Source organism: Tamandua tetradactyla, chromosome 3 (assembly GCF_023851605.1).
Source record: "Tamandua tetradactyla isolate mTamTet1 chromosome 3, mTamTet1.pri, whole genome shotgun sequence".
Lineage (NCBI taxonomy): Eukaryota > Metazoa > Chordata > Mammalia > Pilosa > Myrmecophagidae > Tamandua > Tamandua tetradactyla.
Genome location: NC_135329.1, coordinates 9,865,374 through 10,153,731, shown reverse-complemented (window position 1 = coordinate 10,153,731; position 288,358 = coordinate 9,865,374). Strand labels below are relative to the sequence as shown.

The window sequence follows — 288,358 nt, the reverse complement described above, 5'->3', positions numbered from 1 at the left end:
GTGGGCCTCCCCCCCCATCATTTTTATTTTTATATAAAATAAAATAGACCGGGAAGAACCAGGGTCTCTGGCAAGATAGGCAAGAACTCTACCCCTGCACCACCACTGCCCGCCCACCCCCCATTTTTTTTAGGGTCCAGCTCTTTTAAAGTATTTTGTGCTGTCTGATCCAAAAAAAAAAAAATGTTTTGTTTTGTTTTTTCCGTCAGCCCTGCCACCTCTGTGCTGGGGCAAAAATTCCTAGTACCTTTACCTCTTATTCAAGGTTTATCTGAGCTGGGGGTCTATTTTCAGTAGTCAGAATTTGTTAATTAATTCTGCCATTGGAGCCTGGTGGAGCTAAGCCCCTGCTACTAGTAAAGCCTATTTCCTTTCCCCTCAGGGAACCAGCCTGTGGGAGAGGGACATCAGTCTCTGCGACTTGGGGGACTCACAGTTCTGGGTGGGATCACAACTGGTCCAGCTTGTCCAGACTGGGTACGCTGTGTGTCTGGTCACTGATGTGGCCCCAGCAGTTGTTCTGTACTGTTCCTGGCTATTTACTAGCTGCTCTGGAGGAAGAACTAAAATCCTATACCTCACTAAGCCACCATCTTGGAAACTCCCTCTCTGAAATGGTTTTGTATTGGTTTTGCTACTGCCCTAAACATTTGAAATTGCTTCAAAATGAAAAGTTTTTTTTAATGGGAAAAATACCTTCAAAATATTGGGTAGGGAAGATAAATATGACATCAAAGTCAGAAAACAATGTTATAAAAAAGGAAAGTCTGGGTGGTACAATGGTGGCTCAGTTTTCAGGCAAGAATTCTTGCCTGCCAAGTTGGAATCCTGGGTTTGATTCCTAGAGCCTGCCCATGACAAAAAAAAAGAAAAGAAAAAGGAAAGACTGAGAAAAAGCAATTTTGCAACATACAACAGACCAAGGTTTTCACAATCACACAGTCACACTGTAAAAGTTATATACTTATTATACAGTCTTCTTCAATAGTCAAGGCTACTGGAGCGCAGCTCAACAGTTTCAGGTACTCCTTTATTTCTGTGGGGTCAGTGCTTATGTCTCCTCTTCCACTTCTGATTTTATTTATTTGCATTCTTCTTTTTTGGTCTGCTTTCTGAAGCAAGTCACAGAATTATACAGTACCCAGAAGCAACCAGGCTGATCTTTCTCAAAAACACTGATTTTGTTTGTTTTGCTCTACAAAAAAAAAAAATGATTCTCTGAGACGAGTGGCTGGACACTACTTCCCCCACCCAGAGCTCCCTTCGCTTTTGTGGCTACCAAGGATAAAACAAAAAAGACAATCTGAAAACAATTAAAAGGATTTAAAAATTATTTACTCTTTACTTTTATTACAATAAATATTTATCAATAATAGAATTAAACAATCTTAAAATAAAACCTACTGCATTAGGGTTTCATAGCAGCAGAAATAAACATAAATCCAGTTGAAAAGGCAAGGCTTCCAGAATCCAGTGACAAGAAACAATTAGGTCTTGATTACCTGGGCTAACAATGGGGAACAGTAATACCAATAATGCACAAATTACATAGAAAAGCATTACTGTACTCTAATTGTATATCAAATTATCTGAGACTTCAAAACATTCCAGCTAAGTAATTTGAGTAAGTTGCAAAGCCTGTTTCCACAAGACTAGAGTTCTCCCCCCTTACCCCACCCTCATGAAGCCCATGAGCTGCCTTCTGGCTGGGAACAGGCCCATCTTCTTTCAGACCCAGAAGCCTTAATCCTGGTGGAAACCAGCCATCTTTCTCAAAAGCTGTCTTTCTGGTTCACATAATTCCTAGTGCAGGGGAAATGAAAAGTGATATATTGAAAGGGTCTTTCTTCAAAAGCTGTCTTTCTGGCTCACATAATTCCTAGTGCAGGGGAAATGAAAAGTGATATATTGAAAGGGTCTTTCTAGGGGAATGTGATTGGTCATTCACATGAATGACATAGGAAAGACTGTGGTTCCAGACCAGGAAGAGGCATCACAGAGTGACAGGCTACATGCAGATGAAGTCAACATGAAGAAACAGTCTAATAAGGACTTAATATTTTGCTGATAATCAAGAGCAGACTGCATGTCAATATAAATATATCACCCATACATATGTACAGAGAATATATGTGTACATATTAAATATATATATATACACACACCACACATAACCAGATAAAATAAATGGTACATTATTTACTACGAACACAGCAAGTCCTAGACAGACCAACTACCAATATGTTCATTTAACTATCTGAAAAGGAAAATAAGATTTTATGCTCTTTTTCATCTTCCTCTCTAATATATTCTACTTGCAGCAAATATATTGCAATTGTTCAAGTGGTGTTGTCTCTACGTACCTGAGAAGGAATGGAACCATTCTCTTATTTCAGAATACTGAAGAAAGCCAACTGCAACAGGACCAAGTAAAACAGCTCAATAATTGATTTGGCCAGGATTCCTGATACCTAATTTTAGTCACAGGGCATGAAAACTGACTCAGTAAAGTATCAAGTTCTTTTTCTACAATTGGCCACAAATTTAATCTGTTATACTGGGGGCAGAGGGGAGATGGGGACAGGAGGGCAGCTGGCAGTTATTCATTTACCCAGCAGAGGAAATGGTACATTAATATATATTGAAATTTGGAGTCTAATACTGAATTCTGCTTTCTCAGCACATGTTGAAATGAACAAACTGTTATATGTACATATAGCTGGGTCTGTCTCCTGAAAGGCTGCTCTAATGGGTCACGTTATTTAAACAAAATAACTGACCTTAAATGTTAACATTATGGGCAGTCTCAATTAGTAGTTATTAAACTCCAAGTTTTGATACTGAATGATAACAGTAATTCAAACAGATTTATAATGTAGAATTCACAGATGTTGCAAAATTAAAACAGGTTCCTCTTACACTTTGATTGTATAATTAAGAACTAAGTAAACATGTTCCAGGTCGAGAACTTACCCTTTAGATACTAAAAAGTGCTTGTCAAGGGCATCAGCATCTAAAATTCATGGTGAACTGGGCGTTTTAAGAAAAACCCGAAATCAGTTCTAAGTTTGTTACACACAGACACTACTCAAGAGAATACCTTAGCCAAACTGACACAAGACATCCACAGCACAGAGCAAGTCCCTGTGGCTTCAATCCCGACTCCAACTTCAATGCAGCATTGAGAGTTCTATGGTCATGATCCAAACAGGACCACTCTGACTCAGCATGGCTTTCTAAGGCTGATTCTGACAAGGGTTAAGACATTGTGAGTGGTCTGTGAAAGAGCACAACAATCCTGTTGTGCCCAAATGGATTTTCCTAGATATTTTAACATCAGCCCACGTGTCACTTTCCAATTCTAGAAACCTAGGCTTTCTGACCAAATGCAATGCAACTCCCTCCCCTGGGATACCTGTTAAGAGGGCCACAAATGGCAGAACTCCTTTTACTACCCTAAATATTAACTCATTTAAGATCTGACCGAATAAAGACCAAACGCCTGTTTAAAAACAATTCAGCTAGATTACTATCCTTTGCATCTTTGTTTATTGAAGAGCAAAGCATATTACTAGCATCAAAGTTAAAAAGGAAGGTTACATTTACTTTGCACTGTAGACACTGAAACAAACTAGCCAACCACTTAAATTCCCATGGTTCCACACCAGGAAGGAGTACACATATTGCCACTTTCTCTGGAAAAGTTAAGACAAACATGATTTACCATGTATCCTAAAGTAACTGCCTGCCAATGTCAGTCATTTGTACCACTGTCAAAGATGAAAACTGAAATATATAAATCACATGGGTTACATAATTAATAAAGGAAGGTCAGAAATTTACTTAATCTTCCTAAAATGCAGAATCACACTTTCAAGTATCACAGTGATTAATTTAATACCATTTTACTGTTAAAACTGTCACTTTAAATGTACATGTCAAAGTGCTTCAAATGCAGCATACAAGTTAAAATTCTTCCTAGAAGGTTCTAGTACTGGCAGCTAACTTAGTAAGGTTATTCACCCACAGGGTGTTCAAGAAAGGGCATGCTGCCTTACAAAAACACCTCACAGAATAAAAGAAAATTCTGGTCTGACGTCACAAATTTCCTATAGTGTGCTCAATCAAGCCCAGAACTGAGGCTAAGATGAAGGCCACTCTGAACACAGGGATCAACACAATCAAAGAAATCTGTATCTGTTTTTTTCTTTTTTGGCTTATTTTGGGCCCCAAAGTTAAAGTTCCAGCCCATCAAGAACTCTATTCCCCCTGGCACTTTCCTAGTACTTGACTAGTCAGGAGATACAAGGCCACCAAGGAGTTCTGAAGGTGGCAAGACCCAGGATAACAAAGCCAGGCTTGAAAGGACCGTCTCTGTTCTAGATGGTGGCTAGTTAAGAGGAAATCCAGGCACAGGATCAAGAGGAAGAGTTACAAATAGGCTTCCAGTTAAAATATAAAAAGGGGGTGGAGGGGGAGAGTACACTTTCACTCAAATACCTGTAGATTATCTTGATTCTCCATAAACAATACTCAATGTATGATTTAGAGAACAAGGTATATTTCTTGCCTACAGAATAAATTTACTCTTTGAAAATTGAAAACTTAGGAAACTTTTGAATTCATAAGGCATTGCCATGGTCCCATCTTCCGTTTAAGGTGGACCCTATATAATCTGCTTTTACCTTTGTGTACTGTCTCAGTGCCCAGGTTCCTGGTCATCATCAGTACTCCTTCAGGAGGATCTATATAGAATCTGGGCAACTTTAGATATACAACCCCTCTGTCCAGTATCTCAAATCAGAATAAATGACAAGTGGGTAATATAACATCCCAGACTATAATCAGCATGCAACTTTCTTTTTTAAAAAAATTAGAATTTTTAGCATCTTAATCATACTATTAAAATCATGATACTAAGATGCCAAAGAAGACTATTAGTTTTTTATTTGGAAGTTATTCCTCTATTACCCCTTAGACTAAAATCCATATGCTAAATCTATTACCCATTAGGGGAGGAATGACATTTTAAATTGTGGCGATTTTAAACTATGTATTGTGCTAAGATCATGAATATTATTAAAGGATCACAAAAGGCAGCACTAGGGTACTCTATCCAGGCCTTTCTGAAATTTTCTACCCAATGCCCCACTCTAAATAGAGAGAAATTATTTTCTGACAAGCCTGAAAGGACATCTTTCATACTTTTACCTGAAAAAAAACAAAACAAAACAAAACAAAAACTTGTTACAGGTCTATGTAACTTTGGTCAGCAGAAACACAATGCAATCCTCTGGCCCAGCTAAGGCACTCTATTCCAAACCGACAGAAAACACACGTGTGGCCCACCCTGCCACTGTCTCCAAAAGGCAGCATAGGGTGTGCTGGGGAGAAAGGCTGGGGTGTGAATCACCCCAAAATATCATGCATAAGAGGAAGTATTTTTTATACACTGGAAACGTCCCAGTAATTGACATGACATAAATGTACAGGGCTATTTGTAATTATGTCTTGCTTCAGCTGCTGTATTGCACTACAAGCAAATGGGGGTTCACGATGTACTTTCCAGATGACAGACTAAAACAAGAAAGAGTCAAGAGTACACTAAAGCGTCACAAGTTCACAGTATTCTGAAGTAATTAATTGCTCCGTTTCACTTTTATCTTGTTAATGTCTACTTTTCTTTATCTAACAATGTCAATAAAGCTGACTATGGCATAATTCTTCACCTCCATAGGGAAATATATCATAAACTAGAGGGACAAGACAATTTTCAAATAAATCTGATGCAACAGAAAAAGAGCAGACATACAACTTGAGGAAAAACAGCCCTAAGATTACAGGACATGACCCATCACCCCTTTGCCAAAAAAAAGGATATTTTTACTATACTATTCAAGTTGAAGGTAGCCTATGGTCCAAATTCATCACTTTATAAATATTTATCAATTTTTTTTCTTAAAAAACAGATTAATCTCATTCATGTGTACAAGGTCAACAAAGAGTAAAATGATTAATTTAGAAACTTCAAACAAAGTTTCCCCCCCCCCCGAAATTAACATTATCAGGTTCAATTTTACAGATGACACAGAAAAGGTATACAAAAAATAAGTTACCCTCACTTAATTGGTTCATTCTTTTACCTCCATGATGGTAATTTATTAACAAACATGGAATCACTACGCCCTTTTTCCTGCATCAGTGTTTCTTCTATTTTCAGTGTGCATTTTGGTTTCAGAGAAGGTCACCAAATATACCTCAATCTTTACTAAATAATTTTTTTAAATGAGTACAGAACCATGAGCTAGCTTCTTGACTCCTCATTTCTAATAACCTGGATGACAATGATTAGATTTTACAAATTTAAAAAATGAAGTATCAATTACAGAGTTATTTTTACAAAGCAGCAGACTAAAATTCACAAAGGAATATACCACAATTAAGTTTAACAATGGTCACATTCATAGATAAATAATGGTTATGAATTTAATTACATATCAACATAGTGGTGCCTATTTTATCCAAGTGCAACCTGTCCAAAAAAAAAGGGGTTTAAGATACACTCTTCATTCAAGCACAAACTTCATTAGGTGGAAAATAAAAGAAAATCAGCAAGTAAATTTTTCACCACCACCAAGACAAAATTAAAAAGAAATAAAAGAAAATATCCATATTCATGAAAAGAAGTGATCTATAAAACTACCTACATTGAAGTCAAAGGGATTTTTATGTTTGTCAGTAAATTTCAAAAGTTACTCCAAGTTATACTAAAGGGAGTACATACTCTCTCTGTAAAGCATACATATCAAAACTTTCCTTCAAGTGGGGAAGTGGGCAAATTGGGGGAGAGAATTCTGTTTTATCCTGTATAGAATTTAAAAACCAGCACCCACTCTCCCCAACCCCCACATTCCAAGGTAAAGAGAGCGGAAGGAAGGAATTAATTTTTTGGTCCTGAAATTCCTAATTCTAAATTAATTTTCCCTTTTAAGGGACTTTATCCACATTCCCTACAAATAATTATCATAAGACTGGGACTGTCACATACATTCCTACAGTCATGGTTCATAGGCACCAAATCTCAGCAACCTGCAGCTGAAGGGAAAAAAATGCCACATTCAAACAATGAACCATGCTAATGGGTACGTTATAATTACAACACATTCTCTATTAAGTTTCAATATAATATTTTTCTTTGAAAGAAAAACCACTTATCAAGATTTGTTCCGTAACAAAGAGAGCCAGAATATTAGAGAATCCAAATGTATACATTAGCTCTCTTACTACCTGAGAACAAAAAGCATTTCCATGGGAAAGAAAAACCAGTATTTGGCAACTGTATCATGGTTCTGTAATTATTTGGCATCCCTTGCTGAAGGTGACTTGCTTTCTCTTTTCCCTATATTAGATCTGGGCTACTGATAGCTTCCACAACTTAAGACCTAATTTTTTGAAGTACCAAATACGAAAACACATTGTGGTTTTCTGAATGTTATCATTGTTCCTAAAACAACTTTTGGATTTAAAAAATAAAAACAAAGCATCTTTAACTTGATAGGAACCAAGCATTATGGACTCATGGAGCGAAAATCAACAGGAACATTTTGCTAATCTAATGTACATTATGTGTAACCAAAAAGCCACATGGTTTTATAAAAAATAAAATAAAATAAACTGGAAGTTAGTAGGCCCCAAAACTTCACAAGTTCAGATCACATTCCATTCCTGGTGTCCAAGAGCCATTCTCACTGAGTTCCCACGTCTGTCAAGCAGATTAGTTCAGTTCAATGGTGATGGATGAAATATTTACAAGCATCTTATTTACAGTACTTCTTTCTGTAGATTACAGGTCGATTTTATTCTCTTCCTCTCCTAGTCAATCTGAGTTTGGTTTCCTCAATGAGAAGGGGTAAATCTGAAAATGACTGCTCAGCTGCTTTACCTATAGAAAATAAGAACATGAGGCAATGACAAGTATGTACCTAATTATTTTTAAAAGGCACACAGAATTTACCCTCTGGAGACAATTCTCTGAAATGGAAAAAAAGGTCAGCAACAATGAAGAGGTTTTTTTAGATTAGGATAACTATGGAGCTGGATGGATAAATGCAGGGAGAGTGAGGACTTAAACACAGGTCCGCCTAACTCTAACATTTAGAGCCCTCCTGACCACATAGAATTGCATTCAAATCTATGGAAAATTATAGGATTACATGAGACTCATCTAATAGACCAAATAAATATATTCATAGTTAGACTCAATATTCAGGTTCTCTTAACATTTCTAGGTAATCAATCCTAATCCTGAGGAAAAAATATAAAACTAGATCTGTAAATTTGGGGAGAGTAAATAGACCATATAAATTAGGGTGTCCCTGGTGGGTAAGCAATAACTTGGTAATGTTTCAGTTATTAAACATCATTTATTTGATACTTTATGCTTTTGTTATTTATATTTCAGTAGCTCAAATGAATATTTTGTGCAGGATTAGCAAGACAGACAAAAAAGGTACTCTTGGATTTTTATTGTGAGTTTTTACTTATTTTCCAGATTTTTAACAATGAAGATGTACTGCTTTTGTAATTTAAATTTAAATTTAAAGAAAAGTGTGTCTTGTTGGTTTGGTAAATGTATAGTTTTCTAAAGAGATGCTTCTCAAGTCAAATATGGCATCGAAACAAGACACTGGCAACTCTATTCCACTTCATGCATATGCGCAATATGCATGATATGTGTAATAAGATAAAGACCTAAGAGTGTCACTATCAAGCACAGAATGTTAAATATGTACAAATGAAAACATAAATGATTGTCTTATGTTGTAATTTATCAGACATTTATGACAGTCCTTTTACTATAATAACTTCATTCATTCTGTTTTAACAAATGAGGGCTACTTTGGGAAGAAACATTAAGGGAATGAAGTCAGAGTTCAGCAAAATATGCGGGTTACAAAGATGTCATCAAGCACGACAGGAGTGCTGGTTTGAAATGATGCATGTACCCTAGAAAAGCCATGTCTTAATCCTAATCCCATTCTGTAAAGGCAGCCGTTTCTTCTAATCCTTATTCAGCACTGTATGTTTGAAACTGTAATTAGATCATCTCCCTGGAGATGTAGTTTAATCAAGAGTGGTTGTTAAACTGGATTAGGTAGAGACGTGTCTCCACCCACTTGGGTGGGTCTTAATTAGTTTCTGAAGTCCTATAAAAGAGGAAACATTTTGGAGAATGAGAGATTCAGAGAGAGCAGAGCAGAACGACGTAGCCATGAGAAGCAGAGTCCACCAGCCAGCGACCTTTGGAAATGAAGAAGGAAAATGCCTCCTGGGGAGCTTCATGAAACAGGAAGCCAGGAGAAGAAGTTAGCAGATGACGCTGTGCTTGCCTTATGCTCTTCCAGCTGAGAGTGAAGCCCTGACTATTTTGTCATGTGCCTTCTCACTTGAGAGAGAAACCCTGAACTTTATCGGCCTTCTTGAACCAACATTTCTTTAGACTTGTTTTAATTGGGACATTTTCTCGGCCTTAGAACTATAAAGTAGCAACTTATTAAATTCCCCTTTTAAAAAGCCATTCTGTTCCTGGTATATTGCATTCCAACAGCTAACAAACTAGAACAATAGGTGTTCCCCATTTTAAAGATACAAACAAATGTATAAAAGTAAAGACTTTTTGTTTCTCAAATTGATTCACAGTAGGGTTCCTTTAAAAACAAGCACACCAAAGAAAAGTATTTTACAGCCACAAAAATGTGAATACTCTTTTATTCAATACCATTTTTATGAAATTATCCTTGGGATGTTGTGGGAGGTGGAATGAAAGAAAGAAGTATCACTCCAGATTGTTCATTCAAACCTTATTAATAAAGATGAAACTTTGGAAACAATCTAAATGACTACTAAAATAACTGGGATATGATTAAGTAAATTGGGTAATTATTCCATATCTCCTTGATGGAATATTATGCGGCAATTAAAAATTCTAATTGTGAGACCATGGTAAAATAAGTAGGACAGAATGTTAAGAGGGAGTGGAGAGAGGGAGAAGATTAAAAACTGTATGGTTCTGATTTTCATTTTATTGTATCTATCTTAGTTCATTCTTCCTGAGACTAGTCTCTTATTTTAGAAGAAAATGTTAAAATTTGTGGTATACCTTTTAAATCCATTCTCTTTTACATTTCCACCTATCTTGTTCATAACATCTGCTGATGAGGGCTCAAGAATGACATAGATGATAAAACCTCAAATAATGCAAAGCCTCCCTCTGGTCTCCCTAAAGGTCTAACTTCCCTTAATATCACTTATAAATTTCAATTTCGGTTTCTTTCCAAATTATGTTAATGAGCAATAAAAATACCCCTGAAGTTAAGTGAAGAAGAAGATAATCAACAAGTGGCACTATCTGGCCCCATATAATTAAAAGCACAAAACAGTCTACAATTCTACTCACCAAGAAAATCGTTTATACTTTCACCAAATTAAAAACAAGAACTAATTTCTCATAGTAACTTTCCTGCTTTAAAATCATTTGGGTTACTATAATATATTTATTAGAGAAATAACATTAGAAATTACACACCTGGATATTATCTAAAATTTAGAAAATACGTTCAAATGCTTCTGGCTACTATACTAAACAACTTTCTTTTGAAATTTTCTATCACCTTCTTTCCACTATTTGTAAGAACCAAAAGGAACCCACTTTGTTTTTAATTACTTACCACCTGTACTCCGTAATGGATGTGGGCCAGGGTAAAAGCAGTTGTTAGCGTATGTAGGAGAATGCTTTCAATGTATGCGGCCACTCCAAAGCGCACCGCCACCACAACCAAGAACAGCGGAAGGAGAAACCAATTCAGAGTTGGACATCGGGTGCTGCTCATTTGACAAACAATCAGCCGGCACTTGACGTTAGTAAAAAAAAGAAAACGTAATTAGCAAAGAACTTCCAGAGCTAGTCACCCCAACTTTTACAACTCATTCAAGTATTTGAGCCAACACATTTGTGTTATCTAAGTTCAGTAGTTCTCAACTGCTCAACTGTCTGCCTAGCCACAGCCCTGCTCCTCTCCAAACCCATCCTCCCGCCCCAAACTCATCCTTCCTTCCTGTTTGCTCTCTTGCTGGGTCATAACATGGAACAGGCTGTTGCTGGTTTTTGTTTTAAATATATATATGCTATATTTATTACAAAGTTTATCAATTCTCTGTTCTTGGTTTAAAAATCAGTTGATTCAAAATAATGTGTGTGTGTATGTCTATTTTCTCTCTCAAAAATTTCTAACTCCCTAACTGGCCCATTAAGTTTGCAGCCATTTCAACCACAATATTAATAATCTCTGGCTTCTGAAAGGAATCAATAAATTATTCCATGAATTGTTGAACAGCTAATTAATATAAAAAATTTAAGAATGCTATGGTTCCAAACTACTACTGCAATTTCTACAACTTATTGGTTTCAAAGGGCAAAATAATTTTCAGCATGTTGTCTTTGAAGTTATAAATTATTTTTTCAAATTTCTTTAAATGAAAATCTGCTACCTAATATTACCTAAAATTCTCAAATTACCAAATTCTGTCATATATCCCTTATATACATTATGATTTTTAAAAGAAAAAAAATCTTACTGTGCTGTTGGCAAAGGCAGTTCCAACCATTAAGTAAAACACTCTAGGATGTATCTCTAAAATATCTGAAGGTGACAGGAGGATCCACGCCGTACACAAAATGAATAACAAACATGGAGAAAAGAAGGGAACCATAGTTTCATACACTGAATTGTGTTTCAAGGTGTTATTTTTATAGCTTCTGAAAAAAATCAAATGATACAAAGAATATTATTACATATAAAACTTACATTGTACAGTACTTCATAGTTTTCAAAGTCCTTTCCCATTCTTGTATTTTATACCCAAAATTATCCTATGGCATAGGCAAAATCAGCCTTATAAACCCCATTTTATAGGCAGGGAAGGTGAAGAACGGGAGAGCAGGTGCCTCTCACCATAGGACTAGGACTGAAGCCTTCTGAACCTAAACTGTAACTTTTTCCCCTCTAAACTCAAACTACAAATCGTTATGTTGGGAATGTAAAAATGAATAAAACTTGGCCTTTGTTCTGCAAGATTATATTCTAAAAGGAAAATAAAATGAACACAAAATACTAGAAGAGTATCTCATAGGTCCTACTGAGATACAAAGTGACACAACTTAGAGTGAGAAATAACTGACACGAAAGACTGAACTTAAGAATCACAATACTCCATTGTAATGTCTGCAAGTACACAAGAGATAATCTAGTATGTTTGTTCGTCTGACTTCACCCCCAAATTCAGTCCTGGTCTGCCAATGATTATACTGCAGTGGGTAAGACGGTGATCATCTTACCAATCAGGAGATCAAGGTAAGATGAAGAGGAAATGACTCATAATCCCCAAGGCCCTTGAGGCTTTAACTTTTATGTCTTCTGTGAAAGACTGCTATGGACATTAAAGAGGGAGCGTCCATAGAGTAAGGGTAAGATTCTGCAAGACAGATTTGAGAGCCAAAGTACAAAGTGGCAAGTATAAGAAAGCATTTCAGGTACAAAAAACAGTGGGAACAAATTTACTGAGAGGAGAAAGAACAAAATACATTCAGAACACAATAAGTAAATTCAGTATGGCTAAGCAAAGGTGGGGAAGTGTCAGAGATTAGAGAAATAAACAATCTCTTTCCCCTCAAAGTAGGACTTTCTATAGTGCTCATTGGGAAGAGTCATCATTGGTCCAGAGTTTGGTCCTAAACCACACAAGCTCACAAATTTTATTCTATTTTATTTTTATTTTACGTATTTATTTTTTGGCATGGGCAGGCACCAGGAATCAAACCTGGGTTTCTGGCATGGCAGGCAAGAATTCTGCCACTGAGTCACCACAAATTTTATTTTATAATTATATGAACTAAGCTCACAGATAATCAATTCATAAAACAACATGTGAATACAGTGATATCCCGGTTGACTGACTCACTAAAAAAAGGACATATTAGGAGACTGTTTGGTAAGCCCAAAACTATAACAAAGGAACTACTGTCCTTTATGCTACAGTTGAAAACTGACTACATTCGCCAACCATAATTATCCTAAAACTCATTCTAGAGTCAAAATATAGGTTTCATGCCTTTTTCAAAATGTCCAGACTACAAAAGGAAAAATAAGCCTTAAATTCATCTAAATAACAATTTCCAATTTCTTTCCCAATTAAAATACAAAACACTCACCTGAAAAAGTTTAATAAACTCATCGGTAGAGTCACACATAATGCACAACCTAAAGGAAAGAATTTTTTAATTATCATGTATTCTTATTCAAGAGGGTCATTTAAACTGAATACATACAAAATATGCAGATTTTGGGGTTCAAGTCTACTTCTGTAATGAAAGTAAGTACTTTTCTGAACATTTACACCTGAAAGAGTGACAGCACAGTTTGAAGACTCAGAGCACAGACTGCAGAAACAAGACTGGGCTTGAATGTTTACTGTGCCACTAACTGATCATATGACTTTAGGCTTGCTAACCTTTCAGTGCCGGTTTCCTCTTTTTTAAAACAGAGATGGTAACAGTAGTAATCCCATTAAGCTTTGAAAATTAATGAGTTGTTATACATAAGACATCTAGGATAGTGCCTGGCAAAGAGTGGCCTGCATAAGTGCGAGCGACTGGAAGGTGGGGATGGGTGATGCACCCTGCAGCTTCCTGTTTATACTTGCATTTATCTCCCCAGCATGTTCAAGTTCACTCCTACCCCCACTGGTTCTTTCTCCTTAAGCCTAAAAACAGTGATGGACTTCCCAAGAAACCCTAACCATTGGTTCTGCTGTCCTCACTACTTACTATCCTACTCTTTTATTTCTTGTCACTTACCTAACTTTTCTGTTGCCTTCAATTCCACAGCATTCTTTTATTCATTATGTCCCCCCAACTCTGTAGACAAAGTGTACTCTTGAAAGTTACCAAGCTCTCCTATGAAATTCATTCTTTGTTTTTTCATTCCTTGACTTCTAAGCAAGATGCCTTTGTTGATTCACTGATTGCAATTCTGTCCTCTCTTCGCTTTGTGATTTCATTCTCTCAATGTTGCTGTTAACTATCCAACCATTTCATTTTGTGTCCTTTAAGGAATCCTGCACATTCCTAATTGGGTGTTCCCTGGCTTATACTGTCTCTTTGAGAAGGAATGAATCTTCTCTTAGATTAACTGTAAGAAACCTGTAGATGACTTCAATGTCTAGCTATGTCCCCTTGGGCAAATGAGATCCTACAGTTGTGCAATGAGGACAGGTTAAATGATATTCTAGTGTCTCTTACATCTTTAAATTCTCTGCTTCTATGATTTACAGATATGGAACCTGACCTTTCTCTTTTTCAAACTCTAAATCAATAAATACAACTTCCTGGATACTTAATCGGATGTATCATTGTCACTTAACATATTAGCTTGTCTACTGCTGACAACTCAGTAACTGTACTTGGGTTGGGAGCGTCATTGCAACTATGACCTTAAGGGTTAAAGAGAGAAAACCATTTCTTCAAAACAAATCCTAAGACATATGGAAAGACTGGAATCCACCAAACAGAAATCTTATCTCAAAAAATGAATTACTCTGCTACTCCAAACTCAACCAGAACAAAGTGCCCCAGTTAGAAGATCTTAGAGGGAAAGGGTGAAGACAAATAGATGCCCTCAATGTCCTCAGACATTTTAAGCAGCTAAGTTATTTCAGGTCAAGCTGGGAAGCACTAGAAGGGAAAAGCGTTGAAGGAATTCACTTAGAACTACTTGTAGCTCTGATGTGTTGGAAATAGGCTAAGACAAACTTGTAAAAGATTTGCTACCAAAAATATTTTGTTTCTACCTTGTGTTTGATGCTCCTTTTAGCTATCTGTCTTATGGACAAATGAGTAAAACATATGGATTAAAAATAAATAATGGGGGAACAAATGTTAAATAAATTTAGTAGACTGAAATGCTAGTGATCAATTAATGGGAGGGGTAACGGGTATGGTATGTATGAATTTTTTTGTTTTCTTTTTATTTCTTTCTTTTTTTTTTTTTTTTTTTACATGGGCAGGCACCGGGAATCAAACCCGGATCCTTGGGAATGGCAGGCAAGCACGCTTACTGCTGAGCCACCATGGCCTGCCCTTCTTTTTATTTCTTTTTCTGAATTGATGCAAATGTTCTAAAAAACGATCATGATGATGAATAACTATGTGATGATACTGTGAATTACTGATTTTATATATATATAGAATGGAATGATCATATGTTAAGAACGTGTTGTTTGTTGTTATATTTTTTTAAAAATTAAAAAATTTAAAAAATATATATATATATATATATATTTAGTTTTTAAAGTCTTGAAATAGCTTTATCTTAGCCAGAGTAAACACATAACAAATCTGGGCTTTATGTAGGTTGCCAGAGAGAAAGAATGCATCTTCGTGCAACTACGTGAGTAGACCTTGAGGACAGTATGTTGAGTAAAATAAGTCAGGAATGAAGAAAGAAACACTTTAATGCCTTACTAATATGGACTAACTATAATATGCAAACACTGAGAACTGACTCTGAGAGCACAGATTACCAGGGTAAGGTCTATTGTAAAGGTCCCTAGATTGTAAGCCACACCTATTCCTGAGTTGTAACAATTATTTCTAAATTCTGAGATGCGATCTCTTTGTATAATCTGGTCATTCCTTGGAACTTCAGTTATCTGTGTGATACCTGAGACTCACAGCTAGAGTTCTGCAAGTATGAAAATCAACATTACCCCAAACAGCAAACTGTTCAAAAAAAAAAAAAAAGCTGAAAAGGAGACCTGAGTTCAATTAGAGATATGAATGAAGAAGATCTGATCAGGACTAAGGTAAATCAGACTAAAGGGTAAAGGATGTTGTTGATTACGTTTTAAAATCAACTTCCATGTGAGTCCAAAGGAAGGAATCTTGTCCCACATAGGGGGGAGGGCAGTGAGTGCACCTGCTGAGTCGGCTTAGAAAGAGAGACCTGCTGAGTTGGCTTAGAAAGAGAGCAGCTTATGGCTGCTACTCCCTTTATTCAGTATTTTGAAAGAGAGTAAGAAAATAAGGACACAAAAAATAAATAACGGGGGAGGGGTCAGGAGTATTGGATGTTTTAAGTGTTCTTTTTAATTTTTATTCTTTTCATTTTTTGGAGTAATGAAAATGTTCAAAAATTGATTGTAATGATGAATGCACAACCATGTGATGATGCTGTGAACCAATAACTGTACACTTTGGATGACTAAATGATATGCGAATATATCTCAATAAAAGTGCATTAAAAAAAGAATGCATCTTTGACTTCTTCTCTAAACAGTTGCTAATGTACTTAAAGTATTTTGTTTCATAGCACTTAATTGTGAATTTATTAAGCTCTGCATTTCAAGTATGCAATATTAATGATAATCAAAACTGTACATACAGAAAAAAAACTGCACATACATATGTAGATTTCTTTTGGGCACTGTCATCACTGAAGTCCCCAACTTCATAATACAGGAAACTCAGAATAATAACTATAATAATAGGGAATTCTCATAAAGGAACAAACACATTCTTAAAACTCTTCTTTCCTCTTAAATTGAGAGAAATTTCTCCTTTTTAGAAGAATTCATGCTAATTTAGAATAATAACTACAGGAAAAGTAGTAGTATTTGTTTTTTTTAAAAGGCTTGAATGGACTGAGATAAATCGAAGGATAACATACTCAAAATAAATATTTTGGTTCCTCACATTTCCAGACTTGTTTATTAAATAGGAACTTGTATTAAAGCCACCAAGACAAATAAATACCTTATGCAAAGTAAAAAGATTAACAACAAACAAGGGGAAATTGTAATTTATGTCAAAAGAAAGGATTAATATGCTAATGTATGAAGAGCTTCTAAAACTAAAAGAAATGGCCAAGAATCCTATAGAAAAAAATGGGGTACAGATAAGGAAAGCATATAGAAAAGAAAATACAAATAGGTTTTAAACACTAGAAGAGTTCATTCATAATATTAGAAATGCAATTAAAACTTATCAGTTTTGCTAACAGATTGGCAAAAATCCAAGTATGACAACACACTATGGTGTTGAAACTATAAATAAACCACCACTTTCATACACTGCTGGGGGTAATGCAAAATCTTACAACCCACAGGAGGGGCTTATGATAATATTTAGCTAAATTGCATACATTTATTTATTTATTTATTTATTTTTGCATGGGCAGGCACCAGGAATTGAACCCAGGTCTCAATGGCAGGTGAGAACTCTGCCTGCTGAGCCACAGTGGCCTGCCCTACATTTGTCTTTTACTAGCAATTTTGCTTCTAGGAATCACTCTCTAAAATACCCTGGCAAAAATATGAAAAGATGTGTACAAGTCTATTTATTTGTTACAGAATAGATATAACAAAAGAGTGGAAATAAACCAATGTCCATCCTGGACTACAGTACACCCACACCATCAATTACAAGGCAGCTTGTAAGAAGGAATGAGGTAGATCCCTAAATACCACTAGGGAGCCATCTTTAGGATCTATCAATAAATGAAAAAAAGTAAAATGTAACAAAATACCTATAACATGCTACAATTTATCTATGAAAGGGGATAATAAAAATCACACACACACACACACATTTATTTGCTTATGTTAAAAACCAAAAAATAGAAGGATAAACCATAAAATTAAAAACTATGAATGGTTACCTCTGAAGAAAAAGACTGGATAGAAGGGGTGGCAAGAGAAGCTAGCCTTTTTTAAAAAACATATATTTTTTACATATGGATTTGACTTTATAATCATGTAATTTTACATAATTGTACAGAAAAATACATTTTAAAAGAAAATGTTTTCTCTAAAACCCAAAAGTAAAATGAAACAAATCTAAATGTACATATCCACAATTGATGGGACAGCCACAGGGGAGTGACTTTAAAACACAGTAAGAGTGAATGGACATCTTTAATGGAATAAGGACAAAAGGAACTGTAAAAACAAAACAAAAAACAATCTTGAACAATGTTCAATCATACAGTTGCTTATTTTGAGTAGTGTCTTCTCAGACTGTTGTGAATGTTTTGTAGGATAAAGTATATGAATAATTATTTTCTGTCATTGAGAACCAAGACTTTCATCACACTTTAAAAGAGAAACAAATGTAAGATCAATGAGGTTAAATAAAATTTCTGCATTTCAAATTTGACTTGAAATTACCAATAGGAATTCATGATGTATTTTATCATAAAACAAACTTTTTTCCTTAGCTCTGTACATTGGAAAATGTCTCAAAATAACATCTAACCCACAGGCCCTATATATTTCTAGCAGCCAGATTGCAGTCTCTAAATACCAATTCCATTAAAAAGAACCAGGGCTCCTTACAGATATGAATAATTCCAGGCCTGGGAAAGAAAATTTACAAGATGTACCTGGAACATATCATCATACCAGAAGTTATCATTGACTCTAGAGTCATTTAAAGAGGACTGAGGGGACAACCTGGAGACTCCCATAGCCAAGATGGGACAATTTAAGTAACTAAAGAATGAACGCAATAGATTTTAAAAGCCTTGTAAATGCTTAAATCTTAGTGTTGTTAAATGTTGAAATTCTTAATCTTGTTAAAAATAAAATATGCTGGTCACCTTTAGAGAATGCTCATAAGGGAACAAACATTCTTAAAACTCTTTTTTCTTGTTAATTCAATTGAAATTGATTAGAAGAATTCTTGCTATTCAATGAAGAGGGAATGATAAATTTGGAGTATCAAAAAACAAACTTTTTTCCCTAGATGTACACTGGACAAATGGATTCCTAAGCAATGATCATCAAATGACTGTTAATACCTTCAGTATAAGGTTAATGCAGAACTTTGTCATAAATGTATCAGAGATATAATGCCTGAGCCCTTCAATCATTACTAAAGTCACAAAAAGAGAGACAACCAGATATTATGTGTCTCCTAATGTGATAAAATAGGAAGCACCATTATCCAATAAACATTGTTGTACAAAAAATTAAATAAATAAAATAAATTCCAAATGGAACCTGACCAAGCCTACAAATGTACTTATTAGTTTAAAAGAAGCAGGGAGAGGGACATATTAAATGACACAAAAATGCAATCTGCAAAATGAAGAATGTAAGAGTTCTTCTACAGGCCAGGTGACCAACTTCCTTCAACAAATTGAAGGGAAAAAAAGGGGGGAGGGGAACCTATATAGATTTAAATAAGACATAAAAGGCATGTCAACCAAATGTAACATCTAGGGCCCTATTTGTTGGTTATACAAACATATCAATTATAGCAACACACTTGAAACAATTATGGAAATCTAAACACAGATTTTTGGTGATAATAAGGAATTATTGTTACTCTCTTTAGATATTTGGTGATATTAAGGAACTATTGTTCATCTCTTTAGATATAATAATAGTATAGCAATTATGTTTTTTAAAAGAAGGAATCCAGATCTTTTAGAGATAGACTATGAAGTATTTATGGATGAAATGAAATGATGTCTGGGATTTGCCTTAAAATAATCCAAAGGGAGGAGGACATCTGGTAATGATGACAAAGAAGCAGGTGATTCCTCTTGCAAATAACAATAAAAGCAGGCAAAAAATATTAAAAAGTATTTGAAGGAACTTAGGAAATCATCAAAGGCATGCAGAAAATTGAAAAGCATTACACTTGAAAAGCTGGGGTGGGTAACAACTGCAAGTTTGTAGTTTTCTTGCCTGTCTCCTCTCCCCATCCTAGCACGGATATATTGGAAAGTCAGTCTTCCTTACTCATTTAAAATTCCAGATAACAGAAACTGGAGCAGCAGTGGGAATAAAAATTTAAAGGGGTGTATGGGGGGGGGGGGGGTTGTAAAAGAGAGAGAGATGCAGAAGGGCGAGATTCAAAATCTGAGTATAGGGTGGTGCAACGGTGGCTCAGTGGCAGAATTCTCACCTGCCATGCCAGAGACCCAGGTTCGATTCCTGGTGCCTGCCCATGCAAAAAAAAAAAAAAAAAAACTGAGTATAAACTCAACCCAAATCCCTGGCTGACTGCTAAACTAAGCAGGCAAACAAGAGGCCCCAGCAAGTATGGTAAAAATGAAGGTAGAAACTAGAGGAGGCTCTATCCTTGAAAGTTAGAGTTGCTCTTGATGAGATCTGTGAGTATGCTGTGCCTTTCAGTGAATGTATATCCAATCTGCACTCGGCTTGGTTCAGGCACCAGAGAGCAGAACAACTGAAGATTTAGGAGGGGAATCCATGAAAGCAAGGAAACAACACAGGGTGAGCGTCAAACTCTCAGTATCAACTTTGCCCAAATCTTTGGTTTACCACTAAACACAAATGCAAGGAAGATGCCCAAGAAAGCAGGAGCTAAAAGGTGAAAATACACTAATACACAAGGTGAGAAAGACAGATTACTCGGTTAAATGCCTACTAGAATAAAAACCCAAAAGTCCTCAAAACAAAATGGGCTGAGGCGGGCCACAGTCGCTCAGCAGGCAGAGTTCTCGCCTGCCATTCCAGAGACCTGGGTTCATTTCCCGGTGTTTGCCTATGTTAAAAAAAAAAAAATTGGTTGAAAAAGTGATGAGACATCAAGTTATATGAATGAAGCTGATCTGGATAGGGCTGGATTAGACTAAGGTATACTAGAAGACTCAGTAAAGGATGATATTGTACATATTTTAAAATTTCAACTTCTGTTTCAGACTAAAAGGAGAGATGTTTATTTGGTGCTAAATTTATATTAGGGGTAGCACATTTCCTAATTTAACTTCTATGGTTAGTTTAGTTGAACACCATAAATACATTGAATCTTGAATACGGAATGAGATTTTTTTGGTTTGTCCAGGTTAGTGCGACGTCCCAATAAATCCCAAAGTGATTTCAACAGTGAATAAAGTATTTGCAAAGTCCCCTTGGGGTAATGGGGGGAAACATTCCACTTCCACATTTGGAGAATTTCTGATATTCTTGCAAGAAGTGGGGACAACCAAATCAATAGGCTGAGCTTTCAATCTTGGGGTTTGTCCCTATGAAGCTTATTCTTGCAAAGGATAGGCTAACCCTACCTAAAATTAGGCCTAGGAGTCTACCGTGAACCTCTTTTGCTGCTCAGATGTGGCCTCTCTCTCTAAGCTGATACAGCAAGTGAACTCATTACCCTCTCCCTCTACATGGGTCATAACTCCCAGGGGTATAAATCTCCCTGGCCACATGGTACAGAAGTCCCAGGATGAGACAGGACCTGGCATTAAGGGATTGAGAAAACCTTCTTGACTGTGCTGGTTTGAAAGGATGTACGTACCCTAAAAAAGTCATGTTTTAATCCTAATCCTATTTTGTAAAGGCAGCTGTTTCTTCTAATCCCTATTTAGCACTGTATGTTGGGAACTTTAATTAGATTATCTTCATGGAGATGTGACTCACTCAAGAGTGGGTATTAAATTGGATTAAGTGGAGACATGCCTCCACCCATTCTAGGTGAGTCTTGGTTGGTTTTACTGGAATCCTTTACAAGAAGAAGCACTTCAGGAAAAGCCAGACAACAACAAGAGAGAAACCCAGGAGATTCAGAGAGAACAGAGAAGAACAGCAGAGCCACAAGAAAGTCACAACTGAGAACGCTGCAGAACCATGAAGCAGCGATTCCACCAGCCATGACTTTTGGAGATGAAGAATGAAAACGCCTCCCAGGGAGCTGGAGAGGGAGCTAGCAGATGATGTCGTGTTCGCCATGTGCCCTTCCACTTGAGAGAAACCCTGAACTGCATCAGCCTTCTTGAATCAAGGTATCTTTCCCTGGATGCCTTAGATTGGACATTTCTATAGACTAGCTTTAAATGGGACATTTCCACAGTCTAAAAACTGTTAACTTGTAATTTATTAAATTCCCCTTTTAAAAAAGCCATTTCAAGCCAAAAACTAAAGGACAAATACTGTATGGTCCCACTGATGTGAACGGACATTCGAGAATAAACTTGGAATATGTCATTGGTAACAGAGTCCAGCAGGAGTTAGAAACAGGGTAAGATAATGGGTAATTGGAGCTGAAGGGATACAGACTGTGCAACAGGATTAGATACAAAAACTCAAAAATGGACAGCACAATAATACCTAAGTGTAAAGTAATCATGTTAAAACACTGAATGAAGCTGCATCTGAGCTATAGGGTTTTTTTTTTACTATTATTATTACTTCTATTTCTTTCCTCTATATTAACATTCTATATCTTTTTCTGTTGTGTTGCTAGTTCCTCTAAACCGATGCAAATGTACTAAGAAACGATGATCATGCATCTATGTGATGATGTTAAGAATTACTGATTGCATATGTAGAATGGCATGATTTCTAAATGTTGTGTTAATTTCTTTTTTTTCCGTTAATTAATAAAAAAGCCATTTCATCTCTGGTGTATTACATTATGGCAGCTAGCATACTAGCACACTCACCAAAAGGGCGAAGAGAGAAATGAGAAAAAATAAAGTTTCAGTGGCTGAGAGATTTCAAAGTTAAGAGGTTATCCTGAAGGTTTTTCTTATGTATTGGATAGATATGATACCCTTTTTAGTTTATGGTGTATTGGAGTGGCTCGTGGGAAGTACCTGAAACTGCAGAGTTGTGTTCTAGTAGCCTTGATTCTTGAAGATGATTACATAATGATACAGCTTTTACAATGTGACTGTGTGATTGTGAAAACCCTGTGTCTGATGTTCCTTTCATCTAGGGTATAGACAGATGAGTGAAAAATATGGATAAGAAATAAGCAAATAATAGGGGGAACAAAGGTTAAAATAAATTGGGTAGATGGAAATACTAGTCATCAATGAGAGGGAGGGGTAAGGGGTATGGTACGTATGAGTTTTTTCTTTCTTTTTCTGGAGTAATGCAAATGTTCAAAAAAAATGATCATGGTGATGAATAAAGAACTATGTGATGATATTGTAAGGCACTGACTATACACCATGTATGGAACATTTGCATGTTAAGAATGTTTGTATGTTAACTTTTATCAATAAAAACATTTTTTAAATAAAAAATGAATAAATAAAATGGATTCCAAAGTCTCTTACAAGTATTATCTACAATGTGCAATTCTCAACAACAAAAAATTCACTAAATATGTAAAGAAATAGAAAAGTGTAGCCTCATCAGGAAAATGAAGCAGCAAACCAAAAATGACTCTAAGTGGGCCCATGTATTGGATTTGGCAGACAGACTTCAGAGCTGCTATTTTAAATATGCTTAAAGAATTAAAGGAAAATATGGCAATAAGTAGTGAACAGATAGAGATCTTCAAAAGAAAAGTGAAAAGTATAAAACAAGAACAAGGTTGATAAGCACATGAAAAGATGCTTAATGCCATTACACTTTAGGTAAATGCAAATCAAACCACAATGAGATACCACTTCAAACCCACTAAGATAGCTATTAAACAAACCAAAAAAAAACTGTTACAGAAAGTAACTGTTGGCAACGATGCAGAGAAACTGGAATCCCAATACATTACTGGTAGGAATGTCAAATGGTACAGACACTGTGGAAAAAAATCTGGCAGTTTCTCAATAAGTGAAAGAATTGCCATATGACATACCAATTCCACCTCCAGGTATTTATCCAAAATAACTGAAAACAAGTGTCAAACAAAAACTTATACACAAATATTCATACCAGTTTTGTGGAAAACAACCTGAACGTCCATTAACCAAGGAAACGTATTAACAAAATGTGGCATATTCACACAATGGTATATTTTCAAGCTATCAAAAGGAATGAAGTACTGATACATGCAACAATACAGACGAATTTTGAAACCATCATGTTAACTTAAGACTCAGGTACAAAAGGCCACATTCTATATGATTCCATTTATATGAAATATTCAAAATAGACAAATCTATAGAGATATAAAGTGGATTAGTGGCAGCCAGGAACCAGAGGGTAGGGGGAATGAGATAACTGCTAAATGCATACAGGGCTTCCATACAGGATGATGAAAAAACTCTGGAAATCAGATAGTGATTATAACTGTACAACATAACAAATATACTTAATGCCAAAAATTGTATATTTTTAAACAGTTACAATGCTAAATTTTGTTACGGTAATTTATTACACATACACACAAAAAGAACCAAATGGAAAGTCCAGAAATGAGAATTATAATAATTTAAATAAAAAATTTACTAGATGTGCTCAACAGCAGATTGGAGATGGCAGAAGAAAACAAGCAGTGAACCTGAAAACAGATGAACAGAAATTATTCAATACAAAGACTAGAGAAGACAGACTGAAGAAAAATTAATACTATTTTAGAAAATTACCTGTACGACAATATCAAGTGGTCTAACATACAGGACAGTGAAGTTCAGAGGAGGGGGGTGAAAAAATAACGGCTGAAAACTTCCCATCTTTAGTAAAAAATAGTAACATATATTCAAGAAGCTCAATCAACACCAAGGAAAAACACACACACAAAACACACCTAGGCAAATCAGTCAAACTGCTAAAAGCCAAAGATAAAGAGAGAATCTTGAAAGCAATAAGAGAAAATAACAATGATATGAACTGATTCAGAAACAATGGAAGCCAGAGGATATAGAATGACATATTCAAAATGCTGAAAGAAAACAAAAAAAGTAAAAGCAAAATAAAGATATTTCCAGATAAACGATAAACAAAAACTGAGAAAAGGCATTGTTACCAGACCTAAAAGAAATGCTAATGGAGTATTTTCAAGCTTCTAGAAAAGGGCACTGTGCCTGTTTGAAAGAATTCTGTACCCTAGAAAAACCATGTTTTAATCATGATCTATTTTACAGAGGCAGCTGTTTCTTTTCTTTTTTTTTTTTTTTGGAACATAGAAAAAAATAGAAAACTGTCCAATTTATTATGAAGCTAGAATAAGCCTAATATCAAAACCTGTCAAAATAGCACCAAAAACGCACATGTACACACAAAAAAACTATTGAACATTTTCACTTATGAATATAAATGTAAAAAAATCCTAAAATATTTGAGTAAAAAAATTCTATATTATACCAACCTAGTAATTATACCATAATTAACCCTACAAGGAATTAACACAAAATTATGTATTAGGAAATCCATTTATATGTAACAAACCAAAAAAGAAAAACATTGATCATTTTTAATAATTGCTGAAGAAAACATGGTAAATGTAAGTCAATTCCTATTTTCTCTAAACATTTTAATAGTCTTAATTTTCTTATATATGAAGTCAACAATTTATATAAAGATGAAATAAAGTAGGAATATCTAGTCTCATCACTGAGTTACTTAATATTGTTCTGAAAAATCCAATGCAAAAAGACTAAAAATATAAAAAAGGGGTTATAATTTTTGGACAAGACGAGGCAAATTCATCATTGTTTGCAGAGGATATGATTGTAAACATAGAAAATCCATTAGAACCAAATTTTTTTATACTTGTCTCTTTTTAAAATTAATTAATTCATTACTTAATTAAACATAACAACATACAAACACAAACACTCTTACCATATCATCATTCCATTCTTTTTTTTTTGTAGAAAGAACTCCTAGATATCTTTTATTGTTATTATTAAACATACCAACATACAAACACATACATTCTTACCATTTGATCGTTCCATTCTACGTATATAATCAGTACTCACAATATCATCACATAGTTGTATATTCATCATCATCATGATGAATGATCATTTCTTAGAACATTTGCATCAATTCAGAAAAAAAAATAAAAAGAAAACATAAAAAAATTCATACATACCATCAGCTGTTTCTTTTAATCCCTATTCAGCACTATAAATTGGAAACTTGATTAGATTATATCTACAGAAATGTGGCGTGCTCAATTGTGAGTATTAACCTTCCATTAGAGGGAGATGTGACTCCACCCACTACAAGTGGATCTTGATTAGTTTACAGGAATTCTTTAAAAGAGGAAACATTTTGGAAAGGGGTTCAGAGCCAGGAGAATCACCAGAGCCCAGGCAGCCAGAGACCTTTGGAGACGAAGAAGGAAAACACCCCCGGAGGAGCTGCATAAAACTAGAAGCCTGGAGAGAAAGCTAGCAGACATTGCCATGTTTGACAGGTGCCTTTCCAGCTGAGAGAGAAACCCTGAATGCCATCGGCCTTCTTGAACCACATCATCTTTCCCGATGACTTAAATTGGACATTTTTATAGGCTTGCTTTAATCTGGACATTTTCATGGTAAACTAGCAACTTAATAAATTCCCTTTTTAAAAGTAATTCGTTTCTGGTAGATTTCATTCTGGCAGCTTGCAAACTAGAACTGGCACCGTCTGCTAAAACTCAAGAGGAAGGAATGAAGTGCTGCATAAATGCTAAGTAAGCAGATAAGTATAAAAGACAATATATTATAAAATCACTCTGAGCTAAGATAGTAGTGGTGCATATACAACTAGATTGGAACTAGTACTGAGATTGTTGCCAAATGATTTTACCTAGAGATTTATTACACAAACGTGGAAAGAACAGAAAGAATATAGATGTTTAAAATTTTCCAGAATAAAAGGTGAAAAAAAAAAACAAAGACGGAAAATTCTGCTTTCTATCTTGATGGCCTATCTGCTATACCCAAAGGCAAACTTCCAAAATGGCAAACAGAAGCCAGGCTGCCTACCACTGAAGCTTTTATCACCCCTCCCCTCACCTTCAGGCTCTAGTTAGACAATTCCAGCATCCACCCCAACTGCCCCATCAACATCAGCAATTTTATCAGCAGCAGCTAGCAGACTTAAGCCTTAAGGCTCTTTTATCCATTTGTAAATGTTCAAATCTAATACTGAGCAAATGGATTTATTTATATATAAACACATAGGCTTTGTTTCATTTCAGAAAGAATTCAGATAAACTTATAAGCTATAGAAAAAGATAAATTTATAAACTATGTGCCTACTGGTGAGCAAATGAAAAGGACCCATTTAAAACATTCAAAAATATGTCTCATATATCACAGGTTTCTCTTATCTTTAAATTAGGTACATTTAAATGTAAAGATGCAGCAAATCTGCCATAGGACAAACTGCTTAAATCAAAAGATTCACTACATAGTAGGACAATGAAGGTAAAAGAGATTCAAGGTAAAGAAAAACAGTTCATATAGGTACCAAAAATAAGCATTTGGTAGATTACAAAAGGTTCCCCAAAATACCTGAGGTTCAGAGCCACAGATGAAAGCCTGAACCACCCCTTTTCTGAAACTGAGTACCTAGTATACCATCTTCTCAGCTGTTTCTAAACCTTAGCGAATTTCAGTCCCATTTCCAAGGTTCATCAACAGAAGATACAATTATTTTTAAATAAAGGAACAGAGCAACATCTAACAAATATGCCTTTTACAAAGGTACTGAGTGCCTCTCTTGGTATTCCAAAATAACAACCCAGATTCATCTTCTGCTTTGCCTCTTTCCATTACACTTATGCTTTCTTCCACTCACACAACCATCCAAAGATATCCCCTTTGGCTAAGTAAAAAGGGAAACGTTACCACTACCGATAATCTTCACCTAGCACTCAGTGGGATAAGCAGGAGCCTATCTGACACAAACAAAGGCTCAGTTTTGGAGGTGGACCTATTATAAAGTAATCTCTATGTCTCATCTATTCTATTTCATACAAATATATAACCTCCAACATTGAGATAAGTATGAAATCTAGACCAAATTTCCACCTAAATGCGGATCCTCCAATGCAGTCTAGATAAATCTGAATAGTTAATTTATAAAGCTTGTGTGATCTATTTTGGTAATTTTTCCTCTGATTAGAAATAGTTTGGTGCTGGGGGAAAAAAAAGAAAAGAAAGAAACCTTTTTTTCCCTTAACAACAAGGCTGAAATCCTACAGGATTGTTCTGCTTGCTGGAGGGAAGGGGGTATAGGATTGGTTACTGCTTGTGTTAGTCAAACACTGACTTTGGATAACACAGTGATGATTAAGACAGGCTTCAACATGGAGCTTCTTACCAATAATCATTGTAGTGAATAGGTCTCTATATAAGAAATTAAACAGGAAAGGTTCATACCAGGCCTCAACTCCCACAATCGCAGTCACTATGTAGACAAAAGAAATAGTCTGGAAGAAAATATAGACAAAAGCATACAGGCATTAATGGCTGGAAAGATCAGGGAGTCAATAATGCTTTATGCCACATAGTCCAGCCAAACAATCTTAGTAAAAGCAAGAAGTATGCTTAAATTTGATATTGTGGCAAGTCTTCGTGCCTTTAAAAAAAAATTATTCTTAGCCAACAGTTCTATTAAAAACTTGTAGACAATGCATGCAACAGGCCATCATTTGGAGCACTTTAAGGTACCTTATAAAATAGGTAAGCCATAAGGTGATTCAATTTGCCCACCTTCCTCAAAGACACGCCAAATTCTGATTTTTTTACTGGAGTCTTAGATGCAAATGGGCAAAATGCTAACACAAAAAGCTGGGCTTCGAAGAACAGGGGGAGTTACTAGCAAGCCAATTATCAAGTGAAGAGAAAAAACAAATATCTCTATTCACTGAAAAGTGGGAAATAAAGGCAAAAAGCCAATAATTTAATTACATATTCTTAACTTTCTTTAAAAATTCAACAGTTCAAATGAATGGATATTTAATAACATTGAGAAATTAATATTAATTTTTTTGGTATATTAAAGGCATTGTGAGTATGTTGGTTTTTTTTTCTCTTAAGAACCCTGATCATTTACAAATAAACAGTAAAAATATCGAGAAACTTGTTTAAATTTTGCTTAAAAATACTTAGGGGAGGAGGAAGTTCAGGAGGGTACAGACGAAACTAGACAGGCCACGGGCTGATTAACTGCTTTAGCAAAGGATTCACCATACTATTATCTCTACTTTTGTATATGTTTGAAACAGTTCATAAATTAAAAATTTTAAAAGTTAAAATTTAAAAAGCACAGTTTTAACAAACAAAAAAAGTAAACAAAAAAATAATAATAAGGATAAGGGCAACAAAGGAACAACAAAAACTTTCCAAAATATCCATGACAATTTTGGAAGTATAAGGCAGAACACAATACTTACCACCTGGCTTATGTCATATCCCCATGGCAGGAAAAGAATCCCCGTATTATACTTTTCCCAGTGAGACAGGATGAAAGAAAACAAAACTACCCATAGTAGGAGATAAAGAACAAAAACACTGACACCAGTTGATCCTCGTCCAAAAATAGAATACACAGTTACAACAAAGTAAACACATGACCAACTATCAAGGCCATGGTCAAAAAGCTCCCCCAAGGGGGTGCTGGAATTGGTTCTACGAGCCTGCTTTCCATCCACACCATCTGAAACAAAAACATAACCATAAGAAAAAGGTCAGCATCTTTACCAGTATGGAGAAAGCCTTCTTTAATAAATTGGAAGGGGAAAAAATCAGCATATTATAGGAACATTAACAGCGCACAGCTACTAGCCAGTACTAAAAAAAAAAAAAAAAAATCCAATCTTTAATTTATACCATTCAAAAATTCCAGAAATAGGGCGGTGTGAGGATGGCTCAGTGGCAGAGTTCTCACCTGCCATACCAGAGACCCGGGTTCGATTGCCAGTGCCTGCCCATGAAAGGAAATAAAAAAAAAAAAGAAAGAAACAAAAAGAAATCCAGAAATAAAATCTGTAATTTCTTAAAGTTTAGTCTAAAAATTAAAACGTCACATGGACTGCATCAATTCTCAGTCTGAGGTGAGATGCATTCTATTTGGATTGTGAATTCCTCCAAATCTGCTTAACAACTGGATTATTCCACTTGGCTAACCATAAATACTCAAGCTTCCAGCAAACATATAATACCTTTTCACTTAAAATTTATCTTCCCCCTCCTGCCTCTAGGATCTGAAAGCACTCTGAACCTTAGCCCTAACACCAATTTCATCCTGTTTGATATTACTGTCACTTCTTTACAGATCTATCACCAAAATAATTTGAAGTGCTTTCAGAAAAAGCTTTGTACATAGTAGATACTTAGCAAATACAAGAATTCAATTTATTGAAACTGTGCAATGTACTAGTCTCAGTGCTGTGAAGATTACAGGAATTAAGTACATTTCTGCTCTTAGAGACAAAACCTTCAGGTTTTGTAGCACATGATAATCAAAGGTATGATATGTCACAAACCATAAAAGACTACAGAAGAGGGAGGGGTTTTCTTCAGGCTAAAGTAATCTAGAATGGTTTTCCAGACAAGATAAAATCTGAGTGGGGAGGGATATAATGAGTTGGATTTCAGCAGGTGAGAGAGAAAGGAGTATACCATTTCAAGAGAAGGGGGAGCCTATCAGCCAAAACCCTGAGATGGAAAAGCACAATGCATCTCAAGGAATGCCAAGTAGCTTAGTTTGACTAGAAACCACCAAGACATTAGAAAGAGATGAGAAAAGAGGTTTAAGTGAGTTTTATGGAGTCTGGGGAGCCACTAAAGGTATCTGAGTAGGGAAGTGACAAAAGTAAAACACTGCTTCTTTACAAAGACTCACCTGGCAACAGTGTGAATGACAGACTGGAGAAAGAGACACTAATTATCAAGCCTAAACTGAGACAGAAGGCAATTAGAGGGACTGAAAAGCTGGGGAGAGTGTGACATTAAGGAGGTAAAAATGACAGGATGCAGAATAAGATGAGACCTGAGGCTTAAAGAGAAGAAGACAAAGATGGCTCCAAAGTTTCCAGCCTAGATAACTAAGAAAACGGTGGTGGTATTAGAAATAAGGAAGCCAGAAGAAGGAGCAAGACTGATAGGAAATTGGGGATTATTGTCATCTTGACAGTGTTGAGTCTTCTAATCCATGAACAGAGGATATCTTTCTATTTATTTAGGTCTTCCCTAATGTCTTTCAATAATGTTTTATAATTTTCAGTGTATAAGTCTTGCACTTTTGTTAACTTTATTCCTAATATTTATTCTTCTTGATGCTACTATAAGTAGGATTTTCTTAATTTCATTTTTAAATTGTTCATTGCTACTGTACAGAAATATGATTGACTTTTGTGTATTGATTCAGTTACAAATGCCTTTTTAAACACTGAATTGAAATTCTGGATTTGCGAAACAAAAAAAAAGACTAATAGAAAAGATGCTGAATTCACTTTTAGATATTTAAATTGCAGTGCTGGCAGGATATCCTCACGATAATGTCAATTTACTGAATCTAAGGGTACCAGCCACTCAGGAGACAGATAAGAGCTAGAAAGAGAGAGATGGGAATGATTCTATGAGAGTTAAGTAAGAATCAAGATTACCAGGGGAATGAGGAGAGAGAGTAAGCTCAGGAAAGAGCACAATGGAACATTTGCACAATTAGGACCAAAAAAGAATAGAGTCTGATTATTTTTATAAGTCTAAAAAAATAAATATATTTTTATAATTTATACTTCCCCAAAAGAAATCTAACTGTTAACTGAGCACACTAGAATTAGGCTCATTGTAAAGATGTTTTTCTTATTCACCACAGTATTATTTCCAGGGCTTAGCTCAGTTTGTGGCAAAAATATCTTTAAAATATTTTTGAAGGAATATATGAAAGGAGGAATTCCATATACCTGCCCAAATACTGCAGATCTCTGTTATATAAGGTTGAGAAATTTTCTGCTCTTATAAGTAGCTAAAATATTTCCCGAAAATCTTTTCTCGTTATTCATTGGCTTAACAACTTCCTATTTTCAGAGGAACACGCAGTTAATACAAATACTGAATCTATGAACTACATATTAGGTTTTACACGTTTTCTCACTGAACTCATTCCAGCTCCACAACTGTGAGGTGCAGACATGAGTTAGAATTTTTTTTTTTTTTTTTAAAGAGTAACTCAGGGCATACACCATGAATTAAGAGTGGCCCCATAGGACCTAGGACAGTACCACACTGATATTTCTGTAACAAATGCATGAATAGTCACATTAAGAATAAATAAAGACTATAAATTGCCTTATGTAAGTACAAGGCAGGTTTTGCAACAAATAGTTCTTGTCAGGGTCAGGACTTGTGCCACAATTCTGGGCCTGAACAGATAGGAAGACAGATGGTACAATACATCAAAGGACATCTGGCCCTCAGGACATGTTGCTAAATGTCAGTGCTCACCAGCCACTTCTCCCAATTCCTTCCAGCACTCCTTGGCAATAATATTCTTCAGCAACATTTTAAAACCTATTCACTGTTAATGACAAAGGCACAAAAGCTCCTATCTAAACGAATTAACTCTGAACACTTATTTATTTGTTCTCTCACTGTGCTAATATATACTTCTATTATAGCATTACTTCTACTATTCTGCAATTATTTAATATCTCAGTACTGCTTCTCAAACTTAAGACAAAAATGATGTCTTATACCAGGGATTGGCAAATATTTTTGTAAAGGGCCAGAGAGCAAATATTCTCCAGAAAACAGAAGCAGAGGAAACAACTTCCTGAGTCATTTACGAGGTCAGCATTACCCTAATATCAAAAACAGAGACATTATAAAAAAGGAAAATTACAAACAAATATCTCTCATGAGAACAGATAGGAAATATTTTAGGCTTTGTGGGCCATACAGTCAATATCTGCTGTAACCAGTCAACCGTACTGTTACTAGGGGGCCGGTCAACCGTATTGTTACTAGGGGGAAGAAACCATAGACAATACATAAAGGAAAAAATACAGCTGTTCCAATAAAACTTTATTTATAAAAATAAGCAACAAGCCAGATTTGGTCCACATGCCAACTACAATCTCATTCTTTGTATTCCTAGCAATGAATGACAATATTTTTCATAGACAAATTAAAAAACATTTGTCAAATTGAATCAGATATTAATAAACCTGAAGTAAGCAAGCAAAGCAGAAAAAAAGATTAATTTCATGGAGGTAATGGAGTGGCTACCCTGCTAACGGATCCATCAGCCATCAACTAAAACGAGTATTTGCCAATCTCTTACCTAGAGTATAGGCTACAAAGTTGAGGATGCCCGCTATAATCCAGATCCAATCAGGTACATGCTTGTGTCCTGGTGCTGCAAAGCAAAGCAACTACGTATTTTAATACAGTTGAAGTACAATAATTCTTACCATAGCATATAATGCCAATGAGAAATGTTTCTATTTGTTTAACTAGAAGTTAAAGTCTACTTAAAATTTAGGCCTAAGAGTCACCCCCAAGAGAGCCTCTTTTGTTGCTCAGATGTGGCCTCTCCCTCCAGCCAACATGACGAGCAGTCTCACTGCCCTCCCCCTCTCTGCGTGGGACATGACTCCCAGGGGTGTGGACCTTCCTGGCAACGTGGGACAGAGATCCTGGAATGAGCTCAGACTCAGCATCAAAGGACTGAGAAAAACCCTAGAATGAGCTGAGAATTAACATCAAGGGATTAAGAGAACCTTCTCGACCAAAAGGGGGAAGAGTGAAATGAGACTAAGTGTCAATGGCCGAGAGATTTCAAACAGAGTCGAGAGGTTATCCTGAAGGTTATTCTTACGCATTAAATAGATATCACCTTGTTATTCAAGATGTAATGGAGAGGCTGGAGGGAACTGCCTGAAAATGTAGAGCTGTGTTCCAGTAGCCATGTTTCTTGATGATGATTGAACAATGATATAGCTTTCACAATGTGACTCTGTGAATGTGAAAACCTTGTGTCTGATGCTCCTTTTATCTACCATATCAACAGACGAGTAGAACATATGGAATAAAAATAAATAATAGGGGGAACAAATGTTAAAATAAATTTAGTTTGAAATGCTAGTGGTAAATGAAAACGAGGGGTAAGGGGTATGGTATGTATACCTTTTTTTTCTCTATTATGGTTTTATTTCTTTTTCTGTTGTCTTTTTATTTCTTTTTCTAAATCGATGCAAATCTTCTAAGAAATGATGGATATGCAACTATATGATGATATTAAGATGTAGAATGGAATGATATCTTATTGTTTTGTTTGTTAATTTTTTTAACTAATAAAAAAATTTCAAAAAAAAAGAAGTTAAAGTACTTTTACAATACATTTTGAATGCAGAACTAAGTAAATATTAAAATGTATCTGTAAACTCTGGCTAAACCAAAGATGTGACTCCCTAGGCCTTCTAAATAGTAGGCATTTATTTTGAGCTTTAATCTTAACTCGAGACTGTTACTCTTCACTTGAAAATTACTTACATGCTTAGAATGAAAAGGAATATACTTTGGGAATAAAAAATACTTCAATTTAATCTAATCCTTGTTGTTGATGCTACTACTACAAATATGTACTGAGCCTTTACTCTATGTATTCTCTCATTGTATTATTTATTAACCAAACCAAAGACCTATCATTTGGACATACAGAGATGACCTCAACCTGATGATTTTGGCATCAGAATCATCTGAAATATCTGGGCCTTACTTTTCCCCCATGAGAGAACAGCTGAGAAGCAGGGGGTCTAGGCTCTAGTCCCGGTTCTTTAATGGATGAGTGCTGTGAGCCTCAACCTGTCACTTAACCTCTGCAGTCTTCCATTTCCCAAAGATAAAAGACGTTTTTTTGGACTAGCTGGTTTATCTGGTCCTTCAAGTTCCAGGATTTGTGGAAATATATATAATATTTACATATTTTAATTCTCTTAACTATGATAAATAATCTTATTTAGAATAGTCAGAGAAAATAATATTTCTGGTTACAAATACACATTTTTGAGGATGTCCTGAGAACTAAAACACACACACAAAAAATTTAATACCAAAACCATACTTAAGGAAATTTATCTGACTGACTATTCATATGGTACTTTAAGATCTTCTAGTACTTTAGAGTTGGCGTTTAAGACTTCAATGACTATTCTGTTTATACGTACAGAAGTAAAAGCTAAAAGTTTCCGTTGCTAAAGCTCAGCATACGTATAATTTCAATATCCAGAATTTCTAAAATATCAAGTGTTTGAAACTCCAAGCTTTCCTATATTTAAAATCAATGCTGTCAGTGGTTGTTCATTTCCCCATCAGTCCACAAAAGCCTACAGAATCCAAAATTCAGATGAATTTTAATATTAAGACTCTTAACTACATCATTTATAAGTACTCCTATTAGAAAATATAGTCTCTAATTAAGAATGTAAAAAATAATCACCTATTTCCACATTCCTGTTTTCAAATCAACCAAATGACTGACCAATGAAAATGAACCCTGTCTCTCACTACCCCTTCGTCCCTCCCCAGTTACACTCCAGATTCCGTTCTATGTTCTGGGGCAGAAGTTACATGTGGAATAAGTGAAGATTAGGAATGTGAAAGAAGTTAACAGAGTACGCGATGGGAGTCGGCAAGAACAGATTACAAAAAAGCAACTTTGCTCTCTTCCTCAAAAAAGGTCCAGACTTCTGTCAATAAATATTTAAGGAAATTGGGATTTATTAACGGCAAGTAGGGATGATGAGCAGAAGGAAAGATAAATCCCATTGCCTTAAGAAGAAAAGGAGTTTTCCTTCCATGACCAGAAAAAAGGGGAGGGATATTCCTGGAATTGGTAGGTATGGTGGACTCTTTGTGTATTCATTTTTAGGCAAGGTTTGGCAGTCCTAATTTTCTGTCTTATAAATTCAATTATTTTTACCAAAACCCCATTGCTCTTCAGACAGTAGAGTCAGTTGATATTCTATTTCTAGAACTTAATGGAAATATGCATAACAGACTGTGAAAACACACTTAGCATTTGTACAATTCTGATACTTTACATACCATTTTCACAGTTGCAACTTTTCAGAAATACAAGCATCTTAACAGAACCAGAAGATAATCACATCTCATTTTTCTCTCCTTAGACATTTAAAATTTTAAACCAAAGTAATACTCTTACCTGAAGCATAAAAGTCAGGATCAAAGTATGCCATAAGTAGAAAATTGAATACAACCAGCAGAAAGCCAGAAAAGGTTATCAGATTTGGGGCCAACCAAGTAGGAAACACCTATTTTACCAAAGAAATTGTAAGATAAAATAGAGGAATCTTTGGTTAATATATACCACAATATGCAAATTTAAGTTAAGAAAAGTTATAAATCTGAAAGATCAGATACAGGAGTTACATATATAACATAATCTCCAGTTGAGAAAAATAACCATTTATTCTTTGTACCCTCTACATTTTAAATTTTTCTATAACAAACTTAAAATGATAAAGTTAAATCTGTTTTGGGAAACTTAAAAAGATACTTTATAAAAGTCACACATTCCAGAGTATAACCTTAGATTTCAACAATGAGGTAAATCAAAAGGTATAGGACTAAGGGAAGGGAGGGTGAAAAAGGGTAGATTCTCTAGATAGCTTATTAGACTGACAGTTGCATCCACATATCACATAAAATAAGCTAAAATAATTAAAACTTACTAAACATAAGTACATGCCTAGTAATCATCTTACCTTTACTATAGTATTCCAAAATGGATGCATGATATATAGAGAAAGTGGGTTGGTATCCACAGCACTGTACTGTTAAGAAATGAAACAAAAAATTAAGGGTTAATCCCTGCATGCTAGCAAATAGAGTATTTCTCAAATGATAATAATGGTACAAAAATAACCCAGAGAATACATCTATTTATAGGCTGTCCACATCTGAATCACAAGACTGCAATAGCAATAAATGGGTAAAGACTGTCAGGTAGTCAGACATTACTTTTATGGAAGGAGAGGAGGGTTGCAGGGACAGCCTAAAAATCAACCCCCAAATCAATTATTTAATCTTACAATAGTTGTTTCATTCCTACTTATTCATCAGTGTCCAAATCACAACAATAATCATTGACCCAACTTTCCCTTTCAATGAACTTTTATAATATTATAACATTTCAAAGCAGAGGAATTTATATTGCTTATATATTCTCACTTATTATGCAGACTCAGTAATCTGCACAGTTTGGGTACATTCAAACACTGACGACACAGCTTCTCAATCACCTTAGTCCCTCTCAACTTAAAGGGATCGAGTTTTTTCCCCTTAAAACCATTACCAATAAGCTTACTAGCTGTGTGACCTTTGGCAAGTTATTTAGCCTCAATGCTTTAATCTCTTCACCTGTAAAAGAAGGATGATAGCCCTTACTGCAAAGGATTACATAAGGATAAAATAAGTTAATAAGATATGTAAAGCAATACTCTATTACATGTGTTTTGAGTATCAGAAGACTGACAGATACCCTCATGCCTGGAAACTGGATAGTATAAATAAATAAGCAAAGAGAGACAAAAACAGGCCAAGATTTGGTGATAATCAAGCTTATTCTCCAATTATTGAGATATCTAGTAAAAATTCAAAGAAAATGTTAACAAACATGTACATAAAACTTTAAGAGTTATACTGATCACTTATTCCTCTTACACAAACATTGGCACGGAGGAAGCACTCCACTGGATCGATAGGGACAAAGGACACAAAATCGGTAAGAAACTATTTCCATCCTCAAGGACCTCATAACATTATCTGGGTTAACATTACCTACTTCATCTATTTGACATTTAAACAATGTTTTACTAGTCAAAGTCTGAAGACAGTTCTGATACTGTTTTTTGTTTCATGTTCACATATAAAATAAGTAGTTAGCATTTGGATATCTAATTTTTAAAAAATAATAATTAAAAATAAAAATTCTTCCTAAATGTTTTGACTATGCAAGAAATACTTTTCTGTAAGGGTTGAGATGTAAAAGTGTGATGGAACAATAAAGGAAATAGAAAAATTTTTAAATACTGTTAGCAAAATTAACTAATTAGTAAGTCAAATGTTTATTCAACAGACTCCATGTCTAAGGTTTCCATTCCTAACCCATTCCAATTTAAATGAAATAACTGTAACAAAAGACTTGGGACAGGCAGTGGAACAAAATGGGTGATGGAGAATGCAGATTTACTGCTACTGGGCAAAAATGAGAAGCCAGGATACTGAATCCAGCCTCCCAGTAGAAGCCTCATTAAATCAGCATTAATATTTCTACTAAAAATGACCTTCACTTGCATGCTGCTCTACAAGTTATAAAGCTTTTTCACATAACATATAACACATCTTCTGAACTCTGCATAATGAAGGGGTCCTAAACTGACAGGATCATCTGAACATAATTTTTCTGACCTGAGACTATGGAAGAAATCAATATGGACTCCTAAAGGCTGCTGAAGACAAGGTGGAAGGGCCCTAGCCTGCTCCCCTTCACAAAAGTCCTGTGAGAAGTTCAAGACAGCACATGAATACCTAATAAAGTGCACAAAGTACAATGGTCTTAATTCAAAAGTTTGCTGAATGAGTCTCATGTAAATTAAGGCCATTTATATTACCTCGTTTAAATTAGTGATTTTAGTCAGCTTTCCTTATATTAACTTAGATCTAAAAGATCCTTAATTGATGCTATTCTGATTTGAAAAACTCTTTTTAAATTCTGAAGCTTTAACTCTAATCTCTACTTTAGGAGGCCAATAGAACTATGAAAAGAATATAGAATTAAGAGAAGGTCAGTTTACCTAGTTGGATTTCAGTTATTTAACATTTAATGACAGCTAATGCGTTCAAATATAGTAAGAAAGACTAATATGAGATTACAAAAGGTAGCAAACAATAAACCTAAAGAATACTCGGTGCTCAAGTCCTACACACCCGAGTTTTTTTCAAGGTTATACCATTAGGTATAAACAAAGAAACCCTAAACTGTCTCGCGAATCAATAGGAAGAAGGAAGAGTAGTTCAGATCTACATGAATGAAGCAATAAGTAAAACAAAAACTTTTAAAGGTGTGCACTTGATTTAACTTATTTATTAAAGTTTTTAAATCTACGTTTATTTTCCATTAGAATGATGTGCTGATATACACCAGAAAACCTGACAGATCATCTACTATTGAGACCTACCAGGACCCACCTGGCTCCAGTCTTTGGGCCAAGCTAAACCTGATAAACGCTGGAGGACTGCAATCCACGTTTGAGAGAATCAATTCAACTCAGAAACCTCAGGACCACATGAGAGCTCAGAATATGTCCAACCTCATCGTCCACTGCAATGTCTAGTCCTCATTTCTAAGAACAGGTAAAAAGTCATTTAATTTTCTTTACACACCTCTGCTTACAAAGAACTCACTGCCTCCAGAAGTAACTCAATTCAATGTTAAAATAACTTTTCTATATGCTCAGAAAATTTTCACCCCATCCTTTGTTTTCCACTTCGCTTTACAAAATTAAGCAAAAAAGGGTCTAATTTTTCTTCCACACAATTGTCCTCTAAACAGCTCTGCTCGTCACCTCAATGTCTTCACCTACACATCCCGGGCTCCTTTGGGACTCCCCTTTCACCATAGGGTCAAACTCCTTCAGCGTAAGGTCTAGTTCTCTACACCAGGGGTTGACAGGTTTTTTCTGTAAGGGACCAGATAGTAAATATTTTAGGCTTTGGGGACCATAAGGTCTCTGTAATGACTACTCGACACTGCCACTGCAGCATGAAAGCAGCCATAGATGATAGGCAATAATCTACAAAACAGGTGACCTGGGGACTGTAGTTGGCCAACTACTGCTCCAAACAATCTGCTTTGTGGCTAAACAAACATAAAGTTGTGATCCAGGGCAGAGGGAACATTTCAAGTGGTGTATGATCAGAGAGAACATGCTATAGATTCTTCTAAACTCCACACCTTATTTCTCTAACTATTACTCAACATATTATTTCTTGTGGCAACAAAATCAAACTGTAAACTTACAACTTTACAGTCAACTAACACCCACAGGCCTTTCTTAATATGAGCTGCTAAGCCAACTTTCTCTATTCCGATTGAACCTAAGTATAACACTCTACATTTACCATCATGTCGTCTTATCTCACCTGAGTTGACCCATCATCTTTCTACCTCTCCATATCTCTTCAAATCCTAAGTGATCTAAGGTAACACCCATGCCTCCTCAAAATCTCAGCATATAAATCTGCCTTCAACTACTTCTCTATAAAGGAGTTTGCTATTACTCATTTAATAAGTGTTTTTTTTGCATACAGAATTCTGTATTGCCATCTACTGCAATTATTTCTATCCTACCTACAAGGATAATAAATATATAGATATATACTTTGATAAAGTCTTAGTGAAATTCAGAATTACCTTAGGTAAGATTTTACCAAGCATTAGAAATTTTCAAAACATTTTTTTACTTCAGTTCAGATCAAGAAATAAAGCAGAGTTCATTCTTCATTCATTCAGTCAATGAGTCAACCAGTATTTATAACTAAGTGCCTGTGATTTCGCCTGGCACTGCACTAGAGCACTGGGAAGAGAATAGTGAACAAGAGAAAAATGCATCCTGTGTTTACCAAGTCTACAGTCTAATGCGTGACAGATGATATGCAAGAAAACAAATAATCACAAATTGTGAGAAATACTCTGGAGGAAACAAGCAGGGGGCTGTGCAAGAGGTTAACTGGTGCAGACACTGTGCCCAATGCGAGAAAACAGTCAGAGAAAGCTTCTTACGGAGGAGACCGTATCAGACACATCAGTGAGGGGAAGAAGCCAGGCTAGTACTAAAGAGAACATGATATAGATTCTGTTCATATGAAATTCAAAAGTGGGCATATATTTAAAAAAAAAAAAGTGGGCATATTCCATTATGGTAAACCCATTTATAGTAGTAACAAATAAATAAATAAAACCTCATAAAATTCTTAGAAATACTCTTAATAAAAAATGTACTAGATTCTAAGAAGAAAATCCCAAAATCTACTCAGAGAAAAATAAGCCTTCAACGGGAAGGCTTGCTGTTATAAAAATGTCTGGTTCAACCGAGTTTCAATCAAATCCCAACTCAGTTTTGGAGAGAAGAAATTTACTTAACGATTCTAAACTAATTTCTTTGGAACAATGAGCAGCAAATAAGATACTCTTTGGACAGAAATTAAGCATTTCTTAGAGCCAGTTCAAGAGGAATAAAAATGTTTCCTCTTTCAAAAAAAAATTATGATAAAAAGAATAGAAAATATTCTGGAATTACACAGTGGTGCTGATTAAGCAACCATGTGAATGTATTAAAAACCATTGACTTTTCCACTTGAAAATGGTGAATTTTATGGGATGTGAATTTTATTTCAATTTTTAAAAAGATGTCAAATAGTGGTTTGGTGAGAGGGACTGAATGGGGGCCTTCTCGGGTGCCAGAAATAATTTTGTGTTTGAGCTAGATGGTCGTTACACAGATATATACATAAATAAAAATTCATTAAGCTATATACTTAAGATCTACACATTTATATAATCTATGCCCTAAAAAAACAGGAGAGAGAAAATGAACATATGTGAAAGTGTGTATGTGTGTATGATGTGTACGTAGTGAATGTATTTGGAGGAAGGGAAGGGAACTCGTGCCAAGGCCTCTTCCAGCCAGAGGAAACAGAATGTGTAAAGACCACAAAGTGAGACACATGGAATACTGAAGAAGGCCAACATACAGCTTTGGGAACAAGCAAGAGAAGTGTGCAGACACCACCCTACGGGACGATGGTGAGGTCTGACTTTATTCTAAGTACAGGGCACATCCTGATTTATATTTTTAAAAGCTCACGCTGATTACAGTGGGGGAAATGGACTGGAGGTCGTAAAGGTAACAGAGGAGACTGTTATAGCATATCAGGTCAGAGACCACTGTGGATTAGACTAGAGGTAGTCGGTGACCTCCAAATTTCTTCCCATCTGTGGAGGGTCCAGCTTTAGAAAGGGCATTTCAAGTGTGAGTCCTTCCTTAATTTGAGAAGGACATTGGCTCCAAATAAAGGAAAACTATGAAACCACCTCCTCAGACCTACAAGTATTCCCTTCATGCAGGTACTGCATTTAAAACTTTCTGTACACTGGTAAGAAAATTGAAAGGACATGCCTTTGAGCTAAACACAGAGCTCTGGACAGTAGACTGAGACTGAAGTCCCAGTTAGTGCTCTACTACCTATAATAAGCAGCAGCTTTCCTCTGCTCTTTCTTCTAATCAATATATGGAAAAAAGGACTCATGCTGTTAAATGATTTTTAATACAAGGCCTGTCTTTCCCCATCTAAAATATAAGCCTCATACTTGTAAAACATATTTTAGTTAATTGTGGAAAGCCATAAAATGTGAGTACAAAGTAATTCATAAACTGCATTTACTGTTAATCACTTCAGATGCAAGCAAATTAAAAATATTTCTAATTTTTAAAATTACTTCCAAAACTGTAGAATTCAAAATCATCCATGGCTGCTTTGTTTACAGGGGTAAAAAGCAAAAGCAAGATAGCCACAAAGAACCTATTTTCGTTCACAACAGGGTTCACTGTATGAAATTACAGTAAATTTACTGCTCATCTCAACTTTCCAGATATCTCTCAAAATGAAATCAAGACACTTCATGAACTTCCTTAAGCCTCTGATGACACAGGAAAGAAAAAAGAAAAGTCAAATATCTCTATTTTTTTCTTCCTCCATAATAAAACCCAGCACCTGGTACAGGAGCAAGGCCAGGCCCTTGCTGACGGGGCTCATGATGCAACCATACTCAAGTGTAAGTTGTTACAGGATGTCTCCATGTGCCACCAGCTGCCCTACCACTCCAGGAGCAAAGTTCTTAGCAATGCCCTTCCAGGTCTCAGGAAATAGACCAGTCAATCAATCCTTCTCTCCTGCTCACTTGAGCCTCTATAGCACAAACCACAGAAAACAAGGGATCTTAAGTGTTAAAACAAGCTATTTCTCCAAAAAATACCAAGGAATTCAAAAGAGCTACTTTTATAACATACAAATATGGGCTACTCTGAGCACTGAGATACAAAGGAAGTATGGGAAGAAGCCTCCCAACTTCAACCTTCCTTTTTAGCTGTGACACACAGCAGGAACTCAATTATCATGTGAACGTTTGCACACATGAATAAATAAATGCTTGTACTTGGGTTGTTTAAGTAGTTGTGTTGGGTCAATGTGTCAGCGATGTGAAGTGGTACTCCCTTCAGCAAATCTCTCTTCTTTCCCCCAGGAACAAGTCTCAGCAACTTTTAACTTCACAAGAAAAAAGTGCCCTTACTCTTCCCCTATTAACAACACCATGTTAACATTTGTATAATAGTTTGTCATTCCAAAGGATAATTATTCCTGTTCCCTTATTTGACACTGTAAAATCAAGTAGATTATCTGCATTTTACAGCTGAAGAGACTATAAAATTCAGAAATTAACACAGCTAATAAACACTAAAGTCCAAACTGTAAATGCTTTCTGAGTCCAATAAAGATTAAGCTGGCTCAGAGCAACTTCTATGAAACTGATCACTTTATTTTCAACTACCCCTTCCTGATTCAAAAGCAACCAATAGTTGCATAAATACAATTTACTGAAAGTTTTATTCCTACAATATCCTCCAATTTTTCCATACACCCTAAAATGACCCCCAACAAGTCATACCTTTGTATAATCCCCTCCCCCACAAGTGAGAATGGAACCTGTGACTTGCTTTTAACCAATAGAATATGGCAAAGATGATGGGGCAGCATTCCATGTTAACATTTCATTTTATGAGGCTCCGTGTTAGCAGACTGGAGAAGAGTCTTCCTGCTGGCCTTGAAGAAGCAAACAGCAATACTGTGAACTGCTTATCAAGCGAGTCACGTGGCAGGGAAACAGGGGTGACTTCTAGGAGCTGAGGGCCTCAGCCCTGTAACCGCAAAGGACTATAACTGCCAACAACCAAGTGAGCTCTAGATAAGAATGCAGTGCAGCCGACGCCTTGACTGCAGGTGGGTGAAACCCTAAGCAGAGGAGACAGCTGACCTGTCCAGACTCCTGATCCACAAAAATTGTAAGATTAAAAAAAGAAAAAAAAAAGTATGCTGTTTTCAGCTACTAGATCTGTGGTAATTCATTTTTTAACAACAGAAAGCTAGTACCCAACACTAAAAGCACGAAATCACCTTTTCTAATAAGAGGTCTTTTAGGTTCCCATCTATAAAACCAAGGCTACCTGATATGTTTTGACATCTGGCATTTGAACATGGGAGTAACTGATATTTTCCTACTCCTTTGTATTTGTTTCATTAGCATATTAACTGCTCTTCAGACTGCCATATCGTTGGCTATTTCTCTGATGTACTCTTCTCAAAGAGTAGTTGCTACATGCAAATTCTTGGGCCCCTCTCTCAGATGAACCAACTCAGACAGTCCAGGTGGAGAACAGCAATCTATCATTTCAGAAACCCTCTAAGTGATTCTGATGCACCTAAAGTTTGAGAACCATGGCTCTGTGAAAACAAACATTAAGGATACTTTCTCAACCTCTCAGCTGAAGGATAAGCCACAACCATCAGTTTGGTAGGCAACACCGGTACCTCCTTATGGTTTGTTCAAATATTGCATTTCAAGCAAAACAGGTGCAATAAAATTTAGCAAGAATTCACTAAATATCTAGAAAATGCAAGGCATTATGCTAGGAATAATCTTTTAAGACATTAAAATAAAACTCCAAACCTGAACTTAAAATGCAGAAAAATGAGCTATGTTAACCCCAGGAACAAAATAATTTTATGGAGACTTTATGGAGAACTCCACCCATAAAGAACATGACTCAGAGAGCAGTGAGATCAGTGAGTAGTTTCATTTATATCTGCTAACATCAGAGCAAAGAGAGGGGACAGAAGACTGGAGGAGAGCTAGAGTGAGATAAGTCAAGAATAAGCAAATCATGATGACAAACAGGTTTGTTCACTAGATTTAAACTGATAAGCTCCAACAGGGATGAGAAGATAAGATGAAAGGAAGAGTCATTTCGTGTACGAACACGAAACCTTGCTGAGGAATCTGGATTCCAAGCACATGACAAATACTTGGAAGCTACTATAGATATTTAAGTAGGAGAGTAGTACCTGAGAAAAATTATTTACTCTGCCTATTGTGCTATTATTTACATATATAAAAAAAGGAAATCTCTTTATACATCCTTTTAACACCCTTAACTGCCATTCCTAAAATATACTTTATCTTGGTTATCACCTCCTGGGATGTGCGTGTGTACATGTTACATATAAATGTTCACAAGCAAAAAAGTACAAACGTCAAGTTTTATGTTTTATTTATTTTAATTTAATATAGTATTATGTGCCAGGCACTGTATGGATAATAATTCATTTAATTCTGATAATGACCCTATAAAGCAGGCACTATCCCATTTCACGGATGAGAAAACGTAGCCAGAGACTAATTTACCTGCTCAAGATAAAAAATCTAGCAAGTGGATTATTTTTTATTTAATTTGTCCCAAAGCTAATTGCTTTAATCAAAAGCCTTTTATTTCAACTAGAGTTAATAGTAAATGAAATGTTAATACTCAACTAAACGCAAGAATAGTAAATACAAACCCACTTGTATAGAACAGTAAATAAAACCAGTTTTTTTTTCACTGTATTTTTCTACATCTGTGAGGATTAGACACATACTCAATTAAGCATGTCATTAAAGGTCTTTCTTCTAATCTCTTTAAATCTTGGATTAAAACACCCAGTAACTAAAATGCAGACTTTACACTTCATTCTTAGCTTTGAGAAGCAACATAGCATGAAGTATATGGACTCCATACACAGACCGCCTGGGTTCAAACCTCAGTCCTGCCACTTCCTAGCAGTGGAACCCAGAGCAAGTTACACTTAAACTCCCTGGGTGTCAATTTCTTTTTGTGTGAAAACATAAATAAGAGTACCTTTACTTCACAAAGCAGTTACGTATAACAAATGAGATAATATATGTAAAGCATCCCATAAATGCTTCCTATTACTATTATTTCAGTATTTACAATGACATTGCTCTTGGCATCGCAACTTTCCTTCATTAAGTTAGGGTGGCTTGGCGTGGTCCCTCCTATACTTGAGACTTCATTGTACCTTTAACATACCATGGTCTTCCTAGCCTAAGGGCCTCGGTTCCCATTTGTCTCCCTCATTAGAACGTCTTTCCTCAATTCTCATATATGCACTGGGCAAACTCTTATTCAGCAGAGGAATTTTTAACAACTAGGTATTAGAGGCTAAAAAGGAACAGAGAATATTGGGTTAAGTCATTCAAAAGAAGTTTAGAATGAAGTTTCTTCTACTAATTCTCATCCTGCAAGTTACTCCTTCTGGATCTGTTTCCCTGACCAGAGATACAAACGCAGAAGAAAATGATGTGGTGTTTGCCAAAAGGTACTTGGGAATCTTTTATGACCTCGACATGGAAAGACTTCTTCCAATGACAAAGAAACCACTGGCAACCTCATGCAGAATAAAATCCAGGAAATGCAGCAGTTCTTGGGGTTAAAAATGGCTGGGCAACTGGACACATCTACTCTGACAATGATGCATATCCCCGATGTGGCAGGTAGGACGTTCATCATTTCAAAACAATGCCAGGAGGCCCAATACAGCAGAAACATTCTATCACCTACAGAATCAACAATTACACCCTAGACCTGACACACACAGATGTTGACTATGCCATCCAGAAGGCTTTTCAAGTATGGAGTGATGTGACCCCCCCCCCCCAAAATTCAGAAAGATTAATGCAGGTGAGACTGACATTATGATTTCTTTTTCATGTGGCGTTCATGTTTTGATGGAAAAAGTAGAGTTTTAGCCCATGCTTTTGGACCTGGAGCTAGTATTGGTGGAGATGCACATTTTAATGAGGATGAAACCTGGACCAAAAACAAGAGGCCTAAGCTTGTTTCTTACAGTTCATGAGACTGGCCGTTTCTTGGGTTTTGACCATTCCAATGAATGACCCAAGGGCCATAATGTTTCTCACCTAAAGTTATATTGATCCCAACATATTTAGTCTTTCTACTGATCACAAACATGGCAATCACCTCCTCCATGGAGGCCCAGAACAGCAACAACCCATGCCAGATCCCAGTGGTACGGAAGTGTGTGACCCTAATTTGAGGTTTGATGTTGTCACTACAACTGGAAATAAAATATTTTTCTTTAAACACAGGTTCTTCTGGTGGAAGCATGCTGAGACACCTAAGATCAGAGTTAGTTTAATGTCTAAATTATAGCCAACTTTGCCATCTGTTTTCAAGCAGCTTATGAAATTGGAGCCAGAAATGAAGTTTTTCCTTTTAAAGATGACAAGTACTGGTTAATCAGCAATTTAAGAATACATCCAAACTATCCCAACAACATACATTCTTTGGGTTTCCAGGACTCTGTGAAAAAAAAAAAATGATGCAGTCGTTTTTAATGCACTTCTCTACAAGACCTACTTCTCTGTAGATAATTGGTATTGGAAGTATGATGAGAAAAGACAATGCATGACCCTCATTATCCCAAAATGATAACCAAAAACTTTTCCCAGGAATTGGACCTAAAATCAGTGCAGTCTTCTACTCCAAAGGACACTACTATTTCTTCCAAGGATCTCACCAATTCCAATCTAACGTCCAATCCAATCATGTTCAGAAGGTTGAAAAGCAATAGCGGACTGGGCTGTTAGGAATGGTGTAACAAATGGAGTTTGTCAATTCACTTCAGTTTAATAAATATTTATTGCATGTAAGTTTTTCAATTTTAAAACCCTTAGGATATGGTGACTTGTCAGTTTTTTCTTGACTCTACTAATGAACTTGCAAACAGAAACATTCAAAGGTCAAGAGAATACCTTTTGGGGAATGCTCTGTAAGGCTGGACTGAGAAATAATAATTACCTTTTGGCTTATCTAAAATGAACAATATCTATATTTTATTTAAAAGTAAAAACAGAATATACCTAGAACATAAGTAAACTATAGAATTATTATGTATTTTTATTCCGGTGAGTTAATATATTAACTTTTCTTAAATAAAAATTTTGCATGGGGGAAAAATATTAGAGCAGTTAGAGAAATAAGCCATCATCAGTGAGTTAAAATTTCAGAATGTACCAAAAGAATCAAGTAAAGATGTAATATCCAAACAGCATCTAAAAAGGTAATAATCTTCCCCCACCACTGACTCTTCCTCTCACTTTGCAGAAGTAACCCATCCATCCTACTTTCATGTCTTCAGAAAGTCTCCTCTGTCTCTGTCAATAGCAGAAATTATCCTTTCTACCAAACATTTGTAAAGCTATATTCAAGACCACAAAAATGCTTTTTAAGCCTTAATAATATACTTAAAGATGGGAGTGGGTAGTTCCCCAAACCTAATCAAGAAGACCAACAAGGCACAAGCTAAAGATAAGATGTGCTTTACACAGTTAGCACCATACTGTAGTCTACTTGCAATCATAATACATGAAAATCAAAAGATCAAGAACTTCTCATATTTTTGTTGCTCAGAGGGAAAAGTATTCTAATCCTTGAAATCAGTTACAGAAATATTCCTCTAATGGAAGACAATTCATCCACAAATGATAACAACTCTTTAGAACCTTAAGCTTTCTTTCCTATAATTCCAAGTGCACAAACCACACTTTGGATCTACAGTTTGGTCTTCCATGTGGACTGGTCTAACCCAAGTGCTTCTCTGAAATGATTACTAGTTATCCTACCAGATTCAGTTTCCTTTAAATTATAATTACTCTTCTGTTGTGTAAGGATCAAGCTCTCATGAATTTGGTTTCTGATTTGCCAAAGCATTCAGAGATTAATAATACCTCCCTATTGGGCTGTCAAGAGGATTAAATCTTAGACCTTACAAATAACATTCGCTGCCATTATTACCAATACCTTTCGAGAGCTAATGCTTTACAAAATCTCTACCTTAATGCCTGGATGCCTTTACCCACCACCAGTCATGAGCCTGAATCATCCCAGACTCCTCCCATTTTCCATCCTTCGCCCCCCCCCACACCACCTGCACCTATTCAGTTACCGTTTTCTGTCAAGTTTAAATCCAAAATCCAGAGAAACAAACTTAAAAACCCACAGGGATCAATCAGGCAGATAAATTAAGCAAGGTAGATGGGCATAAAACCATATGGCCTGGTAGGGAAATGGCAAACTAGAGAACAAATACCGTGTCTAACATAGGCAAGCTCTATTTAGCTTCAACTGATTCTTTTGTTGTTGTTGTTGTTCTACATATATTCAGTAATTCTCAATATCATCACATAGTTGCATATTCCTCATTTCTTAGAACATTTGCATCAATTCAGAAAAAGAAATAAAAAGACAACAGAAAAAGAAATAAAATAACAGAAAAAAAAAAAGATTATAGATACCATACCCCTTACCCCTCACTTTCATTTATCACTAGCATTTCAAACTAAATTTATTTTAACATTTGCTCCCCCTATTATTTATTTTTATTCCATATGTTCTACTCGTTTCTTGACAAGGTAGATAAAAGGAGCATCAGAGACAAGGTTTTCACAATCACACAGTCACATTGAGCTTCAGCTGATTCTTGTCTAAAGGTGGCTCAGCACTAGTGTTTTCCAAATTTCTGGTTTTTAAAAAGATACAGAAATCTGGATTTCTATGGGGACTATACCAATTTCTAAATAACATTAACTGTGGACCAAGTTAAACATATCTGCTTTCCAAATTCAATGTTCAGGTAACCAGTTTTGATTTCAGACTTTAGAGTCCATACTCCCTCCTCTCTGTTACCACCCCCTTGACTAAGACCTTCTCATCATTTCTTACCTTTTTTTTTTAAATGCCTTTTATTGTGAAATACATTCACACACACACACACAAAAAGGAGTAATTTTCAAAGTAAGTTTGAACAAGTAGTTACAGAACAGATTTCAAAGTTTGGTATGAGTTACCATTCCACATTTTCAGGTTTTTCCTTCTAGCTACTTCAAAACCCTGGAAGCTAAAAGAAATAACATTATAGTGATTTGCAGTCATAATCATTTGTTAAATCCTATCTTTTCTGTTATAATTTCTCCTTCTTTTTTGATCCTACTCCCAATGTACAGGGGCCTTTGGGCTATGCCAATTCTAACTTGTTCATGTTAAAAAGGGGTGTCAACAATGTAGAGTAGGGGGATGGAATGAGTTGATATTCTTGGAGGCTGGCCTCTCTGGGTTTCAGGACTTACCTGCCCTAGGAACTCTCTGGAGGTTAAAGGTTTCAGGAAAGTATACTTAGTACACGAGACTTCAGTAGTGTCTCAGAGCCCGAGGTGTTCTTCAGGGTTAACAGGAATGATGTTAGCTGGGATATGGCAAACCTCAGCAATTAGCAATATCTAGCTGAAGCTCACATAAGAGTAGCCTCCAGAATAGTCTCTCGACTCCATTTGAACTGTCTTAGTTACCGATACTATTTGTTATATTTCTTTTCCCCCTTTTAGTTCAGAAGGCATTGTCGAACCCACGGTGCCAGGACCAGGCTCGACCCTGAGAGTCATGTTCCACATTGCCAGGGAGACTTTCACCCCTGAGTGTCATGTCCCACATAGAGGCAAGTATAATAATTTTCTTCGCAGAGTTGGGCTTAGAAAGAGAGAGGCCACATCTGAGTAACCGAAGAGGTTTCCTGGAAGCACTTCTTCTGCATAATTTTGGTCTTACCTACCTTTGTGCAAGAGCATTCCAAAAGATCTCTAGACCTCCCTAAAATGAGCCCTATCACCCCTACCTCCACCATCATCTAGATATCCATCTTCCACAAACTGCCAGTGTTTGCTTCCTAAAGTTAAAAAATGATCCTGTTTAAAATTCTTCAGGGGCTTCCCCAAACCTATAGCACTATAATGTACCTAAGAACCTCATGAGATATTTAACATACTGATAATAGCAAAAAAAGCAGCAGTCTACCCAATCTGAAATACCCCAGGAATCTGCTAGTTAAACACTTTTCCCAGGTGATTCTAATGCCCATAGTCCTTGGACCACAGAAACACTGATCTACAGGTAAAGTTGAGTAGTTCTCTACATCAAATCATCCTACACTAAAAGGGACTCACCTCCCTCTCCAGCCTCATCTCCTGCCACGCCACAATTATAACTTAACACCTTGTTCTAGTTTGCTAGCTGCCAGAATGCAACACACCAGAGATGGATTGGCTTTTAATAAAAGGGGATTTATTTTGTTAGTTCTTCAGAGGAAAGGTAGCTAACTTTCCACTGAGGTTCTTTCTTACATGGGAAGGCACAGGATGGTCTATGCTGGCCTTCTCTCCAGGCCTCTGGGTTCCAACACCCTTCCCCAGGGTGATTTCTTTCTGTATCTCCAAAGGCCTGGGCTGAACTGCGAATGCTGAGATGAGGTACGCTGAGCTGCTTGGGCTGTGCTACGTTGAGCTCTCTCATTTAAGCACCAGCCAATTAAGTCAAACGTCATTCATTGCAGCAGGCACGCCTCCTACCCGACTGCAGATGTGATCAGCAACAGATGATGTTCACGTACCATTGGTTCATGTCCACAGCAACAGAACTAGGTGCCTTCACCTGGCCAAGTTGACAACTGAATCTAACTACCACATACCTTATCCAACTTCTCACAGTTCCCAAAAAATACTCTCTCAGGCCTCCACTCCAATGCATTCCATTCCGTTGCTCTCTTGTTCTGTAGTGTCTTTTCTCCCCTTCTTGTCTGGTAATACTGGTGCCTTTCTATTCTGAGCTCTGCCTTCATCTCCATCCCCTCTGAAGCCTTCCTCAACTCTAATTCCATCACTGGCAGCTGACAGCAGCTGTCTCCTCTCCTCTCCTGTAGCACCCAGCCCTTACCTAACTGCTCTTATTAACAATTTACAAATGTTTATTTACTTATCTACATGCCACAAAACTGGGTTCCTAGAAGGCAAGAATTTTAGCTTGGCTTAACTATGTAGCTCTAGTGTGATGCCTAACATAGAATGAGCTCTCAATAGATGCTTGTTGAATAAATGAATAAATAAAACCGTATGAACCAGTAAGGTTAAGAGCCAGATTCTGGTTCCTTAGCATACCCATCAAGATAAAGACACAGTCTCTCTTTACTACCTCTTAATTGAAATGTTTTCCCTATAATCAGGTTTTTGACAGCCAAGTTAAGTTAATTACCTTGATAGCAGAACCAATTTATCTTGAAATTATATCCTTGAAAACAAACAAAATATTTCACAGAACTTCCTCTCTGAATCAAAATGATACAATTTTAAGTCAACTGCTACACTATCAATTAAAACCAGGCCTTCTCTAGCCAGATTAGATAAACTACAATAGATAAGCAGGTAAATTCCTCATATATAAAGACTCAGCCAAAAGAAATCGTCCCTTCTGGTATGGGGGTGGAGGGAGGGAATGATAAGCCTCATGAGGAGGGTAAAATCCCTCAACATAATTGCCTAGTTACATTTATAAGCAACAAAGAAGACAATGGTAGTTAAAATCCCTGATTTCCTTCACATTCAAAATTCAAAAATGTCCTTCCTATCTAGGAGAGGCACAGCTTCTTTCACCATACTTCCAAAATAGCCGATCTTCTTTTATACTCTCATTCCTTCAATAAGTATTTATTGTTGTTTTTGTTTCCCTATGCAACAGAGTGGGTGGTGAACATCTACTGTTCGTGCTACTACTATGCTAGACCGTGGGCACATTCTAAACAAGCCACAGGCCCTGCCCTCCAAGAACTCATGTCCTAACAGATAAGGGAGTCACTCAATTAATTATTCAACTGTTTAATGGAATTGTGGGAAGTACCACAACAGAGAAGAACAAGTACTGAGAGAACATATAACATAGAATCCATACAATGCTTTTTTTAACACTGAAAACCAACTGTCTTTTGATTCCTTACTATGGAAACCTACACTCTTCGTGTGCATCCCTTTCAACAGCTATTGTGTCAGTCTCAGATGTACCTTTAGAGAAAAAAGACACATTAAATAAGGAATGTTTCCATCAGCTGCTTTTACAAAGCCAATTTTTCTCTAGATCCTTTTTGCTTTAATACACAGGGTCACACCAGGGAACAAAAACCCTTTTGAGTATTTCTAGTCCTTACTCATTTATGGGGTGATCTTTTTTAAAAGTTATTTTAAGAGTCACCTCCAGAGAACCTCTTTGGTTGCTCAGATGTGGTCTCTCTAAGCCAACTTGTCAACTGAACTCACGTCCTCCCCCTATGTGTAAAATGACATCTCAGGAGTGTAAATCTCCCCGGCAAAGTGGGATAGAATTCCTGGGTTGACCCAGGACCCAGCATCATGGGACTGAGAGAGCATTCTTGACCAAAAGGGGGAGGAGAGAAATGAGACAAAATAAAGTTTCAGTGGCTGAGAAATTTCAAATAGAGTCAAGAGGTTATCCTTGAGGTTATTCTTATGCATTATACAGATATCTCCTTTTAGTCTATGGTGTACTGGAGTGGCTGGAGGAAAATACCTGAAACTGTTGAGCTGTGTTCCGGTAGCTTTGATTCTTGAAGATGGTTGTATAGCGATATAACCTTTACAATGTGACTGTGTGGTTGTGAAAACCTTGTGTCTGATGCCCCTACTACACAGGATAAGGACAGATGAGTAAAAATATATATACATATGAATAAAAAAATAAATAAATAATGGGGGGTGGGATAAAGGGTAAAATTAATTGGGTAGACTGAAATACTAGTGGTCAATGAGAGGGAGGGGTAAGGGATATGGTATGTATGAGTTTTTTCTTGTTATTTCTTTTCCTGGATTGATGCAAATGTTCTAAAAATGATCATGGTGATGAATTCACAACTATGTGATGATACTGTGAGCCACTGATTATACAACATGTGTGGACTGTATGTGTGTAAAGACTTGCCAATAAAAATATATTTTTAAAAAAAGCTATTTTAATTCAACAAATATTTATAGAGCACTTACATTCTGAAAACTACACAAACAGGAATGCCACATCTGGAAGAAAAGTCCTCTAGGTGAGACATTCCAGGAAAACTGACCACACAAATTTGTTTCCTTTGGATAACCTTTGGATTTATTTTTAATATGGCTGCAGCACTGAGTAAAGAAGCTCCTACTCGAACAATGTTTAGGTTATAAATTTGTGCTCTTTTTTTTCCCAAGGAAGCCTCAAAACAACTAAAATAACTTCAATGACCAAAAAAAAAAATGTATCTTAGTGAACACTGGCTGCTTCCTAAATTGACCTTTGTTTTCCAGAATGACAGGAAATCTGCTGTCAAACACAGGAACTGACTCAGATAATGGAAGAGGGAAGGAAGAGATAGGAAAAGAAAAGTTACAATAAAATTTATATTTCTGAAACAAAAAAAATCTAGTGATGATGGCTTACAAGAAAAAGGAAATTCCCTATTATAGACACTGCTGCAAATGAAACAGCTACTACATTGATACTTATTTCAAAAGTCAAACTCTAGTAAAGAAGAAAATGTTTTATATGCCAATATTTATAGTACAAAACAGATTAACAAAAAGACAGTGGAGCTTAAAGCAAAAAACAGGAGGTCTCTGGCTTAATATCCTTCAAAAATGAATGTTAAGCCCTGACCTGAGTTACCCAGAAGGATCTGTATTTTCTTTTTCCTTAAGTTTTTAAGACAAGTCAACACATCAGTTCAGAATGGAATGGCACAGCATTGCTTAAAAGCTGAACAATGTACTATATGATCTTCTATGGTCCTTTTCAGTTTTCCTGATTCCAGTTAAATACAACCCATTAAAATCTGTTCAGTTACTCATTAATTCCACAAATGTTTATTGGTGCCTAACATGAACATAGCACTGTAAACAGGTCACGGTGGTACCTATGGCAGGTTTCACAACATGAAGATTCTAGTCTACAGGGGAGGCACATTAGAGAATTGGATGCATACTTAACTACAATTAGAAGTGGTTGAAGGGAGCAGAGGGTACTATGAAAACACCCTTATGGGGAAATGGGGATGCTTAGGAAAGACTTCTCTGAAGAAGTGATATTTAAACTAAGATGTAAAGATGAACATAAATGGGGAAGGGAGACTGAAATCCTGACAGACAACATTACTTAAGGACCAAAAGAAAAGGGGGGTGAGGAGGTGTTGCTAAGACTGGAAGAGGGAGACAGTGAGTGGTATGAGATGAGGCTGGTTACTCAAACAAGGACCGGGTCATGCAGAGCCATGTAATTGGTCTTTTCAACAAATGGTGCAGAGAGAACTGGATAGCCATATGCAAAAGAATAAAGGTGGATCGCCACCTTATACCACATATAAAAATTAACTAAAAATGGATCAAATAAAATATAGGAACTAAAACTAAGCATGAAAGAGAAAAAGCTATAAAATCCCTAGAGAAGAAAACATAGGGAAACATCTTCAGGACCCTGTGTTAGGCAATGGTTTCTTACACTTTCCATCAAAAACAAAAGCAACAAAAGAAAAAACAGATAAATGGGACCTCATAAAATTTAAAACCTTTGTACATCAAAGGACTTTTATCAAGGAAGCAAAAAGACAACCTACAAAACGGGAGAAAATATTTGGAAACCATGTATCTGATAAGGGCTTAATCTCCAGAATATATAGGGAACTCCTACAACTCAACAACAAAAAGAAAATCCAATTTAAAAATGGACAAAAGACCTGAACAGACATTTCTATAAAGAAGATATACAAAGAGCTAATAAGTACACGAAAAGATGTTCAATGTCATTTGCCATCAGGGCAATGCAAATCAAAGTCACAATGAGATACCATCTTATAACCACTAGAATGGCTATTTTTTTTTAACTTTTTTTATTGTATAGTATAACATATATACAAAGCAAAGAAATAAAAAAGCAATAGTTTTCAAAGCATTCTTCAACAAGTGGTTACAGGACAGATCACAGAGTTTATCATGGGATACCATATAATCCTCTCGGATTTTTCCTTCTAGTTGCTCCAGAATATAGGAGGCTAGAGAGCTTAAATATTTTTTATCATCATAATTGACTTTTTTACTTCTTTTTTTGTGAAAAATAACATATATATATATAAGCAATGAATTTCAAAGCACAGCACCACAATTAGTTGTAGAACATATTTCAGACTTTGACATGGGTTACAATTTCACAATTTTAGGTTTTTACTTCTAGCTGCTCTAAAATACTGGAGACTAAAAGATATCAATTTAATGATTTAGCATTCATATTCATATGTTAAATCCTATCTTCTATGTATAACTCCACCATCACCTTTGATCTTTCCATACCTCTCTTTAGGGTTGTTTGGGCCATGGATATTCTAAATTTTTTTATTTGGAAGGGTCACAAATATAGGGTAGGGAGATGGAGCTATCTGATCTGATGTTCTGGAGAGGCTGGGCTAGGTTTCAGGACTTAATCTGGACCAGGGACCCATCTGGAAGTTGTAGGTTTCTGGAAAGTTATTCTAATGCATGGAAAACCTGTGGAATCTTACATATTGCCCTAGGTTTTTAGGATTGGCTGGAATGGTCTTGGTTGGGGGTTAGCAGGTTATGATAGGTAGCAAGGTCTACCTGAAGCTTGAGTAAGAGCAACCTCCAGAGTAGCCTCTCTACTGTATCTGAACTTTCTCTGCCACTGATACTTTATTAATTATACTTCTTTTCCCCCTTTTGGTCAGGACAGAATTGTTGGTTCCACGGTGGCAGGTCTGGATTCATCCCTGGGAGTCATCTTCCACGTCGCCAGGGAGACTTTCACCCCTGGATGTCATGTCCCAAGTAGGGGGGAGGGCAATGATTTCACTTGCAGAGTTGGGCTTAGAGAGACTGAGGCCACATCTGAGCAACTACCGAGGTCCTCCAGAAGTAATTCGTAGGCATACCTATAGGTAGTCTAAGTTTCTATGCCACCTACACAAACTTCACAAGAGTAAGCCTCATGATTCAGGGCATAGCCTATTGATTTGGGTGTCCCTAGAGTCTGACACAGTATCAGGGGATTTCCCTGACAGTAAGGTTTAACAGTTTCATAGTCTTTCTCTCCTCCCTCAGGGGACTTTGCCAACACTTTCTGATTATCTGCTTAATATACTCTAGATTGTTTCCAGGCATTACAATAATCTATACAGGATTAAAGGACCTCTTTCTTATTCTGTGCTCCCTGTGTTTTGATTATTCAAATGAGCTATACAGATAGGTTGAATTAGACTATGCACTATAGAAAATTTCAGCTACTATTTTTTTTTAAAAGGAAAATAACACGTGTTGGAGAGGATGTGGGCAAATAGGAACTCTCGAACATTGCTGGTGAGAATGTGAAATGGTATAGCCATTGTGGAAAATAGTCTGGTGATTCCTCAGAGTTAAGTATAGAAGTAACACATGACCTGGCAATCCCAGGTCTAAGTACATATGTAAAAGAACTGAAAACAGGGACTTAAACAATATCTGCACACTGACCTAAATAGCAGCATTATTCACAACTGTCAAAAGGTGGAAACAACCCAAGCTTCCATCAACAGATGAAAGGATAAACGAGTGGTACATACATCCAATGGAACTGAATTCAAAGCTAAAAAGAATGAAGTTCTGATACATGCTACAATATGTATGATCCTTGATGACATCATGTTGAGCAAAGTAAACCTGAACAAAAAGACAAATACTGTGTGATTTCACTTACATGAAATAGAATATGCAAATTCATAAACTCAGAATCTAGAATATTGGTTATCAGGGGCCAACTGGGGGGAGGGGAACAGAGAGTTAATGTTTAATTGATACAGAGTTTCTATTTGGGGCTGAAAACTTTTGACCATGGATGATGGTGATGAAAGCACAACTTCATGAATGTAATTAACACCAATGAACTGCATATTTCAAAAGGGACAAAAAGGGAAAATTTAGGCTGTATATGTTGCCATACACCCACACATAAACCCTACAGAACTGTACAACACAAAGGATGAAACTTAATGAAAACAGTGGACTAAAGGTAACAGCATAATTATAATAATGTTTCATCAATTTTAACAAAGGTACCACACTAATGCAAAGTGTTAATAACGGGGAAAGCTGGGAATGGACAGGCATAATATGGGAACTGTGCACTTTTCACAAGATTTTTCTGTAAGTCTACAGCTACTTTAATTTTTAAAAATTAATTTTTTAAGAAGCAGACATGGATGAGGAACAAAGTTGTACTGGCTTATAAAACAAAGTATAAAATATAAATATCTAGGAGTCCTTACTAACATAAATAAATGTTTAGGGTGGGCCATGGTGGCTCAGTGGCAGAGTTCTAGCCTGCCATGCCGGACACCTGGGTTAGTTTCCTGCTGCCTGCCCATGCAAAAAATAAAAAATAAAATAAATGTTCAAATAAATTCATGGGGGAGAACTGACAAATCTCCAGAGCTGAAGAATTCAAAATAATTTATGCTGAAATACCACTTTTAAGGAGGTGGAGAAAAACTCCCCACTTCTTAAGTGTGGGCTGTGCATAATGATTTCCTTCTAAGGGGCACTGTAGGGAAAGAGGGGAAAAGGAAAAACTTTTACAATGGAGAAACCTGACAAATGCTATCTCAGCCAGATGATAAGATTAACATCAGCAGTGACATGCCATGTGGACAGCTTGTACCCTTGATATGATGCAATGAGAATGGCACTCCACCTCTGTGGTCTTCCTCCCCAAAACCCACAGAGCCAGCCCAATCATGAGAAAGCACCAAATAAATACCAATTGGGGGAAACTCTACAAAATATCTGCCCAGCACTCCTCATACTGCAAAGGCCATCAAACACAAGCAAAGTCTGAAATGATCACAGTCAAGAGGACCCTAAGGAGCCATGACAACTAAACAGAATGTGGGATCCTGGATGGGGGTCCTGGAACAGAAGAAAGAGTAATGTAGAAATATTGGTTACTACTTGTGACAAACGTACCATACTAACATAAGATGTTAATAATAGGGAAACCTGGGTGTGAAACATACAGGAACTCTATTACCTTCGCAGTTTTTCAGAAAACCGAACACCGTTCTAATACGTTCATTTAAAAAGTGGGAGTGGGAAGAGTGGTAAACGAGACGTCTCTTCTCTACTAGGCTAAAGATGTTAGCACATACAAATCTGGCGATTCACTGGTTGAGGGGTGGGGCGAAGGAATCGGGAGTAAAAGGGGCCCTGCCATCCCCAAGGATGAAAGGTTAAAGCCCAGATTCTGAGCTTGGACAAGTGGATAGATGGTGGAGTCACTCACTGATAACAAGGGAGGGCAACCAGATCTGGACGGAAGTTAGTAAGAACCAGTATTTACTGACACCCCTTAAGTGCCAGGCGCTTCCCATACATTATCTCAAACCCTTAGAATCATTTCACAGAGTGGAGAGCATCCCCAATTTATAAAGATAACAGGGGCTGGGTGAGGTTTAAACGATTTGTCTCAGGCCACATAAAGAAAATAGATTTTTGTATCAGGATTTTGTGTATGCCAGACTGTTCCCACTACACAGTCCCTCCCTGGCAGCCCAAGCGCCACCAGCTCCTCTGTACTGAGAGTAGAAGCTGGGTGTGGCCTCGGTAAGTGGTAAGTCACCCCCTCTCTCCGAGGGCCTCAGCTGCCAAACGACCACCTTCATCTCCGCAAAAGGAGGACAAACTTCATTAAAATGAAAACAATTAAGATGCCACTGCAAGGGACTGCACCACCTTTCAGGGGGCTAAGAAAAAAAAAGAGGGAGGTAAAGAAGAGGGAATTCTCTCGTTCCATTATAGCGGACCGGTCTCAGAAGGAAAACCCCGGAAGATGCCTAGCGAGAAACGAGGGCCTAGGGTGCCCCACGCCGCACCCTGACTCCAAGCTCTCAGGACACGGCAGGTCCCCCGGAAAAACGCCCGCCAGCAAGCCCGAGGCCACGCGGCACAAGGTGACACGGACCGCGCCGGTCCCTCCGCCGCCCGGGCGAGGCCGCGACAACGAGGAGGCAGAGGGGCGTCCGCGGGTCCCGCAGTACCTTGTACTTATCAAAGCCGGCCAGCTGCTCCGGGCTCACGTATTCGTAGCGGACCATCGTGACGACCCGAAAACCCAGCGCCCACTCGGCAGCGACTCTCCGCGACAGGCGGTGAAACACGAGTACCGCACTGATCGCCACGGCAAGCAAGGGGAGGTCTAGCCGAGAGCGGCGCTCCGCCCACCGCGCACGCGCAGCTGCCGCCGCCGCTCAGCGCGCACGCGCAGCCCCCCCGCTGCTCCCCGCCCACAGTGGGAGGGTCCCTGGTCGGCTCGCGCGGTCCGCCCCCGCGCGCCAGTGCCGTCCAATCTGCGTGGATCAGGCAACTCTAGGCTTCGCCTCCCAGGTCTCCTCGTTGCTTCATTTGCTAGCGTCAAAATTGGTGAGCTGAGGTAAGGCAAGAAGACGGGTAAGAGGTCACCTTCCCAGCGAGCCTTGCTCCTTGCCCCTCGGCTTGCCGGTTGCTTGCAGGGTGTCCGCCCCGGGATGGAGGTTTGGGGTTATCTTGTTAGTGTTGAGACGTCGTGTCGTTGCATGTGAGCCAGATTAGTAGTACCTGAGGTAAAAGGGCTTAGTTCCCTCACTTAGGTGAAGCGGAGAATGCTCTACCCCGCCGGCTTCCAGCACTGCGTACCGCGCGCTGCGCGCAGAAGTTTAGGAGACCTAAATTGGTGAAGGGGAGGCCGAGCTGCTGCCCCTGGAGTGAGAGGCTTCGGGAGGTTAGTAAAGGGTGTTCAAATACGGGTGAGAGGCACCGCAGACGAACTAGGCCAGCACTGTGAGTCTCGGACCGCCTCATTACACTCAGCTGTGTCAAACCGTTGCAAACAAAGCTTGCTTAGTATTTCCTGACCAGAAAAAAAAGCAAGGATCTCTCCGTCTCAAGAAGCTGTTCAGTGCATTTGAAGAAGTACTTTGACCTAACTGAAATCCAGTGTCTGATATGCCAATAAGTGAATGTGGCTTAGGTGTATCAATCTAATTGCCGCCATTTACAGATCACTTTCTATACACAGAACTTTACATGCATTAGCACTAACTCCCATAACAACACTAAAGTGGAAAGTATTTACCCCACTTTATAAATTAGAAAACCGAAATTCAGATTACATAACCTGCCCATAGTCACCAGTTACACAGCTCAGATATCGTCAACCCAATATGAAATGTTTATGGTATCCGAAGCCAGTGCCTCAGGCAGCTTCCCACTCTCTCTGGGTCTCTGAACAAGAAGGAAAGTTTTGAGATCTCTTATATGCTACTTAACAAATCATCTATTGAGAGCCTCTTATATGCCAAGAGAATCCTACCTAGACTATAAGATTCTTAGGAAGTGATAGATGTAAACATGAGTCTTTCATACCTGATGCATGATAGATGAGCAGGAAACTTGAGTGTCCTTTTATTTGCTTGCCCACAAGAGTAGGATTTGTATCTTATACAGTTTAATTTCCTCCAAATTATATATTCCTTCCTATAGCCCAGTGGCTTGCAAGTAACACATGGTCAAGACGTTTTGTTGAATGAATTAGCAAAAGGAATTTGTATGCTGGTGAAGTACCCATCTTTGAAAAAGACATTAGAAATGTGAGTCCTGCCTTAATTAAAGAAGGAATCTGGCACTAATGAAAGGACAACTAGGAGACTGCTTCCTTGTACCTAGAAGTATTTCCTTTATGCAGGTACTGTATTTTAAATCTCTTCTGTGTACTGATAAGAAAATCGAATTGGCACACCTTTGAGCTAAGCACAGAGCTTTAGATAATCAAACTGAGGCTATTGTCCCAGGTAGTGCTCCACTATCTATAATGAGCAGCAACGTTTCTTGCTATGTTTTTCTTCTAATCAATATAAAGATAAAAGGGCTCTTACTGTTAAGTTATTTTTTCTCAACAGATGAATTTTATTGCATCTTTAAAATATCACAAATTAGGCTTAGGAATCATCTGGAATCTTGTTTCCATAGCTGGACTCCACTTAGATGTCACTTATCAACTTGTGAACCCTTTTCAGAGATATGGATAAAATCCCCTAATTTTTTGATATCCTTGTTTTTAACTGTAATGGCTTACGTGAGTCAAAGCAGCTGAATTTGATACCAGTTCAGTGTATCCTTCAAGAATTAACTCATCTTTCTGAGCTTAAGATTCCGAACAGACAACATCAGACCTCATCTGAACCCTGAGGATATATTTTTCACCCAAGAAGCTTCTGATCTCACCAGAAGTCCCTTTCAACTGAGTGAATCAGTTGATGGGGAACTGTACCCAGACCTCATCTTGTAATGGAAGCCCAGTGTGTACCACCATCCTTGATCATGCTTTGTACTAACTACAGATAGTGCAAATGGTGCCCATTCCTTTCTGTTTCCCCGTGCTTTTTCAAGCCTCTTCTTCCAAGGAGATTGACTTCTGCACTGCTGTGATCGAAGTCCCCCACAGGCTCTAGGGCCTTTCGCAATAACTATGCATCCCTCCAGCATGATATCAACATTTTCTGGAATGGTCAACATTTTGGTTGCTGAAAATGGTCTTCATTCTTTCAGTAGATGCAGCAAAGAGCTGTTAAATTCTTTTTAATACAATGCCTTTTTTCCTTATTTGATATATAAACTTCAACCTTATAAAACCTTTTTAGTTACTTGTGGAAACCTTAAGATGTGGATTCAATACAAGTTATTACTAGTTTATAAGATGCACTTATTATTTAATCACTTCAGAGGTTAGCAAACTCAAAATGACATTTCTGATTTTTAAAAATTATTTTCCCACCTCTTTTATATTTTCTACAAAAACAATTTTTGAAAAAGAGCAACTTTTAGTTTTGTGAAAGCATGTATAATTTACTGTCCTTTCTCTACAGATGGTTATTGTAAGTTTAAATCAGTTATAAGTCCATCTGACAATTTTTTAACTGAAACAAAACACAGAGCTTTGTTTATATTTTGACATCTGTCACTTACGACTGTGTAATCCCAGGCAGTTTACTTCACTTAGCCTCAGTTCTCTTTTTTTTAAAAAAAGAAGGCATTAGACAAAATCTCTAAGATTCTATTCATCTCTGAAATTCAGTGAGACTATAAATCATTTAATGTCTCTGAGATTAAGTGAGTTCATTTGGAAAATGACAAAAATTCTTGACCTACCTTACAGTTATTATGCAGGATATTCTAAATTAAACCCATACAAGTAGAAAATATTATGTTTCCAGAATTCCATGAATCCTAGAGCTGAGTGATTCTTAACCAGAACTCTCCCCAGAAAGAAAACTGTCAGTCAGACAATTTGCCTTTGGAACAGAACTGCCTTCCTTTCTCCTCTTTCCAGAGGCGCAATCAACTGACTAATGATTTGAATCCACAAAATACTTGCAACAAGCCAGTGCTTGTTTAACCAAACAACCAGACACCATAACCTAGCCAATTACACATGACATTAACCATCACAATTAACAAAGTTGAGTATCTGTGGACCTGGTAAGTCTTTCCAGCGTCATTAAAATGTTGCTGCTTTGTGCCTCCTGCTCCCATGACAGTGGATGGGCAGAAGGGTGGTGTCTCTCTGCTATTCATATATCATTCCCACCAGCCTCCCAATGGCTTTCTGGCAATTTTGAGGTCTTAACCTTTGAACACTAAATCAGTGGTGTCAGTCATTTAAAGCCAAGAAAGTTAGTGTAAACTTCAGAGGGTCCCAGGGACCCTATGGTATATGAGATTAAAGTAAAATCACAAGTCTGGAAACTTTATAGACCCTGTATGTGTTACCATTCTTAAATCAGAATGGAAGCAGAACTATGGGTAAACCATTATAGATCATTCAGATGTGTGGCCATGGTGCCTTCACCCCTGTGAAGCCTTTCTCTTTATAACATTACCCTCCTCTGATGCCAGGTCTTCAGCTATAACCAAATGGTCAGTTTATTTCAGTTTAAACAAATAGGTATGCAAGGGACCCCATTCATTTTTTTTTTTTTAAGTAGGGATTACTTTTTATCTTTGTAAAGTATAAGATCACTGGTGTGGAGATAGAGTTTCTTTAGTTTTGGTGGAAGAGAAGGGTGCTGGCAGGAAAAAAAGTCTTAAGTGGAGCAAGAAAGTGGGTGATGTTGGTATGATTTATTTTCCTTTAAGAATCATGGAAAACCAAGGGCAGGGGTCAAGGCAATAGATATCTACCATATATGCTTTGAGATTTTTTTTTTTATATAAGCCCAAGGCTGTTTAGCTTGCTTGCCCGGAACTCTAGCAGAAACTGGCTCTACTTTCAGAAAATAAGACACACAAATATGAAACAATGTATAAATGTAGCAACTTCCTTTTATCCCTTTATGTATCTTTGTTGAATACTAGCTATGTGGCAAATACTGTGATAGACCTTACAGATACAAAGTTGACATGGTCCACAGATAAAGCGTTAGCTATTTCTGCATTCTCCTATGAATGACCAATACCCGCAAATGCCCTGGCTCATGATAGGTTCTCTCTTTCTCCCACCTTTCCCCTACTCTCTTCTTCTTTTTTAATGCTTTTTATTTATTTATGTTTGGTGGGGGAGCAGGTGCATGGTTCAGGAATCAAACCCCTTCTTTCTTAAAAACTTGCTGTTAAAAATTAGATATTCTATTCTTGATATTCTCACAAGCAGTGTGGACAACCAAAGCTACAGGCTGAGCCCCCAGTCTTGGGGTTTGTTCATATGAAACTTAACCCCACAAAGGATAGGTCAAGTCTACTTAAACTTTAGGCCTAAGAGTCACCCCCAAGAGAGCCTCTTTTGTTGCTCAGATGTGGCCTCTCCCTCCAGCCAACACAACAAGCAATCTCACCACCCTCCCCCTGTCTGCATGGGACATGGCTTCCAGGGGTGTGGACCTTCCTGGCAATGTGGAACAGAGGTCCTGGAATGAGCTGAGACTCGGCATCAAGGGATTGAGAAAAACCCTAGAATGAGCTGAAACTGATCATCAAGGGATTGAGAAAACCTTCTGGACCAAAAGGGGGAAGAGTGAAATAAGACAAAGTGTCAATGGCTGAGAGATTCCAAACAGAGTCGAGAGGTTATCCTGGAGGTTATTCTTACACATTAAGTAGATATCACCTTGTTATTCAAGATGTAAGGGAGAACCTGGAGGGAACTGCCTGAAAATGTAGAGCTGTATTCCAGTAGCCATGTTTCTTGAAGATGATTGAATAATGATACAGCTTTCACAGTGTGACTGTGTGATTGTGAATACCTTGTGTCTGATGCTCCTGTTATCTACCTTGTCAACAGACGAGTAGAATATATGGAATAAAAATAAATAATGGGGGAACAAATGTTAAAATAAATTTAGTTTGAAATGCTAGTGATCAGTGAAAGCGAGGGGTAAGGGATATGGTAGGTATAATTTTTTTTTCTGTTTTTGTTTTATTTCTTTTTCTATTGTCTTTTTCTTTTTTTCTGAATGGATGCAAATGTTCTAAGAAATGATGAATACGCAACTAAGTGGTGATATTGTGAATTACTGATTATCTATGTTAATTTTTATTTCATTTGTTAATTTTTTTAATAAATAAATTTTTAAAAAATTAGATATTCTAGATGCAAATGTTCTAAGTAATGATCATGATGATGAATATGCAACTATGTGATGATATTGTGAATTACGGATTATATATGTAGAATGGAATGATCAAAAGTTATGAATGTTTGCGTTTGGTGTTTTTTGGTATTTTTTTAAAAATTTAAAAATTAATTTTAAAAAATTAGATATTCTGCCTTGGACAAAATTGCTTCCTGTCTTTCAGGATTGTTTCCTGTCTTTCAGAATTGTTTTCCTGTCTTTAGAATTGACTGAAAGACAGGAAACAAAGAGTTGGAATCAAAAGAAAACTAGGTAAATGAACCTTAAGGACAGTATGTTGAATAAAATGTCAGAAACAAAAAGACAAATATAATCATGCCTCACTCATATGGATTAATATAATTTACAAACTCAGAATTGATGTTGAGAGCGTGGGTTATTAGGTTGGGGCCTATTGTAAAGGTCCCTAAATTGTAAGCTCTTATAGCAGTCATGTATATTTAGGAGTTGTAACTGATCAGCACTAATCCATTCTGCATCTGTTTAAAAAGCTAACAAAATGATCAGACTACATCTAGAGATATAAATGAAGCTGATCTGAATAGCACTAAGGTGAATCAGAATACTGGTAAAGGATGATATGGCCCATATTTTCAAACTTCAACCTCCATGTGAGACCAAAGGGAGAGATGTTTATTTGGTGCAAAATTTTTATTTTAGATACTGTGCTGGTTTGAAAGGATGTATGGACCCTAGAAAAGCCATGTTTTAGTCTGAATCCCATTTCATAAAGGCAGAATAATGCCTATTCAATACTGTATGTTTGAAACTGTAATCAGATCATCTCCCTGGAGGTGTAATTTAATCAAGAGTGGTTGTTAAGCTGGAAGATTAGGCGATGACCTGTCTCCACCCATAAGTTTCTGGAGTCCTATAAAGGAGAAAACATTTTGGAGAACGGGAGATTCGGAGAGAGCAGAGAATGCTGTAGCACCATGAAGCAGGGAGCCCATGAGCCAGTAACCTTTGGAGATAAAGAAGGAAAACGCTTCCCGGGGAGCCTCATGAAACCAGAAGCCAGAAGAGGAAGCTAGCAGATGATGCTGTGTTCGCCGTGTGCCCTTCCAGCTGAGAGAAAAGCCCTGTGTTTACCATGTGCCTTCTCACTTGAGAGAGAAACCCTAAACTTCATCGGCCTTCTTGAACCAAGGTATCTTTCTCTGGATGCCTTTGATTGGACATTTCCATAGACTTGTTTTAATTGGGAACATTTTCTCGGCCTTAGAACTGTAAACTAGCAACTTATTAAATTTCGCTTTTTAAAAGCCATTCAGTTTCTGGTATGTTGCATTCCAGCAGCTAGCAAACCAGAACAGATACATAGTATCTAATTTAACTGGTATGATCAGTTTGCTTGAACACCATAATTACATGAAATCTTGAATAGGGCACAAGATCTTGTTAGTTTGTACAGGTTAGTGTGATGCCCTAATATATCCCAGAATAATTTGGGCAGAGAATAAAAAAGTATTTGCAAAGTCCCCCTGGGGGGCTGGGGAGAAAGGCAGAAATATCCCACTTCCCTATCTGGGAAATTCTTGATATTCTTGCAAGCAGTGGGGACAACAAATTCAATAGGCTGAGCCCTCAACTTGCGGCTTGCCCCAGTGAAGCTTATTCCTGCAAAGGAAAAACTAAGCCTACTTATAATTATGCCTAAGAGTCACCCCAGAGAACCTCTTTTGCTACTCAGATGTGGCCTCTCTCTCTCTAAGCCAACTTGGCAGATGAACTTACTGCCCTCTCCCTATGTGGGACCTGACTCCCCGGTATGAGCTGGAACGTGGCATCATGGGAATGAGGAAGGCTTTTGACTGAAAGGGGGAAGAGAGAAATGAGGCATAATAAAGTCTCAGTGGCTGAGAGATTTCAGAGTCAAGAGATTATCCTGGAGGTTATTCTTACCTTTTAAAAAGATATCCCTTTTTAGTTTATGGTGTATTGGAGTGGCTGGAGGGAAGTACCTGAAGCTGTTGACCTGTGTTCCAGTAGCCTTGATTCTTGAAGAAGACTGTACAACTAAATAGCTTTTACCATTGAGAGTGTGTGATTATGAAAACCCTGTGTCTGATGCTCCTTTTATCCAGGGTATGGACAAATGAGTTAAAAAAAAAAAAAAAGAGGATAAAAATAAATAATAGGGGGAGATAAAGGGTAATCATTTAGTAGATTGAAATATTGTGGGTCAGTGAGAGGGAGGGGTAAGGGGTTTGGTATGTATGAGGTTTTTAAAATTATTTTGATTTCTTTTTCTGGCATAATACAAATGTTCTAAAAATGATCATAGTGAAGAATACAACTTTATGAGGATATAGTGAGCCATTGATTATATAATATAGTTGGACTGTATTTAGATATTTCTCGATAAAAAAATATTTTTTTGAAAAAAGAAAAGCCTAAATAGAGAGCTTTGAGGTCCCACAGGAATTGATTTAATGTTTATATGAAGATTCTAGAAGTTCAGAGACAGTGACAACTCTTCAAATTTACTTATATGCTTAGCCCTTCATAATGAAATACCTTATCAGTAGACATAAAACACAAGATGATCCACTTTAAAAATAAGTAGATATGAAAGTTCTTTATTGGCATATAACAAATTACTCAAAACTTAGTAGCTAAAATTACCATTTTATTTGCTCATAATTCTGTGGGTTGGCAGTTTGGGCTGGACGTAGCTGGGTGGTTCTTCCGCTGGTCTTGCCTGGAGTCATCCCCGCCAGCAGTCATCTGGCTGCTCAGATGGAGCTGGAAGGCCTGAGAAGGCCACACTTACATGTTGGGCAGTTTGTGTTGTTGGTTGGCTGGACTGGTTCATCTCAGCTGCACATGGCCTCTCATCTTCCAGTAGTCATGATAGTCCGAAGGCGCCCTCTGATGAATTCAGATGTCACCCAATGTTACTTCTGCCTTGTTTTCACCAAGTGTGAATGCCAGTTCAGATTCACAGGTGGGGGAAATCAACTCCAACTCTTAATGAATGGCGTGGGAAAGTCACATGACAAAGGGGACCTGCAAGGAAGGATGGGAGGAATTCTTTCAAGTGTCTTTGCAAACATCCTACCACTTGAGATTAGATACTATATGAAAAGATAAACAGCAAGTACGCTTCAGTAGGAAGAGATTTGGAGAGCAGTGAGTTACGTCTGAATTGTTTTTGAGATATTCAGAAAAAGAATGGCAAAAGAAAGCTAAAACAGAAAGGACCCATGTCACAAGGCTTGGTTTAGTCAACATAAAGCAGTTTCTTCTTCACTTCCCACTCACTTATCAACTATTTCCAGTCAATTTTCCAGCCTCACCAGCCCCTGACATGACTTGTGTCCAGATACGTAGTCCTTATTGCTTAATCAAATAAACACTTTCAGACTTATTCCACTTTTCTTCGGCTTACATTGCCCGCCTTATTTCCTTGAAACTTCTTCCTCCCTTGATTGCTTTGGGGTGTGGACCTTCCTGCCCACCTGGGACAGAAATCCTGGAGTGAGCTGGGACTCAGAATTAAGGGATTGAGAAAACCTTCTCAACCAAAAGGGGAAAGAGTGAGGTGAGACAAAGTAAAGTATCAATGGCTGAGAGATTCCAAACAGAGTCGAGAGGTCATCCTGGAGGTTATTCTTACACATTAAATAGATATCACCTTCTTAAGTCAAGGTGTAATGGAGAGGCTGGAGGGAAAGGCCTGAAAATATAGAGCTATGTTTCAGTAACCATGTTTCTTGAAGATGATTGTATAATAATAATAGCTTTCACAATGTGACTGTGTGATTGTGAAAACCTTGTGTCTGATGCTCCTTTTATCTACCTTGTCAATAGACGAGTAGAACATATGGAATAAAAATAAATAATAGGGGGAACAAATGTTAAAATAAATTTAGTAGATTGAAAGGCTAGTGATCAATGAAAGGGAGGCATAAGGAGTAAGGTATGTATTAATTTTTTTCTGTTGTCTTTTTATTTCTTTTTCTGAATTGATGCAAATGTTCTAAGAAATTATGAACATGCAACTATGTGATGATATTGTAAATTACTGATTATGTATGTAGAACAGAATGATCATATGTTAAGAATGTTTGTGTTTGTTGTTATATTTTTTTTTTAATTAATTTAAAAAGAAAGAAAAGCCATGGGAAGCAAGAAATTGAAAGTCAACAGGACCTGGAAGAGAAAGGAAAAGATTCTGCCACGTGCACAGCTATCTGACATAAAAGCTAAGTACCAACAATCACCGGCAGCCTGCCCTAGAATGTCAGTCTTCAGGAAGAAAGCATCACTTTACTGCTGCCTCAGTTTGGGACTTCACCTAGCCTCAAACTGTGAGCCACTGAATGACCATTGTTTAGGCCAACCCATTACATGGTGTTCTAGTTTGCTAGCTGTCGGAATGCAATATACCCGAAATGGAACAGCTTTTAAAAAGGGGGAATTTAATGAGTTGCTAGTTTACAGTTCTAAGGCCGAGAAAATGTCCCAATTAGAAATGTCCAATCAAAGGCATCCAGGGAAAGATACCTTGGTTCAAGAAGGCCGATAGAGTTCAGGGTGTCTCTCTCAAGTGAGAAGGCACATGGCGAACACAGTCAGGGCTTCTGTCTCTCGGCTGGAAGGGCACATAGCAAATATGGCGTCATCTGCTAGCTTACTCTCCTGGCTTCTGGTTTCATGAAGCTCCCCGGGAAGCGTTTTCCTTCTTTATCTCCAAAGGTCGCTGGCTGGTGAACTCTCTGCTTCGTGGTGCTGCAGCATTCTCTGCTCTCTCTGAATCTCTCATTCTCCTTTTATAGGACTTCAGAAACTAATCAAGACCCACTCAAATGGGTGGAGACATGTCATCCCCTAATCCAGTTTAACAACCACTCTTGACTAAATCACATCATCCAGGGAGATAATCTCATTACAGTTTCAAACATACAGTATTGAATAGAGATTATTCTACCTTTATGAAATGGGATTTATATTAAAACATGGCTTTTCTTAGGGGGCATACTTCCTTTCAAACCAGCACACATGGTATTTGCTTTAACAGCAAGAAAATGAAACATACCCCAAGCTGTATTGTGCCTTTAAAGTCTCTATTCCTTGCTCATGACTGGCTAACTCCCTCTCAGCCTTCAAGATTCATCTTGGGTTTCAGTTTTTTTCCAAGAAGCCTTTTTTTGTTTCAGTTCCCAGTTCTCAGTTACTTTCACTGCCCTCCACACAAGTTACTTCCTTTCCTCTGTGTTACCACAGCATCTTGTGAATATCTTTTTGATTGTACTTACATGTTATTATGAAATTTTCTATTTTTTTATCTGCCTTACTGGAGTATAAGAGTGAAGACCACATCTGTATATACCCTTGTAAAACACTAAAATTTAAAAATACTTTGAACAGAACAAGAATAAAAATACTCATCAAAATTGCGAGGTATAGAGTTCTAATTCTAGAAAAGATGAAGTAAGCACACTCTTCCTTGTCTCTCCCAATGAATGAAACTGTAAATCTGGAAAGAATGCATGGGGCAGATATACATGAAGACTCTAAAAAGTAAGTAATGTGGGGTACAAGGGTAATTCAGTGGTAGAATACTCACCTGCCATGTGGGAGACTTGGGTTTGATTCCCAGTCCATGCACTCCCCCCCCGGCCCCCACACACCCCCAAAAAACAAGCAAAACAAACAAACAAAAATTCAACAAATGTTGCTGCAATCATGGAATACTCACATGGAAAAATAATGAAATTGACTATGCCATATAGCATACAAAAAAAATAAATAAATAATGACTGGTAAATGGGTGAAGAAGATCAGAATTCAAAGAACGTCTGAACTGATGGTGAGTTTAACATTTTTTCCCTCTGTTATCCCCTTGCCTGGGACTCAAGGCAGATGAAATTCAGAAATGAGCAACTGCATGAGCAGAGAGAGGTCTAGAAGAAGCTCCTAGTGCCAGCTCATGAAATGAGAAAGTAGTCTTGTACCATTCAGAGAGAGAGCCCCCAAGTAATCCCATGGCAGCAGGATGGTAGCACAGAACCTAAAACTCTGAAGGAGGGAAAACCTCTCTGAACAGAGAAGTGGTGGTACTGAGGATAGGGCGAACCTATGTTGCTTTTTCCTCTCTGCCCTCCCACGATCCCAGATGTGAACACAGTCACAGGAATTGCACAGCAGAGCAAGGTAAATAAAGCCCTATATTTCTGGCCAGAGAACCAAAAATGAAATTCTGAGGGAACCAGAAAGTACCAGGAAGATCCCAAGGGAAGAAATTCAGGAAGATGAATACAATCATATTTCATGAATTCCTTTTTTTTTTTTTTTTAAAGGAATTCTTGGACTCAATCTCAACTCTGCATACGTGTCTCTGATCCTAAACAGCATGCCATGGGCTTTGAAAAAAGAACTGATATTGAAAACACAATCCCTAGTAAGCTAGTTAGACCTTATGACCTGAACCAAACCAGGTCAGTTGCTTACTAAAACAAAAATACCAACATTTTCAGTAGGAGTTAAACAAGACCTAGAATCTCATAATATTCAAAAGGATACAGTCCAAAATTACTTGGTATATGGAGAACCAGGAAATCTTAACTCGTGGAAAAAAATCAGCTGACAACAATGCTGAAGAAATACATTAAAACAGTTACTATGAAAATGCCATAACAAGTAAATGCCAATATTCCTGAAATGAATGGGAAGATGAAAGTACTAGTGAAGAAATAGAAAATATAAAGAAAAAACAAATAGAAATCTTAGAACTGAAAAAGACAATAACTAAAATTTTAAAAAATTACTGTATTAGCTCTGTATTAGTTTCTTATTCCTGCTCTAACAAACTTAGTGACTTAAATGTATTATCTTGCCATTCTGGAGCTTAGGAGTATGAAATGAGTCTTAGAGGGTTAAAATCAAGATATAGTAGGGCTGAATTTCTTCCAGAGGCTCCAGGGGAGACTCTTTCCTTGCCTTTTCCAACTACTAAAGGCTGCCTGCATTCTTTGGCTCACATCCCCTCCTCTATCTTCAAGATGCAGTACTCCAACTTCTGCTTCTATTGTAGATCTTCATTTTGGTCTCTCACATTCCTGCCTCCCTCTTATAAGCATGCTTGTGATTACATTGGGCCCAAGTGGATAATCCAGGATAATCTCTGATTTCCAGATCCTTAATCACAACTACAAAATCCCTTTTACCATGTAAAGTAATGTATTCCTAGCTTCTAGGAAACATGATGTGAACATCCTTGAAGACAGTGAAGACATTATTCTGTCTACCACAGACTCTGTAGCATAATGGAGGTGGCAAGGAAAGAGTCAGTTAACTTGGAGGATAGGTCAATAGAAATTATTCAGTCTGAAAGCCTAGAAAAAATGAACCAAGTTCAGAGGTCTATAGGAGCATTCCAAAAAATTCTAACATTTATGTCAGCAAATTCCAGAAGAAGAGAGAGTGTGTGGTACAGAAAAAAAATTATTGTAAAAAATGAAGGTTAAAACACTCAAATGTGATGAAAGACATAAACCTATAGAAGAAAAAGCTCAGTGAGCCTAAAACAGGATCAACTCAAAGAAATCTCGGTTTAGAAACATTATAGCTGCTGAAAACCAAGACAAAGAAAAAGGTCTTGAAAGCAGCCAAGAAAAATGATACATTCCTTATAGGGGAACAATGGGCAAAATAACTGTGGGTTTCATATAAAAAATCATGAAGACAAGAAGGAAGTGAAAAAAACATTAAAGTACTAAAAGAGAACTAAAAAACTATCCATAGAACAAAATTATCCTTCAGAAATGAAAGTGAATGTCAGAGATTGTTAGAATAGATTTTTAATGACACAATTATATTCTGAAACTTATATTAAATATAATGACATAGATAGGATAAAAGATATAAGTAGGGAAAAATATGATGCAAGCATTAATCAAAAGAAAGTTCTATAATTAATATCAGACAAAATAATCTTCAGAACAAAGAAAATCACCAGGAATAAAACAGAACAGTGCGTGACAATAACAGGACCAATTTAACAAGAAGACAACAATTCTAGGTGTGTATACACCTAACAAAAAAGATTTCAACATGCATGAAACAACTGATAGAACTGAAAGGAGAATCCACAGCTATAGTTGGAGACTTCACACTCCTCTCCAACTAGTTATTGATAGAAGTAGTAGGCAGAAAATCAACAAAAATATAAAAAGTGAACAATACCATCAGTCAAATGAATCTTGTTAACAATTAAAGAACACTTCACCCAACAACAGCAGAATACACATTCTTTTCAAAAGCACAGAGGATATTCACCAAGATAACCATATTCTTGATCAGAAAACAAATCTTGACAAGTTTAAGAGAATTGAAATATGAAATATGTTCTATGAATACAACAGATAAACTAAAAAATCAATAACAGAAAGATACCTTTAAATTCACCCAAATTTTGAATTAAACACACACTTCTAACAACCCATGTGCTAAATAAGAAATCTCAAGCAGAATTAAATTTGAAATAAATGAAAATTAAAATACAACATATCAAAATCTGACGCTACTGAATCAGTGCTTAGATGGAGCTTCATAACTTTAAATACTTATATTAAAAATGAAGAAAGATCTCAAAGCTAGCTTTCTCATTAAAAAGATAGAAAAAGAAAAGCAACCCAAAACTAATGTAAGAAGAAGAAATAAAATAATATATACCTAAGAGTGGAAAGCAATGAAAATATAAAACAGGAAAATTAATAGAAGAAATGGTTGATTATTTATAATGATAACTAAAATTTATAAACCTTTAACCAGACTGAAAAGAGAGAGCTGGAAGAGGGAATGAGAAGAGAAAGGAATAAAGCAATTATCAAGATTCTACAAATAAAATGGATACAGGAATTATCTTAGTTTGCCAAAGCTGCCATTTTGCAACATACCAGAGATGGATCAGCTTTCAATAAGGGGATTTATTTAGTTGAAAATGGTTAGTTCTTCAGAGGAAGGGTAGCAAGTTAGCTTTCATCTGAGTTTTTGTCACATGGGAAAACTCACTGCGACATCTACTGGCCTTCTCTCCTGGCTTCTGGGTTCCAGTGACTTTCCCTGGTAGATTCCTTTCTGCATCTCCAAACGTCTGGGTTGAGCTTTGAGTGCTGAGGTAAGGTATGCTGAGCTGCTGAGTGCCCTTCTGACCTCTCCAAGTAATTAAATTAAACCTCATTCATTGTGAAAGGCACTCCCCTTAATCGACTGCAAATGTCATCAGCCACAGATGAATTTCACATACTGATGATTTAAGTCCACAGAAACAGCACAACAGGGCATCACCTGACCAAGTTGACACCTGAACCTAACTACCAGAGGAATATTATGAACAATGTTATAAAGTTGACAACTTAAACAAAATGGACAAATACTTTGAAAGATGCAATGTTCAAAAGCAAAGAGATAGCTGGAGTAGTCTTATATCTATTAGAAAAGTTGAAGTGTAATTGAAAAAGCTTCCCACACAGAAAGTTCCAGACCCAAATGACATCACTGGTGAATTGCAGCAAATAATTAGGAGGAAGGATACCAATCCTAAACCCCTGTTTTAGAATACAGAGGAAGAAACATTTCCTAACTCATTTTATAAAGCCAGTGTTCCTTGAGCAACACTATAAACCAATTATACCTAATGGACATAAATAGAACACTCCATCCAACAACAGCAAAATATAAAATCTTCTCAAATGCACAAGGATCATTTTCCAAGATAAACCATAAAGGTCACAATCACAGCTCAATAAAGTTTAGGAGATTAAAATTATACAAAGTATCTTCTTTGACCACAGTGAAATGAAGCTAAAAACCAATAGCAGAAGGAAAACTGTAACATTCACAGACATGGAAATTAAACAACATATTTTTTAACAACTAATGGGTCAAAGAAAATTAGAAAATATTAGAGACAAACAAAAACACAGCATACCAAAACTTATGGGATTCAGTGAAGTCAGAAGAAAATTTATAACTGTAAATGCTTACTTTAAAAAAGAAAAATCACAAATCAATAACCTAACTTCACTTTTAGAGGAACTAGAAAAAGTTCAGACTAAACCCACAGTTAGCAGAGGAAGGAAACCTTAGGAATTAGCGTGGAGATAAATGAAATAGAGAATAGAAAGACAATTGAGAGAATCAGTGGAACCAAAACTTGGTTCTTTGGAAAGATCACTGTAATGGACAAACCTTTAGCCATAATGACATAGGAAAAAGAGAGAGGACACAAATTAGAAAATCTCAATAGACTATAACAAGTAAAGAGATTGAATCAATAATCAACAAAATCAGTAATCAACAAAAAAAGGCAAGACTGATGGCATCACTGCTGAAATCTACCAAGCATTTAAAGAATTAACACCGATCCTTCTCAAATGCTTCCAAAAAATAGAAGAGGAGGGAACGCTTCCTAACTCAGTCTGTGAGGCCAACATTACCCTGAAACTGAAGCCAGAAAGAGCACAAAAAAGAACATTACAGACCAACATCCTTTATAAATATAGTTGCAAAAATTCTCAACATAATACCTGCAAAACAAATCCAACAGTATATTAAAAGGAATATACACCATGACTACATGGAATTTATTCCAGGAATGTAAAGGTGGCTCAACATAAGAAAACCAATCAATTAATATATCAGGTTAATAGAGTGAAGGAAAAAATCAACATGATCATCTCAATTGATGCAGAAGAAACATATGGGAAGATCCAATATCCTTTCATAATAAAAAATTCTGAAAACTAAGAATATAAAGAATATATAAAATACATATAAAAATATTTTAAATTTTCTCAATGTGATAAAAGGCATTTATGAAAAGCCAACAGCAGGCATCATTCTCAATGATGAAAGAATGAAAGCTTTTCCCCTAAGATAAAAAACAAAAAACAAGCACAAAGATGCTGGCTATCACCATTGTTACTCAGATTTGTACTGGAAGTTCTAGCTAGAGAATTGGGCCAGAAAAGATATGAAAGGTGTTCTAGTTTGCTAGCTGCTAGAATGCAATATACCAGAAATGGAATGGCTTTTAAAAGAGGGGAATTTAATAAGTTGCAAGTTAACAGTTTTTAGGCTGTAGAAATATTCTAATTAAAGCAAGTCTATAGAAATGTCCAATCCAAGGCATCCAAGGAAAGATACCTTGATTCAAGAAGGCCGATGAAGCTCAGGGTTTCTCTCTCATCTGGAAAGGCACATGGCAAACATGGTCAGGGTTTCTTTCTCAGCTGGAAGTGCACATGGCGAACAGGGCATCATCTACTAGCTTCCTCTCCAGCTCCCTGGGAGGCATTTTCCTTCTTCATCTCCAAAAGTCACTTGCTGATGGACTCTGTGCTTCGTGGTGCTGCGGTGTTCACTGCTGTCCCAGAATCTCCAGCTTTCTCCAAAATATTTCCTCTTTTATAGGATTGCAGTAAAGTAATCAAGACCCACCCAAACGGGTGGAGACCCGCCTCCACCTAATCTAGTTTAACAATCACTCTTGATTGAGTCGCATCTCCAGGCAGATCTAATTACAGTTTCAAACATACAGTACTGAATAGGGTTTAGAAGAAATGGTTACCTTTACAAAATGGGATTGGGATTAAAACATGGTTTTTCTAGGGTGCATAAACTTTTTCAAACCAGCGCAAAGGGCATCTGAATTGGAAAGAAAGAAGTAAAGCTTTCTCTATTTGCAGATGACATGATACTATATATAGAAAATCCTAAAGAATCCACAAGAAAGCTACTAAAACCGTTAAATGAATTCAGAAAAGTTGCAAGCTTCCAATAAACACATGAAAAGATGCTCAACATCATTAGCCATTAAGGAAACGTATATTAAAACCACAGTAAGATACAACTTCACACCACCAAGGAAAGCTATTAGTTTTTAAAAGGTGCCAAGTCCATTCAAAGGAGTAAAGAATGTTCTCTTAAATAAGTGGTTTGGGACAGCTGACTATCTATATACAAAAGAATGAATTTGGGCCCCTACTTCTTACCATATACAAAATTAATTCAAACTGGGTCAACAACCTAAATATAAAAGCTAACAGACAATTGGATTTGAATGGACAGTTTTCCAAAGAAGATAAGCAAATGACTAATAAAGCATATGCAAAGATGCTCAACACCACAGCCATTAGAAAAAAGGAGATCAAAATGACAGTGCCACTTCACACTAGAATAGCTATTTTTTTTTAAATGGTAAATAAGTGTTGGCAAGGATGGAGAGAAATAGAAATCTTTTTACATTATTGGTGGATATGTGAAATGGTCCAACCACTGTGGAAAACTCTTTGGTGGTCCCTCAGAGAGTTAAGTATAGAGTTATCATATGACCTAGCAATCCCACTTCAAGTTATATACAAAAAAAAAAACCCACAAAATTTGAAATCAGGGATTTGAACAAATATTTGTATACTAATGTTTACAGCAGCTATATTCACAATTGCCAAAAGTAGAAGCAACCCAAATGTCTGTCAACAGATAAATGGTTAAACAAAATGTGGTATATGCATAAAATGGACTATTATTTAGTCATGAAAAGGAATGATGTTCTGATATATGGACAATATGGATGAACCTTGAAGAAATATGTTTAGTGAAACACAAAAGGACAATATTGTATTATTTCTCTTATTTGAAAAACTTAAATAATAAATTCAAAATAAAATTCATACAGACAGAAAGCAAAATACTGGTTATAAGGGGCAAGGGAAGGAGGGTTTGGAAAGTTGGTGAGTATGAGTTCCTGTCTGCAATGATGAAAATGTTTTCGAGATAGTAGTAAAAGTTACACAACATTATCAATGTACTTAATGTCAGAATTGTATGCTTAAAATGATTTTTATGTACAAAAATCATAAAAATATGTAGTAGCTGATCAAATCCAGCAATATGTAAAATGCTGTGTTGGGGGGAAGAGAGAGACACTTCATACCACCTTTATGAAATGTGTCTCAACCATATGAAAGGTATCAAAGACCATACAATGCCTGCCACAAGAACAACGGTCATAGGGTCTCAACCACTCCATGGGGTGCAGGTGTTGAGGTTGACAAAAACAAGCATGACTCATACAGGAGCTAGAGGGAATGATCTTTACTTACATAGATGTGGTAGTTTGGAGCTATTCTTTACCTCAGAAAAGGTCATGTTCTTTTAATCCATTCTTGTAGGCACAGACCTATTGTGGGTGGGAACTTTTAGTTAGGTTATTTAAATTGGGATGTGACCCACCCATTCAAGGTGGATCTTAATCCTTTGCTGAGCCCTTCATGAGAGAATCAAAGGTAGAAACAGAGAGAGAGACAGTGCTAGCTTATACAAGAACTCCCCAGAGATGCTAAGAGAGGGCCACAGACGCTCAGAGAGAAAGCCACTAGCATCAGAAGCTGAAAGCAATGAGACCCAGAAGTGAAGGACCAGCAGATGCTAGCCATGTGCCTTCTCGTAAGACAGAGCAACCCCAGATGCCATCAGCCTTTCTTCAGAAAAGTTATCTTCCTCTTGATGCCCTAATTTGGAAATTTTCATGGGCTTAGAGCTATAAATTTATAAGCTAATAAATCCCCATTGTCAAAAGCCTGTCCTTTTCTGGTATATCTCATGTTGGCAGCCTTAGCAAACCAAAACAACAGAGAAGAGACCATGCAAGTTCAGCTTCATTAGTAGGTATTGGTCCCCCATGACCTTGATATGCTTTTTTTTTCCTTTTTAAAAAGCAGTTTTATTGAGATATATTCACATACCATACAATCCATCCAAATTGTACAATCAATGCTCTTAGTATATTTGCAGAGTTGTGCATTCATCACCACAATCAATTTTAGAACATTTTCATGACTCCAGAAAGAAAAACCCCATACCCCTTAGTGGTCATCTCTCAATCTAACCAGTTGATTGCATCTGTAGCTGATTACATCTGTGATCGAGTAAGGCACATCTCCCACAATGAGATAATCCAATCAGTTGATGGCTTTTAAGGGAGAAGAGACTCTTTCACTGCTTCTTCGGCCAGCAAACCTCTCCTGTGGAATTTGTCCAGACTCTTCATTGGGTCTGCCAGCTTCAGCCTGCCCGACAGATTTTGGACTCTTCTGTTCCCATGGTTGCCTGAGACACTTTATAAATCTCATATTTGCAGATCTCTCCTGTTGGTTCTGTTTCTCTAGAGAACCTGCCTAACACACCCATGAAACTGAGATAGCTTTCTGCCCTGAGCCCATGAGTCAATTAATTTTATGAAATTGTACTCCACGATCAATGCCTGGAGTAGGAGGGGTCAGTACACTCATGTGTTTGTACACATTTCTGCATCCATCAACCAGAGTGCCAGTGTCATATCACCAAGTGCCTGATCATGACTCTCTGCAAAAGCAATGCACTTTTCAAGGTAGTGTCTATTTCTGAGGGTCTACACCATATTGCCCATATTCCAGTCTTCATCCTTAAATCGTTGGAGTAGCTAGATCCATTTATCTGGAATTGCCATGGCCAATCACTAGTCAAAACCACCCCTTCCCTGGGAAATTAAAGAACACCGAATTGGTATTCCTGAAACAATCTAAGGTATTTTTATAGAATCTGGGTACAACGTGTGAACCAAATGATTGGCCAACATGAGATAAATCAAGGAATCTTCATCTAATTGTAGTCTGGAGTATTTATGGTAATCACCTGAAAAGCCTTGACCCATTCCATAATGATGATAGAGCATGGATATAACACCATCAAAACAAAATCCATCAAAGCCATATTTCATCAACTACCATCTTGTGTTTGACAGAAGGAATCTTAAAACTTCCTAGCCAGAGTTGTCAAACAATCTATGATCCCAGAGATCATGGTTCCCTCTAGATCCAGAATGAAAATAACAGGAATCTGTCCCATCAAACATATTCAGTCCATCTTCTGAATTTTTTTGAAGTATGACTGAACCACGTCTAAGAGGACTATAATGCCCCTTGCATGAGTGGTGTCAATCAGTTCTTTTAGCTCTTCCTGTGTTTTGTAACAGCTTGAAGCTGCAAAGAAGCTTGTAATCTGGTAACCAAAACTGGCATAGTAAGCATGTTCCATGATCACCATCATCTGGATACAGTTGTATCCCAGGTCTTTAATTCCTGGTAGTATACTGTAGGTAAATTGTTTATAAAAAGCTACTTTTCCTTCATGGGAAGAAATTCCCACATGAGATTAATTGATTCTTAGACTTCTTGGCTTCTTTGGTCTAGAATGCTTAAATTTATATGGGTGTTCTGGATCCCAGTGTATCCAATCATAATTCATACTATTATGACTTCACGAGTCATGCTTCGCCCATGGTGAAATATGATACAAGATCTCTCCACTTTTACTAGTAACCCCTACCTTTAATTTGGATCTACGAGGCATTTATTCTGCTATGGGAGGACATACAGCTCCCATTTTCCATAATCCAGTTTTTTATATTGGCATGAAAATGGATTCCAACCACTGAAGTCTCAAGTAAGAAAAACTCCTTCTACTCCTGGGGCCTATTCTTTGCAGTATAAACCACCATCAGCACATCTGTGGATGGCAAATGATTTATAACCTTTGTAAAACTTATCAATTCCACCTTCATTTTCTCCAATACAATCCAAGGTCTGGTAAAATGGCCTATATCTGCATTGGAAGTCCCGAGTGAAGGGTTTCAGGAACCAGTCAACCTGCAGGAGTTATGCCAGCTCTGGCATGTCCACTAGAGTGGTAGTCAGAACCTCCTCGGAACTATTAATCTGAGCCACCAAAGTTGCCGAAGCTGCCATCTTTGGCTCCAGTCAGAGAAGCCTAGGCCCAAGATGCCAATTAAGTCTTTTGCCCATTTTTTGACTTGGGTTGTTTGAGTTGTAAGATTTCTTTATATATTCTGAATTTTAGACCCTTATCAGATATGTGATTTCCAAATATTTTCTCACACTGAGTAGGTTGTCTTTTCACTTTCATGACAAAATCCTTTGATTTTGTAATTTTGAGGAGGTCACATTTATCCTTTTTTTTTTCTTTCATTGCTTGTGTTTTGGGTGTATAGTCTAAGAAACCATTGCCTCACCACAAGATCCTAAGGATGCCTCCCTAGATTTTCTTCTAGGAGTTTTATAGTCCTGGCTCTTATAGTTAGCTCTTTGTTCCATTTCGAGTTAATTTTTGTATGTAGTGTGAGATAGTGGTTCTCCTTCATTCTCTTGAATATGTATCTCCAGTTCTCCCAGCACATTTGTTCAAGAACCTATTCTTTCCCAATTGAGTAGATTTGGCAGCCTTAACAAAAATCAGTTGGCCATATGTGTGAATGTCTAAGTGTGAACTCTCAACTTAATTTCATTGGTCTATAAATTTGTCCTTGTACCATTACCATGCTGTTTTGTTATATACTTTAAAGTAAGGAAGTGTGAGTCCTCCAACTTTGTTCTTCTTTTTCAGTATGTTTTTTGCTATTGGGAGCCCTTTACCCTTCCAAATAAATTTGACCATTTCTGCAAAGTGGGCTTTTGGAATTTTGATTGGGATTGCGTTGAATCTGTAAATCATTTTGGATAGAATTGACATTTTAATGATATTTGATCTTCCACTACATGAACATAGAATGTCCTTCCATTTATTTTGATCTTCTTTCATTTCTTTTAGTGATGTTTAGTAGTTTTCTATATATGACTCCTTTATATTCTTGGCTAAATTTATTCCTAGATATTTGATTCTTTTAGCTGTTTTTAGTAAATGGAAATTTTTCTTGATTTCCTCGTCAGCTTGCTCATTACTAGTATATAGAAACACTGCTGATTTTTGCATATTGATCTTGTATCCTGCCACTTTGCTGAATTTGTTTATCAGCTCTAATAGCTTTGTTGTCAATTAGGGGGAGCTTTCCACTTATAGGATCATGTCCGCTGCAAACAGTGAAAGTTTTCTTCTTCCTTTCCAATTTGAATGCCTTTATTTCTTTTTCTTGCCTAATTGCTCTAGCTAGAACTTCCAGTACAGCGCTGAATAACAGTGGTGACAGTGGGCATCCTTGTCTTGTTCGAATCTTAGAGGGAAAACTTTCATCTTTTCCCAGTAAGTATAATGTTAGCTTGGGTTTTTCATATTTGTCCTTTATCATGTTGAGGAAGTTTCCTCTTATTCCTGTTTTTCTAAGTGTTTTTATCAAGAAAGGATCCTGAATTTTGTCAAGTGACTTTTCTGCATCAATCGAGATAACAGCACAACAATTAGCTATAGACCAAATTTCAGAGTTTGGTATGGGTTACAATTCCACAATTTTAGGCTTTTACTTTGAGCTGCTCTAAGGTACTGGAAACTAAAAAAAAAATATCAATTTAATGATTCAGCAATCATATTCATTTGTTAAACCCTACCTTCTCTGTATAACTCCACCATCACCTTTGATCTTTCTATCCCACTCTATAGGGATATTTGGGCTATGGCCATTCTAACTTTTTCAGGTTGGAAGAGCCTGTCAATAACATGAGGTAGGGACATGGAACTAGCTGATGTTCCTGGACCCTTGAGGTTTCAGGCCTTATCTGGTCCAGGGACCCATTTGGAGGTTGTAGGTTTCTGGAAAGTTACCATAGTACATAAAACCTTTGTAGAATCTTATATATTTATCTATGATTTCAATCATTTTAAATTTATTGGGTCATGTTTTGTGGCCAAACGTGTTCTGTCTTGGAGAATAATCCACGTGCCCTTGAGAAGAATGTACATCCTGCTGTTTTATTTATTTATTTTTAACTGTCAACAATGCCTTTATTTTGATTTTAATTTAAGCACTTGTCAATAACTTTGGAAGGGGTAAGAAATGACTTATAGATATACTTTAAAATATTGAGTTGACAGCTAAATTAAATAGAATGTTCCTTAGGGCAGTTCTCATTCTGGCGCTTATTCAACTCCCCCTGCCCTATATTAAATTCAAGTCTTTATGCCTCTTATCTCTTTCCTGGGCTATAGCAGCTGTAACTGGGGCATCCAAAAGGATGAGTACAAGCTAATTTCCACTTCTACTTTTCTGCGAGCTTGGGCTTGGGGAAATAATCTCCAGAAAACAGAAAGTTGGATACTAAACAACATACAGTAACTCTTAAAAAAAAGAGAGATGGGAACATTTTTTTTAAGGCTAGAAAATACACCTAAGGACCTGTTTCTTACCAGAATTAGTATCTGCAAAGAAAGGGTTGGGGAGATATTAGTTATACGAGAAGAGCACTGATCTGCAAGTCAGGGGACTGGGTTCTGAGCATAGCTTCCCAAATAATAAAAATTATTATACAAAAGCAACCAGTAAATGCTACTTTGTGAAAAAAGAAATATGACAAGTGACTAATAGTTAGATGACTGTGTGTGTATGGATAATAAAGTTGTTAGGGTGGGAAAAAAATCAAAACACTTTAGAAATGAAAGAAATTACAGAGACCGTCTGATTAGTGCAAATACCCCAATGAATAAATCAGAAAACGTCTGCGTAATCATTCCCATTGCATGTTTATATGAAACCATGTAAAACAATATTTTTTAAACTTTTAAAATTTTATGTCAAATTAGATACTGGTTACATATTCATTTCCTACTTCATATTCATGCCAAATTCAACAGTCTCTTCACTGAGTCTTTGTACTGAGAAATGGTGTTTTCATCTTCCCCCTCATTCTTAAGATTAACAACAGAATTTTTATAGTTCTGTTATACTAAGGAGCTCTTCTTTATTCACTTCCATATTTTTCTCAGCAGCTTTAATTTGGAGAAGTGTTTCCAGGACATTTTTTTCTGAGGGGCTATTTTTCCATATATACTGCTCCATATCTGCTTCAATCTTATGTTTCTCCCATTCTTCAGTTTTCCAAGACTCATGGTATAAAACTGTCAGTAGATACATTACATAATCATAATTCTGTCTCTTTAAAGGACATCTATCTGTTCTGATGGTAAGCACATCTGTGGTCTTGCGGTATCGTTCTCCTACAAATTTAATGTTTCTTCTTTGCTGAAACATAATCAGCTGTGTCAATTTCAATTGGAAAATACTTCTCACATTTCTCATCACTGTCCAGTGCAGCTGGCCACTCAGTGCAGAAATCTTCAAAAGCTTCACAGTGCTTTCTAATTGCTCTGGGGGTCAAATGCAGAAAATTAGGGATCTTTAAAAGTTCTAGATTTCCCTTCTTTGCCATGGGTACCCCTCTCTTTACCGGACAGCCCATCCGAACAGGAAGAGGTACTGCAGAGGGTTTAACTGATGCTGCAACAGGGTGAAGACTAGGTCAATCCTGGTCCACAGCCATTTTCTCTGTCCTGGGAGGGAGTGCCTTTCTTTTCACCTGTCTTGCATTTTTGGATGTTTTAGTGTTTTCTGTTGCATGTGGACTTGATCCCAGCGTGTGAGTGACCGGTGACACAGCGGTGGAAAAAGCGCACAGGGTCCTGATCCCCGGCTGTGAGACTGGGCACGCCAGGAGCGCAGCAGCCGCCATAGGTGCAAAGACAGCCTGCTGTTTTTGCGCCATGCTCTGTATATGTCTGTTAGGTCTAGTTCACTTATCATATTATTAAAGTTCTCTGTTTCCTTATTGATCTTCTGTCTACATGTTCTATCTATCGATGAAAGTGATGTATTGGAGTCTTCAACTATTACTGTAGAGGTGTCTGTTTCTCCCTTTAGATTTGCCAGTGTTTCCTCATGTATTTTTGGGACACAGTGGTTAAGTGCTGTTCTAGTTTGCTAGCTGTCGGAATGCAACACACCACAGATGGATTGGCTTTTATTAAAAGGGGATTTATTTCATTAGTTCTTCAGAGGAAAGGCAGCTAGCTTTCATCTGAGGTTCTTTCGTACATGGGAAGGCACAGGGTGATCTCTGCTGGCCTTCTGGGTTCCAACAACTTTCCCAGGGGTGATTTCTTTCTGCATCTCCAAAGGCCTGGGCTGAGCTGTGAGCACTGAGATGAGGTATGCTGAGCTTCTTGAAGCTGTGCTACGTTGAGTTCTCTCATTTCGGCACCAGCCAATTAAATCAAACATCTTTCATTACAGCAGGCATGCCTCCTAGCCAACTGCAGATATAATGAGCAACAGATGAGGTTCATGTACCATTGGCTCATGTCCACAGCAGCAAAACTAAGCACGTTTACCTGGCCAAGTTGACACCTGAACCTAAATACCACAAGTGCACAGATGATTATTATTTCTTCATGGTCAATTGCCCCTTTTATTATATACAGTGTCCTTCTTTGTCTTGTATACCAGCTTTTGACTTAAAGTCTATTTTGTCTAATATTAGTATAGGTATCCCAGCTCATTGGGTTAATGTTTAAATGGAATATCTTTTCCCATCCTTTCACTTTCAGCCTATCTGTGTCTTTGGGTAAGGTGTTAATCCATTAACATTCAGTGTTATTACTGTAAAGGCATTGCTTACTTCAGCTGCTTTGTCCTTTGGTTTTTATACGTCATATCTCTGTTTTTGGGGTGAGGGAGGGATTTCTCTTTCCCTTTATCGAAACTTCTTTCAGCATAGTTGATCTTTTATGTTGTATCTGGTTGATCCCTTTCTAATTTATGTTTTTGTATATTTTAAAAATACTTTCTTTGTGGTTACCCTGGATTTATATTGTGCAACCTACATCTAATCTACTAATTTGAAAAAGATACCAATTTAGCTGCAATAGCATACACATTCTCTGCTCCATATCCCTCTGTTTCCACCCTTTATGTTGTTTTTGTCTCACTTTACCACTTTATACTTGACCCATCTGTTATCAGAAAATATGTCTTTTTCTTCTTTAATTGTATGTTGATTTTTGTATTAATTAAAGATTAGGGTTGTATATTTGCATTTACCCTTTTAGTTACAGTTCTAATTTGCTAGCTGCCAGAATACAATATACCAGAAACAGAATGGCTTTTAAAAAGGGGAATTTAATAAATTGCTAGAGTACAGTTCTAAGGCTGAGAAAATGTCCCAGTTAAAACAAGTCTATAGAAATGTCCAATCACAGGCATCCAGTGAAAGATAACTTGATTCAAGAAGGCTGATGAAGTTCAGGGTTTCTCTCTCATGTGGAAAGACACACAGTGAACACAGTCAGGGTTCCTCTCTCATCTGGAAGTGCCCATGGGGAACACGGTGTCATCTGCTAGCTTCTTCTCCTGGCTTCCTGTTTTATGAAGCTCCCCGGGAGGCATTTTCCTCTTTCATCTCCAAAGGTTGCTGGCTGGTGGACTCTGCTTCTCATGGCTATGTCATTCTGCTGTGTTCTTTCTGAATCGCTCCCATTCTCCAAAGTGTTTCCTCTTTTATAGGACTCCAGAAACTAATCAAGACCCACCCAAAGGGGTGGAGACACATCTTCCCTAATCCAGTTTAACAATTGAGAGATGATCTAATTACAGTTTTAAACATACAATACCGAATAGGGATTAGAAGAAATGGCTGCCTTTACAAAATGGGATTAGGATCAAAACATGGCTTTTCTAGGGTCCAAACATCTTTTCAAACCAACAGTTACCCTTACTGGTGATCGTCATTTCTTTACTTTACTCCTAGACATTCTCCCCTGTCTTTTCCTTTTATCCGGCAGAACTCCCTTTATCAATTCTTTAGGGCAGATCTTTTGTTGATAAACTCTCTTAATTTTTGTTTATCTGTGAATATTTTAAGCTCTCCTTCAGTTTTGTTTTTGTTTTTGTTTTTGTATGCTGTATTATGGTAGTCACATTTTATTATTTTTCCACGTGACTATCCCATTACTGCAGCACCATTTGTTGAATTTTTTTTTAGGGGGGAAGAGTGGGGTGGGGAGAGTGCATGGGCCTGGAATTGAGCCTTGTCTCCTGCATGGAAGGCAAGAATTCTACCACTGAACTACCCTTGCACCCTTCTCCTTCAGTTTTGAAGGACCGCTTAGCTTGATAAAAAATTTTTGGCTGACAGAAACTAAAACAGTGTGTGTTTAGCTTTAGTAGAAACTGCCAAAAAGTTTTCCAAAATAATTGTTCCAATAGTGGCATTGATCTTAAGGCATCCCCAGTATTCACACCTGATTCTCAGAACTTGTTTTAATTTAGAAAAGAAGAAACTCAATAAATACAATTTAAAAAAATTCAGCTGAAGTTTTTCTTGCAATATCTGTGCTGGTTTGAAGCTGTTATATGCCATAGAAACGGCCCATGTTTTTTTATCCATTCCTATGGGTGTAGACCTATTTTGGGTGGGACTTTTGGTTTGATTATTTCAATTGAGATGTGACCCAACCCATTCCAGGTGGGTCTTACTCCTTCTACTGCAGTCCTTTCTGAGGCAATAAAAAGCAGAAAAAGTTGAGAGAGTTTACAAAGAGAACAGCCCAGAGAAACAAGCAAGGGCCCACAGAACCTCAGAGGAAGCCACTGGAACTAGAGCTGAAGGCAGTGAAACCCAGGAGCAAGGGACCAGCAGATGCTGGCCATGTGCCTTCCCATGTGACAGAGGTATCCCAGACACCAGAGCCTTTCTTCAGGGCCCACGAGATTGGATTAGGATTAAAAGGACATGGCTTTTCTGGGACACATAACAAATTCAAACCAGCATAAGGCTCTTCTTTGATGCTTGGTCTCACTTATTCTGGACCTTTAGAATAGTCCAAGTTTAACTGTTCAGATTTTCTCAGCTCTTCTTTATCTAGTTCTTGCCCTGGATAAGGGGTACAGTTTTTAAGAATGCACTCTTTGTGCAACTGTTTCACCTCCAGAAGAGAGCTTCCTTTCCTTTATTTCTTTAGGAATCTTGATCTTTTTTTGTTTATCTGTTTGTTTGTTTTTTTTGCAGGGGTAAAATACCAGATGGCAGGATTTTTGTGTTTTTATTTCAAACAAATATAACTTGCACAAGAGCTGTCTATTCATTTTCTTTACTGCACAGTCGAGTATTGGGGTTGGTGGCTATGATAGCCAGCTGGGATGCTTTTTCCACAATGGCTTTACGGTTCTTGAAAGACACATTTATTTGGAGGAATCTCAGCACAGTAAAATTTGCTGCACATTAGCAGCACTTCCAGCTCCTTGACATCGTGCACCAGGAACTTTCGGAAGCCGCTGGGCAGCATGTGTTTCATTTTGTTGTGGTTGTTGCTCCCATAACCAGGGTTGGGCATCAAGACCTGGCCCATTCTTCTCCATGCCCTGTGGTTATTGCCTCTGGGTTTCCATCAGTTGTGCTTGATTTTGACTCTCAGTTTGATTAGTGTCAGATGAACTTCTTTCTCCTCTTTTTGAGGATCTTGGGTTTCAGGAGGGGTCAGAGGGGAGCCAGGAGGCTGGACAGGAGACGGCTGCCACCTCCATGGCAGCCCCGAAGAAGAAACCTCTGTTTTAGTGCGGACTTTTCTCCCCAACTCATAGGATATGTTTAAAAAATCTCCCCTACTCAATGCCCCATTTTACTTACACTTTTCAGTTCTGGGACCTGTTCTATCTTACAGCAGTTCTGTTTAACCTCCCCCCACCCCCCACCCACACACACACACCTTTTTTTGTTTGTTTCTGTGAGGCTTTTCTGTACCCGGTTTCTTCTCTGTTAGGGTATCGTGCCCCAGGGAGCAAGATGAGGTCAATCCAGAAAGGTGGGTCACTTCAGATAAGTCCATTTAGCCTTTAGGTGGTCCAGCTGGCTGAAACGGGAATAAGTGCGGGCACAGCTCTTCTTTCCGGAAGAAAAGTTTTCTTGCCAGCATTTCCAGCCTGGTGTTTCCTCCCCCCCTCCTCCGCCCCCCCCCCCATCTCTGCGCTGGAGGGAAGGGAGTGCTTTTGTATACAGCACTCCTCAGTGGGTCTCTGCATACTTAGGTCCCTGGCTTGGGTATGCCCAGAGTTCTAACTTGTTTGAGTCACTCCACAGTCTCTATTAATGGTTAGAGGGACCTGGGTGGTGCCTCTTTGTGACTCCCAAACTGCACAGGACCGAGTGGGGGTGGGGGTGGGGGGAATGGACCAGTCGTCTGGGACGGAATTTTCCTACCTGATATTTTTGTTTCTTAAATTCAGTGTTTGTAGAGTCATTCTCCAGTCACTACCATCCTCCAGTGTTCTAAGCAAGTGGCCTTTGTCCTTTTATTCGCTAAATCTTTGGGAAGGATTGTCCAGGGGATATCTTATCCCTGATGATTTCACTCTTCATGCACCTCTCTTGTGCTTATGCTGAAGTACAAGGATTCTGCTCCCTCTCTGCTGGGGATAGATATAGCCGCAGGGTTAGGCCAGGTGTCATAATATGTACCCTTTAGCCACGCAGTCTCCAGTGAATGTTTCTGTGTGCTTTGGGGGGGGTGGGGGTGGCAGGGAAAGGAGGAATATGCCCGTGAGCCACTCTCCGCTGAAAAAGGAATCGGCCCAGATTCTTCATCCCTTCTAGGCCTCAGGCTGATACATCTGATAAAGCTGAGCACAGGCTTTATCTGTGGGTCCCAGGGAAACATGGCAGGTGGTGCTCAACTTGTCCCTTACTAGAAGCTAAGGGAGATTTATTCCAGGAATACAACACTGGTTTAACATTTGAAAACAATCAATGTCATTCACTAATTAATAAATAAGAGAGTAAAAACAAAACATGATTTTCTAAATATTGACAAAAAAAAAAAAAGCATATGCCAAAATCCAAAGCCTATTCATAATAAAAACTCTCAGTAAATGACCAATAGAGAAGAATTACCTCAACCTTGTTACGGGACAAAAGTGGAAGTTTCTTTTTTTTTTCGCATGGGCAGGCACGGGAAATCGAACCCCGGTCTCTGGCATGGCTGGCGAGAACTCTGCCTGTTGAGCCATCATGGCCCGCCCAGAAGATTCTTTTGCTGGACGCACTCAGTAACCAATTCATGAGACATAGGGGATTCAGAGAGAGAAAGAGTTTATTATGTGGAGGTAGTAGGAGAGCAGATGGCCTAGCAGCTCAAAATCTGTCTCCCTTAGTTTAGGGGGTTCAAAAGTTTTAAGGTTTTGAGCAAGGGGAGAAGAGGTCATTTCGTATAGCAAGTTCAAAGCAGAAAAGGAGACAGTGCTACAATTATCATTTCAATAGGAGAACCTACGTTGAAAGGAGGGGAGACAGAGCCATTACTTCAATACTAAAAGTGTAAGCGGAAAGGAAGGGAGATAAGTTGTCTTTCAATAGCAGAGTCTAGCTGATACAATTTACAAATGTCCAGGGCTGAAACTAGTTAATGGCTGACTTCACATTCTTCATTTGTGTTAAGCATGGAGCCATTAAGGATTCCACACGAGACAGCAAGTCAAAGTAAAGAAAAATATTTATTAGGGAAGAAGCAGAGGGAAGCCATCAACCCAGAGATCTGAGGGATTTAGAAAAGCAGCCTCGGCCCCCCTCTTAGGGGGCTGCCTTTTAAAGAAAAAATCGCACCAGCAACGCTGCACTAACAAAGGGGCTTGTTGACTTAGGGAGTGATAAATTGTTGATCATCAGCGCACTATTCTTCTTTGCTGTGCACCTGCAAGCACCGGGAGAGTGGGCGCTGTTAGGGAAGGGTGTTCGCAGCGGGAATAGATTATGACGGTATTTCTAGTTATGTGGAATGTCTTCCTTCGCCATCTGCAGCACCAGCCGGTACAGGTGGTTAATTCATATCTAGATTCCTGGATCTGCCAAGGAAACTAGGGGTGGGGTGGGGGTGCAGGTGATCTGCTCTGAGACTTAACAATTTGCTGTACAAGAAAATGACCAGCTAACAGGAGTAACCAGTTTTACGGTCACGACAGCATAAATTAAGGGCTTTTACAATCATTTCAGATGTCAAGGCAATCTGGATTATAATTTAGGGATTTCAGGTATACCCTCTGTCTACTCCAATATGCCAGAAAGCATAAAGAAATGTCTATGTAATGATTCAGTAATCAAAATCATTCCTTAAATCTTAATTTCTCAGCTACAACCTGACAAAGTACATCTATGAAAACCTTATAACTAACACTACTTAATAGTGAAAGACAAAAATCCTTTCCCCTAGAAGCAAGAGCAAGGTAAGGATGTCTGCTCTCGCCAATTCTATTCAAAATTGTCCTGGAGGTTTTAGACAGTTTAATAAAGCCATAAAAATAAATAAAAGACTTACAGATGTTAAAGGAAAGAGAAGAATTGCATTTTTCACACGATATAATTGTCTATGTGGAAAATCCTCACAAATCTACAAAAAAAAACCTAGTAGAAATGATAAAGGAGTTTAGCAAAGTTATAAAATAAAAGGTCAATGTGCAAAAGTCTATTGTATTTCTATATATTGACAATAAACAACTGAAAATGAAATACAAAAAACTATCTATTACAAACTTTATAATAGCATTTGAAAACATGAATTAGTTATTTAATAAAATACACACAAGTCCTAAACACTGAGAAATATAAAATATTGATGAGGAAAAAATTAAAGAACACCTAGACACATGGAAATATATACAATATTCATGGATCAAAAGATAAGAAAGCAGCTCTCCCCAGATTGATCTATAGATTCAATGCAATCCCACTTAAATACTATCAGGACTTTCTGTAAAATTAATATGGTGTTTCTAAAATGTATATGGAAATATAAAGGACCTAGAATAGCCAAAACCATTTTGTAAAAAGAACAAAGTTGAAGGGCTTAAAGTTAGATAAAGCCTACTATGTATATAATTTAATTTAGCTATTGTATATGACATATAAAACTTTTGTAGTTATAAAGTTACAATAATCAAGAAAGTGTGTGTGCTGGTTTGAAAGGATGTATGTCCCCTAAAGGCCATATTTTAATCAAAATCCCATTTCATAAAGGCAGAATAATCCCTATTCAATACTGTATATTGGAAACTGTAATCAGATCATCTCCCTGGAGATGTGATTTAATTGAGCGGTTGTTAAACTGGATTAGGTGACGACATGTCTACACCCATTTGGGTGGGTCTTGATTAGTTTCTGGAGTCCTATAAAGAGAGGAAACATTTTGGAGAATGAGTGATTCAGAGAGAGCCAGAGAAGAACGACAGCCATGAGAGCCCACAAGCCAGCGACCTTTGGAGATGAAGAAGGAAAACGCCTCCCGGGGAGCTTCATGAAACCAGAAGCCAGGAGAGAAAGCTAGCAGATGATGCCGTGTTTGCCATGTGCCCTTCCAGCCAAGAGAGAAACCCTGACCATGTTCACCATGTGCCTTCTCACTTGAGAGAGAAACCCTGAACTTCATCATCCTTCTTGAATCAAGGTATCTTTCCATGGATGCCTTTGATTGGACATTTCTTTAGACTTTAAATGGGACATTATCTCAGCCTTAGAACTGTAAATTAGCAACTTATTAAATTCCCCTTTTTAAAAGCCATTCCATTTCTGGTATATTGCATTTCGGCAGCTAGCAAACTAGAACAGTGTGGTATAGAAACATGGATCATTGGAACAAAATAGTCTCCAAAAATAGACTCCCACAAAAAAGTCCCAAGATACTGCAATGGGTAAAGAGTCACTTCAATGAATGTGGCTGCAACCAGTGTATGTCCATGAGGTAAAAAGAATGAACCTTGGCTCTTACCTTCTACATACACAAAAACTAACTCTAAATGAACCTTAGACCTAAATATAAAAGCTAAAACTATAAGACTTTCAGACAAAAATCAAAGAAAATCTTCATGACCTCAGGGTTAGCAAAGATTTCTTAAATAAGACATAAAAAGCATGAACCATAAAAGCATGAAAAAAAAAGTGTAAAGTGGACTTCATCAAAATTTAAACTTTTTCTCAAAATATGTTATTAAGAAAAGGCAAAGAGAAATCACAGACTTGGAAAAATATTTGCAATATATTTATCTGACAGAATTTTAAAAGCAAGCAAAACTGTAAATTCTACTTTACCAGAAAACTTTTGAGAGGAAGCAAGGGTAAAATGATTGGAAGGAGACACAAGATGAGCTTCTGAGTTGCTGGCACCGTTCTAGGAAGTTATAGGGAGTGGTGAACAGGTGTTCACTCAGTGATGATTCTTTGAATGATGCATTTATATTCTCAGTGATTTTTTTTTAATATTGCTGTCCTTCACCATAAAAACACCTTTTAAAAAATGAAGGCATAGTATCCTGTTATTACCTCCTTTATTTCTGTGAGGTCAGTGGTTATGTCTCCTCTTCCATTTCTGATCTTATTTATTTGCATAACAGGATACTATGAACAACTTTATGCTAATAAATACAACAATGTAGATGAAATGGACAACTTCCTAGAAAGGCATGAACAACCAACTTTGACTCAAGAAGAAATAGATGATCTCAACAAACCAATCACAAGCAAAGAAATGGAATCAGTCATTAAAAAGCTTCCCAAAAAGAAAAGTCCAGGACCAGATGGCTTCACATGTGAATTCTACCAAACATTCCAGAAAGAATTAGTACCAACCCTGCTCAAACTCTTCAAAAAAATTAAAATGGAGGGAAAGCTACCTAATTCATTCTATGAAGCCAACATCACCCTCATACCAAAGCCAGGCAAAGATATTACAAAAAAAGAAAACTACAGACCAATCTCTCTAATGAATATAGATGCAAAAATCCTCAACAAAATTCTAGCAAATCAAATCCAGCAACACACTAAAAGAATTATACATCATGACCAAGTAGGATTCATCCCAGGTATGCAAGGATAGTTCGACATAAGAAAATCAATTAATGTAATACAACATATCAACAAATCAAAGCAGAAAAATCACATGATCATCTCAATTGATGCAGAGAAGGCATTTGACAAGATTCAACATCCTTTCCTGTTGAAAACACTTCAAAGGATAGGAATACAAGGGAACTTCCTTAAAATGATAAAAGGAATATATGAAAAACCCACAGCTAATATCATCCTCAAAAGGGAAAAATTGAAAGCTTTTCCCCTAAGATCAGGAACAAGAAAAGGATGTCCACTATCACCACCACTGTTATTCAACGTTGTGTTGGAAGTTCTAGCCAGAGCAATTAGACAAGAAAAAGAAATACAAGGCATCAAAATTGGAAAGGAAGAAGTAAAACTATCACTGTTTGCAGATGATATGATACTATACGTCGAAAACCCTGAAAAATCCACAGCAAAACTACTAGAGCTAATAAACGAGTACAGCAAAGTGGCAGGTTACAAGATCAACATCCAAAAATCTGTAGTGTTTCTATACACTAGTAATGAACAATCTGAAGGAGAAATCAAGAAATGAATTCCATTTACAATTGTAACTAAAAGAATAAAATACTTAGGAATAAATTTAACTAAAGAGACAAAAGACCTATACAAAGAAAACTACAAGGAACTGTTAAAAGAAGTCACAGAAGACCTAAATAGATGGAAGGGCATACCGTGTTCATGGATTGGAAGACTAAATATAGTTAAGATGTCAATTCTACCTAAATTGATTTACAGATTCAATGCAATACCAATCAAAATCCCAACAACTTACTTTTCAGAAATAGAAAACCAATAAGCAAATTTATCTGGAAGGGCAGGGTGCCCTGAATTGCTAAAAGTATCTTGAGGAAAAAAAACGAAGCTGGAGGTCTCACGCTGCCTGACTTTAAAGCATATTATGAAGCCACAGTGGTCAAAACAGCATGGTACTGGCATAAAGATAGATATATTAACCAATGGAATCGAATAGAGTGCCCAGATATAGACCCTCTCATCTATGGACATTTGATCTTTGATAAGGCAGTCAGGCCAACTCATTTGGGACAGAACAGTCTCTTCAATAAATGGTGCCTAGAGAACTGGATATCCATATGCAAAATAATGAAAGAGGACCTGTATCTCACACCCTATACAGAAGTTAACTCAAAATAGATCAAAGATCTAAACATTAGGTCTAAGACCATAAAACAGTTAGAGGAAAATGTAAGGAGATATCTTATAAATCTTATAATTGGAGGTGGGTTTATGGACCTTACACCTAAAGCAAGAGCACTGAAGAAAGAAATAAATAAATGGGAGCTCCGCAAAATTAAACACTTTCATGCATCAAAGAACTTCATCAAGAAAGTAAAAAGACAGCCTACACAATGGGAGACAATATTTGGAAACGACATATCAGATAAAGGTCTAGTATCCAGCATTTATAAAGAGATTGTTCAACTCAACAACAAAAAGATAGCCAATCCAATTAAAAAATGGGAAAAAGACTTGAACAGACAACTCTCAGAAGAGGAAATACAAATGGCCAAACGGCACATGAAGAATGTCCCTGGCCATTAGAGAAATGCAAATCAAAACCATAATGAGATATCATCTCACACCCACCAGAATGGCCATTATCAACAAAACAGAAAATGACAAGTGCTGGAGAGGATGTGGAGAAAGAGGCACACTTATTCACTGTTGGTGGAAATGTCAAATGGTCCAACTGCTGTGGAAGGCAGTTTGGCGGTTCCTCAAAACGCTGAATATAGAATTGTCATATGATCCAGCAATACCATTGCTAGGTATCTACTCAGAGGACTTAAGGGCAAAGAAACAAACGGACATTTGCACACCAATGTTTATAGCAGCATTATTTACAATTGCAAAGAGATGGAAGCAGCCGAAATGTCCATCAACAAACGAGTGGCTAAACAAACTTTGGTATATACATACGATGGAATATTATGCAGCTTTAAGACAGAATAAACTTTTGAAGTATGTAACAACATGGATGGACCTTGAGAATATTCTGCTGAGTGAGACTAGCCAAAAACTAAAAGACAAATACTGTATGGTCTCACTGATATGAACTGACATTAGAGAATAAACTTGGAATATGTCATTGGTAACAGAGACCATCAGGAGATAGAAATAGGGTAAGATATTGGGTAATTGGAGCTGAAGGGATACAGACTGTGCAACAGGACTGGATACAAAAACTCAGAAATGGACAGCACAATACTACCTAACTGTAATGTAATTATGTTAAAACACTGAATGAAGCTGCATGTGAGAATGATAGAAGGAGGAGGGCCTGGGACATAAATGAAATCAGAAAGAAAGATAGATGTTAAAGATTGAGATGGTATAATCTAGGAATGCCTAGAGTGTATAATAGTGAAATGTACAATGTACAAATTTTAAAAATGTTTTGGCATGAGGAAGAACAAAGGAATGTCATTATTGCAGGGTGCTGAAAATAGATGATGATTAATACTTTAAAATGTCACCTTATGTGTGAGACTAAAGCAAAAAATGTTTATTTGTTAAAAAAAACGAAGGCAGATCTTCTGAAAGTGCATCAGTACTTTATGAAAAAGAGCATTTTGATGAAAGTTCATAAACATTGTCTTAAATCAGTTTAATTACAATTATATTTATTGAAGCAACCTCACCCCGATTCCCTGCCTTTTTTATCCTAATGGCAAGTCTCTGACACATAATCAAGTAATCTAATCTACTAAAAATTCTTGTTGTTAAGTGCCTTTCAGGTGTTCTTAGATAAACTCTCCTTTCATACTTTTTCTTGGATTCAGTGGCTGTTAGAAAATGGAAGAAAGATAATCTGACTTAATCCCTTCATTTTGTTGCTGTGAAAGCTAAAGTCTAGGAAGATGAAGTGGTTGTCTTGAACCAGAAGGCTCATTAATCCCATGTCAATATAGCGCCCACTTCTCCTGTCACAGCGTCCTTGCCTCTCCTGAGCATGTGCTTATTCGCAGTCCTTTGGCCAGGAAGGAACCTGCTCTCATTGGATGAAGCAAAACGAGAAATTATGAAAAGAAGTCAAGACCCTGTCTCGTGGAACCCAAGATAAAGAGTGGTAATGAGCACCAGGAAGGTACTGAAACTGAAATGAGGGGCTTCCTTCATGTCTTGTCTCTGCTTTTCCACATGGCAGAAAACCTAATCCCCAATAGCTGTCGAGTTTCCTATGCTGCAAATCCAACTGCACACTTTCTCCAGGTGCCATTCCATAATTCCCAGGAAAGAGGGACATGGTTCCCAATCAGTGTTAGGTACAGGGACAGCATGACCTGGTATGAAAGGGCTACTTCCATGTTAACTGTGTGGTTATGAGTGGACAGCAGTTTCTAGGATATGGGTTAGAAAATAAGTGAAATATAAATGAAAACAATAGCTTTCCAGAACAAGTCCTTGCTGTTTTTTTTGTCTTTGGTACACATTTCTCTAGGGCTTCTTAAAAGATGTTCAGGAGCATTTTCTAGGTTTACTGACTTACTGAAATTGACTTCTTTGTATATTTTGCTATTAGCTAAATGAATTTTTCATTTTTTTCCCCTCACAAGAATACTGAAATATTCTTATCATTAATACTGCATGGTGTTGACAGGGAATGCTAATTCCCTTCCTCTCACAAGTCCACAGAGGGGCGGGAAAGTCCATTCTCTGATCCCTCTCCCTCTTCCCAAAGGGAGAAGTAATTTATCTGATTGGTAAGACCAGGAGAATGAGCTCTGGGGATGCCCTCTTCTGGAATGGCCATTCTCAGCTCTGTCCCTGCAAGAGAGACCTGAAGATGCCCAGCCATGCCAGTTACTGGGGAAATAAGTCCAGTTCCAAGGGGGATTTATTGGGAAGTGCATTCGGCTTAGACCACCGTCTCTCACTAAGCATTTCCAGTCATGGAACTGATTTTGATCTACAGCTGTCTGACTCTTCTGTCTGCTTTTTCCATTAGTTATCCCTTCTCAAACCTCAACACTCCAAGAGAAAGTTGTGGAGTAATATTCTTATCTTGTAGTCTTTCATGACTTTTACAAATCACCTTATATTTTTCATATTCAAGGCACTCAGCTTTTCCTCTGTACGGCTTCAGGGTTTCATTTCATGCTTCGGAGGCTTATCAACACCACCAAAATTATAAAATAGTTCTCATAGATGGGTTTAAATAGATGGGGAATGGTGTCTAACAGGTACTCAAGTTTGTTAAGTCTTCTATAGCCAGAATTGTATGTTAAAATCAGGTGGACCTTCTAGCTTAAAGGATTCAAAATCACTTTATTTTCAGAATAAAAAATTCTGTTCCACCTTAGGGTCCTGGTCTCTGTTCTAGGATTTTTTCCCATTAAGGGGCAACATAAAGCTTCTCCGAAGTCCCCACAACTTGTAGAGATGAAAGAGAGCATCAGAGATTCTAGAAGTTTCCTCAGCATCTCTCTAAATTGTGACTTTGAGCAAGTACTTTAACATGGACCCTGAGCCAGGGTTTTCTACACTGTGCTATACAGTAATATAGACTGTCACTCTAGGATCTAGAATCAGATGCTTAACTTAAAGGAGATCTGAAACTCTAACTACTCTTTATAAATTACTTTATATCACTACTTATAAAATTTTGATATCAGAAATATCCTTATATTTTATGAAGACATATAATGCTTGGCTTTTTGTTAAAGTACCTCTTATTGTCAAATATTTCATAGATCATGCATTTTATGGAATCACGCCATTTTGAACAGATACTTTCTATCACAGAGCTTTCTGCCTGGGCCATGTATTTTTAACTGTTAATGAAACTGCATTGTATCAAGGCTTCCAGCTGGGTGAACAGCTGTCAGTTTTCCTCTCCTCTTTGCACCCTATGCCAAGATGCCGTGTGCTAGCCAAGGCTTTGCAGCAAGAAGCAGAAATATCTTGTTCCAGAATGGCTGTCATGATCTCTGTTTTCAAACCTTATTTAGGTAGATGCCTCAAGTGCCAATGTTTAGTTTACGTAGTAACTAATATGTAGCAACCTCTGGTGGTCACTTTCTGTAATATGGAATGAAATTCTGTTTACTGTCAACCTTTACAATCCATGTGTAGATGTGCCAAGCTTTAAGAAAACCACAAACTAAATATGCATTCTGACCCCTGCCAAGAAAATTAGCAGGCAGTGATTATTTGCGCTTCTGTTTTACTCTTTATCACAACACCTTTTCAAATGTTCCTCACAGCGATTTTCATAATCCCACATTTCTTGCTCAATTATTTGTTTACATGTTTATTATCTGTCTCCCCTAATAGAAAATAAGAAAAGAAGCTTTGTAGAGACAAGAACAATGATGTCTTGGTCACAGCTGAATCTCCAGGACCTATCGCAGTGTTTGACACAAGTGTTTAATAAATATTCATTTAATGAATATATAAATAAATGAATAGATTCACCCACAGTTCCTTTACATCTGAGTAGGACTATGACATTGAAAATATGGTTTATTAAATTGCAATTATAACACTTATAAGGAACATAGCCACATACCCATGTAATAAAGCAGTTTCCATCTTAGTTTCTGACCTATAAACTTGTCTCCAGATGAGAGCCCCACACTTTTAATTGTGGCCCTCTTTGCCCTTCACATTCTAACAAACTCCTCCTCACCCAGCCTCACTGATGAAGATGTTCCTCAAAGAAGCCTTCCCAGAAAAAAACAAGTTGATTTAAATTTCACATTTAAGTGCATAGGATAGAGATTGTAAGTTTGTTGAGCTGAAATGCCCAATTCACGAAGATGAATTCTCTTATACTAGATTTTGAATTATCACCTATACTGACCTTGTCTCTAATCTATATTTGCAGGCATGGAATTCCCTGACAAGCTCCATTCCCAGACCTCCATCTGCCTGCTGGCCGTTTCACCTCAAACTTACTAGTTTCTAATTGAATGACTCTTCTTTCTCCATTAAATGTCTTACTCCTTGATTTTGGTTATTTTATCTGAGAAGCTTTCCCTACCTCTTTGTATATGGAACCACTAGTAAAATTCTTATATAGTCAAGAAATATGTATTGAGTGCCTCCTATATACCAGGTACTGCGGTAAGCACAACAAATATACTGAGAAGGAAGGAAGGGAGGAAGGAAGGAAGGAAGGAAAACAACCAAATATAGTTTCTGTCCTTAAGGAGCTTACAGTCCAGAAGGGAAGACAATATTAATCAAATAATCGCAAAAGTGTATGTAAAACTGGAAAAAAGAATGAAATGTGACTCTCACCATTCAGCACACACACACAAAAGTAAATGTAAAACTGAAATAGTGATGAGTTATGAAGGAAAGAAGAATTTGAGTGGGTATGAAAAGTGGAGAGGTTCCATGAGAAGTGATGTGTGTGCTGCCATCCCAAGGCTGAGAGAGGCGACACAGGAGAGACAGCACATGTGAAAACACCGTGCCAGGAGGGAGTGTGGCAATTTCAAGGGACTAAAAGAAAAAGGCAGGATTGAAGAAATTGAAGCAAACATGGTATGGACTGAGGCTAGACAAGAATAGGGGAAGTTCTCACCTGCTATGCAGAAGACCCGGTTCGATTCCCAGCCCATGCACCCCCAAAAAAGAAAAAGAATAAGGAAGACAAATGTTCTAGTTTGCTAGCTGCGGTAACACAATATACCAGAAACAGAATGGCTTTTTAAAAGGGGAATTTAATAAGTTGCCAGTTTACAGTTCTAAGGCCAAGGAAATGTCCCAATTAAAAACAAGCCTATAGAAATGTCCAATCAAAGGCATCCAGGAAAAGATACCTTGGTTCAAGAAGGCCGATGAAGTTCAGGGTTTCTCTCTCAAGTGAGAAGGCACATGGCGAAGAGGGTCAGGGCTTCTCTCTCAGCTGGAAGGGCACATGGTGAACACAGTGTCATCTGCTAGCTTTCTCTCCTGGCTTCCTGTTTCATGAAGCTCCCCAGGAGGCATTTTCCTTCTTCATCTCCAAAGGTTGCTGGCTGGTGGACTCTGCTTCTCGTGGCTATGTTGTTGTTCTCTGCTTTCTCTGAATCTCTCTCATTCTCCAAAATGTTTCCTCTTTTATAGGACTCCAGCAAACTAATCAAGACCCACCCAAATACAGCTTCAGACATACTGTACTCAATAAGGATTAGAAGAACAGCTGCCTTTACAAAATGGGATTAGGATTAAAACATGGCTTTTCTAGGTAGGGTACATATATCCTTTCAAACTGATACAACAAATATAAACAAATAAATCTATATGAGGAGAAACAAGGTAGGGTGGAAGGATAGAAAAAATGAGAATGTAGAGGGGGTGCTATTTTAAATAAGTTGGACAGGAAATCTTCTCCAATGATGTGACATTTGATCAGAGACTTAAATGAAGTGAAGGAATGAGTCGTGAATATCTGGAAGAAGTGCAAAAGACAATATTTATCTGGGGATGTCTTAATCTGTCCCTCATTTTTGAAAGGGGTTTTTACTGGATATAAAATTCCTGATTGGCAATTGTTTTCTTTCAGCACTTTGAATATTTCGTTGCACTGCCTTCTTACCTTCATTGTTTCTGATGAGAAATGAGCACTTAATCTTATTGAGGCTCCCTTGCACATGATGTGTTGTTTCTCTCTTGTAGCTTTTAGGATTCTCTCTTTGTCTTTGGCATTCAACAGTTTGAATATAATGTGTCTGGCCATGGCTGTCTTTGAGTTTATCCTGTTTGGGCTTCATTAGGTTTCTCTAATGTGTGTATTTGTATCTTTCACTAAATTTGGGAAATTTTCTGCCATTACTTATTTGAATAGTCCTTCTTCTCTTTCTCTCTTCTCATTCCTAGGACATCTGTCATGCATATATTGTATGACAATGCATGGTGTATCACTTGATGCAATGACACTTGATGGTGTATCACAGGCCTTTAGGGTATTTTTGCTGTTTTAAATTATTTTTTCTTTCTGCCCCTCAGCCTGAATCATTTCAACTGACTTGTCTTCAAGATCACTGATTTTTTTCTTCTGCCAGCTCCAATCTTCTATTGAAACTCTCTAGGGAATTTTTCATTTCAGTTATTGTTGTCTTCAATTCCAGTAATTCTGCTTGGATTCTTTTAAAAATTTCGGTCTCTTTATTGGGATTCTGGTATTGTTCATTCTTTGTTTTCCTCATACCCTTTAGTTCTTTCTCCATGTTTTCCTTTATCTCCTCAAGCATATTGAGGATCATTTTTTCAAGGTCATTGTTTGGTATGCCCATCCAAAGTTTGGTCCTCTTGATGGTTTCTGGATTTTTATAATGTTCCTTTGGATGGGCCATCATTTCCTGTTTCTTTGTCTTGTAATCTTTTGTTGCACACTGTATATTTTAATGTCTTAACTCTGGAATTTCATCCATGAGGTGTCCGTTCCTTAATTTTCAGCTATTGATAAAGCAGAGATTTCCAGGAGATAAATATTTAAAAAAAATGCTAAAAGCATCTTTCATAGTCTTTGACAATTGGCTTTGTGTTGGCTGGTCCTTTCCTTCAGAGCTTAGCCCTCTCACTAAGCTCAGCCTGAGGCAAAGGCCCTAGGTCCTCTCTGGTCATTCCCAAGCATATGTCTTGTACTGAGTATGTGCTTGTGGCCATTCTTTTTACAGGGATATACATGCCTCCTCTTCTCCCTATGAAATAGACTCCCCGCCTTCCTAGGTTCTTTACTTTCTCTCAGGCCACTTTTATTATTTCTATACTGATTAAGCTGTCTGCAAGTTGCCTCTGCATGCAGGACAAGTTCTGAGATGTTAAACCAGAGATGAGCTCCCTGATTCAGTCTTTTAGGCTGCCACTACATAGACTGTCAGATATATATACACCCCATTTTTCATAGAGGTGTCACTCTGTTCCTTCCAGTATAGGACCAGGGACCCATGCTGAGAATGCAAGCTGGCTCTACAACATGCCATGGAGTGATGGTGGGTGGGGACTAGCAAGGGCACCACAAACTTTTCCTTCCATATTTAAATTGTATTTTCTTGATTTGGTGCTCATCCAGTTACTGTAACTTTTTATTTTTTACTTTTATTGATAAATCTTCACACACATACATTCCATACATGGTACAATTAGTGGCTCATAATATCATCACATAGTTTATTCATCACCATGATCATTTTTTAGAAATTTTGCATCACTCCAGTAAAAGAGATAAAAAGAAAAAAGAAAAAACTCATATATACCATACCCCTTACCCCTCCTTCTCATTGATCGCTAGTATTTCCATTTACCCAATATATTTTACCCTTTGTCCCCCCTATTATTTATTCACTTATCCATTTTTTTAAGTCATCTGTCCATACTGAATAAAATGAGCATCAGACACAAGACACGTAAATGTTACATCTTTATATGGTTGTCTTCAAGAATCAAGGCTTTTGGAACAGAGCTCAACAGTTTCAGGTACTTCCCTCCAGCCACTCCAATACACCATAAACTAAAAAGGAATATCTATATAATGCATAAGAACAACCTCCAGGATAATTTCTTGACTCTTTGAAATTTCTCAGCCACTGAAACTTCATTTTGTCTCATTTCTCTCTTCCCTCTTTTGGTCAAGAAGGCTTTCTCAATCCCATGATGCTGGGTCTCAGCTCATTCTGGGATTTCTGTCCCATGTTACCAGGGAAAGTTACACCTGGCAGTCAGGTCCCATAAAGTGGGGAGGGCAGTGAGAGAGAAAAAGGCCACATCTGAGCAACAAAAGAGGTTCTTGGGGTGACTTTTAGGCATAATTCTAAGTGTACTTAGCCTATTTAAAAGTGTGCTTAGCAGGAATAAGTTTCATAAGGGCAAATCCCAAGATTGAGGGCTTGGCCTATTGATTTGATTGTCCCCACTGCTTGCAAGACTATCAGAAATTCTCCAAATGAGGAAGTTGAATATTTCCTTCTTTCTCTCCAGTGCCCCAAAGGGACTTAGCAAATATTTCTTTAGTCACTGCCTGAATTACTCTAGGATATATTGGGGCATCATACTAACCTGGACAAACCAACAAAATCTCACACCCTATTCAAGATTCCATGTTCTTATGGTGTTCAAGTAAACTAACCACACAAATTAAATTAGGAAATGCACTACCCAAAATATAAATTTTGCACCAAATAAACATTGCTTCCTTTGGTCTCACACAGAAGTTGAAGTTTTAAAATATGGACGATATCATCCTGTACCAGTTTTCTGATTTACCTTAGTCCTATCTGAATCAACTTCATTTATTTCTCTACTCAAAGTCTGATCAGTTTTCCAACTTTTTAAACAGTTCCTGTATGGGGTACTACTGACTTTCATACCTTCAGAGCTCTATCTCCATTTCTCAGGTGACACATAAATACCCAAATTTTCTGGGAATGACTAGGTTATAAACAAACAGTTCAGTATCTCAGAATTTAGAAATAACAGTTACAACTCTTGAATATATGTGAATGCTGTATGAGCTTACAATCTAGGGCTCTTTACAGTTGGCCCCAACCTGATAACTCATGCTCTCAACTTCAGTTCACCGAGTTTTTATATTATAGTTAGTCCATATGAGTGAGGCATGATAATATTTGTCTTTTTGTTCCTGAAATTTCATTCAGCATCCAGTCCTTAAGGTCCATACACGTGGTTGCATTCCTCACAACTTATTCCTTGTTGCAGCTGCTCAGTAGTCCATTGTATGTATACACCATAGTTCCCCCTTCTATTCCTCAGTCGTTGTACCCTTAGGCCATCTCCATCAGCTGTGGATCAGGAACACTGTTGCCATAGACACCAATGTGCAAATGTCCATTCTGTCCCCACACTGAGTTCCTCTAGGTATACACTGAGCAATGGGGTTTCAGGATCCTATGGCAACCCCACCCCTAGCTCCTGCGGAACCACCACACTGTTCTCCAAGGGGCTATACCTCTCAGCTTCCCTACCAACAGTGAATAAGTACCTCTCTTTCTCTGCATTTTCTCTAGACTTGTTTCTTTCTGTTCATTTTTAAACAGTTTTATTCACACATTATGTAATCCAACCTAAGTGTAGAGACATGCCTTCATCACCATAATCTATCTGAAGACATTTCCTTTACTTTCACAAAAAATCCAAACCCCACCCCCATGTCCCCTGCCTGTCAGTTATTCTAACTTTTTATCAGTTGTTTTTTTTTCTTCAGAGCTCTGAGGAAGATGGCTTTGCCAGTTTTTGCTAATTATTCAAAAATTCTGTGGGGGAATAGAATCCTGGAGTGTCTCACACTGCCATCTTGGTTGACTGGATGTCCTCATTGTGGTTTTTATAATTTGCATTTCCCTGATGACTAATGATGCTGACATCTTTTCACATGCTTGTTGGCCATCCATATATCTTCTTTGAAGAAATGTCCATTCAAATTCTCTGTGCATTTTAATTTGGTTATTTTTTTTAATTATATTGATTTACACAAGCTATTTATATATTCTGGCTATAATTCCCTTATCAGTATATGATTCGCAAATATTTTCTTCTGTTCTGTGAATTGTCTTTTTACTTTCCTGATAGAGTCATTTAAAGTGCAAAAATTTCTAATTCTAGTGAAGTTCAATTTATCCATTTTTTTCTTTTATCACTGTGTTTTGGCGTTATGCCTAACCCAAGATCAAGAAGATTTACTCTTATGTTTTCTTCTAAGGGTTTTATAATTTTAGCTCATACTTTTAGGTATATAATCAAGTTCAAATTGATTTTGTTGGTACAAATTGATTTTTGGGGAAGATAGGGATCCAAATTTATTATTTTTCATGTGATACCCATTTGTACTATCCTTTCCCCATGAACTGTCTTGGCACCCTTGTCAAATATCAATTGACCATAATATATGGGTATATTTCTGGACCCTCAACTCTATTCTGTTGGAGTACTGTCTTGGTTACTGTAGGTTTATAGTAGGTTTTGAAATTGGGAAGTGTCATTCCTCCAACTTTGTTCTTCTTTCTCAAGATTGTGTTAGCTATTCTGGGTCCTTTTCATTTCCCTATGGATTTTAGAATGAGCTTGTAAGTTTCTGCAAATAGATAACTAGGATTTTGATAGGGAGTGCATTGAACTTGTGGATCAATATGGGGACTATTACAATCTGAACTATTAAGTCTTCTATTTCATAATATATATCTTTCTACATATTTAGATCTTCAATTTTTTCAACAATATGTTTTAGTTTTCTGTGTTCAAGTCTTGTACTTCTTTTGTTCAATTTATTCCTAAATATTTTATTCTTTTTTATGCTATTGTGAATAGAAGTGATTTCTTAATTTCACTTTTGGATGTCTCCTTGCTCATGTATAGAAATACAATTGATTTTTGTAAATTGATCCTGTATCCTGCAAACTGCTGAACCCATTTATTAGTTCTAACATTCCTAAGGATTTCTTCAGGACTCCCTGTCTATAGGATCATGTCACCTGAGAATTAAGATAGTTTCACTTCTTTCTTCCAATCTGGATGCCTTTTATTTCTTTTTCTTAACTAATTTCTTAACTAATTTCTTAACTAATTTCGCTAGACCTGCAGCAGAATGTTTCTGTGACCACTTTTGACTGCTCGTTGACTTCTTTGCTTCCTTGTAGATCTCAGCTGTTTCAAATAGTCACAGTTGCTGGATTAAAGACTTCGAGGTAATTGAGGGATTAGTGAACTGATGTCCCATAAGCACTGTTTGATTTTGATGCACATACTTTTTCATGTTCACCTATTTTCATATTACTTTAATTTCTTCTCTTTCTTAGGAAAAGAAGTTTTTGGAGAAATGCCTCCTTTATGAATACAAACTCTAGCACACTATTTTAAATTCATTTTTGTAGCCAGAAGTTCCTATTGCTCTACATTTAAATGAATCTTTTTTTTAATAACTATTTTTTTTATTATTAATTAAAAAAAGAATTAACAAAACAATTAGAAATCATTCCAATCTACATGTACAATCAGTAATTCTTAATAACATCACATAGTTGCATATTCATCATTTCTTACTACATTTGCATCGATTTAGAAAAAGAAATAAAAAGACAACAGAATAAGAATTAAAGCAATAATAGAAAGAAAAAAAAACAAAAACAAAAAACCTATACCTCACATGCAGCTTCATTCAGTGTTTTAACATAATTGCATTACAATTGGGTAGTATTGTGCTGTCCATTTCTGAGTTTTTATATCCAGTCCCGTTGTACAGTCTGTATCCCTTCATCTCCAATTATCCCTTCTCTTTTTTTTTTTTTTTAATTAACGGAAAAAAAGAAATTAACCCAACATTTAGAGATCATACCATTCTACACATGCAATCATTAATTCTTAACATCATCACATAGATGCATGATCATCATTTCTTACTACATTTGCATTAGTTTAGAAGAACTAGCAACATAACCGAAAAAGATATAGAATGTTAATATAGAGAAAAAAATAAAAGTAATAATAGTAAAATCAAAACAAAACAAAACAAAACAAAACAAAAACCTATAGCTCAGATGCAGCTTCATTCAGTGTTTTAACATGATTACTTTACAATTAGGTATTATTGTGCTGTCCATTTTTGAGTTTTTGTATCTAGTCCTGTTGCACAGTCTGTATCCCTTCAGCTTCAATTACCCATTGTCTTACCCTGTTTCTAACTCCTGCTGAACTCTGTTACCAATGACATATTTCAAGTTTATTCTCGAATGTCCGTTCACATCAGTGGGACCATACAGTATTTGTCCTTTAGTTTTTGGCTGGATTCACTCAGCATAATATTCTCTAGGTCCATCCATGTTATTACATGGTTCATAAGTTTATCTTGTCTTAAAGCTGCATAATATTCCATCGTATGTATATACCACAGTTTGTTTAGCCACTCTTCTGTTGATGGAGATTTTGGCTGTTTCCATCTCTTTGCAATTGTAAATAATGCTGCTATAAACATTGGTGTGCAAATGTCCGTTTGTGTCTTTGCCCTTAAGTCCTTTGAGTAGATACCTAGCAATGGTATTGCTGGGTCGTATGGCAATTCTATATTCAGCTTTTTGAGGAACCGCCAAACTGCCTTCCACAGTGGTTGCACCCTTTGACATTCCCACCAACAGTGGATAAGTGTGCCTCTTTCTCCGCATCCTCTCCAGCACTTGTCATTTTCTGTTTTGTTGATAATGGCCATTCTGGTGGGTGTGAGATGATATCTCATTGTGGTTTTGATTTGCATTTCTCTAATGGCCAGGGACATTGAGCATCTCTTCATGTGCCTCTTGGCCATCCGTATTTCCTCTTCTGAGAGGTGTCTGTTCAAGTCTTTTTCCCATTTTGTAATTGGGTTGGCTGTCTTTTTGTTGTTGAGATGAACAATCTCTTTATAAATTCTGGATACTAGACCTTTATCTGATATATCATTTCCAAATATTGTCTCCCATTGTGAAGGCTGTCTTTATACTTTCTTGATGAAGTTCTTTGATGCACAAAAGTGTTTAATTTTGAGGAGTTCCCATTTATTTATTTCCTTCTTCAGTGCTCTTGCTTTAGGTTTAAGGTCCATAAAACCGCCTCCAGTTGTAAGATCCATAAGATATCTCCCAACATTTTCCTCTAACTGTTTTATGGTCTTAGACCTAATGTTTAGATCTTTGATCCATTTTGAGTTAACTTTTGTATAGGGTGTGAGAGATGGGTCTTCTTTCATTCTTTTGCATATGGATATCCAGTTCTCTAGGCACCATTTATTGAAGAGACTGCTCTGTCCCAGGTGAGTTGGCTTGACTGCCTTATCAAAGATCAAATGTCCATAGATGAGAGGGTCTATATCTGAGCACTCTATTCGATTCCATTGGTCGATATATCTATCTTTATGCCAATACCATGCTGTTTTGACCACTGTGGCTTCATAATATGCCTTAAAGTCAGGCAGCGCGAGATCTCCAGCTTCGTTTTTTTTCCTCAAGATGTTTTTAGCAATTCGGGGCACCCTGCCCTTCCAGATAAATTTGCTTATTGGTTTTTCTATTTCTGAAAAATAAGTTGTTGGGATTTTGATTGGTATTGCATTGAATCTGTAAATCAATTTAGGTAGGATTGACATCTTAACTATATTTAGTCTTCCAATCCATGAACACGGTATGCCCTTCCATCTATTTAGGTCTTCTGTGATTTCTTTTAGCAGTTTTTTGTAGTTTTCTTTATATAGGTTTTTTGTCTCTTTAGTTAAATTTATTCCTAGGTATTTTATTCTTTTAGTTGCAATTGTAAATGGGATTCGTTTCTTGATTTCCCCCTCAGCTTGTTCATTACTAGTGTATAGAAATGCTACAGATTTTTGAATGTTGATCTTGTAACCTGCTACTTTGCTGTACTCATTTATTAGCTCTAGTAGTTTTGTTGTGGATTTTTCCGGGTTTTCGACGTATAGTATCATATCGTCTGCAAACAGTGATAGTTTTACTTCTTCCTTTCCAATTTTGATGCCTTGTATTTCTTTTTCTTGTCTAATTGCTCTGGCTAGAACCTCCAACACAATGTTGAATAATAGTGGTGATAGTGGACATCCTTGTCTTGTTCCTGATCTTAGGGGGAAAGTTTTCAATTTTTACATTTAAATGAATCTTATCTAATTCCCTCTATCTAACTAAACCTTGGATTCAGTCAGAAGACCTGGCTTTAATCTTTGGCTCAGCTATTCACTTTCGCTTTGCTTTCTTTGCCTTATCTGTACAGTGAGGGAGTTGAAGTAGATGATATTTAAAATTTCTTCACACTCTAACTAGCTGTCATTTAATATGTCTAATAATGTAATTAATTTCAGGTCCTAGACTCTTGATTGATGCACTGAGGGTGGAAAGAATAAGAAGTTAGGAATCTCATAGGATAAAAATCTAAGCTACCTAGCTACTTAGTAGTTTACTTTCCTATGTAACAGGATCATAAAATAACCTGTTTGGATGCAGAAAAGAGAAATCTTGGATTACAAATCTTTGTTAGAAAGACAAAGCTGATATGGTGTGGAATGATCAAAGTATAAAGTAACAAAAAGTGGCCTTCTTCAGCCAAGAGTCCAGTTTAAGAGCTAGAGGAGCTGCCAGTAGAGATAAAAATTTGTTGGTTTCAAAATATCATTATGAAAAAGATATATATCATTATGTATGTAGAGGGTCAATGGTCACTAGCCATATAGCTGACCTTGGTCTTGGGAGTAGGTAGCAGCAATGTGATGGTTAGGGTCATGTGTCAACTTGGCAGGTGATGGTGCCCAGTTATCTGTTTACGGAAGCACTGGCCTAACATTATTGTGAGGAAATTTCATGGATTTAAGTCATCAGTCAGTTGATTGCATCTATGGCTGACTGCATCTACAATCAACTGAGGGGTTTCTTCTGCAGTGAGAGAACACAATTGGCTCGATTTAATCCAATCAGCTGAAGACTTTTAAGAGAGAGGTGACAATTTCAGCAGAGAGGAGAAGAGAGAACTTTCATCTCTATTTCAGCCAGAGAAACTTTTATCTCTTCTTCAGCCAGCCAATCTCTCCTGGAGAGTCCATCAATGACTTTCATCAGAATTGCCAACTTGCAGCCTGCTACGGAATTTGAACTCATGCATCTGCACAGTTGCATGAGAAACTTTTATAGAATCTCCTATTTACAGATATCTACTTTTGGTTCTGTTTCTCTAAAGTATCCTAATACCAGAAACAAATGCTTCTTTGTTTGAACTCCACCTTTGTCTTCTCCTCCTGACAGCCAGCAGGCATTTCCTGACAATAAACAACACGTGGGAAACCTGGAAGGCTCTGAACTGGTTGGTCCATAAGAAAGAAGTTGAGGCTGTGAGATTTGATATATTTTTTAAAATATTTTTTCCATTATAAAAAATATATTTTATGTTTATGGAACATAAAATTGAAAAATACAGAGTGGCAGCGGTGGTGGCGAGAAGATGACCAACAGGTTGGATACCTGGAATGATGAAAACAGTGGGGACCATGTTCAGAATGAAGAAAACGGCATGCGGAAGGACGGTGAGAAGGAAAAACTGGAACAAAACAAGGGTGAGAGCAGAAGTAAGCGGAAGGCTGTTGTCCCAGGACCAGCAGAGCATCCCCTGCAGTACACCTGTACTTTCTGGGACTCCAGGAGAACCCCGGTTGTCCCAGCAGTTCACAGAGCTATGAACAGAATATCAAGCAGATAAGCACCTTTGCTTCTGTGGAGCAGTTCTGGAGGTTTTACAGCCACATAGTGCGTCCCGGGGGCCTGCAGGCCACAGTGACTTCCATCTCTTCAAAGAAGGCCTTAAGCCCATGTGGGAGGACGATGCAAATAAAAATGGTGGCAAGTGGATTATTCAGCTGAGGAAGGGCCTGGCATCCTGGTGCTGGGAAAATCTTATCCTGGCCATGTTGGGGGAGCCATTCATGGTTGCCGAGGAGATCTGTGGGGCTGTGGTCTTTGTCTCCTTTCAGGAGGACATTATTTCGACATGGAATAAGACTGCCAGCGACCAAGTAACCATAGCTTGAATCCGGGACACACTTCGACAAGTGCTTAACCTGCCTCGCAACACCATTATGGACTACAAAACTCACACTGACAGCATCAAGGACAATTCAAGTTTCCGAAAAACAAAATACACATTTTGAAAGTACTCAAGCTGGCAATAATCCTTTTCTGTATCTGTGTGTTTGTCCATAGCGGATGGGAGGTCTCCAGCGGTCCTTCCATCTGCTCACTGAAGGGACATACCTGAGCCACGGGCTCCCCTTTTGCACTCATTTCTGGAGGACAGATTCTGCTACCCACCCTCCGGCATCGCTGACTTTATAAAGCAGAAAAACGGAAACCTTGACTTTGTGATAGAAAACGCTGATTTTTAATGGGGTTCTGTGGGGGGAGCTCGGCCTTTCATTTGGCCATGTGCTGTCCTGAGGCCTCTGAGACATCCTCCTGTGCTCCTCCCAGACTGTGCTGAGTGTGTTGTGCCCTCATGTCCACGTCAGAGCTGCTGACTGAGAGTTATCAGTATTATGAATGCCTGTGTCTCCTAGAAAAGTTTTTTGTTGGAGAGTCCCAAAGCAGCTGTCAAGGCTCTCTTCTAGCTCTGCCATTCAATTATTAGGACATTAAAAAAAAAAATTGAAAAATATAGAAAAATAAAAATCATAAAATCCTATCACTTAGTTATAACTACATTTAGTAGTTATACTACTATTAAATGTCTTGGAATATTTGATTTATGGACTGATTCATTTAATAAGTATTTTAAGGGCTCTGATATGCCAGACATGGTACAGGTCTTGGGAAATACCAAACAGACGCTTGTGGTACCTGTAGCATTTCTGTCTAGTCTTTTTCTAGACATTTTTCATACATTTCAAACTTCTTTCAAGTTATAGGAACAGTCTAAATAGTTTATCTTCAATTATTGTTTAAAAAAAACTTCACTTCCTTACTTTTATCGATAGTTTTGTATATCCTGGACATTTCATATTGGTTTTAATTGAATTAGGAATGTGTTGCTCTCCTCGTTATTACAACTTCATCAACTCAAAGTGGTGAAAATAAGTTGGGTATCAATGAGGGAAAACTGTGTTTTTGAGGTGGAATTCTTAGGATCTCTACTTCCAGCTCTAACAATTTTCTAATGTGCTCACAGTTATTTGTTCCTATAGTGTTGACTCTTCTAGATGGAGAGTCTTCTCTCGCAGGAATCTCTGCTCGCCTCTCCTAACAGCCAGGGGCTGCGATTGCTCAGTTCTCACTCAGCACCGAAACAGCCTCTCGTGAGTGGGTCTCAGTTCCCCGCTTCTCTTCTGCAGCTCCCGGTCCCCAGGAGGCGCTGGTGAGCATTGCCCTGACGCACGCTGCACTTTGCCCAGCTGCATTTGGTGGCTGTAGCAGATGTTGTTGATGTCTCCTTTTGCTTTGGGCCATCCAAGACCACCAGCAGGTGACAGTTTCCAGCATGCTGATTCCCTCTCACCTCAAGTACCTGTGTATCTTCTCTTTCATTTCTCTCTCTGGTTCTCAAGCCTGATTCTTCACCATTTTCCTGTTTTCCAACATCAGTTATTTTCAGGAAATCCTTGTGCCCATGCATCTATTTGCTTGATGTGGGTGTTATTCCCTTGACAATAATTCTGGCAAAGGGGGATTTAAGGGGGTGATGGAAGCAGAGATAGATTTGGGATAGATTTCCACCTTGGAAATCTGTGTGTGTGTGTGTGTGTGTGTGTGTGTGTGTGTGTGTGTGTGTTCAAGTCAACTTTTTTTAATGAAAAAAATGCATGCTTGTGGTTAAAAAACAAAAATCACATTGGCCTTCTTAAACCAAGGTATCTTTTCCTGGATGCCTTATATTGGACATTTCTATAGACTTGCTTAAACTGGGACATTTTCTCAGTCTCAGAACTATAAACTAGCAACTTATTAAATTCCCCTTTCTAAAAGCAAAAAAAAATCAAACAGCGCACAGACCAATCCAGACCTCTAGCCCCCTTCCCAGAGGCAGCAACCATTGAGGAATATTCTAGGCTTATATAAGCACAAGTATCTAACACAGATCATGTTTTTTACTTTAATGGGAGCAACATATACATAATGTATGTATATTATACATAAAGTGTTAAACTATACACTTTAAACTTCTCCACATCTATTGGAGATCACTCCAAAACAGAGCTACTTCACTTTTCCCCCACAATTTTATAGAGTTCTATTATTTGGAAATCCCATAATTTATTTGTTATGTTATCCCTTTTTTAATGGACATTTCAATTGTTTATCTTATGGGTTATCACAAACAATTCTGCTTGAGCATCCTCATACACATATTTTTGCAAATATGTACAAATATATTTTTGTTAAAACTAAATGTAATCAGTATTTTGCCTTTCGATAATTGGTAAGTGATAAATACTATCTTGTTATTTCAATTTGCATTTTTATGTGTGAAATTTAATGTTTTTATATGTTTATCAACTATTGCCTGTCCTGTCTTCTGTTCACTTTGTATCTTACCGATGTAACATAGAAAATTCTTAAATAAGGAAATTAGCCCTTTGTTTGATCAAATATGTTGCCTTTTGCCTTTTACCCTAACAGTCTTTTATGTCAAATTAAACACTTTTGGGACAGTCAAATTTATTTCCTTTCTGGCTTCTAGGTTTTATGTCTTGTTTGAAAAAAGCCTTCCTCACTTCAGAATTATTTTGTGAAATTACCTAATATTCTTCAGAGTATTTTTTTTGCATTTAAGACTCTTTGGAAATTACTTTAGGGTAACAATCAGCTCTAATTTTTTTTCTTTTCTAACCTTGGCTCTTTGGTCAATAATCCAGCTTCCTGAGGGTCCCAGAGCAATCCAGATTGTCCATATCCTTTGGGAACCAAAGGCTCGACCTGGCGTAGTGGCACGTTTTTGCATGAAGGAGAACAAATGGCACTTACGGACCCTCCCCCGTCCCCTCTCCTGTTCACCAAGAGTCCTTAGTTCAGATTCCAAGGGGAGCCTGGGCAGGCCACTCTCACCTTGGGCATGTGGCTTCCAGCTGGCCCCACAGTGACCTGGGTGCCCATTTGATGCAGAGTCCCGAGTGTAGCACTTCCTCTGTAAATTCGGTCCTGGCTCCCTTCCACTCTTCCCTCCCCCCCACCGGTGCTCTGCTTGCTCTCCTCTGGGAAATTTGCATCGTGCAGCAGCCAGAGGGCTCTTGGGAACTGCTCCACTGAGCCATGGTGTGCTCGGCTGTCCCCCTGCTGCTCCTGGCCCTGACTCTCCCTCTGCTGGGGTCACCAGCTGTCCAACCTGTAAGTGAGACCATGGCGAGGAGCAGGCAAGGGCTGCAGAGCCCACACAATACCCCTGGGTGGGGGTGGGGGGCCAGGCTGGGGGGGGGCGGGGGGGAGGGCTGAAGGGAGGCAAAGTAAGATGTAAGGGAAGAGGCTGGTTCGTTACAGGATGTCCACAAGCTCAGTTTTGTTTTCCAGGGTGTGGGGATAACTCTTGTTTCTTTATTTGAGTCCTTGTGGACTCTGATGCTGAGCAGTGCTCTTCAGATCAAGCCTGCCATATAGAAAAGAAAAGAAAAGCTTTTCAGATTTGGGGACCATTGGCCTAGAGGACAGGAGAGAGTCCAGGAAATGCACCGAGAATCTGGATAAGTGCTTTTTGATTTCTGTTTTCGTCCATGGGGGTATCTATCTTTTATCTCTAACTCTATCTCTGCCTCAACGTCTACCATCTCTCTCTCTCTCTCTCTCTCTCTCTCTCTCTCCCCTCCCCCCCACATCCATATCCGTAAGGATAGATGGACATCCACATGCACAGGCAATTTTGAGAGGAAGGAGTTGGTGAGGAAATAATTTATAGGAACCAGAGATTAAGGGAAGATACTGCTGCCTTCTGCTCACCCTTGTGGCAAATGCTATGGAGGGAACAAAAGTCTCCAAGCCCAGCCAGCTCTACCTAGGCCTTCCCTCAGCAGCTCTAGACCCAGACGTTTCAGTTAGCCTAGAGGCCCCGGACGCGCAAAAGCAGGAAGGAATTAAACAAAGCACGAAGCACGTTGACTCTCCAGGGTGTGCCTGGTGCCTGGTTTCACGTGGGGTGGCTGGGGCCTCCTACCAGAAGCTTCCCCCTCTGAGGCGCAGACTTGAATTCAGGCGGAAAAGAGGCACTTCAAAGAGACTAAGTCACGCCAGATGAGCCAGGCTCGCCCGGAGAAGCAGGGGGTCAGCCTCCACTCAAAGGCCTTTCCTCTGTTTTCTGTTCCAGGGACGGACTCTGGCTGGGAGGGGGTCTGGGCAGCAACTGGACCGAGAGAGTGGAGCAGCTGGTGAGCTGGGGGACAGAGGAGGGAGAAGGACTGAGCTGTAGGGGTGGAGGAAGAGGCCTGGAGCTGGCATTGTTGGGCCAGTTCTCTAGCAGTGAGGCCAGGAGAAGACCATGCACCCCTGTGAGCTCATCCGTCAAGTGGGGGCTGCCGGGGCGATGGCATGAAACCGTGTATCTGATGTCCTGTAACTGTGGGGGGAGGGGGTGTCATGGCCCCCTGAGTCCTGTCTGTGCACCTAGAAAGGCCATGGGAGGTGGGGGCCACTCGATGTTCCTGGGAATGCCCAGGTAGGGGTGGGGGGCCCACAGAGGCTGGTGCCCGGGCTCAGCGCCTCTCCTCTCCCCTTCTGCTGCTTGTCTGCCCCTCTAGAATCAACCCCGGTCTCCGTCTATGTACGTCTGGACTTTTCAAACAAGACCTGGCCACTGACACTCTCTTGAGCCCTGACTCTCCCCCCTGCCTCTGCTTCCTCTTCTCCAGCTGCTCCCACGGGCCTCAAACTCACGACAGGTAGGGTGGGCAGTCCATGACCCCTGCCTCTCATGTCACTGCCTGCTTGGGAAGGGGACTCAGAGTGGATGAAGGGCAGGTTTCCTTGCCCTCCCATGACCTGCTTGTCAGAGATGCCACAAGCCTCTCCCTGTTTCCCAGAGAGAGTCCATGGTCCTTTCCCCCTGGCCCAGCTCCTTCCTTGCCTCCCCGCCAGACAGAGCCTTCCCTTCATGCTCTCTGCCCCTGCCCTCTGAGGTTTGACTGGGGGCCCAAGGGGCAGACAGTTGCAGGCCAGACTTCCCCACCCCCTCCCCCCATGTCTGTCCAGTGTGACCTCAGCTGCTTTGAGCCCTGGCTGAGGACACAGTCCCTGATGGGGGCACTTGCCTGAGGCACCTGTGACTTTGGAAGTGCTGCAGATACCCAGCCCTAGACCCTCCTAGGCATCCAGCAGCTTTCAGTCGTGCCTACCTGGCTTTCTCAGACAGCCTGCCCATCTCATGTCCCCCTCCCTGCTATCGCAGAGTGTAACGCCAACCAGGATGGGGACTTCAGCTGTGACTGCCTCCCCGGGTACCGGTGGAATGCCAACATCTGCTCCCATCACCGTCCCTGCCAAATCACCCACAACCACCAGCCTTGTACCTGTCTTGTCTTCAGCCATCCTGAGCCTGGGTACTGCCAGTTGCTGCCACCTGGTAAGGAGGAATTTGGAAAACAGTGGTCCCAAGTGGAGCTGCAACTTGAGCTGGGAGAAAACCCCAGCTATCACAGCAGATCACAGTACCCGAGTAGTGAGATGAATGGGCAATAGGGCCCAGAGACCCAGGACAAGAGGAGAAAGTGCTAGAGTGACCTTGTTCTTGACCCTATGAGGCCAGGAAGATGTTCTAGCAGCCCCAAGAAACCTGGGAGAGGGAAAGTCATAGGTCACAAGGGTTCCCATTATTGTTTCCAATGACAGATTGAGTCTTCTGTGCTGGGCTGTAGTCGCCCCACCCAGATGCCCACCCAGGGACCAAACAGTGCTAGGTGGGGAGGGAGTGTGGAAAATGGGGAGGGAGTGAGAGCCTGACTGCATCCAGGGGCCATGAGTTCCTCCAGGGTCCCCTGTCTCCTGCCTCCCTGCAGCCCCTGGGACCCTGAGCCTGAACTCCTGGTGGCAGAGCCCCAGCAACACACTGAACCTGACCCTCCTTGTAAGCCACGAGGTCACCCACCTGAGCTGGTTCCTGTGGCGTCCAGGGAGCGCCAGACCCATCATCCTGCAGCCGGGAACACAGGTGTCCCTCTCCTCCAGCCAGGGCCAGGCTGCCCTCAGCATCCTCAACATGTCCCATTCCTGGGCAGGTACCTGGCCCACCCTCTTCTCGTCTCTCTTCCCCTCTTTCTTCTTCTTCCCCTTCTTCCTGTAATTCCCTTTATATCTTCCTCCTCCTCCCTCCCTCCCTTCCCCTTCCATCTTCTCTTTTCTTTTTCATCTTTGCATTTATGCACTCTGGGGAACAGAAGCTAAGCGACCTATTGATGTGAAATATCATAATACGGAGAATGCTGGAAATATGGTCTCAATATCAGGGCGATGTTTTTCTTTAAGGTAGGAAAATGGCAGGGGTTAGCAGCGGAAGGGAGAGAGGGTCCTGTTAGAATTCATGCCTGCGGGCCAATAAAGAAAAGGGTCAAGAGCCTCTTCTGCAGGTCTCCCTTTTTGAGGGCAGGGAGTGACCTCTGGAAGGGCCATCCTGGGATCCTTCTGGCTGGGGTTAAGCCCTGGGGGGACCGCAGAGGAGGGGCCCGTGAAAGCTGCCCTAGCTGCAGCTTGGGGAGCGACACAGGTTCTGTGGTGGGGGCGGGAGGAACCCGGCAGTGCCAAGGGTGTGTGACTGCAGGTGAGTACAGCTGCTGCTTTGAGGCCCGGGGCTTCAGGCAGGAGCTGCACCAGGAGGTGAGGGTGCCCTTGCAGGCAACAGACGTGGCTCGACTCCCAAACCAGCTCTCCATCTCCTGCACCACCTCCCCTGGCTTCCAGCTGAGCTGCTGCCTCCCCAGCACACACCAGGCCTACACTGTTTCCTGGAGCCCCGGGGAGGGTAGTCACGGTATGCAGAGGGGCCTGGCTTGCAGGGGCAGGGGAGAAGGTGACAGCCAGTCTCCTGCAGGCAGCTCGATCTTCGGCTCACCTGTGAATTCTGGGTCCATGTTTTACCCCATCAGAGCCATTCTGGTTTTACTAGAGGGATAACGAGCACATGTGTATAGATAAAATTTTGCAAAGTGCATTTACTCATAATCTCTTTTAACTCTCACAATAAAGTCTGTGACGTTAGTTTGATGATGGTCCCCATTTTATGAGGGAACCATGGCTTTGAATCCTAGAGCTAGTTAGAGACACCGAGGCCTCAATTCCAGGTCGCTTTCATCAAAATCCACGGCACAATCTGCCCAAGAATCACTGGACTCTTCCCCGCTACTGCATTCCCTTCTGAAATTCCTAGAAAGACTGAAACAGCATCTCTGGGGCTGCTGGTTTCTAGCTCTGTCCACTGTGTGAAAGCCCCCTTCTCGCCTCTCACCCTCAGCCTCTGTGTTCAACATGTCCAGCTCCCAGTGCTTCGTGCTGGCCACTCGGAGCTGCCCCCCGGTGGACACCACGTATGCCTGTGAGCTGCAGAGCCCAGGACTGGCCCCTCTCAGGGTCCCCATCTCCGTCACCATCATTCAGGGTACATGGAGCTCTGGAATCCAGCTGGCCAACCTCCCACTGGCTCTCCTCCCTGGGGTGTCCGTTTCCTGGGCCACTTGGCCAGGTTCTGGAATCTGCAGGGATCTCTGCCCAAGGTAAGGTTCGGAAGAGGCTGCGCTCGCTCACGCATCGCCATTCTTCAGATGGAGACATTACCTGCCCCGAGGACCCCTCAGCTGTTGCCTGGAATGTCACCAAGGCCGTCCATGTGGCCCAGGCCCCATGCCCCAGGAACAGGAGTGGTAACGAGGCCCTGTGGGCCCAGCGGGCTCTGGGGACCCACCCACAGCAGCTGCAAAGATGCAGTGCTCCTGGCCGGGCTTCAGAGAACCCAGGTAAAGTTTCGGCCCGCTGCCCACATGCCTCACCCTTCATAACCGTCCCCCTCCTCACTCAGGACCCACAGCTTCCCAGCGCTGTGACCCTTTCCCCCGAGTCCCAGTCAGAAGGTTGTTCAGCTTCTCTGAACTGGAGAACTAGCAGAGCCAGGGAGTAGGTGAAAGGGGGCCTTGGAAAGGCCAGTGCTCTCCATCAATCCCCCACAAGGCTCACACCCAATCCCACCAAGTGTCCCTGCCACAGAATTCCCATCTGCTCCTTCCATGTGGCTCCTGCCCCTCTCTTCCACCAGGAAGAGGTGTGGAGTATTGGGGTGGGGTGGGAAGGAACTGGAGGCAGGAAGAGGAGGTAGCCTTTCTTTCAGGAGGACTTTCCCACCTGTCCACCTCCCTACTCTGTGTGTCTCAGCTGCTGCGGGCAGACCAGGGCTGGCCGGCTGATGAGGTGCCCCAGATCCTGGCACAGCTGCCAGGGCAGGCGGTGATGGTAAGCTCAGCCTCTGACTTATTGGCACTACTGGACACCATGAGACTCCTGGCCGAGGTGGTGACAGAGGCCAGAATGCAACTTGACCGCAGTGCCCTGGAGGTGAGAGCTCTAGGCCACGGCAGGTGCCAGCTGGCTAGTGGGGGCCAGAGGCTCTTCACCTGTGGCAGGTCTGTCCCTCTGACATCACCATGGGCTGTCTGTGGCTCTCTCTAGAGTCCAAGCATCTGCTCCCCTAGTGCATTTCTCCCCTTGGGCACCAGTCTCCAAGACCTTGGAGTGCTGGGGGAAAGCAAGAAGGGGCAAGAAGACATGAGTGTAGGTGCAGTCATGCAGATGCAGATGTGGCTATGACACGACCCCACCACTCATGTGCATGCATGCGCGCACACCCACACTCATGCACACACATACACAGTGCCTACATGGAGATACTTCAGTGCACTTGGGTTTGCTGGACTCACCTAAATCACCTCTCAGAAAAGGCATTGGTTGGTGACCCTTGAGCTGCAGCCAAAGGACTAACTGGAGGCAGTGACATAATTATGCCAGAAATACCTATCCCATGTGAACATGGAGACGTCCATGATGTCTCCACTTTAGGGCACTGTGTTCGCTACCATGGGCACCATCCTTAGCTTTTCAGACCTGCAAGGGTCTAGGAGTCAGAAAGGGGCCCTCCTAAGATCTGGGTGCCACCAGGAATGAGGGGGAAGAAGGGCTCTCAGACAGAGCAGCTGGCTGTGGACCAGGCGACCATCTCCCTGACAGCTCCCCAGCCTTCCCATCAGGCAAGTCTTCCCATCACAGGCTTGTCTTCCTCTTCCCTCTCTCCCCCACCTTGGGTCTTGCACTGGACTAGGAAGGATCGATTTGGGGGCCTGTCATTCCCAGTGCCCCTGGCTCTGTGCCGTGGGCTCCAGCTGGCAGGGCTCGTTTCTCTTTTGGTTGCTGCAGGACCTTCTAAGAACCACAGACATGGTCCTAGACTTGGACCCTAGTTCTCTGTGGATGCCAGCCCACTCCCAGGAGCCCTCCGCATCCTCATCTTTCCTGCTGGCCGTGGAGAGCCTGACCTGCACCCTGTGCCCGCAGGAGCACCCTTTCTCCTTCAACTCATCCAATGTGCAGCTGCAGACCCAGATCCTCAGCCCCCCGTTTCCTGGCGACTACAAGATCTCCTTCCCCACCCAGCCTCAGCTACGGGCCCAGATTTCCAGGCACTCATTGGCCCCACTGGGCCATAATGGAACTGACGTCCATATTACCAGCCTGTTGCTACGCAAAATGGACCACGTTCTGCCCTCTAACTATGTTCCGGGGCTGAGGGGCTCCCTCTATGCCACTCCTGGTCTGGTCCTCTCTGCTACCATCATGGCAGGTGCCCAGACCTTTAAACAGGGACAGATCTCCATGGACTTTGGGGACCAAAAGGGCACACCCCACTGTGTTTTCTGGGACCACGATCTCTTCCAGGGCAATGGGGGCTGGTCAGATGAAGGGTGCCAGGCCCAGAAAGCTGGGGTCTGCCCCTCTGTTCACTGCCTCTGTGGGCATCTCACCGCCTTCTCCATCCTCATGTCCTGACGCCCTGCTCCAGACAGCCTTAGCCTGGAACTGCTGGGCCAGCTGGGCTTGGGGGCCTCCATCCCGGCCCTGCTGGTGTGCTTGGGCGTGTACAGGTTGGTGTGGAGAGCCGTGGTACGCAACAAGGTGGCCTATTTTCGCCATTCAGCCCTGCTCAATGTGGTGCTCTGCCTGCTGGCCGCAGACACCTGCTTCCTGGGAGCCCCGCTGCTTCCTCCAGAGCCGCACAGCCCACTCTGCCTGGCTGCTGCCTTCCTCTACCTGGCCACCTTTTTCTGGATGCTGGCACAGGCCCTGGTGTTGGCACACCAGCTGTTTTTTGTCTTCCATCAGCTGTCCAAGCATCGGGTACTCCCCCTGATGGTTGTCCTTGGTTATGTGTGCCCACTGGGGGTTGCAGGTGTCACCCTGGGCCTCTACCTACCCCAGGGGCAGTACCTGGGGGAGGGGGCCTGCTGGCTGAATGGCAAGGGAGGGGCGCTCTACACCTTCGTGGGGCCGGTGCTGGCCATCGTGGGTGTGAACGGGCTGGTACTAACCATAGCTGTGCTCAAGCTGCTGAGACCTTCACTGTCAGAGGGACCCCAGGTGGAGAAGCGACAAGCCCTGCTTGGGGTTTTCAAAGCGCTGCTCTTTCTCACTCCTGTCTTTGGCCTCACATGGGGGCTGGGCCTGGCCACTCTGTTAGAGGAAGTCTCCGTGGTCCCTCACTACGTCTTCACCATTCTCAACTCCTCCCAGGTGGGTGGTAAGTGGTGGCTGGGTTTTTTGCCCTTTGAGGTAGTCTTAGTCAATTCCAGTCCCTTCTCAAGGAAGCATCATGGTGGAGCAAAAGAAACCTAGGCTTGGGAATTTTAGAAGGTTTGAGTTTGGATTCCAGTTCTTCCATTGACTAGCTAGATAACCTCTCTGTGCTTTTGTTTTCTTCTCTGTGAAATAGGGATGACAACAATACCTGCCCTGCTGGCTTTCCAGGTTGTGAGCTCAAAAAACTTGTGAACTCTGAAGTCCTTGTATTGGAATTAAGAAGCAGATCAAATAAATGTAGCTGAAAGGAAGAAAGGGAGATGATGAGAATGGTTCGGGGCCCTGGGCTGGCCCTGGTCAGTAGTAGTCAGCTTAGCCCCCTAACACCCCTTTTATCTTCCTTCCCTTCCCACCTTCTCCTGCCCAGAGGGCTCAGTGTTCTTCAACAATAGCAGGGACTTCCCTCAAGCTTTGCTGTGGGGAGACTGCCTGAGGGAGAGCATATTTCTGGGGACTGGGAGTCCCTGTCCCCTCCACCTTGGGACTTATACTGACATTTTCTTTCTTCATTGTCTCCCTCTGAGCAACTATGGTCTTAGCTGCAGAAACTGCTATGTGTCTTGATGTTTCAGACGTTAGGGGGCAGATTTTTAGAGGGGAAAACCAAGGGACCAGAGAGTCCCCAGGAGTCCAGGTTGTAACCAGGAGCCCTGGAACCTGATTCTGACTGCTCTGAATGGGCTGGTCTGTCTCAGGAAAGCTAACCCAAAACATGCTCGTCCATCCTTCATTGTCTTCCCTATCTGTGAAATGGCTCAGTCTCTAATACAGTTGAAAGGATAAATAAGATCATGGTAATCATTCACATCAACATTTCTTTAACTGAGAACCCACTCTCCAGGGTGACCTAGGAAGGAGAACGATACTAACAGCTGCCATATATTGAGTCCTTACCATGGGCCATGATCTCCTTGAGTCCTTCATACGATCTTGTGAAATAGGTACTGTTCTTATCCCCCCTTTTACATGCAAGGAAACTGAAGTGCAGAGAGGTTACAGAACCTGCTTCCATGCAATGGAGTGGAGCCCGGAACCAGGCGTGATTGATTCTGGCCGGCGCTCTTTACTGCCCCACCTCTAAGAGAAGCCAGGGGATTGTCAGTGCCCAATCCTTCCATAACTCCCCTGTGACCAGGGCAGTAAGAAATCAGGAAGGAAAGCACCAGAATTGGATCCTCTGCACCAAATGATGCTAATGCACAGAAAAAGCAAAACAAAGCATCAGGGTGTGAATTAGACAGGACAGAATAAGGGAGGAGGGGAAGGGAATGAGTTGATTTGGGTTGATTGCTACTCCCTGATCAGCTTATTCCCATGTTTTCATCTCAGGGTGTCTTCATCTTACTGTTTGGTTGCCTCATGGACAAGAAGGTGAGTCTTCTGCCTCCCCTCCCGCCTGACTCGCGGTCTAAAGGCCAGGACTTTGGCTGGTGAGACTGGGGCTCCTACCTCTCCCACAGGTGCAAGAGGCCTTACTCAAACGCTTCTGCCGCACCCTAACCCCCAACTCTGCCACCTCCCTGGTGAGTTATCTTCAAATGCTCAGTTGTCCCCTGACAGCAGGTCAGAAGCAGGTGTTCCACAGAGATGAGCAGAGCCAGAAGCCAAAATGAGATTGGGGTTGTTTTTTAGAAGGGACGTATTTCAGGCTAAAGCCTTCCGGAGATGGAGAGAGCAGCCCAGTCAGAGCAGTCAGAATCAGATTCCTGAGTTCCTGGTTACAGCCTGGACTGCTGGGGGCTGTCTTGGGTCCCCCATCTAAGTATCTAAGTATCTGCCTCTGGTTAGTACCTGAAGGGAAGAGGTAGGCTCAGCACCCATGGAGTTACTCTAGCTCTAGAGAGCAGTTCCTAGGATCACTGCAGCCTGGCAGGAGGGGCGTGAGAATGAGTATTGATTACCATAAGAACCACCCCGTAATTGGGCCCTTTCATCCCTTTGCAGGCCACAAATGAAGCCAGTAACTTGGAACACAGCCGAGGACTACGTGCAAACACCAGGCAAGAATTAAGCTTTCTTGGGAGGATGTCAGCAGCGTGGAGCAGTGATGGATGTTGCCATGAGCTTCCTGGAAAAGCTCCTGACAGGGACTCCTCTTCTCATGCCTATGCCAGCACAAAGGGTGGGGAACAGGCTTTTCCAGGGTAAACATTTCTAAATAGGCCTCGGAGAGCAGAGAGTTTTCCCAGAGAGCTGGAGGGAGTTTCACCCCCATCAACCCTAGACTTTTCACTCTGCAAAGGCCTTTCACACCATCGTGTTCTCAATTATCCTGAAAATGCTAGGGAAATTCTTGCCTTGATGGAATTGTCAGTGGTGGACTCGGTGTCCAGAGGGAAGACTGCCTGCAGAGGTTGGGCAGGTTCTCCTCTCACCAGCCCCTGAGTTTCAGGACAAGTTCCTTCCCAGGGAAGACAGAAGCTTCAGAGTGAACCACACACAGGAACCGATGTTCCTGCAAAGGAGCTGAGGTCCTGTGCCTGGATCTGCACGATGAGCCTCGTCCAATGCTCCTTCCCCGCCCAGAGCTCAGCCCCTGGGAAAAGTGGGCTTATATTTCCATTAGTCAAGCCCCCTTCTCTCTGAGCTCACCTCTCCCCACTCCCCAACCATCTAAGGAATATTGAATGAAAAAAAAAAACAGATAAAGTTACCTCATGAATAAGCCTACCTTTCCTGTAAAAATAATCAACAAATCCAAAATAATTGCAAGTAAAACTGTTTCAACCCATTTCTACCTTATACAACAGGACATGTTACATATATTGTGGTGAAATAGGTTGTTCAGTGATTTCTGATTATTTCTTCTCAATAGTTATGAACAAAGACAACTTAATTGACAGGAACTCTGAACTTCGAGACACTGGAGGCAAAATTTGCTTATTTCTTATCAAAGTCTAGGAAAAGATGAAGTTAATATATTCTTTCTTTAATCTTTAAAAAGATATCAATAGAAAATACAAGTTTTACAGCTGTATGCTTATATACAAAGAGGCACTGATGTGAGCACAATTTGCAAGAATGTGTTTTAAAATTCCAAAGTAGAGGGAAATGTACCACTGACTGCCAAGGGTTGAGGGAAAAGTTTACAAACACTGAAATTAAAAGCATCAGGATCAAGCTAGGACTAAATATAGAGAAGAAAGACTTAAAGGAACGCCTTTAGAGGACATCAAGACGTCTGGTTGAATTAATTCATGGAATTCAGAAGAGATGACAGGATTCTGAAAATTTTTAAACAAAATAAATGAAAAGTTCTGATGAATCAGTCTGTTGAAAATTCATGGATACTTTAAAAAAAATAGAATGGGGAATTATCTGTTAAAAATGAATATGCTACCACGTACCATGAAAATATATTTTTACAAACAATAAACCTTCATTTAAAGATTTGTGTGGATATTTTCATTGTGAAAAAATTGGCCCTGAATGGATACGATCTAGATGGATTTGATCATTCTCTCAAATAGAAATGCCAACTTGTCAGGGCAATTGTTCTATTTCTATTCCTTCATCCTTCTCCCAGCACCCAAAAAAGGCAGCCAGCTGTCAACGGTTAAGCTCTGCCTTGTTCACTTTTCCTGTCCACTTCATTTCACTTTCATTTTATTAATATTTAGTTTTAATTTTTTATTATAAGAGTAAGAAATTTTGGTCAAAGAGCAAATAACATACTGTTTAGAAGAAACAGATTCCTTCTCTTAGAATGCTTCTGCAGATGTTTTTATTCTCGTTTTCCTTCTCAATAAGTATTGCTCAATACTTACTGAGAAGGAAAATGAGAGTATTCTCAATACTCAGTGCATGCTCTGCTGAAAAAACATGCCTTTAGAAGTGACAGAGGAAACGACAGGCCTTTGTGCACTTGGCTCCCATCATTAAAAAAAAAAAGTTAAAAGCACTGAAAAAGAAAGTTCTGGAGACGAAGATAAGAAACTGACATTTAACACCAATTCCATTTCTCAAAAGAAGGCTTAAAAATAAGGGAACTGATAAATGTACATAGGATGCCCATTTCAACATCTTCACATTATCAAAAAACTGGGAATCAAGAGGCAGTTGGTAAAATAAATTATGATATATATGATATATCCACACAAAGGAATACTATGTGGTGATTTAAAATTGTTTGGGTTATAAAGCTAAGGAAAACAAAAAGTTTCAGGAACAGTATTATATTATGCATTTTGGTCCATTATGCCCATAGAGGTATATGGATATTGAAAAGGAGTGGCATCAAAATATTATCAGTGAATATCTCAACTAACTTGATTTTAAATTTTCTTCTACTCTCTTTATAAATTGTTTGAATTCCTTTTTACAGTGAGCTGCATTTTTTTTTTTCTTGCACAGGCAGGCACCAGGAATTGGACCCGGGGCTCCAGCATGGCAGGCTGAGCTGCATTTTTATGAGAAAAAATAAAATTATTTTAAAACAGTTCTGAACATTTTGCAAATTTAAAATATTAACTTAAACAGACAAAAACAAAATATCCCCTGGAATTTAGATTTGCACGAATAGGGGATCCTGAGAAAGCTTTGAACCCTATCTTTGGAGTTCTGTTTTGGGAATCAATTCTGTTTGATCACCGATGGTCCTTTTAAGCCTGGATGGAAAAAAATGGCTCCTGATTTGAGTTTGCTGCAGCTACAAAAAGTGCTGACATGCCTAAATGCTTCTTGTCTTCCCCCAAAAAGTGTATTTCCTTGCAGAATAGTATCTCAACTCATTATTTTTGTCCTCCCATCCCCACCTCCTCCCATTTCCTCTCGATCAATGATCCCGCTTCACTGGAAAGTTAGAATACACCTATTCAGAGCTCCAAATAAACCGCGATAAGCACAGGCAGAGAATCTCTGAGCCATCCATTAAAGCCAGCGAAAGAGTCTGGAAGACCCTGCTACTGCCTTTCACTCCCCGAGAAAGACCAGAATTTGAGAGGCCTAAAGAAAATGAACAAAATGAGAAAGGATAGGCATAGAGGTTAGGCTAAGAATCAGGACTCTTTTCTCTGGAAAGGAAGGAAAAAAGGCATGGATTTTTGACTCTTTTGTTGGCTGCTATAGCCTTGGCATCTAGTAGTGCCCGACACAGAAACACTCAGAAAATCCTGGTTGGGTGAATGAAATATCGAGACCAAAGGAAGAATATGCACTTCCGCTCAGAGCCAGAGACCATCAGAAGCAAACAGCCGGGGCATGGGAGGGAGCAAATAAAAGGCTCTGCTCCCAAATGCTTGGGTGGCGCAACAAAGAGTCTAATTAAAATTTTACACGAAGAGAGAGACACATAATAGCACACCCAGGTGTCTAAGAATGAACATTAAGGGCTCCATCAGAGGAGGTACGTCTAACCGCCCTAGCCAGGGTTCACCTTTGGAAGCAGTTATGCTAATGAAAACAACTTGGCTTTACACATAAAGAATGTTTTAAAGTAGCTCACGACTTGTGCAAAGGTGGCTGAACGTATGGCTCAACCTCAAAACTAGAGCTTCAGCAACACCACTAAAGCCGCTTTGGTGCTTCTCTCCAGTCTGATTTCACTGCCCCTCCACCCCATCAATAGCCCTAACTTCTGTCCTGCATTTTCCCCCTACTTATTTTTTTTTGAAACTAAAAACTCTATACTTTCACTAGTTTTTCCATTAAGGTCCTTTTTCTATGTCAGAATCCCATCTAGGACCCCACTTTGCATTTAATTATCATCTCCTCTGGTCTGTGACAATTCCTCAGTCTTCTTTTTTTTTTTTTAATGACCTTGATAGTTTTGAGTATTGGTCACCTATTTTGTAGAATGTCCCTCAATGTGAGTGGGTCTGAAGTGGCTTGTGGTTGGTCTGGAAAGAAGACCACAGGGGTGAAGTGTCCATTTCGGGAGGTATGTGACACCCACGTGACGCACTGTGTGTAACCTGCACGACCCGCTGAGTGATGCTCGCGGGGCCCCGCGCTGACTTCCCCTTTCCAGAACCTCTTCACCGGAGGCAAGTCACTAGGCCCGGCCTGTGCTATGCTCCGTCTCCCAGAGGGGACAGTATCTACATATATTGTTCAGAATCTTCAGGAAGGACTAGTTGTCTCTTCTCCCTTTCCTTCATTTTTTATAAAATATTTTTACCTCATCTGTAGGCATCCTAAAAATGTACTTATTTTTGCACCTTTCCCGTCAATAGACATTACTTACACTATTCCGTTGTTGGGCAATGCTGCTGTGAACACTCTTGCATATATCTTCCAGCACAAAAGATTCTTCAGGGAATATGAGTGGAAATCCCAGGTTACAGCCCATGCATCTTCAAACGTATCAGATCATGACACACTGTTTTCCAAAGGGGTTATACCAATTTGGAATCTCACCAGCCCTATACAAAAGTCCCTATTATGCGGCATTTTCACCAACATATGGGATTCTCCTAGTTTTTGCCAGTCTGGTAAATATAAAATGGTATCTTGACCCAACCAATAGTAATCCTGTAAACCCTACAGACTACCAAGGGCTCTATCTGAGACTATGAAAGTTTCACTCATTAAATTTATTTTTCAGAAACCTAAAACCTGCAGATGGTTCCTAGGCCAGATAAGCCCTGAAACCCAGAGTTACCAGTCTAAGAGCATCAACCAGTTGCATCCCCCTACCCAATAATGTTGACACCCCTTTTCAACATGTGGAAGTTAGAATGGTCCTTGCCCAAATATCCCTAAAGATTGGGAGAAGGATCAAAGGAGAAAGAGGAGTTGTAACAATGATGTAGAATTTAACAATTAAGTATAACTACTGAATCGTTGATATTTCTTTTGTCTCCAGTGTCTTAGAACAGCTAGAAGAAAATACATAAAATTGTGGAACTGTAACCCATACCATACGTTAAATCTGTCCTATAACTACTTGTTAAAATGTACTTTGAAATTTATCATTTTTTTCTGTATATTTCACAATAAAAAATTTTTTTAACATATAAAAAAAGGAAAAAGAAAAAAAACACAAACAAACAAAAAAAAAGTTTTTTAAAAAAGGTATCTCATTATGATCTTAATTTGGGTTTTCCTAATTACTAATGAGCATATTCTTATGCTTATTCTCCATTTGTGTATCATTTTCTAAAAAAATAGCTGTTCGTCTTTTGTCCATTTTTCCTACTGAGTTGTTTGTTGTTGTTGTTTTAATTAATTTGCAGTTCTTTCTCATTTTGGACCCTTTGAAAGATACGGATTGTGAATATCTTTTCCCTGTTTGTCTTTCTATCTGCTCACACAAAGGTTTGAAGTTTTTATTTTAATGTAGACTCATCAATCTTTTATGATTAGCATTTTTAAATGTCTTATTTAAGTAATTTTCCTTATTCTAAGATAAGGAAGTGATATTTTTTCTAAAATTGTTAAAGTTTTCCCCCTTTATATTTAACAAGTGGATTTTTCGATGTATAGTTATATAAATACACAGTGCCTCTCAGTATTAATTAAAAGCTCATGTTATGTTGAAATTATCAATGAAACCATGGGGAAAATGATGCTGAGATACTCAAATTCACTTTAAGGAGGTTAGGACGAGGTCCCTTGCCCAGCCTGCCCCTGAACTGGATGGTGATGACAAACTGAGCCTTCTGTTTCTTCAAAGGACTAGCATACATGTTACTTAGTATGGTCAAAAAACTGAGAGAATGTACAATATATTGATCAAAATAAAAAACCTCTTTATACTTCATTTAAATCTTGGTAAACAGAAGCATTCTCAAAGGGCGAAATTCATACTTTTTTTTTTTTACTTCAATTGAAGAAATGGAAAAAAAAAGGTGTTATTCTAAAGCAGGACCCCCGTTATGTTCCTAGTAGCCTCGAGATAGATCAAAATGGTTAGAGGTTAGAAGTTCCAAATGAGTAATTAAAGGCAAAATTTGCCCATAAGCCAAGAGAACCATTCCCGTCCCCCTAATAAAAAATAAATAGTTCTCTAACATGTCTCCACTTTATTAAAGTTGACCAAGTTGACATTTATGTAGCTATATATTTGCTGTTAGTTTTCAGTATGGTTTAGGTTCTGAATTATCTTTCTATATTGAGTTAATTTAGGCACATTGGTTTGTATTTTATAGAAAAAACACTTATCTTTAGGACACAAATAGGAGTGAGCATAATTTGCAAATGTTATAACAGATGATTTCAAATCTCAGCCAACCTCTTTCCCAAACTGCAACTGCTCGTTTAGTTGTTCATGAAAATAGACAAAAAAAGAAAAAGAGGCAGCAGCTTGACTGTATTACTGGGTAAGATTCTGGTGACTAAGAAATCCCTGAAAGAGCAGTAAGCCATGATTATCGAAAAGCCAGAACACAGGCAAGGCTTAATTGGAAAATATTTAACAGAAGGCCACAAATTTTGCTTTCCTAAGAGGAGCTGGGAATTATAGATGTCACTTAGTAATGCATTGAAATGGCATTGCTTAGTGTGAGTGTTTCACAAAAATTTCACGTCACCTCTTCTTGATATATTATTTTGGATAAGCTTCCACTATCATAGCATGGCCCTGTAAAGTGAAAAATAGAAAGTTCAATTAGGGCAACGAAAGGCAATGAAATTGGACAATAAGCATAACACGATTAAGGAGGCAGCGGAGTACAATGGGGTAAATACAGGCTTTGTAGTTTGATCCTGGTCCTGCCATTCAAACGCTGTGTGATCTTGGGAAAGTTATCAGTCATTAATCTCAATTTCCTCAGTTACAAAATGGAGCTCCCAGTGTTTTTGCGAGCACGACATTAAATAGCATACTATAAATAAGGTGCCTAGTAGAGTGTAATTCCTAATAGATGCTCCATAAATGATTATTAAAATGAGAAATCACAGTGGCTTTTTTTTAATGATCATTCCATTCTTGTTATATAGTCATTAACTGTCAGAATAACATAATTTCTCCTGGCTAACTAGCAATAAGTTATCCAAAGATAAATTACTTTCCCAATTAAGGTACAGTGCATTCCTCTAGAAAGACAGTTACCTCTTGAAGACATTTTACAGATAAAGTCTCAGGATGACTACATAGATGAAATAAAAATATATCAAGATGTTAATTATATATCTGCTGAGGGAACTACAGGTGATTTAATTTTTGTTCTATATACTTTTCATGTTTTCCAGAATTTCCATAATGAGCACTGTTATATCACGTTCATAAAAAAAGTAAATATTATTTTAGGAAAAAAATAAAGTTGTACCAAATGAATAAACAGGCTGCTTTTCTCCCCTACCCACCTGCCATCAGAAATATTGCTTTAAGAACATTCTAAATTAGAAAAGGAAATTTTTCATATAGATTATGGTGGCAAAGGCATGGGTTATATTTACTTAGGTTGGACTACATGCTATGTGAATAAAACCGTTTAAAATGAAAAAAACGAGAGAGAGAGAGAGAGAGAGAGGCTAGAACTGACTGGTCATTCAACAGGATTACTCTGCTTTCTGGGTGCTGGTGGTTAAGGATGAAGCAGAGTCCCCACTGGGATTCTCAGGCAATATTCGAGGCAGAGGTCGTTGGCTTGGACTAAGTTGGTAACAATACAGAGGCAAATAAGCAATTAGATTTGCTATATATTTTGAAAGCAGAACTGAAATAATTTGCTAACATAAGATGTGTTGGAAAGAGGGGCATTAGTGACAACTCCCAGGTCTTGGCATTTCACGATGTATAGCAAGCCTGTTTAGGTGATTCCATTTCCAGTCATCACTACACCCTCTGCATTCTCAGGGCCAATATAATATTCTGAACTCTTGTGTCCTCCCAATGTCTAACATTCAGATATTGAAAACACAGAATATGAAAATATGTATTCCTTATCTTTCCGTCTGCAGAGATATACCTGGGCCCCCTTAAAGGTATTCTAAATGTGATAATGTGGGGGGAAAATGGAACAATATGAAAGCCATTATTAAAACAGTCATAAATTTAGGGAAGAGAAAATCCCTAATAGGGGATGGAGGGAGGTGGCAGGTCCCAGAGTTCTCCCTTCCCCTTGCTTGCTCAGGCAGTCACCACCGACAGGTGTGCACTGCGGTCTCCCACACCCAAGGTGGTTTAGAGGGCATTAATTTGAATATTCTGACAGGGATCAGCTTCCAAAGAAACTTTTCAGGCTAAAAAATTTTTGTTTCAACCTGGTATTCTACAGCAGTTACTAGGCGAGTTGGAGATGAGGACAGCTATGACAAAAGCTAAGCTTCATGAGCCAGGATTCGGAGGAAGGGGAAAGAAGTCAGCAGGTTCACCGTTTCGGGCTGAGAAGACAGGTTGGTGGTCCATGGCCAATTCTAACCATACAGTATGTAGATAATCCTGACAATAGTTCATTCTATTTTATTATCGAGTAGTATTTCATTATATGTTTATACTGCAATTTGTTTATCCATTTACCTGTTCACAGTTTTTGTTTTTTTTTTTTTTTTGGTGTTATTGTTGTTTTCTACTATTACAAATAAGCCACTATAAACATTTGTGAACTAGAGAGAATGTGGAAAATGTTAACATTTGGTGAATTTAGATAGTGGGTAGGTAGGTTCATTGTACTATTTTTGCAACTTGCTGTATGTTTAGAAATTTTTCAAAATAAAAATATATGAAAAAAAAAAAAAGAATGCTCCAAACCAAACTAAACTAGACGTTCTTGAAATGAACTTCTTTCATTTCCAAAAAAGTGGCTTTGGGGACAACATACCTGCCCTCCGGCTGCACAGGCGGCCACGAGGCCATACTGGCCTCCTTCCCTCCGTAGCCTGTTGGCAGCTGCCATGACCAAGCGGCAGCCAGTGGCTCCAAATGGGTGTCCCAGGGACAGCGACCCACCCCAGTTGTTAAACTTCTCCAGGGGAGGCACCCCAACCTGGTAGCCACAAGAGACACAAATGGAAGGATGAGGTTCCTGAGAAAGCAATCAGGCTAGGCCCTTGGGAATAGGAAGCAATTAGAGAGGGGAAAGTTAATAACTTCAGAAACATCACAAATAATGTTATTACAAAAGAAACTCTAGGTCAGTTCTGAAAGCCAAGGGTCCATCTATTTTCATCTAGTGTCAGAATGGGAAGAACAAAAGACAATGTAGTTATGCTTTTAATTTTGCTCAGGAATTTCTAGCAACTATTTTTAAACTAAGAAATACATACATTTAATGAAACAGAATTCTTCATAAAAAGGAAAAGCTATCCCCTTCATAACTTTCCTAGAGCTAACTAAGCTCCAATATTAATGTGCTTTGGTAATTCAAACACATGTTTAATCAGAAACCCACCTTGGTATTTCTGCCCATGCAGTTCTGTGCAAACCAATCAGAATCCATGGCTTTAAAATTAGCCAAAATTTGACCCTAGAGGGGAAAATAATTCAGTTAGTGCCTTGTTATTAATATTTCTCAGCTTTCTTTTAGGCAGAGGTTTGTCTAATTTTAGAGATGAGCAAATCTTTAAATCAATTTTCAGAAGAGATTTCCTCCAGAAACTATTTGGTCCTATGAAGGGCATCTAAGAGATGTCCTCAGCAGGGCCTCCCAGCACTGTCACCCAGCTGGCCCTCAACCCCCTCCCCTCTGTAGGCCGGTTATGTATAAAAGACAAACTTTGTCTACAACAAACATGGACTACACTGTTTATAATTCTCTGATATGTCTTCTTTTAATGTTATTTTATTGAGATATATCCACACTGTGATGTGTGTCTTTAAAATGACTTACTGAGAAAGCTTCATGAAATTCAAAAGCATCAAGATCATTCATTGTTAATCCTGCTTTCTCTAAAACTTTTGGAGTAGCATATGTTGGTCTGAAAAGAAAAAATTTTTAAAAATTAACAACTCAAAACTTTAATGTGTAACCCAAGAGCTTCTTTATATTTCACAAACTGAGTTTTACTGAGGTATTATAATGTCCAGCATTTATTTATTCACTCAATAATGCTGCTGTATGAATATTCATTAAGTGCTGGGGATGTAGGAGTGAACAGGCATGGTGTTTGCCCATAGGAAGTTTATATTCTAGAGTCAGGGAAACAGATAATAAACAGGTAAACAAAGGAAGATAAATGCAGCCTGGGATCATCAGGGTCATGAGGAAATGATTCAGAAAATAACTGATGGAGACTCTTTAGAGAGGCTGGTCAGGGAAGGCCTCTTTTAGATGGTATTCAACCCAATACCTGAAGGTCAAGGACAAGCTAAAGATGCTGAGAGCTAGAAGAAGAAAGCAGAGTTCAAGGGGCAAGGGGCAAGGCCCAGAGAGGGACCGGCTAGTTTGAAAGACATAATGGAGGCCAGAGAGGTTAGAGCCTTTGTGGGTGAGGGGAGGAAGGTCTAAAATTATAAATTTTATAGAGCTGTCAAGAAGCTATGTGGCAGATCACAGAGTGATATGTGAAAATGCTTATGACATCTTAATGCAAAAATAGCAGAATACAAAGTTGCACATGTATATAAGTAAAAACACATAGAAAAAAATAACTCCTAATTATAAAATGATATATCAGCACAAAGGATTATTATCGTTATAACAAGAACCCCACTCAGGGCATGGTGTCCTTTAAAATTTGTGTAATAAATGTGGGTAACTTAAGCAGCATAAATACTTCTGAGTATAGCCCAAGGACATATACTGCTACCTACCCAAGTAAAAGTTGATCTTTTGGGTCCTGCGATACATACACAAAATCCCTAGGTGAAAAATAGAACGGTTAGCTTCAGTAAGAAAATAAAGAAATCAGAGGCAACTCATTTGAACATTTTACTTTACCTCAAATAGGCCTTGGGCTTGTACCCCATAGCCAGAGCCTTTTCCTCAGCCATAATCAGCATTGCAGAGGCGCCATCAGTCTGAAATGTACACCAGACAATTCTGTAAAATCCTTTAACCCGTATGGACGTCTTTCTATAGCATCTTCTAAGTCTTGTTCATGAATCTACTAATTATACAGCAATTCAATATAGCAACTTATTTCATTTTATCTATCATTAAATCACAATTCAAACACAGACACTGACATTATCTGGAGGAAGAGGGTAGAGGGGCCTTTTCAAAAAGTACTAGAATTATCAAAATGGATAAAGAGAATAGGTAACTTTAGAAATAGGTACCACAGTAAATGTAAAGGAAACATGCTTCACTTTGGAGCCAGAATATGAAGAATTTTATGAATTAAAACAATCTAGCATCTATCTAACTTTCTACCTGAGTTATCTAATATATCCATTCTATCATCTTAGCTATTTATCTGTCACATTTTCTGCATTGCTTCTCATTGCTTCTTCCAATGGGAGAAGAAACAGGCAGGCAGCTCAGAGTATTACACACACCGTCTACCCTCTTCAGACACTCCTCTAAGCATTTTCCCAGATGACAGTCAAGAAGTTGGGGTACAAAGAGGTACCACTGATAAAAAGTCCTTTACCATCAATTCAAAAGAAAGAATTTTGAAAAGGCCAAGATTCCAAAGGAAAGGAAAGAATTCCATATAGTCTGTAAATTCAAAACAATTTCTACCACATTCTATCATATGCTTATAACCCCATGACTCTGAAGAGACTATGCAGCCATCTACAGAGTGGCCAGAAAGTTTGAAAATGGGCAAATGTACATAACAAATGGTTTACGGGCATTGTGCTACAAATAGGTTTAACGTGTCATTGTGCAGGTGTACAATGAATGTGGTACATTCACATGTTTCTGAGAGTTATCATGCGGCCTCAGATGATCTGTGACTGTGATTTTCACTGAATAAAACTGCACCTTTAATACACCCCAGGAGAAGTAATCAAGGGAGCTCAGATCTGGCCTGAGTGTAGCCCATGTAACATGCCATAATATCCAGTCAAGTTTTAGAAATTATCATCCAACCAGTCCTGCACCCACTCTGGCTTACTGGGGTGGTGAGGCATCCTGTTGGAACCACTCCAGGGACCCCTCCTCTAGCCCATCAATAGCAGGCACTGACTGGTCACTTACCATCACCTAGTACCTCAAGCATTTGCTTACGTTTCCAGACCTTATAGCCACTTTATAAACACAAACCAAGTCCCATTTCAACTAACTCTAAAGTTATGCTGAATTCAGATTCAAATAAATGGCTATTGGCCATGATTCAACAATCTTTTTATTAGACCTTAACTGCAAATTTTTAAAACTTATAATAGCTTTATTGAGACATAATTCACACACCATAAAAATCACTCCTCTAAAGTGCACAGTTATGTGGTTTTTACTATATTCATAAAGTTGTGCAGTAATTATCACCACCCAATATTTTCATCACCTGCCAAAAAAGCCCATGCCCAAGTAGCTAGAGGGAAATACCTGATACTGTTTAACTGTAATCCAATGCCCTTGATTCTTTTTTTTTTTTTAACATTTTTTATCGTACAGTATAACATACATACAAAGCAAAGAAATAAAAAAGCAATAGTTTTCAAAGCACTTTTCAACAAGTGGTTATAGGACAGGTCCCCGAGTTTCTCATGGGCTATGATATAATCCTCTCAAATTTTTCCTTCTAGTTGCTCCAGAATATAGGAGGCTAGAGGGCTTAAATACCTTTTTATCATCACAATCTACTTTTTTTCCTTCTTTTGTTTTGTGAAAAATAACATATACAAAAAAGCTATAAATTTCAAAGCACAGTACCACAATTAGTTGTAGAATACATTTTAGATTTTGACATAGATTACTATTTCACAATTTTAGGCTTTTACTTCTAGCTGTTCTAAAATACTGGAGGCTAAATGAGATATCAATTTAATGATTCAGCATTCATATTTATTTGTTAAATCCTATCTCCCATGTATAACTCCACCATCACCTTTGATCTTTCCATACCTCTTTTTAGGAGTGTTTGGGCTATGGCGGAGTCTAAATTTTTGATTTTGGAAGGGTCTGCCACTAATATGGGGTAGGGAGATGGAACTATCTGATGTTCTGGAGAGGCTGGGCCCTCTAAGTTTCAGGACTTATCTGGATCAGGGACCCATCTGGAGTTTGAAGGTTTCTTTAAACATTAAAGTAAAGTTACTTTAATGCATGGAACCCTCTGGACTCTTACATATTGCCCTAGGTGTTCTTTAAGATGGGCTGGAACAGTCTTGGTTGGGGGTTGGCAGGTTATGATAGGTAGCAAGGTCTACCTGAAGCTTGCATAAGAGCAAACTCCAGAGTAACCTCTCAACTCTATCTGAACTCTCTCTGTCACTGATAATTTACACCTTTTCCTCCCTTTTGGTCAGGATGGAATTGTTGATTCCATGGTGCCAGGTCTGGATTCATCCCTGGGAATCATCTCCCATGTCACCAGGGAGACTTTCACTCCTGGATATCCTGTCCCACGTAGCGGGGATTTTTGAAGATGATTGTATAACTATATAGCTTTTAAGGTGTGACTGTGTGAATATGAGAACCTTGTGATTGACCCTCCGTTTATCCAGTGTATGAACAGGTAAGTAAGAAAATAAAGACAAAAAAATAAATAAACAATGGGGGAGATGAGGGATAGGGGATGTTTTGAGTCTTCTTTTTTACTTTTACTTTTATTCTTTTTTGAGTAATGAAAATGTTCAAAAATCGATTGTGATGATAAATGCAAAGCTATATGATGACACTGTGAACCACTGGTTATATACTTCGGATGATTACATGATATGTGAATATATATATATAAATAAAATTGTATAAAAGAAAAAAACCATGCCCATTAGCAGTCACTCCCCAAAGGCTGCCCCTGGTAAAGAAAGGAAAAGAAAAAAAGCTAAATACAGCACAAGTACTTATTTCCTTGGGGAGAAATGAATTCCCAGGGATTGTCAGTGAAATTCCATTTTCTATCCCTCAATCAGTGCATCTACAACAGATTAATGGTCCCTTTATTTTCTGGGTTGTTGAAACAGTGTTCTTCCTTTCCTCACATTGTTTACATAATTTGTTTTCCTTTCTCTAATATACTTAAATGCTCTGGAAAACTTCAGTCTAAGAATATGGTAGATAAAAACACACAATGGATACTCTCTACCGATTAATGTTCTGTCATCTGATGTCCCTGAAGTATGTAAGTCTGATAAATACCTATATTTTTAGTTTCAAAATAAGGGAAAAATGCAAACAGAGCATAAAATATTCAAGTAGAAATCTGAATGTCTATGGGAGATGTGTGAAGGAGTGAAATCCTCCTGGAACACACAACTGAACCCCAGAACTGCAAAGGGATGAGAATCAGCAGGTGAGGAGGAGTAACTTACAAAACTGTCTAATCCTATTTCCTTGAACTCTGTCTGCCATTAGACAGAAGTTATTTTATAGTAGAAACACTGACCTATTTCCATCAGAAGAGACATCTTAGAGCAGCAGAATCAATAGGGATACTTACTAAGTAATCTAAAGAGCAAAGAAGAATATGATGGTTACATACCAGAGAAGTGAAAAATAAATGGGGGCATGGCAAGATGGCGGCATAGTGAGGTGTGGAATTTAGTTCATCCTCCAGGAGGAGAGCTAGTAAACAGCCAGGAACTGTATGGAACAACTGTTGGGGGGACATCAATGACCAGACATACATCATACACCAATCTAGAATGGGTGGAACAGCTGAGATTCCACAGAACTCTCATTAGATAGAACTTTAAGCATTCTCAGGCCCCAGCACTGCCCAGGCCAGGGTGAAATAAAGGCACATCTGAGAGACAAAGTAACCAGCCCAGTGAATGGGGAGGATAATTCTCTAGAGGGTGTCTATCTTCCCTAAGGAAAGGGAGGCGGGGCCCAGATCAAGTGGTGGCCCTCCTCCTGGGAATTCAGGCCCCAGGGGCTGGAAAATAGAAGCAACCCTAAAGGAGCCTACTATCTTACCTTTGTTTCAATCATACCACTGGCAGGGAGAGGCTGCTGAGAAATGCACTACATCACTTCTCACTGGTAGGAAGCTGCAGGCTGACAAGTGCTACAGGCTGGGCAGGATAGGAAAACACAGAGTCTAGAGGCTTCAAAGGAAAGTCTATCGACATGCTAGGTCTCACCCTCAGGGAAAACTGATAGTGGATACAGCCTCCCCCTGAGAAGTGGGCTGTCTGGTCTGGGAAAATCTGACAGGGGTCAATCATATCTGAGAAGACCCTCTTCAAAGAGAGGTTCCATATAAGCAGGGCAAGAAACAGAAAAACAAGAGCTGAAAACTTCTAATTGGTTAAACAAAAGTTATACTAGAGGACTAGAATAAGTTGAACTGAATACCAAGAACAGATAAAGAACAAAGCCAACCAATAAGAAAACACTAGGTAAAGGTGTGAAAATCATCTGCAGAATAAACAAAGGAAATCAAATGCCTAAATGCCAGCAAAAAATAAGAAGTCATACTAGGAAAATCAAAGATATGGCCCAGTCAATGGAACAAACCAATATTTCAAATGAGATACAAAAGTTGAAATAAGTAATTAAAGATGTTTGAAAAGACATGTACAATCACATCAAAAATCAAATCAATGGCTGAGGGAAGATATGGCAAAAGAGATGAAGGATATAAAGAAAATATTGGGTGAACATAGAGAAGAATGTGAAAGTTTGAAAAAACAAAGGGCAAAACTTATGGGAATGAAAGGTACAATAGAAGAGATGGAAAAAACAATGGAGACATATAACAGCAGATTTGAAGAGGCAGAAGAAAGGATTAGTAAACTAGATGACAGGGACAGGACATATGAAATCCTATAAGCAAAAGAAAGGATAGGGAAAATAATGGAAAAATATCAGCAAAGTGTAAAGGAATTTAATGACAACGTGAAGCACATAAATATATGTGTTACGGGTGCCCCAGAAGTAAAAGAAAAGGGAAAGGTGGCAGAAAGACTAATGGAGGAAATAATCACTGAAAATTTCCCATCTCTTATGAAAGATATAAAATTACAGATCCAAGTACAGTGTACCTTAAATGAAACAGATCCAAATGGACCTACTCCAACACACTTCCTAATCAGATTGTCAAACATCAATGACAAAGAGAGAATTCTGAAAGCAGCAAGGGAAAAGCAATCCATCACATACAAAAGAAGTTTGATAAGACAATGTGTGGATTTCTCAGCAGAAACCATGGAGGTGAGAAGGAAGTGGTATGATGTATTCAAGATTCAAAAAGAAAAAATGCCAACCAAAAATTCTACACCCAGAAAAACTGTCCTCAAAAAAAATGGGGGAGGGCGGGCCACAGTGGCTCAGCAGGCAAAGTTCTTGCCTGCCATGCCAGAAACCCAGGCTTGCTTCCTGGTGCCTGCCCATGCAAAACAAACAAACAAAAAACGAGGGGGTTACAGATACATCCCACATGAGTAAATAATTTTAAAGTATTGGCAAAGTACTTTAAGGGATGGGAGAAAAAAATATGGAACTATTAAACTTTACCACCTGATACCATTTCAGACATAAGGGACTTTCAGTGTTCCAAGTTCTTGATCTTGAGGCTTGCTCTTGTGAAGCTTATTTATGTAGCAGAGAAGCTTAGCTTACCTATGGTTATGCCTGAGAGTTACTTAAAGAGAATCTCTTTGTTGCGCAGATGTGGCCTCTCTCTCTAAGCCCAACTCTGCAAGTGAAATAATTACCCTCCCCCCTAACTGGGACATGGCATCCAGGGGTGAAAGTCTCCCTAGCAACATGGGAGATGATTCCCAGGGACGAACATGGTCCTGTACTGTGGGATCAACAATGCCATTCCTGATCAAAAGGGGGAAAAGAATTGTACAAATAAGATATCAGTGGCTGATACTGACCTCAAATAGTGTCGAGAGGCTACTCGTATGCAAGCTTCAGCTAGATATAGCTGTTTATCATGGTTTATTGAACTCCAACCAAAACCATTCCTGCCAAACCTAAAGAACACCAAGGGCTTTATCAGAGATTCTACAAAGGTTCCATGCACTGTGATTACTTTCCAGAAACCTACAACCTCCACATGGATTCCAGTCTAGAGATCCAGAGAGGCCAGCCTCTCCAAAACATCAACTACTTCCATCCCCCTATCCCATACTACTGACAGCCCTTTCCAAAATGAAAAAGTTGGAATGGTCAAAGCCCAAATACCCCTAAAAATTGGAAGAAAGATCAAAGGAAAAGGTGGAGTTATAACAGAGAAGATAGGATTTAACAAATGAGTATGACTGCTGAATCATTATATTGATATTTCTTGTAGTTTCCAGTGTCTTGGAGCAGCTAGAAAGAAAACGTAAAATGTTCTAGGAAATGATCATGATGATGAATATACAACTATGTGACGAAAAAGAAAAAAAAAAAGAATGTTCAAAAAAAAGAAAAACCTAAAACTATAGCCCATACCAAATTCTGAAACCTGTTCTATAATTAATTGTTGTGGTGTGCTTTGAAACTTATTGATTTTTTTTGTATATATGTTATTTTTCACCAAAAAAAGAGAGGAGGATACAAAAATAAAAAGTGAAAGGAAGTTTAATATATTTTCAGACAAAAAGTCAATGAGTCTGGAGCAGCTAGAAGGAAAAACCTAAAACTATAACCCATACCAAATTCTGAAATCTGTTCTGAAACTAATTGCTGTGCTATGCTTTGAAATTTATTGCCTTTTTTGTATATATGTTATTTTTCACCAGAAAAAGAGAGGAGGATAAAAAAAAATAAAAAGCGAAGGAGAGTTTAATATATTTTCAGACACTGAGTGAGTGTCTCAGTCACTGAGACATTTGTGACTAAAAGATCAGCCTTACAAAAAAAATACCAAAGGAAGCTTTACAGGAAGACAAGAAAAGACAAGAGAGGTCTAGAGAAGACTATAGAAATGAAGACTATCAGTAAAAGGAAAAAGGAAAAAAAAAATAAGATATGATATATAAGATCCAAATGGCAAAATTGTAGAATAAAGTACTGCCTTTACAATAATAACATTAAATGTTAATGGACTAAACTCCCCAATCAAATGACACAGACTGGCAGAATGGACTAAAAATCAGGACCCATCTATATGCTGCCAACAAGAGACTCACTTTAGACAAAAGGACAAAAATAGACTGAAAATGAAAGGCTGGAAAAAGATATTTTATGCAAACAACAACCAGAGAAGAGTGGGGATAGCTACGTTAATATCTGACAAATTAGACTTCAAATGTAAAACAATTAAAAGAGACAAAGACAGGTACTATGCATTAATAAAAGGAATAATTCATCAAGAAGACATAACAATCACAAACATTTACGCACTGAGCCAGAGTGTCCCCAAAATACATCAAACACTGACAACACTGAAGGGAGAAGGAGACATGTTTATGATAATAGCTGGAGAATTCAATTTACTGCTCTCATCAATGGATAGAACACCCAGACAGAGAATGAATAAGGAAATAGAGAGATTTTGAATAAAATGATAAATGAATAGACTTAATAGACATTTACAGAACTTTACACCCCAGAATAACAAGATACGCATTCTTCTCATGGATCATTCTCAAGGATAAACAATATATTGGGTCACAAAGCAAGTTTCAATAAATTTAAAAAGACTGATATTATACAAAACACTTCTCGGATCATAATGAAATGAAGTCGGGGATCAATGACTAGCCGAGGGCTGGAAAAGTCACAAATACATGGAGTCTAGGCAACACATTCTTAAATGTGTTAAATGTCAAGGAAAAAATTACAAGAGAAATCAGTAAATATCTTGAGGAAATGAAAATGAAAACACAGCATAACAAACTTATGGGATGCAGTAAAGGCAGTGCTGAGAGGGAAATTTATTGCCCAGAGCAAAAATCAAGGAATTAACTGTTGACCAGGAAGAACCAGAGAAAGAACAACAAACCAACTACAAAGAAAACAGAAGGAAAGAAATAACAAAGATTAGAGTAGAAATAAATGAAATTGAGAATATGAAAACAAAGAAAATCAACAAAACCAGTTGTTGGTTCTTTGAGAAAATCAATAAAATTGATAGATTCTTAGCAAGGCTGACAAAAAAAAAGAGAGAGAGGAAAAAAAGTATGAAAATAAATAATGGGAGAGTGACAGTGGCTGAGAGATTTTGAGCATAGTTGAGAGGTTATCCTGGAGGTTATTCTTATGCATTATATAGATATCCCTTTTTAGTTTATGGTGTACTGGAGTGGCTGGAGGAAGTATCTGAAACTGTTGAGCTGTGTTCCAGCAGCCTTAATTCTTGAAGATGATTGTATAAAGGTGTAACTTTTACAATGTGACTGTGGGATTGTGAAAACCTTGTGTCTGTTGCTCCTTTTATCCAGTGTATAAACAGATGAGTAAAAAAAATATGGATAATGAAATTATCTAAAATTGAGAGTGTTGATGGACTGTTGACTTTGGGCATTATACATGATGCCTAACGAATGGAGGTGGCAGAAGCCATGCAGTGACTGAGAAGTAGACTGGTGAATGGTAGTGTATACATATCATCTATTATTGTGCTGCTACAAAAAGAATGAAGTTGTGAGGTATGGAACATTGTGAATGAACATGTGGGACATTTGGTGAGGCAAAACAAGCCAGAAAGAAAAGAGCAAATATTGTATGGTGTCATTTAGAAAATACTTATAAAAAAAGAGGGACCTAGATTTAAGCTCTTATAGCAGTCACATTTAGTCTGGAGCGGTAATTATTATTTCTGCATTTTGAGAGGCTGTTTTATATTTGTACAACAATTTATATTTATATTATATTTAGAGGTAAAAATGAGGCCAATCAAGTCAGGATTAAGGTAACTCAGAATACAGGGGTAAGAAAGACATTTTATATATTTTAGAACCTCATCCTCTCTTTGAGTCGAAAAGAAAGGTTCATTTTGTCCAGAACCTAAATTTTCTGAGCACATAATCTAGCTCAACCTGTCTGGATGGGTATCATTTAAACAATCCAAACGAAGGGAGCCCAGAATAAGAATGAGAGCCTTTAATCCTGTACAGCTTAATGTAATGCCTAGATACATTCCAGAGTATATTAAGTAGGTAATCAAAAAGTACTGGCAAAGTCCCTTGAGCGATGGGATAAAAAATACTGAACTATTAAACTTTACTACTGGGGAAACCCTGGATACAGTGTCAGACATTAGGGACACCCAAATCAATAGGCCAAGCTCTTGATCTTGAGGCTTGCTCTTGTAAAGCTTACGTAAGTACTGGAGAAGCTTAGCCTACCTATAGGCTGAGTTGGCTTTTACTCTTCCTTCAAGACTTACTGCACAAATGTGCCCTTCTCTAAGAAGCTTCTCTGACACGCCCAGTTTGGGTCAGGGGCCCCCTATGTATTTTCCCAATATTTTGCGCATCCATCCATCTCAGCCCTTCCTCACTATATTATATTTGTCTGTCTTTTCTATCTCCAGTGCCTAGCACAGGCAATAAATGTTTTGACCGAGTAAGAGAATGACATTCTGTATTTGAATGGTAGCTGGGGTAGGTGATTTATAAGGCTTTAAAACTATGATGCTTTAGTTTTTTTATGATCCTGTTTTAACATTATCTTTAAATTGAATACCTATATTCTTTAGGCCTCTATGTATGATCCAGAGATTTTCTCGAGAATACACAAATATAAAAGTCACAACTAAACGTAAACAGCACTGATACCAGGAATGAAGAATTTGCAGCTGTCACTGTGCCATAGGGTTTGATGAATGCGGGTCTCAGTTTGGCCATCTGCTCCAGCGAGGAAGGACGAATGCCGTTATCTTTGGTAACTGTATCTTTTCCTACAAAAACATGGAATTTTTAATTCTAAGCAACTACAAGCTTTAAATATCATATCCAGAAAAATATGCTTCCAAAATTACAAGTACAATTGATATGTACAACACACCTATTCACTAGGAAGGAAGACTTTTAGAGTTCTCAAGGTAGTATCAAATTTTAAATGCTTAGGACATTTGGGAAATCATCTAAATGACTTGACAGAGAAAAAGGACATGCTATTTTCTTGAGGCATTCATTCACATTTGACTGTTCTATACAGCAGTCATTTGAGTCAGGAATTAAAAAAAAAAAACAGGCATGGACATAAGAACTAGAATATATCAGGAAAATCTAAAAGAAGACACGCAGAAATCTGTCTTTTTATAACATTTCCCTATTGTAACAATATAAATCCATGTTTAAGAGCGAAGGTTAAGTGTTCTGGGGACAGAACAACACACTTGCAATGGCATACATGGGACTGTGAGTCTTAGGACCAACTCAGAACTTCCACCAATTATCACAAAGATTCCCCTTTACACGGCTGAGCAAACCTGTGTACCTGGCACTTTGAAAGGCACCACATCAGACAGGAGCCCTTCATCCTGTGCCTTCTTGGCCAGGGTGTGAGACCGCAGCGCATATTCATCCTGTTCCGCTCGGGAAACAGCAAAGGCGGCAGCCAGTCGGTCTGCAGAGTGGCCCATGGTCTCGCTGGTGGAGAACTCGGCCACGGCAGGGAGCTGGGAGGGAAGCACAGGGGCAAGGGGAAGTTCCCAGGGGCTGCCCCATGTCCACGGGGTCCTGAGTCATGTGGGAAAGATCAGATCTACTGCTTGTTTTCAATCTATCAGTCAAGATCAAGACCAGGGAAGTCCCTGGTGAGCAGGATGTCTCTAAGGAGGCCTTACAAATTCAACTTCTCTGCCTACTACCTATGAATTTTCTCTTTCAGCATCTTGGCCAAATAATTAAGTCTTCCCTATAACTACCAGAATCTACAACTATTTGAGCAGGCCTGCACCCACACTGTCCCACCTAACTCTGCCGCTCTGCAGGGAGGGGCTTTGGAAACACAGGTTTCTCTGTAAGAGCTCACGAGTCTTACCTCAGGCGACAGAAAATTCAATCTGAATTGAGAGATTAAAGACAGTCGCTGACCCAGAGTCTTGGCCTTGTTGAGCTCAAGCATCATCTTCCTCATTTTCCTTGAATGACGAATAGGGACGTCGGACATTAACTCCACACCGCCCGCCACCACCACATCACACTGGCCGGAAGCGATCAAGCCGACACCTACAGGGCATGGGTGAGACGCTTAGTAACATCTTTTGCAGGATACAATGTACCACTGGTGATTGCAGCTTTTTGATTTAAAAGGCGTGCAACAGTAAGCAGCATTGCACAATTTTATCTGTAATTAAAATTTTCCTCTTTTTCGAGGGGATGATTAAGTATAATTTTAAAAAATGACTAAAAATACATTGCAACAGGCCAGAGAAAAACAAGTTTCATACAGGCCACATGGACACCAACTTCTGGAGATACCCCTAAGACCAACTTTCAAACAGATCAACTTGTAAACCAGAGAACATTCTGCACATTTCATCTGCCCCAACTTTAGTGTTCAGAAAGTTTTTTTTTCCCCTAGAAAGGGAATTTTAACTTCAACTACAATTTTTACTTAATTATATCCGTGAGAAATTCTAGGGTTTGAGATGTAAGCCAGCCCCCCTCCCTTTTTATGAACACCAGCAAGCTGTCTGTTGCTCTACCAGAGAGTGAGTCACCCACTGCAGAGGGGGGAGAACCCTGTTGCAGGTTCCAGCATCATCCTGGCACCCATGATGTAGGCAGGCTGCCCACTCTGGCCTTGATTGTCACTAACGGAGTGCCCGGTCACCAATTCTTTCAGGCTACCTGTCTTTTCACGCAAATGGCTGGTGTTACAAATGTCTCACAATTTTGCTAGTTTGTCAGGAGAATTTACAATGAATTACAAAAATGCCAAGGACATGGGGAGAAAGTAAGGAAAGAGTTACACCATCTTAAGCAGTGATTTATAGCTATGGGGATAGTTATAATGCACTACAATCTTCATCAGGCAGGATCCTATAATCACCTGGGGAGCATATTTTAATCTATTTATGCTGTGGGTTCTAAAGCAGCCTCCTAGGGACATGCAGTCACCGCACTGATGGGGAAACTATGTGTTCCTTGGGTATGGAGAGTAAGAAGAAGGTTGAGAACTGTCAAAAAACAAATTTTTAAAATGCAAATTTACTTTTTAAAAAACACAAATTCAAAGATCTGTGCTAAACATTTTAATTCTGTGAAAAGACAATTTTTTTTCTGGTCACGTCAAAGATAGTGGAGGAAAACTAACATGCCCCTTCTGCTTTCAAGTAAGCATACCTGTGGTCATGGCTTGGTTGGCAGAGATGCAGGCCATGGTGACAGTGTGGGCAGGAGTCTTGTTGGAGAAGCCGGCTCCGAGAGCAGCCTTCAAAAAATACAGTGCATGATCACTTATAAAGGAAGTGCTATCTGTAAATGAGGATTTAAGCACTCCTCCTCTGCATGGTGAATCAGGGAAGGGTTCAGCTCAACAGTCTACAGAGTATCTTGGAAATAAAATTAGTCCCAGTGCAAAAAGGAAAAAGGTTTATCATTAGCCATTAACTGAGAGGCAGTCTGCAAAATTCCATTCCTGGGCCTCTGGTTAATTTGGTAAAATAAACATGTTGCCAAATTCAATTACATGGGATACAAGACTGCAAAACTCTTTTATTTCACTCAATTTCTTAGCAATGCTTTGCTCAGCTTTCAAGCATAACAATATATACTGATTTTAACCTGCTTAAATTTTCAAACAAACCAAGTAAAACTTGTTAAATATAGTTCATGGACTAATGAAATAAATTTGGGGGCAAGGCCCTCATGCCGTGTGTCCCTGAAGCTCTAAGACTGTGTAGGAAAGCAAACCTGAAAATAATGCCTTAAGAAGTGACCACTTCATAAACAGAGTGCCCACACAGGTACCCATCCCTGCTGTATAATAACATCTATCCTCAATGCCAGTTAGTCTCGCTCACTGAGACTGTCTGATACTTCACCGAGACTGTTCTGATATTTCAAATAACACAAGGTTGATGCAATGAGAGTCAAAGTGGAAAGCTTGCCAAGTAGGCAGGATCTCAAGTTGATTAAAGAAGCTTTGGAAAATCACCTGAGCCACAATAAACCACTCTAATAAAAGACCAGCTAACAACTAGCAAAGAAAAAACTGGCCAGGATGAAGATATAATAGGTGCTTACCAAGAGAATAATTTGAGAGGCTTTGAGACAATGCAGGCTGTTTTCTTGAAAATATGTTCTCTATTATGATGACACCAGAAAAGTTAAACATGTAATGAGGATACCTTATTTTTTTTTTAATAGAGATCTTCTTTTTTATTATTATTTTTTTATTTTACATGGGTAGGTACTGGGAATCAAAGCTGGGTTCTCTGGCATGGCAGGCAAGCATTCTTGCCTGGTGAACCACTGAGGCCCGCCCAGGATACCTTTATTTTATTACACTATTTATTTAAAAATTATGCTGTCAAAAAAATACAAAATAGTCAATGCTAATTTCATTTGTGTTTATGTTTCTGAATGAATGCATGGGTGCAATTATACTTATTTTTATAATATTTAAATTCACTTTTAAAATAAAGCTCCCAACTTTTTCTCCTACTTACTACGAAATTCTGGTTCCCATTTAGGGGAATTAACATTCAGTGGCCTTTTTCTGAAACTATTTAATTATCCTCAGATAACAAGGCTCTCCTATAATTTGGTAAAATAAACATGTTGCCAAAGTCTGAAGTAAGGAGATTCAGTGTTTCATAAACCATCTTTAGACCATCTACCATTCGCTACAGAAACAGAAGTGTGCTATGGTAGTGTACACGGAATATGAACATATGCTGCTCCTGCTGGACAGGCCTGTTAAGTGCCCCACCTAAGCTTTATGGGGAGACAATTTGCTGAAAACTACCTCCTGGCAACTGCATGTTGGCCTTTCCACTTAAACCCACTCACAAGGAAGAGAAGGAAAGTCTCGGGAGGGTATGGGGGTGGGGGGGGGGGGAGTTCTGCAGAGTGGCAAGAGCCGGGAGCACCCTGAGGTCAGGATGGCCTGATCTTCACAAGGTTGTTCCCAGTACACGATACCCTTGGCCCCAACTGACTCTCGGGACTGCAGGAGCTTTAAATAGCATGGCTGCTGGTGACCCTCATCTACATACTTCTATTTAAAGATGAAATAGCTTTCAGGCTAGCTTAGGCTCTGAATGGCACATGAAGGGGAAAGGAGGAGGAGGCCTCTTATTAAGCTAGAGAGCGGAAAATATGCAGAGGCCTTTGGAAAAGTCAGGTTCATGGAAACTCCACACCAGATGCCTTTTAGGCTCTCATACTGACATCAATACAGATGACAGGTCCTAAAGAGATTCTTTAGCTGGCAATTATGTTAGCTTTTAGGCCACAATGTAGCTTCAGAACTATATTCTCATATCTGCTCAACCCAATCTCTTCCTGTAGCCCCTGCAAAAATGACCTGGAGCTCACATAACTGGAGGTCAGAGAGAGGGAATCAACCTCATGGCAAACAATAACAGATATATATACACGGATATAACATTTCCAGAAAAAAAAATTATGGAAAACATTATGGCTTTAGTTTTAAGTTAGAAGAAAAATATGGAGAAAATTGAAACAGATTTTAATATTACTCTTTTGGTGCTTTTATGAGTGTCACTTTGTTATTTTCAGAATATAAAAATAGCAAATGTATTTAGAATACCTGGATGTGCTCATGAAACTGTCATGTTTGATACCTTTAGAAATGTGAAGGTCCAGAGGAAAAACAAAACAAAACAAACAGTTTCATGGAAAAAAAATTCTTCCTCTTCTTAATGCGTTCTGTCCCAACAGTCTATAGTCCATTTTGGTGGGTTTCAGTAATGCCATGTAGGCCTCAGAAATTTTAACATTTATTGATAGGCACAAAGTTGCAGCAGAACAACTACTTTCAGTTCTGCTCATTTTTATTTCTTTCTCAACAAAGACGTGTGGAAGTTATCATCCTCACAACTACAATGAGCCGAACGATAAACAAGCACAGACTGGAAACAAGGAAAATGCTTTGCCCACTAAAATGCGCTTTGGAGCCAACTTTATACAAATAATCACTTTCAAAGTGAAACAAGGACTAGATGATGTGTTTAAGACTATTTCTTGTGCAATTCCTGCAGACATGGCACAGAAATTTCAAGGCCTGCCATTATCTAAGTTGTCCAGTAAACACTCCATGTAACTGTGCCAACTAGGGCAAAGGTAAATTGCTGTGAAATAGCTTTTTAAAAACTCACATGTCATCACATGTCATCTAGTCAGTGGGAATAAGTGAATAAAAGACTTTCTCCAACTAACAAAAGCCAAATTATGAGATACATTCTTTGCACAGTGTTGAAATTTTAAATTAATTATAGATGCCATTAAGTCATGTTAAGAGTAACATCAGCCACATTTTGCATAATATCTATTTTCTTAATACCAAAGGCACTCAAATTATCAAATTAACATTTCCCAAACTGGGTCAAATAGGAACTCATTTGATATATAATTCTTTTAAATATTAAATCACATTCATTATTCAATTTGGGTATACAGATCAAGAGGCTAAAAACTACAATATGGCCAAAGCAAATAAGAAAGCATAAAAAAAGCCTCCATTCTCTCCTTGTAGTCTTCATGCCAATGACGAAGCTGCCTCCCACTGCATTACCTGGTAGTGGGCTACGGAGACAATGAAGACTCTTAAATACCATGCAAATTGTAAAATCACATATTAAGTCAAATAATACTTTATTTAATGGATTTTCTTTTTTAACTTTTTTTTATTGTATAGTATAACATACATACAAAGCAAAGAAAAAAAAAAGCAATAGTTTTCAAAGCACTCTTCAACAAGTGGTTACAGGACAAATCCCAGAGTTTGTCATGGGCTACGATATGATCCTCTCAGACTTTTCCTTCTAGCTGCTCCAGAATACAGGAGGCTAGAGGACTTAAATACTTTTTTATCATTAAAATCGACTTTTTTTCCTTCTTTTTTTAATGAAAAAATAACATATATTCAAAAAAGCTATAAATTTCAAAGTATAGTACCACAACTAGTTGTAGAACATATTTTAGACTTTGACATGGATTACTATTTCACAATTTTAGGTTTTTACTTCTAGCTACTCTAAAATACTGGAGACTAAAAGAGATATCAATTTAATGATTCAGCATTCATATTCATTTGTTAAATCTTATTTTCTACGTATAACTGTACCATCACCTTTGATCTTTCCATACCTCTCTTTAGGGTTGTTTGGACTATAGCAATTCTAAGCTTTTAATATTGGAAGGATCTGTCACTAACATGGCATAGGGAGATGGAACTATCTGATGTTCTGGAGAGGCTGGGCTAGGTTTCAGGACTTATCTGGACGAGGGACCCATCTGGAGGTTGTAGGTTTCTGGAAAGTTAACTCGAGTGCATGGAACCCTTGTGGAATCTTATATATTATCCTAGGTGTTCTTTAGGATTGGCTGGAATGGACCTGATGGGGGTTGGCAGGTTATGATAGGTAGCAAGGTCTAACAGAAGCTTGTGTAAGAGCAACTTTCAGAGTTGCATCTTGACTCTTATTTGAACTCTCTCTGCCACTGATACTTTATTAATTATACTTCTTTTCCCCCTTTTGGTCAGGACAGAATTGTTGATCCCACGGTGCCAGGTCTGGATTCATCCCTGGGAGTCATCTTCCATGTTGCCAGGGAGACTTTCGCCCCTGGATGTCATGTCCCATTTAAGGGGGAGGGCAATGATTTCACTTGCAGAGTTGGGCTTAGAGAGAGTAAGGCCACATCTGAGCAACAACAGAGGTCCTCCAGAAGTAACTCTTAGGCATGACTATAGGTAGTCTAAGTTCCTCTGCTACCTACATGAGCTTCACAAGAGTAAGCCTCATGATCGAGGGCATGGCCTTCTGATTTGGGTATCCTAAAGTTTGACACAGTATCAGGGGATTCCCTGATGGTAAGGTTTAATAGTTTCATTTTCTTTCTCCCTTCCCTCTAGGGCACTTTGCCAATACTTTTTGATTATCTGCTTAATATAATCTAGGATGTTTCCAGACATCACAATAATCTATACAGGATTAAAGGGCCTCTTTCTTATTCTGTACTCCTTGTGTTTCAATTCTTCCAATGAGCTATACAGATAGGTTGAATTAGACTATGCACTACACAGATTTCAGTTCGAGATCAAATAAACCTTTCTTCCATTGGTCTCAAACAGTATGTGTGGTTCTAAAATACAGACACTGTCTTCCTTACCTCTATGTTCTAAATTACTTTAACCCCAACCTTTTCGGCTTCGTTCTTATGTCTAAATACCAGATTATATATACATAATAGCCTCTCAAAATCTAGAAATATTAATCACCACTCCAGACTTAATGTCTCTGCTCTATTAATGGACTTTTAAAAGCAAATTTATATTGGTTGAAATTCACATTGATTCTCCTCTCAGTCTTCTAACGCAATATGAAGTTTTTACTCACCTCCCTAGCCACATTGCTTGTTTTCACTTCCTGAATAACTGTACCAAAGGTGATATAATCAACAACTTCCTTTGGGACGCTGGTCCGATGCAACAAACCCCTAAGAGCAAAATCCAAAGCAAAGAAACATTTCACATACCAGGCCGTACTATATAAATGATCACACCAAACATTACACTTCTTTAAAAAGGTTGGCCCTGAATTTAAAAGAGCAGAGATTGTATCATTTCCATAAGTTCCGGGCATTGTATCAAATAAAAAATGAGTGAGTGATTTAAAAGGTTAATATTTGATATTCAACTGGCAAAGAAAATTTAGAGTGGTGGAATCAAAAGTAATGTTGAATAGGATAAGAAAGATAAGTAAACATGTTCATGTTAGTAGGAACCAAAGTTTTAGTAAAAAAAAGAGTGAATATAAAATCAAAGAAATGAAGCAAAATTCCAGGTATGTTCAATTAAATTTGAAATATTAACAGAAACACATTATGCAAATATCTATTTTTTCCTATTCTGCCCACCGATAGAGACTAGAAACAATATTCCAGGAAGAATGAGGATAACTTGCGCTCAGACAGGGCTTCTAAATGGCATTTCCCATGAAAGGAATCAGAGCTTCTTAAAAAAATAACTCATACCAGGTCTGAGTCAGGGAAAGCACAAAATAAACCTTGTTCATCTTTTTGTGCCAGAGAGTAAGGAAGAGTCAAAAAACAGATCATATCAAAAACAGGAACACAGGCGAACGCTTCTGTCAAAACTCATCAAAAATACATTTTAAATCTGCGTATTTTATTATATATCAATTATATCTTAAAAAATAATAATATTGCATTAAAACCCAAAAGGAATAAGGAACTTGCTTGAAGGAGCTCCTGCTGATAAATTATAAGTTTTGAAAAAAATATTGTCTAAACTTGGTTGTAACACAATAAAAAACTAAAAATCTGTACATCTCTATCATGAAAATAAGAAAGGAAAAAACAAAAGGAAAGTTTGTGCTAATGAAAAAGTGCCAGCTGATAACTGTAGGAGGAATAATAAAATTCAAAAAAATCATAAATTTGCAATCACTTAATGTCATAACTGATTCAGGCAAAAATTATCAATGAATGCTAAAACCACTTGGCAATAGGTTTGGGGGGGATCAAAATATTTGCATGGTGCTAAGGTATCACTTTACAGGTTACTTAACAATTGCTAAGGGGAAAATGTACCTTTACCATCCAAAGATCTTGCAGTCTGACCACTGTGACGCAGAGGTCAGGTCTAACACAAATATCACAAGTCTCTTGGTATAATAAAATATGAAGTACGCTGTCCCACCCATCAAGTATTCTTCCCCACAAAAAAATGTTTAACCTAAATTTAATCGGGCCTCTAGATCTCACTTCCAGTTCACAGGAAAATCAGAGGAGAGGAAAGCAAAATACCATAATGAGAAAACATCCAGAACACGGGACATCCTACAGGTCTGCTGGCCTGGACTTTTCACGAGGTGAGTGTCATGGGGTAAAAACAGAAAGAAAATGTCCTAAATTCAAAGAAACTAAAGAGATATTCATTTTAAATATGAACCTTGTTGGATCCTGGGCTGAGAAAATGAACACACACACACACACACACAAAGATGTGCTTGGAACAACTCGGGGGATTTGAATATGAACTGCATCTTAGAAACTATCATGAAGTCAACGTCACTATCCTGGCTGTGGTAATGGTGTCTTGGTTTGTATGAGAGGTCCTTATTCTTAGGGGATAAACGCTAGAAGATTTAGGGCTGGAGTGCTTGCAACCCACTGTTCAATGGTCCAAACCATATAGATACTGCAAAAGGTAACAATTACTGGACTGCAGAGAGAGTGTATTTAGATTTTCTTTGTAGTATTCTTTTAATTTTAATGAACATCTGATACTTTTCAAATTAAAAAGTTGAAAAGGGTGCACGAGTGGTTCAGTGGTAGAATGCTCGCCTTCCATGCAGGAGACCTGGTTCGATTCCCAGACCATGCACCCAAAACAAAAACAATTTTTTTCCTATAAGGAACATAAAAATAAACAACAACAAAACTTATAAACTTCCAGTCTGTGCCCTTACCAGCACCATTATCAGAAATAGGAAAATAAGCTGATTTGGGGGAAAGATAATTTTTTTTTTTGACATCCTGGACTTGAAGTATCTAAAAAGGAGGTCAAATGTAGGATTTGGGAGCCTTCTACTAAAACTGAAAAAGGTTAAATAAATGAGATTTTAAAAATAAAAAATTAATACAGATAAAAAAGTAAAGTAGAGGTTACCAGGGCCAGGGAGAGGGGAGAATGGGGAGTTATAGCTTAGTAGGTACAGAGTTTCCATTTGGGGCCATGAAAAAAGTCTTGGTAATGGATGGTGATGATGGTAGCACAACACTGTGATGTGATTAACAGCACTTAAGTATACACTTAAAATGTTCAAACTCAGAAATTTTGTGTTATATACAAATTCTAAAACTAGATGAGATTTCTAAGGGAAAGAGTTCACACAGAGAAACTTGTCAAATGCCTTTAAAAAGGAAAATGAGGAAGAGATTCAATTAAAGAAAAAGTAGAGAAGGAAATGGAAGATGAGAGGAAAATTATAAAGGCAATATAGTAAGATGTCAAGGGAAGACTGTTTTGAGTACAGCTGACAGTGTCAAATGCTATAAAGGACAAAGAGACTGACACCTGAGAAAAGGCTGCTGCGTTTAATGATTCAAAGTCATTATGACGAGATGCTTCTAAGCATGGTTACTATAGAGCGATGGAATGGAAACTGAATTATTATGAAATTAAGGTGAAAAAATGGGTAGTAAGGAAAGAGAACCAATTTCATTCATTCTTGAAGTCTGGCAGGAAGAGAAGAAATAGATCCAGAGTTGGAATGGGCAGAAGGATCAACTGAAGGGTTTTTTCAAGCTAGAAAAGACGTACGGCAAGATGTCAACAGAAAGAAAACGAGATGATATCTTACATGTTATTGTCACTGCAGAAACAGTCATACATTTTATTACTTTCACCAAGTTATTCATCTATTTCCCTCATTTACCATGTGTAAATTTACATTTTTAATTGGCCTGCACATGAATCTCCATGTTTCTCGGCAGGCTTCTTTCTAGATTAATATCTGCATAGTCTGTTTAGCTACCCATGACAATAATTAAGTCCCTATCTAAGACAATTATTAAATATATGAATTATATTTAGGTTGGTCAATCTAGCCCTACATTGTTTACTGAGTTAACATATGTTTAGGCTACTTACTCACTAAAAGATATTGTCATGTCCAGAGATATTTTTGTTAAACCTGCAAAATAAAGACTACTGATACTCACCAACTGCTTGAATTTGAGTAGGACATATGGTTAAAAGGAAGAATAAATGAATCTTGGAAAAGCTAATCAGTATTTTTTCTCAACACACAGAAGTATTATATCCTAAATATGGAAATTCTATTAAAGATGTTATTTTAAGTGTAAACATTAGAGAAAAATGCCTTTAATAAAATAAAAACTAAAATGAAATTGCATTTACTTACGAAAGTGCTGCTCTAGCCAAATCATGTGGCATCAGGTCTTTATAACTAGGGAAAGAAAACAAATAGCTTAAACCAAAAGCTTTAATAAACATTTTTTATTTTCTCTGAAAAACCCTTAAAGAGATCATCTAACCTATGCTGCTGCAACTGCATTTAACTTTACTATCCAAGGCAATCCATCACTTCAAATGCAGAAACAGTGGGACTCCTGCTATCTGTCATCCTGAAAAATCTGGCAAGCCTTAACCACTACTGCAAGTACTAAGAATCTAACAAAGTGCTGCCCAATACCTTATTGTTCAGCACGACATGTTAAATATTCTTTTAAAAACTAAATGCTAGCTATGGAATTCTTCTTTTTTAATTTTATTTTTAAAACCATATAACCTACTTTTTTTCTCCCTTGTAGGGCCATTTTATTGCATGATTTATGGACTGAGGACTGGGACAAGCACTGTTAAATGCATATTCAATCATAGCAACAGTAAGTCACAATGATGCACTTACTGATGATTATTCAAGACTGTGGGTATGTCTTTTTTTTTTTTTTACATGGGCAGCCTCCGAGAAATAAATGGGTATGAATTCTTTTTTTGGGGGGTGGTGGTGGTGGAGTATGTATTCTTAAAAGAAAATCCATACATACCTAAGTCAGCATTTTTTCAAATGGATCATTTTAATCACTATCTCTTATGATTAGAATTTAATAATTGTATACCTTGAGACTCACAAAGGCATTTATCTGTTAGCATCTGGCATCAGCAGTAGCTGCATTAATTTAACCTATTTATTTTTTGATGCCCTAAGGGACTCTGGGGGATGTATTATGGCTTTTGCTTTTTTTCATTTTTACTTTGAAGTAATGAGACCTATAGAATTAGAAAGATAGAACAGAGTTTATGTATCCTTTACCCAGCTTCCTCTAATGCTAATATCTTACACAAGCACGGTGCACTTAATAAGAAATGAACACTGGCACAATGCCATTCACTAAGCTACAAACTTCATTATTTAGATATCTCCAGTTTTTCCCTTAATGTCTCTTTTTTTGTTCCAGGATACCATGTTGCACTTAGTCATTATGTCTCCTTAGTCCCCCTTAATCTGTGACAGTATCTCAGCCTATTCTTTTCTTTCATGACTTTGACACTTTTGTGAAGAGGTGAAGTGACTTTCTTATCCCATCATCTCAAGTTGTGCACGATGTCAACATGCCTTACTACTGAGGATGTCCACTTGATCGGTTAGCGGTGTCTCGGTTTTCTCCACTGGAAAGTTACTGTTTCCCCCTCTATAGTCAAATCTTTTGAAGAGAATCACTAAGTCTAGCCCACACTCAAGGGGAGGAGAATTAAATTCTCCCTTGTAGAAAAAGAAATATCAGAGAATTTGTGGATATATATTAAAGTCATGACAGTAATTAATAAATACTTAGGGGAAGATACTTTGAGGCTCTGCAGATAGTCTGCTTCTTAGTATTTTGCTCACTTATTTTAACATGCATTAGTGGATCTTGCTCACAGTAATTATTACTGTGATTCTAATGGTGATTTATTTATTGCCCTAATTACTTCTACATTTATTAACTGAGATTCTTCTGTAAGGAAGATTTGTCCCTTCTCCGTCATTTATTTATTCCATCGTTTATTGATATCAGAATGGACTCTTGGAAATTTATTTTATTTGGGGGGTTATTATCCAATGCTATTGTAATTTACTTTTATTACTCAAACTGTTCAAGCTTTGGCTCATCTTATATTTTTCTTGGTTCAGCCATAGAGTAACCCAATACTCTAAGGAACCCTGGTTCCTTTTATTGAAGAATGATATTGGAAACCAAGATGTGGGTGTGACTCTTTTATTTACTTTTTAATGTCAGCAATAAATTACCCATATTTTTAAGTAAAGGATTTGACCATTGAGTTGAATAAGGAGGTTCATTCTTTCAGTTTCTGAAAATTAAGAGAAATTCAAAAACATTTTTATTTTCATTCTAAATCACAGAAGAATCATCAGTATTTTCCCAAATTTTTCATAGGTAAAACCAGTTTCTTCACATTATGACACAATAATTTGGGGAAAAGCAGTATGTCGTTTGTAAGATGCACAACCCATAAATTATTTATCATTTTACAATCTTTACTTCCATGTTCCCATACCTGTCTCACATTCATTTCTTGGTTTTCCAGAGTCCCACACCTGGTCTATTTCTAGGAATGTTTCCCAAATGCCCCCAACCTCTAAGAAAAACCTGTCTTCCAAATAACAGTCACGTTAGAAAGCAAAGTTTCTTCAAATTAAACAGGAAAGATCTTTATCCCCTCTTATCTTTTATTTATAGAAGATGTATTTGCCACATCGATGACTAAACTTGCTTGTCTTTCTGATAAATTCTTCCCTCTGTACCTTTTTAGTCATTTTTTATTCTTTATATGAATATTATGTTAAAATACTTTTTATTCGTTCTTCCCGTCATTTCTTACATTACTGAAAGTTTGTCCTTTTTCTCTGTACCACTAAATTACTTATGAACTAAGTTACATAACAATAAATCCCGGGGACTCTTCAGGCTGGACTAAGACGACTCTTGTTCCATACACTTGGGGGTTGTGCCATGCTGGGGGCCTGGACCAGTCCTGTCAACTTCAATTCCGATCATTGCCAGGAGGTCAAAGCGAGTGGATTACAGGTCCTTCAGAATGCCTACTGGGCCACAATCTCAGCACTCAAGGTTCTGAGCAGGTATGAAATAAGTGTTACCTCCAGAGAAGTAAAGGACACCTCTGTTGAAAGTAAACTATCTGGACCCATACTAAGCTTTCAGACAGGGCTGATTCAAGTCAAAACTATACCAGGCTTGTTCTTGAAAAAGGATGAAAATCAAATTTTGCAATATTATTTCACTGTTTGCTTGACTTATCCTATACCAATTTCAGGAAAATGCTATCCATATATTAATTCAGCTCTAGCATTTACTGGGCTAATTTTCAAGGATCACTTTTTTTGGTGGGGGGTCGGTGCATGGCTGGGAATCGAATCTGGGCCTCCCACGTGGCACAAAGATCACTTTTGAAAGTGCTTTAAAAGAAGGAATAAATCCCACAAATGTCTCATACTTACGAAGTGCCTGACAGCAAAAACGGAGTGCGGACACCATCTACCACCACCACATTCCTTACACTGGGCTTGCCTAAGGTCTTCTTTGATTTGGTCTGGACAGCTTTAAGATAAAGTTCAAAGAACTATTCAATAGAATATACGAATTCAAGTTTCTTTTTACATTTTTAAATGTAAGCATTCTGAGAAGAATTATGTCATTCAATGCCAAGTCGCTTGTGCCATTTTCCTAAACCACTTTGCTATCAAAAAGAAAACTGACTAGCATTTACAAGTTTCCAAATAATATTCAATGTAAATATATTTTATCCACTGATAAGTGTATTTATGCCACTAACAAAATGTTATTTATCAAAAGTTTAACAACTTAGTGCAGCAAATGCAACAAATTTTATATGTAAGTCCGCCCTTATTATTAGAAGTCACAATGACTGATACTGTTCACTCTACAGTTTGATATTCCTGTTATTCTATGTAGAAAAAAAAGACCATCCAGTTGATACTATCGCCATCCTGTGAAAACCTAGACTGCTTCCTGATTCTGTTTGACTCAATTTGATTAATCATTCCTAACACTGAAAGAACAATCTTCCTTCAATTTTTTAAATTAAAGAACAGATGAATATTTGTATCTGGTTTAAAAAAAGAAAAAATAAGCAATACTAAAATGTAGACTAAAGCTCTGTCTTTATGCCCCTCCCCCACCATTATTTCCTTCCCAGAGGTAAATACTTTTAATTTGGTATATATACCTCCAAATCTTTTTTCTCTTAATGCATGTATATACATACTCCCTGTGGATAATATATATAGTTGTGATTTGTTGTTTCTTTTTTTAGTTAACAATATAGCTTGACAATCTTTCTGGGTTAGTATATGTAAATCTACCTTATTCTTTGCTAACTTAATTTGTTTATGTTAGAATTCACCTACTACAATCCTTCCTTCATGATCAGAGACGGAGAAATACCCTAAATTGCTGGGAATAAAATTTCAGCAACTACCTTCCCACATTCATTGAAGTCACAGAGGAATATTTATGCTACTGTAACAAAATATGCTCTACAACCAACTTGAAAGAACTAATGTCAGAGCTAAGAGTCATAATAAAATGGGGTCCGCAGATTATTCTGGCAGCTCCAACAAAGATGTACTGGCTAATGCAGGAGACCCAGGTTCGATTGCTGGCCCATGCACTTCCCAAACAAACAAGCAAACAAACAAATGAAAAATCAAACAAAAATTCAACAAATGGTGCTACAATAAGGGGATATTCATACGGAAAAAGAATGAAATGTGATTCCCACCATATAGCATACAAAAGGGAAAAAAAAAAAGATATATTGGCCAAGGAGATAAAGACAACAGACAGATGAGTAAGGAGACTGTTGCAAATCCAAGCGTGAGGTGTCAAAGACCAGGACAAAGGTAGTAGCAATGTGAATGGAAAGGAAGGAACCAACACAAAGGATTTGGGATTTTATAAACAAAGACTAGGCATTTTGGTGACCAATAGGATATGGAAAAAAAGGAAGAAGGGAGAATTATAAAGGAAGCACAAGACTAAGAAACATGGCTACTCTACACAGAGTGAAAACAGGTTTTGGAAGACAGTCGAGTTCATTTTTAAACTTGCTAAATTCTTGGTGATACAGAAAAATCGAGGTAGAGATGACTATTTGGTAGATGGTTAGAGATAGAAGACTAAAGCTCACAAGAAAAGTGAGTATGAATTGGGGACCATGAGATATTTGAAATATAGAATATAGAAGAAAAGCTGAATGAAGTGCACATAAGGCACTAGACATATTTTGCAGTGTCATGTCCCTAAGGCTTCAGCCAAAGTTGAGATTCAGAGTGGGTACTGGGCCCATTTCCAGTCATTTCCTCAGGTGTGGAGCCACTAACCTGGGTCATCCACTGTGCCAGTTTGAATCTGGTGGACCCCAGAAAAGCCATGTCCTTTAATTCCCATTCAATATTGCTGGCTGGGAGCTTTTTGATTGGTTCCATGGAGATGTGACCCACCAAATTGTGGGTGTTAACTTTTGATTAGTTGGCTTCCATGGAGTTGTGACTCCATCCATTCCAGGTGAGTCTTGATTAGTTTACTAGAATCCTTTAAAAGACAAAACATTTTGGAAATAGTCCCTTTTTAGAGCCACAAGAGAGCCCACACAGCCAGAGACTTCAGAGATGAAGAAGGAAAATACCCCTGGGGGAGCTTCATGAAATAAGCCTAGAGAGAAAGCTAACAGATGTCGCCATGTTTGCTTTGTGCCTTTCTAGTTGAGAGAGAAACCCTGAACTTCATCAGCCTTTCTTGAGTGAAGTAACCTCTTCTTGGTGCCTTAATTTGTATATTTTTATAGACTTGCTTTAATTGGGACATTTTCATGGCCTTAGAACTGTAAATCAGCAACTTAATAAATTCCCCTTTTTAAACAGCCATTCTGTTTCTAGTATATTGCATTCTGGCAGTTAGCAAACTAGAACTCCATCTACAAATAGTAAACTGAGATTCTACTGGGAATTGGAGGAAAGAAATGCCAATCAAGAGTAGAAGTGGAGCTCTTTCTCCGCCGGCCCGCCGAGCCGAGCCGAGCCGCCCGCCCTCCTCCTCCTCCCCTCTCTTTCTCCGCCGGCCCGCCGAGCCGAGCCGAGCCGCCCGCCCTCCTCCTCCTCCCCTCTCTTATCTCCGCCGGCCCGCCGAGCCGAGCCGAGCCGCCCGCCCTCCTCCTCCTCCCCTCTCTTTCTCCGCCGGCCCGCCGAGCCGAGCCGAGCCGCCCGCCCTCCTCCTCCTCCCCTCTCTTTCTCCGCCGGCCCGCCGAGCCGAGCCGAGCCGCCCGCCCTCCTCCTCCTCCCCTCTCTTTCTCCGCCGGCCCGCCGAGCCGAGCCGAGCCGCCCGCCCTCCTCCTCCTCCCCTCTCTTTCTCCGCCGGCCCGCCGAGCCGAGCCGAGCCGCCCGCCCTCCTCCTCCTCCCCTCTCTTTCTCCGCCGGCCCGCCGAGCCGAGCCGAGCTGCCCGCCCTCCTCCTCCTCCCCTCTCCTCCCCCTCCTGCTCCGGCTGCTCTCCAACCACCACGGTGCCTTCTTCCCCTGCCTTCACCGTGCTCCTCCGCCACCAGCCTCGACAGCCTTGCCGCCCTCACCTTTCCTCCTCCAGAACAGCTACTGGGGGAGTGGAGATAATACAGAGCAGCTCCCGGAACCACGAGGGAGATCAAAGGGACAGCGTACCCCATCCTGGAACGGCTGACTATCTGGGAGAACCAGCTCCGGTGAGATCACCAAGGGGCACGGGCTTTCCTGGGTGGGTCGGCAAGCGACCGGAGTCCCTCCCTTCCACCTTCCTGGGCCAGCTGGTAGAATTGGACAGGCGGTCCCCTTAGGCCGCAGCGGCTGGTGCCCCCACCACACGAGGCCCCCCGGAACAACTGAGATAGTTGGGCCGGAAATCCCCAGACTGCGGAGAACAGTGACCGGGGGATCCCTTCCAAACACGTGACTCCCCCGTCGGCTGGGAACAGTATACTCTCCTGGGCTGTGACAGCTGGCGCCCTCCCGCCACGCTTGGTGCCCCGGGCCGACTGGCTAATTTGGCCGGACGCTCTCCTGTGCTGCGACGGCCGGCGACCCTCCCCGCGTTTGGAACCCCGGGCCGGCTGGCATTCTTCCAAGACGCTTAGATTACCGAACCTCCCCTACGGCGAGAGGTTTCCAGAGTTGAGGGACCCACAGCAACGTTCGCTGGTGGAACCCACAGACAGGCGTGTGCCACGAGCGCCACCTACTGGGCAGGATAGGAAGAACAGAACCCAGAGATTGCACAGAAAAATCTTTCAACCTGTGGGATCGAACACCCGGGGAAATCTGACTAAATGCCCAGACGCCAGCAGAAGATAACGGATCACGCTCAGAAAATTGAACACATGGCCCAGTCAAACGAAGAAACCAATAGTTCAAATGAGATACAGGAGCTGAAACAACTAATGCTGAATATACGAACAGAAATGGAAAACCTCTTCAAAAACGAAATCGATAAATTGAGGGAGGACATGAAGAAGACATGGGCTGAACATAAAGAAGAAATAGAAAAACTGAAAAAACAAATCACAGAACTTATGGAAGTGAAAGATAAAGTAGAAAAGATGGAAAAAACAATGGATACCTACAATGACAGATGTAAAGAAACAGAAGATAGAATTAGTGATTTGGAGGATGAAACATCTGAATTCCAAAAAGAAACAGAAACTATCCGGAAAAGAATGGAAAAATTTGAACAAGGTATCAGGGAACTCAAGGACAATGTGAACCGTACAAATATACGTGTAGTGGGTATCCCAGAAGGAGAAGAGAAGGGAAAAGGAGGAGAAAAACTAATGGAAGAAATTATCACTGAAAATTTCCCAACTCTTATGAAAGACCTAAAATTACAGATCCAAGAAGTGCAGCGCACCCCAAAGAGATTAGACACAAATAGGCGTTCCCCAAGACACTTACTAGTTAGAATGTCAGAGGTCAAAGAGAAAGAGAGGATCTTGAAGGCAGCGAGAGAAAAACAATCCGTCACATACAAGGGAAACCCAATAAGACTATGTGTAGATTTCTCAGCAGAAACCATGGAAGCTAGAAGACAGTGGGATGATATATTTAAGTTACTAAAAGAGAAAAACTGCCAACCAAGACTCCTATACCCAGCAAAATTATCCTTCAAAAATGAGGGAGAAATTAAAACATTCTCAGACAAAAAGTCACTGAAAGAATTTGTGACCAAGAGACCAGCTCTGCAAGAAATACTAAAGGAAGCACTAGAGTCAGATACAAAAAGACAGAAGAGAGAGACATGGAGAAAAGTGTAGAAAGAAGGAAAGTCAGATATGATATATATAATACAAAAGGCAAAATGGTAGAGGAAAATATTATCCAAACAGTAATAACTCTAAATGTCAATGGACTGAATTCCCCAATTAAAAGACATAGACTGGCAGAATGGATTAAAAAACAGGATCCTTCTATATGCTGTCTACAGGAAACACATCTTAGACCCAAAGATAAATATAGGTTGAAAGTGAAAGGTTGGGAAAAGATATTTCATGCAAACAACAACCAGAAAAGAGCAGGAGTGGCTATACTAATATCCAACAAATTAGACTTCAAATGTAAAACAGTTAAAAGAGACAAAGAAGGACACTATATACTATTAAAAGGAACAATTAAACAAGAAGACATAACAATCATAAATATTTACGCACCGAACCAGAATGCCCCAAAATACGTGAGGAATACACTGCAAACACTGAAGAGGGAAATAGACACATATACCATAATAGTTGGAGACTTCAATTCACCACTCTCATCAATGGACAGAACATCTACACAGAGGATCAATAAAGAAATAGAGAACCTGAATATTACTATAAATGAACTTGACTTAACAGACATTTATAGGACATTACATCCCACAACAGCAGGATACACCTTTTTTTCAAGTGCTCATGGATCATTCTCAAAGATAGACCATATGCTGGGTCACAAAGCAAGTCTTAACAAATTTAAAAATATTGAAATCATACACAACACTTTCTCGGATCATAAAGCAATGAAGTTGGAAATCAATAATAGGCGGAGGGCCAGAAAATTCATAAATACATGGAGGCTCAACAACACACTCTTAAACAACAAGTGGGTCAAAGAAGAAATTGCAAGAGAAATTAGTAAATACCTAGAGGCAAATGAAAATGAAGACACAACATATCAAAACTTATGGGACGCAGCAAAGGCAGTGCTAAGAGGGAAATTTATTGCCCTAAATGCCTTTATCAGAAAAGAAGAAAAGGCAAAAATGCAGGAATTAACTGTCCACTTGGAAGAACTGGAGAAAGAACAGCAAACTAATCCCAAAGCAAGCAAAAGGAAAGAAATAACAAAGATTAGAGCAGAAATAAATGAAATTGAAAACATGAAAACAACAGAGAAAATCAATAAGACCAGAAGTTGGTTCTATGAGAAAATCAACAAGATTGATGGGCCCTTAGCAAGATTGACAAAAAGAAGAAGAGAGAGGATGCAAATAAATAAGATTAGATATGAAATAGGAGACATAACTACTGACCTCACAGAAATAAAGGAGGTAATAACAGGATACTATGAACAACTTTACGCTAATAAATACAACAATTTAGAAGAAATGGACAGGTTCCTGGAAAGACATGAACAACCAACTTTGACTCAAGAAGAAATAGACGACCTCAACAAACCAATCACAAGTAAAGAGATTGAATTAGTTATTCAAAAGCTCCCTAAAAAGAAAAGTCCAGGACCAGACGGCTTCACATGTGAATTCTATCAAACATTCCAGAAAGAATTAGTACCTACTCTCCTCAAACTCTTCAACATAATCGAAGTGGAGGGAAAACTACCTAATTCATTCTATGAAGCCAACATCACCCTCATACCAAAACCAGGCAAAGATAATACAAAAAAAGAAAACTACAGACCAATCTCTCTAATGAATACAGATGCAAAAATCCTCAATAAAATTCTAGCAAATCGTATCCAAAAACACATTAAAAGAATTATACATCATGACCAAGTAGGATTCATCCCAGGTATGCAAGGATGGTTCAACATAAGAAAATCAATTAATGTAATACACCATATCAACAAATCAAAGCAGAAAAATCACATGATCATCTCAATTGATGCAGAGAAGGCATTTGACAAGATTCAACATCCTTTCCTGCTGAAAACACTTCAAAAGATAGGGATACAAGGGAACTTCCTTAAAATGATAGAGGGAATATATGAAAAACCCACAGCTAATATCATCCTCAATGGGGAAAAATTGAAAACTTTCCCCCTAAGATCAGGAACAAGACAAGGATGTCCACTATCACCACTATTATTCAACATTGTGTTGGAAGTTCTAGCCAGAGCAATTAGGCAAGAAAAAGAAATACAAGGCATCAAAATTGGAAAGGAAGAAGTAAAACTATCACTGTTTGCAGACGATATGATAATATATGTAGAAAACCCAGAAAAATCCACAACAAAATTACTAGAGCTAATAAATGAGTACAGCAAAGTAGCAGGCTACAAGATCAACATTCAAAAATCTGTAGCTTTTCTATACACTAGTAATGAACAAGCTGAGGCGGAAATCAAGAAACGAATCCCATTTACAATCGCAACTAAAAGAATAAAATACCTAGGAATAAATTTAACCAGAGAGACAAAAAACCTATATAAAGAAAACTACAAAAAACTGTTAAAAGAAATCACAGAAGACCTAAATAGATGGAAGGGCATACCGTGTTCATGGATTGGAAGACTAAATATAGTTAAGATGTCAATCCTACCTAAATTGATTTACAGATTCAATGCAATACCAATCAAAATCCCAACAACTTATTTTTCAGAAATAGAAAAACCAATAAGCAAATTTATCTGGAAGGGCAGGGTGCCCCGAATTGCTAAAAACATCTTGAGGAAAAAAAACGAAGCTGGAGGTCTCGCGCTGCCTGACTTTAAGGCATACTATGAAGCCACAGTGGTCAAAACAGCATGGTATTGGCATAAAGATAGATATATCGACCAATGGAATCGAATAGAGTGCTCAGATATAGACCCTCTCATCTATGGACATTTGATCTTTGATAAGGCAGTCAAGCCAACTCACCTGGGACAGAGCAGTCTCTTCAATAAATGGTGCCTAGAGAACTGGATATCCATATGCAAAAGAATGAAAAAAGACCCATCTCTCACACCCTACACAAAAGTTAACTCAAAATGGATCAAAGATCTAAACATTAGGTCTAAGACCATAAAACAGATAGAGGAAAATGTTGGGAGATATCTTATGGATCTTACAACTGGAGGTGGTTTTATGGACCTTAAACCTAAAGCAAGAGCACTGAAGAAGGAAATAAATAAATGGGAGCTCCTCAAAATTAAACACTTTTGTGCATCAGAGAACTTCATCAAGAAAGTAGAAAGACAGCCTACACAATGGGAGACAATATTTGGAAACGACATATCAGATAAAGGTCTAGTATCCAGAATTTATAAAGAGATTATTCAACTCAACAACAAAAAGACAGCCAACCCAATTACAAAATGGGAAAAAGACTTAAACAGACACCTACCAGAAGAAGAAATACGGATGGCCAAGAGGCACATGAAGAGATGCTCAATGTCCCTGGCCATTAGAGAAATGCAAATCAAAACCACAATGAGATATCATCTCACACCCACCAGAATGGCCATTATCAACAAAACAGAAAATGACAAGTGCTGGAGAGGATGCGGAGAAAGAGGCACACTTATCCACTGTTGGTGGGAATGTCAAAGGGTGCAACCACTGTGGAAGGCAGTTTGGCGGTTCCTCAAAAAGCTGAATATAGAATTGCCATACGACCCAGCAATACCATTGCTGGGTATCTACTCAAAGGACTTAAGGGCAAAGACACAAACGGACATTTGCACACCAATGTTTATGGCAGCGTTATTTACAATTGCAAAGAGATGGAAACAGCCAAAATCTCCATCAACAGAAGAGTGGCTAAACAAACTGTGGTATATACATACGATGGAATATTATGCAGCTTTAAGACAAGATAAACTTATGAACCATGTAATAACATGGATGGACCTAGAGAATATTATGCTGAGTGAATCTAGCCAAAAACTAAAGGACAAATACTGTATGGTCCCACTGATGTGAACGGACATTCGAGAATAAACTTGAAATATGTCATTGGTAACAGAGTTCAGCAGGAGTTAGAAACAGGGTAAGACAGTGGGTGGTTGAAGCTGAAGGGATACAGACTGTGCAACAGGACTAGATACAAAAACTCAAAAATGGACAGCACAATAATACCTAATTGTAAAGTAATCATGTTAAAATACTGAATGAAGCTGCATCTGAGCTATAGGGTTTTTTTTTGTTTTTGTTTGCTTGTTGGTTTGTTTGTTGTTGTTGTTTTTTACTATTACTACTACTTTTATTTCTTTTCTTTATATTAACATTTTATATCTTTTTCTGTTGTGTTGCTAGTTCCTCTAAACCGATGCAAATGTACTAAGAAACAATGATCATGCATCTATGTGATGATGTTAAGAATTACTGAGTGCATATGTAGAATGGTATGATTTGTAAATGTTGTGTTAATTTCTTTTTTTTTTTTTCTTTCCGTTAATAAAAAAAATAAAAAATAATTTAAAAAAAAAAAAAAAAAAAAAAAAAAGAGTAGAAGTGGAAGCTGAAAGGATGTCACAAAGACAATGTTCTAGTTTGTTAGCTGCCAGAATGCAATATACCAGAAATGGAATGGCTTTTAGAAAGGAGAATTTAATAAATTGCTAGTTTACAGTTCTAAGACTGAGAAAATGTCCCAATTAAAACAAGTTCATAGAATTGTCCAATCTAAGGCATCCAGGGAAAGATACCTTGGTTCAAGAAGGCTAATAAAGTTCAAGGTTTCTCTCTCAAGTGAGAAGGCACATGGTGACCACAGTCAGGGCTTCTCTCTCTGCTGGAAGGGCACATGGTAAACACAGTGTCATCTGCTAGCTTTCTCTCCTGGTTTCTTTGTTTCATGAAGCTCCCTGGGAGGCGTTTTCTTTCTTTATCTTCAAAGGTCACTGGTTGGTGGACTCTCTGCTTTGTGGTGCTGCAGCATTCTCTGCTCTCTCTGAATCTCCTGGGTTTCTCTCGTCATTCTCTTTTATAGGATTCCAATAAACTAATCCAGACCAACTCGAATGGGTGGAGACATATCTCCACCTAATCCAGCTTAACAACCACTCTTGACTGAATTACATCTCCAGGGAAATGATCTAATTATAGTTTCAAACATATGGTGCTGAATAGGAATTAGAAGAAATAGCTGCCTTTACAAAATGGGATTAAGATTAAAACATGGCTTTTCTAGGGTACATATATCCTTTCAAACCAGCACAGACAACCAGGGTGATGGTAAACAAAAACCATTTGTAAGCCAGAGTTATAGGGCAGCAACACCAGTAAGTGAGCAAAGAAGCCAGCAAGCAGAGAAAAGGATATAAAGAGAAGTAGAAAGGACAGGAAAGGGAGACATGCTATACACGAGGGACCAAGCGGCCGGCCCCTAGAGCTGCTTGGTTCCTAACACCATCCAAGATATAATACACATGGACCCTCTTATCCTTAACTTTAATGGGTTGATTACACAATAAAAACATACAGCCTTGAATGAAAATGAAAACACAACATATCAAAACTTATGGGATGCAGCAAAGGCAGTGCTAAGAGGGAAATTTATTGCCCTAAATGTCTATATCAAAAAATAAGGGCAAAAATTCGGGAATAAACTCTCCATTTGGAAGAACTGGAGAAAGAACAGCAAACTAACCCCAAAGCAAGCAAAAGGAAAGAAATAACAAAGATTAGAGCAGAAATAAATGAAATTGAAAACATGAAAACAATTGAGAAAATCAATAAAACCAGAAGTTGGTTCTATAAGAAAATCAATAAGATTGATGGGCCCTTACCAAGATTGACAAAAAAGAAAGAGAGAGGACACAAATAAATAAGATCAGAAATGAAAGAGGAGACATAACCACTAACCCCACAGAAATAAAGGAGGTAATAACAGGATACTATGAACAACTTTATGCTAATAAATACAACAATGTAGATGAAATGGACAACTTCCTAGAAAGCCATGAACAACCAACTTTGACTCAAGAAGAAATAGATGACCTCAACAAACCAATCGCAAGCAAAGAAATTGAATCAGTCATTAAAAAGCTTCCCAAAAAGAAAAGTCCAGGACCAGACGGCTTCACATGTGAAATCTACCAAACATTCCAGAAAGAATTAGTACCAACCCTGCTCAAACTCTTTAAAAAAATTGAAGTGGAGGGAAAGCTACATAATTCATTCTATGAAGCCAACATCACCCTCATACCAAAACCAGGCAAAGATATTACAAAAAAGAAAACTACAGACCAATCTCTCTAATGAATATAGATGCAAAAATCCTCAACAAAATTCTAACAAATCGAATCCAGCAACACACTAAAAGAATTATACATCATGACCAAGTAGGATTCATCCCAGGTATGCAAGGATGGTTCAACATAAGAAAATCAATTAATGTAATACACCATATCAACAAATCAAAGCAGAAAAATCACATGATCATTTCAATTGAGGCAGAGAAGGCATTTGACAAATTCAACATCCTTTCCTGTTGAAAACACTTCAAAGGATAGGAATACAAGGGAACTTCCTTAAAATGATAGAGGGAATATATGAAAAACCCACAGCTAATATCGTCCTCAATGGGGAAAAACTGAAAACTTTCCCCCTAAGATCAGGAACAAGACAAGGATGTCCACTATCAACAATGTTATTCAACATTGTGTTGGAAGTTCTAGCCAGAGCAATCAGACAAGGAAAAGAAATACAAGACATCAAAATTGGAAAGGAAGAAGTAAAACTCTCACTCTTTGCAGATGATATGATACTATATGTCAAAAACCCTGAAAAATCCACAGCAAAACTACCAGAGCTAATAAATGAATACAGCAAAGTGGCAGGTTACAAGACCAACATTCAAAAATCTGTAGTGTTTCTATACACTAGTAACGAACAATCTGAGGGGGAAATCAAGAAATGAATTCCATTTACAATTGCAACTAAAAGAATAAAATACTTAGGAATAAATTTAACTAAAGAGACAAAAGACCCATACAAAGAAAACTACAAGAAACTGTTAAAAGAAGTCACAGAAGACCTAAATAGATGGAAGGGCATACCGTGTTCATGGATTGGAAGCCTAAATACAGTTAAGATGTCAATTCTACCTGAATTGATTTACAGATTCAATACAATACCAATCAAAATCCCAACAACTTACTTTTCAGAAATGGAAAAACCAATAAGCAAATTTATCTGGAACAGGAGGGTGTTCCGAATTGCTAAAAGTATCTTGAGGAAAAAGAAACGAAGCTGGAGGTCTCACACTGCCTGACTTTAAGACATATTATGAAGCCACGGTGGTCAAAACAGCATGGTACTGGCATAAAGATAGATATATTGAACAATGGAATCGAATAGAGTATTCAGATATAGACCCTCTCATCTATGGACATTTGATCTTTGATAAGGCAGTCAAGCCAACTCACCTGGGACAGAGCAGTCTCTTCAATAAATGGTGCCTAGAGAACTGGATATCCATATGCAAAAGAATGAAAGAGGACCTGTATCTCACACCCTATACAAAAGTTAACTCAAAATGGGTCAAAGATCTAAACATTAGGCCTAAGACCATAAAACAGTTAGAGGAAAATGTAGGGAGATATCTTATAAATCTTATAATTGGAGGCGGTTTTATAGACCTTACACCTAAAGCAAGAGCACTGATGAAAGAAATAAATAAATGGGAGCTCCTCAAAATTAAACACTTCCGTGCATCAAAGAACTTCATCAAGAAAGTAAAAAGACAGCCTACACAATGGGAGACAATATTTGGAAACGACATATCAGATAAAGGTCTAGTATCCAGAATTTATAAAGAGATTGTTCAACTCAACAACAAAAAGACAGCCAATCCAATTAAAAAATGGGAAAAAGACTTGAACAGACAACTCTCAGAAGAGGAAATACAAATGGCCAAAAGGCACATGAAGAGATGCTCAACGTCCCTGGCCATTAGAGAAATGCAAATCAAAACCACAATGAGATATCATCTCACACCCACCAGAATGGCCATTATCAACAAAACAGAAAATGACAAGTGCTGGAGAGGATGTGGAGAAAGAGGCACACTTATCCACTGTTGGTGGGAATGTCAAATGGTACAACCGCTGTGGAAGGCAGTTTTGCGGCTCCTCAAAAAGCTGAATATAGAATTGCCATATGACCCAGCAATACCATTGCTAGGTATCTACTCAGAGGACTTAAGGGCAAAGACACAAACGGACACTTGCACACCAATGTTTATAGCAGCATTATTTACAATTGCAAAGAGATGGAAACAGCCAAAATGTCCATCAACAAACGAGTGGCTAAACAAACTGTGGTATATACATACGATGGAATATTATGCAGCTTTAAGACAGAATAAACTTATGAAGTATGTAACAACATGGATGGACCTTGAGAACATTCTGCTGAGTGAGACTAGCCAAAAACTAAAGGACAAATACTGTATGGTCTCACTGATATGAACTGACATTAGTGAATAAGCCTGGAATATATCATTGGTAACAGAGACCATCAGGAGATAGAAATAGGGTAAGATATTGGGTAATTGGAGCTGAAGGGATACAGACTGTGCAACAGAACTGGATACAAAAACTCAGAAATGGACAGCACAATACTACCTAACTGTAATGTAATTATGTTAAAACACTGAATGAAGCTGCATGTGAGAATGATAGAGGGAGAAGGACTGGGGACATAAATGAAATCAGAAAGAAAGATAGATGTTAAAGATCGGATGGTATAATCTAGGAATGCCTAGAGTGTATAATAATAGTGAAATGTACAATGTACAAATTTTAAAAATGTTTTCGCATGAGGAAAAACAAAGGAATGTCATTATTGCAGGGTGCTGAAAATAGATGGTAATTAACATTTTAAAATGTCACCTTATGTGTGAGACTAAAGCAAAAAATGTTTGTTTCAAAATTTATATTTTGACTAGAGCATTTCCTAATATAACTTATGTAGATAGTTTGATTGAACGTCATAAGTACTTGGAATATCAGGTAGGACATGAGATTTTGTTGGTTTGTCCAGAGTGATGCCCTGATGAATCCCAGAGTGATTTGATCAGTGAGTGGAAAAGTATTTGCAAGCCCTCTTCGGGGAATGGTGAGAGCGGGGAGAAATTCAACTTCCCCAAGTCGAATTCTCAATATTCTCACAAGCAGTGTGGACAACCAAAGCTACAGGCTGAGCCCCCAGTCTTGGGGTTTGTTCATATGAAACTTAACCCCACAAAGGATAGGTCAAGTCTACTTAAAATTTAGGCCTAAGAGTCCACCCCCAACAGAGCCTCTTTTGTTGCTCAGATATGGCCTCTCCCTCCAGCCAATATGACAAGCAGTCCCACCACCCTTCCCCTCTCTGCATGAGACATGATTCCCAGGGGTGGGGACCTGCCTGGCAACGTGGGACAGAGATCCTGGATGAGCTGAGACTCAGCATTAAGGGACTGAGAAAAACCCTAGAATGAGCTGAGAATTAACATCAAGGGATTGAGAGAACCTTCTTGACCAAAAGGGGGAAGAGTGAAATGAGACTAAGTGTCAATGGCTGAGAGATTCCAAACAGAGTCGAGAGGTTATCCTGGAGGTTATTCTTATGCATTAAGTAGATATCACCTTGTTGTTCAAGATGTAGTGGAGAGGCTGGAGGGAACTGCCTGAAAATGTAGAGCTGTGTTCCAGTAGCCATGTTTCTTGATGATGATTGAACAATGATATAGCTTTCACAATGAGACTCTGTGAATGTGAAAACCTTGTGTCTGATGCTCCTTTTATCTACCGTATCAACAAAAGAGTAGAACATACGGAATAAAAATAAGTAATAGGGGGAACAAATGTTAAAATAAATTTAGTTTGAAATGCTAGTGGTAAATGAAAGCGAGGGGTAAGGGGTATATTATGTATAACATTTTTTCTCTATTATCGTTTTCTTTCTTTTTCTAAATCAATGCAAATGTTCTAAGAAATGATGAATATGCAACTATGTGATGATATTAATAATTACTGATTATATATGTAGAATGGAATGATATCTTATTGTTTTGTTTGTTGTTAATTTTTTTTAATTAATAAAAAAAAACTATAAAAAAAACAACAACACAGACTTGTGATTCCCCACAGTTAGAAGGCAGAGAGAAGATGTGGAGGCAGAAGCTATACTTGAGTGGTACAAGAAGGATCAAGAGCGAACACTGTATATAAGCTAAAGCAGGAGAGTTTCCAAGAGAACCAGATGGTCAGATGTTTCAATATTCAAGGAGAATGTGGACTGAAAAAAGGCCACAAAATGTGAAGATTTTCAGATTACTCAGGACTGGTCTGGGAGAAAAGAAAGTGATGTGAAGAAAAGTCAGATGACACGGCATCAGATCATGCCACCATTTAAGAACTGACCCCGTTTTACATTTACAAACTTTACTTTCATATAAAGCTCAGATTTAGATTTTTCTAACTAGCTCCATGCTTTATCTGGTTCCGCCTAAATTGTCCAAGGGCATTTTCCATTACTCTTCAACAGGATTCCATTGGCTCAGATGAGCAAGCCTCCGGTTCCTCACAGCCTTGCTCACTTCAATCTCCTTGTCTTTTTTCATCTGAGTGTCCCTTTTTTATCTATTTAATTCCTACCTATCCCTCAGAACACAGCTCACATTCCACCACCTAGGATAATTTTTCCCAAAAACTACAGTTATCTAGAACTTCCTGCCTCTCAACTTCTATGGCCACCTCTCGGGCAAAAATTGAGTATATCAGAAAGTAAACATTTAGCATATTATAAAGTAACTCAACTAACTATATAAGCCACATTTTAAAAATAATGTTCATTTTTCATTATGTATTCAACAGTTACCCAAAGGACTCCTATTCTGTTTTGGGTACACACTGGCTCCTAACTACATCAGAATTTTCTCAAGGATAAATAACAGAGCTTCTTTTTATATGTTCCATAGTGCTATGGGCACACAATAGCAGTGCAGTATAAGAACCTAGATTGGAGGTTAAAATACCTGGGTTCAAAAGGGGAAGAGAGAAATGAGTCAAAATAAAGTGTCAGTGGCTGAGAGATTTCAAACAGAGTCAAGAGGTTATTCTGGAGGTTATTCTCATGCATTATATTGATATCACTTTTTTAGTTTAAGGTTTATTAGAGGGAAGTGCCTGAAACTGTACAGCTGTGTTCTAGTAGCCATATTTTTTGAAGATGATTGTATGATATAACTTTTGCAATGTGACTGTGATTATGAAAACCTTGTGTCTGATGCTCCTTTTCTCTACGGTACAGACAGATAAGTAAAACATATGATTAAAAATAAATAATAGGGGGAACAAATGTTAAAATAAATGTAGTAGACTGAATACTAGTGATCAATGAAAGGGAGTGGTAAAGGGTATAGAAACAAAGATAAGCGAAACAAAGACTAAAATATATTGGGTAGATGGAAATACTAGCAGTCAACGAGACGGAGGGGTAAGGAGGACAGTAAATGTGAGTTTTTTCTTTTTATTTCATTTTCTGCAGTGATGCAAATGTTCTAAGAAATTATCACGGGGATGAATATACTACTATGTGATGATATTGTGGGCCACTGATTATATACTAAGAATCGAATGCTCATATGTTAAGAATGTTCGCGTTTGTATGTTGCCATGTTTAAAACAAATAAATAAATAAAAATATCTGGGTTCTAGTTCCTGCTTTGCCAAAACTTTCATTTGTAAACATAGGAGCTGGATTAGATCACCTCAAAGACTCCTCCTAACTTCAAAACCTGGGATTGGCTGACTGATAAATATTCTATATTCTATACATATAATTAAAATCAAAACAGGTAAAATAAAAGACACGTCAGGTATTATACAATGATATTATATATACATATAAAATATGTGCCACATCTTTTTTTTTTTTTTTTTTTTTTTTTTTTTTTTTAAAGGAAAGACAGAGAGAAGGAAGGAAGGATAGAAGGAAGGAAGGAAGGAAGAAAGGGAAACATTTTTAAACATTTTCTTGTTTTATTGTATTCTGTTTCTCCGTTTTTGTTACATGGGCTGGGGCCGGGAATCGAACCGAGGTCCTCCGGCATAGCAGGCAAGCACTTTGCCCGCTGAGCCACCGCGGCCCGCCCTGTGCCACATCTTTTAACTGCTTTGATTATACACACATATACACTTAATCATCTAATCAGTCGAAAATACCACCGAACACTTGCATTTCCAGTCCATCAGATGATTGAAAACATCAATAAACCCTTCTACTCTTATTCTTTCACCCTAACAACTTTGTCAAGCAGGGGTATTCATGTGAACTTCAAGAGGGAATGAGTTATAAAAGTACTGCAATCTCAAACCTGCACAGTACATACAGGCACACACCTAATCCCTCCCCACAAGTCAGTTTACATTTCTTCCTCAAATCACATGCCTTCTTGCACCACTATCAAGTACTAATACAAAATACTTGTAGGACACTGTGTTAGACACTTGGGGATACAAAAGGGCTTATAACACAGTTGGGGAGGCAGAAACATACAAAAGAATTAAAGAGCAGTATAAAGATGAGTACTGTAAATGCTGGATGAATGCTGTACGTCTAGTGGTATTCAGAATGACCTTTTGCCCCAGCTGGAAAGAAGGTCTATTTGTGTGACTTTGCAAAGCAAAGGCTTGGATGAACATTAGAATTAGGGAAAAGGTGAAATAAGACAGAAAGGAATTATTCTTTGGGAGGCTACAGGAAATCTACATTCTGGTTAGAATTTAGAAGCCATAGGAAACATATTTGTTACAAGATAACATGAAACTTCTCTAGTGGTGATGAAACATCAAACCTCTGGGAATAATAAACATACAAAAACATCAGGTTATATCCATAATGAGTTTACAGTTTTCAAAGTGCTTCTGGATAACTTCGTAATTACATGAGCCTAACAAGACTAGATGTATTATATTTCTCTCTTACAGAAAGATACTAAAATAAACCACAGAGAAGTAAAGTGATCACTTTGGGGTCACACTACCCAAAAGAGGTATAGCTGGAACAGAGACTAGCTCTCCTGATCCTGCTAAAACGCTTTTTCCATTAGGTCACTACACAACTAGAAATACTAGAATGAAAGAGAAACCATAAGTTCTAAGTCAATACAGAACCCAGGAAAGGAGAATAAGTGCTAAGAATTTGTCAAGAGCTAGCTAGTAAAAATATATCTACAGCAGGTTTGCAAAAATATGTATTCAACAGTGAAGAAGCCTAATTCATAAGGTTCTACTAAAGGTCTAAATGACTCTTTAAAATCAGGGAATTTCCTCATTCTTTTATTTCACATGGAATAAGCAACCTTTTTCTTATTAACTGAGTTCCCAGGCACCTCTATTTCAGAAATGGGTCCTCTTCCATAAGGGAGAAGATATTCATCAACAGAGAAGCCTATCACTAATTGTAAATATAAAAAGTTAACTTTTGGCTCAAAAATGGTCTCAAGAGTGTTTGCAACCTAATACCTCCAAGACTGCTAGCCAGGGGGTGAATAAACTGACCAGCAAGTTTCATGGGATCTCCATGATTCCATCAGCCTCCAAATCCCAGAAGGCAGCATCCTGTCGATATCCCCAAGCCTGATCCTATACCATGCAAGAGCATCATTGATTGACTCTGTATCCTTTTTATTTGAAGGCAAATACTAATGTTCAAGTTTACAAAAAGGGGAGAATTAGTAAATTAATTTTGTTTTTGATTTATAATTCAAATCAAAATCTGACAAATTAAAAGTTTTTATTTTACAAATTACTGTACCTGGGGCAGCCTGTAGCTGGGAGGAACAGCTCAGAGGTCTGACAGCTGAAAGACAAAATAAATCGTTTTATAAAAAGCAATACAATTCAATATTTTTATATGCTAGTATGTTTGTTTGTCGAGATTTACAATCAATACTTTCATAAGATGCTTATAAATCCAAATCTAATCTTAAAAAAGAAAGGAAAAAATAAACTCACAAAATCTGAGGGCACATTTTGACGTAGTAGGAAGATTTTTAAAAGTGTAAGTCAAGAGGGAAGTCATTCTGAACTCTGAAAAAGAGAAGAAAAAAATATTTTGGGTTATTTGAACATTTTATTGCTTATATGGTAGCCTGTCATCTCTGATAATCTCATCCATGCCTACTATAGAATACTATAAAAGTTAATCTATTACCAACTATTCTTCCTCTAATAATATTACATTGTGTCAACCACTGTTCTAAGCATTAACTCATCTAGTCCTCACAACAATCTATGAGGTAGGCATTATTACTATTGGTGAGAGATCTGGAAGGAAACTGAGGCACAAAGGGGCTGAATGGCTTGCCCAAAGACCACAGGTAATAAATGGCAAAGCTGGGCTTGTGCTAGTCCCAGAGTTTGTGCCCTCATCCTCTAGAGCGAAAGGGGTAGACAGACTGCTGGCATGATCATTAAACCACCAATTTCCTGACTTCTGAATGTTATACTGTGATTGCACAGAATACACTGTGGAATATCTATATCTGAAGGAAATACATCCTAAGGTATTCAGGGATAGTGACGTAGCACTTCAGCATCTTACTCTCAAGTGGTACAAGAGAAAAAAGGTGTTCATACTTGCAACTTTTTAATAAATGTTATACTGTTTTAAAATAACCCAAAATGAATACATCTACATATAAAAAAACAATATATTAAAAAATATTTTAAACATATTAAGCACATCCACCTCCAGGGGCTAAATTCTTAATAATGAGTTCCTACTAATCAATTAAAAAAAAAAAAAAAAAAAAAAACTCAGCAGACACACGGGCAAAGGACATGAGCACGCCGTTCACAGAAATGGAATACAATTAGCTCTTAAATATATGAAAAGATATTTAACCTGACTCATCAGAGAAATGCAAATTAAAACCAAGCAGATATACAATTTTGGGCCTGGCGCACTTGCAAAGACTCAAGGCTCTGATATGTACTATGTAGATAAGAGCAAGCCTTAAGAGGCATTCTCATATACTGCTGCCGAGAGTGTAAACTGGTACAATCCTTCTAGAGGACAATTTGGAAATTATCTGTCAAAATGACAAGCACAACTGACTTTTGGTCTGGCAATTCCATTCCATCACTTAATTCTATGAATATTACTTACACACACGGGACATGACCTATATCAGCACTGTAAGTAATAACAAAAGATTAGAACAACCAATAAATAGAGAATTGGTTAAGTAAGCCATTCAACAGCCACTCAAAGAAGTATTATGCAGCTGTAAAGGTAAGGACATGATTATGTACCTTTCTGGAACAATTTCTAAGCTATACTGTTAAGCGAAAACAGCGAAATGCAAAATAGTGTCTACAGTATACTATCATTCATATAAAAAGAGGAAAAATAATACATGCATTTCCTTCTATTTGTATCAAGTATTTCTGGAAGTACAAAGATGTTAAAAATAACTTAACAGTTGGCTGGAAGTGAACTGGGTAACTAGGGGATAAATTTTCCAGTTGAGCATAATTTCTTCATTTTGAAATATGTTTTAACTTAAAAAAATATAACTTGCAAGATCTGCCTACGAAGGCCCTAGAAGCCAGCCTTCAAAAAAATGGCACTCTGGTCAGGGCAACGGTGGTTCAGTGGCAGAATTCTCGCCTACCATACCAGAGACCTGGGTTCGATTCTCAGTGCCTGCCCATGTAAAAAAAAAAAAAAAAAAAATCCAAAAAGGCCCTCAACGATCCCCACCTCCTGGAATTCACCCTCTTGTGTAGCCTTCGCGCTCACTTTACCCCAGTTGGTCTGGATAACCAAAAGGGTATGTCAGAAGTGATGAGATGTCCCCTTTGAGATAAACCCACCAAAGAGCCTGCAGCTTCAGTCTTGGCTTCTCTTCCAGATCACTCTGGGGAAAGCCAGCTGTCGTGTCACAAGCAGCCCTATGAAGAGACCCGCATAGTGAGGAATGGAAGCCTCCTGCCAACAACCAGGTGAGCAGGCTGGAAGTGGATCCTCTAGCCCAGTTAAGCTCTCAGAAGATGACAGCCCTGGCCAACACTTGGCAGCAATCTCACCAGAACTTCTAACAACCCAGCTTAGTCACCTTCAGATTCCTGACCTTCAGAAACAATGCAAAATAATAAATATTTATTGCTTTAAGGTAAATTTTAGGGTAATTTGTTATGCAGCAATAGATAACTAATGTAAAGGCCTTAAGGTTTAACTTCTTCCAGGCTTATAGACTAAAAGAGGGATGTCTTTTTGGCTTCCAAAAAGAAGAAAATTATGGAGGAGAGATTTCTGGGAAGATGATGGAGTAGGGAACTCCAGGACTCACTGCTCAAGAGCAGGTAGTAGACAGGCAGGCACTATCTGAGACAACTGTTCTCGGCTCTGGAGGCCAGAGAGCACTGTACAACATCCAGGGAAGAGTGGAGGAAGAGAAACTGGTAAGGAACTGTAACTTATACTGCCATACCTCCCAGCTCCCAGCACCCAACCCCCACCCTAAAGACAGGGTGCTACACGTCCAGTCTCTGGTTGGCTGCTGTGGACAGAAAGGGGATGGAAGTCCTCATCCCCAAGATCGGGGCGGTGGGGGATGACAGGATACAAGCAATGATCATGGTTTCTAATCGGCAAATTTGGATCTCTGGGTCCCTGCTCTGAACTGCTATTTCAGTCCACCCTGGACAGGGACAGATACAGCCATTGTTTTAACCCCACAACCAACAGGGGTGCAGGTGGTGAAGGTTTAAAAGACACAGGATCTCCTTAGGCCTGTGGGGAACAGTTTACTGGAGAGCTCCATCTGCTGGGCAGGCCAGGAAAGCAAAGCTTCAGGGAGTTGTCAAAAACGCTTCTGGATGAGTAAAAAAATATGGATAACAAAAAAACAAATAACAGAGGGGGAAAAGGTTAAAATAAATTGGATAGATGGAAATACTAATGGTTAATGAGAGGGCCGGGCAAGGGGTATAGGATGTATGAGTTTTTTCTTTTTATTTATTTTTCTAGAGTGATGCAAATGTTCTAACAAATGATCACGATGATGCATACACAACTATGTGATGATACTGTGAGCCACTGATTGTATACCATGTATGGAATGTTTGTGTGTTAAGATTTATCAATAAAAATATTTTTAAAAAATTAAAATAAAAGGGGGTGGGTGCCTCTGGAGTCTTTCCTGACCTTCTCCCAGGACTCTTTAGAGCTTCTCTGCATCCCCTTCATGGGTTCCTGGCTCTGTTTTGGCTGCAAAATACTGACTTGGGAAAGTCCTCACGGGACTGAACCTCTTCCCAGAATAGGCCTTCCAGGGAAGAGCAGTTAGAGATAAGAAAAGGAATGTAACAAAAACTACGGAGGCAAAACAAAAACAAATGGGGCAGTCAAGTTTCCTGGAAAACGAAGAGAGAAAAGGAAGCTTTCTCATGGGGATGAAACTAGCAACCCCAGCTCAGCTGAACCTCAAGTAAAACCTAAGGTTGTTAGTTTTTGCCCAGTATAGAGGGGGAAGGACTGATGTAAAAGTAAAAAAAAAAAAAACAGAAGTTTTTTTGTCTTGTTTTTTGTTTTTTTATCGGAGAGCACAAAATACTTGAAAGGGTCTGGGATCTGAAGGAAAGGAGGGGGCACATAGGACCTGGAGATACACAGAGCAACCTACCAACACAAGCTCTTGGTTGGCAAAACTGAGGAATAGGGGGAGTCCTGCTCTGAAAAGGATTTTTTTTTTTCTTTTCCTTTTTTGGCTGTGCTTCTAGAGCTTGACTGCTCTGGATACAACTGTAAGGCTTCTCAGCTCCACATACCCCAGGCAACGGCTGAATTAAGCTGGTCTGAGAGAAAGAGGCTGGTCAGGTGAAAGGCAGTAATTCCCTGGAGGCTGTGCCTTTCCCAGGAGAGGGATGGAGCCCATCTCAGGTAGAATCCCTCCCTCAAGGAATTCAGACCCCAGGGACTAGAAAACTGAAATGATTAAAGCCAGCCTACAACCTCTCCTCTGTCTAAACCACGCCCCCAGCAGGGAGAGTCTGCTGAAGTTAAAGGTACCACATCACCTTATGCTGGTGGGACCCACAGGCAGACAAGGGCCACGTACCAGGCAGGATAGGAAAAAAAGAGTCTAGAGGCTTCATAAGAAAGTCTTTCAACCTGCTAGGTCTCACCCTCAGGGAAAACTGACCCAGGTGACTCTTTCCTCCAGAAAGGAGGCCAGTCTGGTCTGGGAAACTCTGACTGGGGTCTATAATACCTAAGTAGACCCTCCTAAGGGGGAAAAAAAAAAAAGGCACCATATAGGCAGGGCAAGAAACAAAAAACAAGAACTGAAAAATTCTGATCTGTTAAACAAAACCTAAGCTAGAGGTCTAGAATAAGCTGAACTGAATGTCAAAGAACAGATACACAACAAAGTCATCCAGCAAGAAAATCCTAGGAAAAAAAAATGAAAACAACCTCCACAATAAACTAATTAAGGAAATTAAATGTCTAGACACCAGCAAAAAATAACAAATCATAACTAGGAAAACTGAAGATATGGCACAGTCAAATGAACAAACCAACAATTCAAATGAGATACAGGAGTTGAAACAATTAATTCAGGATGTTTGAACAGACATAGAAAATCTCATCAAAAATCAAATCAATGAATTGAGAGAGGATATAAAGAAGGCAAGAGACAAACAAAAAGAAATTGAAAGTCTGAAAAAAACAAATCACAGAACTTATGGAAATGAAAGACCCAGTAGAAGAGATGAAAAAACAATGGAAACCTACAATGTTAGATTTTAAGAGGCAGAAGATAGGATTTGTGAACTGGAGGATAGGACATTTGAAATCCGACAAGCAAAAGAAAATATAGGGAAGAGAATGGAAAAATATAGTAGGGACTCAGGAAATTGAATGACAACATGAAGCACACAAATATACATGCTGTGGGTGTCCCAGAAGGAGAACAGAAGGGAAAAGGAGGAGAAAAACTAATGGAGGAAATTATCACTGAAAATTTCCCAACTCTTATGAAAGACTTAAAATTATAGATTCAAGAAGTTCAGTGTACCCCACAGAACAGATCCAAACAGACATACTCCAAGACACTTACTAATCAGAATGTCAGATTTCAAAGAGAAAGAACTTTGAAAGCAGCAAGAGAAAAGCAATCTATCACATATAAGGGAAGCCCAATAAGACTATGCATAGATTTCTCAGTAGAAACAATGGAGGCAAGAAGACAGTGGGATGATATATTTAAGATATTAAAAGAGAAAAACTGCCAAACAAGAATTCTATATCCAGCAAAAATGAGGGGAAATTAAAACATTTTCAGACAAAAATATCACTGAATTTGTGACCAAGACACCAGCTCTGCAAGAAATACTAAAAAGAGCACTAGAGACAGACAGGAAAAGACAGGAGAGAGGTGTGGAAAAGAGTATAGAAATGAAGACTATCAGTAAAGATAAAAACAAGAAAAATTAGATATGACATATAAAATCCAAAAGACAAAATGGTAGAAGAAAGTACCTCCCTTACTGTAATAACACTAAATGTTAATGGATTAAACTCCCCAATCAAAAGAGACTGGCAAAATGGATTAAAAAACAGGACCCATCTATATGCTGTCTACAGGAGATACATTTTAGACACAAGGATAAACATAGGTTGAAAGTAAAAGGTTAGGAAAAGATATTTCATGCAAACAACAATCCAACAAATTAGACTCCAAATATAAAACAATTAAAAGAGACAAAGAGACAAATGTATTAATAAAATGTATTAATAGAGACAAAATGTATTAATAAAGGGAAGAATTCAACAAGAAGACATAACAATCATCAATATTTATGTACCAAGCCAGAGTGCTCCAAAATACATGAGCACTGAAAATAAGATACAACATATAAAAGCCAGAGGATAAAATGGCTGATGTAAGTACGGCCTTTACAGAAATAGCATTGAATATTAATGGGTTAAACTCCCCAGTCAAAACACACAGAGTGGCAGATTGGATAAAATATATATATATATATATATATGCTCTATCCATAAGCTATCTACAAGAGAGTCACCTTAGATCCAAAAACACAAATAGGGTGAAAATGAAAGGTCGGAAAAGGAAATGTGATGCAAACAGTAACCAAAGAAGAGCTGGGGTAGCTATACTCATACTAGCCAAAACAGACTCTAAATGCAAAACTGTTAGACAGAGAAGGAACCTATATATTAATAAATGGGGCAAACCACCAAGAAGAAATAACAATCATAAATATTTATGTACCTAATCATGGTGCCCCAAAATACACTGAACTCAAACAGATATTTGCACACTAATGTTTACAGCAGCATCATTCACAATCACTAAAAGATGGAAACAACTCAAGTATCTATCAACCAGTGAATGGATAAACAAAATGTGGTATGTGCATGTATATATATATATATATATATATATATATATATATATATATAAACACACACACGATGGAACGTCATTCAGTCATAAAATGAAAGTCATGATGCATATGACAGCATGGATGAACCTTGAACACATTATGTTGAGCGAAATAAGGCAGACACAAAGCAATAAATATTATATGATCTCACTGATATGAACTAATTATAATAAGCAAAATCATAGAATTAGAATCTAGAAAATAGGTTACCAGAAGACAGAAGAGAGTAAAGAATGGGGAAACTGATGCTTAATTTGAACCAAATTTCTTCTTTTCTTCTTAGGTTGATTGTAAAGGTTTGGAAACGGATGGTGGTGATGGTTACATATTATTGTGAGTCTAATTAACAGCACTGAATTATGTTTGTGAATGTGGTTGAAAGGGGAAGTTTTGAGTCACGTATGTTACTAGAAGGAAAGTTAGAAGATAAAACATGGGACTGTATAACACAGTGAACCTGTAGTGCATGATGGATTGTGGTTAATAGTACGAATTTAAGAATGTTCTTTCATGAATTATAACAAATGTACAACAATATTACAAGGTGTTAATAAGAGATGATATATGGGGAAAGTATACCTAATGTAAACTATGGACTATAGTTAACAGTAATATTTTAATGTCCTCTGATCTATTGTAACAAAGGTACCATACTAATACAAAGTTTCAACAATAGGGGAGTATAGAAGAACGCTGTATTTTTTAATATGACTTTCTCGTAAACCTACAACTTCTGTAATTAAAAAACAATAATAATTTAAAAACATTATGCTAAGTGGAAAAAATCAGACACAAAGTACTACATATTGCATGATTCCATTTATATAAAATTAAGTATAAATAAATCTATAGAGACAGAATTAGATTAGTGATTACATAGTGCCAGGACAGGACAGAGAGCTTGAAAGGTGACTGCTAAGGGGTTTGAGGTTTTTCTTTTTGGAGTAATAAAAATGTTCTAAAATGGATCGTGGCAATGAACGCACAACTCTGTGATTATACTAAAAGCCACTAATTGTGCACACTGGATGGAGTGTATGGTATGTGAAAATATCTCATTAAAACTGCCTTATAAATCACCACCACACCAAAAAGAAGAAAAATGAAGAAAATCACATGTTTCACATTGGAAAGCAGTGGCCGAATCCAAATTCTAGGCTCAGCAGCCTATAGGTATACAGGAACTCCAGCCAAGGAGACAAAGAAGCCCATAAGATACCATGGTTTCTAGAAGATACGGATGATTCTACATGAATCTAGGATACAAATTCTCTTAAGCAAAGGTCATCTTGAAATAAAACTCATGAAAATAATCAAGGACATTTTGAAAAAGAAAAAAAGACACCTTGCTTTAATAGATATCAAAACTTTCTAAAAATAACAGATCTGATTATATAAACATTTAAAACATCTAAACAGCGAAAAATTTTGACTCGAGGATTTTTGAAGCATGGAAACTCCAGGGTAGGTAGGCTTTGTAGGGTGTGGAAGCATGGAAAAACGCTTAAAGTTGCGGGCACCTGGAGCAAGGAAAGGAAGAAAGGGCTGGGCAAGTTCTGAAACAAGATGGGATGGCTCTTGTTAGAGCCATAATTTCAAAAAGCATTAAGACACAACGTAACGGTTAAGAGCACAGACTCTGAAGCCAGATTGCCTTAACTGAAATACTGACTCCACCCTTTCTCTGCCTTAGGATCCCAACTAATTGCAGTTCTTACCTCATAGGGCTACTGCAAAGATTAATTTAGAACAGTGCCTGATACATAGTAAGAGTTATATGTGGGTCTGTTGTTACTTTTAGGAGGTAGTGACAGTGCTATAAATGTACTTAGTTTCTGCTCTGTACAAGCCATCTTTCTTAAGTATTAAGGATCAAAGAAACAGGACATTTTTGCCCCAATGGAGCTTACGATTTTGCTGAGAGTGCAAGGCATAAAAAAATCAAGAGGCAAAAGGGTGATCTAAATCAAGGGTTGCCAAACTACAGTCCATGGGCTTCCACCTTAGAACAGTTTTATATATTTTTAAAGGGCTGTAAAACAAAACAAAAAAGAACATGACAGAGCCCTATGCAGGCCTCCAAAGCCTAAACTATTTTAAAAAGATTTTTTTACAGTTCAAGTCCTGTCTCCTGCCCACACAATGCTCTCTTCAGTACCTCATTCCATGAAGCACTTATTATTTAGATGAGGGGTGGCAAAAAAATCTTTTAAGTTGGAGGGCCTTTGGAGGTCATTAAAATCCTTTTTACAATTTCCTACAAGGTGATCACTGGTCATATCCAGTTTCTACTTAAAAAGTACACAATGATGGGGGACTCACTATTTGACTTGAGTTTTAACAGAAATCTCTCTTCTTTTTTTTTATACTTGTTTCAGCCTCAATTTCCCTGCCATTTTTCCCGCCCGCTGGCCCCTCTTGCTGTCTCTCTTGCCAGACATCAATCTGGTAAGCAGTGAGTCTCAGATTTATATCTGAAATCAAAAAAATTTATCTACTCTTCTCGGAACCTCCCAAACTTTAGCTAGAAAAATGCAAATAAGCCTAGGTTCATAAGAATTAAATGGAATGGGAGGAAAGTGACTGAAGCACAACAGGCCCTCAAAATTATTTCCTTTTGGCTTGAATCGTCTCATCTCTAACAGGACTCTGGAGCACCGGAGCAAGCAGCGTCTCGGCTGGAAACTAGGAGACCTAGGTTCTAGTCTTATTTCTACCACCTGTGACCTTGGATAAAATTACTCAGTCTGATTTGGGGGCTTCAGTTTCCTTACCGATCGAGTGAAGGGGGTGAATGACCGATGATACCAGGTCTCTCACAGATTTGAAAATTCCCCTGCATTATCCATCTCCGAGGAGGAGGGCGAAATGTCTCAGCTCCTCCCACACTCGAGTCCCGAAAGGACACAGGGCCGAGCTCCACCCTTTGAAGCAGAAAACGGGGTAGACCCGTGGTCCCCTTCAGGAGCTCTAAGGCCGCTGACCTGGCTACAGGTGAATAGTAAACACTCCAAAGTAGGTTTGTATGCCGACAAACTGTTGGCTAACTTGCGGTGATAAACTAAAAGACACAGGTGACACTACTGCCCACAGTACAATTAGAAGGCTAGCCCAAGTTACTGCCCCAGTACTAGTCGCTCCGGCTACAGCACGCCCAGTCGGGGCGCTTCCTTCCGCTCGCCGGAATACTAGCCTCACAGGGAGAGAAGCCTTCTGGCCGGCGGCCACAGGTCTCGGGTCTGGCGAAAGGAAAGGAAGTGCGGCTGTCGCCCGGGAAGAAACTCAGGCGGAAACCCGAACGCAAACATAGTCCCACCTTTGCTCTCGCCCGCTCCGACTCCACTGCGGCCCCGACTCCGGGTAAAATTCGGACCCAAGCGTCTAGAGTCTGTGGGGCCAAGGGGCGGGGCCTGTTTGAAAGGACCCCTCCGCGCCCCGCCCACGGGCTTCGCGGGCTGCCCGCCGGATGCCTGACTGGAACGGCGGCTCCTCGCCCCTTCCTCGACCGGCCTCTTTCCCTGACGAGGAGAACGCCCTTTTCGCCTCATGTACCGGGAGCGAAGGGCAGGGTCGCGGGGCGGACGGCACCTCGGCATCTGGGTTTTAGTCAGGCAGTACGGCGGACGCCTGGCAGGGACCACGCTGCTTGGGGGAAAAGTCCTCTGCTCAGCCGCCCCCGCTGGAAGCGCTTTCTACTTTCGTCCTTTTCCGTGCAAGATGGTGGCGTCCCGGGCAATTGGCAGCCTCAGCCGCTTCACTTCCTCTAGGACTCTTCGCTCCCCAGGTGAGGCCTGGCGGAGGGCGCTCTGCAGCCCGGGCAGAACTCCTGCCCGGCCTGGGGCGGCCCCGGAACCGCGTCTCGGGCTAGCCGGCGTCTCCCCGCCCCCGCCTGGGCCTTCCAGTGCTTGGGGTGGACGCCGGGCCCCTGCGTCCCTGTGAAGGGATTGCGGCTTCCTCTCCCACGACACCCAGCGCCGTGGGGCTTCCAGGCTCCGTAACCCCTAACTTTCTGAGTCCTTCCCACCCGGTGCCGGAATTTTCCGCAGATCTCCCGCGTCGCACTTCGGGGTTCACGCCCTTCCTACTGGATCCGGGTCCAGAAGAACGGGCATCCCCGGTCTCTCACATCTTGGCGTCTTCACAGCACCTTCCCGTAACCGGCGTGACAGGTTACTGCCGCTCCCTTCTCCTTTGTTGTCAAACCACTTTAGTACTTATTACCGCTTTTCGATGGAGCTCAGCTCTTGCCCAGTTCTGTCAATCCTAGTGTAAACGTATGTATGGTATGTTGAATTTCAACAGGAGGTTCAGCAACTTGCTGGAAAAGAAGCAACTTTTTAATTTAATGCTCAGATGTCCTGTAACTTAGAAAATAAAGCGTTAGATAATTTTATGTACCTTTTCTGATCTTGTTTCTGACACTTCCCTGTCAGCCTGCATTTGCTGTTATCTTTTCTCTTCAAATTGGCAGTGGAAGGGTTAAGGTGGGTGATGGGAGAAACTAAGCATTTCTCTCCCTTCTCAAACCTGTCACGTGAGATGTGAGATGCTGTGCCTAATACCAATTATTTAAATTGTTAAATTATCATATATATTCCCACTTCCTTCTTAGCTTGTCTTTAAGGCTGGTAGCTGAATTTCCCCTTACTTAAGAGGGATTCATTTTGGCTGATTCAATCTTTTTCTGCTTTCTCATTTCTCCCGTTGTTTTTAGTCTCCACAGGAGCATTCTCACTGATGTGTGTGTACCAATCATAGTATAACTACATTATTACAGAAATTGAAGTGTAAAGCTCAGAAACAGGGTTAAAAATAAATTACCTGTTCACTTGCTACTCACATGTTAGCATTTTGTCATCCTTCCTTACAGATTTTTTTTCTGTTTCCCACTTTTATGTTTTAACACTTTATAAAAATCAGATTGTATGTATGAGCTTACACCTGCATTGGTTTTGAGGTACTTCTTATGGGTTGACAGCTGTTGTAACACTGAACTGGTAGTCAGGTAACCTGGTTTCTAGCATCACGACCCTTTCATTAATTAGTTGTGTGATTTGGGACAGATTTCATAATCTAAGCAGGCTCTATTTTCCTCATCTGTAAAATGAATGGATGAGACTGTGGGTTTTCTTTTACTTGAGAAGTAGTTTGACAGAGAAAAGCATGAAATTTGGCCTCTGTCTTCTGAATTTAAAGCTGGCATTTACTCTCTCACGACCTTGGGCAATTTCTTTATCTCTTTTCTCATCTGTAAAAAATGTGGTTAAAAAATACCTCCTTACAAGGTTGTTTAGAAATCTAAAGGAGTTTTTTAAATGTTAATCAGTTTTTCATGGAGTAGGTGCTCAGTAAATGTTAACTATTGTTAACTCTTTACAGCCCTGAAGAACTATGATTTTTGTATATCTGGGATTTTTTTAAAGTAACTTCTACAATTTAAAAATGTGTAATAAACAGTTGCAACTTTAGTTGTGCCATATTTTCGGTATGGAGGTAAGGTATGCACATATATAAACATTTTTTTTGTATCATGTTTTCACCAGTTAGAAAGTGGCTTATTATAGTTACTGTCGTTTTGATAGCAATTTATAAATTTTGGAAAATTGCTTAGTAGGTGAATTTAAAGTTACCTGCACACCTGAATTGCCATTTAGACTCAGTAGATTGATTTCTTCCCCTTAAAGTCTGTGCCAAGATATTGCCAGACATTTAATGAGATATGGCATTTACTAGTAGATGATTAAATTTTATGAACTAGACTTGTAGTTCTTGAAGTTTTAACTCATTCCTCCTCTACCAGTACTGTAATTCTCAATTTGATTGTCAGATGAGTCACATCTAGAAAAAAATACCTTGTCTAATTCCCCCTCTCCGCAACCTAAATCCCCAATTATGTGAGCTATGAAATAATTTAATAGGAAATGTCATGTAATTGGATGCAAATACCTTACTTAGTCCTCAGCACATGCTGTATATTTAAACTTGACTCACTTCCCTAATCCCACCCTTTTCCCAGGGTTGGATTTTGAAAAAATCTGTAGGTTACTACAACCAAAGTAACATTTTCAAATTTGAAATTTGTGCCAGTATAATCCATCTGTCTCCACTGATTCTAGTCTTATAATGTGTTGTAGTTATTTCCTTGAGCTAAATGACAAAGATGATTAGAAAGTAGATCAAAGGTTACTCTCACTGGCTGGCAACAGTAGATGTAGGCTGAAGTTCACGAATTGCTGTAAGGTGAGCTCTGCTGATTTGGGATCCAAAAGCAAAGCTACTTTGAACTCTGAGTTGATTTCATTTACTCTGGTTTGAAATTCTTTTCCAAATAAGTTTGTATATCTACTGGTTTCTGTATTTTTGTCTCTATTGATTTAGAGGAACATTTGTATATTAGCTAAGATTCTCTAGAGAAACAGAATCAGCAGGAGAAATCTGTAAATGTGAAATTTATAAGTGTCTCACAAAACCATGGGGATGTAAGTAAGATCTGTAACACAGGCCATGAGCTGACAGCTCCAATGAAGGTCCTCAACGAACTTTCAGGAGAGGCTGGCTGGCTGAAGCAGAGTGATTGTCTCTTTTGAATCCTCCTTAAAAGCCTTCTGGTGATTAGATTAAGCGTCACTCATTGCAGAAGACACTCCCGTTGTGCAGCCAATGTGGTCAGGATTTAAGTTCATGAAATGTCCTTACAGCAACAGACAGCCTAGCACTTTTCTGACCAGACAACTGGGCACCACCACCTGGCCAAGTTGACACATGAACCTGACCACAGTGTACGTGTGCACATGCATGCTTAGACTACAAAAATAGCTTAGCAGGTAGGTTTAAAGGTTTTAAACTATGGTAGGCTATTGAGCAACCAGTCATTTCCAATATTTAATCTTTAAAATGGCAACCGTTGCCCAAACCCGTATACCTGCTGTATTTTCTTTTCTTTGTTTAGGGGCTTATCTTGTCACATATTTTTTTTACATATCTATCATTTCTTATGTTTCTTGGTCTGTATTATTGCACCCATCCCTCCCAACTTTCATTCTCAACCAGTCCTCTCCCACTCTCATCCACTTTACTCTGGCTCTAGCTAGAATTACCTATTCCCTGCTTTCCCTCCCATTGGAATTTCTACTACATTATAAGCAATTTCCATTCTTTCCAGGTCTGTTTTCACCCATTCATTTATCTCTACTAAGTAGGAACTGATTCTCCCCAGATACTGTATCCCTTCCTGGCCTAGAATGTAAGCTCTATAAAGACAGGGATTTTTGTCTTCTGATTCTCTCCAAGTGCCTAGAACAATGAATGGCACATGGTAGGCCACAACAATTGTTTTTGTTGACTGAATGACTACAAGAGCCTGTTGGAAGAGATTACAGTTTAATTGGGGGAAACACCTGCTACAGATGCAGAGATTACAGAACAAAACAGTAAATAATAAAGATCAAAATGCAGACAGAGAAGGGAAAAATTGTTTTAGATTAGAATCTGAAGAAAAGACTATGTGGAAAAGATTGGAGCCATGATACAGAGACAAAGAAGTAAATAAAGATGACATGATATGTAAATACAGGGACTTGGCAGAATAGGAGAGGCAGAGTTCACTCCGGCTCCATGCAATGAGAAATGGTACAGAAAAAAATGACTGGGACAGTGGTTCCAAGGAGGTAGTGACCAGAGACAGTCTTCTACCCTGTATAGGGAAGCCCTGAATGAAAAAGCAGAGAAATTGGTACAGAGAGAGTGGGGTGAGTATGCGTGGTAATTATTCCAGCCTACTGCTGCCTTGTTAAATCTCCCCTCGCAGCTCCACAGCCAGGAGTTCCCTTGGGGAACTTGGAAGCCAGCACACTTGCTTTCCCTGCCCACAAAGACCAGTTGGTCAGGGTCTAGTAACTGTTTCCTACTCCTAAGACAGGCTGCTATGGGTGCCTGGTCTTTTTTGGCAGAAACTTTGGGGCCTTTCCTGGGGAGGAGGGGGAGACCCAGAGTGGTTCCTGTCTTGACAGCCAGCCAGCAAAGTAGGCTTGTTTGGGTCCTGATATTGCTACCCTTCCCTCATGAGGTCCCAGAGACCTCAGGCGTCCACAACCAGAGAGATGAGACTGAGGAAGCCAGCCAAACAATGCTGTGACTAGACATTTCCAGGTTGGCTGTAGTCAGGGAAAGTTGAAATACCCAGTTCCACAGCCCACGATCATCCAAAGTGGGAGTCTAGGGGCTACCAGATCTAACAGGGTCTATGCAGAGATGAACACTGTCCATCCCCCAGCCCCAGATTTGGTATCTTTCAATGAGCAATGAGACCAGTGGCCCTGGCTGAAATTATATCAGGTCTCCATTCAGCCCAGGTGGCACCTGCAGACAGGGAGAAGTGGGCCTGAGGAGAAGAGGTAGCTCAAGAGCGCCATCTGGTGGGAATAAGCAGAAAGTGCAGCCTGGCACATTGCTTATCTGCCTAGCTTTCAGTAGAGTCTGAAGTAGAATTGCAACCTCCCCATGAGATCTGGGACTTGGTTTGGTGTGAAGGGTCCACAAACCAAATCCAAAAGTGGACTTTCAACACAAACCCAAGTAGATACAAAACCCTGAATGAGTTTTGGAAAACAGCTTGCAAAATAACCTTATCAAGACAATCAAATGCCCCATTTTTAACAGAAGATCACATAGCATAAGAAGATTCAGGCAGATATGAACCAGCCAAATGACCAAATTAAACCACGAGCGGGGATACAGAATTTGGAATAATTAATCAAGGATGTTCATAGTAACATACAGAATAAGAAAATACTGGAAGAGCAGAAATAAGAATTTGAATAAGTTAAAATAGCAGATCTCACAGAGATGGAAGACACTTTAGGCCAAATTAAAAGTGTACTAGATTCGTGTCCCAGACCATGCACCTAAAAAAAAACAAAACATATACTAGAGACACACAACAGCAGATTTGAAGAGGCAGAAGAAAGAATAAGCAAATTAGAAGATAGGACAATTGAACTTCAATGCATACAAGAAAAAATAGCAAGAAAGATGGAAAAATGGAATTAGATCTCGGAAATGATAGACAACATGAGGCACTAAAATATAAGAATTGTTGGATTGTGACATAGGATGTAGATTGAAATGATTTCTAATTGTTTTGTTAATTCTTTTTTTAATTAATAAAAAAAAATGTTTCAAAAAAAAAAGAATTGTTGGTATCCCAGAAGAAGAGAAGAGTAAAGGGATAGGAAGGCTAGTTGAAGAGATTATGGGGGGAACCTTCCAAACCCTTATAAAAGATATAAATACGCAAATCAAGCAAGCCCAACCAATTCCAAATAAAATAAGTCCAAATAGACTTACTCCAAGATACATACTATTCAGAATGTCAAATCTTGAAGAGAAGCAAAAGTCACGAAAGCAGCAGGAGTAAAGGGATTCACTACATATATAGGGGAAGGTACATAAGACTAAGCTCACACTACTCAATAGGCACCTTGGAGGTGAGAAAGCAGTGGTAGGCTATATTTAAGATTCTGAACAAGAATGACTTATAGCAAGAATTCTTTATCCTTCCAAGTTGTCCTGCAAAATTGAGGGGAAAATTAAAATCTTCACAGACAAACAAAGGCTGAGAGAATTTGCCAGCAAGAGATCTGACCTGAAATACTAAAGGGACTTTTGTCAGCTGAAAAAGATAAAAAAATAAAAGGAGAGGGAAATTTGGGGGAGGGTACAGAATTGAACAGTTGTCAGTTAGGGTAATTTAAAGAATAAAAAGAGAAAGGGGGAAAAGAAAATACAGATCTGACAAAAACTAAAGGTGGTAGGTTAAGAACTGCCCTTACAGCAGTAACTTTGAATGTTAATGGATGAAACTCACCAATTAAAAGACAGATTAGCAGAATGGATTAAATAATATCTATCTATATGCCACTTTTAAGAAACTCATCTTAGACCCAAGGATACAAATAGATTGAAAGTGAAAAGATGGAAAAAGATGTTCTATGCAACTTGTAACCAAAAGCAAGCAGGAGGAGACATACTAATATCAGGTAAAATAAACTTTAAATGTAAAGGAAGGCCACCATATATTTAAAAAAGGGACAATTCATTAAGAAGAAGTAACAGTCATAAATATTTATGGTCCCAATCAAAGAGCACTGTAGTACATGAGGCAAACATTGGCAAAACTGAATAGAGCAATAGATGTTTCAACAATAATAATGGGAGACTTCAATACACCACTCTCCTCCATGGATAGAACAAACAGACAGAGGATCATTAAGGGTATAGAGAATTTAAATAATTTGATAAGACAAATTAGACTTAACTGATATATAGATCTTTGCACCCAAAAATATCAGAATATACATTCTTCTCTAGTGCTCATGGACTGTTCCCCATAATAGATCATTTGCTTTAACACAAATCAGGTCTTTATAAGTTTAACAAGATTGAAGTAATTCAAAACACTTTCTCTAGTCATGACAGAATGAAGCTGAAAATTAACAATCACCAAAGAACCAGAACTTTCACAAATATATGGAGATTAAACAACACACTCTTAAATAATCAGTTGATTGAAGAAGAAATTGTTAGAGAAATTGGTAAATACCTGGAGATGAATGGAAATGAAAATACGACATCTCAGAACTTAAGAGATGTGCCAAAGGCAGTGCTGGGAGGGAAATTTATCACCCTACATGCCAATATTAAAAAAGAAGAACAAGCAAAAATTGATGACCTAACTGCTCACCTGGAAGAATTAGAGAAAGCACAGCAAACTAACCCCAAAGCAAATAGGAAAAGAAAAACAGCTAAGATTAAAGCAGAAATAAATGAACTAGGGAAGGAAAAAAACAAAACAAAACAATAGAATTGACAAAAATAAAAGTTGGTTCTCTGAGAAAAATAAAAATAAAATCAATAAAATTGATTTTAGCTAGCTAGACTGACAAAGGAAAAAAAAGAGGGTGCAAATAAACAAAATTAGAAATGAGAGTGGTGGTGTTACCATGAATCCTGAAGAAATTTTAAAAATCATTAAAGAATATTATAAACAATTATATTCTAAAAAATGAGACAACTTAGATGAAATGGATAAATTTCTAGAAGCATACAAACTACCAACACTGATTGGAGCAGAAATAGAAGATCTTAAACCAATTAGAAGTAAAGAGATTCAATTAATTATGAAAAATCTTCCTACAAAGAAAAGTCCAGGGCCAAATGCATTCACAGGGGAATTTTATCAAACATTTCAAAAAGAACTAACACCAATTCTGCTCAAACTCTTCCAAAAATTTGAGAAAATAGGAACACTATTGAACTCATTTTATGAAGCAAACATACTTATACAAAACCAGACAAAGACACTACAAGAATGGAAAATTACAGAACAATCTTCCTAATGAATGTAGATGCAAATTTTCTCAACAAAATTGTAGCAAATGAAATCCAGCCATATATTAAAAGAATTATACATCATGACCAAGTGAAGTATACCTGGAATGTAAGGGTGGCTCAACATAAGAAAATAAATCAGTGTAATACAGCACACTAACAAATCAAAAGGGAAAAACACATGATCATATTGATTGATGCTGAGAAAGCATTTGACAAAATTCAGCATCTTTTTCTGATAGAAACACTTCAGGAGGTAAGAATCAAAGGAAATTTCCCCAATATCATAAAGAGCCAGCATCATTCTCAACAGTGAGAGATTGAAAACATTCTCCCAAGATCAGGAATGAGACAAGGATGCCCCTTATCACCACTGTTCAACATTGTACTAGAAGTTTTGGCTAAAGGAGTAAGGCAGGAGAAAGGAATAAAAGGCATCCAAATAGGAAAAGAAGTCCAACTTTCATTATTTACAGATAGCATGACCCAATATGTGGAAAATCCTGAGAAAGTTACAGTAAAGCAACTTGAGCTAATAAACAAATTCGGCACAATGGTGGGATGCAAAATTAAAAAAACAAAAATCATTAATGTTTCTATATACAAGTAATGATCTCACTAAGGAGACAACTAAGGAAAAAAATCCATTCAAAATAGCCACTAAAAGAATCAAGTATTTAGGAATAAACTTAACCAGGGATGTGAAGGACTTTTACACAGAAAACTACAAAACACTGATAAAGGAACTCAAAGAAGATCTTAACAGATGGATAGACTCTCTGTGCTCAAGAATAGGAAGGTTCAATGTCATTAAGATGTCATTTCTACCCAGATTGATCTACAGATTCAGTGCAATACCAATTAAAATTTCAGGAACCTATTTTGAAGACTTGGAAAAGCTAGTTATCTAATTTATTTGGAAGGGAAAGAAACTTGAATAGCTGAAGTGGGAGGATTAACTTTTCCTGACTTTAAAGCTTACTATAAAGCCACAGTGGTCAGAATAGCATGGTACTGGCACAAAGACAGAAGTATCAACCAATGGAACCAAATCAAGAGCATGGAGATTGACCTTCAAATCTATGGCCAATTAATCTTCGACAAGGCCCCCAAATCCACTAAATTGGGACAGAATGGTCTTTTCAATAAATGGCCTTGGGAGCACTGGATCCTTACCTATACATTATGCAAAAATTAACTCAAAATGGATCAAAGACCTAAACATAAAAGCCAGTACCATATATCTCCTAGAAGAAAATATAAGGAAACACCTTGAAAACCTAGCTTCTTGAACTTTATACCCAATACACAAGCTATGAAAGAAAAAATAGATAAGTGGGAACTCCTTAGAATCAAAAGCTTCTGTGACTCAAAGCAGTTTGTGAAAAAAGGTGAAAAGGCAGCCAACCTAATCTGAGAAAACATTTGGTAACCATATATCAGTTAAAGGTTTGATATCATGTGTATATTAAGAAGTTACACAACTTAACAGAAAAACCAGACAACCCAATTATAAAATGAACAAAAGATACAAATAGACATTTTTTCAAGGAGCAAATACAAATGGCTAGAAAGCACATGAAGAGATGCCCATCTTCATTAGCTATAAAGGAAATGCAAATCAAAACTGCAATGAGATATCTCACACCAATAAGAATGGCTGCTATTAAACAAACAGGAAACTACAAATGTTAGAGAGGATATGGAGAAATTAGAACACTTATTCACTGCTGGTGGGAATGTATAATGGTACTACTGCTGTGGAAGACAGTTTGGCAGTTCCTTAGAAACTAAACATTGAGTTTCCATACAGCCCAGTAATACCAGTATTAGGTATATACACAGAAGAGCTGAAAGTAGTGACACAGACAGACATTTGTACATGGATGTTCATAGCGATCTATTCGTAATTGACAAAAGATGGAAACAATCCAAGTGCCCATCAACACACGAGTGGATAAACAAAATGTATATATATATATATATATATATACACACAATGGAATATTATGCAGCAGTAAGATGAAATTGGTCCTGAAGCATATGGCAACATGGATGAACCTAGAGGATATAATGCTGAGTGAAATAAGCCAGCACGAAAGATAGATATAATTTGATTTCACTATTGTAACTCTGATAAAGAGAGCAAACTCCATATCGTTATGACTCAGGAAGAAAATCTGTACTCATATATAGCAGTAAACCAGATGTTACATCTCTGCAGCTAGAGTACACACATGACTTCACAAGCAATGGCTTCCATATGTTTCACATTTTTAATGTTGACCAATCATAAAATTGACTTAAAAAAATAAAATACAAATGACAGATTTCAAGTGATGGGAAAACAAGGGAAGTATATAATTAGTAAAGCAGAATCACTGGCAGTTGAGAATGTCTGCCTTCTATCTTATTTACTTTGATATAGCACTTTGACTTACGGGTACTGTTACAGTCATTACATCACTTTTATTTCTATGTTTATAAAAACGCTTGAAATTCACTAAGAGACTTACTTGCTTATGGTCATACTATACTGTTGAACCCAAATCTTTTCACTCTCAAGTCCTTTGTCTTTGCACTAGGAGGACCGACTTGGATTACTTAAAGAAGAAATGCAGACAAGAACTTGAGATAATCCCACTCTGGTTCTAATGCTGTCTACACAGATTCCTTTTCTTTTTTTTAACGCTATGTGAGGTTTCCTTTCATACCAGTGGAAAACTGCTATTTTCAGTGCCTGCTCTTACCTTCTTTTAAAGAATATGGGATAGAGAGAAAAAGATGGGAGGAAGCAGGAGCCTTGACTACTGTTGATGGTCCTCCCCTGTCCCACCCCATCAAATCAGTGCTTCCAAAATGCCCATTTGTTTACAATTACTTCAGAGTCACCTTTTTAAAAAATACAAATTCTAAGACCTGGTCCCCTTACTTTCTGCTTCTGTGGTTCTAGTTAGGGACCCAGGAGTTTATGAGTATACGTGAACCTCCCCAACTGCTTCTAATGCCCAGCTAGGTTCTAGAATTCTAGAGAAGCAGTCACTTCTCGGTACTCCTATCAGAATCCCAATCCAACTGGATATGTTAGGTAGTACCTTGGGTTCAGCTCTGGCCACATGTTACAGTTCACAGCTCCAGAAGGGTCCCTACCTCCTGGCCAAATACAGGCCACCCTCAGCTTAGAACTGATGTGGCTCCAAGACCATACCCATTTCTGGTGCTTCTGTGATAGTTTGTTTTGATTATCTCTTTCCTGTACTGCCAGTGAGCCTAAAGGACTGAAGTAGTTAGAGAAGAGGGAGGAGAGTGGCTGTTTTTGTTATGTAAGGAAAAAGAATATTCTTGGTGGAATGCGGTATAGATTTTTTCAGTTAGAAATACTTGTACATGACCACACTTCACATTTTCTCTCTTTTCTTCTTGACTGTTTTAAGAGCATAGCACTTCAAAGGATTGGGCCCACAGTAAGCCAGACAGAACTGCTTAGGAGATATACAGAGTGAGGGGGCAAGCACATGGGGCCTGGAATACAATATTTCTTACCTAGTCAGGGATTGCTGGCCAGTTTTAGGGGTATTACGGGTTTTAACAATCAGAACTGTGAGCTTGAAATTACTTTTAACTTCATTCTGATTTCATCAGTCTGCCTCTTATTAGAAAATAGAAAGTAGATAAGATGTTGAGAGGGAAGTTAATGCCACAACCCACACTTTGACCAGCCTTAGTTGATGGATTGTTGTGTATATTCCTGATTTTAAAACAACAAAGGCACAAAATGTTTCATTAATAATATTCATAATATTCCTTGATTTTACTTTTGATGACACTGAAAAGTTCACCTCCAGAAAAATACAAGAGGGCACTGATTAGAGAAGATAGTTGGAATGTATCTGGAATACATTTGGACCTGACATTATAGATTGCTTTGTGGTGTCTTATTGTGTTAGTTTCCTTTCGCTGCCATAAAAAACCTACCACAAACTTAGTATCTTAAAGAATACAATTTCAGAGAATTCATGCAAGCAGGCCTACAAAAAACAGTAAAGGACATTCTTCAGACGGAATATCATTCTAGACAGGAACACGGATCTACACAAAGAAATTAAAAGCACTGAAAATGAAAAATAAAATTTATTTTTCCTGTTTTTAAATTTTTGCTCTAGAAGAGAACTGTCTAAAGCAAAAATGGTAATAATGTATTCTGTGTTTATAATTTAAATAAAATGTATGACAACAAATGTAGCACAAAGGATGAGAGAGGGGAATTGGAAATATACTGTTGTAACGTCTTTACACTCGTGTGGCCACATAATATTTGAACATAAGTTCTGACTAGTTAAATGTGTATATTGTAAACTCTGTAGCAACACTGATATTTTTTAAAAGAGGTGTTAACAATAAGTTAACAGTGGAGTTGAAATTAATTCATAAAATCCTCAAGAAAAGGCAGTAAAGGAGGGAAAAAAACAGAACAGATGGAAACAAAAAGAGCTAGGAAGATGGTATGTTTAATCTAAACAATAATCATGTTAAGTGTGAGTGTTCTAAATATTCTAATTTAAAAGATATTGTCTGATTGGATAAAAAGGTAACACTCCTATGTGATGATACTGAGCCACTGATTGTATACTTCGAATAGATTGAATGGTATGTGAATATTTTGCAATAAAATTGTATTTAAAAAGGAGGAAAAAAAGAATACAAATTTAGTATCTTACAGTTCTATAGGTTAGAAGTCTGACATGGGTCTCACTAGGCAGGGCCATGTTCCTTTTGCTGCTTGACGGGGGAACATCTCCTTGCCTTTTCTGGCTTTTAGAGATTGTCCACATCCTTCTGTTCTTTGCCTGTCTCCTCCTCCTTTGAAGCCAGGAATACTGGGCTAAGTTCTCACACTGCCGTCATTCTGGTTCTCTTCTGCCTCCCTCTTTGCCCTTTAGGCTTACATTGGGCACACCTGGATAATCCAAGATAATCTTCCTACATTTTGAGGTCAGCTGAACAGCAACCCTTGATTCCATCTGCAACCTTAATTCGCCTTTGCCATGTAGCTAACATATTTACAAGTTTTTGAAACTAGGGCTTGGACATCTTGGGAAGGATGAAGAGGGCATTATTCTGCCTACACATTTAGTATCTAAATAAACACAATCTTACAGTTGAAAGGAAAAAGATATGGTAGTAGTCATAATAATGGCCTAAAATACTTTGTTCTGATTTTTTTTAATAATGCCAGCTTTTTTATTAATAACAGGTGCTACAGAAATTCTGTTTTGCAAAATAATTAATTTTGAAATGCCATTTTCTTACAGGTTATTTTTGCCGCAACTTTACAAGAGCCCCTCCTTTGATGGGTAAGTTTAATTTCTTGCTGACATGCTTACAATACTTTTTAGACTTAATTAACAATAAACATGTTTACAAATAAATTCTCCTACTCTTTCTAGCCAGAACCCATATTAACTATGGAGTCAAAGGGGATGTGGCGGTTGTACGAATTAACTCACCCAATTCAAAGGTACTTAATTTAACTTGCTGCAGTTTATTTTTACTAACCACATTAATGGATCCAGTCCTTAATGGGAAAGAAATTACCTATTTGGCAGTAGTCTTATCATGTCGGCTTACAGTTTGATCATGGGGTTTAACAAATTGCCCAAGGAAGGCAGAATTCTGTAGCACAGGTTCTTGTGTGTGAGGGGATTCCTTCTAGTTGACCCTTAGATGTGAGGTTAGCATCAAGGATTAACAAAACTAGCTTTCTGTTACACTGTAGAATGGGGAGGTGACTCGTTGGATAAGAACTGAAGTACAGGCTGTGTTTATAAGAATCAAAACTTACCTTCCCGTTTTAAATGAGGTTATAAAATCCACTTTCTTCATTACTTGCTTGACATGGTGTTTATTCATAGTTAACAGATTAATCAGAGCACTGGCCTTTCAATCCACAAAACAGAAACTCAACCACTGCATAAAAGACTGCTCCCTCCGTCAATCAGGTGCAGTCACCATTTTGAGCGCTGCCCAGGCAATTTTCTTTTTCGTGATAAACCTCTTGCCTGAACTCCTCAGCTGTTTCTCGTCCTTGCTAGTCATTAAAACCTTTCAATAGTGAGTAAATGGGCTGGTTTAAATACAGAAAGTTGGCTCTTATGCTTCCTAAAGGAACTGAATGACTCAGTGCAGTTCACAGAAGTCAAGTTCTTGTGAAAGTGAAGCTTTGAGTTTGGCAACCTCCAGAATGCATGCAGCATTAATACAGTCTTTTGCCAAGAAAAGCTTTGTTGCAGGGACTTGTGCTTTTCCCCCATCTAAAATTGGTGTCAAGATTTGATGCCTCAGAAATCTTGTAACCAGAGTCCTAGTTAAAACAGGAAGACCTGGATGGCAGCAATTGATAACTGTTGCAAACTCAGGAACATAAGAGCATTTCCTTTCACTCAATCTAGCATTACTGATTGAAGTGGGAGATTTTTTTTTTCAGATTCTTTTTAAATTGACCATTTTTCCTGAATACAGAAATGTCTATGATAGGAAATGTTAAAACCACAAAAAATGTTAAAGGAAATAGTAATCATTCATAATTCAAACCCAAATATAACCACTTTTAACACTTAATCCAATTTCAACAAGTAATTTTTTTAAGTTAATATCATAGTATATGTCTAATTTTGATTCCTTTTTCACCCTAACATTCTACGATGTTTTTCCATGCCAATACATTTATAGACTTATTTGTAGCCTGTATATGATTCAGACTCTTGAATATGACCCTGAATTCCTCCTTTGGTTTGACCTGTTTTTAAAGGGAGGGGTGCTTATAAGTTGGCCAAAGCTACCTGAACAGAAAGCTGCTGGCTTTTTTGGTTTTTTTCTTACCTCTATTTCCTTGCTTCTAATAGTCTTTTTTCTGCTGGGTAAACATATTTCCTATCAAAATGGCAATTAATGATATGTACATCTATACTTTGAATTTAAACCCGTAGATTTATATGTATTTCCTTTTGACAGGTAAATACCCTGAATAAAGAACTGCAGTCAGAGTTCATAGAAGTAATGAATGAAATCTGGGCTAGTGATCAAATCAGAAGTGCTGTCCTTATCTCATCAAAGCCAGGCTGCTTTATTGCAGGGGCTGATATCAAGTAAGTTTTAGGAACTATGAAGCCGCCTTTTATCTTGACCAGTAGTACATTTCTTAGGCTTAGTAAGTCCTCCTTTTAGAAGAAGGTAGAAATAAATTCCCTGAAAGTTTATTTTTTTTTAAAGTTATCTTCATTAGTATAATAAAGTTGATAAAATAGAGGGGCTTGCTGCTTAAACATGTAAGATATATAGCCTGTCCTTAAAGAATTTGAAAGCAAGTCAAGGAGGAAGTTGTGCAGAGTATTTGAATAGAATAAAAAATACTGTTGAATAAAACTAACCATGAGATGTCATTTACCTGTCAGATCAGCAAACATTTAAAAGTCTGAAAATACCATGTGTTAGCAAGGACTTGGAGAAATAAGAAAGTTAATATATTACTGGTAGAAATGCCAGTTGGTCCAGCCACTTAGAAGAGCTATTTGGCAGCATTTAAGAAACTTGAAAATGCACATATCATATTCAGCAATACGTAGGTATATAATAAACTAGAGAAATATCACCCTTTGTTCGTAAGGATTCATGTCCAAAGATGTTCAGTCCAGTGTATTTTTAAATAATGAAGAATTTAAGACAAGCTAAGTGTTAATCAGTAAGGAAATGGAAAGTAAAATATAGATTATTCACATGATAAAATACTGCAAAACAGTTAAAAAGAGATAACTGGATCCAAATATAATGTTAGGTCTCAAAAAATATAAATTGCAGAATTTTTGTATAGTATACTATTTATATAAACATTTTTAAACCACACATGAAATCATTTTTATATTATTTATGAAACAAATATATTTAGTTGGTCTGGAAGGAAATGAACATGAATATATGAAATATAAAAATGAAATGAATGGTAGCACTGGAGGTGGTGATCAAAGGCAGCTTTACAGAGGGAGTGAATGGTTTCTTTCCCTCTTTTAAATGGCAGGATGTATGCATAGAAACATTTAACATTTTTAAAGAGTGTTTAGTGAGGGGAAATGCCATCTCATTGTTAGTTTAAAGGTTAAAATGTTAACAGTTGTTAATTCTGTAAAAGTATGGGTATTTGTCATATTATGGGCTTACTAATTCGTACTGAAGGGGCGTATATTTTTTAAAACCTCTATCCACATTGGGTATCTTTTCTTGTTTATGTATGGTAATTAGAAATTAATAGATTCTGTTTATTTAATGTTTATTTTGTTGCTGCTTCTAACTCCATTATTTGAGATTAGTAAGATCCAAGTGACCCTGGCGGTGGTAACCTGTGTCCATAGGAAAACTCATGCAGCTTCTCTGAGGCGAGCTACACCACTCGCCAGTGTATAAAATGACAGAAAATATTTATTATCCTTGGTCGGAAGTACAAAAACAAAGTTTAAGTGTGTTCAGAAACAAAGTAGTAAATAAACCAAACAGAAATTAAAGGACATTTAGTACAACATTATTGTATGAAATCCTTTCAATCATGAATTGATCTATGTAAAGGTTTCAGATAGAACCCTCTAAACAACTTGAGAACTTTTTTCCTGTCTTTTTTGTTTTTGAGGTGAAATCCACCTAAGATACAATTAGCCATTTAAAAATATACCATTCAGAGGGCGGGCCACGGTGGCTTAGTGGCAGAGTTCTTGCCTGCTATGCTGAAGACCCGGGTTTGATTCCCGGTGCCTGCCCATGCAAAAAAATAAATAAATAAAAATATACCATTCAACTTTAACTTATAGGTGAGACTAAAGCAAAAAATGTTTATTTGGGACAAAATTTGTATTTTGACTAGTGCATTTCCTAATATAACTTATATGGACAGTTTAATTGACCACTATAAGTACATGGAACCTTGAATAAGGCATGAAATTTTGAATTTTGTCCAGAGTGATGTGCCAATAAATCCCAGAGTGATTTGAACAGTGAATAAAAAAGTATTTGCAAAGTCTGCTTGGGAGAATGGTGAGAAAGGAGGAAAATTCAACTTCCCCATTTGAAGAAGACCTGAAATTCTCACAAGTAATGGAAACAACCAAATCAATAGGCCGAGCCCTCAATCTTGGAGTTTGTTCATATGAAACATCCCTGCAAAGGATAGGCTAAGCCTACTTAAAATTAGGCCTAAGAGTCACCCCCAGAGAACCTCTTTTGTTGCTCAGATGTGGCCTCTCTCTCAGCCAATATGGCAGGCAAACTCACTGCCCTCCCCTTCTCTACATGGGACATGACTCCCAGGGATGTAAACTTCCCTGGCATCGTGGGACAGAAATCCTAGAATGAGCACAGCATCAGGGAATTGAGAAAACCTTCTTGACTGAAAGGGGGAAGAGAGAAATGAGAAAAAATAAAGTGTCAGTGGCTGAGAGATTTCAGACAGAGTCTAGAGGTTATCCTGGAGGTTATTCTTGCACATAATATAGATATCCCCTGTTTAGTTTAAGGTGTATTAGAGAAGTAAGAGGGAAGTGCCTTAAACTACAGCTGTGTTCCCGTAGCCATGTTTCTTAAAGATGATTGTATGATGATATAGCTTTCGTGAAGTGACTGCGTGATTGTGAAAACCTTGTTCTGATGCTCCTTTTATCTACAGTATGGACAGATGATTAAAAAATATGGATTAAAAATACATAAATAATAGGGGAAACAAATGTTAAAATAAATTGAGAAGAGGAAAATATTAGTGGTCAATGAGAGGGAGGGGTAAGGGGTATGGTGTGTATGAGTTTTTTCTTTTTTCTTTTTATTTCTTTTTCTGGAGTGATGCAAATGTTCTAAGACATTTATACAATGTGATGAATATACAACTATGTGATGATATTATGAACCACTGATTGCACACCAAGTATGAAATGTTCATATGTTGAGAAAGTTCATGTTTCTGTGTTGTTTGGTTTTATAAATAAAAATTTAAAAAGAAAAGAATGTACCATTTATTGACATGTGGTGTGTTCATAGTGTTGTGTATCTACTAGTTCTCTAGTTTCAAAACCTTTTCATCACCCCATAAAAATACTCTATACCTATTAAATTATCAGTCCATGTTCCCTCCTCTCCCAGCATCCTCTAATAACCTTTAATCTGCTTTCTGTCTCTATGAATTTGCCTATTCTGGATGCATCATGAAACAGCAATCATACAATATGCAACCTTTTGTGTGACTTACACTTAGCATAATGGTTTTAAGGTTCATCCAAGTTGTAGCTTGTATCAGTACTTCATTCCTTTTTATTACTGAATAATATCCATTCTATGGATATACCATAATTTGTTTATCCAATCATTCATTGAGGAACATGTAGGTTGTTTGCACCTTTTGACTGTTATGAATAATGCTGCTGTCAACATTCGTATACAAGTTTCTGTGTGGATATATACTTTTATTTCTCTTGGGTATGTAAACTAAGAGTGGTAATATCATGTTTAACTTATGGAGGAACCAACATACTTTTCCATAGCAATGTATAAGGTTTTCTGTCATTCTCACTGACATTTAGTTTCCATTTTTTATTAAAGTCATTCTAGTGAGTGTGAAATGGTTATTATTGTGGTTTTGTGTTTTTGATCTGCATTTCTCTAATGGCTAATGATGTTGCATTTAATATGCTTATTGGCCATTTGTTTATCTTCTTTGGAGAAATGTCTATTCAAGTTCTTTACCCATTTTTTAATTGGGTTGTCTATCTTTTTTGTCCTAGGAGTTCTTTATATATTCTGTATATTAATCTTTATCAGATATATGATTTCCAAATATTTTCTCCCACTGTGTAGGTTGTTGTCACATTCTTGATAATATTCTGGTACACAGAAGTTTTTCGTTTTGATTAAGTCCAGTTTGTCAGCATTTTCTTTTGTTGCTCATGCTTTTGATGACAAATAGAAGAATCTACTGTCAAATCTGAGGTCATAAAGATTTATTCCTATATTTTCTTCTAAGAGCTTTGTAGTTTAAGCTCTTATGTTTAAGCTATTTTTTGCTGTTGTTTTGATTGCTGTTAAACTTTTAGCTACCTGATAGTGAAAATATTTAATGTTAGTGGGAATGTTTACCAAAAGATAAAGAGTTATCTTTAATTCATTAGAGTTTTGTAATCTAATGATTTTTATAGAAGCAAAAATAAATTAGAGAACACCTTTGGTTTTTGTTCTCTGACTCCAGAAACTTGAGACTCTTTATAGAGGTGATGTTGCTGTTATTAGTGCTTATTGATATGGTAAAAATCAGTCTTTAACTTTTGAATATTTGAAAATTCACCACCAAATATTGATGTAGGATAGTTATATAATGGATGAGGTATTGAACAAAGTAGGCTGTAGTTTCATCTTTGCTTTTTTCTGTTCTCTGCTTTTCATGGATACTCCAGCATGTTAACCGCTTGCAAGACCCCTCAAGAAGTAACACAGATATCACAAGAAGGACAGAAAATGTTTGAGAAACTTGAGAAATCCTCAAAGCCTATTGTGGCTGCCATCAGTGGATCTTGCTTGGGAGGAGGACTTGAGGTATTGATTATCCAAAGTCATTGGTGGTATTCATCAGCAGTAAGCCTTTAGTCTACTGTTTTGCTTGAGAGAAGTGCTCAGAAGAGAATCAGCTTTCTCTTTAGCTGTCAAACTTCCGGATAAGTTTTAATCTTTACTCTGTTGCTAGTCAGCACTGTGGCACAGAGCAAATGAAACATATTTTCATTTATAAATTGAGAAGGTTTGAACAAGATCTCTAAGGTCCCTTTCAGTTATTAAAAACCTGGTTCAAGTTTGCACAGCAGAGATTCAGAAGTGATCCATGCTCTTTAGGTACTTGAGTCTAACTGGGACACACAAAACATAATACATGTTTAACTGTTTTATGAATAATAAACATGATAAATACTAAAAGATTTGACAGAAGAGATGCCTGCTAGACTCTAACATAAAAGAAGGAAAGGGGAAAAGAAAATAACATTGAGCATTCATCATTTTAGACTCTATAATGGTTAATTTCATGTGTCGTCGTGGCCAGGTTATGGTGTCCATTTGTTTAGTCAAGCAAGCACTGGCCTGTTTGTTACTGAGAGGATATTTCATGGATTTAAATAGTCATCTGTTTGCATCTGTAGTTGATTACCTTTACATTCAACATAGATTACCTTCAGTAATGAGAAGTTTCACCCAATTCAATTGAAGGCCCTAAATGGAGAACTGATGATTCATTCCAGCAGTCAGAAATAATTTCTTCCTTTTTAACCACTGAATTCACTGAAACCTTCACTGAGATTCCCAACTTGTAGCCTGCCTTATAGAGTTCAGACATGCCAATCCCTACAGTCACGAGCCAGTTCTTTTAATACATCTCCGTGTGTGTGTGTGTGTGTGTGTGTGCATGTGCGCGCACATTAAGAAATTCACTACAAGGAAATGGCTCACGTAACCATGGAGGCTGAAAAGTTCAAATTCCATAGGGCAGACCACAGGCTGAAGTCCATAGTCTAAACTCCCTAGGGAACCCAGATGACTGGAAATTCCAGCAAGAGCCAATAATGAAGCTGAGGCACAACTTTTTCTGACTTCTAAAATCTTCAGTTCTCACTTTTTAAAAACGCCGACTAATTAGATGAGGAGATTGCCCACATTCCTGAGGACAGTCTCCTTTGTTGATAGGTGCAAATCCCATCTGTAGACTACCTTCACAGTTAACAGGTAGGCCAGTGTTTGACCAAACAATGGACTACTTATCCTGGAGAAATTGACATATAAATTAAGCATCACAATTAAGAGAACCTGTGCATGGCCTTAAATGGTGGACAGCGTTCCACTTCTGGTATGATAAACAAAGCCTAAATGGACCTTCATGTTTGGAAAGGAGAGAGTCTGTAGGGCACAAGCCTTCTTAACCTGGGACCCAAATAAATGTGTGTGTGTTTCCCTAACTTCCATCACATTTTTTTATGGAGAGCTACAACCCTGAAAGAGGTTAATAAATTAGGGGAAAAGTATGAAATAAGGCTGAAAAGTTATATTGTAGGAAGCATCAAAATGCCAGCCTAAAGACACATTCCTGCTTTAATAAGTAATCTTTAGACCCTCATAGATCCTCAGATGTTATTAAGTTACATTTTCTAACATTCTAATTTTCTTTCATTTGTTTGAAGCTTGCCATTTCTTGCCAATACAGAATAGCAACAAAAGATAGAAAAACAGTATTAGGTGCTCCTGAAGTTCTGCTGGGGATATTACCAGGAGCAGGAGGTACACAAAGGCTCCCCAAAATGGTGAGTTTAAGACCCCCTTTTGAACTGTACCTGTATGCCTCTTGAGATCTATTTCTTGTGCATGCTATGGGTATTTGTTGTAGAACTTAGAGATCAAATAATGTGTAAGTATATACCATCAATGACATAGCTATTCCTGGTTTGGTTTGTTTTTCCAGTTCCACAAAATTATTGATTAGAGTTCTTTGCTAGATGCAAAGAAGGATAAACATAAGATACGTGTCTTGCCTTTCTGAAGCTTATAGTTTGATTTGTTCCTTCTTAACACAGTACCATTTTATCAGTTTTTTCAAATCTATGGGTCATAGTTCATGATAAATATAAGAAACGGACCGTTTCTCCATTATCTCTTGCTGATTTATCTAGAGCCAAAAGAAAGCCCATCAGCCTTTTGAATTATCAAGAAGGGAGACAGACAGATAGGGAGGCTGCAGAGCAGTCTTAGTATCATGCTTGAGGGCCCACTTAACCTCATTGCTTCTAGTGCATTTGATTCCTCAGTGAAAACAAGGGTCAGTGGAAATACTCTTTGGAGGGAAGTTGATATGAACTGGGCACGGAAATGTAGGAAGGTTATGGTGTTAATTTTCTGATAGTAAACTGTTCGCAGTCTTTCATTGGAATGTCAAAAGGGTTTTTTGAGTAAATGAGTCTTTATGTATAGAAAATATTTGCTGAGGTTTTTTTTGCTCTAGTTAATATTTGAATGTTGCTAGAAGTCATTCCTTTTTATATTCCTCATGAGAAGCCCTTATTTTCATTAAGCCTAAAGTTCCCCCTAAAGATATTGTCAGAAGTTTCATGTTTCGATGTTTTGTTGCTGATGGGCAGGGTGAAGTCATGTCCTTGCAGTTCTGCAGTGTGATACCACTTGAGTGTAGCCTGCATTGTGTGGCCCAGGAAGGCCAAAGGGATGGGATGTGGCTCCTAAGACTCAGAACAGAGAATGCTTGTTCAGAACCAAAATGAACGTCTGAACCCCTCTTTCATAGCCCAGTGCGGTTTTATAGATGGGGCTGTTGTCCACGATGGGGTCTCTGGGTTCAGATAGGGATGGGAGAAAGTGATAAGGCATTGGGCCATGTCACCATGTCCTGAGATCAGCTACCCAGGATTGGGGTGTTGTGGGAGGATAGGTGGTAGAGAACCAGCCCTGATATCAGATCCTTTGTAAAGCTCCTACTGAAGATAGACATATGAAGATCACAGAAACAATTACATTGACTTGTTTTCTTGGGGATAATACACTATAGGGCCCACAAGTCCTGTGTTTCCCTTACAATCCTTTGATACAAAATTTAGAACAATGAATCTTGAAAGTGATAGATCAACATCAGAGCATTTTTTATTTGGACCATGCTTTGTGGAAAATTTACTTAATGTTAGTGATAGCTGCTTTTTTTCTTTTACCTGGGTGTTTTTGTGGTCTGCTACCAGCTGTCTTTCTCCCTGAATGCCACTTACTGTTCTTTGGTGGCCAAAGAAAAAAGTCTCCTGGAATCTTTGGTGTCCAGCGTTCAGTTGCAAGTCTGGGCTTTGCTGATAGACCCTGTTCTTCCTGCCGATAAATCACACAACTAGCAGAACTGGTGTTGGTTAAGTATCACAACAGCAACTGGATTCTTTTTCTTTGAAAATGTAACAGTTTACCTGATTTGTTTTTAGTTATCCACCATCTCTTTGCTTTTCTTGGATTTCTTGATTCAGAGAGCAGTCTCAAAGCTGGCTACTTTCTAGCTATGACCACTGTATTGCTTTTAGAGATGAGCCCCTTTGCCTGCATTTCTGGGATGCTCTTAAAGGCTGATTGGACAGATTCTCAGTTTTGGAAGCTAAATTAGTGGCTCATGATTCATGTTTCAGTGCTGCCTGATCCTAATCTACCTTAGATTAGGATGGGAATGTTTTTGGCACTGGGATGGTTTGATCAACAGTGTATCTGCTTCATTTTACACTCTTCTTTGTTGGTCTGGCCCTGCTTACACTAATAATTTAATCCATAGTGGACCGGTAAGAGGACCAGCGACTTCCCAATCTAGTAGATTGGAACTTTGCACAACCATAATCAAAAAGCAGTCAACCTGGAAGGACCAGTGGGCCAGTGGGCAGGTACTCCAGAAGAAGAAGTAGAAGCTGTTTCAGGAACCAGATACCAACCTGGAGAGTAGTTCATGCGATTATGTGAAATTCCTTGAACAATGAATAAAAAGAAAAAAATGAAGTAGTGAATGTTTTTGTTTAGTCCTGTTTCTCAGTGAAATACTACCTTTGTATTTCATTAGTATTAATTTTGAAGTATCCACAGGGTAAACCTTAGGTTGCCTTTATGAGCAATTTTTGCCATCATAATTTGACTGTTATGGTTTATTCCTGTAAGTGTAACCATGTTGGACCAATTTTAGCATTGAAAAAAGAAGTCCTCAAAATTAAGACATTGCAAGCTGTTAAGAAGAGCGAACATGGCTTTATCTGACTACTTGGAATGACTTCCTATTAGAAATACCCACAGGGTAAATGTGGTTGAGTCAACCTTGATTTTTTTCTATGAGTTTCTTATTCAAAAGTCATATTCTTTTTAATAGGAAAGAACTGGTCTAAGTAGGTATGATTTGTTATGCTTGTTAAAATGTTCCCATGCTGTGAAGTTTTAAAATCACATAATGCAAGAAATAGTGCCATCTAGTGGCCAAGTGATATAAAGACATAGCATAGGGTAGAATAAACCTGGCTTGAAATCCACCCACCCTGTTGTAAATGTGAGGGTAATTTAGGTTAAATCTTTTAAGAATTTTTTTTAAAATCAAGGTACCGATTTAAAATGAGAATTTTTATTCATGTTGTATTTCTCATTTGACTGAATAAGGCAGGATTTTCGTGATCAGGATAAGTAGATTTTAGAATTGACTCAGTTACCGATAGGTGCCCAAACTGGGCCCTCATTTCTTGGTATTGATCACTTTCACATTACATGATATGGGCTAGCTAGACTGGACACCTGAGATTATCAGTTGCAGCCTGAGATCCCTAGAAACTTCCTTTCAACATTCCCTAGAATGGGATTCCAAGGTGCTGAGGTGGGTCCTTTTTTCTCTCAACTGCCTAATAAATTGCTCTGTTTTTCCCCAACACCCAAGGTATATCATTTTTACCGTGCTGTGCCTAGGTAGAATTTATACATCAATTTAGCAGTTTTATTGACAGATGTACAAAATTTTATTTTGACCATCAGAGTGCAATTAAGATAAAATTTATTTTTTAAGGCACATTGTGTTTATTGTATATACAATAGTATATTTTTATTATCTGTGCTTTAAACTTTATAGATTACTAACTATATTTAGGTCAAGATATGTAATACCTGTTTCTCTCATTTTAAGAAATGATTTAAACATTAAAAACATCTAGCAGATCAGGTGCCTGTTAATACTACTTAACCAAAATCCCTGTGGCTCTCAGTTTACTCTGAGCAGTTGTGTCCTTTCTTGTGTAAGCAGTGATAGCTTGTGTTTTCTAACTGCAGAGATGAAGAATGTGACTGATGTTACAGGACCTACGTGGATGTCAGTTCCTGTCTCTCAAAATAAACATACCTTATTGTTTAAAAAAAAAGTTTCAGATTCTCAGAGTCTCCACTAGTTCTAGTGTAGGAATTTAAAATATTATATACATGATAGAGCAGAAACTCAGATTGATATGAAATCAATTTTAGGAAGCATACCGAAATAATTCTGTATCTTATCAGTTCTTATTTTGCTCATTTTCATTTTTTATCAACCGCAGTTGTCACTCTGATTTTTTTCTCTCTTCTTTGATCCTTGCTTACATGTTAGGTGGGTGTGCCTGCTGCTTTTGACATGATGCTGACTGGTAGAAATATTCGTGCAGACAGAGCAAAGAAAATGGGGCTTGTTGACCAATTGGTGGAACCCTTGGGTAAGTGTAAGCTCAGAATTGTGCTATATAAAGTTATTTATTTTCTTGAAGAGTTCATCTCTGGAATATTCGATACAATGAAATTTGAACCCTAAGAAATGAATCATCATCCATTTAGGAAGTGATACTTTCTAAAGTAGATTATGTTAAATGACTTTCAACATTATCTCAATTTATATTTTACTTTATCTATAATCGGGACATCAGGAATACAGAACTGAATCTTGGATCTTAATTTGCCCATGTCACTTTACATGAATAAGCCTACTTCAGTTTTTCTATATTTGCTTTAATAATACAATAAACATGTGTTTTAGTTTGCAAGCTGCTGGAGTGCGACATACCGGAAGTGGAACGGCTTCTAAAAAGGGGAATTTACTAAGTCGCATGTTTACAGTTTTAAGGCTGTGAAAATGTCCAGATTAAAGCAAAGCTATAGAAATGTCCAATCTCAGGAATCCAGGGAAAGACACCTTGGTTCAAGATGGCTGACAACGTTCAGGGTTTCTCTCTCAACTGGAAAGACACATGGCAAACATGGCGACTTCTGCTAGCTTTCTCTCCAGGCTTCTTGCTTCATGAAGCTCTCCCAGGGCATTTTCCTTCTTTGTCTCCAAAGGTCTCTGGCTGCTTATGCTCTAAAGCTTTTTCTAGAATGGTTCCCTCTTAAAGAGCTCCAGTAAGCAACCCCACCTTGAATGGGTGGAGACACATCTCCATGAAAACCATCTAGTCAGAAGTTACCACCCACATTGGGGTGGGTCACATCTCCATCAAAAAGCTTCTACCAGCAATATAAAATGAGGATTAAAGAACTTGGCTTTTCTGGGGTACACAAGAGGTTCAAACTGGCACAATATGTATGAAACAACCTAAGAACTAAAACTGTAACTATAATTGACATCCACTGATTTGCCACCTCCCCTACACAATTTCTTTACCTCCCCACCCCAAGGAAATTGACAATCAGAATCAGGTGCTCATCACTCTCTTGCATTTTTTTTAAAGATCAGCATTATTGAGATATTTACATAAAAATAAATAACCAATTTAAAATGAACAGTTTTAGCTTTGACACATGTATATAGTTGTCTAAATACCACCAAGTCATAAAATAGAGCATTCCCATTATTAGCGTTTTGTGCTTTCATTTAGCTTCATGCTTTTCAGAGTCATCTATGTTGTTTCATGTATCAGCAATTTGTTCCTTCTTATTGTTGAGTGCTGTTCCATCGTGTTGATATACCATAATTTGTTTATCCATTTACCAAATGATGGACATTTGAGTTGTTTCCAGTTTGGAGCTATTCTGAATAAAGCTGCTATGAACATTCACCTAAAATCTGTGTGTAAACATTCAGTTCATTACTTTTGAGTAAATACCGAGGAGTGGATTGGCTAGGCCATATGATAGATGCATGTTTAGCTTTTAACAAACTGCTAAACTGTTCCCAAAGTGGTTGTATAATTTTGTGTTCCTGTCAGCAGTGTATAAGAGTTCCAGTTAACCAACCAGTTGGCATAGTCACTCTTTAATTTTAGACATTCTAATAGGACTGTAGTAATATCTCCTTGTGGTTTTAAACTGTATTTTCCTAATGACTGATCTTGAGTATCTTTTCATGTTTTTTGTTTTTGTTTTTGTTTTGCCTTTTATATAACTCCTTTGCAAAGTATCTGTTCATGTCTTTTGCCCATTTTGTTGGATTGGCTTGTTTGTTTTCTTATTAGTAAGGTTTGGGAATTCTTTATATATCGGTAGATAAGTCCTTCACAGACATGTGATTGGCAAATATTTTCTTCCAGTCTTTGGCTTGTCTTTTCATTCTCTACTAGCAGAAGTTCTTAATTTTGATGAAACACAGTTTGTTAGTTTTCTCTTTTATGGATAATGCTGTTTGTGTTGCATGCAAGAAATCTTTTTCTAAAGCAAAATCACAAGGATTTTATCCTCCATTTTCTTCTGGAAGTTTTGTAGTTTTAGCTCTTAACATTTTGATCTTTGATCCATTTCAAGTTAAACTTTTGTGTATGGTGTGAAGTAAGGTTTGAGAGGTTTTGTTTTGTTTGTGTATGACTATCCAGTCGCTCCAACACCATTTGTCAAAAAGACTGATCTTTAACCCTTGAATTACCTTGACACCTAGGTTGAAAATCAATTGACCATATATGTTTGGGTCCATATTAGGATATTCTTTTCCCATATATCTGCTGTATGTCTTTCCTTATATGTCTTGATTACTGTAGCTTTACAATAATCTTGAAATCAGGTAGTGTAAGTTCTCTAACTTGGTTCTTCTCTTACTAGTTCCTTTGCATTTGCATATAAATTTTAGAATCAGCTTGTCATTGTATACAAAAAAAAGGTCTACTAGGATTTTGATTTGAATTGCATTGAATCAATATATAAATTTGGGAAAAATCGGCATCGTTAAAATACTGAGTTTTTCCTTCAATAAACATGGCATAGCTCTTTACTCAAGTCTTCTGTATTGTTTTTAGGTTTTAGTGAGCAGATCTTGCACACCTTTTGTCAAATTTATACCTAAGTAGTTCATATCTTTAGGCCATTAGTTGCTAGTATATAGAAATACAGTTGATTTTTGTACAATGAACTTGTATGATATGATTTTACTTAACACATTCATTAGTTCTGATAGTTGTTTGTTTGTTTTGTAAAATCCTAAGGATTTTCTACATATATAACTATCTTGTTTAAAATAAAGACAGTTTGACTTATTCCTTTCCAATTCTTTCTCTCTCTCTTTTTTTTGACTTACTATAATGATTTAGACCTGCAACACAATATTGGGTAGAAGTGGTGAAAATACTTGTTCCCATTCTTAAAGGGAAATTATTCAGTTTCTCAATATTAAGAATGAAGTTAGCTGTAGGTTTTTAGATATGCCCTTTATTACGTTGAGGAAGTTCCCTTTTATTTATAGTATTCTGAGAATTGATCTTGAATTCAGAAGTCAAATGCTGTTTTTTTAATCTGTTGAGATGATCATTGATTTTCTCTTGAACCAGCCTTGTATTCCTGGAATAAATTCTACTTTTTCTTGATGTATTAATCTTTTTTGTAAATTGCTGGCACAGTCAGCTAAAATTTTCTTAAAGATTTTTGTGACTGGTCAGGAAGGATGATGGTCTCAGGAATAATTTCTTTTCTTGTGATATTTTTGCCTTTTGTTGGTGTCAGGGTAATGCTAGCTTCATAAAATGAGTTGGGAAATATTCTATCCTCTTCTATTTTCTAGAAGATTTTGTGTAGAATTGATATTATTTCTTCCTTAAATACTTGATAGAACTTACCAGTAAAGTCCTATGGGTTTGAAATTTTCTTTGTTGGAAAGGTCTTTACCTATGCATTAAAATTCCCTTAATAGGATTAGCACTATTTAGGTTCTCTATTCCTTGAGTGAGCTGTAGTATTTGTCTTTCAAAGAAATTGGCCATTTAATCTAAATTGCCAATTTTTTGTTTATTTATTATTGTTCATTTAATGTCTTCATAATCTGTAAAGATGTCTCCTCTTTCATTCCTGATTTTGATAACTTGTGTCTTCTCTATTTTTGGTGTGATGAATCAGGCTAGAAATTTATCAGCTATATTGATTTTTTTCTAAGAACCGTCTTTTGGTTTCATTGACTTTATGGTTTTTCTGCTTGTTATTTTATTGATTTCTGCTAACATTTCTTTTTGCTTGCTTTTGGGTTTAATTTACTTTTCTTCATTTACTTTCTTAAGATAGAAGCTTAGAGCATTGATTTTAGGCCTTTTGTAATAAAAGTATTTAAATCTGTACATTTCTTTCAGCATTGCTGTAGCTACATAATATATATAATATATAAATGTTACGTTTTCATTTCCATGCAGATTAAAATATTTTTAAATTTCCTTTTATTCATTTGCTCGTGTGTCATTTAGAAATGTGTTGTTTAATTTCCAAATATTTGAGGATGTTTCAGATACTTTTCTGTTATTTTAGTTTAATACTGTTCAGAGTACACACTTTGTGTGATTTTATTCATTTAAAATTTATTAAGACTCATTTTATGTCCCAAGATATGCTTTATCTTAATGAATATTCGTTCTCTTTGCCTACATTGAAAAAGAAGAAAGATCTCAAATGAGTAATCTAATGGTGCACCTTCTAGAAAAGAACAAACTAGCCAGAAGCAAGGACGCTAGCAGAAAGAAGGAATAGTAAAGATTAGAATGGACATAAACAAAATAGAGAATAGAAAACAATAGAGAAAATCAATGAAGCCAAAAGTTTGCTCTTTCTCAAGATTGACAAAATTTACAAACCTTTAGATAAGCTAAGGAAAAAAGAGATGAGATTCAAATTACTGAGATCAGAAATGAAAGTGGGGACATTATTGCCAATTTTACAGAAATAAAAAGGATTAAAGAGAGCTTTTCCAAGGAAAATGGTGGAGTAGGGAGATACAGGACACACCCTTCCTACAAAATCAACTAGAGGACAGGGAGGAACTATCTGATACAGTTGTTTCGGGGCTCCAGAGGCCAAGGTAGCACTGTACAGCATCCAGGAAAGAGTGGACTAGGAAAACTAAGAAGCTACAACAAAAACTGTGGTTGAATTGCTCCCAAGGCAGTGGCTGGCACCCATGCCCCACCCGCAAGTCTTGCCTTGGATATAGTCGGTGGCTAGCTGCCTCAGACGGAGAGGGACATGGTCTTCCTCCTTGGAAACAGATTGGGGACACAAGTTCTGAGTGTGGTTTCTGATTGGCGAGTTTGGACCACTGGGTTCCAGCTCTGAATCCTGGTTCTAGTCTGACCAGAACAGGGATCTCTATTGCCATTTTCAGCGCTGCGCAGTGAAGGTTGAAAAAATACATGATGAAGAATGCCATCTGCTGGGCAGGCAAGGAGAGTGCAGCTTGGGGAGGCAGGAAAAAAAAGATGGCCATCTTTTATGGCTCTGTTTTGATCAGTTAAAACATAGGCAATTTTAAAGATCTAGAATAAATTGAACCAAGTGTCAAAGAAGAGTCTTAATACAAAGCCAATCAGCAGTAAAACCCTAGGCAAGAGAGAAACTGACCATCAGAGTAATGCAACAAGGTAATCAGATGCCCAGATATCAAGCAAAAAATTATAAGCCATTTTAAGAAACAGGAAGATACAGCCCAGTCAAAGGAACACATTAAAAAGTCAGAGGAGACAGAGTTTGGAACAATGAATCAAAGGTGTTCAAAACTTTCCTAAATTAATTCAAGGAGATAACAAAAATATGGCTTTTTTTTTAGGTTATTAAGAAAGGATATTAAGAAAACACTGAGTGAACACAATGAAATATTTGAAAACATGCAAAGAAAAATAACAACTTATGGGAAAGAAAGGCACAAAGGTTAAGATTAAAAATACACTGAAGGCATTCAACAGCAGATTTGAACAGCCAGAAGAAAGAACCAATGAACTAGAAGACAGTGCCATCGAAATCTTCCTGACAGATGAACAGATAGAGAAGAGAATGGGAAAAATTGAGCAGGGTCTCAGGGACTTGAATGACAGCATGAAGCACACAAACATGTGTATCATGGGTGTCCCAGAAGAAGAAAAGGAAAGGGGGCACAAAGAATATTTGAGGGAGTAATAGCCCAAACTTTCCCAACTCTTATGAAAGACTTGAATATAATATACAAGAAGTGCAACATACTCTAAACAGAATAAATCCTAATAGACCCACTCCAAGAAACATGCTAATAAGAATATCAAATGCCAAAGATAAGCAGCAAGAGAAAGCCAATTTGTCACATACAAGGGATGTTCAGTAAGACTTAAGTTCTGATTTTTCATCAGAAGCCATGGAGGTGAGAAGGCAGTATAATATATTTAAGATACTGAATGAGAAAAACTGCCAGACAAGAATTCTTTAACCAGCAAAACTGTTCTTCAATAATAAAGGAGAGTTTAAAATATTTACAGATAAACAGAAACAGAGTGTTTGTTAACAAGAAACCTGCCCTGTGAGAAATGCTTAAAGGGAGTTCTGCAGTCTGAAAGGAAAAGACAGCAGAGTGAGGCTTGGAGGAGAATGTAAAAATGAAGATTATCGGTAAGGGTAGCTAAAAGGGTAAAAGGAAAGACAAAAATAAAATATTACATATAAAAGCCAAAGGTTTTTGGTTGAAGTTAAGTACTGCTTTTACAGTAATAGCATTGAATGTTAATGGGTTAAACTCTCCAAACAAAAGACATAGATTAGCAGAATGGATTAAAAAAAAAATAAGTTCCATCTATATGCTGTGCGCAGGATACAATTTAGGTTAAATGGACACATTCCTAGAAACACACGAACCACCTACACTGAATCTAGAAGAAATAGAAGACCTCAACAGACCAATTATGAAGATTGAATCAGTCATCAAAAACCCCCCAACAAAGAAAAGCCCAGTACTGGATGACTTCACAGGTGAATCCTACTAGTCATTCCAAGAAGAATTAATACCAGTCCTGCTCAAACTCTTCCAAAAAATTGAAAAGGAGGAAACACTACCTACCTCATTTTATAAAGCCAATATTCCCCTAATACCAAAAGCCAGATAGAGATACAAGAAAAGAAAATTACAGACCGTTTTCTCTAATGAATATATATGTAGGAATCCTCAATAAAAACTTTCAAATTGAATCCAGCAGTACATTAAAAGAATTATACATCATGATCGAGTGGTTTTGATTGCAGGTATTCAAGGGTGTTTCATCGCAAGAAAATCATTTAATTTAATATATCACATTAACGAATCAGAGGAGAAGACCACATGATCATCTTGATTGATGTAAATGTAGCATTTGACACAATCTAGCATCCTTTCTCAATAAAAATACTTTGAAAGACAGGAATACTGTGCAGCCTCTGCTGCCAATGGGGAGCGGGGAGCCAGGAACCAGGACCTGCTGGAGTCCCCAGAACCACCTGAAGTACCAGCAAGCTGCCGGCCAGAAGGAATCTACATACTGAAGTGAAATATGAAACTCAGTTGGAGCAGAAATTGTTTGAATAGGAGAAGTAGATTTGATTCTTGAGAAAGAGACTGACTAAGAGAAAATATGAAGAAAAGCTGTGTTTACCTTTATGGAGCAGAGCTACTGCTGCCACCACAACCGCTACCGCCTCCTCCTCCTCTGACTTACATCTTGTCCTTTGCAGAGTAGAGACAGCAGCATCAAGAACATGTGCTGGTGAGGGAAAGGAAAGCCTTTATTTACAGCTTCATGGAAACTATAACCTACTGAGTAACCACTTCAGATCATTTATGATTACTTATCCAAGCTGGGATTTGATGGTCCCATACAGGGGGAGGCAAAAGATCCTGACCTTGGCTATATAATTCAATTTTATGGTGAAAATAGTGCTGTGCCCATTCACCTAATGTCAGATGTTTGGAGGCTTTCTCCAAGTGTTCATTCATGTTTCTTAAAATAATAATTAACTTCCTTTAGTTCTTCTTGTCTTCCTTTAATAGGCTGAAATCTCAAAGGGTTGTTGTGAGAAAAACTCAGATTTTGAAAACTGTCTTGAGCTCCTTAAAGGAGAGGAACTAGTATTTGTGTGTTGGAAAACCTAAATAGGGATCAAGAACCAAATTGGTTGCAGGGTCACAATGTTCCTTGGCAGATACTCCAGAAGACGGTATATATCAACTCTATCCTTTGAATCCCAAATTACTATTACGTCTGCTTGACCTCTCAAGTGCCCTTTTGCCATCTTTATAGTGTCCTTTCCCATATGCTGTAATTTTGATTCTGTTTATGACCATTAGAAAGCTTGCTTCCATTACCCCTGCCATTCACCACCATGTTCTTGAATTCTCCCATCCACTTCATATCCACAGACAGCCTGACCTAGGTGCATTTAATCACTGTCTTCAAGTAGCTTAGAGAATAATTTCAATGTTCTCTCCTCCACCTCCCTTGTGGCCATGGAATCCAAAAGGCATCTGCTGGCTGTGAGGCTCAGTGGGGGGAAGGCAAAAGATCCTGACCTTGTGCCACTGGGCCTCTGGCCCCCCCAGGCATCCTCACCTCATAGTCCTGAGCCTTGGTGACCATACCTATAGACATATCACTGCCCCAGGTAACCCATGGACACCACCCAAGAAAAGAAAAGGGACACAAAAAGGAGTCCACGTTGGCTGCCTGACAATGGGTGGACACCTGGCCCTGCCCATGCAAGGCCAAGCCACCAGCCAGCTGCTTTGGATATTTCTCCCTTTTTTTGTTACCTCTTGGCATTCAAAGAAAGCTCTGTCATAACACTAGCTGGATACAAGCTTAAAGAAAAGACTCCTCAGAGTAAATTCCCACTATAACACATTAAAATATCAAAATGGACTTCCAGGAAGATGGTGGACTGGAGTGGAGTGAGTTCTCTCCTGCTCTGTGAAACACAGTAGAAGATGGGGAGGAAATTGAGTAGTCTAGGAGGGCCTTTATGCAGTTTTGGTGGGGAAGAGGATCAGGAAAGAGAGTGGGACGGGTGAACAGGATCCCCACCAGGTGGGCTGCAGTGCACCAGGAAGGTGCGATTGAAGGGAACTAACCCTCTTTGGCTCCAGCCTGCACAGCTGCTGGCTGGGGAAACATACCCACGTGCTTGCGCCTGCAGGGAGCCCAGAGGCTGGTGATTATCCACCACAGGGTGGGCCTCAGGGTGGGGGAATGGTCACCTAGTCAGGTACAGGAAAAGCTGGCTCACGGTCACCTTGTCTGGCAGGCCCACCAGTCAGCTGCCCCTGGTGGAGCAGTCCCCCTGCTGAGCACACTGGACTTGAGTTGCTCTGGCCTGGAGGGGCGGGGCTGAGGGAGGAGGAGACTCCAGCACCATCTGCTGGCTGAATGTGGCTAGGAATTCAGCTTGGCTCTCCTGCATGGTAGTCACCCATTCTGCCACTGGAGTACATGTACACCGTGGCCTACCTTATAATAGACCCTTAAGTGAAATTGTATCCCCTACATGAGATCCAGACCTTCATTTGGCAGAGTAACCGACAAAGTGTAAAAGGAAACATTCAGCAAGAACTAAGTAAATACAAAACTTAGATGAGTGAAGGAAGCCAACTTGCGTAATAACCATATCAAGATTAACAGATCCCCAGAACACAACAGAAAATCACAAAGCACACGAAGATCCAAGCAGAAATGGCCCAGCCAAATGACCAAATCGAAATTGTTCCAGAGTATGAAACAATTACTCAAGGATATTTATAAAGAAATTAGGGATACCAGGAAGACACTAGAAGAGCATAAAGAAGAGTTTAAGAGGCTAAATAGAAAAAATGGCAGTGCTCACAGAAGAAATAGAAGATGTCAAAAAAACAGTTACAAATAAAGAGATCCAAACAGTCATCAAAAATATTCCCACAAAAAAAAAAAGCCCAGGACAGGAGAATTTATCAAACTTTTCAAAAAGAACTGGCACCAGTCCTGCCCAAACTCTTCCAAAAAATTTCATGAGAAAGGAATGCTACCTAACTCATTTTATGAAGCTAACATCACTCTAATACCAAAATCGGATAAAGACGATATAAGAAAAGAAAACTATAGACCAGTCTCCCTAACGAATATAGATGTGAAAATTCTTAGCAAAATACTAGCAAATCATATCCAATGCCACATTAAAAGAATTATACATCATGATCAAATGGGATTCATACCAGGAATACAAGGGTAGTTCAACATAAGGAAATCAATCAACATAATACAGCACATTAACAAATTGAAAGGGGAAAACTCACATGATCATATCAACTGAGGCTGAAAAGGCATTTGACGAAATACAGCATCCTTTCCTGATAAAAATGCTTCAAAAATTAGGTGTGGAAGGAAACTTTCTCAATATCATAAAGGGCATATATGAAAAATCCATAGCCAGCATCATACTTAATGGTGAGAAATCGAAAGCTTTCCTCTTGAGATCAGGGATGAGACAAGGATGCATGTTGTCACCACTGTTATTCAAAATTGTATTAAACGTACTAGCTGGAGCAGACAGAAGAAATAAAAGGCATCCAAATAGGAAGGGAAGAAGTAAAAGTTTCATTATTTACAGATAACATGATCCTATACTTAGAAAACCCTGAGAAATCTACAGTAAAATTACCTGAGGTAATAAGTTCAGCAAAGTGGCAGGATACAAAATTAATGTACGAAAATCAGTAATGTTTCTATACACAAGCAATGACCTATCTGAGATGGCAACTAAGGAAAAAATTCCATTCAGAATAGCAACCAGAAGAATTAGGTATCTAGGAATAAGCCTAACCAGGGATGTTAAGGACTTATATGCAGAAAATTACAAAAAATAGCTAAAAGAAATTTTAAAAGACCTAACAGAAGGAAAGATATCCCATGCTCATGGATAGAGGTTGAATATTAGTCAAGATGTCAACTCTACCCGAACTACAGATTCAATGCAATACCAATAAAATTCCCAGCAATGTACTTTGAAGACTTGGAAAAATTGGTTATCATATTTATATGGAAGGAAAGGAGACCTCAAATAGCTAAAGACACCCTAAAAATGAAGAGCAAACTGAGAGTTTCTATCATTTCCTGACATTAAAGCTTACTATAAAGCCCCAGTGGTCAAAATAGCATGGTACTGGCACAAAGACAAAAGGACTGACCAGTGGAATAGAATCAAGAGTGCAGAGATTGACCACCAAATTTATGGACATTTGATTTTCGATAAGGCTCCCAAATCCACTGAATTGAGACAGCCTAGTCTTTCCAATAAATGGGCATGGGAGAACTGGATTTCAGCAGCCAAAAGAATGAAAGAGGACCCCTACCTTACACCCTATACAAAAATTAATTCAAAATGAATCAAAGACCTAAATGTAAGAGCCAGTACCATAAAACTTCTTGAAAAAAATGTAGGGAAACATCTTCAAGGTCTAATAATAGAAGGTAGCTTCTTAAACCTTACACCTAAAGCACAAGCTGTGAAAGAAAAAATTAAAAAATTAAAAAATCAAGAACTTCTGTGCCTCAAGGACTTTGTTAAAAAGGTGACGAGGCACCCAACACAATGGGAGAAAATATTTGGAAACCACACATCAGATAAAGGCTTGATATCCTGTGTACATAAAGTAATTATACAGCTCACCAACAAAAGAACGAACAACTCAGTTGTAAAATGGGCAGAGGAAATGATAGGCACTTTTCTGAAGAGCAAATACAGATGGCTAAAAAGCATATGAATAGCTACTCATCTTCATTGGCTATAAGAGAATGCAAATTAAGATGACAATGAGATACCACGTCTCATCTGTAAGAATGGCTGCTATTAAACAAACAGGAACCTATAAATGTTGGAGAGGATGTAATTGAAACACTTATTCCCTGTTGGTGGGAATGTGAAATGGTCCAGCCACTATGGAAATCAGTTTGGTGATTCCTCAGAAAATTAAATATTGAGTTGCCCTATGACCTGGCAATGCCAATACTCAGTATATACCCAGAAGAGTTAAGAGCAGTGACATGAACAGACATTTGCATACCAGTGTTCTTAGCAGCACTATTCATAATTGCCAGGAGATAGAAACAATCCAGGTGCCCATCAACAGACAAGTGTATAAACAAAATGTGGTACATACATATGATGGAATATTATACGGCATTTAGACAAAATTATGTCCTGAAACATATGACAACATGGATGAACCTTGAGGACATAATGCTGAGTGGAATAAGTCAGACACGAAAGGACAGATACTGTATGATTCCCTTACTATGACTCTGATAACCGCCAGTGTTCTGGAGCAGCTAGAAGGAAAAATCTGAGTAAAGGGCATGGTAGCCCACGACAAACCCTGGGAACTTTTCTGTAGCTACTTAGTGAAGTGTGCTTTGAAAACTGTTGCTTTTTTTCTTTGTGTATGTATGTTATATTTTACAACTAAAAAACGGCTTTTAAAAAACTATTGACAGTTATAGTAATATTAGATAAAATAAATTCCTGAAATAAAAACTTGAAAATACTTAGTAACATAGCTCATTACTATAGCAAAGTTCATATTTGTAATAGCTTTTTATTTGATATTTTGAGAACACACAGTTTTCATAGTTAATCAAATGGTACTTAACATACTGTTTAATATTTAGAATTCAAGTGACTGATATCTGTATTTATAGATTTTTTTTCCTTCCTTCCTTTAGTTTTAAGTTGGTTTATGAAACATATTATACAAACAGGCTTTATAATGATTACTTAGCTATATTTTTTAATATGCCTATGGATAAACTAACTAAGATATCCATTTTAGGTAGTTAAGATTTCTATATGTCAATTGTAAAAAATATATATATCTTTGTATTTTCCTGAAATAAGACAATTATTTAGTAACATAGGTCATTACTATAGCAATGCAGGTATTTGTAAAAACTTTCTGCTGGATGTTTTGAGAGCATTCACAGTTTTAACAGTTGATCAAATGGTATCTAAGTTAGTTTTTAATACTTAGATTTAAGAACTTTGTTATCTGAATATGTAGATTTTTTCCTTGTTGCCTTAATTTTAAATTGGTTTATGAAACCTACTATGCAAACACAGGATTTACAATGATTATATGGATATTTTATTATTTAAATATGCCTATCGTTAAGCTAACTAAGATATCCATTTTTGGTGGTTCTAAATGTATTGTTTGTTTTCTTAAAAAATATGCATAAAATAAAATAAATTCCTGAAATCAAAAATCTGAAAATATTTAGTAACATAGCTCACTATATAGCAAAGTTGGTATATTGTAATAATAAAATACTTGATATTTTGAGAGTGCACACAGTGTTGATAGTTAATCAAATGTTATTTAAGATACTGTTTAATATTTAGAGTTCAAGTAACTGATATCTGTATTTATAGATTTTTTTCCTTCTTTGCTTTAATTTTAAATTAGTTTATGAAACATTGTACAAACAGGCTTGGTGATTACTTAGATTTTTTTTTTAACATGGGCAGGCACCAGGAATTGAAAGATTTAGCTTATCCACAGGCATATTAAAAAAAAAAAAAGATACTCATTGCAGGTGGCTAAGATTTCCATATGTTAATTAGAAATATTTGTATCTTCATATTTTCCTGAAATAAGGAAAATATTTAGTAACATAGGTCATTACTGTAGCAATGGAGATATTTGTAAGAACTTTCTACTGGATATTATGAGAACATTAATAGTTTTGACAGCTAGTTCAAATGATCTCTAAGTTAGTTTTTTTTTTTAACTTTTTTTATTGTATAGTATAACATATATACAAAGCAAAGAAATAAAAAAGCAGTAGTTTTCAAAGCACTCTTCAACAAGTGGTTACAGGATAGATCCCAGAGTTTGTCATGGACTACGTATGATCCTCTCATATTTTTCCTTCTAGCTGCTCCAGTATATAGGGGGCTAGTGGGCTTATATACTTTTTTAACCTTACACTCGACTTTTTTTTCCTTCTTTTTTTGTAAACAATAACATATATACAAAAAAGCTATAAATTTCCAAGCACAGCACCACAATTAGTTGCAGAACGTATTTCAGATTTTGACATGGGTTAGTTTCACAATTTTATGTTTCTACTTCTAGCTGCTCTAAAATACTGAAGACTAAGAGATATTAATTTAATGGTTCAGCATTCATATTCATTTGTTAAGTCCTATCTTCCTTGTATAATTCCACAATCACCTTTGATCTTCCATTACTTCTCACTGAGGTTGTTTGGGCTATGGCAGTTCTAAATTTTTGATATTGGAAGGGTCTGTCACTAATATGGGGTAGGGAGATGGAACTATTTGATGTTCTGGAGAGGCTGGGCTAAGTTTCAGGACTTATCCGGACCAAGGACCCATCTGGAGGTTGTAGGTTTCTGCAAGTTACTCTAGTGCCTGGAACCCTTGTGGAATCTTATACATTGCCCTACGTGTTCTTTAAGATTGGCTGGAATGTTCCTGGTTGGCAGGTTATGATAGGTAGTGAGGTCTACCTGAAGCTTGCACAAGAGCATCTAGGTTAGTTTTTATTTAATACTTAGAATTTAAGAATTTTACTATCTGAATATGTAGATTTTTTCCTTGTTGCCTTAATTTTAAATTGATTTATGAAACTTACTCCACACACACAGACTTTACAATGATTGTGTGGATACTTTATTTAAATGTGCTTATGGTTAAGCTAACTAAGATATCCATTTTTGGTGGTTCTAAGTGTATTGTTTTTCTTAAATAAAAAAATTAAAAAGAAAAAAAGCCAAAAAAAAAAAATATCAAAATGTCCAGGTTTCAACAGAAGGTAAAAAATATACAAAAGAATCAGAAAGCAATAGTCCTGGCCCAGGCAAAGAATATTAAATCATTAGAAATCATCAGTGAGTCAGACCAGACCTGAGACATACCAGGCGATGACTTTTAAAGTTGGTATTAAATATGCTCACAGAGCTAAAGGAAAACATGAACAGAGAATTAAAGGAAACAGGAAAATGGTAGAGAAACACAAAGAGAATGTCAATAGTGAGATATAAGTTATGAAAAAGAACCAAACAATAACAGAAACTTAAAATTCCCTAGAGGAATTCAACAGCAAATTGGAGCTGGCAGAAGAATCAGTGAACTTCAAGATAAACCAGTTGAAATAATTCAGTGTGAAGAGCAGAAAGGAACAAAAATGAAGAAAAGTAAACAGAGCCTGAGGAACTTTTGGGCCACTCTCAGACAGCAATATTTACATTATGGGAGTTACAGAAAGAAAAGAAAGAGACAGTGGGGCAGAGACAATATTCTAAGAAATAATGGTTGAAAACTTCCCACATTTAACAAAAGACATGAATATACACATTCAAGATGCTCAGTGAACTCCAAATAGGATAAACTCAAATAGACACACACACTGTGACACATTATAATCAAACGGTCGAATAACAAAAATAGAGAATTCTGAAAGCTGCAAGAGAGTGTGTCATACAAGGGAACCTCAGTAAGATTAAGTGCTGATTTTTCGTCAGAAACCATGGAGGTAACAAGGCAGTGGGATGACATACTTAATGGGGTGAAAGCAAAAATTGTCAACCAGGAATTTTTTATTTGGCAAAATTGTCTTTCTGATGAGGAAAAGACTGAGGCATTCCTAGATAAATAAAAACTGAGGGAGTTCATACCACCACTAGGCTGGCCCTAAAAAGATATCCTAAAGAGAGTTCTGCAAGGAAAGGGCTCTAGACAATGTATTGAAGCTTTATGAAGAAATAAAGATATCAGAGGAGGGTAATGACACAGGTTAATATAAATGCCAGTACTATTGTATTTTTTATTTGTAACCCCACTTTTTATTTCCTGAAGGCTCTAAAAGACAAATTCATACTATGTAATGGTAAATTAGGTGTTGGACTCATAATGTATAAGCATACAATTTGTGACAAGAACTACCTCAGGTGAAGGGATGGGGTAGATAGGATCATAGTTTTTGTATACTATTGATGCTAAGTTGGTATCAAGGCAAGTGAGATTGTTATTGATTTAGACTGTTAAGTTTTGTTTGTTTGTTTGTTTGGTTTTTTTGGGGGGGTACATGGTCCGGGAATTAGCTTGGGTCTCCTGCATGAAAGGTGAGCATTCTACCACCGAACCATCTGTGCACCCTTAGGCTGTAAAGTTTTAAGCCCCATAGTAACTACAAAGAAAATATTGTAGAATATGCAAGCACTTAAAAACTGAAATTAGAGTACAGGCTGCCAGGGATGGAGGCATGGGAAGTGGGGAGCTAACACAAAATGGGTGCAAGCCTTCTGTTTAGGGATATAGGAAGATTTTGGTGCTGAAGATGGTAAGAGTACTGCAGCATTGTGGATGTGATTATCCTGCTGAATGATATGCCTGGAAGTGGTTGAGATGAGAAAATTTATGTTGTTTGTATATTCCCACAGTTAGAAAAAAGAAAGACCAACCAAACAGGCACTGACAGTTAAATACAGTACGTTATTCTGGATGGTTTCTATCAAGGGTGGAGAAAAAGCTCAAAAGACATTATTGAGACGTACAAAAATAATATGGAATATAGACTATAAGCTTTAGGTCAATGTTAAATTTCTTGAACTTGATTACTCAGGGTAGTTATAAAAGTGAATATCCTTTTTCTTTGGAAATGTACATGACAAATGTTCAAGAATCTTGATGTATACAACCCACACTCAAGTGTTCAGAAAAAGGATTGATAGATAGATGGATAGATAGATTGAGATTGATTGATAGGATGATACAGAAAATGTGGCAAAATGTAAAAATGGTGGATCCTGGGTATCAGTGTATAGAAGTATGTTGGAATTGTCTATATGGGATTGGTATTATTTTTATAATTACATGATTGAAAGTGTTTCAAGATAAAAATTTTTTTTAAATAAAAGAACAGAAAGAAATAGAAGGAAACTTCCTCAACATGATAAAGGGCATATATGGAAAGCTCACGGTTTATGTCATACTCAATGGTGAAAGACTGAAAGCTTTCCAGAAAAAGAAATAAAAGGCAAGAAGTAGAACTTTGACTATTTGAAAACAACATGATGATATATTCAGAAAGTCCAGGAAAACCTGCAACAAAGCTACTAGAGCTAATAAAACAACTTCAGCAAAGTAGCAGGATGCAAGATCAAGGCACAAAAATCAATAGCATTTCTAGACACTAGTAATGAGCAAGTTGAGGAAGAAATCAAGAAAAAAAGTTCTGTTTACAGAATGGAAAAGGATCAAATATCTAGGAATAAATATAACCAAAGACTTAAAGAACATATACACAGGAAACTACAAAACATTGCTAAAAGAAATAAAAGCAGACCTAAATAAATAGAAAGACATTCTTTGTTCACAGATTGGAAGACTAAATATGGGTAAGATGTCAGTTCTACCCAAATTGATTTACAGATTCAATGCAATCCCAATCGAAATTTCAACAGCCTACTTTGCACAAATGGAAAAGCTAATTCTCAGATGTATTTGGACATGTAAGCGGCCCTGAAGAGCCCAAATCATCATGTAAAAGAAGAATTAAATTGGAGGATTCACACTTCCTAGCTTTAAAGCATGTTACAAAGCTGCAGGGGTCAAAATAGCATGGTACTGGCATAAAAATAGGCATAATGATCAGTAGAACTGAATTGAGAGTTAAGAAATACTTCCTTTATCTATCATCAATTGACTTTTTTTTTCCAATTCCAGATCTATTCCGTGGTTTCTTTTTTTATTTTATGACAAATCTTCACAGACATACTATCCACACATGGTGTAAAATCAGTGGCTCACAGTATCATCACTTAGTTATGTATTCATCACCATGATCATTTTTAGAACATTTCCATCATTCCAGAAAAAGAAAAATAAAATTAAAAAACCCTCAAACATCCAGTACCCCTTACCTTTCCCTCTCAGTGACCACTAGTATTTATGTCTACCCAATTTATTTTCCCCTTATCCCCCCTATTATTTATTTTTTATCCATATTTTTATTCATCTGTCCATATCCTGAATAAAAGGAACATCAGTCACATTGTAAAAGTTGTATCTTTAACAGTGGTCTTAAAGAATAAAGGCTAGTAGAACACAGCTCAGTAGTTTCAGGTACTTCCCTCTAGCCACTCCAATATACCATGAACTAAAAAGGGGATATCTATATAATGTGTAAGAATAACCTCTCAACTCTGTTTGAAATCTCTCAGCCACTGAAACTTTATTTTGCTTATTTTTCTCTTCCCCCTTTTGGTCAAGTAGGCTTTCTCAATCCTATGATGCCAAGTCCAAGCTCATCTGGAAGTTCTTTCCCACATTGCCAAGGAGATTTACTCCCCTGGGAGTGATGTCCCACGTAGTGGGGAGGGCAGTGAGTTCACCTACTGAGTTGGTTTAGAGAGGCCACATCTGAGCAACAAAAGAGGTTCTCTGGAGTTGACTTTCAGGCCTAATTTTAAGTAGGCTTAGCCTTTCCTTTGATCAATTGATTTTTGACAAGGCTACCAAGTCCACTCAGCTGGGACCTAAAAGTCTCTTCAACAAATGGTTCTAGGAGAAGTGGATAGCCATATCCAAAAGAAGGAAAGAGGACCCCTATCTCACATCTGCTGCAAAATTAATTCAAAATGGATCAAAGACCTAAATATAAGAGCCAGGGCCATAAATCTCCTAGAAGAAAATATAGGGAAGCATCTTTAAGATCTTGTGGTAGGCAGTAGTTTCTTGGACTTTATACCCAAAGCACAAGCAGCAAAAGAAAAAATAGATAAATGGGACCCCCTCAAAATTGAATACTTCTGTGCTTCAAAAGACTTTCTCAATTGTCTATATTTTAGAACCACACCTACTGTTTGAGACCAAAGGAAGAAAGGTTTATTATGTCTGGAACCTGAATTTTCTGTAGCACATAATCTAACCCAACCTGTCTGGATAGCTCATTTGAGCAATTGAAACACAGGGAGCTTAATTTAAAATGAGGGCCTTTAATCCTGTATAATTTAATATAATGCCTGGATGCATCTTAGAATATATTAAGCAGATATTGGCAAATACTTTGCCAGTTGAGGGATGGGAGAAAAAATATGAACTATTAAACCTTAACATCAGGGAATCCTCTGATTCAATGTCAAACATTAGAGATACCCAAATCAGTAGGCCAAGCCTTGATCCTGAGGCTTACTCTTGTGAAGTTTATGTAGGTGGTGGAGGATTTCTTTTGTTGCTCAGATGTGGCCTCAGTCTCTCTAAACCCAGCTCTGTAAGTGAAATCATTGCCCTCCCCGCTACGTGAGACATGACATCCAGGGGTAAGAGTCTTTCTGGCAGTGTGGGAGATGACTCCCAGGGTTGAGTCCAACCCTGACACCCTGGGATCAACAATTCCATCCTGACCAAAACGGGGAAAGAAGTGTAACTAATAAAGTACTAGTGGCTGAGAGAGTTCAAATAGAGTTGAGATGCTACTCTGGAGGTCACTCTTATACAAGCTTCATTCAGTTAGACATTGCTACCTATCATAACCTGCCAAACCCCGACCAAAATCATTCCAGGCAATCCTAAAGAACACCGAGGGCAATATATAAGATTCTACAAAGGTTCCATGTGCTAGAGTAACTTTCCAGAAATTTACCTCCAGGTGGGTCCCTGGACCTGAAACCTCAAGGGCCCAGCAAAAAAATGGAACATCAGCTAGTTCCATTTCCCTACCCCATGTTATTGACAGCCTTCCAATATGAAAAAGATAGAATGGCCATAGCGCAAATACTCCTTAAGAGTGGGATAGAAAGATCAAAGGTGATGATGGAGTTATACAGAGAAGGTAGGGTTTAACAAACAAATATGATTGCTGAATCATTAAATTGATATTTCTTTTAGTCTCCAGTATCTTAGAGCAGCTAGAAGTAAAAATCTAAAATTGTGAAATTGTAACCCATACCAAACTCTGAAATCTGTTCTATAACTAATTCTTGTGCAGTGCTTTGAAATTTATTGTTTTGTGTGTATATATATTATCTTTCACTAAAAAGAAAAAAAAGTTGATTGTGATGATTAAAAAAATGTTTATTTTTTCTAGCCTCCTATATTCTGGAGCAGCTAGAAGGAAAAATCTGGATATCATGTCCCATGTAGTAGGAAGGGCAATGATTTCACTTACAGGGTTACACGATCTGTCCTGTAACTACTTGTTGAAGAGTACTTTGAAAACTGTTGTTTTCTTTCTTTGCTTTGTTATATTATACAATAAAAAAAAAAGTTAAAAAAAATATTTAAAAAAGACTTTGTTAAGAAGGTGAAAAAGCAGCCTACTCAACAGAAGAAAATATTTGGAAACCACATATCCAATAGGGTTTGAAATCCAGAATATATAAAGTAATCCTACAACTCAACAATAAAAAGAAAAAAAACTAATTTAAAAATGGGTGAAAGACATGAATAGACATTTTTCCACAGTGGAAATATAAATGACTGAAAAGCAAATGAAAAGATGCTTAACTTCACCAGCTATTAGGGAAGTGCAAACCATAACCACAGTGAGTTATCATTTCCCCTCAACTAGAATGGCCACTGTTTTTAAAAAAAAAAAAACAAAAACAGAAAACTAAAGGTGTTGGAGAGGATACAGAGATAGGAACACTGACTCACTGTTGGTAGGAATGTAAAACGGTGTAGCCACTGTGGCAGATAGTTTGGCATTTCCTCAGGAAGCTAAGTATAGAATTGCCGTATGATCCAGCAATCCCACTGCTAGATACACACAGAAGAAATGAAAGCAGATTGAACACCGATGTTTACAGTGGCATTATTCACGATTGCCAAGAGATGGAAGCAACCCAAGTGTCCATTAACCAATGAATAGATAAACAAAATGCAGTATATACATATGATGGAATATTTTTCAGCATTAAGAAGGAATGAAATCCTGAAGCATGCAAACATAGATGAACTTTGAGGACATTATGTTAAGTGACATAAGCCAGATGCAAAATGACAAATATTGTATGATCTCACTAATATGGATTATAATGAGCAAACTCATGGAGTTAATATCTAGAATATAGGTTACCAAGCTATAGAATAAGGGTAGAGAATGGAGAGCTGATGCTTAATTTGTACAGAAATTTTTATAAGGTTGATTGTAAATGTTTGGAAATGAATAGAGGTGACAGTAGCACATTATTGTGAGTGTAATTAACAGTGCTGAATTGTGTGTTTGTGGTTGAAAGGGGAAGTTTAAGGTCATGTATGTCACTAGAAGGAAAGCTAGAGGATAAAATGTGGTGCTGTATAGCATAGTGAACCCTGGTGGGGACAATGAATGTGGTTAATGGTACAACTATAAGTGTGTTCTTCCATGAACTAGAACAAATGTATGTCATTATTACAAGGTGTTAATAATAAATTAAAATATGGTAAAAAGTACACCTGATGCAATCTATGGATTATAGTTAATAGTAATACTTTAATATTCTGTAAGGTACCACACCAATGCCAAGTATCAGTAATGGGAGTCGGTGAGTATAAGGGTATGGGGTTTTTCTTTTTGGAATAATGAAAATGTTCTCAAGTTGATTGTGGTGGTGAATGCACAACTCTTTGATTATACCATGAGCATTGCTTATACACTTTGAGTGGATTGTATGGTGTGTGAATAAAACTTTTAAAAAATTTTTGAAAGGTTCTGTGCCACAAACTGGGGAGAAAATATGACTTAGCTAATGTCTTCACTTTGAACTTGTAGCTTCTGAAACCACAAACCAATAAAATCCTGTTGTTTAAAAAAAAAGGTTCTGGAAAGGCATACATAGTATGACTCCCTTTATATAAAATTGTATACATGTATCTGTTTTTCATAGTGCATCTAAAAGGATGTTTACCAAGCTATACTTTTCTGTATTGTTTGGGTTTTAACATGAACATATATCAATTTTATAAAATAAAAAAGTTTTTTAAAGGATTTTAAGATGATGCTCTGTATTCTGTTGTTGGGTGGAGTGTTCTGTAAATTTCAGTTAGGTCAAGTTGGTTGATAAGAGTGTTTAAGCCTTCTGTATCTGTTTGGGTTTTCTGTCTACAGTTACCAAGAGAAGAATGTTCATCTCAATCTATATTCATTTACTTGCCTATTTCTCCTTTCAGTTCTTTCAGTTTTTGCTTTATGTATTCTGAAACTTTTTTATTATATGCATACACATTTAGGATTATTATTTCCTCCTGGTAAACTGACTTCTTTGTTATCAATTCTTCATCTTTATGCCAGTTGACATTTCTTATTCTGAAATCTACATATTAATAAAAACCACTCCAGCTTTCTTTTGCATACTGTTTACAAGGTGCATATATTTGCCTCCTTTTACTCAGTCTGTCTGTATCTTTATATTTATGGTGAATCTCTTTTTTAAATTCAATTTTGGCCTTTTTTTTTTTAATACATATTCTGGGAATCAAACCTGGGTCTCCTGCATGAAAGGCATTCTACCACTGAACCCCCAATCTCTGCTTTTTAGTTGCAATGTTTAGATCATTTTCATTTAATGTACATGTATCAGTCAGGATTCAAGCAGAGAAGTAGAATCAGGAGGAGATGAATATTAGGAGATTTATTGCAAAGAGTTGGCATTTATACAGTTGGGGCTGGCAAAGCAACTCTAAAATCTATGTGGTGAGCCATCAGGAAAAACAGACTGGAACTATCAGGCATGGATGAAATATAGCTATCCACAAGTGGGATATCTTCTTCATCAGGGAGACCTCAGTTCTGCTCTTAAGGACTTTCAATTGATCAGATCAGACCCACCCAGATTAATTAATTAGATCAGACCCACCCTGATTATCTAGGATAATCTCTCTGCAGTCAACTGATTATGGATTTTAATTATGTCTCCAAAATGCCTTCTCAGCAACACCTAGATTAGTGTTTATTGAATAACTGGGGACTGTAACCTAGCCAAGATGACACATCAAAAAACCATCACAGTATATATCTTTGTTTAAATCTCCCATGTTTTCTATTTGTCTCATCTGTTTATTCCCTTTTTCTTCCTGTCCTATATGTGAGCCCCAGGAAGCATCAGACTACTCCTTTATAGTGTTTCTTTCTACAGCCTCAGCTAGCTTCCTCTAATGCATTTTCCAAGCAATACTCAGCCAAAGTTAGAAGGGGCCACTGTGTAATCGCTGGCACTCATTCTATCTACTAGCTACCCTCTAGTATCCTAGCTCACAAATTACAGTTGCTTTGACCTTTCTGCAGAGCTGCGTCGTGACTCGCATAGGTTCTCTCCACTTTTGCCATTCAGAGATTTTTGGTCTTAGTTCTTTGACTTCCTGTCACACACAGGTTCAAAATAGAGCACATTTTTTAAGGGAAGATTGGTTTTCTATTTGTTGCAGGCTCCTCCCTCTATGGGATTTTTGTCTCCTAAGTACTGCAAGATGGCCCAAGATTGTATTTCTTACCTCAGCCACCCTCTCCTCTAGTGTGACTCCTCTAAGACTTGACTGAGAGTCTATTTATTCTACTCTTTAGGTTTTTTGAATCTAGCTCTTTAGTGTACTACCTCAAGTAGATATGGCAGATACCTTCAGCAGGAAACCAGTTGCATATTTGTTGCCAGTGCTCGCCTCTATAGAAGTGCTGTGTCCTAAACATTATGACACTGGGAGAGATTTCACTCTGCCTTTCTGGCCCAACTCCTCTAGCCTTCTATACCACCTTAGAACTCCACAGATGCTCCATGGAGAAAACTGGCCTTGTGTCTGATTTCTTCTAGTTTTAGATCTCTTAATATATGACCACTAAAAGCTCCAGTGTCTTCTCTTTCCCCTCGTAGCACCCTTCCTGAGCAAAGTCCAATCTTCAGCCCACATGTAAAAGTATCACATATGCATGCCTAGGGAAGAAAATGACCAGCAGTTATCAGTTCACTTTGGATAGCTCTTCTGTCTCTGAAATTTTTGTTCATACAGTCCTTGTTGATTCATATAGCTTTCTAGTGCCATTAAAAATGTGATTTCTGGAGTTTATTCATTTATTTCCAGTTTTATAATAAGAATACATGAGATATACTATAATATACTAAAAAATGGAAGCCAGACTGGGATGGGTTAAGACCTTGCTTTCTACCTAGAGCCTGTTGTTGCACTGTGTTTAATGTTATTCCCCTTCTTTGAATCCATAAGTCTTGACTTGTCCACCTCCAAGTCTCTAGTCTGAAATGGACAGCTGTGCTGAGAGTGGATGCTAAAGGCTCTGGAATGTCTAAGATTTTACCTACCTGGGACTGATCTAAGCCTGATAAGCTTTCCAGTCTGTTGTGTTCATTTTTACAGGACCAGGAGTAAAACCTCCAGAGGAACGGACAATTGAATACTTAGAAGAAGTTGCAGTTACTTTTGCCAAAGAACTAGCTGATAAGAAGATTTCTTCCAAGAGACACAAGGGACTGGTAGAAAGTAAGTCTCATTTTTAAAGAACAAAGGCAAAGCTTCTTTCCTGGGAATTTAATTTTTTTTTCCTGGTATGGTTTAGAAAAGAGGAAGAGGTAAATATATTATTTACCCTGAGCTTATAGTCAGCTTTTTAACACTGGTGAGGAAAAGCCATCATCTTAAAACATTTTATTTTGGAAAATTCTAAATATTAAATCAAAAGTCTAATAGTATAACAATGTAATACATACTCATATATACCCATTTTCCAGCTTTAACATTTATCAAGTAGTAAAACCATATTTAAAGAAGTGCTTAACCTTCTTGACCAAAAGGCGAAAAGAAATGCAACAAGATAGTTTTAATGGCTAAGAGATTTCAAATATAGTCAAGAGGTCATACTGGAGGGTATTTTTTATGCATTATATAGCTAATCCTTTTTAGTTTCTACTATATTAGAATAGCTAGAAGGAAATACCTGAAACTGTTGAACTACAATATCCTTGATTCTTGATTCTTTGTTGTTGTTTTTTTTTTTGGCATGGGCAGGCTCCAGGAATCAAACTCAGGTCTTGGACATGGCAGGCAAGAATTCTGCCACTGACCCACCATTACACAGCCCTGCAATAGCCTTGATTTTTTATGATGAGTGTGTAACTATGTGGCTTTTATGATGTGACCGTGTAATTGTGAAAACCTTGTTACTAACTCTGCCTTTATCCAGTGTATGTGTAGATGAGTAAGATTAAAAGATGAAAAATAAATAAATAAATAATAGGAGAGGATAGGGATATGGGATGTTTTGGGTGTTCTTTTTTATTTTTATTTTTTGGAGTAATGAAAATATTCAAAAATTGATTGTGGTGATAAATGCACAACTGTGGTGAAACTGTGAGCCATTGGTTGTATACTTTGGATGATTATATGGCATGTGAATAAATCTCAATAAAATTGTATTAAACAAGTGCGTAGGTTGAAGTTTAAATTGTGTACATCAGAATAAAAAACACTTCTTGCAGATAGCTAAGAATTACTATATTTTAGGCAATTTATAACACAAGCTAAAAGGGAGGCTTTCCATTCAGCATCTGAAAGCATTTTACTTTACAGAACTGACATCGTATGCGATGACTATTCCATTTATCAGGCAACAGATTTACAAGAAGGTGGAAGAAAAAGTACAAAAGCAGACCAAAGGCCTTTATCCTGCACCTCTGAAGATAATTGATGTGAGTCTTAACCCCATATTCCCACATTTCTTACAGTTCTTCTTTTCATGTAGAGCACTACTATTTCTTGCCATTCTGGACTATGTATGTCAGTGTTAAATTTCTTAATTCTATTAAAATACCAAAATAGGAGTAAAGCATAGCAGACTATAAGTGTTCATATAAAGTGATATTTTGGAGGAAATTAGTGCTAGACATACTCACTGGTTGATGAATTCAAAGCTATCAGTGTAAACCAGGGAAGTAAACTAAGACATATCAGTATAAAAGGTCAGTAAAATGTTGGGCATTAAGAGATAGTTGATAAGCCAACTCAGCAGATAAACTCACAGTCTTTCCCCTTACGTGGGACATGACTCCCAGGGATATAAACCTCTCTGGCAACGTGGGGCATGACTCCCAGGGATAAGCCAGGGTCTAGCATCATGGGATTGAGGAAGCCTTCTTGACCAAAAGGGGGAAGAGAGAAATTAGACAAAGTTTCAGTGACTGAGAGATTTCAGACAGAGTCAGGAGGTCTTCCTGAAGGTTATTCTTATGCATTATACAAATATCCCCTTTTAGTTTTATGGTGTATTAGAGTGGCTGGAGAGAAGTACCTGAAACTGTTGAACTGTTGAATTCCAGTAGCCTTGATTCTTGAAGATGACTGTATAACTCTATAGCTTTTATAGGTCACCCATGTAATCATGAAAACCATCTGACTAATGCCTCTTTTATCCAGAATATGGACAGATGAGTAAAAAAATAAGGACAAAAAAATAAATAATGGCAGGGGTAGGGATAGGGGGTTAAAAAAAATTGGGTAGATTGCAATACTGTTGGTCAGTGAGAGGGAGGAGTAAAGGGTATGGGATGATGGGTTTTTTCTTTTTATTTATTTTTCTGGAGTGATATAAATGTTCTAAAACTGATCATGGTGATGAAAACACAACTATGTGACAAAATTGTGAACCATTAATTGTATACTTTGAATGGACTATATGGTACATGAAGATATGTCAATAAAAACTCTTTTTAAAAAAGAGAGAAATAGTTGAAACAAAAGTTACAGCTATATTCTGCCTTAAGTCAAAACCATTGTTGATACTTAAAGTATCAATGTTTCGTGGACTTCCCATTGATCTAATTATCAAAAAGTTTTAATGATAAGGTAATTTCTGAAAAAGATCAAGAATAATATATTAGCTTGTTAAAGGCTGTCAGAATGCAATATACCAGAAATAGAATGGCTTTTAAATAAAGGAATTTAGTAAGTTTACAAGTTTACAGTTCTAAGGCTATACTAATGTCCAAACTAAGGCGTCCAGAGAAAGACATCTTGACTCAAGAAAGGCTGAGGGGTCTAGAACACCTCTGTCAACTAGGAAGGCATGGGGCTGGCATCTGCTGGGGTCTTTGGCTTCTGATAGCTTTCCTGGGGGGTGTTTTTCTGCCTCCAACTTTCTAGGTCTCAAGTTGGCTCTCCCGGTTCTGTTGGCTCTGAAGCTTTTTTCAAAATGGTTCCCTCTTAAAGGACTCCAATAGGTAGATAAAGACCCATCTCGAATGGGCAGAGATACATCTCTGTGGAAACTACCTAATCAGAGTCCCCATCTACAATTGAGTGGGTCACATCTCCATGGAAACAACTTAATCAAAAAGATTCCATTCTGAGCTGGGACTCAACCTCAAGGGATTGAGAAAATCTCTTCCACCAAAAAGGGGAAGAAAGAAATGAGACAAAATAAAGTGTCAGTGGCTGAGAGATTTCAAATAGAGTCGAGAGGTTATCTTGGAAGTTATACTTACACAGTATATAGATATCCCCTTTTTAGTTTAAGGTATATTAGAGCGGCCAGAGGAAGTGCCTGAAACCGTAGAGCTGTGCACCAGCAGCCATGTTTCTTGAAGATGACTGTATGGTAATATAGCTTTTACAACGTGACTGTGTGATTGTGAAAACCTTGTGTCTGATACTCCTTTTATCTATGGTATGGACAGATGAGTAAAAAATAGGTGTAAAATAAATAAATAAATAATAGGGGGAACAAATGTTAAAATAAATTGAGTAGATTGAAATACTAGTGATCAATGAAAGGGAGTGGTAAAGGGTATAGGAAAAAAATAAAGGGAACAAAGGTTAAAATATATTGGGTAGATGGAAATACTAGCGGTCAATGAGTGGGAGGGGTAAGGGGTATGGTATGTATAATTTTTTCTTTTTTCTTTATCTTTCTTTTTCTGAAGTGATGCAAATGTTCTAAGAAATGATCATGGTGATGAATATACAACTATGTGATGATATTGTGAGCCATTGATTGTACACCAACTATGGAATGTTCATATGTTAAGAATGTTCATGTTTGTATGTTGTTTTGTCAGTAAAAATATTAAAAAAAAAAGATCCCATTCTATAATATTGAATTATGGCTTCTCTGGGGTACATAACAGTTTCAAACCAGCACATAGGATAATGATCACAGGGTTAAAGAAACTGTTGTCTAAAAATAGACTTTAAGTGGCTCAGTGGTAGAATGCACAATTCCATGTGGGAGACCTGGGTTTGATTTCCAGACCATGCACCCCCAAAAAATAAAAAGTAGACTTTAAAACTTATAACTCTTCAATCTGGAAAGTCCAAGATTAAGAAAGCATAGAATCAAAAACTTCAAAATTGAGAATGAGTCAGTCAACAAATATTTTTTGAGTAGAAGACACCACAGTACATAAAAAATGAAACGTGATCCTCTACCTCCATTTGTCTCATAATCTGGGTTTAAGAAGGTTGTGTGTGTGTGTGTGTGTGTGTGTGTGTATGGAAAGGCTCAGGCAACAGTATGAGAAACATTATAAGAAAGCATAAGATTAATGGACAGATAATTGGGACAGAGGAAAATTACCAAGTGCTCAGAGGAGGGAACAGTTGCCGTGAGCCAAAAAGATGAGGAAGAGCCTTACGGGATTTGACCTGAGCCCTGAAGAATATATACAGAATAGAGCAGGGGGATGTAACGCCAAGGGAGATGGATATGTTGAGCAGTCACAGAAGCAGGAAAACAGGAAGCTTCTTCAAGGAACATTCAGCAAAACTGGTTTTTGTAGAGGAATAGTGAGGTGTCTGTCTGCAAAAAGGCAGATGAAAGCTAGATTTTAGAAGACTGTCAGTAGTGAATTGAAAATTTGACTTTTGTCCTATATAGATTGTAGAGAGCTGTTTTCATTGTAGTGTTTAAAAATGGATTTGATAGAGAAATTTGGCCGTTGGATTTGGAAGCTGTTTTGACAATTCAGTCTTGAAGTTTGAATAAGACCTGAGATGTAATAGTAAAAGTGAAAATATGAAGGAAGTAAGATATTTGCTAAAGAGGGATGATGCATTAAGTTTTAGATGTGTTGAGTTTCAGTTTTGTAGGAAATTCAACAGCAGTTACAATAATGAAGTCAGGGTTGGGAATGTTAGATCTGTGTATTCTTTTTTTTTCTTTTGTCATGCTCTGAAATTGTGATGATTGAGTGCAAAGTCATCTCTTCATCTTTTACATTTCCCAATGTATATAAAATAGTACCTACCTCAAATATTAAATTGAATTTCATAGAGGTTATGATTAGTGTGATAAACTAGGGGATGCGTCCAAGGAAGAATGCATAGAGAGAGTAAATGGCTGGAAGTGGAACTTTGGAGATTACCTGCATTTGGAGAACAGAAGAGAAGTGGGAGGAGTAATTATACAGGAAGGGAGGTGGGTAAGAGGGAAGGATAAATATATTGAACTCAGAAAGGAGTGATTACCCCTCTTTCTCTGACAGAATAAAAGAGGATTCCGAGTTGGATATGGAGATAGAATTTGAGCGATGGAGCCTCTTGTGTTTTTTCCCTTTTTCCCTTTTCTCCTGCTCCTTCCAATTTATGCTGGATTTAGCAGTAGCCCCAGAGTGGGAGAATTAAGTCAGTCTTAAGAACCAGGTACTTGGTCATCTTTACTTTTTCACTCCAGTTTAGACTTTTAACTTAACACTTCAAAAGCCAGTAATAATGGAAATTTTATTCAGCATTATTGTCTCACCGTTCTCTTCCAATACTGAACAAATGCTTTATACATTTTTTAGGTGGTAAAGACTGGAATTGAGCAAGGAAAGGAAGCTGGCTATCTCTCTGAATCTCAGGTAAAGTTATTTCCTTTAAATTTTTTATTAGTAGTTATGTTGCAGGCGAACCAAAGATCTAATACTGTATATAAAGCTGAAAAAAGAAAAAGTATCCACATCCTGTAAAAATTATTTTCTTCCAGCAGTTATCGTTTCTTATGATTAATCTGAGTGAGCGGGTGGATGCTAAGAGGGCCCAGTGGTCTACAAATATTTGGACTGCCCTCATTTTTTTTTTTTTTAAATCTCATTTCATGTTGACCCAGTCATGACAAGTAGTGAAAATAGGCATTTATGATAATGAGGATGAAATTCACAGGAGCAGTGTTATAATTCTTTCAAAATAAACTCACTTAGGGATGTTTTTGTCTTGCAATTTGGCTGGTTTCATTGTGATAAAATAGATACATTGATAGAAAAGTATGTTCTTTACTTGTTAGGGCCTAGAGATGAACCTTTGAAGCCCAGACCCTTTTTTAGTGAATTAGAAAAGTAAAGCTATGGAAAAAGTTAGCACAACCTCTTGGTGTAGAAAATCCAAAAGCTGAGTTATATCCAGAACCTGTTCCAAAGCAGGGGTCTGAAAGTGCTGCAGATAGCAAAGGGAGAAGGAAAGGCCCATCAGCAGGGGACAGGCTTCTGCAGCACTGGCACCCCTGCACTCAGGCCCTCGGAGCAGCTGAACCTTTGCAGACAGGCCTGAACTGAAGCCATCTCCACCTCACTTAGACTGGGAGCTTCTACCTTCTCTTGTTCCCTTTTACTTTTCAGCAATTTGGAGAGCTTGCAATGACCAAAGAATCAAAGGCCTTGGTGGGACTTTACCATGGCCAGGTCCTGTGCAAGAAGAATAAATTTGGAGCTCCTCAGAAGGATGTTAAGTAAGTTAAACTCTACACAGAAGCCCTTATGAATTGTACAGTGTGGCATAGCTTATAGATGCTTCTGAAGACCTACAAGTCTAGTTAATATCAATTCAGTCTTGCCCTAAACCTTCTGTCCTGACCACAGTAGATACCTCAATCCCTCCATCCTACGAAAAACCTTTTGGCTTCCAAAGTGCTATGCATTCTGAGTATTTTCCAGACCCCTCTAATATATATCTATATTAAAGAGGCTGTTTCTTGTCTCACTGTCTTAGAAGTCTGGTTTAAGTCCCCTTTTTCTAAAATAAATACACACGAGTATGTTTAATGAAATTGTTTAGCCCTGTGACTTAAGAAACCATCCCTGGGTATTCACACTTCTTCATCATTAAAAAACAAAGCCTCATTGTAGTTGTTAAGTCTTGTCCTTTTAGTTTATAACTTAAGCCTTTGAGATTCTGATTACCTGTTTCATGTCTCTTCTCTACAGCCAGGCTTTCAATGTTATGCTACCTAAATGGCTCTTACACATCCTAAGTTTTGTAATGATCTTTAACTCACGTTCTAGCTTAGAGTTTCTCAACCTGGGAGATTCTGTCACCCATGCCCCACCCCAAGGGACATCTGGCAATTTCTGGAGATATTTTTCATTATCACACCTGCAGAGGGGGAGATACTACTGGCATCTATTGAATAGAGAGGCCATAGAAGCTGCTAAGCATGCTACAATGCACAGGCAAAGAATGGGTCCAGCCTAAAATGGCCATAGTGCTAAGGCCAAGAAACCCCGTTCTAGCTGAACAAGAAAAGCAGTTAATGTTTCCATCATCTCCTTCCCCTCACCTTGAATGAGATTACAGTCCAAAGTAGAAGATAAAATGGAAAGGCAGTCAGAGCCTTGCATTCATTGGAATGGATGTGTATGGGGGGGGGCACATTTGAGGGAGGGTTAAAGTCTGGAAGCAAAGACCATCCAGGAGGCTTTTGAACTGATCCAGGTGAGAGGTGATAAAGGCACAGATTAGAGTGGTGACTGGGAGGACAGAGAAAAGAAAAGAGCACATTTCAGTAGAAATCAAATTTAATTAGAAAATGGTAGAATCACTAACAAATAAGTAGTTGGAAGAGGTGAGGTTAGTCTTTGGGCATACTACTACAAGTTGGTTTTTGTTTAGAAAACAAAAATAGTCATAGTGACTTAAGCATATACTGATTTGTTTTGGGGGTTCTCCAGACATGATTAAAGAGCAGTATAATTCTCTCTTCTTGGGTAGACCAGTTTTTTTAGACCTAATGGGTTTTTGCATTTAACATTGAAAATGAGTGATTCATTAAAGATGTATTGTTACAGGTAAAGATTATTTTGAAACACCTTATTGTTGTGCTTGCTTTATTTGCTTTTTCAGATGATAATTTTGCAACCTTCCACTCTTCCTGAAATGAGTAAGAGTTGTTTACCAAAGTCCTTCCATCCTTTTCTTTCAGACATCTAGCTATTCTTGGTGCAGGGCTGATGGGAGCCGGCATTGCCCAAGTCTCCGTGGATAAGGAGTTAAAGACTATAATTAAAGATACTACACTAGCCGGGCTAGGCCGAGGACAGCAGCAAGTGTTCAAAGGGTAAGCCTGCTCTTTGCCTTGTCTCTCATTTGCCAGGAGTTAGAATGTTGTTGTTTTTTACCCTCATAGACTCCTTTTCCCTGAACCACACTCTATAGTTAAACCAAGTTTCTTTTGATTTTTAGGAATGCTAATTCCTTCTTTCACTTTGTTTTGTTGCAAATATTGTAGACCATCAACATCTTTGAAGTCTTTATAGTCTTTGAGTGCAGAAGGGAAAACTGTATTAGATATTTTTAAATGTCATTTACTTTATGCCGTGGTGTTCTAGTTTGCTAGCTGCCGGAATGCAGTATACCAGAAGCAGATTGGCTTTTAAAAGGGGGAATTTAATAAGTTGCTACTTTATAGTTCTAAGGCCAAGAAAATGTCCCAGTTAAAACAAGCCTATAGAAATATCCAATCTAAGGCATCCAGGGAAAGATACCTTGGTTCAAGAAGGCCAATAAAGTTCAGGGTTTCTCTCTCAAGTAAAAAGGCACATGGCAAACAGTCAGGGTTTCTTTCCCCTCTGGAAAGGCATGTGGTGAATGTGGTGCCATCTGCTAGCTTTCTCTCCTGGCTTTCTGTTTATGACGCTTCCTGGGAGGCATTTCCTTCTTCATCTCCAAAGGACGCCAGCTGTTGGACTCTCTGCTTCTCATGGCTACGTTGTTCTGCTCTCTCAGAATCTCCCCCTTTCTCTGAAATGTTTCCTCTTTTATAGGATTCCAGTAAACTAATCAAGACCCACCTGGAATGGGTGGAGACACATCTCCACCTAATCCAGTTTAACAACCACTCTTGATTGAGTCACATCTCCAGAGTGATGAGCTAATTAAAGTTTCATGCAGTACTGAATAGGGATTAGAAGAAACAGCTGCCTTTATAAAATTGGATTAGGGTTAAAAAACATGGCTTTTCTAGAGTACATACATCCTTTCAAACTGGCACACCTGGTACCAGAATAGACCTTCTCAAGTTTGTGAATTTTGATACAGCTCTGTTTAGTTGTGGTATTGTTTTGGAATGCCAAGACAGCAAATTGTGAGGACTGAGAATTGGTTTCGTCATATTTTCAATTCAGATATTATATACAGTCTGGTTGCTGAATAACAGCATTGCTCTGACACTAGCATCCAAGTATCAAAAAACAGCAGTTTCTCAGAAATGGACAGCGCAATACTACCTAACTGTGATATAATTATGTTAAAACACTGAATGAAGCTGCATGTGAGAATGATAGAGGGAGGAGGGCTGGGGACATATTGAAATCAGAAAGAAAGATAGATGTTAAAGATTGAGATGGTATAATCTAGGAATGCCTAGAGTGTATAATAATAGTGAAATGTACAAGGTACAATTTTAAAAATGTTTTTGCATGAGGAAGAACAAAGGAATGGCATTATTGCAGGGTACTGAAAATAGATGGTAATTAATATTTTAAAATGTCACCTTCCGTGTGAGACTAAAGCAAAAAAGGTTTATTTGGTAGAAAATTAATATTTTGACTAGTGCATTTCCTAATATAACCTATGTAGATAGTTTGATTGAATGCCATAAGTACTTGGAATCTCAGGTGGGACATGAGATTGTGCTGGTTTGTCCAGAGTGATGCCCCGATGAATCCCAGAGTGATTCGATCAGTGAGTGGAAAAGTATCTGCAAAGCCCCCTTTCGGGAGTGGTGAGAACGGGGAGAAATTCAACTTCCCCAAGTTGAATTCTTGATATTCTCACAGACAGTGTGGACAACCAAAGCTATAGGCAGAGCCCCCAGTCTTGGGGTTTGTTCATATGAAACCTAACCCCACAAAGGATAGGTCAAGCCTACTTAAGGTTGGGCCTGAGAGTCACCCCCAAGAGAGCCTCTTTTGTTGCTCAGATGTGGCCCCTCTCTCCAGCCAACACAACGAGCAGTCTCACCACCCTACCCTTCTCTACGTGTGACATGACTCCCAGGGGTGTGGACATCCTGGCAACCTGGGACAGAGATCTTGGAATGAGCAGAGACTCGGCATCAAGGGATTGAGAAAAACCCTAGAATGAGCTGAGACTTAGCATCAAGGAATTGAGAAAATCTTCTCGACCAAAAGGGGGAGAGATTCCAAACAGAGTCGAGAGGTTATCCTGGAGGTTATTCTTATACATCAAGTAGATATCATCTTGTTATTGAAGATGTAATGGAGAGGCTGAAGGAAACTGCCTGAAAATGTGGAGCTGTGTTCCAGTAGCCATGTTTCTTCAGGATGATTGAACAATGATATAGCTTTCACAATGTGACTGTGTGGTTGTGGGAACCTTGTGTCTGATGTTCCTTTTGTCTACCATGTCAACAGACAAGTGGAACATATGGAGTAAAAATAAATAATAGGGGGAAGAAATGTTAAAATAAATTTAGTTTGAAATGCTAGTGATCAATGAAGGCAAGGGGTAAGGGGTATGATAGGTATAATCTTTTTTTTTTTCCTTTCCTGTGTTCGTTTCATTTCTTTTTCTATTGTCTTTTTTGTTTCTTTTTCTGAATTAATGCAAATGTTCTAAGAAATGATGAATATGCAACTAGGTGATGATATTGTAAATTACTGATTATGTATGTTTTATTTTGTTTCTTATTTTTTAATTAATAAATAAATTTTAAAAAATAAACTATAAAAAAAAACAAAACAGCAGTTTCATGGTTACCAAAATGAGAAATTGCTGCTGTAGTAGAGCCTCCTTCCCTTGACTTCCTTTGGATACAGCTCTGCCTGGTTTCCCTTTTCCACCTGAAAAACTTCAGTCTCTTCAAATACCTCTCCCCATACTGTTGAAAACATACGTTTCCTATCCTCTCCTGGAAATAGTTTCATTAGACCTGAGAATTAGAACAATTAAAAATGTTTCAAACTGACAACTACCTGGCTTGTTGGTTGCTGATTATCTGAAATCAAATAATTTGAACCTTATCTGTAAGGCTTTAATTGAATGGTTCTTTGAACTTACATTCTTAGCTTTAATTTTTCTTTCAATAAAGGGGATTAGTGAGGTTTGGCATTATTCTTCATTCAGATAAAACCTCTAAGTCATTCATTCTGAATATGTGATCAGAGTGAAACCTAAGAAAACCTGTTTTCCTTAGCAATAAAAATAATCAGTTAAATGTCAGAGTAACAGGAATCCTTAACTCCCTATGGGAAAGAAGAAACCTAGAGTTAATATTTAATGTAATCAGTATAGTGTACTACTAGGTGCTGAGTGGGAAATGGACTGAAAATATAAGAAACAAAGCTTGTCTCTGTCTCTAGAAGATTACAATTATAGAATGTAAGCAAGTATTAAATCATGGTGAAGGACACCCACTGGCCATTTCCCCTATTGTAGAAAGAATTACTAGAGCTGCTCTCTTGTTGTGCCATTCTAGTATTCATGTCATTTACTTCTCTTTCCAACTCAGTTGTTTTATGAGTTGATGCAGCTTGTAAAAGTTAGGCTTTTAGAGGCATCTAGTAATGGAAGGAATGTGGATTTTGTAGTCAACCTGACTTTGCATCCTAGTACCCTCCCTTAGTAGCTATTTGATCAGCTGAGCACTTAGCCCCTCAAAGTGGGTAATATAATAATTTCTTCATAGCACACCATCTGGCCCACAAATACTCAATAAATGTTAGTTTCCTGTTCTCCTCCTCGGACTAGGAGTGTGTATGTATGTGTGTTTTGCTTTGCTTTTTTCCTAGATTGAATGAAAAGGTAAAGAAGAAAGCACTGACATCATTTGAAAGGGACTCCATTTTCAGCAACTTGACTGGGCAGCTCGATTACCAGGGTTTTGAAAAGGCAGACATGGTGATTGAAGCTGTGTTTGAGGACCTTAACCTCAAACACAGAGTGCTAAAGGAGGTAGAAGCGGTAAGTAAGGAGCCTGCTTGGCTTGAACCCCAGTGTAGTGGATGAAGGCCACTGAGAGCATTTTCAAAGGAGCTGTAGGAACTCATAGTTGTTTTTATAGAGCTAATTCCAATCAAGTTTTTCTGTGAACCCAAGCTCACAGTATAATTATAAAGGTCAAATCTAAGTCCCAAGGGAATTTTAGGTAAAAAAACCTTTGGGAAATCCATCCTTCTAAAGTCCATCCTCCCATTAATAATAAATTCCTTCTGTAGTCTCTGGCCTTTGCTTCCTTTATAAGAAAAGTTTAAAGTTGAATCTGACCAACATGACAGTCCTTCAAGGATTAAAAGTGACTATCCCTTATTCTCCACAGAACTAAAAAAAAAAAAAAAAAAAAAGCCTCATTCCTTTGACACTCTTCACAAGAAGACATTGTTTCTAGATCCCTTGCTGTTGTGGTTGCCCTCTTCAATATCTTTATCGTGTCTCAGTGTTCTGTTGCTATATAACAACCCATCGTAAAACTTGGTGGCTTAACACAACAGCTCTTTGATTTTTCACCGTCTGGCAGTTTGGGCAGAGACAGTTGGACCTTAACTGCATGTAGCATAGTCTGGGTCACGCATGTCACTGCACTCAGCTGGGAGCTTGATTAGGGCCTCTCAGTGCTCCCTCATGTGCTCTCCCTCTACCCAAAGCCCTTGGCAGTCAGGAGTCTAGCTGGAGTTTCTCTACAGCCTGGCTCCTGGCTTCCAAAAGAGCAAAAACAGAAGCTACTGGGCTTGTAGGGCTGGGCCGGGAACTGTCAGAGTCACTTGCACTGCGTTCTGTTAGTCAAAGTAAGTCACAAAGCCTGCTCACATTCCGGGGGAGGGTAAATAAACCCTGTCTCTGGATAGGAGGAAAGACCTGCATGTACCAGGAGGGGAAAAGTTGTTGCTAGCCATCTTTAGAGACATTAGTCTGCCCCTCTGAGAGATTTGCTGCCAGCATTAAACGCTTTACCATTGTTTATGCAACTTGAGACTTTATTAGCTTTCTTCCAGTCATGTGGTACTGTCGACTCATTACACTTTTGACTAATTAAAATCACATGGTCTTTGTCACAAGTTTACTGCCAGGCAGGTCTTGCCCATCATGTGCCTATATAGTTCTCTTCTTTCCCCTTTCTTTATTTTTTTAATCTTAATGCAGTACTTTACCTTTATATCTATTATAATCAATCTTACTTTACACTCAACTTCTCAGTGTGTTGAATGTGTCTGAACTTGATTGTTTTCTCTGATGCTAAGGTTCTTACTGTCCCAGATATGTGTAGATTCTACAGGCGTGCCTTCCACATTTTTCATCCAAACATCTGAATATGAACATGCATAAATTGGGGCCCTGAACAAAATACTGAGACAGTTTGCAGTAGAGACTGCCCTACAGGTTGATAAAGCTAATAGTTGATAGTATTCATGTACTATAGCTATAATGGAGGTTTATACAATTTTTTAGAAACATGCTGTATAACAACTAGGAGTCTTCCTTTTTTTATTTTAACAATATATTTTATTTAACACAAAATATCCAGAGTATCATTTCAATATGTAATCAATATAAAAAGTTGTTAAAGACACTTAAAATTCTGTTCTTCATACTAAAAGAACAGAATTTTTTTCATTTTTATTTTAGAAAAGTTGTAATTTCACAGAAAAATAGAGAGTTCCCTTATACACCCTTATTAGCACCTTTCATTAATTTGGTACCTTTGTTAATAATTGATGAAAAATATTATTATAATTGCACTATTAACAATAGTTCATAGTTTGCATTGGGGTCCCATTTCTGTATACAGTCCTACGGTTTTTTTGTTTTTTGAATTTTTATTCTAGTAACATATATACAACCTAAAAATTCCTGTTTTAAAGCACAAATATATAATTGACAATTATATTCATAATGTTGCTACCCTCACTCCCATCCATTACCAAAATTTTTCCATCACCCTAAATAGAAATTCTGTACCAGTTAAGCATTAACTCCCCATTTCTTATCCCTCCCTTGGCCCCTGGCAACCTATCTTCTAGTTTCTGACTCTCTGAGTTTGCTTATTCTCATTTCATGTCAGTGAGATCATACAATAGTTGTCTTTTTGTGCTGGCTTATTTCACTCAATATGTTGTCTCCAGGGTTCATCCTTGTTGTTGCATGTCTCAGAACTTCATTCCTTTTTATGGTTGAGTAATATTCCAGTGTGTATATATACCACATTTTGTTTATCTATTCATAGGTTTATGGGCACTTGTGTTGCTTTCATCTGTTGGCAGTTGTGGACGAACTTTTGGTTTTATTGATTCTCTCTAGAGGTCATCTTTTCAGTGTTTATCTTACTCAGTAGCTGAGGTGTAGAGCCCAGGTGTGCATCAGGTGACTTTTTAATGGCCCCTAACCAGAGGAACTCTGGGAGTGGGAAAAAGGACAGGGTCACCACATTTCACTCACCACCCAAGCCCCTAGGTGACCTGCCCATCTGCTGTCTGAGCAGTTCTGGGTAAAAGGGTGGGCTGAGCCTGTGGTCATCTTCCAGGCCTTCATGACACGTTCTTAAATGCTTTATTTTCCCCTGCAGGTGATTCCAGATCACTGTGTCTTTGCCAGTAACACATCTGCTCTCCCAATCAGAGAAATTGCTGCTGACAGCAAAAGACCTGAGAAGGTAAAAGTCCTGAAATGTCATACTGATCAGGCTCATTCCTGAAGGCTTAGTACATGAATGGTGGAGAGGGGCTGGTGTAGATTATGAAATGAAGTGGATGGGGGTAATGATGTATTCCCAAAAACTAGGCCCAGAAAAGCCCAATGTGAGACACAGTAATAAGTGAAGAACAACTACAGACATACCTTAATGGGTGTTATTTTTCAGGTTCAGACTATAAAACTTACCTCTGTCCTATAACCAGGTATTGAAGGATATCCCTAAAATAAGAAAGGATGTTCTAAAAGATGGCTCTGTTACATAGCATATCCTAGTGAGTGTCTAAGACAGTTGTAACTTCAGATCCAGGATCAGGGGATGTGGTGGGAAGTTTCTGCGTAGCGGTTCACTTAGACTTTCCATCCAGGACATGAAAAGGTTGGGTGCAAAAGCAATTTCAGTGAGTATTTGGAGTGATGCCTAGAAATTTGTCTTTGAGCTTCTGGTATTTACACGAGTAATTAGGGGAAGTGAAATCATTCAAGGAATAATAAAACACCTCACTTCTCTGGAGGATACTGATTATCCCAGCTAAAGGCCAGCAGGAAATATAAAAGACCTTTAAACAGCTGAAACTGTTAATACAAAGTTCATGTGTTAAAAACACAGAAGTCTATTTATTCTTCCTTGTTCATCCTGATTTGCTAATATAGGGTAATCTACTTTCCTGGCACATAACAGATTAGAAGTCATGTGGGGCCTGATGGAGGCAGTCTCAATGATGACTGGGAAAAGATCGTAGGGAGAAGTGGGAGTTGACAGTTTGCAGCATTTAAAATTAGTAAAGGAAGAATCTGTTTTTCATTTAATGCTTAAACGGTTCTCTTCAGTGGAGTGGAATAAGCATCACGTTTTGCAGTCTGAGCCTCTAGGTATCTTGGATAGCTTTTATCACCTGCTTGCCTTATGTCATTCATATAAAAGTAAGGCAAAAGAAAAAAAGACCAAAGGGGCACAAGTAGGGCAGCCAGCCATCTCCGTTTGCCAAGAACTAAGGATTTCCTGGGACATGGGACCTTGGGTGCTGCAACTAGGAATGTTCCAGGCAGTCCAGGAGGAGTCGCACCTCAGGCACAACTTTCTTGAGTGATGTAACCATATTTTACTTAGTGTAATGATTACATGGGTGTACATACACTTGTCCAAACTCATTATACTAAACACTTTATGTGTATTTTATTGTATATAAATTATATGTCAATAAAGACTCATTCCTTCTCAGGAGTACAGAGTCCAAATTAGTTTTTGCCTTGTTAAGTATTTTAGACATGAGTAAAACAAAAATTGGGAGGTTAGAAGTAACTTTTGGATTGATACATATATGTGACATTTGAGTGACTTGTGTATTATCTAATGGTAAGTGGAAAGGCTTTGGAGACAGGCAGGCCTATGATAGAATCCCACTCTGTCATTTACTAACTGGCCCCAAATAAGCTATTTATTTGAATTTGTTGATCCCTTTTTTCCTCATTTGGATAATTAGACCAGTTCACAGGGTCATAATGGATTAAATGTAAAGAATAAATAATAAATGTACCAAGGAACTGGTAGATGGTTAAAATTCAATAAATTGGAGGTATTATCAGCTGTCCTTTAGCAAATGTGGGGAGAAAAATGCAGAACTACAAATTCATAAATTTGACTTTCACAATTCTGTTGTGAAGAGGGATTAGCTGTTAGTTTAATGAGGTGGTTCTCAAACTTCAGCATGCATTAGAATCACATGGGAATAATTAAAACACAGCAGTGGACCTACCCTGAGTTTCTGATTCAGCAGGTGTGGGTGGGCCTGCGAACTTACAGGTCTGACATCCCCAGGTGAAGTTAATGCTGCTGGTCCAGGAACCACACTTTGAGAGTCACTGGTTTAATGAGTCTTTGATGTATTTGAGTGTTGGAAAGAGTGATTTAGACCTAGTATCCCCGGTGAGACCCATCTGTGTAAAATCCATGCATCTCCGACAATCCAGAATATTAATGTACATTCTTCTGACTGCTCCACCTAAAATAATTTTCTCCCCAGAAAAATAATGGACCCTCTCACCTAACCATCAGTATTATTAATATTAGTGGAACAGTCATTCATTCTTCTCCAGTAAATCTAAGTTGGCCTTTACCTGTGATTTTGACACTGCTTGTCAGTCAGCTGCCCTTGGTGAAAAGCCCCAGAACACACTGAACTTTTAAACAAAGAACCATGGGACCAAACCACTCTTCTATGTATCAAGCAGTATCCCTATATTGCAAACGTCTTTCTCTCCAACATTTTCCCTAGCAAAACAGTAATACTTTTAGCTTCCCTTCTCACCATTCTTGAGTCTACTGGCTTGTTCCCCCTGCCAGGTGATTGGCATGCACTACTTCTCTCCTGTGGACAAGATGCAGCTGTTGGAGATTATCACAACTGAAAAGACCTCTAAGGACACAACTGCTTCAGCTGTAGCGGTTGGTCTTAAGCAGGGGAAGGTCATCATTGTGGTTAAGGTAAGGAGCTGGGTAATAGGGGCAGATTTTGAAAAGTTCTATCAAGACTCCTTATGCCACTACACTAGGCTTGTTCGTAACTGTTCTGTGTAACTGTTCTGGGGTAAATATATACTAGCTTTTGATGTAACTTTTCCCCCGAGGTTGTCTATGGTATGGACAGTGGTACAGCCCTGTGCACTGGTTCGGGATAGGAGGGGGGAGGGTCTGGATATGGCAGGGACTCCCTTATCTTCCTAGACCTCAGGCCACCAGGAAACTCAGTGCTGTGCTGTTTGATGCTGCCCATGGCTTCCCTGTCATTTAATGCTAAGGATGCTGATTGAAATTATAAATTAATTAAATGTCTGGGAAAGGGAGACTAGTTTTAGACATGGGGAGTATCAGCAACAGAAGGGCCCGTGAGCATGTTTTCTCCCTTGGCAGGATGGACCTGGCTTCTATACCACCAGATGTCTTGCCCCCATGATGTCTGAAGTCATCCGGATTCTCCAGGTTGGTATTGCTCTGGAATGCTGGAGACGTTTTCTACTTGTGAAATGAGTCCACCAAACAGCTCATGGGAAAATGAGGAACAAGTTTCCTTCTCATATACTGATGCCTGACTCTTCTCCAGGAAAGCCCTTTGGTGCCCTCCCATTTCCACACAAGAGTGGGAAGTCCTGAGGCTGATGCTGCACTGAAATGGGCAAAATTTTAGCTCTGCTCTCTTAAGCTAGAGGCCTCTAAATGTGCATTTCTATGTTGTTCCTGCATCCACTTTTGAGGCAGGGACTATCCAGAACAGGACCATTGTCGGTTCTGACTGGGGCTGCACCTGATTCTGCTGCCTGCAGATCCCTCTCGTGCTGCCCAGGTCATTTGCTGGCAGGAAAGGAGATAAGCCAGACCCAGGTCACGGGGTGCTGTAGCACAGCCCCTTGCTAGTGTTCTTTCTCTCAATCACGGGATTTGAGCTCCATTGGTCATGGAGCCAAGTTATGCTGAGATTCATAATGGAAAAAACAAGAAAGAAATTAAAAATCTGCTCATCTCTAAAACTCCCTAAACTGCAGTAGACTAGGGAAAATCAGGCATTACTTGTCATTCCTAGGCCTCTTGGGCTTTCCTAAGTGAAATAGTCCCAGTGCTGGGCCTGGCCAGGTGGCACCCAGAAAGGAAGGTTTTCCACGAGGTTCTAAGAGGTGCAGCCCTGGGAGCCCTTGTGGGGAGGATCTGGGATGGCCTCCTCTAAACTCCCTGCTTCACTCCCCATTCAGGAAGGAGTTGACCCCAAGAAACTGGATTTGCTCACCACAAGCTTTGGGTTTCCTGTGGGTGCTGCCACACTGGTGGATGAAGTTGGTGTGGATGTGGCTAAACATGTAGCTGAAGATCTAGGCAAAGCCTTTGGGGAGCGGTTTGGAGGCGGAAGCCTAGAACTGCTGCAGCAGATGGTATCCAAAGGCTTCCTAGGTGAGTAACCTAACCAGCACCATTAGTTACAAAGTTCTGAGCAGTTTCCTGAGACCAAACAATAGAAGTACCATATAGAATACTGCCTTCGACATAGAGGCCACTGTCATGTAGAATTTCCAAAATGATTTTGAGAACCTCCTTTTAGTCTAGGTCTGTAGATTTTGGACAGAATGTACAATTCTGACCTGGAGCTCTGCCATCTGTGGCCCAGGTCATTTCAGACTGACGGGAATTTTCATCCTGCCCAAGACTTTTAATACTTTAGCGATACTGCAGGTGCAAGTTCTGCATCCAAGCTTTGCCATGCTGTCTGGTCGCCCATGTGGACCGAGTAAAACCTGTAAATATAGGCACCAGAGAGATGGCTTTCTCTGTTGGCTTGAAGCAGGGAGTTTAGAGCAAAAAAACGAGAACCTGGGCATTCTGGGGCCTGGTATGGCATATCTGGGCATTAAAATTCACCCAAGTGCTGCTTTACTCGTCCAGATACACAGATCTTCAAGCTCCAGGAAACACCAGATCTTTTTTCTATCTCTTCCAACTCTTCTGAAGACAAAGACTAAATTTCTAGAGTTAGCTAGACATACAAGTTCAGGAATAGAAAGAGAGGCTACAGCTTTATAGCAGACCATCAGAAAAGAGAATTCTGAATGGGCTCTGCGAATTTGTAACTTCCTGATATTGCTTCTTTTAGGTCGCAAGTCTGGAAAGGGCTTTTACCTCTACCAGGAGGGTACAAAGAATAAGAATTTGAATTCTGACATGGATGGTATTTTGGCAAGTCTGAAGGTGCCGCCTAAGCCTGAGGTGTAAGTCAGTTTGGGTAACTGATGTCTTGGAAACATATTTCTCTGGCAGCTCAAAGCTTCTCAGCCCCCCTTGTATGTCTGTTATGGTCAGCATACCTGACCAGAAAGACTTTCTCCACACTGGTGTGGTGCTTTACACTTGGGAGCCCTTCCCCATGCCACCTGCCCTCTGGCAGGCAGGCAGGCATCAGGTGAGAACCATGGCCCAGCTTCATTAAGACCCCTGCTCCAACCTGCACAGAGAAGCTCAGATTGCAGCTGGGTAGATGAATAGGCCCCCACCGCCTCCCAAATACATTATCATTTGTGAGTAACTGACAGTTTCTAAAGTCAAGAAATATATAATTATCCATGTGGGGACAGGCTCTGTTTTGAGTGCTCACTTTCATGTTTAATAGGGCAAGTAACCCTCTGCTATCTTTTTCCAAGGGAAAGGCTGGGAATCCCGGGCAGCCTCTTTTCTGCAGAGCTGGGTGTTCAGTCCAGACTGCCCGTCGGAACTCCACGAGCACCAGCCCTCACTTCACCTTCTGTACCTGCCGCTCCCACTTCCCTCCCCTTTTATTCTTCCTCTACCTAATATCTCTTCCTGTTGGCAGCTCCTCGGATGAAGACATCCAGTTCCGCCTGGTGACAAGGTTTGTGAATGAGGCAGTCATGTGCCTGCAGGAAGGGATCTTGGCTACGCCTGCAGAAGGAGACATTGGAGCAGTCTTTGGGCTTGGCTTCCCCCCTTGTCTTGGAGGTCAGTCTTGCAAATTAAGAAGTTGACTTGCTTTATCTTAGCACTCTTGTGGCTGTCTCCTTCACAAAGTTTTATTTCTCCATTTAGGGCCCTTCCGCTTTGTGGATCTGTATGGTGCTCAGAAGATTGTGGACCGGCTCAGAAAGTATGAAGCTGCCTATGGGAACCAGTTCACTCCATGCCAGATGCTAATTGAGCACGCTAATAACCCTAAAAAGTTTTATCTGTGAGCAGGCCTCGTGCCTTGCTTAGTAAGTGCACTAACCCTCAGCTACAGGCAGTGCTGGGTCTCCATCCAAGGGGTGTCTAGATATCCCTGAGTAACCAGAAGGAAAACAAACTTTGGCATCAGATTTGCTCCTTGACTAAAGTGCCTTTAGCTGTGACCATCTCTCCCTCCTTGTGAAGTCTGACTGTGAATTAGATTTTGTACTTCATCTTGGAAGGTGGAATCTGCTGTGCCCATGGTTGTATGAGCCCCAGGGTCCAAGTTGGCAGCATCTCTGGGGCCATCTTTGCTACCTGTTCCTTCCCAGGAGGCCAGTGGTGGTGAGGGCAATTCCACACCTAACCAAACACAGAGTAACAATAAAACCAAACTCTTTATCAGCCTCTCCACCTGCTTGATTCCTTTTTCTTCTGTCTTTGCCCTTCTAGTCTAAATGCCTTTTTCAAGGAGTGAGCTGGAATAAAACCCTGTGCTGTTTTAGTAAGACTGTGCTGGGAGAGCTCAAGAAGCACCTTAAGAGAGGGACGTAGTGATAGAAAGTTAAACTTTATGAGTGTAAAGCTGCTAAAGCTGTGTTTAAATATCATTTAGCATATTCGGCCTGCAGAGGAGTATATGATAGGGATGGTAAGCCAAAAGATAAAAGACACTGCTTTCTCCAAACCAGATTTCCTCATTGCATGATTTTACCCAGTTCATTCCTTAATGTGATTCATAGTTGATGCCTGCACACTCCTTAGGGCATTTGTGAGTGCAAGGAGTTGAGCAGAGATGATGCTACCCTGGTGTTCAGTATACCCCACACCTCCTGGGTACCAAAACTCCACAGGCTTCTGGGAGCAATACAAATGCTGACTCAACCCCTACACCACTCCACTGTAGCCATTACCCTTCCCCTCCTCTCACACCCCTGGTGTGGAAAGTTCCTACACACACATTCTGGCAGAAGCAGTGCCCAGTCTGAGTAAACAGTGTCAGGGCTTCTAACTGGATCTAGCTGATGGATCCACACTGAATGTTTGCAGAATCATAACTCAAGTCCCATCAACTTTGTGCATTCTAAATTTGCAGATACTACCAGTTACTCCTGCTTCTGCTCCAGTGCTAGTACTTCAAGTATTTTCCTGGTCCCAGCTCTGTTGTTAGGACTGGCAGTCAAGGACTTTAGCTCTGGCTCTTCTCAACAGTTAGTTGCTAGGAAGCCAGACCTAAAATCAAGTTATCTCTGAGCTGGGGTTTTCAGATGACTAATTGAAAGCAGAGAACTACCTGCTGCACCAAAACCATTAGTAGGCTTCTAATGTGAGGGCCTTGAGAGAGCCTCAAAGCAGGCATTCTGGGAGTGCCAGGAAGTTAACTTGGGCCCTGGCTGGCAGCAGTGAGCTTTAAAGTCTGGGTCCTTTCACTGTGCAGCACTAGGCAAGTGTGAGTTATGTTGAAATATTAGTGAGAATTGGAGGTTAGGGATGGGTGAAGGGCTTTCAGAGGGGAATGAGGGCTGGCAATGCCAGCTGTTTCTGGTGACATAGCACTGGGCCATGTGCATGCACCATTCCAAAGTTCTCCCTTGCCCATCACTCCTCTGGTCCTCCAAAACAGAAAGAGCAGCTGGCATCCAGAATGCCATTTGTACTCTTCAGTGGTCTAGCATTTATTTCACTAGTCCATGAGGACTCATTAAATGATGTGCAAGAAACCAAGATGTTGCAGCTACATTGTTTCTGTGCCCTACGTGCTAGTTTACCTCCCCTCAGAGCCAAGGCAGCCTGCTCCCGGCATGGCTTATTCTCAAGGAAAAAACTGAGGAAATAAATAACTGGGTAGACTAAATAAAGTAAAAGGGAAGGCTGGCAGTCCTGGGCCCTGACACCAGTGGGCACGGGGAGAATTGGTGTGGTCCTGGTTAGCTGAGATGGGGAATGGGATGGGGCAGGGGGTGGCGTTCACAGTAGAGCCCATGCTCTAGAGTCAGAGGCACCAAGACCTGCTTTGAAGCATGTGAATAAGTGCAGAGAACTGAGCACCACGAGGCGGGGGAAAGGAGGCTTTGCCCAAGCCACTCTGTTCTTGCTTTCCCAACCATACTCTTATGTGACAAAAACCAGGGAAGGCCACTGTGATGGGAGCAGGGAACTGGCAAAGATGGGAATGATTGAAAGCTACCTCCCTCTAGAATCAAGTGCAGCTTAGCTGATGCTACCTGCCCTTCCACGGAGTCACTCTTTAAAGGCTCTGAACCTCAGCTATCAAGAAAAATGATGAATTACAGTGAGCTCAGTGCCAAAGCCTGGGTGTCATGGACATCTGGGGCACATCTGCCTCCCTCGCTAGATAAGTAGGTCAATGGCAGAGCCATGCCCTCCCAAAATCATCACCCACAAACCAAAACCCAAAGGCAGTGCTTGTGCCAAATGACCTGTATTTAGGGCCAGGCACCTAAATGTGATGGGGCAGAGAAGGACAAGGGGGCATCCCAGAGATACAGAAATCAGCACCTCTGACTCTGGGGCTGTTTAGGCCAAAAGCCACAGAGCACAGAGGAGCGGGCACTTAAGGAATTTGTGCTTAAATTATGGACCATCCTTCTTCCTTTGTCTTTAACTTGAACTTCCAAAGTTTGAGAAGTGCAAGATGTCTGTGAAGTTCTACAGGGGGCATGGAGAGGTGTCAGGTCCAGAGAAGGGCAGCTTCTGACCCCCCTACAGGAATCTCAGCAATGCCTCACCAGTTCCACTGTGCCTCCAGCTGCTGCTTCATGTACTGTGCCCACTCAGAAGGCAAGACGGCCCCATGCTGAGGGGCCTCATCCCAGAGGACCACATCTCCAAGCGTGTCTCTCTCCCCTGGCTTCACTCTGAGCGGCTGCCTGGCAGCCTCACTCTTGGCACAGACCTCCTGCAGCCAGGAATGCCCACCTCTCAAGGAGCGCTGTCCCCAGTAGAGCCACGGTTGGTCCCCAGAGGATCCACGCCAGCATCCCAGCTGGGGAGCCCAAGGTGGGCAGTTCAGATCTTGGGCCGCCAGCCTTTGATGAACTGCATGATCTTCTTGACCTGGAGCTTGGTGAGACGGAAGTCGTCTGTCAGGATGTCCTCACTGAGCTGCACGAAAATGCTGCCATCAATGCGTTCTCGGGCAAAGAAGCTCACCACATCCTCTGAGAGCCCAATGAAACGCAGACTGCGAGAGACCTCCTCCAGGGAGAGTGCAGACAGGTCAGCGGGAGGCTGCCAGGATGCATCCCGGCCACCCCAGCCTGTGGCCCCTTCCCGGGGACTGGCAGGAGGCCCTTCTGGGCGCCCTTGGGTGAGGAAGTGTCGGGTTCCGCCAGCCTCAGGCCCCGGCAGGGCTCCTGGTGACAGTGGGGTGGAGACCTGCCGCAGCACCAGACCTTCAGACTCAAAGGCCTTAGGGGGACCAAGTGGCGAGAGGCGGGCTCCAGACCCAGGTCCCCCCACAGCTCTGGGTTCCTGATAGCGCAGCAGCTCGGGCTCTGGAGAACTACCCTGCCCCAGCTCAAAGGGATCAAAGGGTTCCAGGGCTGGTTCCTGCCATTCAGAGGAAGATGAGGAAGAGGTGGGGCAGGAGGAGGTGGGTGCAGCTGAATAGGCCTGGCCTGGTGAGGCTGGGCCTGGGGAATACGCAGGGCAGGAGGTAGCCAGGGGACCCACGGTGGTCATGGGCCCAGAAGAGGAGGCTGTTGAAGGGCCTGAGGCATAGGCAGTCCCAGAAAAGGGGTTGAGAGCTCCAAACGGTGCAAAGCGTTTCTGGGAGTGGGAGAGCTTGAACGGAGGCGGGCAGCTCTGGTAGGTCTTGACAGGAGTGTCAGCCCCCAAGAGGGAGGTGGCTCGACTGCTCAGGGGCTCTGCGTGGGTCCGGGAGGCCTGGCTGGGCTGCGTGGTCGAGGGTAGGGGTCCTGGGGGTGGGCGGCTGGAAGACTCCCCCACCTTGCAATCCCCCCAGGTGCATGGGTAGCAGTAGAGGGAGTATGCATCTGGTGACGGGGAGCCGCTACCACTGCGGGAGCCCGCCCTGTAGACAGAGACAGACAGACACTTACACAGGAGGTAAGGCAGAGCAAGACAGAGGACAGGGTTAAGCACATGACACAGCAAACCACTTAGGCCATGGAGGCCACCACTCTGATCTCAGCACACAGGCCCTACCCCAGCCCTCAAGCCTGAGACCCTCTGATTTGCTCTGTTCTTTCTTCCACCATCCCCCAACCCAGAGCAGAAAACACAAGGGGGGAAATTAAACTGAATTAAATAAAAATGGAAAAGAAACCAGGGATACCCCATCCTGCCCTCACACAGTCTCTCCCATCCAATCCTCCTCATTGAGGAAAAAAGCAGACTTCAGCAGGATGGTGGCCAATCTGAGGACCAGGCTGTGGACTCCCAGAGCACCGCTGCCCTCTCCCCTGCCAGCTGTACAAGGACCCTCACCCTCCGACTCCCAGGCCTGTGGCCTGCCTTTCCCTCTGCACTTCCCTCTCCCCACCATCCCCATCTCCCTTAGAAGGATCCAGGACCAAGAGAAAGAAGGGACTCACCCATCCTGGAGGCCAGAGGAGTAGTAGGAGAGACTGGAGCTAGGGGAGTGGACAGGCTGCAGCTTGGGGAAGCGTGGGGGCACCGGGGGGCTGCCCGAGAGCCGGCCGCTGCTGCTGCCCCCACGGGGAGGCACAGGCGGGGCGTTGAGCAGGCGGCACTCCTCCTTCACCTGCACGCAGACGGCAGGCAGAGTCAGGGAAGCAGGCAGAGGGCGGCAGCTGGCACTCCTCATCTCCCCTTTCCCAAGCAGCTGGGCAAAGGGGTGTCTGCAGCTGACATTTTGCCCCACTTTGCCAAGAGGCTGCCTAGCCCTACACCCCAGCCGCTAACCCAGCCACCCCTATTCCACTCACCAAGAGCCCCCTTCATGCACACAGCTCTTCCCTTTGGAAGTCATGAATGAAAGAAAAAGAATACAGAAGTAAATCCAAAATAATCAGATAAGTAGACATAGTCCCGCCTCAAGGAAAAGAAGAAAGGAGGAAAAAGAGTGACAGAAGGGAGAAAGGGAAGGAAAGTATTTGCCATTTAGATCCCTTCCTTACAAGTCAAAATCCCCCAAAGTGGACTCCAGGGTTTTAGTTACCGTCAGGTATCAGGGGAAATGTTCTAGACAAATAAGTTTGGGGAATTCTGCAGAGATCACCAAGTGTCCTCCAGGCAGGACTTCTGGGAGCCCTTAATGTACCAGAATTCTGTGGCCCCAGAGGAATGCCAAAGGAGGGCTGGCAACCACGCACATTTTCAAACCTCTTTCACCATGGAGCCCTCTTTTCACTGGACGAGCTAAAGGACTCCCGTTCTGTGGATCCTCCTGAGAAACGCTGCTCTAGCCTCGTCCCGAGTTCCCTGGAGCCTTGGTCCCGACAACTCCCCGCCGCGCCCTCTGCGCCTCAGCCTCCCCTCCCGTGCCCCGCTCTGGCACACGCCCCAGGGTCTGGAGCTGGGGTGGCAGCCTCCCCGGAGGATAAAGAGCCGCTCTCACTCACCGCCTCGGATTTGGGGGGGACGGGAGGCGGCGGCGCCTCGGGCTCCGGGCGCGACGGCCCGGCGGCCCCGAAGGAGAGGAGGTCGGGCCCGGGATGCGGCCTGGCCCTGGCCTCAGGGAGGCCCTCGGCCGCCGGGCGCGCCCACAGCTCCTCGTAGGGTAGGTCGGCGGGCGCGCCGGCCCAGTCGGGGCTCACGTACTCCTGGTCGGCGTCGCCGGCCGCCGGGGCCGGGCCGGGCGCGGCGGGTGCCCAGGCGGGCGCGGGGGCGCGCGGCGCGGGCAGGCAGAGGCGCGCGCGGCGCGGACTGGCGCCGTCGTCCGCGAGCTCGGCGGGCGCCTCGCGCACGGCGGTGGAGTACTCGTCCGGGTCGAAGCGCTCCCGGCAGTAGGAGGCGCTGTCGCGCAGCAGGCGCTCGACGCGCGGGTCGCCGGCCAGCAGCCCCTGCGGCAGCGCGAAGCGCGGCGTGTCGGGGAGCAGCAGGAAGTGCAGGGGCGCCGGGCCCTCGCGGCGCAGCGCCAGCCCCAGCACCACGGTCTTGGAGATGATGCTGACCAACTGGTAGCGGTGGCCCTCGCGCACCGGGTGCAAGTCGTAGGGGTTGCGCGGCGGCCGGCTGGGCACCAGCACGTTCACGGGGAGCCGCACGCGCTCGATGATGGCGCGCACCGTGTGCTCGCCTTCCTGCATCTGCAGCTCCAGCGGGCTGCGCGTGCTGAAGCGGCCCTGGCACTGGAAGGGCAGGCTCAGGCTCTCGTTGGTGCGGTGGTTCATGCAGATGAGGCAGGGCATCTTGCCCCTGCCAGGCCCAGCGGCCCCGCCGCCCGCCGCCCCGCCGCCCGCCCCGGCCAGCGCCCCGGCCCGGCCCAGCTTGCGCAGGAGGGTGGTGAAGCGCGAGCGCTCCTTCGTGGTCTTGGCGCACAGAATCTCCGCCTGGCCCATGAGCGTGAGTTCGTCGCCCGCGTGCAGCGTGAAGTTGTACACCTCGCTGTCCTCGCTGAACTCGCCCGACACCACCTGGGAATCCCAGAAACAGGGCGGGGGCCTGAAGAGCCACACGGCGGGCTCCGCGGGACCTCGGGGGCCCACCCTGCCCTCTTCTCCCACGGAGACCAGACCCAGAGCACGCGACCGGGGGCCAGGGGACCCACGTGCCATCACGGAGATGTCGCAAGAGCACCTTAAATTAGCTGTCTTTCTGGGCCTCGGCTACCTCACGTGATAACTGTCTCGGAAGAGGTGCCCTAAGGATTAAATTGCTGAATATACGCTATAGTAACATACTTTTAGATTATGCGATAAATGGCAACTTTTATTATCAACATCTTCAAAACTGGGATGATGTGATGCCCCACCCATCCTAGAAGGCTACTGTGGGGAGAAATTAACTGATAGATCAGGAAAGGGTTTGCAAGCACCGAAGGGCTGTCTGTTCCCACACAGGGAATGGTTTGTGCTGTGTGCTTCCCCGCAACCACCCACTCCAGTGCCGGATGCCAGGTCTGCCAGGCTTCGCTGAAAGGCCTGTGATCAGGGTGGGACCCCACCACACACACACTTACTCCTGCTTTACCACCTCTCATGGAAGTTCTCTTGGACCGGTGGGCCACACGCCCATCTCTTCTGACCTGGTCTGACAGTGCCCTCGAGGGGTCATACAGGACACTCCCTCTTCTGGACCCTGAGGGCCCCCCTCCAAGGTCAGGGCTGCCTCTGAGGGAAGGGGGTGGGGGTGGAAGCAGCATGCCCCGTGCAGGAGAGACTGACCTTGACGCTGAAGGTGATGGCTTCCATCACAAAGATGCGGTCAGGGAAGACGCTGGCCACCTCCTCCACGCTGCTGAAGTACCTCACTGGCTCCCGCACATCCCGTGCCTGTTCCAGGAGCTTGAACTTCCCTGCACAGGTGGGAACGCCAGCTGCTAGGATGCACCTGCCTGCTGGAAGCCTGGCCTGCATCCCCAGTTCCCACATGATTCCTAATTGCTCCCTTCCTCTCAGCAAGTACCTCTGGGACTCAGGTAGGCAGCAGGCAGATGTGTATAGCCCAGGGTGGAGGGGCTGGCTTAAGGCTCACCCCAGGGTGAACACAGGTCCCCAGCAAATAGAACCCAGCCCTCACCCCCTGGAAGGCTTGTGGGCATGCGACAGGACAAGTGGCTGCCTCTCCAGACAAACCCAACTGCACGCTGGGATACAGAGCTGGCCTCTGAAACTTGGCAACAGGTATCAGTGTGGCATTGGGGATACTGACCCCCAGCTTGGTCCCAACCCAGCCTCTGCACACCTTTTACGTGCCCACTGGCATGAGCCCAAGCTCAAGGTTGAGAACTGCCCTGGCATCTGCACACCCTCTTCTCAGGATGTGCACAGAAGGAAGAAAGTCTCAGGTAGGTGAGTAGGTGAGGGGATAACAGGTCGTGAGAAGGTGACTCCAGTTTCTGTAGTCTTCCTTGAGGTTGGTCCACAGTTTATCCACTTGTTTATTCCACAAACATTTATGGAGCACCCACCATGCACCAGATACTGTGCTAGGCCTCCAGGGAATAAAATACAGTCTGTCCTTGAGGAAATCTAGATACAGTAGGTGACAGAGTACCCACCAATGGCAGGACGTCCCAGGTGCTACCACAGACCCCTGGAAAGAGCTTGGAGGATGGCTGAGAAGGGAGAACCCTGCCTGGGAGAGCCAGAGGGGATGGTTGAGCTGCACCTTGTGAATGGAAGGGACTTTACAGAACAGGCCTTCCACAGGGGAGAAAGAGCACCGGCAAAGCCACGAGATGAGAATGCTGCTGGATGGTGGGTGCCTGGACAGGTGTGAGGAGGGGCAACGGCAGGTGAAGCAGCCTGCAGCTGATTAGGAAGGGCTGGGAATGCCATGCCAAAGTAGAGGACTTTATTCCATGGGACGTGGGTCCCATTTGGAGTGTTTTGAGCAAGGAAATGTCATGATTCAGGCTGAAGTCCATAAAGACAACCGGGAGGCCAGCCAGGGAGATAATAAGTAATGAATCCTAGGGAGGACCTGGAGTGACTGAGGGAAGCGTGAACTCAACAGACCTAGAGTTACTGGGAAGGGGGACTCAGCAGACCTGGATGGGGATGGAGGGACTAAAGATGATGTCCTCAGTCTCCCGGGCCACTCAAGAATAGAGATGAATGGAACTAAAACTAGGTACCTGGGAGGAGCAAGTTGTGGGGCAGGTCCAGGGGAGGCCAGGGGAGGCCAGGGGAGAGGCCCCCAGGTAGAGCTGTGCTGGGGGGGGGGGGGCAGCGAGCCTGTGGGCAGAGTGCCTGGGGAGGCTCAGCGGAGGGAACAGGTGAGGCAGCAGCCCACAGGTGGTGGCTTCACCGTGGGGCAGGTAAGCTGGCACAGGGAAGGGCAAGGACAGAGGGTCTTAACCCTTTGGGGACCCACTTCTCTGCAATATGCCTGCACTGTATCAGTAGCATGAACATGTTGGGACTTCCTGGAGCCCCAAAGGCCAACCCGGGACCCAGACGGGGCAGGGTAGGAGGAGCAGCAGGGCCAAAGGCTGAGCGGACAGCATCAACATCTAGGAGCAAGCGCAGAAAGGAGAGCATGACACGTAAGGGTGAATATGTGGGAAACACCGGGAGAAAGCTGGGAGGGGAGCCCCCTCGTTCTGCCCTGACCCCTTGGGACCGCAGTGGGAAAAGGCCTCAGAGGTACCACAGCCCTAGAGAGCAGCGGGGCTAAAATGGAGGAGGGGGCAGGGGGGCTGGGAGTCAGAGAGCAGGAGTTTGGGAATCTGCTGTCATCAGACAGCAAGTACTCCCCCCCTCCTCCTCCCCCATCACCGCTGCAAGCCCCCCAACACCTCCCGGGTACGCTGGGAGCGGGGCTCCAGCCACCAGCAGCCAGGCAGAGGGAGCTGTCCACCGCCTCTGCGGGGAGAGTGGGGGCCGGGTCAGGGCCGGAGCCCCGGGGGGAGGCGGCGGCGGCGAGGATCGATGTAACCATGGCATCCGCCCCGCCCGCTGCGGCCGCCCGACCGAGCCCCGCGCCGGCCATTACTGCAGGGAGGAAGGAAGGGAGACCTCCCGGGAGCCGTACTCCGGCCCCTGGCAGCCCCTTCCTCTCCCCAGCCCGGCAGTGCAGCCGGAACCGCCCTCACGCCTGCCCCCGGCTGTGCTCCAGGGACCAGCCCCAACCCCGCCCGCCTCCTTCAGCCTTAAGGCCTTGAGGGCAGGAGCAGAGTCTGGTTTCTTCCCACCCGGTCCTGCCAGCACATGGCACACGTTACGCTCAGGAAAGGAGTCGGGGTGGGGGAGGGTCAGAGCACAGGCTTTGGAACCGGACAGCTGGTGGAATGCCAGCTCAGCCACCAAGCCACTGTGTGGCCTTGGGTAAATCACTTAGTCTCTCTGGGCTTCGGCTTTCCCATCTGTAAATTGGAGGCCTACTACTTAGCTCCGGGGCACAGAGGCAACGCTCCGGAGCGGCAATGCGCCCAGGGGAGAAGCCTGGGCCCCTCCAGCGGGCATGGTCTCAGAGCAGCCAGGTTCCCCGGACGCCCCGCGGGGGGCGCCTCTCTGTCTCCCTGGGCGGGAGTCGCAGCCTGGAGACTCGGGTCCTCGGGCGGTGCCCCCGCCCTCCCCTGCCCACCCCCTGCCCCCGCGGTCCTCACCGGCCGCCCCTCCCGCGCGCTGCCATTATTAATTCATCAGGAGGAAGCAGCGCCCGGCCGAGGAGCCCTCAGAGCCTCCGCGGCCCCCCCGCCGCAGCCCGGCCCCTCCCCCTCCTAGGGGGCCAGCGGCGCCCCTCCCCCACCTAGGCAGGCCCGGGCCGCCCACCTCGAGGATGCGGCTGGGGCCGCGAAGCCCTGCAGACCAGCTGTCACCCCATTATCACCACCATCCCCAGGCACTCAGGGTGCCCCAAAAGAGATGGCTGTAAAGGGCTAAGAGCCCGCTGGACCCCTAGTTCCTTAGGAGACCCCGTGCCTTGGTTTCCCTCTCTGTACAAAGGGGACGACCTCTCACCAGAGCTTTAGGCACTCCCGGAAAGGGCGCTGAAGTCGTGCTCCCTCCAGTCGGTGAGGGCGTTTTCCAGTCTTTGCTTTTTTTTTAATCCAAGAGGTCCTGGGACCCGTCCCCCGACCCGCCAGACCCCTAGCTGGGCCTTCTCTGGCTTGGGCTGATCCTCCCAAGGTTTCCAGCCGGCCGGGACCCCAGGTCGGGGAGACACTTGCGAGAGTTTCCTCAACTTTCAAATTGGGGGGGAGGCGGGCGGGCGTAGGGTGGTATCCACCTCCCAGTGTGGTGAAAAGTGGAAAAGGGAGGACGGTGGCGGGGGTAAGGGGGAAGGATGGGGTGGGGCGAGGGGGTTGATAAATGGCTTAGCTCTGTCTCATGGCCGGGACAGAAGGGGGGCCTCCAAGGCCCCCAGCTTTTGTTGTGTACCGGCGGGGAGGGGGGGGTGGAGCAGTGGTTATCGCAGGAAGGAACCCAGACCTGCACAAGCTATCCTGGGTCTTGGGACCTCAGTTTCCTTGTGAATTAAATGTAGTAGATAAGACTTTCTCACAGGGCTGCTCTAAGGATGAAATGAGGAAAAGTTCTGCCAGGTGGCCAGAATACAGCACACGACCCTGCGCAGTGGTTGTGGGTCCCGAGGTCACAGGGCAACATCTCCGGGACAGGGGCCACCAGACCCCATACATCCCCATACACCCACGGCACTCCTGGACCCCTGGGTTCTGGCTCTGGCTCGGCCACTTACTAGCTGTATGGCCCTATGTGGCCAGTCATTGTCCCCCTTAGGCCATCTGACCGTCTGTAAAATCAAAGGGCTGCACTTTCTTTATGGGCATCAGAATCTTTTCTGCAAACAAAATCTTATGTAAGATGTCAACACCATACATTAAACAGATCAAAGCAGACGTTCAGGAGTAATCTTACTTAAAAGTCTGAAATTTTAGCATTCACTTAGAAAGTCAATCAGTGACAACAAGGAACTGTTTTGATTAACACAAAAATTGGGGAAATCAGCCTCTGACCTGTTTCTGACCTGCTTTTGTTTGCAGAGAGCTGAGATTCCAGCTGCACCAACAGGTTAAAAAGGCACCTCGAGGCATATGCTGAAGGTCTCTAACTAGGGTTATGGTTTGATGTGTAGCAGTTTATGGGTGTGGGTATTATTTTAATCATTAGTTTATAATCTATTTTAAAATAAAATATGAACCACCTCTCCAGAAACCCAAGGCTCCAGAGAAAATAGGAAAGTATGAAAGACCCCCTGGGGTGGGTCCTCTCCCATCCCTGCAGCTACAAGGAAAGCCCACCCTACCCTCCCCCAGGCCTGCCTTCCCCCCACCCCACAGGCCTTAGGCTGTCTGCCCCACCTGGGTACTGCAGGGGGATGTCAATCTTGGGCCCGATGACGTAGTGGCCCTCCTCCAGGGTGTGGGCTGTCACCGTGGTCCACTGGCGGCACGAGTGGATGAGCAGGATGTCGCGCTCACTGACGCCTTCGGCGTATTCCCCTGGGAGAGGGAGGGAGGGTGTGAGGAGAAGCCGAAAGAAAGGGCGGGCGACCTCCTCAACTCCCCACCCGGGGACAGCTCCCCGGCCGCCTGCCCTGTGCACACTGCTCCAGGGCTCCGGCCTCTGCAGCCTCTCTCTCATCAGGGAGCCCATGGGCCCTGCCCCTGCCTTCCCGGAGCCCATGGGCCATGGAAAGTGGGGAGAGAAAGGGGCAGGAATACAGTGTGAGGCACTGGCCGGTGGGTGGCTGGGACCGTCCAAGGAATGTGGCGGGCCCTAGCCGGGACAGGGGGGAAGGAAGGAGGCTGTCCTGAGCAGGAGACACCTGAGTGCACCTGAGGTCCAGCAGAGTCCGCAGCCCCCCACAGTAGCAGGCCAAGTAAGGAGATCCCTTCTGGGGGAGTGATGGGGACTCCCGCTGCAGGTGCTGATGTGACCGCGCCCCAGACCACTCTTGGGCCAGGGGAACGGCAGGGCTCAGAGGTGCTTATTCTCAGCTCTCTCCTGCCCTGTCACCTAGTGTCATGGGCAGTCTCCTGCATTCAGGGGCCCTCAGGGGAAGGGAGAAGCCCTGAAACCTCCCACCCCATCTGGAAGAAACTGCTTCTTGGCTCTCTCCCGCCCCCCCATCCTCCGGGCCTTTGGAACACAGTGATGGTGGCTGGAGGGGGGAGGGGTGCAGAGAAGGCAGGAGGGGGGCGCCCCGTCCTGGGGGAAACTGCACTGGGGCAGAGGGGCTGGGAGGGGCCTGGGCCCTGGAGGCTCCAACCCCAGCCACAGCAACGGTTTCCAGGGGAGCAGGAGGGGCTGGCCCGGCTTCCCAGGCTGGTGGGCCGGCCCCTGGCTGCAGCTGGTGGGCAGGGTGGGGGTGGGGACGCCTCCTCCCCAGCCCCCTGACACAACTTACTAAATTCCTGCCCCAACCGAATGGGAAATGTTTTTTACCCCGATGGCTTCTATGTCCGTATGTCTGTGTGTGGGAAGTGTGTCTGTGTGTGCATAGTGGGGTTGGGGGTGGGAAGTTCAGGGCCTGTTGGGACGGCCTGGCTCCCACTGTGCCTTGGGGGGGGTAGTGTGTATCTGAGCCCCCCACTTTCTGGATCAAACAAGTCAAGCTCTCCTCCAACTCTGCCCCCTCCCCTTAAAGGTCACCAAAGCCCAGCCCACCCTTCCATGGGAACGCAAGCCACAGCTACACTGGCACAGGACAACAGCCAGGGGTCATGGTCACCAACAGTAGAGCCACCACGGCCACCTGGCCCATAGTGGCAGCTCCTTGTTACCCCAGAGACACAACTCAGGCCCGTGGTTCTACTAAGGGGCCCCTCTTAAATGCACTGCCACAGAGGGACCTCCAAGGCCACACTTTTGATCACACTCCCACTCTGACGGTGACCACAGGTAGCCACGCACTGTCACAGACAGACACCTGGGGTCAGCCACTCATTCACTCATTCTCTCCTTCCTTCAATCCATCCATCTTTGTTAAGCAGGAGGCTGGGGCCCAATGGGAAGACAATCAACTGTTAAGGGGCACAGAGTGAAAGACGAGGTAGAGGACCCACGGGGTGTCAAGGGTGCCCAAGGAGCCAGGAGGGGCAGTTGCCAAAGAAGAGGCGTGGGAGGTGTTCAGGCACCGTCAGACACACCCAGCCCTGCCGCTGCCCCGGACAGGCCCAGGGCCACACACGGACGATGCGGAGACGCTCCGGGATGAGAGACCTGCAGGGCCGGTACCTGGGCGCTCCCACCGAGCCTGCCCCCAGGACCCGCCGGCGCCCGCTGCACCCACTCCTCGCCGCGCCGGGTCGGAGGAGGGGCTGCCGGGGCCCGCGCCGCGGAGAGGAACCGCCGGCCCCATTAGCATTCCGGGAAGCGAGTGTGCCAACGCGGGCCAAACCCCTATTCTTCTCTCACACAAAACCCCCGGCTTGGCTGCCAGCCCCGGCTCCCGCCCCTCCCCCAGCCAGGCATCCCCCTTCCCCCAAACGGTCCCCTCGCCCCGTTCAGCCCCCAGCGTCTTCTCGGGCCCCCACGCACTGTCCCCTCAGCAGAGCGGCCCGGGCCGCCGGGCCCCGCGGACAAGAGGGGCGAGGCGTGGGAGGGGGCCAGGGACCCTGGGGGGCGCGCCCGGCGGCCCCTCGTTCGGGCCTCTCCCGGAGCCGGCCTGCCCGTCCCCGAGGACCCGGGGCTGCACCCAGGACGCGAAGGGAGGGTCCCAAGAGGAGCTGAGCGGGGCTGGGGGTGGCGGTGCTGGGAAGACACAACGTGATGCCCAGGGGATGCGGGAGGGTCGAGGTGAGAGGCCGGAGACAAAGAGACGGCGGGGGCGCGGGCGCGGCGCGGGGCCTTAGGGGCGCAGGGGGAATGGGGTGCGCCGACGGGGCGGGCGCGCTGGTTCGGCCGCGCTCGGGACTCCAGCAGGGCCGGAAATCTCGGGCCCGGGCTCGGGCCCGGCCCTGTCACAGGTTTCGGCCCCTGCTCCGGGGCGCGCGGCCCAGGGGGAGGTGGACCCGGGGCTCGTGGGTCCCAGGAATCTCGGGGAAGCGCGGGGGGAAGCAGCGCTGGAGAGCGGGGAGGGCGGGAGCCGCATCCTCACGGGCCCGCCAACACCCAGCCTGGAGAGTCCGGGATCTCCCGTAGGGCGCCCCCCACCCCGCGCCCCTCCCCGGCACCCGGGTACCTGGCCCGAGGCAGGCGAGCGTGGGCAGGCGGCAGCGGCTGACGATGAGGTCGAGCGGGAAGGCGCCCCTGCTCCAGCGCAGGCCCGCCAGGCCGGCCGCCAGCTTCTCCATGGCATGGGCGCCCCCGGGGCCGCCGGCCCGGGGCCCCGACGGCCAGTCCCGCGCGGCCGGGGCTCCGCGCCCGCCGCCACCTCCTGGGGCCGCCGCGGCGCTCCCCGCCTGGCCGCGCGGCCCGGGCTGCGGGCGTCACGTGGGCCCGGCTGGCCGCGGGGCGCGCCCCCGGCCCCCGCCCCTCGCCCCACCCCCGCCTCCCGCCGCCGCCAAGTCCCGCCCCACCCGCGGCCTCCCCCTCCCGGAGGGCCCAGGTGACAGCCGGTGACCGAGCACAGCGGGCGCTTGGGTGGGAAACGAAGCCCCAGAGCGGTATCTGCGGGGTCGCGGGTGGCCTGGGCTGGGTGGGGGGCAGCCTCCTCTTCCCCGCCGAATGGCTCCGGGCCCCTTAGCGCCCCCCGGGCCGTCCCCGGGGCGGCTCCGCTTCCCCAGGCTCCCGCCCGAATCCAGCCGCTGGGCGGGCCGCGCTCGGCCCCACTTCGCCGATGCGCAAACTGAGGCTGGGGAGGCCGGGGGCAGCCAGGACTGACCCACCCCCGCAGCTAGCGCGCCCCGGCCCGCTGTGGAGCCCTCGACGCGCCGTTACCCGGTCTCCCCACAGCCCTGCGAGCCCGCGGCGCCCGCAGACACCCGGCGCCCGCGGTGCCGCTGCGCCCGCTGCCTCAGGACCCGCGGCGGGGCCCTTCCCTTGGCCGCGTGACCCCAGCCCCTGCCCCTTGTTTCCCTTGCTGTCCCCCTTCCTTCCCTGCTCTCCTCGCCTCCTTCTTCCAGCCCCTCTCGGCTCCGGGGTTCCCCTTGGAGGAGCTGCGGGGTCCTCGGCCCCAAGCCGGGCCCGCGTCCCGCGTCGCCCGCAGCGTGTGTGCGTTTGCGGCGCCCTCTGCAGGTGACCAGGGGCCGGTGCAGGCCTGTTGTGGACGGGGACCGCGCCCGGGCGGTACCCCAGGCTGCCCCTTAAAGGGCGCCCTTTGGCTCTAGCCCTCCGCCTCGGCTCCGCGAGAGACCCGCACCTCCATAACCACCAGCCCGCCCGCCACGGTGACTCACTCCTGGCGTCGTCTGATCTGAACTCCCCTTCCGCAAGAGAAATGGCACAAGATAAGAAGCACAACACTTCTCAGATAGAAACGCTGCAGAGCCTCTTTCTCAGAGGAAGAAACTGAGACCTCAAGAGTGGACATGGTGGAAGGTCACTGCGCGGGAAGGAGGCAGAGCCGGGACGAGACGGTAGGGCTGGCTCCTCTCCCCACCCCACACCCCCATCCCACATCCCCACACCCACCCCCACCACCCCGTCCTACACCCCCACCCCCTCCACACTCCCACACCCCCACAGCCCCACCCGGTATCCCCCCTCCTCCAGGCCAAACCTCATTTTTATACTCAGAACCCTGGAACCGTGGGTTTCGACTGAGGTAGGGGCAACACATGGGCGAGGCAGAAACGCTTAAGTAGATGGACCCATTGCCTAACTCTCGTGGAATGTTCCAGAAGCCTCTTCAGGACCCTTAAACTGTTGGTAAATCCCCTGGGACCTGACAGAAGTTCCCAGACGCATCCCCCAATTTGCCGAAGCCCCAGGAGCTCTGGAGGAAGGCACTCAGCTTCGATGAGAGTCAGAAATGCTTCGATCTTTCCTTGGATTCCTGGGTGGGCTGGAAGAAGCTGGCAGGAAGAAGAGCCAGGAGAACACTGGGCGGGAGGGTGGTGGTCTGCAGCGAGGCTGAACGCAGGAGCTGGGTTCGGAAGTGAGAGAGCCGGTGGGCCCAGGCTGTGTGTGTAGGGGCTGGGCCCGAGCTCAGCCCTCCGGGAGTGGGAGACGTCTGAGGAACAGAGGAGAAACAGCTGGGTCACCCGGAGCCCAGCTGCTCTGTTGTGGGTTCAACCTCTGACTAGGTGGGCGGTGACAAGTAGAAGGCGGTTCCCTACTGTTTGGATAGGAGGGGACAAGAGAGGCCAGTGGTCAGAAGGAAAAGACAGAGCAGGGCTCAGAACCCCCGCACAGGCCACGGTGCTGCTGTGGTTGGGTTGGCTGAGCTGCCCATGGTGGGGCTGAGCGATCAGTTGGGTAGAAAGATGATGAAAGCTGCCACAGCATGTCGGGTTCCCAATGAAAGAGCTCCAGCCCTACCCTGTTTGAAGGACAGGTGGACTTATCTGAGTCCAGGACCTGGGTACATTTAGGTTACTGGGTTGGCACCACCAAGAATTCCAGGAAATATGTATTTAACTTTTTATTTCAGGAAGTTCTAATTGTAAACAAAAATAGAGATAATAGTATAACTAACCCCCATTTCCTCATTTCCCACCTTCAACACTTAACCACCCATAGCTGGTCTTATTCCTACGTACCTGCTTACTCTCCTGCCTCAGAATGTTTTTAAGAAACGGCTTTATTGAGACAGAATTCACATACTATACGAGTCACCCACTTAAAGTGTACAATTCAGTGCTTTTAGTCCATTCACAGATATGTGCAGCCATTTCTACAATTTAATTTGGAACACATCCATCCCTCCCAAAAGAAAACCTGCAGGCACTTGGGGTCAGTCCCTACCCTCCATGCCCCCACCCCCAGCCTAAAGCAATCATCACTAATCTACTTCCTTTCCCCCTAAATGTGCCTATTCCAAACATTTCAAATAAATGGGATCATAAAATACAGGTTTTTTTGTGGGTGGCTTCTATCACATGTATTATTTCAAGATTTATCCATCTCTTCAAATATGCTTGATGATATGGACTCATCCATATCATCAAGCACATACCAGTACTTCATTCCTCTTTATTATTATTATGGTGAAATACACATGGTATAAAACCATTTTTAGTGCAATTCAGTGACATTAAGTACATTGACAATGTTATACAACTTTATCTCTAAGCCAACTCAGCATGTGAACTCACTGCCTTCCCCGCTATGTGGGACATGACTCCCAGGGGTGTAAACCTCCCTGGCAGCATGGGGCAGAGAGCCTGGGATATGCCAGGACCTGGCATCAAAAGATCGAGAAAGACTTCTTGACCAAAAGGGCAAAGAGGGAAATGAGACAAAATAAAGTGTCAGTGGCTGAGAGATTTCAAACAGAGTCGAGAGGTTATCCTGGAGGTTATTCATATGCACTACATAGATATCCCTTTTTAGTTTATGGTGTATTGGAGTGGCTAGAGGGAAGTACCTGAAACTGTTGAGCTGTGTTTCAGTAGCCTAGATTCTTGAAACTGTTGAGCTGTGTTTCAGTAGCCTAGATTCTTGAAGACAGCTGTATAAAGATCTAAGGTTTACAATGTGACTGTATGATTGTGAGAACCTTGGGTCTGATGCTCCTTATATCCAGAGTATGGACAGATGAGTAAAAAATATGGATATAAATAAATAAATAAATAATAGGGGGGACAAAAGGCAAAATAAATTGAGTATATGGAAACACTAGTGCTCAATGAGAGGGAGCAATGAGGGGTATGGTATATATGCGTCTTTTCTTTTTTCTTTTTAATTCTTTTGCTGGAGTGATGTAAATGTTCAAAAAATGATCATGGTGATGAATACACAACTATGTGATGATATAGTGAGCCACTGATTGGACACAATGTATGTAATGTTTGTATGTTAAGAATATATGTTTTATGTTAAGTTTTTACAATAAAAATATTAAAATAAAATAAATTAAAAAGCCATATTACGTATTATGAAGCTGCAGTGGTCAAAACAGCATGGTACTGGCATAAAGATAGATATACTGACCAATGGAATCAAATAGAGTGTTCAGATATAGACGCTCTCATCTATGGACAATTGATCTTTGATAAGGCAGTCAAGCCAACTCACCTGGGACAGAACAGTCTCTTCAATAAATGGTGGCTAGAGAACTGGATATCCATATGCAAAAGAATGAAAGAGGTCCCAAATCTCACACCATACACAAAAATTAACTCAGAATAGATCAGACCTAAGCATTAGATCTAAGACCATAAAACTCTTAGAAGAAAATGTAGGGAAATATCTTATAAATCTTATACTAGGAGGCAGTTTTGTAGACCTTACACCCAAAGCACGAGCATTGAAGAAAGAAATAGATAAATGGGAACGCCTCAAAATTAAACACTTTTGTGCATCAAAGAACTTCATCAAGAAAGTAAAAAGGCAGCCTACACAATGGGAGACAATATTTGGAAACGATATATCAGATAAAGGTCTAGTATCCAGAATACATAAAGAGATTGTTCAACTCAACAACAAAAAGACAGCCAACCCAATTACAAAATGGGCAAAAGACTTGAACAGACACTTCTCAGAGGAGGAAATATAAATGGCCAAAAGGCACATGAAGAGATGCTCAACTCCTCTGGCTATTCGGGAAATACAAATCAAAACCACAATGAGGTATCATCTCACACCCACCAGAATGACCATTATCAATAAAACAGAAAATGACAAGTGCTGGAGAGGATGTGGAGAAAGAGGCACACTTATCCACTGTTGGTGGGAATGTCAAATGGTACAACCACTGTGGAAGGCGGTTTGGCAGATCCTCAAAAAGCTAAATATAGAATTGCCATGTGACCCAGTAATACCATTGCTAGGTATCTACTCAGAGGACAAGAGGGCAAGAACACAGACAGACATTTGCACACCAATGTTTATAGCAGCATTATTTACAATTGTGAAGAGATGGAAACAGCCAAAATGTCCATCAACAGAAGAGTGGCTAAACAAACTGTGGTATATACATACGATGGAATATTATGCAGCTGTAAGACAGAATAAAGTTATGAAGTATGTAACAACATGGATGGACTTTAAGGACATTATGCTGAATGAGATTAGACAGAAACAAAAGGACAAATACTGTATGGTCTCACTGAAATGAACTGACATTAGGGAATAAACTTGGAGAATTCCACTGGTAACAGGACCATCAGGAGATAGAAACAGGGTAAGATATTGGGTAATTGGAGCTGAAGGGATACAGATTGTGCAACAGGACTGAATGTAAAAACTCAGAAATGGATAGCACAATACTACCTAACTGCAATACAATAATGTTATAACACTGAGTGAAGCTGAATGTGAGATCGATAGAGGGAGGAGGGCTGGGGGCACAAATGAAATCAGAAAGAAAGACGATAAAGACTGAGATGGTATAATCTAGGAATGCTGAGAGTGTATAATGATAGTGACTAAATGTACAAATTTTAAAAATGTTTTTGCATGAGGAAGAACAAAGGAATGTCATACTGCAGGGTGCTGAAAACAGATGGTAATTAATATTTAAAATTTTTACCTTATATGTGATTTGAACAGTGAATAAAAAAGTATTTGCAAAGTCCCCTTCAGGGAATGGTGTGAAAGGGGGAAAATTCAACTTCCCCAAGTTGACTTCTTGATATTCTCACAAGCAGTATGGACAATAAAGCTGTAGGCTGAGCCCCTAATCTTGGGGTTTGTTCATATGAAACGTAACCCTACAAAGGACAGGTCAAGCCTACTTAAAATTAGGCCTAAGAGTCACCCCCAAGAGAACCTCTGTTGTTGCTCAGATGTGGCCTCTCTCTCCAAACAACACAACAAGCAAACTCACCACCCTCCCTCTGTCTGCGTGGGACATGACTCCCAGGGGTTTGGACCTTCCTGGCAATGTGGGACAGAAATCCTGGAATGAGCTGAGACTCAGCATCAAGGGATTGAGAAAAACCCTAGAATGAGCTGAGACTCAGCATCAGGGGATTGAGAAAACCTTCTCGACCAAAAGGGGGAAGAGTGAAATAAGACAAATAAAGTGTCAATGGCTGAGAGATTCCAAACAGAGTCGAGAGGTTATCCTGGAAGTTATTCTTACAAAGCATTAAATAGATATCACCTTGTTATTCAAAATGTAGTGGAGAGGCTGGAGGGAACTACCTGAAAATGTAGAGATGTGTTCCAGTAGCCATGTTTCTTGAAGATGATTGTATAATGATACAGCTTTCACAATGTAACTCTGTGATTGTGAAAACCTTGTGTCTGATGCTCCTTATATCTACCTTATCAACAGACAAGTAAAACATATGGAATAAAGATGAATAATGGGGGAACAAATGTTAAAATAAATTTAGAGTGAAATAGTGGTAATCGGTGAAGGGGAATGGTGAGGGATATGGTATGTATGAATTTTTTTCTGTTTTCTTTTTATTTTGTTTTCTGAATAGATGCAAATGTTCCAAGAAATGATCATGATGATAAATATACAGCTATGTGATGATATTGCGAATTACTGATTATATATGTAGAACAGATTGATCAAAAATTGCGAATGTTTGCGTTTGGTATTTAAAAAAATTTTTAATTAATTTTAAAAAAGTGAATCAATAGGCAAAAAAAAAAAAAAAAGACAAGCAAGACAGGGTGCATTGTTAGTTCAGTGGTAGAATGCCCGCCTTCCATGCAGGAGATCTGGTTTCAATTCCCTGACCATGCACCTAAAAACAAAACAAAACACACACACACACACACACACACACACAAAGAAAAGCAAGACAAATACATAAATTATATCTTACCTGTTAATTAACATAACTCTAGTAAATGTTTAAAGACAAAACCTCTGCTATGATTTGTCACTATAAGACAACTGTCAAATGTTTTTATTTCTGAAAGCTTCATTTAAAATGCTTTTAAGAAAATTAGGGTTTAGACTGTAAGCTCTTACAGCAGTCACATTTATTCTTGAGCTTTAACTGTTATTTCTAAATTCTGAGATGCTTTGTTCTCTGAACAACCTGGTAGTTCCCTGGAACTTTAAGTATCGGTGTGACACCTGAAACTCAGAGTTAGAGTTCTCCAGCTCTGTTTATTTGACATGGAACCTAGAATAAAGAATAAAATCTTTATAAAAAAGCCATATTAAGTACAATTCAGTAATATTAAGTACATTGACAATGTTGTACAACTTTGACCACTATTTCCAGAACATTTTCATTAAGTAATATCTCCCTCAGCCCATGGCAACTATTATTCTGCTTTCTGCTTCTATGAATGTGCCTATTCTAGATACTTCATATAAGTGGAATTTTACAATATTTGTCCTTTTGTGACTGGCTTGTTTCACTCAACATGATGTCTTCGAGGTACAGCCCTGTTGCTGCCTGCATCAGAACTTCATTCCTTTCAAGGCCGAATAATATTCCATTGTACAGATGTACCATGTTTTGTTTATCCATTCATCCACTGATAGACACTTGCATTGCTTCCACCTGTTGACTGTTGTAAATGACACTGCTATGAACGTCTGTGTGTGAACATCTGTTCAAGGCCCTGCTTTCAGTTAACTCTTTGAGGGTATATACCACGACGTGGGACTGCTGGGTCCTATGGTAATTCTATACTTAATTTCCTGAGGAACCAAAAAATTGATTCCCACAGTGGCTGCACCATTATACAGTACCACCAGCAACGTATAAGGGCCCCTATTTCTCCACCTTCTTGCCAACACGTTATTTTCTGTTTTTTAAATAATGGCCACCCTAGTGGGTCTGAAATGGTATCTCACTGGGGTTTTGATTTGCATTTCCCTGGTGACCGATAATGTTGAGCATCTTATGTGCTTATTGGCCATTTGCATATGTTTTTTAGAGAAATGTCTATTCATTTCCTTTGCCTATTTTTTAATATTTTTATTGTGAAATATGTAAACAAAAAAGCAATATATATCAAAGTACATTGTACAAGTAATTATAGAACAGATTTCAGAGTTTGGTATGAGTTATAGTACTACAAGTTTAAGTTTTTCCTTATAGCTGCTCCAACACACTGGAGACTAAAAGAAATATCAGTATAATGATTCAGCACTCATACTCATTTGTTAAATCCTATCTTCCTGCTATAACTCTTCCTTTCCCTTTGACCCTTCTCCCAATCTTTAGGAGTACTTGTGCAATGTTCATTCTAACTTTTTCATGTTGAGAAGGTGTGTCACTATTATGAGATAGGGGGATGGAACTAGTTGATGCTCTTGGAGAGGCTGGCACCTCCAGATTTCAGGACTTATCTGGCTTAGAAACCCATCTGGAGGTTGTAGGTTTATGGAAAGTAATCCTAATGTATGAAACCTTTGTAGAATCTCAGATAAAGCCCTGGGTATTCTGTATGATTGATGGGACTGTTTTTGGTTGGGGTTTGGCAAACCCTAGTAATTAGCAATATCTAGCTGAAGCTAGTGTAAGAGTAGCCTCTAGAATAGCCTCTTGACTCTATTTGAACTCTGTTAGTCACAGATACCTTATTTTTGTTAAATTTCTTTTTACCCTTTTGGTTTGGAAGGCATTATCGATCCCACGATTCCACGTCCCTGGGACTCATGTCCCAATAGGGGGAGGGTGTGCTGGTTTGAAATGATGTATGTCCCCTAGAAAAGCCATGTTTTAATCATAATCCCATTTTGTAAAGGCAGCCATTTTTTCTAATCCCTATTCAATACTGTATGTTTGAAACTGTAATCAGATCATCTCCCTGGATGATGTGATTTAATGTAGCTAAACTGGATTAGGTGACAACATGTCTCCACCCATTTGGGTGGGTCTTGATAAGTTTCTGGAGTCCTATAAATGAGGAAACACTTACGAGAATGAAAGAGATACAGAGAGAGCAGAGAATGCTATAGCACCACTAAGGAGAGTCCACCAGCCAGTGACCTTTGGAGATGAAGAAGGAAAATGCCTCCTGGGGAGCTTCATGAAATAGGAAGCCAGGAGAAGAAGTATCAGATGACACTGTGTTTGCCATGTGCCCTTGCAGATGAGCGAGGAACCCTGACTGTGTTCACCATGTGCCTTTCCAATTGAGAGAGAAACTCTGTGTTCACCATGTATCTTCTCACTTTAGAGAAAAACCCTGAACTTCATCAGCCTTCTTGAACCAAGATGTCTTTCCCTGGGATAGCTTAGATTGGACATTTCTATAGACTTGTTTTAATTGGGACATTTTCTCGGCCTTAGAACTGTAAGCTAGCAACTTATTAAATTCCCCTTTTTAAAAGCCATTCCATTTCTGGTATATTGAATTCCAGCAGCTAGCAAACTAGAACAGAAGGTAATTAATTTTTAATAAATATTTTTATTAATAAAACAACATACAGAAGCAGAAAATCCTGAAAGCAACAAGAGAAAAACAATCTACTACATACAAGGGAAACCAAATCAAACTGAGTTCAGACTACTCAACTAGCACCCTGGAGGCAAAAAGGCAGTGGTGTGATATATTCAAGATCCTGAAAGAGAAAGACTTCCAGCCAAGAATTCTGTACCCAGTCAAATTGTCCTTTAAAATTGAGGATGAGATTAAAACTTTCACAGACAAAGAAGTCCTGAAAGAATTTGTCAACAAGAGACCAGCCCTACAAGAAATGCTAAAAGGAGTCCTGCCAGCTGGGAAAAAAAAAAAAGACAGGAGAAGGAGGTCTGGAGGAGGGCACAGAATTGAAGAGTACCACTAAGGGTAATTTTAAAAAATACAAAGAGTAATAGGGAAAATAATGTATAGATCTGACTAATAAAATAAAAAATATAAGATGGTGGAATCAAGAAACACCTTTTCAGTAATAACTCTGAATGTTAATGGACTAAATTTATCAATTAAAAGATACAGACTGACAGAATGGATTAAGAAAGATAATCCAGCTACATGCTGCTTATAAGAGACTCATCTTAGACACAAGGATACAAATAGATTGAAAGTGAAAGGATGGAAAAAAATTGTCCACGTAAATTGTAACCAAAAGAAAGCAGGAGTAGTTATACTAATATCGGACAAAATAGACTTTAAATGTAAAGACAATATAAGAGACAAAGAAGGACACTATATACTAATGAAAGGGTCAATTCACCAAGATGATGTAACAATTATAAATGTTTACGCTCCCAATCAAGGAGCTCCAAAGTAAATGAGACAGACATTGGCAAAACTGAAGGGAGCGATACATGTTTCAACAATAATAGTAGGAGACTTCAATACACCACTTTTCTCTATAGATAGAACAACCAGACAGAAGATCAACAAAGAAATAGAGAAGTTAAATAACTTGATAAATGAATTAGACCTAACAGACATAAATAGGTCATTGTATCCCAAAGCACAAGGTTATATATCCTTCTCTAGTGCTCATGGAACATTCTCCAGGATAGATCATATGCTAGAGCACAAAACAGGTCTTTATAAATTAAAAAATATTGAAATTATTCAAAGCACTTTCTCTGATCACAATGGAATGAAGCTGGATCTCAATAGCTACCAAAGAACAAGAACATTCACAGATATATGTGTGCTGGTTTGAAAGGATGTACATCCCCTAGAAAAGCCATGTTTTAATCAAAATCCCATTTTGTAAGGGCAGAATAATCCCTATTCAATACTGTATGTTTGAAACTGTAATCAGATCATCTCCCTCGAGATGTGATTTAATGTTGTTAAACTGGATTAGGTGACAACATGTGTCCACCCATTTGGGTGGGTCTTGATAAGTTTCTAAAGTCCTAGAAAAGAGGAAACATTTTGGAGAATGAAAGAGATTCAGAGAGAGCAGGGTAGAATGACAAAGCCAAGAAAAGCAGAGTCCACCAGCCAGTGACCTTTGGAGATGAAGAAAGAAAATGCCTCCCAGAGTGCTTCATGAAACAGGAAGCCAGGAGAAGAAGCTAGCAGATGATGCCATGCTCGCCATGTGCCCTTCCAGATGAGAGAAACTCTGACTGTGTTCACCATGTGCCCTTCCACTTGAGAGAGAAACCCTGAACTTCATTGGCCTTCTTGAACCAAGGTGTCTTTCCTTAGATGCCTTAGATTGGACATTTCTATAGACTTGTTTAACTGGGACATTTTCTTGGCCTTAGAACTGTAAACTAGCAACTTATTAAATTCCCCTTTGAAAAGCTATTCCATTTCTGGTATGTTACATTCTAGCAGCTAGCAAACTAGAACAATATGGAAATTAAATAACACAGTTAAACAACTAGTGGGTCAAAGAAGAAATTGCTAGAGAAATCAGTAGCTATCTGGAGATGAATGGAAATGAGAATACAACATATCAGAACTTATGGGATGCAGCAAAGGCTGTGCTGAAAGGGAAATTTATTGCCCTAAATGCCTATATTAAAAAAACAAGAAAGAGCAAAAATTAAGGACTCAACTGCTCACCTGGAGGAACTTGAGAAAGAACAGCAAAATAACCCCAAAGCAAAAAGAGGAGAAATAACAAAGATTAAATCAGAGTTAAATGAATGGGAGATCAAAAGAACAATAGAGGGTGGGCCACAGTGGCTGAGCAGGCACAGTTATCGCCTGCTATGCTGGAGACCCAGGTTCGATTCCCTTGCCTGCCCACACACACACACACACACACACACACACACACACACACAAAATGAACAACAGAAAGAATCAACAAAACCAAAAGTTGGTTCTTTGAGAAAATCAATAAAATTGATGGCCCAAGACTGACAAAGAAAAAAAGAGAGAGGATGCAAGTAAATAAAATCAAAACTAGAAGAGGTATGTTATCACAGACCCTGAAGAAATAAAAGAAATCATAAGAGGACACTATGAACAACTGTATGCCAACAAACTAAGTAGACAACTTAGTTGAAATGGACTAATTTCTGGAGACACACAAACAAGCTACACTGACTCAGGAAGAAATAGAAGATCTCAACAAACCGATCACAGGTAAAGAGATCCAATCTGTCATAAAAAATCTTCCTACAAAGAAAAGCCCAGGACCAGATGGCTTCACGGGGGAATTTTATCAAACATACCAGAAAGAACTGACACCAATCCTGCTCAAATTTTTCCAAAAAATTGAGGAAAAAGGAACTCTACCTAACTCACTCTATGAAGCTAATATCATTTTAATACTAAAACTGGGTAAAGATGCTATAAGAAAAGAAAACTACAGGCCAATCTCCCTAATGAACATAGATGCAAAATTTCTCAATAAAATATTAGCAAATCGAATCCAACAACACATTAAAAGAATTATATACCATGACCAAGTGGGGTTTATACCAGAATGCAAGGATGGTTCAACACAAGAAAATCAATTAATGTAATACAGTACACTAACAAATCAAAAGGGAAAAATCACAATTGTCTTGATTGATGCTGAAAAAGCATTCAACAAAATTCAACATCCTTTTCTGATAAAAATACTGAAAAGGTAGGAATCAAAGATAACTTCCTCAATATGATAAAGGGAATATATGAAAACTGATAGCCAGCATTATACTCAATGGAAAGAGACTGAAAGCTTTCCCCCTAAGATCAGGAATGAGACAAGGATACCCACTGTCACCATATTATTCAACATTGTGCTAGAAGTTCTAGCTAGGGCAGTCAGGCATGACAAAGAAATAAAAGCCATCTAAATTGGAAAGGAAGAAATAAAACTTTCATTATTTACAGATGATATGGTACTAACGGTAAAATCAGAGGCATATAATACAGAATATAGGGGACCTAGAGATACATAGAAGCTAGAGATGGGTGAACAGTTAGCTAATGAGGTTGAACTCAAATGTAAGGGAATAGATAGAAGTGAAAGCACTTCTCTAGTGGGTCTATAAGTAAGATTACTATATTGAAAGTGAACAAGATTGAAAGGGGTTGTATAGATCTATGTGTCCCACTGAGTAACAGTAGAAATATAAATAAGTTCTTGCAAAAACTAGTTCAAAGGTATGATTCTTGTACAAAGAGTGTTTAAGACTAGGGTACAGGGGAAAACTGCCATTGCGTGCTATGGGCTCTGTTTAACAGGAAACCATCAGCAATGCCACAGCAGCAGTAGGGGTAAATGATGGGCGGAGGGCCAAGATTAAGGGGAGGTTAGGATTCCCTATTTGGCAAAGGTGAGTTTATTGGTTTTCTTTCTCTTGGGAACAATGAAATTATTTAAAATTGAGAGTGTTGGTGGACTGTGGACTTTGGACATTATACATTGTTCTAGTTTGCTAGCTGCCAGCATGCAATACACCAGAAACGGAATGGCCTTTAAAAAGGAGAATTTAATAAGTTGCTAGCTTACAGTTCTAAGGCCGAGAAAATGTCCCAATTAAAACAAGTCTATAGAAATGTCCAATCTAAGGCATCCAGGGAAAGATACCTTGGTTCAAGAAGGCCGATGACATTCAGGGTTTCTCTCTAGTGAGAAGGCACATGGTGAACAGTTACAGTTTCTCTCTCGGCTGGAAGGGCACGTGGCAAACACAGTGTCATCTCCTAGCTTCTTCTCCTGGCTTCCTGTTTCATGAAGCTACCCGGGAGGCATTTTCCTTCTTCATCTCCAAAGGTTGCTGGCTGGTGGACTCTGCTTCTTGTGGCTATGTCGTTCTGCTCTGCTCTCTCTGAGTGACTCATTCTCCAAAATGTTTCCTCTTTTATAGGACTTAAGAAACTAATCAAGACCCACCCAAATGGGTGGACACATGTCCTAATCCGCTTAACAACCACTCGATTAAATCACATCTCCAGGGAGATCATCTGATTACAGTTTCAAGCATACAGTATTGAATAGGGATTATTCTGCCTTTACAAAATGGGGTTTTGATTAAAACATGGCTTTTCTAGGGTACATACATCCTTTCAAACCAGCACATACACGATGCCTAACACAGGATGCACTGACTGAGAAGCAGATTGGCGAATGATGGTATATACATATGATTGAATATTATGCTGCTACAAAAAGGAATGAAGTTGTGAAGCATGTAATGATGTGAATGAACATGTGGGACATTTGGTGAGGCAAAATAAGCCAGAAACGAAAGAACAATTATTGTATGGTCTCCTTGAGAAAATGCTTATAAGAAAACAGGGGCCTAGATTAGTCCAGAGTGGTAATTATTATTTCTGGATTTTGAGAAGCTGTTTTATGTATCTATAACCTGGTATTTAGAGATAAGAAGGAAGCCAATCAGTCAGGATTAAGGTAATTCAGAACACAGGGGTAAGAAAGACATTTCTATATTTTACAGCTTCACCTACTCTTTGAGACCAAGGGAAGAAAGGTTTATTTTGTCCAGAACCTAAACGTTCCATAGCACATAATCTAACTCAAACTGTCTGGATAGCTCATTTGAACAATTGAAACACAGGGGGCCCAGGATACAAATGAGGGCCTTTAATCCTGTATAACTTAATGTAATATCTGGGTACATCCTAGAATATATTAAGCAAATAATCAAAAAGTATTGGCAAAGTCCCTTGAGGGATGGGAGAAAAAATATTGAACTATTAAACTTTACCATCAGGGAAACTCCCGATACTGTGTCAAACATTAGGGACACCAAAGCAATAGGCCGTGTCCTTGATCTTGAGGCTTACTCTTGTGACGCTTATGTAGGTAGTGGAGAAGCTTAGCCTGCCTATAGGCATGCCTAAGAGTTACTTCTGGAGGACCTCTTTTGCTGCTCAGTGTGGCCTCGGTCTCTCTAAGCCCAACTCTGCGAGTGAAATCACTGCCCTCCGCCTACAGGGGTGAAAGTCTCCCTGGTAACGTGGGAGATGACTCCCAGGGTTGAATCTAGACCTGGCACCGTGGGATCAACAATTTCATCCTGACCAAAAGGAGGGAAAGAAGTGTAATTAATAAAGTGGCAGTGGCAGAGAGAGTTCAAATAGAGCTGAGAGGCTACTCTGGAGGTTGCTCTTACACAAGCTTCAGTTAGACCTTGCTACCTATCATAACCTGCCAACCCCCAACCAGGACATGAAATAATTGCCCTCCCCCCTACCTGGGACATGACATCCAGGGGTAAAAGTCTCCCTGGCAGCACAAGAGTTGACTCCCAGGGTTGAGCCTGGCCCTGGCACCATAGGATCAACTATTCCATCCTGACTGAAAGGGGGGAAAGAAGTGTAACTGATAAGGTATCAGTGGCTGAGAGAGTTCAAATAGAGTTGAGAGGCTACTCTGGAGGTCACTCTTAAGCAAGCTTCAGTTACACATTGCTACCTATCATAACTTGCTAAACCCCAACCAAAACCATTCCAGCCAATCCTAAAGAACACCTAGGGAAATATATATAGGATTCTACAAAGGTTCCATACACTAGTAACTTTCCACAAACCTACAACCTCCAGATGGGTCCCTGGATGAGATAAGTCCTGAAACCTAGAGGACCAGCCTCTCCAGAAGATCACATATTTATGTTAGTGACAGCCCCTTCCAACATGAAAATGTTAGAATGGGCATAGCCCAAATACTCCTAAAGAGTGGGATAGAAAGATCAAAGGTGATGGTGGAATTACCAATTTTTACAGAGAAGGTAGGGTTTAACAAATGAATATGATTGCTGAATCATTAAATTAATATTTCTTTTAATCTCCAGTAATTAGAGCAGCTAGAAGTAAAAACCTAAAATTGTGGAAATCTAACCCATACCTAACTCTGATCTCTGTTCTACAACTAATTGTTGTGCTGTGCTTTGAAATGTATTGCTTTTTTGTATACATGTTATTTTTCACAAAAAATTTTAAAATGTCAATTATGATAATAAAAAATATTTATTCTTTCTAGCGGTCCATATTCTGGAGGAGCTAGAAAGAAAAAATTTGAGAAGATGCTATGGTAGCCCATGACAAACACTGGAATCTGTCCTGTAACTACTGGTTGAAGAGTGCGTTGAAAACTATTGCTTTTTTCTGTCTTTCCTTTCTATATATGTTATATTATACAATAAAAAAGTTTTAAAAAAGTGCTGATTTTTTATCAGAAACTATGAAGGCAAGAAGGCAGTAGGAACCAAAACTCTCGTTCAAAAATGAGAAAGTAAATTAAGACATCCCTAGATAAACAAAAACTGAGGGAGTTCACCACCACTTGACCAGCTCGACAAGAGATGCCAAAGAGAGTCCTGCAGGCTGAAAGGAAGGGTCAATAGACAGTAGATTAAGGTGGCATGAAGGAATAAAGCTCTCCAGTGAGGGTATTGACATGGGCAA

At 39.6% G+C, this 288,358-nt stretch overlaps 5 protein-coding genes, 1 long non-coding RNA gene and 6 pseudogenes across 8 annotated transcripts; 5 read left to right on the top strand and 7 right to left on the bottom strand.

The window, feature by feature from the left end:
- Window positions 1-1,317: 1,317 nt before the first annotated feature.
- Window positions 1,318-60,095, bottom strand: SELENOI (selenoprotein I). Its single transcript, XM_077152337.1, has 10 exons — window positions 59,916-60,095; window positions 36,491-36,559; window positions 35,929-36,037; window positions 33,046-33,120; window positions 29,153-29,415; window positions 28,078-28,186; window positions 13,268-13,316; window positions 11,635-11,815; window positions 10,728-10,910; window positions 1,318-7,942 (listed from the first exon to the last, which is right to left on the bottom strand). Exons 1-10 carry the CDS (start codon window positions 59,970-59,972, stop codon window positions 7,877-7,879), a joined length of 1,161 nt encoding a protein of 386 aa, XP_077008452.1. The 5' UTR covers window positions 59,973-60,095; the 3' UTR covers window positions 1,318-7,876.
- LOC143676684 (macrophage metalloelastase pseudogene) lies at window positions 46,171-47,552 on the top strand (annotated as a pseudogene).
- An 18,767-nt stretch (window positions 60,096-78,862) lies between the features above and the next one.
- LOC143675489 (1,4-alpha-glucan-branching enzyme-like) lies at window positions 78,863-81,337 on the bottom strand (annotated as a pseudogene).
- Window positions 81,338-84,149: 2,812 nt separating this feature from the next.
- On the bottom strand, window positions 84,150-85,051 carry LOC143675949 (small ribosomal subunit protein mS35 pseudogene; annotated as a pseudogene).
- Window positions 85,052-88,444: 3,393 nt separating this feature from the next.
- On the bottom strand, window positions 88,445-88,945 carry LOC143675488 (large ribosomal subunit protein eL32 pseudogene; annotated as a pseudogene).
- A 22,187-nt stretch (window positions 88,946-111,132) lies between these two features.
- On the top strand, window positions 111,133-111,869 carry LOC143675487 (eukaryotic translation initiation factor 4E type 2 pseudogene; annotated as a pseudogene).
- Window positions 111,870-114,960: 3,091 nt separating this feature from the next.
- Window positions 114,961-126,037, top strand: ADGRF3 (adhesion G protein-coupled receptor F3). The gene is given in 14 exon segments (XM_077152336.1): window positions 114,961-115,035; window positions 116,003-116,063; window positions 116,433-116,573; window positions 117,080-117,253; window positions 117,687-117,905; window positions 118,445-118,654; window positions 119,135-119,278; window positions 119,442-119,532; window positions 119,534-119,633; window positions 120,046-120,225; window positions 121,081-122,451; window positions 123,847-123,888; window positions 123,978-124,040; window positions 124,462-126,037. Coding segments are annotated over 14 exon segments (3,075 nt in total). The 3' UTR covers window positions 124,666-126,037.
- Window positions 115,206-117,841, bottom strand: LOC143676969 (uncharacterized). Its single transcript, XR_013172329.1, has 4 exons — window positions 117,343-117,841; window positions 117,201-117,250; window positions 115,853-116,068; window positions 115,206-115,291 (listed from the first exon to the last, which is right to left on the bottom strand). It is a non-coding gene; the product is annotated as an uncharacterized LOC143676969 (long non-coding RNA).
- Window positions 126,038-130,461: 4,424 nt separating the features above from the next.
- On the bottom strand, window positions 130,462-188,376 carry HADHB (hydroxyacyl-CoA dehydrogenase trifunctional multienzyme complex subunit beta). Of its 2 annotated transcripts, none has more exons than XM_077152334.1 (16): window positions 188,082-188,376; window positions 178,301-178,375; window positions 178,101-178,145; window positions 159,553-159,652; window positions 156,433-156,477; window positions 152,878-152,977; window positions 147,632-147,719; window positions 146,325-146,512; window positions 145,779-145,959; window positions 145,115-145,236; window positions 135,279-135,358; window positions 135,152-135,199; window positions 134,229-134,316; window positions 133,791-133,865; window positions 133,221-133,385; window positions 130,462-131,038 (listed from the first exon to the last, which is right to left on the bottom strand). In XM_077152334.1, exons 1-16 carry the CDS (start codon window positions 188,359-188,361, stop codon window positions 131,003-131,005), a joined length of 1,716 nt encoding a protein of 571 aa, XP_077008449.1. In that variant the 5' UTR covers window positions 188,362-188,376; the 3' UTR covers window positions 130,462-131,002. The 2 variants fall into 2 exon arrangements, with proteins under 2 accessions (XP_077008449.1, XP_077008450.1); XM_077152335.1 differs by lacking the exon at window positions 188,082-188,376 and adding an exon at window positions 187,540-188,015.
- HADHA (hydroxyacyl-CoA dehydrogenase trifunctional multienzyme complex subunit alpha) lies at window positions 188,234-257,924 on the top strand. Of its 2 annotated transcripts, none has more exons than XM_077152333.1 (20): window positions 188,234-188,549; window positions 201,466-201,507; window positions 201,601-201,671; window positions 203,165-203,298; window positions 207,628-207,766; window positions 209,395-209,514; window positions 213,345-213,447; window positions 237,287-237,409; window positions 238,496-238,614; window positions 242,704-242,760; window positions 243,514-243,623; window positions 245,094-245,228; window positions 248,923-249,094; window positions 251,691-251,777; window positions 254,160-254,300; window positions 254,727-254,795; window positions 255,560-255,755; window positions 256,453-256,567; window positions 257,167-257,312; window positions 257,400-257,924. In XM_077152333.1, the coding sequence occupies exons 1-20, from the start codon at window positions 188,312-188,314 to the stop codon at window positions 257,540-257,542; spliced, it is 2,460 nt and encodes an 819-aa protein (XP_077008448.1). In that variant the 5' UTR covers window positions 188,234-188,311; the 3' UTR covers window positions 257,543-257,924. The 2 variants fall into 2 exon arrangements, with proteins under 2 accessions (XP_077008448.1, XP_077008447.1); XM_077152332.1 differs by having other exon boundaries at window positions 207,628-207,805.
- On the top strand, window positions 210,543-212,018 carry LOC143676683 (protein CLN8 pseudogene; annotated as a pseudogene).
- GAREM2 (GRB2 associated regulator of MAPK1 subtype 2) lies at window positions 250,653-272,391 on the bottom strand. The gene is made up of 6 exons (XM_077152330.1): window positions 272,280-272,391; window positions 269,455-269,595; window positions 264,851-264,981; window positions 263,087-264,100; window positions 262,097-262,266; window positions 250,653-261,573 (listed from the first exon to the last, which is right to left on the bottom strand). Exons 1-6 carry the CDS (start codon window positions 272,389-272,391, stop codon window positions 260,547-260,549), a joined length of 2,595 nt encoding a protein of 864 aa, XP_077008445.1. The 3' UTR covers window positions 250,653-260,546.
- Window positions 272,392-288,358: the final 15,967 nt, after the last annotated feature.

Excerpts from the sequence above, each read along its gene's own strand:
- GAREM2 (XM_077152330.1), bottom strand. The coding sequence starts at position 272,391 with ATGGAGAAGCTGGCGGCCGGCCTGGCGGGCCTGCGCTGGAGCAGGGGC. Across the intron at positions 269,596-272,279 it reads GCTCGCCTGCCTCGGGCCAG|GGGAATACGCCGAAGGCGTC; the intron begins GTACCCGGGTGC and ends TCCCTCTCCCAG. Across the intron at positions 264,101-264,850 it reads CCATCACCTTCAGCGTCAAG|GTGGTGTCGGGCGAGTTCAG; the intron begins GTCAGTCTCTCC and ends TGGGATTCCCAG.
- SELENOI (XM_077152337.1), bottom strand. The coding sequence starts at position 59,972 with ATGGTCCGCTACGAATACGTGAGCCCGGAGCAGCTGGCCGGCTTTGAT. Across the intron at positions 36,038-36,490 it reads TTTGGAATACTATAGTAAAG|GTGTTTCCTACTTGGTTGGC; the intron begins GTAAGATGATTA and ends TTGGTAAAATAG. Across the intron at positions 28,187-29,152 it reads GATATGACATAAGCCAGGTG|ACTATTTCTTTTGTCTACAT; the intron begins GTAAGTATTGTG and ends ATTTTCTTCCAG.
- HADHA (XM_077152332.1), top strand. The coding sequence starts at position 188,312 with ATGTACCGGGAGCGAAGGGCAGGGTCGCGGGGCGGACGGCACCTCGGC. Across the intron at positions 201,672-203,164 it reads TTAACTCACCCAATTCAAAG|GTAAATACCCTGAATAAAGA; the intron begins GTACTTAATTTA and ends TCCTTTTGACAG. Across the intron at positions 237,410-238,495 it reads ACACAAGGGACTGGTAGAAA|AACTGACATCGTATGCGATG; the intron begins GTAAGTCTCATT and ends TTTACTTTACAG.
- HADHB (XM_077152334.1), bottom strand. The coding sequence starts at position 188,361 with ATGCCGAGGTGCCGTCCGCCCCGCGACCCTGCCCTTCGCTCCCGGTAC. Across the intron at positions 178,146-178,300 it reads AAAATGTGCCCTCAGATTTT|CTGTCAGACCTCTGAGCTGT; the intron begins GTGAGTTTATTT and ends TTTGTCTTTCAG. Across the intron at positions 146,513-147,631 it reads CAACCAAGCCATGACCACAG|GTGTCGGCTTGATCGCTTCC; the intron begins GTATGCTTACTT and ends CATGCCCTGTAG.